The sequence below is a fragment of the Rattus norvegicus genome, chromosome 13, assembly GCF_021556685.1.
Source record: "Rattus norvegicus strain SHRSP/BbbUtx chromosome 13, alternate assembly SHRSP_T2T, whole genome shotgun sequence".
Classification (NCBI taxonomy): Eukaryota; Metazoa; Chordata; class Mammalia; order Rodentia; family Muridae; genus Rattus; species Rattus norvegicus.
This window is the reverse complement of record NC_141546.1, coordinates 95,331,373-95,607,500: the sequence shown is the minus strand read 5'-3', so window position 1 is coordinate 95,607,500 and position 276,128 is coordinate 95,331,373. Positions and strand designations below refer to the sequence as shown.

Sequence of the window (276,128 nt, the reverse complement as noted above, 5' to 3'; positions counted from 1 at the left end):
GTGGGGGCTGCACCTGGGGCAGAAGTAAACTAGGCAGATCCCCAACAAGGGAGGACTTCTTCATACCACCTTACAGGACAGGACTGAGACACTAACCAACCAGCCCACCCCCTGACCAGGACTTAACCAACCAGCCCACCCCCTAACCAGGACTTTTTTTTTTTTTTTTTTTTTGTTCTTTTTTTCGGAGCTGGGGATCGAACCCAGGGCCTTGTGCTTCCTAGGCAAGCGCTCTACCACTGAGCTAAATCCCCAACCCCCCCTAACCAGGACTTAACCAACCAGACCAAACCCTGACCAGGACTTAACCAACCAGCCCACACACTGACCAGGACTGTTTCATTGTGCAGACAGACCTCTTGCTCCTGTGGTAATTCTTCCTCTGTTTACCCCACAGTCACTGGGTCCCCTTATCCCTTCCTCTCCCCAGCTTGGCTCCACTAAGCAGGACAGGGGAAGTTGGAGTCTTGTCTGCCAGGCTGTCAGAGCTCAGGCTTTTGCCCTAAAAACTTCTGGTAGCACTAAGATGTGACCTAGTAGTTTAGACATTTCAAGAAATGGGAAATTCATCATTTTACATTTTAAAGCAGTTCCTTGAAGCTTTTTTAAAATGCGCATGGTGACTACTCCTGCCTTCCTTTAAGTGAAAAAAAGTCAGATAAAAGGACTTCAGTTTGCTTTCTTTTAACTCTTGACTCCAGGGCCTGCCTTTCGTGCTGCAGTGACGCTGACTGCTCCAGCCTCCCCTTGGGCCGGACCCCGGACCCCCGGCAGGGCTCTGAGCATCACCACCCTCTCTCTGCTCTGTGCCCTGTGCCACAGCAGCCCCTCAGCCCTACTCACTCCCTTATCCCGGGACAGCCTCCCACCCGCACTCCAAATGGTCCATTTGCATAATCCCAGTTGCTTTCCTCCGGCTGTAAACTCCTAGAGGGTACTTTTTAGTTTGATTAAGAAACAAGAGGCCTGGCTCAGAGCCACTCTCTCCCAGTCTCTCCCCTTGGCCCAATATGGGTAAATCAGTCTTTCTGATGCCGGTTTCCTTTGGCTTCTAGAAATAGAAGCTTAAAACACACCCAGGGGTTTCCAGCCCAGAGAGGGCCACAGAAACTTCTGGTTTCACTGGTTGGTGGCTTCCTGTCTGAGTCACGAAGAACCAGGCTCAGCAGTGGCTCATTAGTACCATGACACCCTTGCCATTGGTACCGTCATGGCTGCTGCTGCCCTAGGTGTAGTTGGAGCCTCCCAGACAGGCAGCAGGGACCACAGGACACAATGGGTTGACCTTGAGGACAGGAGACCAAACCAGTAGCCATGAGTTTCAGAGGAACCTCTTCTGGACAGACATTCCCCCAAGCAGCCTTGAGTCTTTGTCTGAAACACTCATACAGGCAAAAGGGCTGCGCATGCCCTAGGATGTGGATGTGATGAACTCGTTTGGGAAAATGTTCATCCTTTGGCAGACAGGAGAGGGTGGGGTGCTAAGGCACAGCCCCAAACACCACCAGGCCAGAGAGAAACAGCTACCTTCTTGCCTAGGCCCAAGCATGGCAGCAAGGTCAGTGGAGAATTCCTTTCTACCTTGCTATGAGGTTACCTTAGAGATGTCTTCTCATTCAAGATGTAGCCCTTGCAAACAGCAGGAGATGACAGCAGGGTCCCCAGAATATCCCAGGCATGAAAAAGAACACTGACAAGCCTCCTTGCAACCCCAGTGCTTCAGGGAATGGAAGACGCTTTGAGAGCATGAGTGTGTGTGTGTGTGTGTGTGTGTGTGTGTGTGTGTGTGTGTCTGTGGGTGTGTGTCTGTGGGTGTGTGTATTTGTGTTTGTGTGTGTGTATGTATGTATGTGTGTATGTGTGTGTGTCTGTGTCTGTGTGTGTGTTTGTGTGTGTATGTGTGTTTGTGTGTGTGTCTGTGTGTATATGTGTGTTTGTGTGTATGTGTGTTTGTATGTATGTATGTGTGTATGTGTATGTGTGTGTCTGTGTGTGTCTGTGTGTGTCTGTGTGTGTCTGTCTGTGTGTGTGTGTGTGTCTGTCTGTGTGTGTGTGTGTGTGTTGACACAGACATAGCCTGCTAAGGACTCCAAGACCAAATGGTAAAGCTGTTGTCCACAGGGACCAGGCTCAAGAGAAATGCCAACTTTTTCTTGGCTGTCTGTATCAGTTAGGGTTCTCTAGAGGGACAGAGACAATAGAAAAAGAATGTACTAGAGTAGATCCCAGGCTGTGGACCAGCTAGTCCACCAGTGGCTGCCCACCAACACACAATCCAAGAAGCCAGTAGTTGTTCAGTCCACGAGGCTGGATGCCTCAGCTGGTCTACAGTATATGCTGGAATCCCAAAGAAGTGGGCTCTAAGGCAAGTAAGCGAAGGAATGGATGTGCTAACACAAGTGAGAGTGCACAGGCAAAGAGCAAGTGCTCCCTTCTTCCCTTATATAGGCTGTCACCGTGAAGTACAGCCTTGATTTAAGGTATATCATCCTACTTCAAAAGATCTGGGTTAGCCAGACAGTGGTGCTGCACACCTTTTGTCCCAGCACTTGGGAAGCAGAGGCAGGTGAATTTCTGTGAGTTCAAGGCTAGCCTGCTCTACAAAGCTAGTTCCAGGACAGTCAAGGCTACATAGAGACACCCTAACTCAAAAAAACAAACAAAACAAAACAAAAAATGAGATTAAAGGTAAGTCTTCCCTCTTTAAATAATTCAATTAACAAAAATCCCTCACAGGTGTACCCAACTGCTTCGGTTTTAGTTAAAACCTGACTGCAACTAAAGTCGAGTTGACAACTGAAAGTAGCATTATGAATGATTGATCATATTGATCAATATGAATGAATGATATATTGATATGCTGACTGGCACCTGCAGCTTCCTCTTCTGAGAGACTAGCCGTCCCCACACTGTCCCTCCCAGGTTGTGGAGGTAGCTGGAGTGTTCGAGAACCACACCTTACTCAAGCTGCACTGTACAAGCGTGTGTCCTTTCTTCATGCCCTCAGCACCCCTAGGCAGGGCTCCAGAAGCCAAGCCCTGCAGGACGTGGTGACACATGTTCTCTAATATCCTAGTGAGTACAGCTCCTGATGCTGCACGCAGGACCCACCGGGAGTAATTGCTAGACTTTAAAGTTTAAGAATTATTCTCATGACTTGAAATGCACCACTGTGAAGAAGCTATAGTGGATTCATGTACATTCCTCAGAGAGAAACTCTGTGCCCAAAAGAAGTCTTTCCGTTCCCCCCACGAATCTATTTGCTCTTTCTGAGGATTGTTTTAAGATCCATCCATGCCGTGGCATGTCACGGTGCTTCACTCCTCTTCATGGCTGGACAGTATTCCAGTCTGCGGCTACCCTATGTTTTATCTGCCATCTGTCAATGCTCACCTGAGTTACTGTCACCTTTAGTTTCTGTCAACACTGCTATGAACAGGTTCATATTTTTGTGTAGGTGTCTGTTTTCTTGGGATCTCTTTGGTTTTTACATGCTTGGAATACGGGCGACTCTGTATAACAACGAAAGTGTTATCTGCTGTGGTAGGGCACTCATTACAGTGTGTTTGGATCAGGCCTGTTCTAGGCGAGACTTGGTGGTCGATCCCTCACCACAGAACCCTCTTCCGAGGGTACTGCAGCCCAGCATACTGAGTCATCTACATCCACATGTCCTGAGTGCTCTTCGAGGGAAGGACTGCCACTGATATGATGCACCTCCAAACCCCTACTCTGGCAGCTAGATTCCCCAGTGCAGAAATGTCAAGATGTGGGCAAACCATTAAGGGGCACAATCCTTGTGGAAGGTTGTTATGTGACTTTCCCTGATGACTCTATTTCTAGTCACCCTGGAAATGACAATGACAGACTAAAGAAATTATCCCTCCGAGTCTAGCTCGGTGAACCAATGAGTTTATAGGGATTACTCGAAACACACAGATGACTTACAGTCAGGTACCCCACCAAAGAAGAGCCTCCCTCCCTGCAGCGACACAGTTAGCTAGAGCTAGACCCTCAGCGAGGGAGAGGTCCTGTGCAGCTTGTTAACGTCATCCACCATCAGCCCTTTCCGCTTCCGTTCAGGAGTGTCAGGCCCTGTCTTACAGGGGTCTCCTGTGAGTGGTCAGAGATGTGGCAATGGCCACGCGATGGCATTCAACCTGGGAGAAACCGCCACACAAGAGGTGGGTGTGTTATTGAAGATGTCACCCTCTGAAGAGATTAATATAGTTTTTCTGGGACCTTAACTTAAGAGAAAGTAATTTTTTAAGGTGGTGAGCCCAAAACAATAAGAAATGGAGCAAAGTCAGCAAACTTAGCCAAGGCCTCCTCACACTGTGCTCACGGTTCTTCCAGGGTGTGATGGAGCCAAAAAGGCCTCCCTAGAGCCAAGCGGACGGAGGTGCGTGCTCCTGGATTTCAGCCTCTCAGTCTGAGATTTGAGCAAAACCCTTATCATTACAAAATGCCCATTTTCAAGTGTTCTGTCATAGTAACATATGAGTTAAGGGGCCCATCTATGTTTATGCTGAGCCCCTCCTTACATGTTACCACATACTTGTGTGCACCTCTCTTCTGTGCTCTCGATGTATGACTGTGTGACCACAGCACATAGATTGACATCTTCAGGGCAATAATATTCCATGAGCAAGTGAATGTTTTTCTCTGTCCAGAAAGGAAGCAAGTCAGGTTTGAATTAAACACACAGGCATATCCCATTGATCCTGTAGTTAAAAAAAAAAAATCCAAGTATGTAAAGTTCAAGGTTAATCCCAGTACCCTTTTCTCTGCCACAGGAAGGATGCTGCTTGGATTAAGAGGGGATTGGGGCTCAGGATTAGGCCTCTAGGGAGAGAGAGTCCCAAGTCCTTATCTGAGGCAAACTTGGTGAGTCTGATACAAGCTTGGAAAAGGAAGAGACACCCAGCCATCAGCACCACCTAGCATGTGTAACAAGTCTCCATGACAAGAGCGTACGTGTGTACGTTAAGTGTGAGTAAGCCTGAGTGTGTGTCTGAACTCTGGGTGCTGAGAAGGAGCACGTGTGGGGCTTACGTGGGTCCCCAACATGGAGGGTACAGATAAGCAGAAGCTACAGAAGAAATCCAGCTACTTCCTAGCATCGATTTTGCTTCAGATCTTCAGTGACCCCCAAAGACACACGTGGTGAGTGCTTGGTTCCCAGTTGATAGCCCTGTTGGGTGGTAGTGAAACTTCTGGGAGGTAGGGTCTCATAGGAAGAAGCTATGTCACTGGGGGAACGTACTCTTCAAAGTGGGACTGGTTCCTCACACACACTCTGGAATGGATGGATGGGTAAATGGGACTGGAAAAAGCAAACAAGTAAATAAAGAACATATTAAAATCTTTTTTTTTTACATATATACAAATATGCATAAACATTTATTATAAAAGCCTTTTGGGACATAAATTCCAAACTCAATCCCTTTTACTTTCTTTCATAGGATTCTCTTTTTTTTTTTTTAATTTTTTTTTTTAATTAACTTGAGTATTTCTTATATACATTTCGAGTGTTATTCCCTTTCCCGGTTTCCGGGCAAACATCCCCCTCCCCCCTCCCCTTCCTTATGGGTGTTCCCCTCCCAACCCTCCCCCCATTGCCGCCCTCCCCCCATAGACTAGTTCACTGGGGGTTCAGTCTTAGAAGGACCCAGGGCTTCCCCTTCCACTGGTGCTCTTACTAGGATATTCATTGCTACCTATGGGGTCAGAGTCCAGGGTCAGTCCATGTATAGTCTTTAGGTAGTGGCTTAGTCCCTGGAAGCTCTGGTTGCTTGGCATTGTTGTTCATATGGGGTCTCGAGCCCCTTCAAGCTCTTCCAGTTCTTTCTCTGATTCCTTCCCGACAAGCAGCTTTACCCTAGCACAGGCTCCTTGCCATGATATTCAGCCGTCCACAGGCCAACGAGACAGGGTGGTAACCTTTCTTCCCTGTAAGCCCTTTGTCTTAGGTGATTTATCACAGCCACAGGAAGCCAATGTGATCTCTCTAAAATCCTGGAGAGAGTCACTGTTGTAACAGTGCAGAAGGTGCATCAGAATGAGCTCAGCACAGAAAAGCTGCTGGGCACTCTGGTCAAACGTGCTCTTACCAGCCCCAGCCTTGGATCGCCTGTTCTTACAGTACCTGGAGAGTGGAGTTCAGCTTTGGTTAGGACAGAGAGTCCTCTAGTGTAAAAGAAAATAATCCAAGAGCCAAGAACAGGTGTGGGTCCTAAGGTTCAGAGACTTGAGAGGCTGAGGCAGGTGCCTCCCTTGAGCTCAGGAGTTCAAGACTAGCTTGGGCAACGTAATGAGATCTTATCTCTTAAAAAAAACAAGACAAGAGGCTCGAAAGGTGTCTCAGCCAGGAAAGACCTTTACCACTCAAGTATGAGGACCTGAGTTAGATCCGAGGAAGCAATGAGGGAAAGTCATAGCATGGAGGTGCTTAGCTTGTGAGCTCAGCACTGGGGAGGCAGAGGCAGGAAGACCTCTGGGACTTGATGCCAGCCAGTCTAGCTTAATCAGGGAACTCCAGGACAATGAAAGGCCAGATTCAAAAGACAAGGTGGATGGCAGCAGAGGGATACCACGAAGGTTGACCTGTGACCTCTACGCATCAATATGCAGACAGACAGAAACACACAGAAATACACACGCGCACACACACACACATACACGCACACACACACATGTACACACACGCACACACACGCACACATGAATCAAGTTGCTGCATCTTCTGTTCCCACCCCTCAGTACATTCAAGTTTATTATCTGTACGGTACTGCAGTGAGGCTGCTTCTGGGCAGAGACAAGCAGAGCAGGGCTGCAGGGCTACAGGGCCTTGGCCAGGCCTCCCTGGCCTGCAGGACAGAGGGATCTTCAGTCTCCTCCCTGTACCCTTGGCCTCCAACCCACACACCCAGCACTATTCCCTTCTCCACCGTGGAGCCACAAAGCATGTAAGATGGCAGGAATGAGAGGTATTTGAACAGATCCAATTTATGATCAAAGCAAATCACCCCCAAATCCAACACATTTACTATAACTAAGTCACGGTGAAGGTTTGCCTGCTGTCTGCCCACCTGACTGAGAAGTCACGGTCACGGCTTCCATGTGCCCTAGCCCATGCCCACACTACCACGCCCTGCTACCAAAGGGACGGCTGCCTTCCTTTTAGCCTCTTTGTGGTTCCAACTCACTTCACACAGTAGCTACCCGTGTTCCTGGAAAACTGTGCATTTGACATCTTGTCAGCCGCACCACGTTTGAAAGGCAAAAAACTGTCCAGTGAGCAAATATTGAAACGGGGGTGGGGGTGGGGGTGGGGGTGGGGGGCTGCGAGGACCATGAGCAACACGGAAAACGCTTATCACTTGGGGTGACGAGAAAGACATTCCCGTCGAGCCTCCTTGTGAATCATGATTAAAATTCTTAAACACCATGACGTACATATAATGAAATTCCAGAGTAGAATTCAATGAAATGGCAAGAGCTACACGGAGGGACGGAATGTCAGCGAGTTATTCCTCAGTTCACTTTCCACACTTCCTTACGTGAGTGGGGCAGGAGGATGGCTCAGCAGTTAGGAAAGCTACCGCTGTTGCAGAAAACCCAGGTTCAGTCTGCAGCACGAATCCAGGCAGCTCCCAACCACCCGGGACTCCAGAGAACCAAAGCCCTTCTCTGGTCTCCTCAGGCAACTGCACACACACACGGTGCACATAAATTCACGCAGGCACACTTACAGACATGATTTTATAGAAGGAAATCACAGTCTATAAATTAATATTTCAAGCTAAAATGTAAATTATAGCCCTGTGGTAAATTCTATTTTTAAAGTTGGACAATTATCAGTTTAGGTCCAGAGATAATAGTAACGTGACTACATCCAGAAAGGCACAGGCGAGAGACAGTTATTGGCGATATAATGGCTTGGAAATCTTTATATGTTCCACGAATAAAAACGTCTCAGGGTATTTATCACATAAACCGGTTGCATGTCTATTGTGTGTCCAATAAACTCTTTATTACCTACCACACCAAATCCATAAACGAAAGTCAGTTAAATAAGTTTCAATAAAATGATTCCTTAAACAAACAAAAACAAAAAAACCCTAAGGAGCCTGGTGTAGTGACGCACGTGTTTAAACTGCCATGGGGGAGCAGAAGCAGATGGCTCTCTACGAGTTCAAGGCCACACTGTCCTACAGGGCCAAAGATACAAAGAGAGCGCCTGTCTCAAACAAGCAAGAGTTAGGGAATGCTGGGGAGCTGGGTCAGCGGTTAAGAGCAGGTGTTGCTCTGTCAGAGAACCTGGTCCTTTGGGTCGGATTCCCAACACCCACATGGTGGCTCAGAACCATCCGTAACTCTAGTTTCAAGGGATATATATAGCACCCTCTTCTGACTTCCCTGGGTACCAGACATACCCATGATATACATATATACATGTAGGCAAAACACACACACACACACACACACACACACACACACACACAGAGAGTAAAATAATTTTAAAAATTAAGGGCTGCAGAGGTAGCTCAATAATAGAGCGCTTGCTTCGCATGCCCCAGGCCTAGGTAAAATCCCGAGTCACGTCAAACATAAAAAATTTAGAAGTGGGAAGATTTTATTTCTAGGCTTAAAATAGCTTTGTCAACTGTTAACAAGCAAAACAAGATTTTAGGAGGTGATTAAAGGGCCTGGGGTCGGCACTCCAGAGGGGTCATTAAACTAAATCCCCATATTACGACAGGAAAGCCTGGGCCCACCCAGAGGCTGAGAAGGGGCCCCACACCATACCTGTTTGTGGTTCCACAGCAAAGTCAGACATACATAAATGGAGACCCTGGACTCGCATGCAGCCCCAAGTTAAAAATAGAGCAGCTATAAACATGTTCTACTCACACAGACAGAAGCACAAGTCTGTCTCTTAAAACCTGCCTTCCTGTTGTAAGCAGTCACCAGAGAGCCCAGATGCAGCCAGGCAAGACCACGCCCTCCTGGGTAAGGGCTTTCTCTTCTAATTGGGGGCCTCTGCCTCACCTGCTCTTTCTCAGATCTGGGTCTCCGAGGAACCACAAGCATCCTACTGAACCCTGCCTGTGCTCCTTGGGACTCAAGGGCCTGGCTGTCACCATTCTGACACTGCTGGTTATTGTATTGAAAATACCCAAAGCAATCAGTTTTACTGCCAATAGATGTCTGCTTTCCCTCCAGTTTGACTGAAGACTGTCAACTCGGAAAAGAAAAGCAACCTTATAAAGAAAGCCCAACAGGAGAAGCAGGAGAAGGCTTGGCAAGTGCATTGACAGCCACCTGGGCCACATCACACACACCTGACAATCTTAAGAGGCACCTGGGCAAGGACCCCCAACTCCTAGCAGACAGGTGATGTCTTGAAGGCAGACTGCTCAGCCCAAGGTTTATGAAACACAAGTGAACTTTCGACAGTTTAGAGAACAGATTTACACATGACTAATGTTTATGTCTCATTGGTTCATGGGGGAAAGTCCTTTTCTTTCTTTGTAATTATAAATGTAGCAGGCTACACTCGCACAAGCAGAAATGAAATATGCTTTGAAAGTCATCACCCCCAATACTCTTCCTTCAAGATATTAATTTTCTAGATTAATAGACTACCTACAAACTACCCAAAAGCAAAAGGATTTGTTTGGGGGAGGAAAAGGCTGTCTTATTGTATAGCCCAACCTGGAACTTTCCATGCAGCCTAGGCTCGCCTTGAACTTATCGCCTTCCTGCCTCTGCCTCCTAAATGCTGGGATTACAGGCACGCCCAGCAATTCTCCAAATGCTTTTATGTACTCAATTTTTTTCTTTTTCATAATCATATAAATACTTAGGCTTAATAGATATACATTCTTCTAATACTTCAGCTGGATTAACCAAATGTGTAACAATAACCAAGAAACAAACATTGCTTAATTGAATATAACAAGCCACTACTAAGGATCAAGGATTGAGTTTGCAGGCTTGGGGGGAACATCGCTCATGGTAATGACTGGCGAGTGGTTAACTGTCCCTGCCATAGAAGAAAAGGTGGTTTTCTGTAGTGCAGGGCAGTTTCTGTATAAATACCCCTTTGTGGCCAACGTCAACAGGGACAGCTGGCTATAGACCTGGGAAGAGAAAAACAGTCACAACACGAGAAGTTACCAGAAAGATACAGTTGTTGCAAAACAAACTCCAGGAGCAGAGGGGAAAGTAACTGCCGTAACCTCTAAGCGTAGGTGCTGGGGACTTACTCTCCTCATTTTCAATATAATGTAGTTCATGGTAATTAGCAGGTTCAATATTTAACAATGACCATGTTTAATAAACAGTTTATAAAATCAGTTCTTGTAAGACGAACCACACCACTCCCAGAGGTTGCTCTGAAGCCCATTAGTTTAACGTTTTGTTTACTTATTTGTGTATGAGAGAGACAGAGACAAAGTATGAGTCTCTCTCTCTCTCTCTCTCTCTCTCTCTCTCATTCTCTCTCTCTCATTCTCTCTCTCTCTCTCTCTCTCTCTCTCTCTCACACACACACACACACACACACACACACACACACACACACGTATAAAGGTCAGAGTTCATTTGAAGTGTCTGAAAGCAGGAGCTAACACCAAGATGATGCAAGGCAGAATTTTATTTTTAAGTCAGGCTAACATTCTCCCTTGGCAGGAAATGAAGCAGCACAGACCGGAAGCACAAGGACCCTTTTGTATCAAGGGAGCAAGTGATTAAAGCACAAAACAAGATTTCAAAGCTATTTCCTTTTTTTTTCTTTTTCCTTTTTTCTTTTTTCTTTTTTTCGGAGCTGGGGACCCAACCCAGGGCCTTGCGCTTGCTAGGCCAGTGCTCTACCACTGAGCTAAATCCCCAACCCCTCAAAGCTATTTTCATGAGCACAAGAAAGGTACATGTTGTGGGTTTATGGTCAGACAGTTAACATATCATGAAACATTTTCTGGTCAGTCAATCCTCAGAAAAATGTGAACAATTTACAATGGGTAGTTCACAAGATTATTGAGGAAGTACAAAACAAAACAAACAAACAACAAAAACAAAACCAAGGTGACCTCTAGACAAGGACCTGATCAAAGTCTAACATCATTTAACTAAAAAGAGAAACGGAGTCATCTGTCCCTTAATAGGGGACAGCTCTCTCCTACCCGTAGGTTTATGGGAATCAAAGTAAAGCCATGAAGCTCTGTGGTAAGCACCTTACTGCTGAGCCATCTTACTGACCATTTTGTTGTTGTTGGTGGTGGTTTTATTTTATTTTGTTTTGTGAGACTACTCTCTGATGTAATGGATATTGGCTTTGTAGGTAGTAAAGAATTTCCTTAAGTTGGGCCTGGTAGTACTAATCTATGATCCCAGCACTTGGGAGGCGGAAGCAAGATCAGAAGTTCAAGGTCAGACTGAGCTATGTAAGACCCTGTCAAAAACAAACAAAAAATGCAATCCCCTAGCATGTCAGGAACGTGATAAACTTGAGGGTATCAGACAAACGGGGTCCTTATGGGTAACAGAGACAGAGACTCCTGAGTGTCTCTTCTGTTTCTCAGTACACGGCCCAAGGCATAAATGTACATTAAGACTAGAGAAGACTGTTGGCTCAGCCTCAGGCAGAGGCCCTGGTTTATAACAAGGACTTCTTTGTGTTCGTTTCTTCTATACAAGGTGTAAATGAAAACAGCCAGGTTAGTAAACAGGTTGTACTGGGTCAGAAAATCTCAAAGTATATGAAATCAAGTCTGCATGACAGAGGGACTGTGACTGTCACTGTACGGGAAACCACCATGGAAGGAAGGCGACTCACACCCTGCTGAGATGCAGGTCTGCCTTAGTGGGGATCAGGAGAGCATTTCACACCCAACGCCAAAAAAGAACACTTTTTTTTTCTTTAAAAAAACAAAACAAGGGGTTGGGGATTTAGCTCAGTGGTAGAGCGCTTGCCTAGCAACCGCAAGGCCCTGGGTTCGGTCCCCAGCTCCGGAAAAAAAAGAAAAGAAAAAAAAAAAAGAAAAAAACAAAACAAAACAAAACATTTGGGCTGGAGGACCGCTCAGCAGTTAAGAGCCCCAGCTGCTCTTGCAGAGGGCCCAGTGTTGATTCCAAGCGTTGACGTGGTGGTTCACAACAGGCTGTAACTCCAGTTCTGGGGGAACTGATGCCCTCTTCTGGCCTCCACAGGCACCAGACAAAACACTCATGCACATATAATACTACAGAAAAGTTGTCATTGAAAATTACCCAATGAGCATAGCAGTAAAACAGTTGGCGAGCTTGGATTAGTAAATCACTTACCTGAGCTGAGAAGCTTGCAAAGTAAGTGTGTGGGTTTTGCTTTGCTTTGCTTTTTTAATCAGCAATCCTGGCGCTGGGAAGATGCCTCCCTCCGTGGTGAGGAGCACTTGTTGCTTTTGTAGGAGACTGGCGTTCGACCCCTAGTATCCACAAGGTGGCTCACGGCTGATTGTAACTTCAGTTCTAGGTCTCTCAACACCCTCTGGGCACATAATTCACAGACTTACATGCAGGCAAACAAACATAAAATATAAACAACAAATCTTTAAAAATTAATACATAAAATTAACAATATTGGATAATTAAAAAAAACTAACACTGTTCAGGAACCTATTCAATCTTATCAAATTATTTTTAATTGTTGGGCGTGGTGGTGAGCAGTTAAGAGCACTGGCTGCTCTTCCAGAGGTCCTGAGTTCAATTCCCAGCAACCACATGGTGGCTCTCAACCATCTGTAATGGGATCTGGTGCCCTCTTCTGGTGTGTCTGAAGACAGCTACAGCATATTCACATATGTAAACTAAATAAAGTCTTTAAAAAAATAAAATACATGAGAAACTAAATAAAAAAAAAATAATGTCAAACTGAGTTCAGAGTTTTTAGGCCTGTCTCATAAATAGGCCAGTCACCATGGGTTCTTCCTAGAGACCTCCAAATGGACTGTGCCTTCAATCAGCGCAAATGGGGAGGCCTTTGCTTTACAACTTCACACAAGTATGTGCCCGCGTGTATGTGTGTGCATATGTGAGCGCCTATGTAAGTGTGAGTATGTGTATATGTGTGCATGTCTGTGTGTGCCTGTGTGTATGTGTCAGTGTGTGCTTCTGTGTGCCTGTGTGTGCCTCTATATGTGTGTGCCTATGTATATGTATGTGTATATGTGTGTATGTGTGCGTGCACGTGTGTGCCTCTGTGTGTGTGTGCCTGAGTGTGCGTGTGCTCCTGCATGCACAAGTACCCACATCTGTGCACTCAGTAGGTATACATGTGAAGACAAGAGGTTGATGTCGAGTGTCTTCCACTCTTGTTCTGCACTTTAGTTTGTATGCAGACAGGCTCGTTGAACTTGGGTTGACTGTCTCACCTGGACTGGCTGGCCCACAGGGCCCAAGGGACTGCCAGTCTCTACCCTCCCTGCTCCAGCACTGGAGTGACAGGAGCATCCCCACTGTACCTGGCTTCTCGATAGGCACCAGGGATTTGAACTTAGGTCCCAGTCCTGAGCTTCATTATTTTTGCTTGATGTTGTCTTTGCCTTTTAGACGGCTTTCAGACATTTAGCGCTGATAAACCAATTTTAGTAGGGTTTTTGTGTGTGTTTTAAAGCTGCATGTATGTGCACATGTGCCTCTTCTGTGTGACTATGGGTGTTTCTGCACCACAGCCTGCGTGTAGACGTCAGAGGCCGACCTCAGGGTCTGTTGTCACCATTCACCTTGTTTGAGGTCTTGTGTTGTTTACTGTTATAAAAAAAAAATCTAATCTCAATCAGAGGCTTCTACCCCACCTTTGATTATTCAATTCCCAGAAAAAAGACACACCAGACCTTTAATTTATAATAAGCCTTTATCAGCACTAAAGCTGGGCAGATATCTACCGGCTACACTATTAGAACCTACTTTCCTACCGATGACCCCGTGTTATTACTTACAATGTTCTATCTGTGCTGCTCTTAACAACTGGCCAGCCCTCATGGCCATGATTTTAAGATTCTTATCCCATGGTGTCTTCTCCTCTCTTCACCTTCCTCCCTCTCCTCTTGGTTTCCTCAGATCCCAGACCCAGGAACACTCCCCGCAACCCCCACCCTACTCCTCCACCCCCCCCACCCTTTTCCACCACTCCCGCCAGTGTCTCTTCTGCCCTGCTACTGGCTGTCGGAATCTTTATTTAACCAATAGTTTTAAATTAAGGAGCAAGATCACACTGTAAGTGAGGCTTCTCTTGTTCCTGGAAGGGGAGGGCAGTATTTATCATAACAATACACATCATAACAATACATATCAAAAGATTAAACTTTAGTTTGCAGCTGTGTACACCATGCTAGCTGGTCCAAGAGCTTCTGGGGAGCCTCCTGTCTCTGCCTCCCATCTTGACTTAGGACACATGGGTTTTAGTTTTAGGGGTCTGAACTTAGGTCCGCAAGCTTAAGCAGCAAGCACTTTGCCCACTGAGATTTCATCCCTGTGTGTGACTGTGTATAAGGTGGAGTGGGGGTGGGGTGGAGGGAGAGAGAGAGAGAGAGAGAGAGAGAGAGAGAGAGAGAGAGACTCCCAATATTCCTTTTTCTGTGTGAACCTTGGAGTCATTCACTCAGTCAGTTTCTATAAGACTCCGTGGTCCAGAAAACACATCTGCCTACGAACTCCACCCAGCACCCTGACAGCGATGTGATAATCTGAAAGGCTCATTTGGTACAAATTCTCGGGTTCAGGCACAAGGATTGAGATTTGATGCCTGGACTATAAACTTTGCAAATCTCCTGAATGAACTTCTGGTTCTATCTGTTTCTGTTATAAAACAGAATTGAATCATAAAGAGCTATGATTACTAGGCATTCGATTTGGGTGTGTGCACAGGGCCTCAGAATCCAGGAAGTAGCATTTTATAAGCATGATTTTGATTCTGTCACAGCTCTTTAGTGGTTTCAGTCTCCCTGGTGCATCTGTAGCCAGCCCAGCCATGGGTGGCACTCTGCTGTCTGTCCATTGTCCGACAGCTCTGTGTCTCCAGAGTCCTCAGGCTGTGTCTCTAATCCTAACAGCCATCTGGAAGTGGGTGTTGCTCAGTTTGCAGGTAATGACACTGGATCTGAACCCAAGCAGCCACAATGACTACTCAGTGGTGGTGCCAGGATCTCTCAGCTGCTTCTCACTGTGCTGTGTAATCGCTAAGCATTACTGAGATCTAAAGGATGTGATTGATGATGATAGACAGACAGATGGATGACAGAGGATAGATAGATGATAGATAGATGACAGACATAGACAGATGATAGACAGATGACATAGATGATAGACAGATAGATGATAGACAGATAGATAATAGACATAGATAGATGATAGACATAGATAGATGGTTGATAGATACATGGTGGACAGATAGATGGTAGACATAGATGATATACAGGTAGATGATAGACAGAAGATGGATAATAGTTGACAGTTGATAAATTGATGACAGACAGATACATAGATGATAAATGATAGATGATAGATTGATGATAGATGCATAGATGGATGGTAGATGATATACAGGTAGATGGTAAATAGATAATAGATAGGTGATAAAGAGATGATACGTAGATGATAGGTGATAAATTGATAATGATAGATGATAAAGACAGATAATAGATACATGATAGACAGGTGATGGATGATAAACTGATAGATAAGGATAGGAGATAGATAGATAGATAGATAGATAGATAGATAGATAGATAGATAGATAGACAGACAGACAGACAGACAGATAAACAGATGACAGGTTTCTGTGTGTGTATCCTACAGGAACTGCAGAGAGCATAAACTTTACTGAGTGTTGTAATGAGCTCAGATCATCTCAACACTAAATAACACATACTAAAGGCTACAGGCTACAGGCTACACTTAAAGACCATACATAAAACATGAAGAGAAACTTTGAAAGCTTGTGGTGACTGCTGGAAGTCACTGGAGACTCTTACATTTTCATATTGAATGCATCTTAACATACATAATAAACTGCCTTGAAGGGATGGCAAGCCACACACGCCCAAGATGGAGAGGGTTATATGTTCCCTTCCATGTGATTCCTCTGCAGAAGAATTAGAAAAATGCGGTTTCACAAGTTCATAATTGCTGCTCGGTACAGAGGTGTGTTGTACCAGTCAGCTTTGTGCTGCTTAAATTTTTCCATAAGTAGAGTTGTAAAAGAAAGGGTGGAGGAGGAAGAAAGATGTATGGGAATCCACCTAAGATGGGAAAAGGGTGATACCTGAAAACAGAGAAGTCTGGAAGAATAATCAATCATTTCAAGGGCAGCCGACTCGGGGAGGAAAGAAAGCTCTCCCTTCCAGCAGAGTACAGAGTAGCTGGGCAGTGTAGGCCTGCAAACTCCACCATCCAGAGCCTGAGAACTGCCAGGGGAGGCCAGCCTGAGCTAGATGAGGCCAGCCTGAGCTACATAGAGGGACTCAGCCTCAAACCCAGCCTTCTCTAAAAGATTAATAAGTCCAGCAAGGCTTTTTTGTAGACATCATCAATCTTATTACAAAATTGATAGGGAAAGGTCATCTTTCCACCTAGAAAAATAACAATCTAGACTTTTAATAAATGTATAAATAACTGTGTGGGCACAGAGTAAAAACTTAAGGGCAACAAGGTTATAATATACAAGGGGTAACATTGTTTGGAGGCAGGCTGTGGTGAGGCCAGGAAAAGACTGCCTGCACTAAAAGAGCAAAAGGAGGCACCAGGGCCAGCAATCTGATACATAACATGGATACATAAAGTACTTCAAAAGGGGGCGGGAGAAAGAGGCTCTGCTCCATGCCTCCTGAATGCCCTCCGCAGAGGCTCTGACTGGGGGATGCTTTCCCGCATGCCTCTGTTGGCAGGTGATGGAAAAGGTGAGGCGTGGTGGGAGGCTTTGACATGACCGAGTATGCCCTGACAGGGGATGGGGCCTGGCCCCTTCACCTTCCTCTTTTTTATTTCTGGCCATGAGTGAGTTGGCTTTGTTCCATCACGTACCTGTACCGTGATGTGCTGTGTTGCTCAACATCAAGATCAACTGCCCCTGCCCCTGACTGGAGGCCCTAAATCTCAGGGAGGGTTTCTCCAGTTGGTTGTTCTTTTTATTTTAAAGCAAGGCCTCCCTGTGTGGTCCAGGCTGCCTTCACACTTCAGCTTGCAATTCTCCCCGTCTCTGCCTTCTAAGTGCTGGGATTAAAAGCCTGTGCCACCATTCCCGGGGGTCTGAGTTTCTGGACAGAAACTGACAAACTAATTTTAACATTTATATGATAATGCAAAGAATTTACAGAGCAGTCACAACAGCCTTGAAGAACACCACAGCCTACTTCCAGATTTATTCAAAAACTAAAGGAATCAAAAAAGTGCTTAGTGGTGGTGGGGGAAATACCCCATCAATTAATAAAATAGAATAGGGAAATGGGGTTGGGGCAAGTCTCAGTGAACTGGGCTTGCCTAGTGTGAGTGAGGTCCTGGATTCAGGCCCTCACCACCGTCCAGGAAGGCTGAAGGAGGGGCATCGGGATGGGGCAGCTGATAAAGAACCCCCCACCTGACCCGGCTTGTTTTCCCAAGAAATCACACAGTGGAAATTGAAAAAAAAAAAAAAGTCAACTCTCAGAAGTTGTCCTCTGACCTCCACATACACGTTGTGGCATATGCGTGTCCTACCTCCAATTAAAAACAAAAATTAAAAGAATAAAGCAAACCATCAAAATGCAAAACTACCATGCGTGGTAGTGCGTTCCACATCTGGGTGGCGAGGCAGAAGTTCTAGTTTAAGGCCAGCCTAGGCTACATAGCAAGAATCTGGAGAGAGAGAGAGAGAGAGAGAGAGAGAGAGAGAGAGAGAGAGAGAGAAGGTACTGCTGACATGACAGACAGGTTAGGAGAAATCTTCATGTATCAAATACTTGAGGAAGGATTTGTATGTGAAAATGGGCCAGGGATTTTCAAGAAAGTCCATTTCACCATCTCTTCAGATACTTCTGTTCATGTGGCAAGTAAGTGAAGTTAAACGGCATCACATGACCAACATAAACAGTCTTGCTACCCCCAATGTTAAGTAACACAGAGGAGGCTGCCTGCAGGCGGCCGAGCTCTAAGTAAGCTCAGAGTTAGCATGGAAAGGCCTGCGGCTGATCCCTAGTACCTCAAAAGGCAAGCGGGCAAATAAAACAGACTGTGGGGGAGCCAGGCACTCACACAGTCGGCCACTTTTGAATAACAGTTAAGAAGTTTCTTTAAAAGTTAAGCACAAGTCTGGTATGTTGGTACGACCTTTAATCCCAGCACTCAGGAAACTGAAGCAGACAGATTTCTGCGAGTTTGAGGCCAGCCAGTACCACACAGCCAGCTTCAGGCCAGAAGGACGGCATAATGAGACTTTGTCTCAAAAACAAACGAACAAATGCATTAAGCATAGGCACAATGGGTTTTCAGGGCAGCGAACTATTCTGCACGGTACTATAATGACCCGGAAAACATAACAAACACATCAGTAATATTAGATAGGCTGAGCAGGTTGCATTTGGGAATAAACACACGTATGCACACACACACACACACACACACACACACACACTCAGTCCGTAACTACAATTACAGAAAAAGAGACCATGATTTTGAAAGAGAGCAAAGTGGGGAGGGGGATATTGGAGGGTTTGGAGGGAAGAGAGGAAAGGGGAAATGATGTAATTGTAATCTCAAAACTTTAAAAAAGAAAACGTGCATTAATTCATAGTCATAGAGGGCAGCCAGCCCATTAGTTGCCAGGGGTAGGGTGATGGATTACAAGAGGCTTAAGTAAACTTTGGGGACTAGTGGTTATGAGCACTTTATTGGCTGTAGTGATATACCCCCATATACATAAGGAAAACTGTCAGATTATATACTTTAATTATTTATAGTTGGCTGCCCGTCAGTTATACCCCAATAAAGCTAATTTTAAAGGGTGGCTCCAGGATCAAGACCATATGATTCTAACTTCACCTCCTCTTGCCATCCGGGCTGTGCTAGGAAACTGAACCAAGGGCGTGGACCCACCCTGCTTCTCGGAGCTCCTCGATAGAGTTTTGCAGACTCCAAATGTGCTTTTCGAAAAGGCAGTCAGAGCAGCCTGTCTCCCCACTCTGAATCCTTACAGCCCTGCTCATCCTGTCCCCACTTTTAAACGGCTACTGAAAGTCCAGCTTCTACCCACCCCCATCCTAAGAAAGACTTCAGATCCAGTAAGTGTAAGGAAGCCAGCACACACAGATTTTACAGTGTGCACAGAGCTGGGCCACAGGGAAGTCCCCAGCAGAGACTTCAGTCATAAGTCAAGTTAGTTCTGTTCCTTTGCAAGTGTGGATGAGAACAGAAAAACACTCAGCTACGGAGTGGTCTGCCACAATCGGGTTCAGCTGCCTACGACAGGAAAAGAAATCTAGTTGTTTACATGCAAAGGTTTACTCTCTTCACTTTACTAGGACCAGGAGTAAACAGGCACTCATGTGGTTGGCTCTTTGAAGTTATCAGGGTCTCTGCCTTCTGTCTTCTCTGGCATGTGACTTCCATTTTTAAGGTCACATGACAGCTGCAGACGTTCTGTTCTGAGTGTCAGTGGGAAGCTAGGAGTAGGGTGACTAAGGGAGGTGCCTGGTCACCTAAGGAGACACAGGCCGGCTGCAAGTAAGGAGGGAGCAGAGACCTCTCCACCAGGCCTGCCGATTGGAGCTTGAGACAGGGCAGACTCAGAAACAGGTTGGATCTGAAACAGCACAGTTGCGGGATGAGGACCCCATCTTCGGATGCTAAGGCTTCTCGTTCCCCGAAGAGCTAGCTGCTGCAAAAACAGCATCTCTGCCGAGCTCTGGCCCAGCCTTTAGGACGGTGGTGAGAACTGGCCCTGGGAGCCTGGCACCAATGCTCAGCCTCAAATGCCTTCACCTACTCTGAGCATGCGCAGTGAGCAGGCTGTGCGCACACAAAGTCACTGTTTCTAGGCTATGGGCAGAAAACTAAAGAAGACTTCTTATCTATGACCATGTTCTTAAGATGTGTGTCCACACATCCATAGGTGGGACGCCCTGGAGGGTGGTGGTGGGACAGTAGGTGGGAGAATCTATCAAGAGTGAAGACTTTCTTGTTGTTGGCTCTCTGACCCCAGGACTCCCCGGAGCTCCTTTGTCCCGTTCTCTGCGATCCTCCCACTACTGTTAGTGAATGAGACCAGAGTGGATTCAGCCGTATTTCGTTCCCTTAAACACTCCAGAGGCTTCTGAGCACAAAACCTGGAGACCTGGAAGGAACAATCCTGGACTTTGGGACTGCCGGGAGTCAGCTATTGACTGTAATTACCTGCCTTTGTTTAAAATAGATGTCAGCTGGGGGTGGTGCACACTTTTAATCCCAACACTCAGGAGGCAGAGGCAGACAGTTCTCTGAATTTGAGACCAGCCTGGACTATATAGTGTCAGAATACCCAGAGTTATGGAGAGAGACTTTGTCTCAAAAAACTAAAAGTTGGGGGTGGGGCAAGAATGATGGTTCAGCAGTTAAGAGCCTTGGCTACTCTTGCAGCAGACCCAGGTGGATTCCCAGCACCCACCGTGTCGCCCACAACCACGTGTAACTCCAGTTCCAGGGGATCTCATGCTCTTTTCTGACTTCCATAGGCACTAGGTATCCATGTGGTACACGTGACTACATTCAGAGAACATGCCCACAAACATGAAATAATAAACCTAAAAGGAAAAAAAATATATATATACATATATATTTGGGGTTTTTTTGTTTTTGTTTTTGTTTTTTGTTTTTTTTTTTGGGTTTTTTTGAGACATGGATTCTCTGTGTAGCTCTGGCTGTCCTGGACTCACTTTGTAGACCAGGCTGGCCTTGAACTCAGAGATCTACCTGCCTCCACAGTGCTGGGATTAAAGGAATGTGCCACCATGCCCAGCACTAAGAGAAAATTTTCAAATACTGAAAAATAGGGTTGCGGATTTAGCTCAGTGGTAGAGCGCTTGCCTAGGAAGCGCAAGGCCCTGGGTTTGGTCCCCAGCTCCGAAAAAAAAAAAAAAAAAGAACCAAAAAAAAAAAAACCTGAAAAATAAGTAAAATACATTCTAGAGAGAAGCACATATATAAAGCAAAATAAGTCTTTCTCTGTCCCACAGCAGTGCTCCCTGGAGATCACAGAATTTCTGGTTTATCTTTCCAGAATCTTCTACAAAAGTATATTTTGTTGATTGCATTTGCAAGAGTTTTACTTATAAATAATTCATTTAGTAGCAGTAATGACTGCTAATGTATAAGGTCTATCTTATATTGAAATTTGGAAGCGAAAACTAAAACAGCTAAAAACAATAAAAATGGACAGTTCTTCTAGAGTGCAGTTTTTGAAATGGCCACCAGGTGTCAGAGCTGCCAGTCGGAATCCTGGCGTACTGGAAAGTTACAAGTTAGGGTCCGTAGACCTTGTGGATGACTCCTCCCCAGGCAGCTGCTTTGGCCCTTTGGCCCAGTGTCTCACCCGCTGGCTTAGAAGTGGTCTAGGAAAGGGATCCTCGGGAAAAACACTGGGGTGACAGACCAAGCACACACATTCAGCTAGCCTCCCTTGGGTCTCTAGAGAAGTTGTTAAAACTGTCAAATCTCCGTGAGAAGTACAAACGTGGTCAGCCCTCCTGTGACTGCAAGGCTGCTTTTTTTTTTTTTTTTTTTTTGGTTCTTTTTTTCGGAGTTGGGGATGAACCCAGGGCCTTGCGCTTCCTAGGCAAGCGCTCTGCCACTGAGCCAAATCCCCAACCCCGCAAGGCTGCTTTTTTAAGTCAAGACCTTTCCTGTTCAAAGTTGGGGAACAGGGGGGACTCAGCCATGCCATCGTGTTTCAGGAGGAACATCCAGCTCTGGGTACACAGAACTCTGTGTAAGCAGAACACCAGCTTTTGCCACTTCCTAGTTGACTCAGCACACACTTCCTGTCCAGGCCCAGGCTGCCATCTCCAGATGCTGGTAGAGAAGTGCCAACCCCTTCAGGGAGCATAGGAGCACCCTGTTCACAGCCCTCAGGCTGCTGTTCCAAGGGAGTTACACTGCTGCTCTTCCTTGCTCCTCCTGATTGGCCAGGGGTACCCGGCATTATGGAGCTGACACCTCATGAGATACAGAGGGACTCCTAGGAGCAAGCTTCTTCCTGCTCCTTCCTAGACTCCCAGCATCCAAAGAGGCCAGGACACAGAGAGGGTGCAGCGTGAGAGACCTCATCCTGGGAAGGCATAATGGGCCCTGGAGGGGAACAATAGAAATGTCTCAGAGGCAGGCAAATCATTCTGTGGTATCCCAGTGAGCATTTGTGTAGGGGGTTCCGTGGATCCTGTCCCACCTCTGGGCCAGGGATGATGGGAAGGTTCCCACAGAACTCAGACTCATTACATACTGCCGCTGGTCTTTTCTCTCCATATGCCTGTGGAAGGAGCAGGGGCTGGTGGGATGGGAGGGAGGTGTAAGAAGAGCCCTGCCCTTCTCAGGCAACGATGATCCCTGTCCGACTTGAGATGTGACTTCCATGCTTCCTGACAGGCAAGTTGAGGTGACCTTTTTATGGGAGTTGAGAGTCTGTGTCTGCTAAACTGGCATATCCTATATAGGCTGCGTGAAGCAACCGTCATTATTTTAGTCACTACACATTGTAAAAGCTATATGCATAATTTAAAGTGACACATCTGTGATGCCACACACATAGTAAAAAATGCCGGTTATTATTAAAACATAGGTTCTATTCACAGTCAAATACGATTACACAGGATGTTTGATGTCCCATTCATAATGTAGGAGCCAATGCTTCATGTAATCATAAGAAGGGGATAAAACGATGCTGCCTTTGGGATGGGTATTAACTTAATATGCAGGATAATGGCTGTTGCTTTGATGTGGCTTACAGAGGGATGGTGGCAAGGAGCCCCTCCCCCTTTATCCTATCACCTGTGACATACGAAGGTGAGAAGAAGAACCTCTTGTAATGACACCCCTACTCCAGCCCTGATGGTAGGTACTGAAAAATGTGCTCCAGGCTGAGCCAAACCAGCTGTCCCCCTTGTTGGCCACCATTTCAGCTGCTTAGTAACCCCTGGATGATACTGGGCCAGCTAGAGGCCTGGAAAACCGAACTGCACCCAGATCTCTGAAAAGCCTCGCTTCAGTCACAAGCACCACTTCACTGAACCATTCAAATGACAAGGGTTCCATGGGCCAAAAGGGACTTCCCAGATCCACCTGGACCTGAAACCTCCAGGCTTCCAGATACTTTGGAATGGGAGCAGTGAGTGCTGAGGGGAGAGGAGGGGATTCAGCCCCACCCTACTGAATCAAATACCTGCTTGCCCACCCTCTAAGTTACTCACGCTTCAGGCCTGTGAGTCATCCAAGAGGTGGGCGGTCATGTTGTTTTGTCACGTCACGTGTGGCATCGTAATGACAACAGCTCCATCCTCTGCTAATCCTTCCTTGAATGGCTCCGCCTCCAAGCCCCATGGTCAGCCAGGCAAAGGCCAGCTTTGCAACCTCCAAGGTTTCCTCTGCAGGGCCACGGGGTGTGTCCCTTCTAGCGAGTGAGTCAGGAAATTGCTGAGGTGAACATACAAACTGTACTTCCTGCATCAGACGCCAGCCTGGCACACAAGGAGGTCACGAGCATCCCTCCCACAGGAGCAGGTGGCCTTCCTCACCTACAGCCAAACAGCAGGGAGGTGGTGACACCTATTGCCATGCCTATCCCAGCAAACAGCAGAGAAGGGTGCATTCCTCAGCAGGTCTCTTGGCTTTCCTGACCTAACTGGCCAGGAGAAAAGCAAACCGACTCCACCAATGGAGACAGAGAGGGTGGCTTCCCTTGCTCCCCGCGTGGCACATTACATTTCAGTTCAGTTCCGTACAACAGAGCCTCCTGGCTTTTATAAAGAGATGTTAGTTGGAGGAGTTGAAGGACAGAGATAGAGGGGAGGAAGGGCGGGGGAGGGGGACGCTTACCCATAAAAACAGGCCCATAAACAGCAGTGCTCAGGTTTGGATGGGCGGAGCAAGGCGTCCTTTATTCCGGGAGCCGCGCTAGCAGGACGGTTCCGGTGCCCTTTGCTTCTCAGAGTACAGTGCATTCCTTCTGGCGTTTTCCTTGTGGTTTTGGCTGGATCACAATAGAACGGCTTCGGACCGTTCTCTGTAAATTCTGATGCTCTCTCTGCATCTTTTGGGTAGTCTTATCTGTCCAGGGTCTGAGTGACCTGACCTTAGGTCCTAACAGCCTGGGCTGAGAGGCCGAGGAGAAGGTCCCACTCGTTCCTCATTCTATCCCTTCCCCCGTGCTACGAAAACCGCTCTCAAAACCTGTCAAGGACCTCATGGTGAAGATAAGAACTCAGATTCTCTCTTCTGATCTTGGTGCCATGGGTTAACGACACTTGTAACCTCCAGTTCCTTCATAGCTGTACTCACGCGGGAATCCTAAATACCCTGTGTTCTTCTGGCCATCAAACACTGTGCTTTCTAAAATATCCATTTCTTCTTGAAATATAGCCCACACTTAATAGAGACACAGTGAAGAAACGGATCCTCTTTTTCTTACTCTGGCCATCGGAAATACAAAAGCTTAGCCATAAAGACCAGTTGACAGTCAATCTAAGGTCTGGGAGGCAACAGGGAGTAGTGGAGACTGAAGTAAAAAGAAGCATATATCGCCTGCTAAGGGCAGAAGCCTCTGTTTACATCAGTCATTGGCCTTGCAGAAATTTGTACTCAAGTCTTCGAAGAGAAAAACCAGAAATCCAAATTCTGTTTTTTTTTTTCCTTTTTTGACAGAAAGAGAAGGTCTCAAGTAACCCAAGTTGGCCTCAAATTTACTACACAGCCAAGAATAACCTTGAACTTTCTATCCTCCCTTATCCATCTCCCAAGTGTCGGGATTGTGAGTATGATTCCCCCCTACACACCACACACACACACACACACACACACACACACACACACACACACACACACACACACAGAGCCTGCCAAGGGTTCTTCTGCTCACTAGCTCAGTGTCTACATGTGGACTCCGGCTGTTTTCATCTGGTCTCTACTTTGCCATTTGTCTGCACAGGCTGGCAGCAGTCTGAGTGGAAACAGAAGCACCACCCTGGAAACTAAGAGCCCAAGACTGGTAGATCCAGCTCTGACACCAGCCCACGCTTCCCCTGAGCGAGGCTCATCATTGTTTTGTCCCTCACCTGCTTTGTCTGAAAAGTTTACAAGTCCAGACTTCCTTCCGATCCCTAATCACAGTTGAGTTTGACTGAACGACTCTTTTTTAGGACATCAGTTCCCATAAGTAAATCTAGGCCCATGGTAGAAGGAAAAACAAAACAACACCTGGACCATGCACCACAGCAGAGACATGGCCTGGGTGTGGCCAACACATGGTTAATAGGACCAAGGGACTAGACAAGCTTTCATCAGTCCAGATTGATGTAGGTATTAAGTACATGGCTCGGCCTGCACACAATGAATTGGACGGAGGAAGTGATACCCTATTTTACAAAGAACATAGGAAGGAAATAGAGATATTAAGATAGAAACTTCTCACTGTAGCAGATACAATAAGCAGAACAAAGGAAGGCGTTCGTTTTTCTCGTGGTTTTATTAATCACATGTCTTGGGCAAAATAAAGGCCCAAGGAATGATGGAAACTCGTGTGAATTATTATCAGGTACCTTCTTCACACGGGCCTTTCTGGCATGGTGACTTGGCTGCAAGTGACAGGAAGAAGAGGGTATGTGGAACTCTCATTCCCAAGAGCTTTTGTGCATCGGTTGGGAACAACGAGGCCTTTTTATTTTGCTATTTGTGGCTGCTAGCAAGAATGCAATGTTCTAAAGGACGATTACCTTTGGTCCTCAGACCAGCATCGGTCCACGTGTTCACTTCTCAACACCCTACGGGCATTTTCTCAGTCTGCTCTGCCCCTGCTCCAGTAACTGGGGTGCTTGTTCTAAAAGCTGGGTTCTGCCTTCTCTAAAGCCTCTATGTAGTCATCCCCACTCTGCCTGGCATGCTCTCTAACCGGATCTTGAGAGCAGCTGATGCAGACCTCAGTCAGCCTCCAGGATGCCCCTCAGGGAGGCCCCACCTAACCTTCCAACGCAAAGCATCTGCATCATGGGACCCAACTTAAGGCTTCAGCTTAGCACCACACACCATGTGATGTATTTCCTGTTTCTTTCTTCTTTATTTTGGGTCTTCCTTAGAAGACAGCATCTAAAATGAGCATTTACAGTGATATGAGCTTATAGAAATACAAGCTCCATAGGAACTAGGGGTCTGCCTTGCTCTCCACATATTTCCAGGGACTGGAATGGGGTCTTATATACGGCAAGGGCTTTAGACATTGCTTGGAGCTGGATGGAGAGTTGGGTGGACAGAAGAATCCATTTGACAAATGCCAGAAAGGTACCCTGGTGGACTGAGACTGCAGCAAGGCCTTCCTCAAAGGCAGACCTTGGTAGGGTAAGAGAACCACTTCTTCCTGGGACAATTTTGAGGACATTCTCCATGGAGATTGAGGAATTGTCATGTGAGGAAAAAGCACAAACTCTGAAGGCACAGAGCCCCAGGAGATCTGATGTAGCTGGTGTGAGGGACGGGGGCCATAAAAAGGAGGCCAACTTCTAAGTCTCTGGACATTGAGTTGTGGCTGATATGTATGGAGAGCCATCCAAATCGTTCCAAGTGACACTGTTTTGTTCCTTATCGTGATGATTTTGGTAGAGTAAAGGCAATTAGACAAAAGCACAAAGCATTTAGGAGGCTGCTGTCAAATCCAGATTAGAAAATGATGGCAGAGGAGAGCTGGACTGGGAGCTAAAGGAGGCAAGTGAACAGAGCTCAGTGATATGTGGCATGTGGGAGGGGACGAGAGGATAAGGTGAGAGAAACTTCCAGTCTCCGGTCGTGTCAGTGGGAGACCTTTGATGTCTTTGTCCAAATAAAAGGCTCTGACTCTCTCTGTCCCCTGGTGATACAGTGGGGCCGCACCCCAGGCTTCCGTGAGCGGGTGGATGCTGGCCTAAGTGGCCAACTATGTGCCTAGCACAAGCTCGATAATCTGCTTACTAAGCAAGTCTGTGCAGCAGTCCCTCTGGCGAGGCTGTGCCAGAGCTACAGTGCCGATGACTTCTCGGCTAAGGACACACATGCGGTTTCAGCTCACGGCCGTTTCTGGAGGCACACATTGGTCCATCACCACAGAAGCGTGACTGTTGCTCTAAATATAGACATGCTTGTAAGCTAGGAGAAACAAAAGACTAGAAGTCAGGACTCCAGTTAGTTCAAGGGAATCTTAAGGTGATAAAACTGATAAATCAATGGATGGTCTACTTCTCCTGTCAGTTTGATTATCCTTAGCTTAAGCTAGGATTACCTCAGCTGTGTTTCATGTCTCTTGACCTTAGTGTTACCATACAGTTGCTCTCAGACCTGTGTACAGCCTAAGCCCAATGCTAGGTGTAAGGTATTCCTGACAATCCTCATGAGACACCTCAAAACCACTAAGTTCAGAGCAAGCATAGCAGGCTGTTCGGGCAGACATACTGCAGGGGTCCCTGAATCCCCTCACTCTTCCTCCGGTGTCCATCTGCAGCCACCATGCAAGGTTGTTTGAGCAGCATGGGCTCTGGGACCTGCCACCTTGGTTTGAATACTTGTGTTGCCAGGTATGAGCTATGTGGTTTGGTCATGAGCCTTTCTAAGGTGCAGTTTCTGCCATCATTTTAAGAAGATGAAGAAGGGGGCTGGGGAGATGGCTCAGTGGTTAGGAGCACTGGCTGTTTGTCCAAAGAACCAGGGTGCAATTCCCAGCACCCACATGGCAGCTCACAACTGTCTGTAAGTCCAGCTCTAGGGATCCAACACCCTCACACAGACACGCATGCAGGCAAAACACCAATATACACAAAGTGAAAATAATTAAATGAAGAATATTGGGAGCTGGAGAGATGACTCAGTGGTTGAGAGTTCTTGCTGCTTTTGCAGAAGATCTGAGTTCAGTTCCCATGTCAGGACGCTCACAACTGCCGATAGCTTCAGCCCCAGGATAGATCCAGCACCTTATTCTGGGCACCACAAAGTATGTGGCATACTCTCACATGGATACATACACATAATTTATTTTCAAAGAACAGTGTTAACTGGCCTACCTTACGAGGGTAACTGTGATGATTAAAGTATTAATATTCATGAAGTAGATAAAAAACCACCCAGCGCATGGCACTTGATAAACATAAGCTGTTATGCTACTACCATGGTACCTGAAGGTCTCGGGATGCCTCTGGTGGGTCCTGCCACAAGGCGCCAAAGCTTTAAGACCTCATCATGAAGTTAAAGCTAACAGCTGACCTTCACCCGCACCCCCACCCCACCCCCACTCCTTCTCATGACACCCACTTCCAGAAGACCAAAGACAGAAGTCCGCATATCCCATGCTATAAGACAGACAGGGGTGACACACCACGACACATCCTCCCTTTCCTAAAGCTCTACCAGGGCCGGGTGGGTTTAACCTTAGCTCCCAGGATGCACCTGGCCCATCCCAGTCCTCCATCATCCTCCGCAGACTCCAGAGTCTCTCCTCTCAACCTCGTTACAGGGTGAGTTGAAGGCTGAGGCTTTGAGAAGAATCTCGCACCAGCTGTACGGAAGACTGGCAGTGGGAATCACACGCTGTTGAAATAGCTGAAGCCCAGGCCCGACACAGGCTTTAATGTATCCTGATGAGGACGTACCTGTCCGTAGCCTAGCACTAAGGCAGGGAAAAGAAAGTGAAAATCCAAATGGAATACCATTTAGTCAGGAAATGGGATTCCTGTATAGAAAAGCCACAAAGCACCCAGGAGAGGAGTGAGCGTGGGCTTGGTGGAATGGCTCAGCTGCTGATCTTTATTATTTTTTAAAATTTATTTATTTAATGTATGTGAGTACACTGTAGCTGTCTTCAGACACACCAGAAGAGGGCATCAGATCCCATTACAGATGCTTGTGAGCCACCATGTGGTTGCTGGGATTTGAACTCAGGACCTCTGGAAGAGCGGTCAGTGCTCTTAACAGCTGAGCCATCTCTCCAGCCCAAGCTGCTGATCTTTAAAGTCTGATGGCCTGAGTTTAATTCTTGCAACCCACAGAAAGGTGAAAGAGGAGAATCAGTACGCATACACTGTCCTCTGACCTCCACATGCACATCTTGGCATGTATATGTATGTATGTCCCTCTTCTATGCAAACAATAATAAATAAAAGAAAAAGGGAAGATTGTGTTTTAAAAAAAAAGATACAGAGCTGGACATAGGGCTACATACTTAAAATGCCGGCACCTGAGAACATGGCTGTATAGTAATATTTAGTCAAAAACTAAGACAAAAAAAATGAGGAAGACAAATAAAAGAAGGAAGAGAACAACAAAAGTAAAGAAATATTCCATATTCTTTTGGCATTGAGGTGGTGGTGATGGTGCTGGTGCTGGTGCTGGTGCTGGTGCTGGTGCTGGTGCTGGTGCTGGTGCTGGTGCTGGTGATGGTGGTGCCTGTGGTGCTGGTGGTGGTAGTGGTGGTGAGGTTTTGGAGACAGGGTTTCTCTGTGTAGTCCTGGCTGTCCTGGAACTTGCCTCATAGACCAGGCTGTCCTCAAACTCAGAGATCTGCCTGCTTCTGCCTCCTGAATGCTGGGATTAAAGGCGTGTGCCATGACACCCAGCCTTCCACATTCTTAAGTGAAGCTGCGACATTAGAAAGAAGCCTGTTTACCCCAAATTGATCTACAGATGTATTACAACTGCAATCAAATCCAAGCATATTTTTGCAATAACTAACAAATAATAATTCCTATTTTATAGGAAACATGAGGGACTAAGAAGAGCCAAGACGACCTTAAAGGAAACCAATGGAGAGACTTGCACTATTAAGTGCAAAACTTAAGGGAACTACAGTCACCGAGCTGATGGCAGGGCACAGACTTCTGCAGGGGACTGCAGAGACGCCTGAGCATACCCGGGAAATGAAGAGGTATTTAGAAGTGCGCTCAAGCATGTGCTTCAGTGACTGCCCTGAAGGGCACAGGGGCAAAGATTTTTCTAGAAGTGTGGTACGTCCAGCTGGAACTATGGGGTTCCTACTCATACCTGCTCCCTGCACCCCCCAAAACATCAGTCCATAAAGGCTGCAGACACAGATGGAGAAAACACCAAGCCTAGAGGACACTGTGGTAGGCTGACCTCATCCTTGAGGACACAGCAGTATCTTCTAAAGTGAAGCATAAAAAAGTACAAAGCGCTATAGGAACAAGAGAGTAACTGAATTTAAGAATTCATCAAGTCATTAAAAGTGAAAGCAGGGGCTGGGGATTTAGCTCAGTGGTAGAGCGCTTACCTAGGAAGCGCAAGGCCCTGGGTTCGGTCCCCAGCTCCGAAAAAAAAGAACCAAAAAAAAAAAAAAAAAAAGTGAAAGCAAGTTACAGTATGGGAAAAGAAATCTACAAAAGGACTCAAACCCAGAACACACGAAGAACCTGGAATCAGGGTTGTAGGCCATTTCTTCTAGTATGCAGTTAGCCCTGGGTTAGATCACAGCTCCACCCAAAACCAGAAATGGTGGCTCACACCTGCAATTCTAGCACTTTACTCCTAGTAAGCAAGAAGTGGACGCAGGAGGATCAGGAATTCAAAGTCATCCTCAGTCACATTGGAAGTTAAAGACCAGCACAGGCTACATGAGACCTTGCTTTAAAAAATGAAAAAGAAAGGTAGAATCGCACAAATCAGGGGGAGCATAAGCTGCCCCTCTAGCTGACCTAGGTTGGGTTCCCATTCCTGACAGGACACCTGTTCGTAACTTCAGTCCTAGGGCGTCCAGCAGCCGCTTCCACCCTTTGTGGATACCAGGCATATGCGTGGTGCCCTTGCATCCATGAAGACAGAGCGCTCATAAACATACAATAGAAATAACATATACATAATGAATAAGTAACAAATTTGCTTTTACCTTTATAAGTTAATAAATCCACAAGGTAATAGTTTTAAAAGGGCAGGAATAAGGGCTGAACGTGGTGGCACACCCCTTTAATCCTAGCACTTGGGAGGCAAGGGCAAAAGGGTCTCTCAGGTCACGGCCTACACTACATATCGAGTTCCAAGCCAGCCAGAGCTATGTAGTGAGATCCTGTCTCAAATAAATAAATAAATAATAAATAATAAAAATAAGGAAAAAAGTGGGAGTGGGGGTAGGCAGTACAAGAAGACTTCACAAGAGAGAACGAGCATGTGCTAACAGCAAAGCAAACATACGTGCTTACGTCTGTATATAGGCTCGACACGAGTCCTAAGAGAATGCCAACTGAGACTACAACTACCTACTACTCGCATCTGGGTAGTGCTCTATCTCCCAGCCCGGTGATGGTGGCATGCATATTCACTTGGAGGCAGGAAAAGCCAAGTCGTACACTTAAGGATTTATATACTCTCTCTATATATGGCACTTTAATTAAAATCATTACTAAAAAAGACAGAGAGACACTCACTACTTCAAAGAAATGTGATGTGTGGGCCTTGGTTGGATCTTGCTTCAGACAAGCCAACTGTTTAAAAGGACTATGGCTGTTGGAGGAATTCTCAACAGTAACTGCACATTCGATGATAATTAAGGGGCTGTGAACTGTTCAGGTGTCAGAAGGGGACTGTGGCAATGGTTTCCTTATTGCTTATGGCAGTAATGGGAGATGGACCCACATTTCCAGCATTCTACAAAAGCAGGCTACTCAGGAGGCTGAAGCAGAAGGATCCCAAGTTCAAGGCTTGACCAGGCTATGGAGTGAATTCAAGGCCAGCCTGCACGAACCAGAAAGACCCTGTCTTAGAATAAAAAAAACAGGGCTGGAGAGATGGCTCAGCGGTTAAGAGCACTGACTGTTCTTCCAGAGGTCCTGAGTTCAAATCCCAGCAACCACATGATGGCTCACAACCATCTGTAACAGAATCTGATGCCCTCTTCTGGTGTGTCTGAAGACAGCTACAGTGTACTTATATGCAATAAATAAATAAATCTTTAAAAAAAAAAAAACAAACCTTGCTGAAGAAGAGACTTCAGTGGTAGAATGCTTGCCTGGCATGTATAAGACCCTAGATTCAGTTCATAGTACTGAATTAAAAGAGAAATTAAAACAAAAGCCAGGGTGGTGGGGCTCTCTTTAACCTCATCACAGGGAAGGCAGAGGCAGGCACATCTCTGTGACTCCATGAGCTTGAGGCCAGCCTGATCTATTTAACAAGCTGCAGGCCAGCCAGACTTCATAGTCACATAGTGATATCTTGTCTAGAAAGAAAGAGAGAAAGAAAGAAAGAAAGAAAGAAAGAAAGAGAGAAAAAGAGAAAGAGAGAGAGAGAGAGAGAGAGAGAGAGAGAGAGAGAGAGAGGAGGAGGAGAGGGAGGGAGGGGAGGCAAGCTGGGCAGTGGTGCACGTTTTAAGCCCCTGTACTCGACAGGCAGGTCTACATGAGTTTGAGGCCAGCCTGGTCTACAGAGTGAGTTCCAAGGCAGCCGGGGAAAATCACACAGAGAAACCCTGTCTCAGAAAAACCCAAAAATAAAAAGAAAAGAAATGGTATGGAGGCTAGAGAGACTGCTCAGCAGTTAAGAGCACTAGCTGCTCTTATAAAGACCAGGATTTGGTTCCTGGAACTCACAAGGTAACTCACAACTGTCTATGTCTTCAGTCCTATGGGACCTGACACTGTCTTCTGGCCTCTGAGGGTACTGGACACACACAGTGCACATACATACATTCAGGCAGACACTCATATCCATAAACTAAACATAAACTCTCCTTCACAGGCATCCTTACCTATACCCACTTTCGAAATGTCTGAAATAGAAGAAAAGAAAACATTAAATCAAGCTGCACACTGACCTGCACAACAGGTAACACACTGCCACTTCTTAGAGAGCTCATTCAGACATGACAAAAAAAAGTTACCCTGTGCTTGTTATGGTCTGTCTGACTGTTAATGTGACACAGCTAGTCACCTAAGAACAACCTCAGTTGAGAAAATGCCCCCGTCAGACTGGACTGCAGGCAAGCCTGAGGTGCGTGCTCCTGTTGAGTGACTGATGTGGAAGGGCACAGCCTTCTGGAGACAGTGCCACCCCAGAGCACGAGGTCCTGGAGTGTATAAGAAAGTCAACTGATGCCAAGGCTTGATGCCCTGTTGTAGGGGAATGTCAGGGTGGGGCGGTGGGAAGGGGTGGGTGGGGGAACACCCTCACAGAAGCAGAGGGGTTGGGTGGAATGGGGGGTTATGAATGGGAAACTGGGAAAGGGGATAACATTTGAAATGTAAGTAAAAAAAAATTCAAGATAAAAAGAGAGAGAGAGAGAGAGAGAGAGAGAGAGAGAGAGAGAGAGAAAGCCAACTGAGCAAGCCAATAAGAAGTAGCCCTCTATAGCCTCTGCCTCATTTCCTGCCTCCGGGTTCCTGCCTCCAGGTTCCTGCCCTGCCTTCCTTTCATGGTGGACTGTGAGCTGTTAGATAAAATAGATCCTTTTTCCTCAAGTTGCTTTTGATCATGGTTTCTATTATAGTAATAGAAAGCCAAACTAAGACAGCTACCTTCTTTGGGGTGTGCACCAGTCTAGGGGCTCTGAGCAACCTAGCTGCCCTCCCCAAACAGAAGCTCCCACAGCTTCCTGAAATTGGCCTAGTCTCTGTATCACCGCTACTAACCAAGCCTATGGCCAGTAACTTCTTCTCACTTGTCTGTGACCTCCTCTGCAAGCTGACCTGGCTGAAAGTGCTAAGAGTAAGAAATCAAGTATTCATTCCCGAATGAATCTAGTCTGGCTGTTTGCAATGCCAGAATCCTCAGCCCAAACGTGGGTCTTGACAGATGCAAATGCAAGGTAAGCTTGGCAGGGCACCTTGATTCTCAGGGATTTCCTCTGGTTTCTCAGGAGGACTTCAGCCGTGAGAGCTTCCTTACAGGGAAAGAAAATTCCTTTCTGCTGCCATTTGTCGCTGTCTGGTGTCGTGCCCTGGCTGGTTAAGTCTACAGGTTACACCTGGCTTTGTGTGTAATCTCTACCAGGCGGAACATCTGCATTCCACCCAGGACTCCTTGGAGAAGTGAGCTGCATCTTCAAAAAGGCACCGCAGGCAGCCCCTGTGGCAGCTTTTGAAGGAAGGTAAACCTTTCGGTGTCCCTCAGTGGTACCCTGATTTACTATCGGTCTGGTGAAATGGGACAGGCATCAAAGGAGAAAGACCAAGGCTTCATATACACAAAAACCAACCAGGCACAAAAAACAACTTATAGGACTTTCTCTAATTGTTCTTCTAACCTTGAAGGAATTAAACAATGGCTTCCTTTCTTCCGTCTACCAACGGCTATCTCTGAAAAGTAGCATATTTTAGGTTTGTGACCTCAGATTGTCTCGGTTTCAGTTTTTCACCTGTAAAATGGGGTTAATTGTACTTCATACGGGTGCTGGGAAGAGTGAGATTAGACAATATATGCATGCCACATAGAACAATGTCTGGCGGAGTGTCAGCTCCTAGTCTTCCTTAATGATTATGGAAACTCTGTTGTGGACATTTTTCATCACAGGAAAGAAAGGGTAAAATGGAACCAGGGGCTGGCAGGATGGCTCAGGGGATAAAGGCACTTGCCACCAAGCCTGAGGACCTGTGTTCTATGCCCATTACCCACATGGTAGGAGAGGTCTGACTCTCTGAGGTCGTCTCTTACCTACACATTCCCCATCACACACAAAATAAATAAACTATAGTAATAGAAAAGAGTAGAACCCCTAGACACCAGAAAACAAGAACATTGCTCTAATTCTGGCTAAGCCTTACCAACATACCTATTTCTATGCCATAGTATTTGACAAATGACCTGGAGCTAGAAGCAGACATTGTGAGAGAAGGATCAAAGGGGTATCGGGAAATGGGCATTCTCACCTTTCAGAAATGCACAGAGAAAGTTTGTAGGCAGGCAGTGGTGGCCGTGCCTTTAATCTCAGCCCTCAGGAGGCAGAGATCTCTGAGTTTGAGCCCAGCCTGCCTTACAGAGTGAGTTCCAAGACAGCCAGGGCTACACTGGTCTTTGAAACCATGAAACCATGTCTCAAAGAGCAAAACGAAACAGGGAAAGTTTGTGTTCAGAAGAACTGTTAAATAGAACTTGCGACTCTCTGGTTTGACCTGGCCCTGGTTTTTCTCCCACTAGTCTCAGGAAGGGTCAGGCTAGGTTTTGCTCTTGTGTTGCCAATCACTGGCATTATGGCCTCTCATTATTTAAAAAAAGACACCAGCAGATTAAAATGGGACAATACCTGTAAAGCATGTAGAACAATGTCTCCTGTAGTCTAGGTGACACATGTCACCAAGCGACTGAGGACTCTGAACCTCTGATCCTGCCCCCACTCCCAAATGCTAGGATTGTAGACTTGGCTAACACAGATAGCTTGCTGGCCTCTCATTCAACAAACTTTAATTTAATTTATTTAATTTAGGCGATTTCACATTTGCCTATGTGTTTAATATTAAAGGGCACAGTTTAAAAATCTTTATTTGGTACTGGGGGTTGCTTTCAAGGCCCAACACCTGCTCTGCCCCCTGACCTACGGACCCAGCGATCACTTTGCACTTTTAATTTCCCGAGTGTGAATGATCTGCTGCGTCTGTGTGTGTCTGCTTCCCTTGGAGGTCAGATCCCCAGAACTGCAGTTACAGACGGTTGTGAGCCACAACATGGATGCTGGGAATAGAACCGGGTTCCTCTGCCAGAACAAATACTCCGAGCTGCTGCCTGTCTCCCCAGAACCTTAGCAATTCTAAAATAAAAATACTGAGCTAGAAAGTCTAGATACTTTTAAATACCTTTTTGAGATGGGTTTCACTAGGTGGCTGTGGGTGTATGTGTGTGGGCAGAATGTAGATCAGGCCGGTCTCTGACTCGAGAGAGTCCTCCTGCCTCTGCATCCTGATTGCTGAGATTAAAGGCACTCACTACCATGCCTCTCCCCGACTCGAGTTTTTAAAAACCTGCTTCAAAAATATTCAGTTTTAAATATCTCCTAGTCTAGTATCTCCATATGGACTCTATTTTTAATAACCAGAATTTACGTAAGTCATATTGTCCCATCATTATTTATGAGTTATCCTAATGCCAGAGGGATACACAGTGAATATGGAAGGAAGAGTTCATTTGAACTGTGAATAAGGAAGACTGCCCAAAGGGCCTGTTGTCTAAGAATCTGGGCAGGGACTCCCTGAGCTATTCATTATTTATCTACTTCTCAAAGTTAATAAATAGAAATGCCTTTCTGCTCCTTATTCCCCAGATGAATTTAGCCACATGCGATGTGTGTGTGTGTGTGTGGTGGGAGGTTATGACAGGGTGTGTATGTGGGAGACAGTAGCCTAAGGATATAAGGACAGCCAGGTTACAGACAGGAGATTCTTAAAGATAAATATAGAACACACACTGCTTTATCTGTCATGTTTTTATTAGGGTTAACTTCTTGTATTGATTGTTTTTGAGTGTTCTTTTACAAACACTGGTGTTTTAAAAGTGTAACATTAATACAAAGAAGCAAATTAATCTATTATCATTATAACCCAAATAAACCCTGTTGACACTTACAAAAAAATACTGACAGAAAACCTAAAGGGAGGGAAGTTTCATTCAGTCCTTCCACAGAAAGTCACTGTCCGCACTTCTGTCCTACCAGTAATGTAAGCATATGTGTGTATTTATTTCCCGAGAACCCTAGACAGTGTTCGCAACATTGCAGCGGGGTACCTGGCCTCTGTGTCCTTCCCAGCCCTGGTGAATTACTCTTCCTTTCAGACACTTTGCTTCAACGAGTGTCATTGTACCCCCACATTAGTGTCAGACCAGGTTGGCAGAGCAATTCTAAAACTAATCCAGGCAATCTCTCATAGCTGAGAAAAAAAAAACAAGTTGTTAGTGTAATCATTTCCTTCAGAAAATTCCCCCAGACATTCATACCAAGTGGGTCTCTGAGCAGCAGAGAGGACTACTAGGGAAATCTGAGCAGTGGAGAGGACTACTAGGGAAAGGCTACTTGTCTCTGAGCAGCGGAGAGGACTACTAGGGAAAGGCTACTTGTCTGGGACAAAGGCGGGTGCAGATCACTTGTGAGCTCAAAGGCCTCTGTCTTCCACGAGATGCACCTGGGGCTTCAGACACCGCCACCCTCCCTCGCCTCTTCTGATTGCCTGTGCTAGAGAGACATGCACAGGGCAGTGGTTCACTCGGCTTGGTGGCCGGACTCTCCCGCCCCTCGCAAAGGCTGATGGGAATGATTGTATATGGCTGTGTGACTATGGCTGGATGGCAGTTAGTATGGCTCTGTCGTCACCTCAACAATAAAGCTACCTGACATCACGACACACAACTGCCTTGAATCCTTAAATGATCGAGGGTTTAAATTTATTTTAAAAGATTTTAATATGTTCTTTATTTACTTGTTTGCTTTTTCCAGTCCCATTTACCCATCCATCCATCGACTCCATCAGATAGATTCATAGGGTTATTATCTACTTTAAATAACAATGCCATTGTATCTGAGCGGCAGTGAGGTCAAATGGCCTGTTCCGAGTCAGGCAACTGACCAAGCATTCTGACTCCTGGTCGCTCCCATACTCACTCCGGCTTCTCCCCAGCCTACCCAAGCCCAACAAGTTCAGCCTGCCATTTTACAACCTCAAGCAAACAAAAGGTAGGAAGAGTTGTGTTGGGGTGCATACTTGGTGTCCCTGCACTCCAAAAGGTAAGGCAAGAGGATAGGCACCAGGCCAGCCTGGGCTACATAATGAACCCCAGGCCAGCCTGGGCTCTGTATGTTAAACTTCTCTCTCCACTCCCAAATCCTAAAGTTAAACATTGACAGAAACATAACTTTTACCAGTTTAACCATCGCCTATGAAGATTCACTTTTGTGATTACAAACACCTTTCTATTCAAAACACCTCAACCTTTGAAAGTTGATCATTTTAGTTTTACGGATGAGAAACGTTGCTTTGGGACACACCAGTCACCTGTCATTTCGATTTGGGACATACCAGTCACCTGTCATTTCGATTTCTTGAGTTGCCTTTTAGTCAGTCAGGACTGAGGTAAATGATTGAGTCTGTCCTAGCCCACCCCCATTTTCTTTCCTTTTGGCTTTTTGAAACAGGGTCCTGGCTGTCCTGGAACTCACTCCGTAGATGAAGCTGAGCTGTCTATTCCAACAGCTGGGTTTAAGGGCGTGTGCCACCACACCTGCTACCTCACTGTGTTTGGTTTGGGTTTTAGCTTTTCAAGACAGGGTTTCTCTGTGCAGCCCTGGCTGCCCTGGAGCTCCTTCTGTAGACCAGGCTGGCCTGAATCTCAGAGATCTGCCTGCCTCTGCCTCCTGAGTGCTGGGATCAAAGGCATGTGCCACTACCACCCAGCTGTTCTGTAAACTCTAAAGCAATTTTTTTTTAGATTTACTTAATTTTTTTATCTGTATGCATGTTTTGTGTGTCCCTTGGATCTAGGGTTATAGACGTTCGGGTGTTGGGAATCAGACTTGAGACCTTGGCAAGAGCAACCAGTGCTCTGCTGAGCCATCTCTTCAGCCCTCAAACCCTTTTGAGAAGAAATACATTTACTTTATAAAGCCCAGACATGTATCTGTCACTAAAACAAAAGGTTCACAAAATAACCACGCCACCTTCAAGTGATATACCTGAATATTCATGCTTGTATAACTTTCTGCTTCATAAAATCCATCAATTATGGCTCAATACATCCATTTCACAAATGGGTTATGACCTACAGTTTGAAAAACACAGCCTTAAGAGGAATATGCAGGGATTGTGCCCTCCAGGCATCCGTACACTTGCTGTCAGTCTCAAATACATACATTCCCAAGAGGACCTGAGGACTGGCAGAGGCCTTAGTGCCAATTACTTCAACAATCTACCGAGTAGCAGACTGTAGCATTGCCGACAAGGTGACACAACCGAAACTTCTGCTTCTTAGCAGGAGGGAGTGTACAGCTTGGCACACAGAGGACCCTTGCTTCCCTAACACTGCAGAACACACAGGACTAGATGGCCCCTTCATTTTGCACCTACCACAGGGCTTTCATAGGATCCCATTCAGGGATTAGCAGTAGATTAATTAAGCAATTCTTTTTCCTAAGAGGCAATCTGACTTAATCCTAGACCCAGCTTAGTCTTTTGTAGGAGGACAGAAGAGATAAAGCCAGGAGACAGAAGTCTGGAAAGTTCCCCTTAGTGACCTCAGCAGTATCAGTGGATGAGATCACACACAATCTTCAGTATTGAGTCCCAACAAATCATACTTATAGCAAAGGCTAGAAGCTGGGCAGTGCTCCCCTGAGGACGTTCACAAGGATCTGAGTTTTGACAGAGAAACTCCATACAATCAGACTGGTAGAGAAGACAGGAGCTCTTCAGGAGAAACAAGCCTAGCACATATGGTGACAGTGACAAAGGTTCAAAGAGATGGCACGAGATTAAAACCTTTCCATAAAGGTACACTGTACAATCTGAAACAATTTATGAGTTAACTAAAAGTAAAACAAAAACAAAAAGCCTTTTAAAAGACAAGTAGCCAAAAAGAAAGACTGAAATAAGACCAGACCCACCAGGGAATGCAAGGCAATTATACATTCTTATATGATGAGTAACATGAGGTTACTAAAGGTTTCTCGATGTGTGGAATGGTATTTCAAAATCATTCATGGGCAAGTGGAGCTGAAACCTGTCTCTAAAAGGACCTAGATTCAGACAACAGGTTCCCAATGTTTTACTGGGGGATAAAAAGGTGTACATGTTTAAGAGCAGTCTTGGTTACCCAGAAGGAGGAGAAGCTGGCTATGCATACTGAGCTGGGATGGCGGTAAGGTCCTAATCATTGCTCCTTTCCTCCCTTTGTTAATGAGCGTGAGCCTGACCTAGACTTAACTCAAACTAAGCTCCAGACTCCATCCATCTGAAGGTTGCTAGGAACCTAGCAGATTCCCAATAAACTACTTTGCAGAAAGTAAATTTTGCCTAAACAGTAACAACCTTCATGACAATGAGATTTCTAAAGCACAGGGATCTAGGAAGGCAACATTAACTATCTATATCTAGTAATTCTGGCTGTGCTGGATGTACACTGTCTGTGCCCTGTGAACCTCGGCTGAAACGAAGGTCTGTCTCAGGTGAACACAAACACTACCGTAAGTCACCTTGCATTTACAGCTGACACCTGAAGCAAATTTAAAGCACTGATAGCAGCAAAGCTCAAGTCTTTGTGCGACTGCACTGTCTCTCTTCTCAGTCTCGGGATAAACAGAGCTCAGGTTTCTTAACACACCATAGGCTACATTTTATTACACTTCTACATTAAAAGGGGCTGTCCCCAAAGACCTCAAAATTACTGAGCTGAGTGTAGTAAACTTTAGGGACATAAGATGTATTGCTTGAGGCTGTTGAGGTTTGCCTGTTTGTTTGTTTTTTGTTGTTATTATTGTTGTTTTCCCTCCCAAAGTCACCAAGAATTTCCTAAACGTCAGGGAAAATATCTGAACACACCAGGTCCTACACGCTACCACACAACTACATGTAACTGACTAGGGTCCTGTGGACCATTCGCCATTGAATAACATACAGCTCAGCTCTCCGCAGCTGTGTTTCTCCACTCAAAAAAGCCGCTTAGGGTTGGGGATTTAGCTCAGTGGTAGAGCGCTTGCCTAGCAAGTGCAAGGCCCTGGGTTCGGTCCCCAGCTCCGGAAAAAAAAGAAAAAAGAAAAAAAAAAAAGCCGCTTAAAGCACCGGGACAGTGAAACTCAGGCCACTTGACCACTTGAAAATTTCAAACCAGGATCTGAACCGATGCCCCAGTCCCCCGTCAGAGAGGTAACAGGAACCAGGAAGAAGACATCTGAGCGAGCACTTAAAAGAAAAACAAAACAATCCCAGTAAAACTCCAAAGCAAAGCGCCTCTACACACCCTCAGTCTTTGAAACTTCTTGCCCCCACGAGTTGTTTTTCCTCCTAGAGGGAAGGCAGTTACAGACGACTTCGCCTTCCCAGGGTGGAGCACACTCTGCTCTGCTGTCATCTCCCTTGTCCTGGGGTGACACGGATACAACAACTGTGTGTGGTGCTTGGCTGTGGAAGTTCAAGTGTTTCCACCCTAAAACGAGGCAGTGGTTAAATCCTGGGTGCTGAGCCTGAAGCCAGAGGACAGGGGCCTAGCACACCCTTGTGCTCGAAGTTATAGCTTGCAAAACCAGGCCGCCGCCGGCCCCACCCCGGCCCGTGCCAGTGCGTCTACGGCCCCCTCCACGCCGGCCCGTCGCTCCTTTCTGGGTCACTCCGGGTACACAGCGTGGACACGATCTCTACCTCCCACCCGGCAGGGCCTCGGAGGGTGGCTGCGAACTTACTGCGGGCCAAGCTCGCACGCCAGGCCCAGGAGCCAGGGCGGCTCGCACGGGCGGGCCAGGTCGTGCTGGGTCGCATCTCACCCGGGGCCGGAACCCGGCGGCCCTCGCCTTCACCCCAGGGCTTTACCCAGGCGGCCGGACACACACGTGCCGGGTGACAGCCCCCTATAGGTTCCATACCTGCTGCCGGAAGTGAGCGAGGAGGGCAGTATAGGCATTTCCTGTGACGCCAGCGCCCGGACTCCATTAGGCAGCAGCTGGGGGAAGAATCAACACACCAGGGAGCGGAGCGGCGCGGACCGAGCACCGAGGCGGCCGCTGCCTCCGCCGCCGCCTCCGCCGCAGCCGTCGGGGCTCCAGCTTCGGGCCCGCGCCCCCCCCAGTGCCCGCGAGCCCCCGGGCCGCGCCGCGAGCGCCTCCGGAGGGGGGGGGAAGGGCCCGGTCCTCCTTCTCCCCCTCCTCCCGCCCCACCGACCCCCGCCGCGCCCCGCCGGCCTCCCACCACGGCCTCTCTCGGCGAGGAAACTCTGGCCTCCGCTTCCTCCTCCTCCGACTCGGACGCCGGCGGAGCCTCCCCGCCCCCGCGGAAGAAGCCCCGAGCCTCGGCGGCGGAGGGAGCAGGAGAGCCCGGGGCCTCGGCCGGCCGAGCAGGCCTCCCCCCCCCGCCCTCGCCCTCGCCGGCCGCCTCCTCCTCCGTGGTGGTGGTGGTGGGACTGCCTCCGGCCGCCCCCGCCGCCCCGCAGCGGAGCAGCGGCCACAGCCTGGTCAGCGGCGGCACCATGCAGGCCAACGGGGCGGGAGGAGGCGGCGGCGGGGGCGGCGGGGGCCAGGGCCAGACCCCGGAGCTCGCCTGCCTGTCGGCGCAGAACGGGGAGTCATCCCCCTCGGCGACGTCCGCGGGGGACCTGGCCCACGCCAACGGGCTCCTGCCTGCCGCCCCCTCCGCCGCTGGCAACAATAGCAACAGCCTGAGTGTCAATAACGGGGTTCCCGGCGGGGCCGCCGCGGCCTCCGCCACCGCCGCCGCCGCCCAGGCCACCCCGGAGCTGGGCAGCAGCCTCAAGAAGAAGAAGCGGCTCTCGCAGTCCGATGAGGATGTCATTAGGCTCATAGGACAGCACCTCAATGGCCTAGGGCTCAAGTAAGTGCCCGTCCAACAACTGGTGAGGGCCAGGCCGGGCCGAGCCACCGGGTGGGTTGCGGAGACCCGGGGGCCCAGTGCGCAGGAGGCCGCGGACAGACAGCCCTGGGAGGAGCGGAGGGGAGGTCGAAGAAAACGAATCGGCCTGATGTCTTGAGAGCAGCCGAGCCGTCTAGGCTGTGGAGGGGTAGTGGGAGCCCCGAGCGACCCCTCCCCACGCACCTCCGGAGCTGGATTGTCCGTCCGGGAAGGCAGACACCAAGGGTGTTTATGCTGGGGGAGGGGTGGATCAGAGCGGTGGAAATAATGAACCTTGGAGGATTTGTTTTTCAAGTGTGTCTCAGAGGCATCTTTGTGGGACACCTCCCCACCCCCACCCCTGACCGACAACAGCCCAGGCAAACTACCAATCAGGAAGGACAGTCGCCTACAAGTGTTTATGGGAACTAAGGGGCTGGGATAATTTGGAAAGAGGCTGTCGAGTAAATCTGATGGGAATAATGAAGTCAGATGCGGAGTGGAAGTCATGCAGAGTCTGTGTGTGTGTGCGCTAGAGGCCTACCACTAGTTAAAAAAAAAAAAAATCCCACTTCAAAACCCAGAAGGTTGCCTTTTGAGAAAGTGATGTCTGGTCTGGTGAATCATTTGTTTTCAAATACAGTTTGGGTGGCCTTTAACTTAGGGGAAAGGTAGACAGTGGGTTCAACCAAAACTCAACTGTTTTGTACATACATGAAAGAAAAGCTGAGGGACCTGAAGTGGGGTTGGTGGGAGTGTCCTGGACCTGAATGAAGGTGCAGAGCCAGGAGCTGACCGAGTAAACATGCAACAGTTTCCTAGCGTCAGAGCGAATTTTAAATTAAACTTTTAGGCGACCTGGGTTTTTGGTTTTGTTTAGTTTTGCTTTGTGTTTGAGCGTGTGTGTGTGTGTGTGTATGTACGTACGTATGTACATACATGTACGTGTACACACATTTATTGGGAAAGGAGGAGAACTTCACTTACTCAGAGTGACAGAAGTATTTTGACTCCCAAGCTGATAATTACCCTGTTGAGCTGGAAAATGAGGATCGCTAAAGAAACACCAAACTAAAGCCATGAACGGCTCCCAAAGAAAAATCCAGAAAGGTTTCACTGTAGTCCCCAAGGAAGAGGATAAGTGTGAAAATAACTTTTGTGAATGCTAACAGAATGTATTACTGAGAGAAGCACAAGCTGACAGCAGCGGGCGGAAATAGCTCGTGACTGTTTGGAGCCTACAGCATAGTAAATTGGCTATTTTTAGTATGGAGAGAAAGGAAAGGGTTTGGGATGCTGGATTTGTTTTAATTTTAAAGATTGACCTAGCAGTATTTCCATACCAGCAAAATATCTGGAAGGAAAGCTCTGTCTAATACAGGCCATCTGTCGCCCTGTATTTTATCTCTCACAGTGCTGTGCCATAGCTAACGTCTAGGCCCTAGGTTTTACTTAGCCAATGTGTTAGAGCACACTTTTAGAAATTGTATACTCCTTTAAACTTTTGAAACATTAAATGGCAAAAGTAGGAAGAACTTCCCTAATTCCAGTTTCAAGAAAGGTTTTTAATTTGAAATGTAGGTGGCATTTTAAATCATTTCCTTAATGAAGGGTTTTTAAGCTATTCTTCTTCATGAAGTTGTAGGTACTAGTTTATTAGGAAGCGTAAAGCCCTAAAAGTTGGTCAGGTCTTTTTCACACTGTATCTCTCCTGCAGCCAGACTGTTGATCTCCTCATGCAAGAGTCAGGATGTCGTTTAGAGCATCCTTCTGCTACCAAATTCCGAAATCATGTCATGGAAGGAGACTGGGATAAGGTAAAGTAGGGCGTAGAGCTGTGTGACTGCTGATGAAGCTATGTGTTTGGTGGGAATTTTGTGACATTGTTTTTCTTTTATATCAATTTTTTGCAGGCAGAAAATGACCTGAATGAACTAAAGCCTTTAGTGCATTCTCCTCATGCTATTGTGGTAAGAGGCGCACTTGAAATCTCTCAAACGTTGTTGGGAATAATTGTGGTAAATACACTTTTGTTCTTAGTTTCACATTTATGCTTATTTTAGGTTGTTGATAACTATAGGCATCTGATCTTAAGAGGCTTGAAAGTAAATTTTATATAATTTATAAATAAGAATGAGTTGTTTATGATTGTAAGCTGTGAACTTTAACTGTGTTAAGTCATACTTAGTCTTTCGAAACAATTGGTAATTTAAGCTTCATAAAAATTTAAAGATCTTCCTGCTTTTAGTGCTGTTGATAAGAACCTTATATTGTTAGGGTTAAGAGTAAAATATACTTTTATATCACTCAAAATACTCAATGTGCATGTTAAAAAGAAAATGTACTTGGGTGTGTATATACTGTACAGCCTGCAGAAGCTGGCACACTGGTTTTTTATCATTGGAATCACATAGTTAAGTCTGATTATTATTGTTGATGCCCACCACGATCTTTCATTCAAGTTCTCTGAATGACAGGTGTGAAGTTTGTATGATGTCATCACCTTGGGAGGCTTAGGTGCAGGTCCGCTATTGGGCCCTGCTTACCAACCCTTATTTTCTTGGCAAGATCAGTTTAATAGTTTATACCCTTGCTAGTCTCTGCCATAAACCTTTTTATCCTGGGATTTTTTATTCTTTAGGAAGGGTATGTTGTTTTTGTGATTGGAGAGCACAAAGAATGGGCTGCTGGCTTGTGAGCTTGCAGCTGATCCATGTCTTGTCAAAAGACGTTTCCTGTCTGCTGGGGGAGGGACAAAGGGGAGAGGAGGAAGTGAAGCAGGAGGGCAGCCACTTGTTCACTGCTAGTGTGCGACCATTAACATTTCCTTTTTTAAATTGGGTCAAACATTAACCCAGTCTATCTCTGTCTATAAAGAAGATAGAGCCATGGCTGTTTGTTTGTTTGTTTCAAACAAAACTGTTGCAAAATAGTTTGAAATTCTTTATGTAATTCTATGCAGTAATACAATCTTAGAAAGTGGGCTTCAGGCAAACTAAAGGGCTAAGGAAGTGTGACAAGCATGGAGTTAGTTAAATTCTTAGTTCAGCTCTTTTAATAAATACCCAAAGTGTTAAAAAGTTAACCAGTATCCAGTCAACTGATTTAACTTAAGGAATAAAGAATTCCATAGTGAAATTTAAAATTAAAAATGAGCTAAAGTAATTAAGCATCCATGTTTGAAGGGATTTAAATTTTTTTTCAGGAATTAGAGAGTGCCCTCAATGGATATGTCTGGGCTTTAAAAACCGAGTATGTTTTTAATTGGAAAGTTTTTCACAAATTTTGGCTCAAACCGGATGAGCTAAAACAAAGAATAAAGTGCCCAAAATCTGAGTTGGGATTTATTGGTGGCTAGAAAGAAATTATTTGTGGAGTATTTTATGTGATTTCTTGGAGTATGTTTTCATTTTTTAAGTTTATCCAAATTGTATCTGTACGCTAAAAAAATTAATAGATTCACTTCTTTTAAATGTTGACTTATTGTAGTTTGAGACTTCTACTTGGAATTAGATTATAACTCATGAGAAACTTCAGCAGAAGCAGCGTGTGAACTGAAGAAAGGTAGTTCTAGATAGTAAGGAGGAATCCTTTCTTTTTGCAGCCTGTTCAGTCTGTAGACCATTCTAGGATCTCATAAGAAAGAGATGGAGATTAAATCTCTGACTGAGCCTCACGCCATCAGACTGTTTAGGTATTTATACAAAGAAAGAGTCCGACTGTCCCCCAAGCACTGATGAGTTAGTTGATGGCTATAACAGCCTAGCTGAGCATTTTTGAAGCCATTCTTCCCCTTTCTGATATTATTTCTTCCAACCCCTTTGCTAGAAGATCACTTACTGTAAGTTGGAATTCGTAATAATGACTTAGAAGACAACTATGTGGGTTCTTAACATAATTACTTAATTATTTACCCAGACACTTAGTGACACTATAGTCTCTAACAGCATGTGATTATTATTATTATTATTATTATTATTATTATTATTATTAGTAGTAGTAGTAGTAGTAGTAGTAGTAGTAGTAGTTCTTGTGATGGGAATTGAAGCCTGAACCCCCTCTGGGTAACTCGTGCTCTGCTGCTGAGCTCCATCCCTAGCCTTTAGGCTGAACTTTGCTTTCCAAACTCAAATGTTTTTATTGATCAAGTTTACTCTAACCTCACTTTTCCTGCCCCTACACTGCACTCAGAATAGTGGGTGTTGTGGGTTTTAGCTGTTATGGTCATGAATTAATATTTTTCAGTCAGTTTGAGTTGATGTGCTCAGCCATGTCTGATAAATCTAGATAGGCATTTGAGACTAAGAACGAAAAATTGCTGTTTAGAAAATCTTTTGTTTTTTAAATGTAATAGAAATAATATAAATAAAAATGGAAAAATATCGACTTGACATAAAAAAGTGAACTCAGTCAAGTAAGAAAGAGTTTTGAGATCCATAGTTTAAATATAATTTATTTCTCCTCTGCTTGGAATCAGGATGTGATTGGCAAAATTTGCTTTGTAACGTTATTCCAGAGTTACAGCCATCACAAAGTCAGGTTCCATGTGTCTGTTGTCTGTTAATGTGGGGGGAGAACAGTGACTCAGATACTAGACCAGTGTGGGAGGGTCCGAGAAAAAATTCAGTTTCAGGATTTTAAAAGAAAGAGGTGAGGGGCTGGAGAGATGGCTGAGGTTAAGAGCACCGACTGCTCTCCAGAGGTCCCAAGTTCAATTTCCAGCCACCACATGGTGGCTCACAACCATCTGTCATGGGATCTGATGCCCTCCTCTGGTGTGTCCTAAGAGTGACAGTGTACTGACATATATTAAATAAATAAATCTTAAAAAATAAAAATAAAAAAGGAATCTTTACCCTCTGGCTTCTTTTCAGAAGTTTCTGATTTAAAAAAAGAAAGGAAAGAAGGTGCCTGTGAGCAGGCCGCAGGATGGCCTGGTAAAGACTTTGTCAGGACTGAGCATCATTGTGCACTCAGAGGTCTTTATTTTCTTGAGTGTCTTACATTTTGAGCTTTAAATTTAGGAGGGTAAAATACATTTCATTGTTATCCTGTGCCAGATACTTAAGCTGAGTAAAAGGTCCAGACGGACAAACATTTTTTCCTCAAGCTCTGGCGCTGTGTTTGTTTAGCTGCACTAGGCCGAGCTTTGATGGCTGTTTGAGGGTTTTGGTTATCTTAATGTGGATGAAATGACTCAGAAAACTGTTCTTGGACTGCTTTGAGTGGCCCCTGTACATACAGAAGTATGTTTGCTTTTTTTATCCTGCCCCATCTTTGCCTCCTAAACTACAGTGAGATGTTCTGCCAGGGTCTAGAGGAGAAAGGAAGGATAAATAGCAGTTGGGCACTGTCCCTGTACACACTGGGACATGCTGGACTGAGGGAGGAGGGAGAGTCTAGGACTTTATGATCAATAATAGTTTATCAAAGACTTGCCAGGAACTAAAAGGAAAAAGAATGTTTCCCAAATTCCCAATTGCTGAAAAAATTTAATGAGGAAATGACTAGTTGAATATGGCATTGTTTTACATTTGAATTAAAAATACACTAAATTGATGGAACTTTCAATACCATGCTAATAATGTAGAAACTTCATTTCGAAAAATTAAATATTTTTTAGACGAAGGTGAGAGTAGCCTAATTATTTGAAAGATAAGTCCCCCAATCCTTCTTTAAGATTTTAAAATTTCATTTTGGGGTTTTGTCAACTGAACTTCAAAGTATTTTATTTGACATAATAAAAATAAGCTTAAGCACATACACACACATGTGCACGCATGCACGTGTGCTTTTTAAAGCCTCTTGGTAATTAGCTGTTTCTGAATCTTTCAGATTAGTCCAACTTTATATGTAAAATTGTTAAATGCCGTTTTCCCAGTTAGTTTAGAAGGTTTTTTTTTTTGTCTTATCTTTTAAAATTTTAAGATTAAATTACCAAACAGAAGTAACATGTCTCACAGTGGATGTTTTTAAATAGTTGCCTGGTTTATATAAGAGGGTTTTTTTTTTTTTGTGTGTGTCAAGTAAGGATTTATTAAATAAACTGCTGTGTTTGAAACGTAGTAATTTATATTTCTAGAAACTACTTAATGTAGGAATTTTATAAAGCAGTTCATTATACTCTTAATTGTGTTGTTACATGGTAATTTCTGTACACCATTTTGTAACAGCTTAGGAAACTATTTTAGGGTGGACTTAGTTCTTCCACTTTTCGTGGAGCTTTTGATGACCATTTCTCTGTTGCTCTGCTTGCTAAAGCCAAGCATCGAGTGTGAGGAGTGTGGTCCTCGGTCAGGTTTAGACTTGAAAGCCCTCCTAGACAGAATGCTAATAGATGATGTTCCTATTTAGGGAAAACTTCAAGGACTGATCATCACCCTCAAGTTTAGAGTAAGATGATGATGTGACATTAAAAATACTGAAACCAAACGTTTCCCTTTGGAAAAAATGGGAAAATGTTTCATAGCTAAAAAGTGTTTTATTGTTGTGGATAGATAATAAATGACTTATCCATGCCTTGTTGCTAAACATGTTAGTGAGCAGATATTACAGATACACTGGCGGAGTAGACACTGGCTCTTCCTACAGGCCATTAAATCCAGCCTTGTGGTGTGAGTGTGTCTTTGTAACCATAGAGATCGTGAGTGAGCTTGTGTTGACCCAGTTTACTTATGGGACTCCAGACTTTTGCACACCAGCCTGTAGCATGTATCTTGAGAAAGCCACTTTGGCTTCTGAGAAGCCCAACTCTGGCGCTCCCTGTTCCAGTCTTGCCTTCCAGTTCCCTGAGCTCCTCTTCCACAGTGCATCTGTTCTGTTTGTTGGGGGATTTTAATGTTGTTGGGGTTCAAATCCAGAGCCCTTCATGCTCTGCCAGCACTGTCCACTGAGCGTGGCCCTGCTACATCATGACTTTCAGTGACCTAATGGGCATTTTTTTCATGAGGTTTTTCAAAGCTTGCTGCATAAGACCTCTATTCAGATAGTCAGAAATCTCAAAAAGCAAATTTGAAATTCTTGGAATAGTTTTAAATGTTGATACATAAAATTTAAAATTCTAAGGAAATGTAAGAACAGTATTCATTTTTTTATCTTAATGCCTCAGTCACTAATGGAGATTACTCATTCTAAGAGTTTTATTGATGTGTAGCCTTGAGCAGTCATATTTAACCTAGATGACTCTCAAACCAGGATATTTTGAGTCATCATGAAGCGTTATAAAATTATTTTCAGAAGGCATAGTAGATGGTTTCTACTGTTCTGTTTAGGCACAAACGTTTTCTGAAACTTCCAGCAACTTTTTCCCCTGACTGCTGCTTTCTGTCATGTCAGAGGATGAAGTTTCTGCTGCTGCAGCAGAAGTACCTGGAATACCTGGAGGACGGCAAGGTCCTGGAGGCACTTCAAGTTCTACGCTGCGAACTGACGCCGTTGAAATACAACACAGAGCGCATCCATGTTCTTAGTGGGTAAGGAAGTGGCGTACATCCAGACCCATGAGGGGCTATTACTTTTTCATAAAAGTTTACTGTTGGCTGAAGTTATATTTCATTAACTTTCTTAAAGATAAAAAAGTACCTGGATATTACTAAGTTCTCAGTGCTCGATAAATTTACTTCTGTGTGCACAAGCTGTTCAGCTGTTCATATTAAGATTTGATACACTTAATAGGTGTGGGGGGCCAGTCCATAGAGCCAATAGCAGTACTATTTCAAGATCTTGTCGGGGCTGGGGATTTAGCTCAGTGGTAGAGCGCTTACATAGGAAGCGCAAGGCCCTGGGTTCGGTCCCCAGCTCCGGGAAAAAAAAAAAAGAACAAAGATCTTGTCAAAGAAAAGAGGAAAAAGGCAAAAGAATAAACCTCATGATTTTGAATCAGAGCAAGCAGTAAAGGGCACACAGTGTTTTGCACGCTGAGTTATCAGTCACCTAACTAGTTCCATGGCCTTTATTTTTCTGTTGTGTTTACTGTGTATTTGAACCATGATCTCATTGCATAGCCTTGGCTAGCCTCAAACTCCCAGTGGAGACCAGAATGGCCTAAAATTCCTAAAAGATGTGCCTGCCTTTGCTGTGCTTGTGCTGGGATAAAGATGTGCCACCATGCTGGTCGACCTTACCCTTCACTGCACCGTTAGACTGGACGCCACATTGGGCCTGCCTTTGGTCTTTGTACTGTTTTGTTTTTCTGATTCAGGGTCTCACTGTGTAGCCCTGGCTGTCCTGGAACTCACTGTATGGAACAGGCTGGCCTCAAACTTAGCAGGCTGTGCTGCTGATTGTTTATGTGCCCTACCTAATCACACATTCACAGTCTCCACTCGGATTTCTAATAGGCATGATAGCCCAAATGTCCCACCTTCAGACCAGTCATCTGTTCTGGTTTTTCCTTCGTGGTGTTTTTTGCTGTGTACTATGGTCTCAGCATCTGGAGTATGTCTAATGTGATGACAGTGATATGGGCCATTTAAAGTCTGCCTGACACTTTGGTACTGTGGCTGACAGTTTATTTCTAGTCACCTTATTCATAGGTGTCTTGTTTTTACCAGCTAAATGCCTTTCACATGATGCTGTTGTTTTCTTTCCTGCTCTGGTAACAGAGCACCTGTACTCACGCACGCACTCATGCACACACACTCGTTCGCTCGCTCACTTACACTTATTTTTGATACTGCTTCTTACTGTGAAGTCCTAGCTGTCCCAATACTTTGAATGTAGATCAGGCTGGCCTTGAACTCACAGAGATCCACCCACCTCTGCTTCCCAAATGTTGGGATTAAAGGTTTTAGCTACCACTTGGGATTAGAACATAATTTAATACATAGTTTTTATTTTGAAGTGATTTTTTTTTTTTTTGGTTCTTTTTTTTTGGAGCTGGGGATCGAACCCAGGGCCTTGCGCTTCCTAGGCAAGCGCTCTACCACTGAGCTAAATCCCCAACCCCTTGAAGTGATCTTGAAAGAAAGAAGTGTCTCCTGTCAGTGCTGTGTCCTCTCTGTTCTCCGGTGTCACCTACCATAAGCGTTTATCTGAAACCCAAAGCTTAATAACGCATGTCTTTGTAAAGAGCACAAACCATGCATACTTCGTCCATCCCCACTTTTGGCAGTGAGTAAACCTAGGATTTCATGTGTTACCAGGAAGCGTCTATCACTGAGGTACATGTCCCCAGTCCCTTCCCTGCTTTTTATTTTGAGACAGTCTCCCTTAGATTCCCTGGCTACCTCAGCTTTTGAAACAGCTTAGGTTGTAGGCATGTGCTTTTTTGCAAAATTTTAAAGTAAACAATTTTCCCACTGAGCTACTGACATTAAATTCTCCCACAACATTCCCTGTCCGTCTGTCCGTCCGTTTTTTGGTTTTGTTTTGTTTTGTTTGTTTGTTTGTTTGTTTGTTTTTGCTTATTTTGTGTACATGTACATGTTGAGGTCAGAGGACAGCTTGTGTGAGTTGGTTAGAGAACCAACCAGCCTGTGGGTTTCAGGGTTCAAACTTGGATTGGAAAGCAGGGCCATGTTCAAAAAGCCTTGTCCAGCAAAGCCCTCTCACTGGCTCCCCAAAATTAGTTTAGAAACAAAATATTCACAATACCCAGTTTCTCCATGGGCATGTTAAGTATAATTACACTTTCTAAAAAGTTTTTCCATTAACCCAAATTACGCATCCACACTAAGTAGCAAGAAGACAGTGTGCTGTTCACCCTGCCTCTTGATTAACTGTGGCACCTGAGCGGCCACATGGAGTCTTAACCTGTGCAGCAGGGAGCAGAGGGAGCCCTTGCTCCCTAAGTGTCCCTCATATAGGTGGCATGGAGGTGTGTTTGACAGAGCTCGTAGGAAAGCTGCCTGCCTGATTCACATCTCAGTCTTGTTCCCGAGAAAAGCCAGGTTGGAGATAGGCGCCCTTCGGGAGGCTCTTCTCTCCCCAGAGTTGAAGATCTGAGCATTTACACCACTGCCTGCACATAGTGAGAGACAGTGCTGCGGTTTCAGGCGTACATGGCCCTGCCTGGGTTTGTGCACTTGAACTCAGGTTCTTATGCAAAGTGAATGCTATTATCCATGAGCTCACCTTCTTAGTCCCTATGTCATCTTGATCTGTATTTTTAGTACTTAGAGTAGAGAGAGAAGCTGTGGAGTTAGCTCAGTGGGGAAGAGCAAGGTCTGCAGCTGGAAGCTAAGTTCAATGCTCCCATATTGCCTACCTCCCCTCAAGACTGCTTCCGAAGCTTTCCATGTCTTGGTTTCTTCATTTATGCAACTAGAATAATAGTGTCTGCTTCGTGTGGGATAGTCACGGGCATTTAATGAAGCATGTGCTGAGAACCTGAAGGATAACCACATACAGTATATAACAATAGAAGGGAGTACTCTATTACAACCATAGCATTAGGTGTCTCGGTGCTGTCATTACCTTTTAATACATTTTTCCCTTTTAGTGATTTCATGAAGGTACCAGATTGTATTAATAAATTGAAATCACTGTAAAATTTTTCTTGATTTGTGTAAGCAAGAACTTGATTGTGAAACTGCAATCAAGGAAAGGGGTTTGAGATTTGTTTCCTACTCTGTTACAGGTATCTGATGTGTAGCCATGCAGAAGACCTGCGGGCAAAAGCTGAATGGGAAGGAAAGGGGGCAGCTTCGAGATCCAAACTGCTGGACAAGCTTCAGAGTAAGAGTCATTTCTGATGTTTAGTTCCTCTTGGGTCAGAAGTAGATACTGGAGATCAAATAGGGAGCTTGTACTTAGTCATATTACTGAATGCTTGTGGAAGAAGAGGGACCCGTTAAAGAGCCCTTTAAACCAAAGATTTTACCAGATGTAACCTGGAGTCAGTGAGGAAGCACTGTCTGGGCACTGTCCTTGTGCTTGTGGTGTTCAGCAACACTCTCAAGGCTCTCGAGCAGGACAGAGTGAGCCACAGCTTCGCATCACAGCATTGCACTGTTTGACTTTTTCTTTAGAAGAGACCAGGTTTCTTTTTCTATTTTACGTTTTGACTTTTTTGAGTCACGGTTTCCTCTTGTTAGACCTGTCTGCCTTGGACTCCCCTTGTAGACCAGGCTGTCCTTGGACTTTGAGATCCACCTGCCTCTGCCTCCTGCGTGCAGGAGGGACTAAAGGTGTGTCCCATCATGCCTGGCTGGGTTCCATATTCCTGTTTGTTTCTATTTTGTTTTTCCCAGCTATGGTACAGCACTTTCAGGTTGAGTTGGGAATTTCATTTTTACCATATCTTTATATAAAATACCTCCTTTCTATTCAAATCATGCTGTACTATCTTGTTGCAGTGAGAGCAGAAATCTCAGGAATCAGAAAATAGACACTATATATATATATATATATATATATGCTTTGGAGAAATGCATGAGGACTGGAATAAGTCATATTGATATTAAAACCCTGTTGTATGCATCCCCACAGCACCCCAGCGTTGGTCACCACTGGAGGCAGCCAGAACTTGGCCTTCAGTGCTTTGGGCTTATTTTTGGTTAGGAATCTTTTTAACCTGGTCGTCTGCTGATGCATAGTCACCATCAAGTTTTCTGTTCCACTTCCCTTCACTTTCTTAGTATTTTTTTGTGTGTGGTGTTTCCCCTGAAACCACCTACAAGACGCAGCCAGTGCACTCCTTATGGCTGTGTCACTGTAGCTTTTGCTGAGTCCTGAAAACTTCACCTTACGCACGTCACCTCCCTAAGCTGGGTCATTGTAAAGGAAACAGTAATATTGAGGTGAGAGGAATGGCAGGAGTAAATGTCTTACATACATTTTACAGTTTACTATTGTTTTTATTTCTCTTTTTTAAAATATCTTTTATTAAAGCCTATTTACCACCATCAGTGATGCTTCCCCCACGGCGTTTACAGACTCTCCTGCGGCAGGCAGTGGAACTACAAAGGGATCGGTGCCTATATCACAATACCAAACTTGACAACAATCTAGATTCTGTGTCTCTACTCATAGATCATGTTTGTAGTAGGTAAGAGAACATTTCTTATATTTTCAAATACGCTGGCATTTTACAGATGGAATTATTAACTTTATTAGAACACGTTCTAGGGTGTCTTTGTATAACAGTTCATACCTGATTAACACTTAATGAAAACTTAATAGAAAAGAAATCATAAGAAACTAGTTTCTATTGTGTAAGCCTGTGTTTATGTTTATAACACAGTTGGGAGCAGAAGCCCAGAAGCCAGGCTTTTGTGTTCTTGTCTGTAGATTTGATCACCTGCGTTCAACAGTTTGACTGTGCAGCAGATTAATTCTCTGCATCATGGAATTTTCCTTAATGAAAATTCTGTTTTTGTAAAGGAAAGGCTCCAAGAATAACGGTTAGACTAACGGGCACTTAACTCTGTGTTCATGTTTACTAAGTCAGGCACCTAACTGAACTTGGAAGGACTCAAGTTTGTCTTTTGACATTGTATTTTTTTAGTAAAAATGTCTTTTCCGTTTTAATGATGCTCTCCAAAATTGAATTAGAACTTTACATTTTAAATACCAAGATAGAAATTATAAAAACCCTTTCAAACTCTAGAAAAGCAGGCAGCTGACATTTTTTCTGCTGACATTCATTGAAGAATTAATGAAAATAATAAATTTTAGTAATGAAAGACAGAAGTGTGTATGTGAGTCAAAAGGAACTTCCAGTAATTGTAAATACCGTGTGTGCACACACACATCTAGATACTGTTTAAAATAATGTTGAGGTGTGTTTTTTAAATTAGGTATTTTACTTTGGTTTTTGTATTTCTTTAGTGCTGGGAAATAACATAAGTACCTTCAGTGCTAGTCAAAGGCTCCAACACTGAACTACGTCCCCAGACTGTAACCTGCCTGTGTGTTCAGTGTGTACAGTCACTCACCACACTCAGAAGAAAAGAAACGGTGCTTGTCAGGAAGTGCTGGGCCGTGGTCTGTGTGAGGTACAGCTCTCTAGGAGTGATCAGTGCTCCTTCTTGGCCCCTCCACTCCTTAACACTGGTACTCCTTTGGGAGATTTTTTTTTTTTTTCTTGGTTCTTTTTTTCGGAGCTGGGGACCGAACAGGGCCTTGAGCTTGCTAGGCAAGCGCTCTACCACTGAGCTAAATCCCCAACCCCCTGCAGTGACATCTTTTTTTTGGTTCTCTTTTTCGGAGCTGGGGACCGAACCCAGGGCCTTGCGCTTCCTAGGCAAGCGCTCTACCACTGAGCTAAATCCCCAGCCCCGGGAGATTTTTGTTTAGATTTGGGGCAAAGGGAGATAATGGATCAGAATGCTCTGTAGTCAGTCCCTTGTTTAATAGCTCCTTTAGGTGGTTGGAAACTGACAAAATTAAGACACTTGTAGACCAAAGTCTCTTTGACTCATAAGTTAATTTCTGCTGAGAACACTGGAAGGTGAAGCCAGCCCTGCTGGTGCAGGGGTATTAGAGAGTGGAAGCCTTTCCTTCCTAGGTGGGTACGTTTCCCTTAGATTCCTTTACTCCTCATAGCACTGTCTGTGGAACCAGTAAACAAACACCCGTCCGTCCTTCACCGTGGGGAGGGCTGCTCCTCAGTCTGTGTGTAAAGCACTCAAATTTTACTAGGACTGAAAAGTTCTTATTTTTCTAGAGTAATTTTTCCTCCGGTCTTTATGATTTTAAAAACAAAAACATGCACACTCATGGTGCACAGACATACTTGCAGGCAAAGCACCCATACATAATAAATTAAAAAATAAGAAAATTTTTTAAAAAATTGTGCCTCCTGTTCACCTACCTTCAAAGGAAACTCCTGCCGTCATCCCCGCCGTGTGGTCCTTTTGTCCGTGTTGTCGCTCTTCTTCATCAGGTCTCTGCACGGGGTGCTGGTGAGGCCAGTCTGTTCGTCAGCAGCTGCTTTGCAATTTATTTTGTGTTCTCTATAGTATTTGAGCGCTCTTCTGTGAAATGAGTATTCCCAGTTGCAGACGGATTATCTGACCCTCCGGGGCTCCTGTCCCTTAGTGTCGTCCCTGCCCCGTGTCCAGGATCCCTTCTTTGTCACCCTCCTTCCAGGCTCTACTCCTGTGCATCCAACAGTCAGAAACAGCAGAGCTGCAGTTTGTGTCCCAAGCCTCAGACCTGAGTGTAGTTTGGATATTAGTTAAACATGGCAGATCCAAACAGATTTCTCTGCCTCTCACCCAGACCTGCTAAGGCTGTATTTTACACTTGAATTCTTTTTTATTCTTTTTTGTTTTTTCACATGATGATATATATGCTTGAGTGAATGTGTTTTTACATGTGTGGGCACTCGTGTGTGGGTACTCATGTACATGTGGGTGCATCTGTGTGGAGGCCCAAGGTTGGTGTTGGAAATCTTCCTCAGTTGTTGTTCCACTTTATTCTTTTGAGACAGGGTCTCTCGCTGAACCTGGAGCTCACCACTCCCAGCAAGTCTCTAGCCAGCTTGCTCCAGGGACCCCTGCCTCCACCTTCAGAGGCTGGAGTTGCAGGCTGGTCACCATGTCCACCTGGCATTTACATGGGGTTCAGGCATCTGAACTCCCATCCTCTTGCTTGCATGTAAGAACTTCAACTGCCAAGCCTTCTTCCCATCCCTGCACTTTCTATCTCAGGGAGAATCTACCTACCCAGTTTACCAAGCCGGAAAACCAGGAGCCATCCCCCGCTGTTCATTCTAGAGGTAGATTTTAAGGACACTAAGAGATTAACACCAGGCATTAACTCAGTAAGTTGTACACTTCGTTGCCAAACTGGAAAATAAAGCCTCAGTTTAATTCCTTAAGTTTAGCTGGAGGTCTTCAAAAGAAAAGTTGATAATTTTTAGCCATCCGGTTTATTTTCTTCTAGAAAGTAGATTTTTAGCATTGGAGCGAGAGATTCTCTGAAATTACATGTAAACATTGAAAGCGACCCATTCTTTCCTCTCTGGAGAATTGAATACGAATAGCTGAGTCATGACATTGGAAAAGCCATGTAAGCACTGGAGAGGCCTAATCAGTTAAGGTGCTCATGTTTTTGGTTAAATTTGACTAGTAAGGAATAGAGTTTTAAAAAGGGGAACTACCTTTCTGAGCTTTTTTTTTTTTTTAATACCAGTAATTAATGGAAGTATTTTTTTGTAGGCTGTTTGATAAATGTTAATTTTTTAGTACAGGTTTATTACAAATATTTGTAGACCTAATTTAAAGATTGATGTTGGTCAAAGTGCTATAGTTAACTGTGTTTTCTTTCACATGGTACTGATTTTAAATACCATCTCTAATTTTAAATTTATTGGAAAGCTATCAGTTTTGTATCTGAAAAGGGCCATTAAATCTGCATGTTACTGTAGTCTTTATTTTTAAAAAATATTTTGTGTGTATGAATGGCCTGCCTCTGTGCACTGTGTGCACGCCTGGGGCCCACAGAGCCCAGATGGGCGTTCTAGGTGTCCTGCAACTAGAGTTGGAGACAGTTATGAACTTCCTTGTGGGGACTGAGAACTGAACTTGGGTCTCCTTACAAGAGCAGCGTGTGCTCTTAACCACTGAGCAATCTCTCCAGCCCTGCCATAGTCTTAATAAAGATTAAATGGTAATATTAAAATAACTGGCAGTTGTCAATAGATGAAGTGATTTATGGCCCTAAGTTTGAGTCAGTCCTTCCTTAACATGTAATTTGCTAATGTGAGTGAATCTTTTTTACTGTGATCAACTTTAGGCATTTAAACTTTTTCTTATTGAAATTCAGTCTTTGAAAAATACTTAAAGTTGACATTTGGAAAATTAATGCAGTTAATCATAGATTCAAATTTTAGTTCAGCTATTAACAGTTTTGTCAAAATCTGCTAAGATACTTGGCTTTTTTGAGCCTTGTAAAAACGGGGTTGGTAACACTTCTCTTGTCGATTAGTTTAAGAACACTGGTTCTCCAGGGGCTCAGCACTCGGCAGCCCGGCAGTTAAGAGTGCTTGTTCTTGAGGATGGCTCAGGTTTGCTTTCCAGTACCTACATGCTTAGCAGCTGTCTGTAACTCCAGTTCCAGGGCATCCAGTGCCCTCCTCTAGCTTCTGTGGACACACTACATACAAGGGGCATACAAGCAAATGCAGACAAAACACCCGTGTACATGAGACAAAAATAAAACTTAATACCCTTGCTTAATAAAATACAAATGTGTGTTTTGTTTCAGAGAAAAATAATAATCAGTAATAAAAATATTATTGATGCAATTTTTAGTTAAGTTCTCTAGAAGTTTAAAGTTACCAAGTGTTGCCTCCTAAAGCTAATTGCAGCCTATCAGGCTGACAGTTGACAGTGCGCTCCTTCTCTCTGTGTGTACCAATACACTTCCCTTTTGAGATGGTCTTGCTGTGTTGCCCATGCTGGACTCAAACTGTTGGGCTCAGTTGGTCTTCCTGCCAGAACTTTACAGGTGCTGGGATCCCTGGCTCATGCCAGTATGTTAGCTCCTGTTATTCACTGGTAGGAAAAATAGAGAAGACTGTTGAAGTCTTTGGTGATAAACTTGAAAGTATGACCTTCAGCAAAAATCATACCTGCTTGCCCATTATTAATCCAGTACTTGGAAGACTGAGGCCAGAAAATGAAGAGTTTCAGATGAGACTGAGCTACAGTAGTAAGAACCAGTCTCAAAGTGGAGTTGAGGTCTGGAGAAACGGCCAGTGGTTAAAAGAGCACTTGCCGTTCCTGCAGAGAACACGAGTTTGGTTCCCAGTGCTCACACGTAGCTCCAAGGAACCTGATCCCCTTCCCAGGCTTCCACATGGTACATGAGTCATGCATATGATGCACATACACATATGCAGGCGAAACACTCAACATGTTCCCTGTGGGTTCTGGGAATTGAACCAGGTAGTCAGGCTTGACAGCAAGCACTTTGCTACCCATTGAGCCATCTTGCCAGCCCCTCATTAGTTTTTAATGAGTGTGCATGCATGTCAGTGCCTATGTGAAGGCAGCAGGCAGCGTTAGGAGCTGGCTTGGGATTTGGGGGTGTCAGCTGACTAGCAGCAGACACTTTACCATCTCACTGCTCCCTCTGTTTTCTTTGTCATACCAAGTCTTTTAACCATAGCTTACCTATCATGTACTTAAACACGCTTCCTTATTCCACGTAGAACAACTGTCATTCATCTACAAAGTGGGGAAACATAATCTTGAGTAATAATTACTTACATGAATTGTCTTAATCAGACCAAGTAGTCTTCAGAAGGGAGCAAAAAAGTAAACTTTAGGTTGAAGTTGGTTTTATATTAACAGATTTTCATTAGAGTTGGCTTGGGAAAAAAGTGCCTGCTATTATAGTGTTTTATTTTTTAACCATACCAAAGTAAATTTGATTCTTTAAATGCACTTATATTTATATTGAGGTTTATGATGTGATCTCCAAAAGTTCTCTCAGTTGTTAAATGTCCTTCTCATTATTGCTGAATATGCTTTGAAAGAGTAATTCTGTGTGGCTTTGTTTGTTCTAGGAGGCAGTTTCCCTGTTACACTCAGCAGATACTGACAGAGCATTGTAATGAAGTGTGGTTCTGTAAATTCTCCAATGATGGCACTAAACTCGCAACAGGCTCAAAGGACACCACAGTGATCGTATGGCAAGTTGATGCGGTATGTATTCCTGTGTGAGGGTGCCTGCGTGTGCGTGTGTCTGTGCGCACGAGGGCGTGCCTCGCTCACGTAGGCCTGAAGAGTGCATGTGATCCAAGTTCTACATGGCTAGGAGCCACCATGGACATTCCAGCAGTTGAAAGCCCGGTTCTCTGCCAGAGTAGCAGTGCGGAGCCATCTCTCCAGCCCTAAAATGGGTATTTTTGGATCTTAACTCACTGGTTACCTTTTTGTCCCTATTTTGTAGTGTAGCCCTGGCTGCCCTGGCTCTCACTCTGTAGATCAGACTGGCTTCAAACTCAGAGATGCGCCTGCCTCTGCCTCCTGAGTGCTGGGATTAAAAATGTGAGCAGTGCTGCGCGGCTGCTTACCTAATTTAATATACATATGTATAAGTAGTCTTCTGCTGGTCCATTTTTTGGGTCTTTTTTTTGTTGTTGTTTTTTTGTTTTGTTTTGTTTTGTTTTTTTGAGACCAGTTCTTACTCAGTTTTCCAGGCTTTTATAGAACTGAAGACTCCCCGTCCCAGCCTTCCTTCCTAAATGCCGGGCAGATAGAGATGTGCCTATGTCCTTTACTTTTCCTAGAGTTTTTTTCCTGCTTGTGTTTTTCTTTTATGTTTATGATTAGTATTATTCCAGTTGTACGGTATTGTACTAAGTACTAAAGATTGTGCCAAGTTGGTGTGCGCTATTAAACTGTCGGAGCGACTCGGAGGTGCTGAAGCACAGTCTCTTGAATGGCAGTGAAGAGACTGGGATGAGGTGTTGCGTGCTGATACAGTGGGATCCCACGGGCAGTCTTCCCTAGGTTTCCCCAGTGATGACGTTTGAAAATTACTGCATATAGGTTTTAAGTGCTAACTTTTCTCTACTCAGCAATTGTCTTTATTACCAGATAGCCCACGGATATAAATAAATGAGTTCATTTCTTTTAACCAGTTGAACATACATACATACATACATACATACATACATACATACATACATACTACATACACACACACACATAGACAGCCTGTCTGTTAGTCAAAACAGAATGAACTATACCTGTTCAGCTGTTCACCTAAGATCTGAGTAAATAAAACTTAGCTTAGAGCTAAAATTGGCTTCTGACTCTTGATAAATAGACTGGCCTAAAATTTATTTTAACAACAGGAGTTTTAGGAGCTAACGGGACAGATCAGTAGTAAAGGAAATCTTGGAGAGCTGTATTGTTCCCTCTACAGAAAGATGGAAAGAACTGGCTCCACAAAGTTACCCTGACTTGTAGGCCATGGCCCGTGATCCCCTCACGTGTCTGGACATACAACACACACACACACACACACACACACACACACACACACACACACACACACACACACACAAATACTCACAGGCACCCTAGAAGGAAACATACACATTTGAGATAGGTGCTCGGACACTCACTTCTGACATGCTGTTGAAGGGAGCCAAGCACTCTTCACTGAAGGAGTTCTTACCTGTTTGTACTGCGATTCCTACTTAACAGTCTGACAGATGTCCGCTGTCTTAAAGTGGTGCTGTTTTAAATATACAAGCCAAAATACATAGCCTATCTATCTCTCCCTACATAGGCGCGCGTGTGTGTGTGTGTGTGTGTGTGTGTGTGTGTGCGTGTGTGTGTGTGTGCGTGCGTGCGCGCGAGTGTGCGCGCACGTGTGTGTACGCACGCACGCACACACACACACACAGTATAAATGACACACTAATTACTTAGGAAACCTAATTATATTGAAATGTGGGCTCTCAACCCACAGAAGTACAAAATATGATGCTCCTTTATTAGCACTAAATTTTAGTAGCCGATAATGACTACCAGCATTGTGAATTAGTAACGTTTGTAAGGTATCTGCTGCAATCATAATATGAAATGAGAGTGTTTGAAATTTCTCTGTTACGGGACAATACTGCATTTACCTTGTTACCTAATATACTTGCTAATACTTCTCTGTAATGTAATGTACTCTCAGTTTAAATGCATTAGTGGTAAGCTCAGTCACAAATAATTCACCAACATCCCTAAGGAAGGGAAACAGTAAGCCTGTCCTCTTAGAGCCATTTAACCAACAATGTGCCCAGGTTTGAACCCTCACCTTCTACCTCCTCTTGATGCCTTTCCCATTCCTTGTCTCTCTGTGGTACAAATCTGAATCTGCCTGTCTGTGTATTTATGTCTGTCCCCAACAAAGGGCTTATTTTTTTAAATGACTGATGGAAAAGCATCACGTGGGGAAGGAATAGGAGACACTTTTACAGAAATCTTTTTAAGAATTATGTATTTATTTTATGTATATGAGTACACTGTACACTGTTGCTGTCTTCAGACACACCAGAAGGGGGCATCAGATCCCATTATAGATGGTTGTGAGCCACCTTGTGGTTGCTGGGAATTGAACTCACGACCTCTGGAAGAATGGTCAGTGCTCTTAACCACTGAGCCATCTCTCCAGCCCTATAGAAATCTTTTAACAGACTTTGATACAAGGAATGAAGTCACTGATGCTAACTGACCCAGACAGCAAACAAATGCACCAAGTAATTTCCGTATGTTTTACCCGCTGTTTCTGGTAGATATTCATGAAGCCACATCAGCAGCTGATGATCATAGCAGGCACACATGCACACACTACGTGGGTCCAGGCATGGAAGCACACATAACTTAAAGTTCTGGCTGTAGGTTCAAGCTTAGGCTGTGAAAGTTGATCACCTGGGAAACAAAGGACAAGGCCAGTGAGGTTGTAGTTTACATAGATCTCTTTTTTTGTTGGTTTAGTTTTTGAGACAGAGTCTCTCTTTCTGTGTAGCCCTGGCTGGCCTCAGACTCAGAGGTCTACCTGCCTCTGCCTCAGGAGTGAGGGGGAATTAAAGACTTGCACTACCACACCTGGCTACATTGTTCTCTTAAAGACAAGGTCAACCAGTGGACTGAGTACCTTTAGGAACAGCCTAGGCTCATTTGGGAGAAGAGTTTTTAGAAGACCAGGAGATGAACCTAAAGAAGCAAATCTTTTGAATCTTTTGCTGAGGAGTTTAGACTTGTATGCCAGTGTTTCACAGAATGTTTTTCTTGTAATACTGACTATGCAGAATGTATTAGGTATCAGTTGTAAGGCCATATTAATTTAGGAATGCAGAATTAATACTTCGATTCCAATCTGAAATGTGAGGATAATTTTTAGATGGTTACACTATATTGAAGGTTCCCTGAGGCTGGTTAACTCTTGGTGTGATGGCACTTTTCAGATACTGTTTAGAAAAGTTGACTATGCTCTTGATAAAACCCAACAGTGGGTGTTTTGCCTGTGTGTGTGTACAACTGGTTCCTCTGAGGCCAGAGAAGGGTCGGACCCCGTGGAGCTGGAGTCAGATGTCTGTAAGCTGCTGCCAGGTGCTGGGAGTCAGATGGGGCCCGGGAGAGAGCTGCACCTGTACCGTTCAGAGTTATTTCCTATTGAGTTATTTAAGGCAATTGGTCTCTTTTCTTTGTCTTCCTCTTTTGTCTTTCTCTTCCCTTCCTTTCCTACCAGCCTCTCTTCGTTCCTCCTGTGGTCTTTTGAGATAGGATCTTATGTGTAGCCTAGCCTAGGCGGGAACTTAGGATCTTCCTATGTCTAACCTTCCAAGTACTGAGATACCATGCCTGAATAAAACAGTTGGTTTTCTAGATAAATATTTGTAAAGAAATTTATTGTCAACTTAGAAGCAAATCTTTGTATACATCTGGAGTACTGTTTTGTCCAGATTTTGCGTTTGGCAATGTTGAGCTAGTCAAAAAAGATTTAAAATTATGTAAGCCAATATGACCTGCCCTTGATCTGATTTTAAACTGTTGTATTATTAGATATTTTGATTTCTGAAGATGATGGATTGGACTGTACTGTCATGTAAGATGAGCGTAGGACCTACAAATCAACAGTCCACTTCCCAGTTCTTACTACAAATCAACAGTCCACTTCCCAGTTCTTACTACAAATCAACAGTCCACTTCCCAGTTCTTACAGTCTGGGGCCGGGGACTTCAGTTTATTACACTGTCTTCAGACCCGTTTTACTTTCTTAGACGTCATCACTAATAGATCCTCCCACTCCAGGCTTAAATTTCGTTCAAGGGGCTGGAGACATGGCTCAGTGATCAAGCATTTCCTGTTCTTCCAGAGGACCCCAGTTTAGTTCCTAACATCAATATCAGGCCATTGGGACCACCAGAACTGCGTGTAACTTTAGTCTTAGGCCACAGGTGAAACCTCTTCTGGCCTCTGCACCCCACTTCCCACCCTAACAAGTACACAAATAGACGTAGTTTATTTTTAAGTTGGGCTCAGTAAATCTCTAGTCCATATTACTAGGTCACATTTCCTCTATTTTCTTTTTACCTTCCTTAAACCAGAAATTTGGAGTTTGTTTTCTACCCCACCCTGAGTGCTGGGATTGGACCTCAGGCATCGTACGTACTGCTAGGATCTATTGCCTTGTCCCTCTACAGTGCTCTCTTCCAGTCTTTGGTTCTGACAGGTCGGGCCTTTTGTTATGCTCTGTGTGCACATCCTCATCTTGTATGCGCGCATGTTTGAGACTGCTGGGTTAGCTTGTTTGGGTCTTTTCCTTCTTCATCCTCAGCATCGGTGCTCCCACCCACTCCCTAGCCCTTAATGTCTTAAGTCCTTGTCCCTAGACTGGCTTTTTAAAAAAAAAAAAAAAAAAAAGATTTACTTATTATATATGAGTACACTGTCGCTGTCTTCAGACACACCAGAAGAGGGCATTAGAACCCATTACATCATGTGGTTGCTGGGAATTTAACTCAGGACCTCTGTAAGAGCAGTCAGTGTTCTTGACCACTGAGCTATCTCTCCAGCCCTAGACTGGCATTTTTTAGTGGTTTAACCCACCATGTCAAATCCAGCTGTTACTGTGAGGTGAACATGCCAACTTTGCCAGCCATGCCACTTAGCCATTTGCTCTGTGTGTAGCTCAGCGTGCACAGCATAGGCCTGAAGGAGGCAGCCTATGCACATTCTCTTCACTGGCAAAGACAGATTTCTTTTATTATTCACTTTATATTCCATTCATTGTCCCCTTCCCAGTCACTGTTTCCCATAATTCCCCCAGCTTCCCTTCCCTTCTCCAAGTGGGTTGGGGCCCCCTGATATCTCTTCATCCTGGCACTTCAAGTCTCTGCAGGCGAGGCACTTCCTCTCCCACTGAGGCCAGACAAGGCAGCCCAGCTAGAAGAACATGTCCCACAGACAGGTAACAGCTTTGGGGATAGCCCCCACTCCAGTTGTTCAGGACCTCCATGAAGACCAAGCTGCACATCTGCTACATGTATGCAGGAAGGCGTAGGTCCAGCCCATGTATGTTCTTTGGCTGGTGGTTCAGGCTGTGTGAGTCCCCAAGGGTCCAGGTTTGTTGGTCTTCCTGTGGAGTTCCTACCCCCCTCAGGGGCCACAATCCTCCTTCCTGTTCTTCCATAAGAGTCTCCAAGCTCCATCCTCTGTTTGACTGTGGGTACCTGTATCTGAGTCAGCTGCTAGGGAGAGCCTCTCAGAGGACCACATGCTCCTGTCTGTAAGCATAACAGAGTGTCCTTAGTAGTGTGAGGGATTGGTGTTGCCCATGGGTGGGTCTCAGTTGGACCGGGTATCGGTCGGTCATTCCCTCAGTCTGTCCTCCATGCCCTGCCCTGCATTCCCTCTGGACAAGGTAGATTTGGGGTTGAATGTGTTTTGGGTGGGTTTGTGTCTGTCATTCTACCAGGGTTCCTGCCTGGCTACAGCAGGTGGCCATTTCGGGTTCCGTGTCCCCAGTGTAGTGAGTCACTTCTAAGGTCATCCCCATTGATTCTGAGGTGCCTTCCTTATCCAGGCAGGCAGATTGCTTAATCTTCCTAAAACTTCATCTGAGCCCTGGAGTATGTCGTTATTAGCAGAATAATGTCGGGATCACACTGTTAGTGGTAAAAGACATGTCCACAGAAAAGTCCTATACAGTTTTAGCTATTTCACTCTTAATATTAAAAATTGTAGACACCAAACAGACAAAATGTGTGTGTAAAGTGGAGTATCACTAAAATCAGATGCCCTACGGTGTGAATGAACCACAGACATGGAAGTGAAAGGAGCCAACTAGTAGAGACCCAGAGTAGACAAATCAGTAAAAACAAAGCAATGGTTCTGGAAACTGCAGGAGAGAAATGAGCACTACCAGATACAGGATTTCTTTTGGGGGGGGGGGGAGGGATGGTAAGAACGTTATTAGATAGTGATAGTTGAAACTGTTGAAATTTATTACCCTCAGAGGAGTATGTATTTTATGCATTTATGTGTCAGTTAAGTTTTCCAAATCGTTAAGAAGAGCTGACTTGGTATACACATCTACTTCCAGTCTTAAGTTTTCTCAGGGCAAATACATATTTGTATGTACACAACCTCTTGTTTATAGTCGGTGATTAATCGGTCGGTGTGAGTGAATGTCTGTGAAGCAAGTGGCCGAGCTTACGCGGGATTGGTGTAGAAACACGAAGAATAAATGAGAACATCAATGTACTTAAGTTCTTGTGCTAGAAAATGGTAGCTTTTAGGGTAGGAGTTTAACCCCGTTGTTTTATTTTATTTTTTAGGATACACACCTGTTAAAACTGCTTAAAACGTTAGAAGGACATGCGTATGGTGTCTCTTACATAGCATGGAGTCCAGATGACAGCTACCTTGTTGCTTGTGGTCCAGACGACTGCTCTGAGCTTTGGCTTTGGAATGTACAAGTGAGCAAGTTCTATCCTTAGTTCTTGTCCAACATACTCTAAATACATATGTTTATTAAAACTTTTATCCTTATCCGCACTCAGGAGGCAGAGATGGGTAGATCTCGGAGTTTGAGGCCAGCCTGGTCTACAGAAGGAGTTCCAAGTCAGCCAGGGCTACACTAAGACTCTGTCTCTAAGGGGAAAAAAACAAAACAAACAAACACTATTCTTAGTTTATGCAACAAAACTGTTTAACCCAAACTACTCTAACTCATCTCCTGTAAGTTGTGGTGCTTCAAGTGTGGAGAGCCCAGGTGTCTGGATTTATAAATCTAAATCTATTTAAACTACTGTAACTTGTCTCCTGTAAGTTGTGGTGCTTCAGGTATAAATTTAAATCTATTTAAGGCATCAGAGCTTAGATGCCCAGTAAGCATTTCCAACATGTGTACTTTGCTCAGTGGAACTTATACTATTGAATCAGAAAAGATTTTTATATTTTCATCATTGTGTATAAAACGTAACCTTTCAAGTGTTAAATATAATTTCATATTTTGGGTTTTTTTAAAAATTATTTTATGTATATGAGTACACTGTTGCTGTCTTCAGACACACCAGGAGGGGCACCAGATTCCATTACAGATGGGTATGACCCATCATGTGGTTGCTGGGAATTGAACTCAGGACCTTTGCAAGAGTAATCAGTGCACTTAATCACTGAGCCATCTCTCCAGCCCATAATTTCATATGTTGATGGCAAGCACAGCATCTCTTAGCCTACATTTAGTAGTCTGAGCTTGTTTAGTACAACTAAAGAATGTTCTAAGAACATACTTTTATATTACTTTTTCTAATTTAAAATATAATTTATGACATTATTTTAGAAAAACTTGGCATTAGATTGATTCCATTTTACATGTTTTTGAAATCCCGTATTCAAAATTTAAACTTGAGTAAAAAATGATAATCTATGGTTTGAGTGTAAAAGTCAAACTCGATGGGATGGGCCTTTGAATCCAGTAACTTAATACAAGACTGAAATAATACTGCAGGCAGGCTGTGGTGCTATGCACCTTGACTCCAGCACTTGGAAGGTGGAGGTAGGGGCAGCCAAGTTCAAGGCACCCTGGTCTACATAGCAAGCTCCAGGACAGAATAAGGATACCTCACAGAGTTGAGTCAAGAAGCATGGGAGGCCTGGGCAAGAGAGTGGACACTGAGCAGAGGTGCAGTCCTGATGCTGTCTGAGGAGGGCTTCCCTACTGCTTCTTCAGGTCCTCGTGGCAGGAAGTCACCATGTGGTGGCAAAAACCGAACCTGGTTCTCTGGAAGAGCAACAAATGCTTTTAATAATGGCTAAGCCATCTCTAGCACCTGTTACTTTCTAACACCTAACCATATCTCATTTTGTTCCAGAAATGTCTTTTGTGCTATTTGTATCAAGTTAGCAATTAACCATTGTTAAGTTTGGGTTTAGGGGGTTGGGGATTTAGCTCAGTGGTAGAGCACTTGCCTAGGAAGCGCAAGGCCCTGGGTTCGGTCCCCAGCTCCGAAAAAAAAGAACCAAAAAAAAAAAAAAAAGTTTGGGTTTAGGGAGATGGCAAAACGATGACTAAAAATTGGAATAAAACAGAGAATCTGATCTAAATGACCTTTTTTTCCCCCATTAAAGCTTTTTTGCCCTCCTAAGTAGGCATGTATAGTATTACTGAGGATACAGTGACTGGCACTTGTGTGGTCAGGGTTTAGTATCTGGGTCAAGGTTATTATGATATATATAACTGTTCCTAGGTAGTCTTAAGTTAGGGCTTTTCCTAGACGGATAGTCCTTAAGAAGTCTGAAGGTGCTGGTACTGGTCATGGTGATGGCAGCACATGCCTTTACTCCCTGTGGAGTAAAGCACTGTGGAGGCAGAAGCAGTCAGATTTCTTGAGTTCTAGCCAGCCAGGACTATACAGAGAAACCCTGTCTTGAAAATCCACATAAATAAAGACTTAATACCAAAACAACAAGAAAAGCCCACAGACTGCTTGTATTTACATAGTTTCTAATGGAATGACTTCATGTCTGTGCAGAGTAGAAGGAAAACTTCTGCCCTAGAGCTTACTGTTCTTTTTATTGACAATTATTTACTATATATATAAGTATACTGTAGTACACTGCAGCTGTCCTCAGACACCAGCAGAGGGCATCAGATCCCATTACAGATAGCTGTGAGCCACCATGTGGTTACTGGGAATTGAACTCAGGACCTCTGGAAGAGGTCAGCGCTCTTAACCACTGAGCTGTCTCTCCAGCCCCAAGCTGTTTTAATGTATTTGTTAAAAGTAAACACTCAAGGGGCTGGTGAGGTGCTCAGCGGTTAAGAGCACTGACTGCTCTTCCAGAGGTCCTGAGTTCAATTCCCAGCAACCACATGGTGGCTCACAACCATGAGCCTGATGCCCTCTTCTGGTGTCTGAAGACAGTGACAGTGTACTCATAGAATAAATAAATAACTTTTTTTTAAAAAGAATTGCTAGTTGCATTAATACAGTTTTAGGATAAAATCCATAAAGAATTTTGGAGTTAGCTGGAAGATCAGAAGGGTTTAGGGTATAACTTCGGGATTTTCATTGTCTTGATTGTGAAAAATTGTTAGTTTATGAATGTAATTCTTTTAAGATAAAAATTTTATTAGAATTTATTAAAGGTTATCTCATATCTGAACTTGTTAGTTTTTGTTAAGTGCTATAGTCTTGTTTCTGGTGAGGCCACAAAATGTGTTTTTCTGACCAGGAAAATCTCTCCGTTCTCCTCTTCCTTCACAGTCTTTTACTCTCTATCCCCCTAGAGATAAATCTCAAACATCTTATCCACAGTTCTATTTCCTTATAGACGGGAGAATTAAGAACAAAAATGAGCCAATCTCATGAAGATAGTCTGACCAGTGTAGCCTGGAATCCAGATGGGAAACGCTTTGTGACGGGAGGTCAGCGCGGCCAGTTCTACCAGTGCGTAAGTACCGAGTGCCTCCTCACCACTGTCTTGACTACTTAAACGGAAATCGTTTTTTATTTTTTAAATGATCCTTTAAATTTCTACTTACTGGGAATGGTGGCACATGCTTTAAATCACAGCACTTGAAAGGTGGGGCTAGACAGATCTCCCTGAGTTACAGGCTAGCCAAGGCTATGTATACAGTGAGAGCCTTCTCAAAAAAGGAAAACATAAAATAAAAGCAGATTCACTTGACACGCTGCATGAAAACCTGGTTCACCTTGCTCCTAAGTGAGTATTTGATAGAATATTCCTTACTGTTCTTTTTTCCTATTTTTAAAACTCTTTCAGGTATTCATGAAAAATGTAGAATTAGCTATACTCCAGTATTTGGGAGGCAGAGGGTGGTGGATCATTGAGGTCTAATTCAGCCAGGACTACCAAAACAAAGGTCTCAAAAACAAAGGTACTAAATTTTTTTTTTTTTTTTTTTTTTTTGGTTCTTTTTTTCGGAGCTGGGGACCGAACCCAGGGCCTTGCGCTTAGGCAAGCGCTCTACCACTGAGCTAAATCCCCAACCCCGGTACTAATTTATAGGACTGGAAATCTCAGCAATTTCTTTTGAGTGGGTTTAGACCTTCGTAAGTAAAACATTACTAGCTGGGCATGGTAGCCATGCCTATAATCCCTGCCCTTGGAAGACTGAATGGGGAAAATTGCATAGTTACAGGATAGCCTGGGCTATAGTGAATTAGATACTAACCTGGACTATAAAGTGAGAGACCCCATCTCAAGAAATCAAAAAGCAATAAAGCATATTTGTAGGCTGTAGCTCAGATTGTACAATGTCTGGCTAACATATACAGAGCTCTGAGTTTGTTCCCCAGGACCCAGTAAAACTGGGCAGGGTAGTACACACTGCAGTTCTAGCACTTGGGAGACAAGACGATTCTGCATGGTCAGCCTGGGATTTATGAGACCTTGTGTGGAACTACAACCACCCACAAGAATGCTGGTGTTGATGAGCAGACGGGATAGAAACATCTGCAGAGTAAAGTAACCGATGCGCAGCTGAAAGGGCGGCACAGAGGTTGAACACGCAGTACTTTTCCACAGGACCCAGGCTGGGTCCCAGTACCTGTGCTGCGTGGCTCACAGCTGCCTCTGCCTCTGCCTTCAGGGGGTCCAGTGTCCCATTCCAGCTTCAGGAGTGACTGCTCATGTGTACACACCTCACAGAGACACATGATTTTCTACAAACCCTTTAAGAAGTGCCAACCGCTGAAGAATTTTCTAGAATTTCAGGGATCTTATGGTCACCAGCTCCTATGTGGATTGCACTTGTGTTCTTCTTTTTGGGGCAGGCTCTCTGTACCCCTGACTGTCCTGACATTCCCTCTGTGGACCAGACCTCACACACTCAGAGGTCTTCCTACATCTGCCTACAGAATGCTGGGGTTGGAGGCACGCATCACCATGCCAGGCAGTTGTAGTTTAGTTAATTAAGTTAAGGTAGTTACCCTGGGAGCTGTGATGAATGAAGTGTCCTTGTGCTGTGCAGGTTCCGTCTGTCCTGTCCCTGTCTCACATGGCTGACGGGTTGGTTCTTAGATTATTTTTCCCTCACTGCATCATATTAGTTAGGTGTTTACAGAAACTCATTCATAGTTGGTCTTTGTGGCATCAAACAGATTCTAACAGGCTGTGTAACCGCCTGCTTTTCTCCTGGGTAGGTTGTTTACTATACTCCAGGGTCAGCTCACCCTAGCAGTTAGTTCCTTGTCACATTGTTCTCAGAAAGCAGTGCCAAGCGTTTCTGAGAGGTTTGTTTCGGTTTCTTGTTTTTCTGCTTAGGACCTGGATGGAAATCTTCTGGACTCCTGGGAGGGAGTGCGAGTGCAATGCCTGTGGTGCTTGAGTGACGGGAAGACTGTGCTGGCTTCTGACACACACCAGAGAATCCGGGGCTACAACTTCGAGGACCTGACAGATAGAAACATGTAACTATTTTGTTTCCATTAGAAAAGGTCTCATTTAGCTGGTGTGGTGGTGGCCCGTCCCTTTAATCCTATGACTCAGGAGGCAGAGGCAGGCAGATCTCTGAGTTCCAGAGCAGCCAGGACTGCACAGAGAAACTCCGCTTTAGAAGAACGGGGGGAGGGGGTTGGGAAGGAAGGAAGGAAAAAGAAAGAAATGCTCTAATATACCAAAATGTGTGTTTAGTTGGGCTTTTTCAGAAAAGCAATTTTTGTTTGTTTGCTTTTTTATTTTGATTGGTAATCTGAGCTGGCATTTAGGTAGTATTTGCTCGCTCATTCTGATTGACCTATGTATGGCAAAATATCATTTAAACTATAATATTTTATAGTCTCTCCTATTTTGAAATACTTGGCTCCTCATTTGCTGTTCCTGACCAATCATTTCTGATTACAGAGTACAAGAGGATCATCCTATTATGTCATTTACTATTTCAAAAAACGGCCGACTAGCTTTGTTAAATGTAGCAACTCAGGTATGGTTTTTTTAAAACATTTAAAAATTTTTGTTTTAGTGAAAATTTGCTTTTGTTGTTTTAGTATAAGTGTAAAATACCTGAGTTTAGTGTTTAAATGTGTAAGGATCAAGAATAAGTTAGTTGAAATAACTGACATTTTTGACAATAGAAGCTGAAAGTGCTCCTTACGCAAAGGACTATTCACAGTGACTGTTAAACTCTATTAGACTGGGTCGGAGAGACCACACCTTCTGTCCCAGCACTTGCCCAAGTGTTAGGAATTTACCTAACACTCCTGGTGTGCATGGCAGCTCCAAGCCAGCTGGGCTAGGTCAGTGCTTCTCAGCTCAGCCTGTGGGTCACAACCCCTCTCTGGGTGGAGTGACCTTTTCATGGGGGTTACCTATCAGATATTTACAGTAAGATTCATAACAGCAGCAAAATTACAGTTATGAGTAGCAACAAAATAATTTTATGGTTGGGGGGTCAGCACGCCATTAGGAGCAGCCTTGAAAGATCCCAGCATTAGGAAGATTTAGAACCATTGAGCAGCCCATGAAGATAGTCTCTTAAAAAGTAAAACAAACCAGTGATTTGTATGCGCTTCTGCTATGAGGGCTGGGTGCAGTGCTGCACACCATTAATCCCAGTTAGGGGCAGTAGAGGCCGGTGGGTCTGAGTTTGAGACCAGCCTGGTCTGCAGAGTGAGTGAGTTCCAGGGCTACACAGAGAAATCCTCTTGTATTTTTTTTTTTTTTTTTAAAGAAAAGTGTGGTGGGCAGGAGGATGTCAGAAGCTTGGTCAGTTCCATGGGAGCTGGGGGCATACAATGAGGTTAACTTTAAAAATAAAAAGCCCCCCCCCCCCCACACACACACCGGCAAAACCTGCAGGGCTCAGAGTGAGACCCTGTCTCAGAAAACAGCAGCAACAAGGATTTTTTTTTTCCCTACAGGGAGTTCATTTATGGGACTTGCAAGACAGAGTTTTAGTAAGGAAATATCAAGGTGTTACACAAGGGTTTTATACAATTCATTCGTGCTTTGGAGGCCATAATGAAGACTTCATCGCTAGTGGCAGTGAAGGTAAAGTATTCCTGCCCCACTGGTGCAGTTCTCTCCCTGCCTTTCAGGGGAGCATATTTCTTGGCAAGCATAAGATCTGATCTTACATTTTTTTAGTCTGTCATCCAGTACCCTTATGTTACCTTTCGGGAAATGGCTTGAGTCCTTAATTTTGTTGTTAATTTTGTTATTAGGTTTTGTTTGTTTTCCTTTGTGGTGGTGGTGGTGGTAGGACCCAGGGCCTCAAGCTGCTCTCATTCCCTGGCTAAGCCGTCCTTACTGTTACGGATTAGTAGTGCCTCTGATGGCCATGGTTTGGAAGTGTGTGAGATTTTGAATCAAGTTAATCCTTACACTTGTTTGTTCATGGGATTGGGCATTTTCGAAGGTTGGTAACAGTCAGCCTTGCTGGTCATAGTGGCACATGCCTTGAATCTCTAAAGGTGGACGCAGAGCTAGGCAGGTCTCTGAGTTTAGGACAGCCAGGGCTACACAGAGAACATAGGCCCACACCCGTGTGGCTATGGCTTAGTTGGTGTATGTGCTTAAAGCTCTGGGTTCAGTCCCTCACACGTTCATGCATAGTGCTCACACCTATAATCGCAGCACTAGGAGTACAGGCAAGAGGGTCATAAGTTCAGGGTCATCCTCTGCAACATGGTGAGTGTGAGACTGCCTGGGCTACATGAGCCTGTCTCCCAGGAGAAAAAGAAACAAAGAACAACTGTCTTACACAGGAATAGATTAGAACATAGTCATCATAAGCCATGCCTAGTTCTGACCTTGATGGCTTCAGATCCTACTTTGTTTACTGCCTTGTCAGCACATACTTCCCGTGAACATGTCTTCACATGAACCACAACTCACAGAAATCTGCCCATCTCCCAGGTTGTGGAATCAAAGGTGTGTATCTATCGTCACACTTTTCAAGCCTGTGCACTTTCACTGAACTACAACAAACCACCAGGTATGGCAGTGCGTGCCCTGAATCCTAGCTCCTGAAACGTAGAACAGGCCACTCACTCACTCACTCATTCACAGATTTCCACACTGACCCTTTGGTTCACCAATAGATGTCTTAATAAACTTGGTTTATCCTTGAGTTCTGCTTTCAGACTTAGAACCGTGGTCATGTAATTAGCTTATCACTAAGGTGCAATGGATTTAATTTTTCCTATGGTCACTTCATGAGATTAGCCTCTTCTAGAAGCTACATATAAGATGCAGATAGAAGTAAGGTGGTTGTCTGTAGTAATCCCTAAGCAGGGCCGTTACAATTAAGAGGCTAACTGCATTTGGATAAGAGGTGGCTTAACTTGGTTACTGTCTTTACATTATGGGGGAAGCATAGTACCCACTTCATAGCATGGCGATAGTTTAATTACACAAAGTATTCTGAATTGTTGCTGGTTTTCAGTTTGGATACCTTGTTTTTTTTGTCACCTGAGATCTCCACACAGTGTACTAATCATCTCTGTTCTGTACTTCCCTATGTTCATACACCCTCATTGTAATTGGAGTTTTTCTGTTAAAAAATGCTGTTAGGTGTTTAAGTATGTATGTGCACACATGAATGTGAGTGCGGATGCCTGCAGAAGGAGCCAACACATAGGTGCGTGGGAACTGACTGAACTCTGGCCATCTAAGGGGCAGTAAGCACTCGTAACTGCTGAGCCATCTTGCCCCAGGTTGCAAGTTTATCAGTCATATGTGAACAAACTCTTACAAATGTTTTTGTGATTTTTAGAGCTCAAACAGAAAAAGGTAACATGGCTTTCACAAAATTAATTTATTAAATTATCTGTATTTTTTTCTCCCTGTAAATTGTAATCATAATAAATAGTAATTTTTACTCAGTAATTTTGTCAATTATAGCTTCCTAACATTTCTCTGAATTGCTGTACATTTAGATCACAAGGTTTACATCTGGCACAAACGTAGCGAACTGCCCATTGCGGAGCTCACAGGGCACACGCGCACAGTAAATTGTGTTAGCTGGAACCCACAGATCCCATCCATGATGGCCAGCGCCTCAGACGATGGCACTGTTAGAATATGGGGACCAGCGCCTTTCATAGACCACCAGAATATTGAAGGTAAGGTCATACCGTTCTGTTCCCGAGATGAAGCATTGCCAAGTTGACAGTACTTTATATAGTGGTTGAAACATGCAATATGGCTTTTTTTCTTCTTCTTTTCACCTATCTCATTTTATGGAAAGAGTTTAAGAAATCTAGGATTAGGTTTTATTACTTTTAGAGAGGCAATGAAGAAGTAAGCTAGAATATGCTGCCTCATTTGCATCAGATTAGCTGTAGTATTAATTAAAGATCTTTGGATTCGCAGGCGGGTCAGTGGTAAGTGCTTGCCACATAGGCATGAGGACTTGAGTTTGGATTCCAGAACCCCCATGTTGGTGTACAGCAATGTGAATCTAAAATCAATCCCTTTGCTTCTATGGGATGTGGGAGGGGGCAGCAGAACTGTCAGGCATGTGCAGCGAATGAGAGACTTCCTCTTGAACTGGAAGAAGGGCGATGCTCAAGATTGTCCTCTGACCACCATATATCTTACCACCTTGCTTGCATGCACATACAAATCTATTAAAATGTTTTGTCATGTAAATGTGATATTACATGAAACATTTTTTATACATATGAGAACAAACATGTATAAAACTTGAGAAACATTAATTTTAATGATGATTATTTTGGGATTTTCCTAATATCTTAGCACTGTATAGAATGTGCTATACTGACATGAGCTATGTCTGACAGTGAGGGAAAGGAGAGACTAAAATTTCCCGGGCTGCCTATGTGCCAAGTAGCATGCTCAAGAGGATTTGCTCTCTCATGTGTGTATGGTCTTATAGGAGATACATTTTCATTTTATAGGGAAGGAACCTCACATATGTTCATGACCTTGTGGGCGACACAGTTTCATTTTCATTTTATAGGAAGGAACCAAAACATGACAGAGCTCAGTAACGTGTTGAATGCTGCCGTTTCGGCTGCAAGGTTTTCCCCACCACCTTGATACTTGAAGATGAAGAAAGTCATAAAGCTAACAGATGAGGACAAATTCTTGATTAAATATAATAGTACTAGAGAGAAGTAATAATTTTATGTAAATATCTTTATTTTCCTCAAAGAGAAGAAGTAAAAATGTCTTGTTTGGAAGGAAATGACTTACAGATTGTTTTGTTCAGTGTGTTGCACCTATGTTGGTGTTTTTGTTTTGTTTTTCTTGTGTGTGCCTGTGTGCCCATGCTACCTGATATGATCCTGGGACCCACATGCCAGTCCTCTGCAAGAGTAACAAAGACTCTTAACTTCTAAAGCCACCTATGTCTCCAGCCTCTCAGTAATTTAGTAAAAAAAAAAAAAATCCAACAATTTAACTAATGATTTCCATTGGAGGGAAGTTAGCTTTTTGTTTTGTTTTTGTTTTTTGTTTTTTTAAATATATAAATAGATGAGGCTGGGTAGTGGTGGCACACACCTTTAAGGCAGAGGTGGGAGAATCTCTGGGTTGGAGGGTAGGCTGGTCTACACAGAGAAATCTGTCTTAAAAACCAAAAAAAAAAAAAAAAAAAAAATCCACACAGAGTTGAGAATGAAAAAGTGTGAGACTTGGAGTGAGGTTGCTGGGACTTGGAGATTTTACTGTTGCTTCTCCTGCGTGGGTCCTAGTTTCTGCCAAGGCCCTCTCTTTTTTTTTTTTTTTTTTTTTTTTGTTGTTGTTGTTGTTGTTGTTGTTGTTTTTTCCGGAGCTGAGGACCGAACCCAGGGCCTTGCTAGGCAATCGCTCTACCACTGAGCTGAATCCCCAACCCTAAGGCCCACTCTCTTACATCCAATAGTTCTTTATTTTGTTAGGCATTCAGAATGTGATTGGAAGAAGTAGGAAAGTACTGGTCATGTGGCAGCAGCTCATGAGAGCTGTTTTACCCAGCATGGGATAAGAGTTTAGACACACCAGAAGAGGGCATCAGATCCCCTTACAGATGGCTGTGAGCCACCATGTGGTTGCTGGGAATTGAACTCAGGACCTCTGGAAGAGCAGTCAGTGCTCTTAACTGCTGAGTCATCTCTCCAGCCCCCATGAACTTCTTTAAATGAATTTATTTTTATGTTATGGGTGTTTTCCCAGAAGCCAGAAGAGGCCATCTGCTTCTCTGGGACAGGAGTTAGAGGCTTTACAAACCCACCGTGTGCATTCTAGGTATCAAACCATGGTCCCCTTCAAGGACAGCCATTGTTTTTTTTTGTTTTTTTTTTTTTTTTGGTTCTTTTTCGGAGCTGGGGACCGAACCCAGGGCCTTGCGCTTCCTAGGTAAGCCCTCTACCACTGAGCTAAATCCCCAGCCCCAACAGCCATTGTTTTTAGCTGCTTGTCTATCATCATAGCTCCTAGCCCCAAAACTTTTTTAAGGAGAAGTTGCTGATTTTTTTTGTGTTAAGTTGCAGAATTGGTTACTTTCTGATTTTTGATTGTGTGTTTGGGGGCGGTATAAAATAAAATGAATAAGTGGAATGTTTACACATGCTATCAGCGTAAGGTGCATGAACCTAGAAATCAGTAGGCTGAATGAAACATACTAGAAACAAAAATATACCAGACATAGCATGTGCTGTAATTACATTTTATATTAAAGTGATATAAAAATAGGCCAATCCACAGGCCAGAGGAACGGTTTTGTTTTTATCAGAATGCATGATTGCTGTAAGATTGAGAAGGTGGTCTAACATTGTATACTGATAATACAAACTGAGTTTACTAAAACTTAGACACTCTAAATGAACGTATTTTGGTGTATGTGAACTTAAATGTCACATCCTTTTCCCAAACAGAGCTGGATAATGAGGTGGACTGGGACCAGTTGGAGGAGCTGAGCAGACAGAATGTTCCGCTCCACCTCATACCACCAGAGTTCCCTTTCCATCTTTTTTGTTGTAAACTAGCAAAAATTTTCTTATTTAATTATCTATTTCAAGCTTTATTTTAAAAATAGGAAATCTGACAGGCATGGTTGTTTACGCCTTTAATCCTAGCACTCGGGAGGCAGAGGCAGGTAGATCTCTTCAAGTTCAAGACGATCCTGGTCTACCTAGTGAGTGCCAGGCCAGCCAAAGTGACCCAGTGAGACTTTGTCTCAACCCTACCCTTTCCTTCAAGAGTAACATAGAAATGGGAAATTCTAACATAATTACTCATTCCCTCTTCTCCATTATTCAAAATAATCACAAGGTTATAATTTAATGTATCACCTAAAAACTGAGAGAGGCCGGCCTGTTGTTCAATGATTATGAAAGTATTAATAATTTGTTTATTGTTACTCTGTTATTTCTTGATGCAGATGTTGAAAGTTTCTAACTGGTCTCTTTTCTCTCTTCCCTTTTCTCTGCACATTTCATCTGGTCTTCATTCAGAGGAATGCAGTAGCATGGATAGTTGATGGCGAATTTGGAGCAGACGACTTCTGTTTAACTTAAAATTAGTCGTATTTTAATGGCTTGGGATTTGGTGCAAACAAACATGATTGATAGCTGGACAGACATGCTCGTCGTGAAAAAAGAACCATTTTGAAGCCCGATTGGGGCCAAACATTTACACCTTGCTTCATAGTAACCAGTGATGAAGCACGTCTTTAGAACGTTGTTGGACACCATGTTGAATTATCCCCATCGGTTGTGAAGAACTGTGCTACATTCAGGCTTACCCATTGAACTCAGTATATATATTTTCCCTCCTGCCTTTTGTCTGGTGGGATACCATTCTTGTTGCTCTTCTGTGTAATGAAGTTCAAATGCTTGTTTGGAAACTTTATTTAACAGTTTAGAAGGCTTGATAGGAAGAGTTCATTAGTCTGAAGAGTATACATTGGACAGGAAAGAATTTCCTTTTGTTTCTCCAAATCTTTCCGCCTTATTTAGCTTGAGATCTTTGCAGCTTGGTTCATGGATTCTAGCCTTGCCCGTTGCGCAGTATATACTGATCAGATGATAAACCAGTGAACTATGTCTAAAGCACTCTCAATATTACATTTGACAAAAAGTTTTGTACTTTTCACATAGCTTGTTGCCCCGTAAAAGGGTTAACAGCACAATTTTTTAAAAATAAATTAAGAAGTATTTATAGGATTAAAGTGACTTCATTTGTATACATTTGAAATCTAAACCAGCTTAAAAACAGTGTCCTCTGTGACTGAGATACGCAGTGTAACCGATGCTGTTCTGAGTGCCACGTGAGACATGGCATGGTCAGAAAGTGTTCACAAGGACATGGCACAGGAAAGCCAGAAAGATACTCTGAAGGTTCCCCCTTTTTATTTTCTTCCCGAAGGAACATCAGTACACAATACTGAAGAAATTCAAGATTCAAAAAGGAAAATTTTATAAATAAACATGGGAGATCAGCATCAGTCTAGGTTTTCAAGACAGCTTGTACCAAGTTCTTCTGAACTTGCAGGAATCATTTTGGTGTGATCTAGCAAAAGTAGACATCAGGAGATAGACCCACTTCGGGGATTGGTAGTGTAGTTGAATTTTGAATCGTAGAGGAATTCAGCAGGCTCCGAACATGAAACTGGAATTAAAGCCTGAATCGTTTCTCCTAATGGCCCTTAATGTCCAACATATGTAGGGACACTCATTTAAGAAGATTCCTTCTCAGCTTCTCAGATGTTGCCATAATGAACCTCATTCAAACTGGTGCTGTGGACAGTCTTTCCCTCTCCTCCCCTTTAGTTCACGGGAATGTTTCCTTTATGGAAGAAAAGACTACTCATTTTGAAAACCTTCTAGCTAACATAAGCCCAACTGATGTTCATGATGCGCTTTAAACCTCATAACTGTTGGGTCTAACAGTTTCCCTCGAAATCCATGTTTTCCAATCGGGGATAACCAGGGTGACCACAGCTATTGGAAAGTGGAATTACTCCCAATGTATTCTGGTGAACAAAAAAAAGAAAATCTTGTACAACTTGCCCTTGAGGCCAAGCCAAGTCCATAGCATTTGCCATGATCACACCCTTCAGGACCCTGAGAAGAGCCAGGCCTGTACTGAGGAGTCTTCCCACTGTGGGGGTCATAGGAAGGGAAAAGCTAGGAAGTGGGAGAAGAAAACACATTTGGCCTTAAGATAGTGTTCATTCTCCCAAAGCCACAGTAAGGAGATGACAGATCATAGTCAGCAGATTATTAATTCGAATGGGTATGTAAGAGAATCCTTTAAGCATCATTTTTCAAAGACCACCACTTTAGAAAATCAAAGAAATCCTGTTTTGATACTTCTTAGTTAAAATAATATGTTACCGTTTATCTGGTACTTCATTTTCTTGACTAAAATTACTTTTCACTTTAAGCTTGAATAAAAATTTTCATTCATAACTGTATATAATTAAGTGGCAACTCCTCTTTACCTCAGTGCAGTTAAAACCATCTTTTGATTGATATACCCTGAAGCCATTAACCCACATACCCCAGTCTCTACAGTAACAATCACTAACAACGTGTGGGTGTAGAACTCCACAGCTCTTTACAGATGTGGTTACATTGTACTATGTGGCACATACATAGTGTTCCCTGAGGTTTGTACCCAGCAGGGCAGTTGGCCCTTATGTTCTGCTAGCACACCCGGCTGCACCTAGATCTGAGTTTTCACAGTGCTTCTGAAGTACATTTAAAACACCAAAGGTGAGGGACATCAGCAGAACATAACCCTGTTAGAGGGGAGTTAGAGCTATGCAGAGCTGTTCATAGAAGCTAGGTGAGTTTGGGTTCCAGGTCTGTCATAGCTGGCAGCTTCCTCTAGAGACTGCTACTTGACCGTGCCAATGTGCTGTAAGCGTCTGTTTCGTACACTTGCCATGAATTGAGTGTGGTAGAGAGGTGGTGAAGAGACCTAGGGTTTGTGGTGGAAGAGCCTGGTGGCAGGAGTTAAGTGAGGGTCTCTGACAATGTGCTAACTCTAGGAAGGCTTGAGAGAATCCTGTCAGGCCTGCCACAAGGCGCTAGCCAATGTCTGAGCTGAAAAGTACCAAGACTTTTTGCACATAGATCAAAGTAGTGGAGAATTTTGCCTCCAAAAATCAGGTTAGTAGGCTCAACTCCATGTGCTTGAAATGCTTTTGTTGTTAATGCATCGATTAAGGGCTAGAGTAAGAATGAAATTAAATGTCTCTTTCCTCTAAATAACTGGTTCTTAGTGGTAAAGTGTTGGATTCGGGGATCACTGAGGTTGGTTTGTGGGTGGTGATGGAAAGAATCGGAGAGGGAGTGAGTTAGGGGAGATTTGGGTTTTGATTCTAACTAGTATTCATGCCAGCTGTATGGCGCTGCTCTTCCTGGCCAGATAAATGTTCTGGTAACCCAGGTAAGTGGTCATAACAGGACATTTTATTTGCAAATGTCCCCATAAATTGACTCATTTTATTGGGTGGGAGAACAAAAAATGGAATTCTCTGAATTATAAGTAATTAAATTAACCTGCTAGGGAAACCGAAACAGTAATTCTGCAAGATTAGTCAATTAGGAGTGCACTGCCTCAACTGGCGTTCTGTGGCATTAATAGAAAATTCTTTCCCCACCCCTCCCCGTCTTGAAATTTTCTTTTTTAGGATGTTGGTTCCTGCAAACAAGAACTGACCCCTGCCTCCCAGTGGGTGCATGTCTTGCACACCTCTCATCGCTTACTTTACAGCAGAAGGATGGGAGGAAAGAAGATAAATTGTCTTAAGATCCGTTGTTCCCATTTCTAAAAACACATTTTTACTTAGTAATTTTACTTTAATGTCTCATTTAGACTTCACCAACTCTCCCTTTGTGTTGCTGGCCAAAGCATTACCACCATTTCCAAAACCATACCTGATTTCACATAAACTGCTAACTTAAAAGAGGTGAATTTGCAGTTACACTTAGACACTTTCTAAAAACAGGGTGAGACCAACCTGAACTTTGCAGTGTTGAGTTACTGTCATAGCAGCTGCCCTAGAGTTGCAAAAACCCATCCCTATCTACTTAATCCAGATTGCCTGGATTTAATGAAGTTAATCGTATAAAAGTGTGTGTGTGTGTGTGTGTGTGTGTGTGTGTGTGTGTGTGTGTGTGTGTGTAAGTGTGTAAGAAAGAACGATTCATAAAATATACTAGGAACAATTTTTAGGTTGTCATTTTTACTGAACGTCTTGTGCACATGTAAAGTACTCTCAAGTTTAAGGCTTGGTTAATACTTGTCTATTTTTATAAGAATGAAATTGTGTCCCATCTTTAACTTAGACATTTACATTATCAGGATCAACATGCTAGAATTAAATCAACATTTATAGGCTCGATGGTAATGTTATTGGCCCCTAGAGAGGGTGGGGGGAGAGAAAGAGGGGAGAGAGAGCGTGTGTGTGTGTGTGTGTGTGTGTGTGTGTGTGTGTGTGTGTGTGTGTGTGTGTGTAGGGAGATAGATCACAAAGGCATGTATATGCTTATAAACCAAGCTGTAGAGATCATGTAAAGAACCTGGGTGCTGCTCCAGAGATCTCTGAGCTGTGGAAAGTGCTAAGGCATTGTGGTGTGTGTAGCTAACAGAGCTGTTGGTATGGAGTTAACCATGGACTGATAAGATGTTGCCAGAGGATTGTGTTCTTAAACTTTGGGGTTTGCTTTTTAACTGCCTCTCAGATTATATTTAGTAGTTTAAATTTCTTTGTTTTATTATTTCATTAAAGTATAAAAACTTCAGGTCTTATATTTATTTTCACTTGTTCTACTAATTATTTACAAGACACCTTTTGGTTGACATTTATTTTATAAATGTGTGGTATATTAAATGTCTTTAATTTTTTTGTTTTACTGAAATTACAGTAACTTTGATTTGCTTTCCTGGGATTTTGAAATTTCGTTTGAATTCCACCTTTTCCATGTCAGTGCCCAGCACTTGCCCAGTCTTTGTATTCCCTCTGTCGATTCAATAAACAGAATGAGTAATGAAGTAATTCTTGTGGCATCACATCTCAACAGACTGCTGAGCCTGTGGCCATAGCCAGACCTAGGTTCATGGATGATGGAGTCTAAGAGAACAGTTTTTAGTGTACTTGAAGGCCACCGTGTATCCAGTCACAGAGAAGGTAGATCCCAAAACTCTACTTAAGTAGAAGTGCATGGGAGACTCACCTCAGAGTGGTGCTGGGTTAAGACTTCAATCTTCTAATCACTCATTAGAGGGAAAAACGTTGAGTTAGCTCAGTGGGCCAAGCCTGATGACCCAAGCTTGGTTACCAGTACCTGTATGAAGAGAACTGACGTCTGCAACAACGTGCCCCCCGACCCCCACCACGAAAGAATCTTTAAGGAAATTAAAGGAGAATCTTTTTTTGTGTAAGCACATGTACATGTGCTCCCACTCTGAAACCAGAGAAGGAGTGAAATCCCTGGAGTTTTAGCAGTGTGCAGCGTTGGGCATGTTTGCTGGGACTGTGTCTCTCTGGCCCCAGAATCAAGTGTTCTAAGTCCACAAAATTGTCCAGAAATCCGTATGCCCTCCCTAGCTGGAGGTGGGGGTGGGGTCTATACATATGCTATGGAGGAATTACTTGCTTTGCCCTGTGGAGATCTCATCAGCAATAATAGCAGTTAATATGTTGTCTTCAGTTAAGTGAGGTTCAACGATCTAGTGTGTGGAATAAGCAGGCCCTGGGCAGGTCTAGAAGGAAACTATCCACAACTGGGTCTGTGTTCTCTTCCTTTGGGAATGAGTAAAACTACTTTGTTCCGGTGCCAGTAGATAGGTTAGGAGTTAGTGGATGTACGATGAGGTCCTGTTCCCTATGCTGACATCACAGGCCCTGGGCAGTGAGGTGTGGGGAAGAGCTGTCAGGAGAGCCATGGAATAGGAACCATCTTTTTATACCAGGGTTGGGGTGTAGAGCTCACTGGTAGAGTAGTTACCTAATATATGCAAGGCTCTGGGTTCATTCCTTAGCACTGCAAAAACAAAACCTTAACCACGACCTTCCAGTATGGACATACAGAGGTTCTCTGAGAAAGCAGAAACTTGATTTACTGGGGGCTTTTCTGTTTTCAGTTTTGAGACATGCCTGGCAGTGTAGCACACTTGGGAGCAGTGCTGCTTCGGCCATTACAGGAGTCCTCCACTGGCTTTACGCCAGCCACACTTGACTGGGTCGTAATGGCATGGAAGAGACCCAGAACTGCAGTTGAGCAAAGGTAGCAGAGCAGACTGACAAGAGGAAGCTGCACCAAAGCTCCCAGCTTCTTCCAGTAGACTGACAACACGCCTAGCCTCACGGGAGCAACTGAAATGATACCTTTCTTACCTGAAAAGACCTAAGAGTAACTTGAGTGCAGTTAGTGCTGTGGCTTACTGTGCTAGCTGCAGTTGAGGCTTTGACCCTGGCTAGCCTTCTGCCTTTAAAAATATTTGAGAAAAGTGGCCTTAATCCTCTAAGTTGAAGTGGCTTCACTGAAAATCCTGAGTACAGCCATTTTTTGAACAGCTTTGCTAACCAGCGTTACATTTCAATCTATTAAGTACATGGTAAAATCGCATGTTTGGGATACAGTTTGGTTGGTACTGAGTTCCAGACCGGTCTTTAAAAACAAACAGGTGAAGGAGAGAAGACTGTTCTAAAAAACCACTTAGCCAAAATCATTTGTACGTCTACTTCCAGGGGATCTGATGCCCTCTCCTGGTTTCCACAGGCACTGCACACTTGTGCACAGACATGCAAGCAGGCAGAACAAACACACACACTCACACGCACGCTTTAAAAAAGACAAAACCTCAGGTTGCTGACCCTGGATGACAAAAAGTTTCAGATTCCCCCCTTCTATGGAGCTGGGGTTGGACCTATTATTGCCTTGCTCATGCCAGAAAGTTACACTAACACTGAGCCACTCCCTGGCTTATTCTATTTCGGCATTATTAAGTCAAATTTTTCTAAAAGAGAATAACACCTAGTACATGATAATTCATAACTTCTGATAAAATGTTACTTGTAAGCAAAATCAATTTTAGCAGTCAGAAGTAAACTCAATAAAAGTTTCTTTTATACATCCAGAAGGTTTTACAGTTCTTCTAATGTTCACTGTGCTATTGGGCTGGTGAAGTGGTTCAGAGGTTAAGAGCACTGGCTGTTCTTTCACAGAACCTGGGTTCAATTCCCAGCACCAATGAGACCTTAAAACTGTAACTCCAGTTGCATGGATCTGACACCCTCACACAGACTTACATGCAGCTAAAACACCAAGACTATATAAAAATAAACCATTTAAGAGAATACTACTCAAGCTCACTACCTTGAAGAAAAAGAAATGTATTGGTGAATTGTGATTATGTTGTTCCATAATCTCTGAACTAAAGGACGCTAAGTCAGACTAAAGCAACAGAACAGTCAGATTAACTTGTTATTCAACAGCCATTTATTGTTTCTGTGTGCAAGGCACTGTTTTAGGCGCCAGAAGGGAAAGGTAGACAACACAAGTGATCAGAGTAGACTCTGCTCTCGAGGAGCGCACAATCTAGTTTGCACACAAGAGATGCCACATGGAAAATGGTGAATACTTCCCAGAGGAAACAGCACAGAGGTTTAAAGTCAGACCAGGTCAGAAGGAAGCCGCTGGGCTCTTGCTACACTGTCTTCTTGGGCAGCAGGCACAAAAGGGGACCTGCTAGATGTGAGGAGTGGGACTGCGTCTTGGGCTTTACTTCCAGCTCTAGACACACAGCATCTGCTATGCTTAAAAAGCCTGGGAAAGGGGTGACATGACAGGTGTGGCTGCACTGGCCAGGCTCTCCGTGTTAGAGCTTTACAGAGGGCTGGGAAGAGGGTGTGAGAGGACACTGAGCTGAACCCCCATGGTCATACCTTTGAGACCACTGGCAACCTCTAGGCCTCTGCTCTCTCTTTCTGAGATGAAAATGCCGGAGCACATGATCTCAAAGGTCTTCACTACACTACTCAAAGGTGATCACTACACAGTGGCACCACAGGTATCAGAGCCACAGCCACTTAGGGCCAGCACTCATGTTCTCTTTCTCAGCATTTATAAAAGCATCCTCCTCCCTCCAACCCTCTCCCCCACAATAACAGTCTTTCCCGGCTTTGATACACACAAGTGTTATGAGGAATGAAGGGCATTCGTTTGTAACTAGTGGTTCAGAGTTAAGTTGGGTCTTTATAGACAAGGCAGCTTTCTCATTCACTCCTCCAGCTTCTGCCCAACAAGACAAGTAACCAACAGCCCAAGGTACTTAGCTACTTGGCTTTCAGTTTGGGTTAAACGCAAACATTTTAGACAAAAGCCCTCCATTGTGTGTCTCAGTCCTACGAAGCCCCCAGCAGGTGTGTTTGAAAAGCTTGAATAGCAAACACTGAGGACACAGGAAGGTAGGGTGGAGCTGTAAGCAGAAGGTGCCCCAGAGGGAAAGGTATGAGAACATATAACAACTCCTTTGTTGTGGCTGCTTAGCCCTTTTCTAAGCAGAAACAGAAGATTATTACAGGGAGAGTTTCCCTGCTTTCACGAGGCCAGGGAACCAAGTTTCCTTTGTATGCCATCCCAATCCTTCCTTCCTCTGCGGTCAGAGCACAGGTCCCATTCTAACAGGGAAGCCAGCATCCTGGCCCTTCTACCACCTCAGTAAGACAGGCAACATTTAAACATTTGATCTTTTGGAGAACCACACACTTTGTTCTGCCACCAGGGGTTCATTATGGCAGAGTGTGCAGTCATGCTTCCTTACGTGTCAGTGCTTATGATACCAAAGTACAACTAGGAAGGAGGGTGGATTGCCAGATTCACACCACCCTATGAGATATGATAAGCAGACTAGGCTAACCGCCTGCTCTGACCCAGAGCAAGGGCTTTCTCCCAGAGGAGCTAGGTACTGCCATGTGCACACAGTGGCTCCGCTGGGTTCCCAGTCCACAACGTGGTCAGTGCCAGAGAAAAGGAGCTGCAGTGAATTCGGCACAAGTGAACAACTCGCAGGCTGTTCTTGTTTCATTGTTTAACAATGACTGACCGGTTTCCTCATTCTGACGTGGGGTGACTCTATCAAATCACTTCTCCAAATCCATTAAAATATATTATTAAAGAAATCAAATATAAATGGAACAGTTACAGTGCAAAAATAAGGTCTGGCAAGAGCTGAGGTGATTAGACAGAGGTGGGGGTGATTATGGAGGTACAAGCTTTAAAATGAAAGCCCTTAATAGAATCTTGATTTTAAATTTACTTTCCCTTTCTGTAAGCAGGACTTACATTGTACTTGGGCACATGGCTCATAAGGTTTCAAATACTGCAAATAAATATATTTTAAAACGTCATTTTCTATTGAAAGACAGCTGAAATGTCTTCAGATCCTTGGGCGACATTAACGTGACTTTCTTCATTTGTCCATATTAGCTGTATTGCTTTCTGCTCTGGCTTTTCAGACAGTCGGCCATCTACTAAGGTGGTGGTTCTAACCTTCTAATGCTGTGCCACAGTTCCTCATGTTGTAACCCCCCAGCCATAAAATCATTTCTGTTGTTACTTCATAACTAATTTTGCTACGGTTAGGAATCACAATGTAAATATGTTTTCAGTGGTCTTAGGTGACCCCTGTGAGTCATTTGACCCCTAAAGGGGTGGTGCGACCCCCAGGTTGAGAACCACTGGGTTAAGGACTCTTAGGTATGCCTTTTATCTCTTTGGCATGCAAAGCTGGCATATATTCCTACTTCTACCAAACAGCCACAGAGGAGACAAAACACCTTCATGTGTTGGGGTTGAGAAATCAGAAATCTACAAAAACTCAATTTATTTTTTTTAAATACTTTATGTCGTAAAAATACAGCAAAAATAGTTCTTTTGTTCAAAGACCAAAATATATACTGCTCTGGTCACGGTCCTAAGGGTGGTTTTAGTCTCTGGTTCCTCGATTGTGCAGTGTGTAGTGTAGGCTGGCTTCAACCCGGCTACTCCAGCTTCAGTCATTTATCAACGCTAGAATCATACTGTGGAAAGAAGACACTGGAATTACTAGTGTTTCCTTAGGGCTCCCCTGGAATCCAATACATTCAGACCTGTGTGCACAGGTCCATTAAGAAACACTCAGTTCAGGGCTGGGGATTTAGCTCAGTGGTAGAGCGCTTACCTAGGAAGCGCAAGGCCCTGGGTTTGGTCCCCAGCTCCGAAAAAAAGAACCAAAAAACAAACAAACAAAAAAAAAAAAACAAAAACAAAAAACAAAAAAAAACCCCACTCAGTTCATCACTTAATACCTAATAGGACAAATGTTCTGGAGAGCCTCTAACATTATCACTAAAACAATGAACAGATGGAGATGAGGGGGAGAGTAAACCTAAAACCACTTTGGTGCTGTCATTACAAATCGGGGATGGAGAGCTGGCTTAGCAGTTAAGAGCACTTATTGCTTCCAGAGGACCCATGTCAGGTGGTTCACAAAAGCTACCTGTCACCCCAGGGGATTCGATGCCTCTGGCCTCCATGGGCACCTGCACTCACATGCACATATCCGAATATGTGATCTGCATGTGTGCACTAACACACACACACACACACACACACACACACACACACACACACACACCACTCACCCCCCCCTTTAAAAATAAAATATGGTGGCCAGGCATATGCCCTTTATCTCAGCACTGAGGAGGCAGAGGCTTGTAGATCTCTGAGTGTGAGGCCATCCTGGTCTATACAGAGAGACTCTGTGTAAATAATAGTAATAAATAAATTTAAAATAAATAAATGAAAGCTATGCCCAGGCCAAAACAAGCCACATTAATTCCCTATCCAGATCTCTGCCTCATGCAGAATCCTAGCACTCTGCTATGAGCCCAGTGACTGGCCTCTGATGCACTTTCCTCTCGAAGCTGACCTTAGCTCAGTGCAGTTGTGAGGCCTCCTCCTCAGCCCATCATGCTCCTATATAGTCTGGCTTACAAGCTGGTGTCCGCCTGGGAGCTGTGAGGACAGCAAGACCCAGGCATCTCCTTCAGTCTGTGCTATCACGGACTGCAGCTGCCAAGCTGAACACTCTCACTGTCGGAATTGATACTGTTTCTTCTTGTCACTTGAGGTGACAGGACAGGAAATACTCAAGAAAATCACCTCAGTTAAAAAAATGAAATAAAGGACCTAGAAAGATGGCTCAGTGGTTAAGACCACCTGCTGCTTTTTCAGAGGACTCAGGTTCAATTCCCAGCACCCACATGGTAGCTCACAACTGTCTCTAACTCCAGTTCCAGGGGATTCAACACCCTTGCACAGATACACACACACACACACACAGGCAAAATACCAATGCACATAAAAAATAAAAATAAACAATTAAAAAACTGAGATATAGCCAGACATATTGGTGCACACCTTTAATCCCAGCACCTGGGAGGCCAGCCTGATCTATAGAGTGAGTTCCAGGACAGCCAGGGCTACACAGAGAAACCCTGTCTTGAAAACAATGAGATAAAACAGAGCAATATAATCCTTTCCCCTGATGTGCAGGGGTCAACCTTGACTAACAGACTAAAACTGCTGCAGCACAGGGACAAACCCTCAGTGTTACTGGGCTACCAAAGGTCAGGCCCAGTAAACACTCAATGCACAGTGCAGGGTAAAGGCAGTCGCTGATATTTTGAAGATTCTGAGTTTATTATAGATGATAAACTCAAGCACTTCATAGCACTTAGCTCATGCTACAATCCCATGAGGTAAGTTTTAGTAAGAGCCCATGTTCAGATGAAAACCCGAGGTATGCAGAAGCTTATTAGCACGTCCCAGGGGCTGGAGAGATGGCTCAGTGGTTAAGAGCACTGACTGCCCTTCCAGAGGTCCTGAGTTCAATTCCCAGCAACCACATGGCGGCTCACAACCATCCGTAATGAGATCTGATGCCCTCTTCTGCTGTGTCTGAAGATAAATAAATCTTTAAAACAAGCCAAACACTTCTTGCTCTTGTGGAGGACCTAGGTTCAGTTCCCAGCACTTATACAGTGGCTCATAACTGTAACTCAAGTTCTAGGGTTTTCGGTATGTCTATCTGTCCATCTGTCCGTCTGTCTCTGGGTATGTATGTGTGTGCATACATATGTATGCATGGACATATTTTTCCTTCTGGTTTTCTGAAACAGAACAGTGAAAGCTCTCAGATTCTAAGAGTAAAGAATAGCAATGGCAGTTTTAAGTGTATTAATTGCTTCAGCAGTTAAGACATAGGTGGTATAGAAAACTCTTCTATAGGTTAGATAGAACACTAATTTAATTAAAAATGTACACAGCTACAATAAACTTACATAATTCCCGAAAGTGTTACAATGTTAATACCTCATGAACCAAAAGCAGGCATGGCATTCGGTACGCTGTGAAGACTATTCTACACTTACCTGTAGAGATACATGAAGAAACAGAGTAGGTAGAAACCAAGCTTGATCATGGCTTCTTTCATGTGTGACTTTAACTGTCCCCGGTTGTGTATTTCTGTTGGATCAAATACTCCCATGTTACCACTTGGCACCATAATGAACCTGACAAAGGACACACACATAAAAGGAAATCAGATCTCGGCATTAATACTAAAAAACAATTTCAAAATAGTAGTGTGATGGTTTGCATATGCTTGGTCCAGGGAGTGGCACTATTAGAAGGTGTGGCCTTGTTGGAGGAAGTGTGTCACTGTGGGGTGGGCTTGGAGACCCTCCTCCTAGCTGCCTGAGGATGCTGTCTGTTCCTGGCTTCCTTCAGATGAAGATGTAGAACTCAGCTCCTCCTGCACCATGCCTGCCTGGATGCTGCCATGCTCCCACCTTGGTGATAATGGACGGAACCTCTTAATGCTGCAGCTGGACTTGGTAATGTGTAAGAGTCACCCAGGTGATACTGGTTTTGAAGGCATGTAGGGGTCATGAAGAGCAGCTCAGGCTGGGCACTGGGAGAGGCCATGGAAGGCCATTGGTGAAAGTGCAGCCTCAGTTGTAATTGATGGCCCAGGACTGAAGGAGTCATGCAAAGGAGCTGAGGCTTGGCACCATGAAGAGAGCCTGTGAGAGGCTACTGGTGAAGCCTAGTTGCAATGGAAGACCCCAGTGTATTGGAGATGCCAGTACCGTGGGATGATCCCCAAGAACAGCTGAGGCAATGGAGTGGATCAACCTGAGTGTTACGGAGGGCAGAGCTGGAGAAGTGAAGCCTGCCTTTTGGAGGATCATGTGTGGATCTAAGACACTGAAACAAGCTTCCTTGGAGACCCAAAGATGTTAAAGATGCCAGAGCCACAGGCTATCTGCTGAGGAAAGCTGCTAACAGGGAGTGGAAGCAGCTCAGGAGAAAGAAGCTTGTTACCGTCAACAAGGATAAAATGGAGTTGGAGATCTGAAGACCGCTTTGACATCAGCCATGGAGATGGCAGTTTAGTGTGTACCCAGCAGTTGCCTGTCTTAATTAGGGATTACAGTTAGGTGATTGGATGGATCTCAGAAGAGACTTTGAACTTTTAACATTGCTGATAATGCTATAGCCCATGGAGACTTTGGAAGTTGGACTAGTGTACTTTTTTATTATACTATGTTTAGGTATGGCTTCCATAGACTCATGTGTTTAACAAGCCTCAAATTCAGACAAAATAAAGTTGTTTGATGAAGTCTACCATCTGACTTTCCTTTGGAAGCTACTCTTGACTTTTCATTTACTTTTCTTCCCACTAAAACAAACATAGTAGTAATACCTAATAAATACTGAGAAACTTTAATACATCTGTCTTTCTTTAGCTCATTCTCATTGGATACAAGTTAAAGGAGATTCCAAAGCCAAATTAATGTCATAAAGTTCTCAGAAACTTCTAAGGATCTTTTTGTGTGTTCGTGTGTGTGGTGTACATGTATCTATGTTTGCTTATGTGTGTGTGGAGGGCAAAGGACAACATCAAGTATATTTTTCAATTGCTCTTCATCTTACATATTGAAGCAGGGTTTCTTGCTCAAACCAGTAACTCCCTAATCCAGCTTGTTGAGATAGTAAGCTTGCTCCAGGGATAGCCTGCCTCCAACTGAGAGATTACAGAAGGTCCAGGTGGACATGCCCATCTGGAGTTCACGCTGGGGCTGGGGTCTGAACTCCAGTTGTTGTTGTGCTTGCACTTGGCCCACTGACCCATTTCCGTAGCCCCTTTCTTGAGACAGGGTCCAGCCCTGTGGCTCAAACTGTCTTCTAATTCACTATACAGCCCAGTCTAGCTTTGACCCTGAGGATATCCTTTCCCAGTTTCCTGAGTGCTGAGATTCCAGGCATGCGTCACATCTGGCTTTCAGAAGCTTGTTTCTATGAATTAAGAAGGAAAACTATGATCACCATCCAGACTGCGCCATACGTGTGATGTACATGTCTGGGCCTGGATCTGTAAATGACCTCCTCTGCTGTGCCATGTGTGATGTCTGGGCCTGGATCTGTAAATGACCTCCTCTGCTGTGCCATGTGTGATGTCTGGGCCTGGATCTGTAAATGACCTCCTCTGCTGTGCCATGTGTGATGTCTGGGCCTGGATCTGTAAATGACCTCCCACTGCTGTGCCATGTGTGATGTCTGGGCCTGGATCTGTAAATGACCTCCTCCTGCTTGCATGTCAGATTTCTTGACTTCCTCACTCTTGCCACACATAGTTTCTCAATGTCACTTCTGTGAAACATGAAAGCCTCTTTGAGCTTCGCACATCTCAAACTGTCCCCTAAATCCTACTAGCCTATCTGTACCTGAACAGAAGGTGCTTTTACTTGAATATCAAGTAATACCTCCAAGTAGTCTCAAAAAGTCTTCCAGCTCAGAACCTGGTATTTAAGCCCCGTGGTGATCCTTAAAACTTTCTTCCTGGGGTTGGGGATTTGGCTCAGAGGTGCCTAGCAACCGCAAGGCCCTGGGTTCGGTCCCCAGCTCCGAAAAAAAAAAAAAAAAAAAAACAAAACTTTCTTCCTATGTAATTCTTGTCTCTCTCACCTCTCACAGCCCACTGAACTCCTGCTGCTAATTGGCTCTTTCTCCTGCCCTTTTATCGGCTGTCTCTGTTTCACTCCCACTAATAGAACCCTGTACCAACAATATAATCTTTTCTCCATTCTCTGAACTGAATTTGTAATGTCCTGGCTCTTCTCTATTTAGTATTAGTGAATACTTCTCTATTCAACACATACTACTTATGAAAAAAATCTCCTCAAAGCACTTATGTCATCTTGCTGCTTAAAAACATAAAACGTGGGCTCGAGATATGACTCAGTGGAACAGCCTTTCCCAAGCTGGAGCTCAGCCATCTGTGGTGGGCACACCTCTAATCCCAAATTCATTAAGTGATGAAATAAACTGCAAATCAACCTTGACGTTCTAAGTGGCCAGTCAAAAAGGACCATGCACTCGGCCTTGCTGCAGGCTATTGGACCACACAGTGAATCCCGAGATTGTTTACCTACTAGAAAAGCCTGTTTGTAGTTGTGGTGTGGATCAGCCCTTAACATGCACCTTTAAGACCTCTGGCTGGAATATAGACACATCCTTAGTATACACCTTTAATCACAAATGATAAAGATAAATTTAGTTTGTAGAAGGAAATACCATGTTTGGAAGTGATGTCTAATTAGGTGGCAGACCAAATGACCAATCAGAGAAAGATATGACAGAATAGGATTCGCTCAACTCTCATGAGAAGAGAGAGGATCTGCTGAAGAGCAGTGCAGAGAGAGAGAAGTAGGCGGCTTTACTGGGACAGTTGTACAGAGAGGTTGCAGAGAGAGAAAATATAAGCTACAGGTGAAGACAGAACCAAGCCAGAGAGGGAGAAGGAGCCAGAAGATCAGAAAAGACTGCTAGTCTGAGGCCAGGCTGAGTCAGTCAGCTTGGAGAGGAGTTTGAGCCGGAACAAGAGTTGAACCAGCCAGAGTTCAGCAAAGCTAGAAAGGGTGAGCTTATTCAGCAGTATGTCTCAGAGGCTGAGAACATTCTAGGCCTGGATTAGATTACATGGAGGCTAGAAGAATAAACATTACATTTTACACATCTTTATATATGTCTTTCTAGAATCTGTACATGTTGCTCAAGTAGCTAGGGCCGTGGATGGAATCTGCTAGTAAAGTGCTTGCCTAGCATGCACATGGCACTGGGTGTGGCCCTGGCATTAACTAAAGTGAACGTGCAAGTGTGTGCCTGCTTTCTCAGGACTTAGAAGGGAGAAGTCAGAGACTCAGGAACATCCCTATCCACTGTCCTGGCTAGTTTTTACATCAGCTTGACTCTCTGAGTTAGGATTACTATTTTGATGATGAAAAGCAACTTGGTCAGGAAAGAGTTCGTTTGACGTACACTTCTGTATCACAGTTCATCAAAAATGGAAGTCAGGGAAGGAACTCAAGCAGGGCAGAAACCTTTCCTCATGGCTTGCTCAGCCTGTTTACTTATGGAACCCTAGACCACTACCAGCCCAGGGGTATAACTACCCAAAACAGGCTGGGTCCTCTCCCCATCAATCATTAAGAAAATGGCCTTATAGGCTTGCCTGGTTTTTTTTTTTTTTTTTTTTAAGTTTATTCCATATATATGAGTACAATGTAGCTGTCAGACACACCAGAAGAGGGTATTGGATCCCATTACAGATGGTTGCGAGCCACCATGTGGTTGCTGGGAATTGAACTCAGGCCCTCTGGAAGAGCAGTCGGTGCTCTTAACCGCTGAGCCATCTCTCCAGCCCTGGCTTGCCTGTTTATAGCCTCATTTTATGGAGGTATTTTCTCAACTGAGGTTCCATCCTCCTAGATGACTCTAGCTTATGTCAAATCGCCATAAGACTGGATGGCACACTGATACAAGATGGAATCACTTAGGAAGGAGCCCCAATTAAGAAGTGAATGTACTTGACTGGCCTATGGGTAAGCCTGTGGTGCATTGTATTTACCAATGATTGACTGATGTGAGATGGTGGTCCAGGGAGAGCAGGCCAGTAAACAGCACTCCTCCATGGCCTGTTACCAGTCCCTGCCTCCGCTGTGGAAGTTGCTGTCTAGCTACCTCTTTTCTACAGCACAGCATACACCAGGGGTAGAATTTGAACTTTCTTATTGTTTTCTCATGACAGGCCAACATCCTAATCTGAGCCTCATCCTGGGAATATAGGTTCCTCACAGTCTGGTTAGGACCAGTCCTAGGAAGTCTTGGTTTGTTTGGTGAGACAGGATCTTGCTGTGTACCTTAGGTTGGCCTCAGGCAGGAGGGGATGGAAGGGAGGGCACATGCTTCTGTCCCTGGAGTGCAGGGATCGAAGCGAGACTATCAAGCTTGGCGGTCAACACCTCTACCCACTGAGCATCCCACTACCACTCCTTCCTGTACGTTTTGCTGTTTGAGAGGAGGGGTCTCACTGTCTCCCTCTGGCTGTCCTAGAACTCTCTATGTACACCAGGCTGGCTTCCTCAGCATCCCAGGTACTGGGATTAACGGTGTTTGTCACCACATATGACTCATTTTTATCCTAACAGTATTTTATAACATCATACTTAACTGTCAGTCAATGAGTGGGTTTTGCCCTTATAAAGGACTAAATATAAACAAAATAAAAGCTGAGAGAGAGAGAGAGAGAGAGAGAGAGAGAGAGAGAGAGAGAGAGAGAGAGAGAGAGAGAGGGGCAATCTATTAACATAAAAAATAATTCTAGGGCAGGAGAAATGGCTCAGTGGTAAAGGCTCATTGCCTGCTCTTACATAAAACCCAGGTTTGGGTCCCAATACCACATGGCAGCTCAAAACAACCTGTAACTCCAGTTCCAGGGGATCCAATACTTTCTCCTGGCCTCCATGGGCACCTACACGCATGACATATATATATATATACACACTAATATGTGTGTGTGTGTGTGTGTGTGTGTATGTTAAGTATTATTCTACAATTCTTCACTAGATAACAAACTATAATAGCCTGACTATGGGTGACTTCTATTTCTAAACAAATTTCCTGGTTGGGGTGTGTGTGTGTGTGTGTGTGTGTGTGTGTGTGTGTGTGTGTGTGTGTTATGATGATAATATTTTGGTTTTTTAAAGTACAGGGTTTCTTTTTAGTCCTGGATATCCTGGAACTTGCTCTGTAGATTAGGCTAGCCTTGAACTCAGAGCTCAGTCTGGCCCACTGGGTGCTGAGATGAAAGGCTCTCTCCACCACACCTGCCCAGCTAGGGATCACTAATCTTGACTGTTAACAAAGAAGATAAAGAGAGGCCAGATTAGTACAGCACACCTCTGAGTGTGGCTGAGAAGTTTCCAGAAGCAATTAGATCGTGAGAACTAGGACTCTACCAACGGATCAGTCCCTCAGTGTACTCATAATGGGAAGTCATCATTGGAAGTGTAAGGCAGCAGGTGGGGACTGCACAGACATGTGTCACTGAGGACTGTGCTGGGGTTGTACCTCGCCCTAGTCCCTTCCATTTTCCCTTTTCTCTGCTTTGAGCTGAGATGGAGTGAAGAAGCACCTCCTGGCCAAGGGCTTGGGGTCCAAGCAACCATGAACTGAAAACTGACATGGTGAGCTAAAGATAATTCTTCTTTAAACTGTTTCTATAAGGCATTTTGGTTACAGCCATGAGAAAATTGGCTAACACACTTCCTAATTTTTTTAAATTAATTTCTTTTCTTTTCCTTCCTTCCCTTCCCTCCTTCCTCCCTCCCTCCCCCACCTCTCTCTCTCTTTCTTTCTTTCTTTGTGTGTGTTTGCCTGTGTAGGAATGCAGGATGCTGGGCTTCTGAGTGCTAGATCTAAACTCCTAAACTCATTATTGTGCAGTAAGTCCTCCTAACCACTAACTACCTAGCTCCCTACTTCCTAAATTTTTTTTAAAATCAAAATTGTAGTGTTAATCTTCACTGCAAAAACAAAGATTTCCAAATAAACAAACAAACATCCCAAACCCAAGTCACCTGCTGCAGGCACTAACGCAGCCCTGTCTGGTAGACTCCCAGATTACAGATTTAAATGCAGCCCTGTCTGGTGTGCTCCCAGATTACAGATTTAAATGCAGCCCTGTCTGGTGGACTCCCAGATAACAGATTTAAATGCAGCCCTGTCTGGTGGACTCCCAGATTACAGATTTAAGTAAGGCCCGACTGTCTCAAGCCTTTGACCACTCTAGAGGAAAATGATACTCATGGCATGCAAACATCGCACAAGTCTGTAGGCTCCATGACTAAACACTAGATTACTCTTTTTTTTTTTTTTCTTTTCTTTTTTTCGGAGCTGGGGACCAAACCCAGGGCCTTGCGCTTGCTAGGCAAGCGCTCTACCACTGAGCTAAATTCCCAACCCTAGATTACTCTTATGCATTTGAGTTTTGTGCTTTAGCACGAGATCGAGCCATGCAAACTTATCTGCCCAATATACCAGAGTGAACAATAATTTATTCTGATTTCATATGTTGTTGTTCTTTATTTAATCACTGGGATGTTTCTGCGGGGAGAACCTGTTAATTATTTTCTTTTCTCTACAGTTTTATGTAGCCTAGGATGACTTCCAATTCACTAAATGGGCAAAGCTAGATTTAAACTTCTGCTCCTTCTAACTCAACCTCCCAAAGGCTGGGAGGACAGACATGCACCATCGCGTTGGGCTATTAACGCTTTTTTAAGGACTACTGTCAGAAAACAGTAAACAGACTATACTTACCTATATATATTCCATGTGGCAACAGGTAAGTTGAGAAGGAAGATGACCCAGTGCAAGGAAACAAGCATCAGCACAGTGACAAAGGTGTGGCCAACCAACTCTGGTATCACCCACTACAATCCAAGAACAGAGCATTACATCACTGACCTGTTTCCTGGCTGAACACGACATTCAAGCCAAGTGGATGAATAAACAGAGAGTTTTTACTTTAGACCCAAAACCCCACACAGAGATATAGCTTCTTAACTTAGGCAAATAAATCAGGTAACAGCTCAAACCTAAAGCAATTAAATTTCAGTATTATTTCACCCTAAGCAAAGGCTTAGACTCTTTCACTGAGCAGCTCATAATAACTAAGGAAAAAGCAGAGTATTAGTTACTTTCTGTTCCAGCATCTGTGCTGATATGCTAAAGCCTCCTGCTCTAGATTAGCACAGCACATATCCATACGCGGCACATAACCACACACGGCACATATCCACACATGCCTTTCCAATCAGAATGCCCATCTTAAAGTAACAGCCCCCGAACCCTGCGAAAATTTTCCCATGTCCAAAATCCCAAGGAAGCAAATGCCATGCAGAAAGATAAAATTTTAAAAGTGTCCAGGTGGAGTAGTAAGTGCCAGCAATCCCAGCACTAGGTAAGCAGAGGGAATCATGGCAAGTTCAAGGCCAGCAAGGTGAGACTCAGCCTCAAAACAACAACAAAATAAGAATAGAACATTTTTAAAAAGCAGGCTGAGGAGATGGTTTAGTGGTTAAGAGCACTTGTTACTCGTTTCCCAGCACCGTAAGGGGTGGCCCCCAACTGCCTGTCCTGGGGAAAAACTGATACATCCTTTTCATCTTTTCCTAATTCATTTGTGGGAGAAACAGTGAAAGGGGTGTTACTTGGAAGCCCAGGCAGGCCTCTTCCCTCAGCTTCCTAAATACTGGGATTACAGGCAGTCATTATTATGTCCAGCACTTTACCTTGTAAAAAATAGTATTGAAGTACCCTCCCTTTCTGCCTCTTTTTCTTTCTTGTTTGTTTTTGAGACAGGGTTTCTCTGTGTAGCCCTGGTTGTCCTGAACTCACTTTGTAGTCCAGGCTGGCCTCAAACTCAGAGATCTGCCTGCCTCTGCTAACCCAGTGCTTGGAAAGTGTGCGCCATCTCTGCCTGGCTGAAATGTGACAATTAACACAAGGAGAGTAAAGATTTGGGAGTGGAGGAAGGAGGAAACTCAAGGGAAATACTATCACTGTCTCCTGAGGCGCAGCAACAAGGATGGATTTTCCAGAGTAGAACAGAGCACAAGGACACAAATGCTGGACCAACTTACTCCAAAAAGACAAAAAGAAACTAGCACAAGCCGGGTACAGCAGTGAGGAAGTGGTGTTTTCAGTGAGGGAACACCTAACAACCAACTCTTCTTTGAACCTCCTGCTGTTGTTTTTTCCAGTAGACTGAAGATGTGATGTCACATGGGAGTTGTTTTTCTTTTTCTTTTCTTTTTTTAAAGATTTATTTATTTTATTTATGACGAGTATACTGTTCCTATCTTCAGTCACACCAGAAGAGGGCATCACATCCTATTACAGATGGTTGTGAGCCACCATGTAGTTGCTGGGAATTGAACTCAGGACCTCTGGAAGAGCAGTCAGTGCTCTTAACTGCTGAGCCATCTCTCCATTCCCTGGGAACTGTTTTTCAAGTCAAGCAATAGGGCCCTTCAGTATAGTTTTACACAGACTTTCATCTAGAAAGCTTCTTTGTCTGCTCATTTCATAAAAAGAGTCAGGGACAAATGTTTTCCCTGTATCTATGTTAAACTCCTCGACTTAGAGGGTTTATGCCAATATAAAGTTCTTATTATATTAAATATAAAATGACCCTAAGACAAATCAAGTCCACAAACCACACAAGGAAGGGCTTCTTTCACTCAACAAAAGACAGACTGAACATTTCTTCCATGAGTGGGAGGTGGCAGTATGGCACAGAAAACAAGAGCCAGCCTCCTGCATACAAGACAACCAGGAACTTCCAGAGTAAAGAAACAAATCTAAAGTCAGATCTAGTGTAACTTATGATCTAAAATGCTGTAAAACATAGCAGTTCTATCTAGGACATTACAATGAATACAAAAAATGCTAAAATAAAAAATGCAAATATTTATAGTAATAAAACTTAATATAAAAAGAATTGGCACTAACCAAAAAATGAGCAGAGAAATGTCTTACCTTGTTTAATTTTGAGCAACATGATCTAGCGTTAATGTAATCACATTCTAAATCAGACAGTGTAATGATCTGGTAACTGAGATAAGGAGTTATATATACATAATGCTGGTGTTCGTAAGGTATGTGCACATGTATGCAGCAGAGGTTGATAATGGCCTTTTTTTTTTCTATTTCTTTCCACCTTACTTCTTGAGACATCGCCTCTGACTAAAACTGAAACTTGCTGTTTGACTAGACTGGCTGGCTGACAGGCCCCCGGGACCTTTCTGTTTTCCTCTTTCTCCGTTGCTGGGGCTCAGAACTAAGTCTTCGCACTTGCACAGCACCCGATTTACCTTCTGAGTCATCTGTCAAGCCTCAGGAATTACAATTTCTGATTATTTATGTTTCAGAAAGCAATTTTAGCACTCAGGAGATGAGTGGATCAGAAGTTCAAGCCTGCCCTCAGCTACAGAGGAATTTGAATTGCAAGGTTATGATGGGATACACTAAACACTGTCTCAAAAAAAAAAAAAGTAAATTTAGTTTAAAAGTAAAATATTCTCAAACAAGTATCTCCTACTCACCACTTTCCCCACAAATTCATAATCAGTCAATGCTAATACAATTAACACTATAATTCAAATTCAGAATATTCTCATCTCAACTGGTTTATCTTCTAATATTTCGTATATTTAATCTACTCTGCAGATTCATCTTTTTAATAACCTACTGTATTTTGAGCATTTAAAGTAACAGAATTATATGTTTTATCATATATAACATATTTGAAATAATATGTATATTGTAGAATGATAAAACTTAGCCAATCAAGATTCATGGCTTCACATGGTAACTTTGTTGTAAAAACGGCTATTTTTTGTCTTGGCACCTTTTACAAATGGGATACATTGTTAACTGTAGTCACCAGATGAATCTATTTCCCCTACTCCAAGTCCAACATCTTATCCATTCTGTGGAGGCACTCTACCACTGAGCCACGCCCCTACATCAGCAAAAATCTCTTGAACTGATTTCTATGCTGTGCATCCTTGACCTAAAGCCACTTTGCTTATGTCAAAAGTTTTCGGGGGGGGGGGGGTTGGGGATTTAGCTCAGTGGTAGAGCGCTTGCCTAGCGAGCGCAAGGCCCTGGGTTCGGTCCCCAGCTCCGGAAAAAAAAAAAAAAAAAAGTTTTCAGGGACTCACTACTGCTTGCAGGATAAAAAAGCACCCCCCCATCTGATCTAATTCTTCCTTCCCAACCTGACCTCTTGCTACAACCAAAAGCAAGCATGTCCTGATGATCTCTCCCCACCACCCCAAAGTGAGCATACCCGCCCTGTACCTTGCTCTTGCCAGTGACTGCAAATACCTGCCCCCCTTTCCTGTGGATTTCTTCATTATTCAAATTCCACACACCCCTATAGTCTACCTGAAACCTATTCTGACCTTTTCTACCAAGTCCCTATAAAGCTATTACCGCAACAATCCTACAACACTGTAAAACGCCAAATTCTCACCAAAATGCGCCCTGTATAACCACTGTTAAACATTCCAGTTAACATGTACATATATACATGACCTGGTATACACCAAGACTGTTTTAATGGTCAAGTTTTCCAAACTGTAAAAAAAAAATAATAAAAAAAAAAACTGTTGTTGCACTTCTGTCAAGCAGTTCTGGCCCCTTACATAACAAGCTAAACACTGGCCATCAGAACTTAGGTAGGAGAGCCTGCCCTTTTAATCGGTTCCTCAAAGCTAATAAAACGCAGGGCTCTTTACATCAGAACTCATCAAAGTAAGAGCTGATGCTAGACAATTGCAATAGGGCAGCCACTGGGTGTTTAATGAAAATTCTCACTGCGTATATTTAGGAAATAAATAAATACAATTCTAAAGAAAATCAAAGCAGGTAAGATACAGTACTGGGCAAGATTCGTAGTCCTAAATTTTGCTCCTTATTATTAAAAAAAACAAAGCTGTCATTTCACCATAAAGTGGGAAATATACTCTGTGCAGCCATTCCAAAGTTGCACAGTGCCAAATAAAAAGTTAAATTCGATCAGAAAAAGAGGACGTGATTTCACAAGAAAGGGGGCAACAGCCAAAGGTCCTAAAGCACTTTTCTAGTCATATGTAATTACTTAAAACTGGTCTGTGCGTTACAGTACTGCATTACAACACTGCTATAACAAAGAATGCCAACCCCTCAAGGACTGGGGGAACTGTTGCCACACAACTACTACAGTGCTAGGTTGATGAACACCATTTATTGGTCTGGAAAATAATGTCTGAAGCCTGTAACAGAGACAACTACAGAAAAATATTGAATTTTAACACGTACAATGTAATTTTTTTAAGTTTAAAAATTGGGGACTAAGTCACATGTAGCTGTTGAGTTTACAGATCTTCCACTGCTGAAGGCAACCAGAAACACTTTGCCGATGCTTCTGCCCTAACTCCTTTCAAAAACTCTCTAAAGAACTGCACGTGAAGGAAGCGCATCGCGGGTTCTTGGAATGAGTCATCTCCTGGGTGTGGGGAGAGCCCAGAAGCGCAGACACCCACGAGGACAAAGGGGCAAGGGTGCTGCCGGGGACCAGAGAAGGCAGCAAAGCCTTCCGCCCGCCAGCTACGCTCGGAATGGTTTCGTTCTCTCGGGGTCCCGGCGGCTAGTGCAGGGAGAGAGGAGGCGAGGGAGGCGGCTCAGGCCCGCCAGAGACTCAGCGCGGCTCCTCTGCTTGAGACCCGGGCCCGCGCCGCCGCCCCCTCACCCCACACCTGCCAGCGCCCGCCTGGCCCACCCTCCGCCCACATTCCCGGCGGTAGCCCTGGGAAGGAGCAGGGACCTCGGCCCGCTTCAACCAAGGATACGAAGTAGACAGAGAGGAAGATGAGCGAACAACAGTCGAGGAGCGAGAAGAGGAACACCACCGCCTCCATCCTCTGCCGCCGCTCCGCCCGTCAAACCAGCTCCGGGCCGCGCCGCCCGGACAGGCGGCATGCCGGGAGTTGTGGCCCAGAAAAGCATGGAAATGCATGATGGGAAATGCAGTTCACTAGTACCCCGGGCGCGTAGGAGGCGGGCCTCACCCTCAAGAGTATCCACTGTAAGAAAGTTTTACTCACTTTGTATGAAATTTTCTCTTTTACTTTCTATCCATCCTTCCTTGCCTACCATTGTTGGATTCTGTGGAATGCGCTTTGTATGTGTGTGGTAAGATCTTGCTTTGTGGGCTGGAGAGATAGCTCAGCGGTTAAGCGCACTGACTGTTCTTCCAGAGGTCATGAGTTCAAATCCCAACCACTACAGATGGCTCACAACCATCTTTAGTGAGATCTAAGGTGTTCAGCCTACCAACGGTGTGTGGGAGGAGCGGCGGAGCCTTTATGGAAGGAGCTCTGGTTAAGAGACAGGGATTCTCTCTTTGGGCTTTCTTGAACAACAGAGAAGCGCTTAGCTGGCAGGACACAGGACAGACAGAATTCCAGCAAGGAGCCTTCTTGCATTTGGAGGAGCCGGAGAGAAATTTAGACTAGCTCAGTAGAATGATGCAGTTAGAGATTGGTAGTTTAGTTGTAGGATCAGGTTTGTAAATAGATTTTTTTACATAGTAAAGAAAATAAAGTGACTTTGCTGAGCCAGGTTTTTTACCTCAGTTTATGCCTCCCCTGTCAAGACTTATTATAAGTATAAACACTAGATTCAACACTGGTTGCAAGGTGGCACATGCCTTTAATCCTGGCACTCAGGAAGAAGAAGCAGGTGGTTTTCTGAATTCAAAACCATCCTGGTATCCTGGTCTACAGAGTGAATTCTAGGCCAGGCAGGACTATATAGCTAGATACTGTCTCAAAGGAGTTGTACTGATACACACACAAAAAATAATACACCTAATAATTTTTTTTTAGAAGAAAACCAGCTGAGGCCAGATGTGGTGACACAGGCCTTTAATCCTAGCACTCAAAGTTAGAGGTCGGGGCTGGAGAGATGGCTCAGCGGTTAAGAGTTCCGACTGCTCTGCCAGAGGTCCTGAGTTCAATTCCCAGCAACCACATGGTGGCTCACAACCATCTGTAATGAGGTCTGGTGTGTCTGAAGACAGCTACAGTGTACTCCTATACATTAAATAAATAAATAAATCTTTAAAAAAAAAAAGTTAGAGGTAGGTGGATCTCTGTGAGTTCTGACCCTGTCTAACAAAACAAAAAAAGAAAGAAAGGAAGAAAGAAAGACAAGAAAAGCACATGGGGCTTAACTAAGTAAGACACAAAACAAATGGAAGAAGTTGCTATACGATGTTAAAACGTCCGTTACTCTACAACCAAAGAGGAAACGAGAAATGACAGAAGAAATGAGTGGTGAACATCTCTAAGTAATCTCAACAATGAACCCAAATGAAAATGCAATTATATATATATAATATATAATATAATATAAAAATATAGGCAACAGGGCCAAGTAGCACATTGTCTCAAAACAATAACAGAAAGAAAAAAAAGAAAGAGAAAGAGAAGAAATAAAGAGAGGCACTGGGCATCATGACCTTTAATGTCAGCTCAAGTCAGGGGCTGGTGGATCTCAGTGAGGACAGCTTGGTCTACATGGGAGTTCCAGGACAGCCAGAGATATATAATAGAGAGAACCTGTCTCAAAAAAACAACAACAAAATCGCTTCAAGAAAGCAAAAGACTACCCCTAGAATTAAACAAAATATTTATGATTTGAATATCTCATCAGAGATTAGTAATCTCAAACATACAAGAATTCCTGAAATGCAACACAGCCATCATATCTAGCAAGATGAACTAAGAGGTGTCAATGGAAGACAGACATGGTGTGCACTCCTAATTTAGTCTCAGCACCTGGGAGGCAGAGGCAGGCAGATCTCTGTGTGTTCAAGGTCACCCCGGTCTACAAAGCAAGTCCCAGGATAACCAGGGCTGTAATACAGAGAAAGAGGAGGAGGGGGAGGGAAGGGGACAGGGAGAAGGATGAGGAAGAAAGAAAGAAAGAAAGAAAGAAAGAAAGAAAGAAAGAAAGAAAGAAAGAGGGAAAGAACTCAAGGGACAATTCCCCAAGATTATACAAATAGGCAATAAGCACAAGAAAAGACTTTTAGTATTACTAATCACTAGGGAAATGTAAGTCAAATTTACAATGAGATGATGCATTTATTAGAATGGCTACTATGGAAAGAGCAGACGATACGCGTAAAGATATGAAATACTTGTTATTCATTGTTGTTGAGGCAGGGTCTCACACAGTAGCCAAGAATGGCCTGGGACTCATTAAGTAGCGAAGGCTAGCCTCAAACTTGCAGCAATCCTGTTGCCTCAGCCTCCTGAATGCCGGAATTACAAAATGAGCCAAGGTGTTGAGCTTGAACAGTTGGAATTCTTATGCTTGTTGGTGGCAATGTAAAATTATATACCTGCTATTGAGAGCGGTGTTGTGTGCACCGATGCGAATAACTCTGCTGAGAGTCCATCTCACTCCAGTCAGAAGGGCAATCATTAAAAAATAAATAATTAATAACAAATGCTGGCAAGGGTTTGGAAAGAAGGGAACCTTTATATACTATGTGTGGGGCTATAAACGGATACTATGAAAGACAGTAGGAAGATTCCTAAAACTAGAGCTATTGTATGATCTAGGTTACACACACACACACACACACACACACACACACACACACACACATATACAAATGGATGGTTGTCAGTACACAAGAGAGGCCTACAATACCCATATTTTATCACAACGCTACTCCCACAACAGACAAGTTACAGAACCAACCCCAGACACCCACCAAGATATGGATTAAAATATATACATATACAATGGAATATCATTCTGGCATTAAGAAGAATGAAGCTAGGAATATAATTCACTAGATGTAGCTCACTGGTGGAGTGATTGCCTATCATGTATGAGACTTTGGGGTTTGATATCCAGAACTGAAAACTTAAGACTGCCAGGCATGGTTACTGTGTTGTTTGAATAGATGCTGCTCACAGACTTGGGCATTTGAACCCTTGCTTCCAGTTGTGACTATTTGGGGAGGACCAGGTGTGGCCCTACTAGAGCAAGTATGTCATTGAGAACAGGCTTTGAGGTTTCAAAAGACTCCTATCCACTTGAATTAGCTCAAGGCTTTCTGTTTGTGCTCAGAGATATATGCTCTCAGCTGCTGCCCTAGCTGCTTGCTACCTTCACACCATCATAATGGACAGCTATCCCTCTGGAACCGTGAGACCCAAATAAACCCTTCTACATGTGCCTTGGTCATGCGTTTTATCATAGGAAAGTAACTGACAGTATCTTCGGCATGTCTCCCTCATAAATCTCTTAGAACTTTCTCTGTGGACCATGCTGGCCTCAAACTCAGAGATCTTTCTGCCTCTGTCTCCTAAGCACTGGGATTAAAAGTGTGCGTCATCGCATCCACCCAAATCCAACTTTCTGAACAACCATTTAAAGCTTGTAAATTACTCTTTGAATAATTTCCCTTAAAAACAAACACCAATAACCAGAGGCTCCTACGTATAGCCGTTGCAAAAAACTCCTACACACAATTCTCCCTTGAAAAGGCCAAGAAGCCCATACTCACATTTGGGTTTTATCTTCTTTCTCTGAGCACCTCTCTATTAACTGCTGTGCTTAAGAGTGTTAAAACGATCTTTTAATAAATTCCAATTCTGCTTCATATACGTTTGTCCTGAAATTATTTTCTGCAACAAAGTCATGAATCTTGTATATTCCTGGGAAGACGTTCCTATGGGGAAAAGTTCTTAGGCTGCAGACTGAGTTTTACACTATCCTGGGCTTACAGTGTGAGACTCTCTCTCAGAACAGAACACACAAACAAACAAAAACCGCGAACACACTGCGGTTCCCAAACTTTCTTGTTTTGAGACAGCATCTTACTGGTTGGACCTGCTGCCTTTGAACTCTTCCTCAATCATCCCTGTCTCGGTTTCCCGAATACTTAAAAGTATAAGTTTTTTCCTGCTTTTCCTGGGTTGGCATCAAGTTTGCTTGCTTGTGAGAGTCTGCGCAGCCGCAAAGAATGAAGTCCGTGTCCGTTTGCTCAGTTGGGAACCAATAAAGTTGAATGTCTTCAAAGCGGGCCTAGCAACTTAGGCACTGCTGGGCAGTCCTGAAAAGGAGCCAGACTGGAAACTCGCGCGCACTTCCAGGTCTTCCCGAATTCCTTAGCAGCGCGGTCCTCCCTACTCGCGGAGCTTTCGTGTTGAGCAGAAGTTGCGGGAGGAACTTCCGATGCCGCGGGACCACGCGTGGGCGGAGCTTCCGGTGCGGCGGAGAGGGAGGCTGCTGCAGTCTTCCCCGGTAAAGTGAGACACCAGCGCCAGGCAGTGGGAGCATGAAGCCCAGACCCGCGGTTTTCGTAGACAGGAAACTGAAGCAACGAGTCATTCAGGTGCGTGTGTATCTGAGGACACTGCAACTCCATTTTCGCGTGGCTGAGTGGCCTGGCGCCTCAGGCCGCCGCTAGGTTCCCGCATGGTCTGTGGATGTTTCCACAGTGGAGGTCCACAACGGCCTATCTTCCCCTTCGAGAGCAGGATTCGGACCTCTTCATGAGGACGGGGGGTTTCTTCCAGTGCCATAATTCAAACATTAATTGCCGTTCTCCAGAGTTTGCGGGTACCGTAGGGAACAGTAAAACAGGCCCAGGAGCCTGGATACTTTGCCGGTGTTTTTCTTATTTTTATAACTAGGGAGCACTGTGTGATGGATGCCTTCAGTGGAGCAGTCAGCAATACGAATTAAAGGGAAGGAGAGACTTGGATTCTGTTCCGTCGTCGTCCTGTGTAGCCCTGCCTAGCCTGGAACTCGCTCTGTGGACCAGACTAGTTTTGAATTCATAGAGACCCATCTGCCTCTGCTTCAGTGCTGGGTTACAGGCTTCACCAACCACGCCCCGCAAGGCATTTGTATTTGTTTCCCATTTTTCACTGGTGGAGTTGCAGAGTTTTTCAAATTGGAGTTTCAACAACTTCACATGTTTTTCCTTTACCTGCCGCTCTTGGGTCTTTTGGGGTCCGAAAGTTCTCTTAAGTTCTCAATCCCTTGTGCTTCCTGTCTCCCTTTTTTCCTTCGTACTCTTCTTATTCCGATATTGTCTACTGGACCTCATTCAACCTAACACCTTTAAATATGAGATATGTACTTTGTGACCCAAATTTGTTTGGTTTTGTTTTCTTTTTGCTTTACGAGTCAGGGTTTCTCTGTGTTGCCCAGGCTGTTCTGGAACTCACTCTGTAGATCAGGCTGGCTTCGGCCTTCTTAGTTTCGGGAATGAAGGTGTCACGGTCCACCACCAACCAGCCGTAGAGTTCTTTACCCAAAGGGTGTACTCACCTACTTTTTGTTACTGTTTTGAGACAAGGTCTCTTGAATTCTTTATAGCCAGCTTCCTAGTTACCGCTCCTCAGTGACTGGTAGCTGTCTCCAGCCCCAGATTTTGCCTTAAAAAAAAAAATAAGTATTTTGTCGATGTCCACACCGATACAGCACCGAGAACCGGGCGTAAGCCTGCGGGATTAAAAAACACACACGCGGGTTATTCGTGTTAAGAAAGAATGCCCACTCTGGCTTTATTTTTCGAATATATACCCCAAGTTGACCTGGTGGAAAAATCTAGGAAGCACGGTGGGAAATCCCGGCTCAAGTCTTCGGTAACAAAAGACCGAATTTGTGCCCCCAATTTACTGGGGAGAAGTCCAGGAAGACCAGCCTAAGTCCCAAAAACAAAAGACGGGGAAGACAAAAGACCTGAACAAATTGACCATCGCCCAGGTGTGTCCTTACCGAGCCAGACTGTTCCTCTGTTAGGAAAAAAAGGTTTCCACTTGGATTAGCAGGGCTCAGCAGGGGTCAAACCCTGCAAGGGACCCAGAAGGGTCTGCCAAGGAGGGTGAAACACTGCAGAGGCCCAGGAGGCTCTGACACTGACAGTATTTTATTTTATTTTATTTTATTTTTTTGGTTCTTTTTTTTTCGGAGCTGGGGACCGAACCCAGGGCCTTGCGATTCCTAGGCAAGCGCTCTACCACTGAGCTAAATCCCCAAGCCCAGTATTTTTATTTTATTAGCGTTTTATTTTATATGCTTTGATGTTTTGCCTGCACGTATGTCTGCATGAGGGTGTCAGATCCTCTAGGACTAGAGTTATAGACAGTTGTGAGCTGCCATGTGGTTGCTGGGAATTGACACCACCTTCCATCCAGTCATTAAAACGTAAAAGTTCAATTGTGTTGGGGGTCCAGTAGTCACTTCACAGACTACACAAACACCCCTCTCAGTTAGATAGAGATGGTTTATTGCACGTGATTCTGGCTATCCTGAAACTCTTTTTGTAGACCAAACTTGCCTCAAACTCACAGAGATCTGACTGCTTTGCCTCCCGAGTGCTTGGATGAAAGGTGTGCGCTACCCAGGTCTGGCTGATGTGGCATTAAAAAAAAAAAATTCTGTTCATGATAGGCTTCTTTATTTTGTGGTACACTTTATTGCTGGAGAATTTATATTGAAGTATGTGTTGGAGTAACACAACCTCTTGTTTCCTGGTTTCTTGGTTGAAATGTCTAAGTTAATTGTCATTTTATTTTTTAGTACCTCAGTAGTAATAGATGTGGCAAATATGTGGACACTGGAATCTTAGCATCCGACTTGCAAAGAATGTACAGGTAAAGAAGTATACTCTTAAATCCTTGCTTTTTTTTACTTTTTTTTTTAACTTTTTTTTAAGCTTACCTTTATAAATATTCCATCTTCCTTAATTTTTAATTGATATCAGTGGTGGCTGGCATTATCTTATGGTGGATCTTAAGTCAGTTATATAAACATCTATTCTCACTTATTATATACAGTGTTGATTCCTTTTAGCAGAGAAAATGGCTTCTTTTTTTTTTTTTAAGGATTTATTTTATGTATATTAATTAGTACTCTGTTGCTTTCTTCAGACACACCAGAAGAGGGCATCAGATCCCATTACAGATGGCTGTGAGCCACCATGTGGTTGCTGAGATTTGAACTCAGAACCTCTGGAAGAGCAGTCAGTGCTCTTAACCACTGAGCCATCTCTCCAGCCCAAGAAATGGCTTCTTTTTATCCTTTAATACCTTTTTGATTGGCCAGGAGGTAGAGCTACTGCTGTAATACTTTTCTGTTTCATCAGAAAATTAAAGCAATCAAGCATTTGTTCAACTTTCAGACTCGGTCAAGGAATGAATGTAAGTCAAGCCTGGTAGCCATCTCTTATCCTATCACCTAGAAAACTGAGGAAGGGAGATTTCAGGTTGAATAAAAACAAGTAAAATCTCTCAATTTGTAAGGTATTCTTAAAAAGTTCAATTCTTTTAAAATTATTCAAAATGGAGCACTAGCCCCAAAATGCTATGTTTTTGTTTTTGTTTTTTTGTTTTGTTTTATTTTTAATGCTCTATATATTCTTAGGTCTTTAAAAAATTAGATTTGACATTGTGTTTAGTCTTACTTTGACAGTTGTTTAATTGGAGTTTTAGGGCAAAAACCTGGCTTTAGCAGCCCAGCAGGCTAGGTTCTTCTTAGTCCACCAGATAAAGATGGGGAATGAGAGAAATAAAGAAAGGAGATTTAATTGGCACACTGGGAAGAGGAACAGACAGAAGGGTCCAGTGCCCCTGTTTGTCTTCAGGATACTGAATGGAGCCTTAGGACAGTGGAGTAAGAGATATGATTAATTAAACAATTTCGATCAAGGTGTCAGTAGTTGATCATTATTTAAATTCTTCCTCCATAAGGGTCTGAAATTGTCTTTGTCAGCCTTTGAAGGAATTAATCTGACCCTGTAAAACGATTACTCTTCAGAATGTAGTGTGAACCATCATAAATAATTATTCTTATTTGGGGTATAGTTTGTGCTATACCCAGCCTTTGCCATTCCTAGAATCAAAAGTGATTATAGGTTTAAAAACACCATTTTTGTGTTTTAGCCTTGTAGGGTGTGATGGTTTGTATATGTTTGGCTCAGGGAGTGGCACTATTTGGAGGTGTGGCCTTGTTGGAGTAGGTGTGTCACTGTGGGTGTGGGCTTTAAGACCCTCATATCAACTGCCTGGAGTTTAGTATTCTGCTAGCAGCCTTCAGAGCAAGATGTAGAACTCTCAGCTCCTCCAGCCCCACATCTGACTGGATGCTGCCATACTCCTGCCTTGATGATAATAGACTGAACCTCTGAACCTGTAAGCCAGCCCCAATTAAATGTTGTCCCTTATAAGACTTGCCTTTGGTCATGGTGTCTGTTCACAGCAGTAAAACCCTAAGGCTAGGGGCCTGAGAATGATTATGTATCCTTGGCGTTTGGACAGACACTTCTTGAGTGATGATTGTTCTCAGTAGAAGTCTGATACTTTTTATCATACTCTTAGTTAATAATGTGGATCCAGTTACAGAGTCTCAAAACCTCTAAGCCAAGACAGCTTTGTAAACCACGAGTGTACTCTGTGTATGCATACAAGTGTGCACGTGTACATCTACCGAATCATGCATGTGGAAGTCAGAGGACAACTTTGGAGTTGTCTCCTTCCGCCTTTACATGGGTTTCAGAGATCAGATTCAGGTGGTTGGGCTTACATGGCAAACAGCTGTATCTGCTGCACCATCTCACTGCCTTCTGTTTGTTATACTTGTCACTGTTTTATGTTTTATTTAGTCATTTCTAGTTCATCTTTTCTTTGTAAGGCAAGGTCTTCAAACTCAGTTCTCCTGCCTCAGCTTCCAGACTGCAGGGATTGCAGGTGTGTTCTGTCAGGCTTGACTGAGTTAACTAAGCACACTCTAGGAAAGAACTATTCTTGGGCTGGTAATGTCGTTTAGTTGGGGAAGTGATTGTTCAGGATAAACAAAGCCCTAGGTCCTCTCTACAACATCCCAGCTATAAAAAAAGATGAGGCTGATGGTGAATGCCCCTAATTCCAGTGTCCAGGGGCTGACAGCAGGAATTCAGGTTGATAGCAAGTCAGAGGCCAATCTTGGCTGAATAAGCTTGCCTTTTAAGAGAGGTAGGGGAGTGACTCGGAGTGTGACTTCACGCTGGTGGGCCTTGCCAGCTGTAAATTATTCTTACCTTTACTTACTTGTCTTGAATGTTGTGTTTTTTTCCACTTGAGTATGACTGCTTAATAATGGTGTCACAGCTTCATGGTCTCCATTTAAAATAACTAAGTACCTGTTTTGTTTTTTTTTTCTCTGTGTCCATGTTCACATGTGTTGTCTGCACACATCTTGGCACTCCTCTGCCTTGTTTGAGTCGAGCTTTTTTTTTGGTTTATTTGTCTTGTGTCAGCCCCCCCCCCCACGTCTTATCCTATCCCATACTGTGTCTATCCCACCCCCAGCACCCCCAAACACATACACACACACACACACACACACACACACACAGTTTCTCTGTGTAGTTCTTACTGTCCTGGAACACTCTGTAGATCAGGCTGTCCTCAAACTCAGCCATCTGCCATCTGCCCTCTGCCTCCTGAGTGATAGGATTAAAAGTGTACACCACCACATGTGGCCTTGGTTTTGTCTTTTAAGGGTATCTTATGTGTTTATGTGTACTTGTGTATATTTAGTGCATGTCTTTGTACTACATGTGTGATGTCAGATCTCCTGGAACTGGATAGATAGTTGTGAACTGCCATTTGGATGCTAGAATTTGAACCCAGGCCCTGTGGAAGAGCAGACAGTGCTGTCAACCTGAGGCATCTTTCCAACACTACCTGGCCTGCCAGTTTCTGGGAATTCAGTCACTACTTTGTCTCCGTGTATCTGTCTTTGAGAGTCTGACTCAGGTCCTCACACTTGTACAGCAAGCACTCTTACCTACTGAGCCATCTTCTTAGTCCCAAGTATCTTATCTTTAGCATACAAATAAACGTTTAAACTTGAATTTAATAATGAAGAAATGTGAGCTAAATCTAGATAAGGAATATTTAAGAAATTAGCTGACCCATTTTCTTCTAAAATATCAGTTTCAGCTGGACCTAGTGGCCTATACTTATAATCTCAGTACTTCCTTGGAATCTTGAGATTGAGTCTAGCCTTGTTGTAAGACCCCATAGTAGCTCAGGAGCGCAACCCACAGAGCACAGATTGACAATGTGACCACTGCAATAGCAAGAGGGTATAAGGTTTTTAATCCATGTACGTGGGGTTGCTCATCCATGCAGGGAGAGGCAACCCCAAACCTAAAAAGCACACAACTTTTATTCCTTACAGAGGGCAGACTTCAGCAACAGGGTTAGCTGGCCTTTTCTTATTGGTGGTGCACAGGACAAAGGATCTGGTCAGGTATTGGCTGGCCTGCTCAATGGGCTGTTCTTGGCTCAGTTAGTCACTTTCCTCATCCAGCCCTGTACCTGGCCTTGGAGAATCACTGGGAAAGGGTTAAGTTGGCATGTCCCTTAGAGGGGGCATGAACTGGGTGGTCCGGCAGGGTCAGGATGACATCTTGCCGTTGTTCTTGGAATCTACCTCAGGGAGGGATAGAGGAAACAGTTGTTTTTGTTTTGGCTAGTTTCCATTAAGCCTGGTCACTCTGACCAAGGTCTCACCAAGACCTTTCTCCTGTATTACCAGAACTTCGTTCTTACAGCTTTGTTTCTTGCATCTATGAAACTTATTTCTTCAGCCTGAACTACTAAGCACCATTGTCTCAAATATCGAAAACAAAACAAAAAAAGTCAGTGTAATTGGACTGTAGAACCAGTTAATCCCAGCATTCTGGAAGCAGATGGATTCCTTAGCAAAGACAAAACCAGCCAGTGTTAGAAGACCCTGTCTTGAGTCTGAGACAAAGTGCCCCATTTTGGTCTCAGAGTAGCACATGACAGTTTGCCAATATAACTAATAATATTTAGTGAAAAAATATTTGTAAAAACTGCTAAAATTTTTTCTTTCCCCAGTGTAGATTATGGTCGAAGAAAAAGAAATGCTTTTAGAATCCAGGTGGAAAAAGGTGAGTCTTTCACTGTTTGAGCATAATTGTCAACAGACAGAGAAACAATTATTTTAACTCTTGGCATGGTATTGTTTCCTTGTTTCAGTGTTTAACATAATTAGTAGTGAGAAAGAACATAAGAATCTTAAAGAACTAGAAGATGGACATCTGGCAAAAAGAGCAAGACAAGATGAAGATGATGAGTAAGTATTGCAGAGTGCCGCTCCTGAGGTCTCACGCACGCACACTCACGCACACTCACGAACACTCAGAGAGGTCGGTGGTTCTTCTTGGCCAGCTGTGCAGCTGTGCTGAGCATTTCTTGCCTTACATTGTTTCCTCCATGTTGATGGCTCTGTATTCCCTAAAGCATTTTGACTGTGCCGTCAGTAACTTGAGTGGTCATTTCTGTTTCACAAACCCCATCGGGCATGTGAGGAAGTGAGTGAAGATGTCAGTCTTTTTTTTTTTTTTTTTTTTTTTTCTTTTTTTTCTTTTTTTTCGGAGTTGGGGACCGAACCCAGGGCCTTGCGCTTGCTAGGCAAGCGCTCTACCACTGAGCTAAATCCCCAACCCCGAAGATGTCAGTCTTTCTCGCTCCTCCTTAGGTCCCTTAGTATGGTGTAGAGCTTTACTGTGAGCTTTATGTCATGTGGTGCTGACCTTCTGTGCTGTGTTGTGTTGCCAAATGCAGTTGTCTCACCTTTCTCATCCTTTGCTTTTATATGATACCATGTATATTAAATGTTTAAATATGTTATGGTGAAACACTCGTGTTAAGTGAAAACATGGGGCTGGAGAGATGGCTCAGTGGTTAAGAGCACTGGCTGCTCTTCCAGAGGTCCTGAGTTCAATTCCCAGCAACCACATGGTGGCTCACAACCACCTGTAATGAAATCTGATGCCCTCTTCTGCTGTGTCTGAAGAACAGTGTACGTATATACACAAAATAAATAAATCTTTAAAAAAAGAAAAAAGAGAAGAAAACATTTCTAGAGCTGGAGTGATAGCTCAGTCCTTCCAGAGGAAGCAGATTTGATCCCAGAACTTACATGGGGCCTTCAGCTGTCTGTAACTTTAGTTCCAAGGTATCCACACCCACATGGCCTCTTGGTACTCCGCACACACATGGTACTCATGCATGCATTTAGGCAGAACACATATACACTTTAAAAAACCACAAAATATTCAGTGAGATATTCCTTTTTATTTGGTAGGTAAGAAAGCTGACACTTAGAGGCATTAAGCACAGGTTCTAGCTGGTTAAAATGGATTCCTAGTTTAGTTTTGAGGCAGCATCTCTCTGTGTCTCACTGTGTAGTTCTGGCTATCCTTGAACTCTATGTAGATCAGGGTGGCGTCAACCTGCAGAGATCAGCCTTCCTCTGCTTTCTAAGTGCTAGGAACAAAGGCTTACACAACCATGCATGGCTGTTTAAAATAGATTTTTAAATTCTAAATTCTTTGATGATAATACCCCCTTTTTTTCTCATTTTTACTATTTGTTTTGTTTTTTAATTTAAAAAACTTTAATGCAATATATTTTGATCATGTTTTTTCCCTTCTCCAGTTTTTCCTAGATTCTCCCTACTTCTTGTTTTTTGTTTTTGTTTTTAATATGGAAAGCTTCACGAATTTGCGTGTCATCCTTGTACGGGGCCATGCTGATCTTCTCTGTATCGTTCCAGCTTTAGTGTATGTGCTGCTGAAGTGGGCACCTCCTACTTTACCACCGCTTTATGTTCCTTTTCTTCCTCCCTCCCAAACATAAAATGAAAATCAAAACAAAAAACTAATCAGACCAAAAAAAAAAAAAAAACTACAAAGAACCCTTGGAGTTCCTTTTGTGTTGTTAGCCACCTGACTAGTCCCAGACATGGGGCTTTCTCTGGAGTGTGTTAATCTACCCAGTGGCAGACCAGTGGAGAACATTTTTTTTCCAAAGGGAGAAGTGGTTTTCTCTTTCCTAGTAGTTACCCTTTGGAATTAATGGCTCTTGTTCACTTCCCCATTTTAGTGCTGGGGTTTGGTCTGGTCTTGTGCATGCTGCCACAGCCTCTGAGTGCATGTGTGCATCAGTCTGTTGTGTCTGGAAGACACTGTTTCTTTGGAGCCATCCACTGCCTCTGGCTCCTGAGTCTCTGCCTCCTCTTCTGTCTTCGTTGCTGAGTCTTGAGGGAGGATTTGCTGAAGACAGTGCGTTCGAAACTGAGTGCTCCAAAGCCTCGAAGCGCACAGATTCCCATCTCACGTAGGAAGGCGAGTCTCTGATGATGGTTGAGCAATCCACTACCTGAGGGCTTTACCTTTTTTTGTTTTAATTATTTATAGGAGTGAGTGTGCCTGTGATAGTGAATACTGTATGAGTGTGGGTCCTCAAGGAGGCAAGAAGAGGTCATCAAATACCTAGAGAGCTGGAGTTAGAGGTCATGTGATAGGAACCAAATACGCTCTTCTGTAAGAGCAGTGAGTTGTAGTAACTGTTGCGGTGTCTCTCCAGCTCTCAGACCTTGGGCTCCTAGCTAGCGTTTTACCTTAATATATTGACTTCTTGGTATAGTAATTTTTCAGGTTATTAGAGAAAGAACTTCAAAACTTTTTTTTCATTCTTTTGTCTCTCTCTTTCTGAGGTACACTGAAAGCTATTCTGATGATGATTCAAACATGGAAGATTACCCAGATCCACAGGTAAGACAAACATCCAGTGAGGCCACTTTGATTTCTTTCTTTTTTATTTATTTTATGTATGTGAATACACTGTCGCTGTCTTCAGACACACCAGAAGAGGGCATCAGATCCCATTACAAATGGTTGTGAGCCACCATGTGGTTGCTGGGAATTGAACTCAGGACCTCCCCAATTCCTTGCTGTTTAAAATATTTATTTATCTTTATTTTATGTGTATCACTATTTTACGTGCGTGTATATATGTGCAGTATGCACATCTGGTGCCTGAGGGCAGATGAGGGCATACCCTTGAACTGGGGTTGGGAGCTACCATGTGGGGCCTAGGAATTGAGCTTCAGTTTTCTGTAAGAGAAGCCAGTGTTCTTAACTGCTGAGCCATCTCCCCAGCCCCAATTTTTTTCTTACTCTTTAAGATCCTCTTTTAGGGGAAAAAAAAAGCCAAAAATAGAATAAAGGATTGTGTCTGTCTATATCAGTACATAGTTGAATGCTTCCTGTACACACCATTGATGATTTAATCTTCTTCCAGTAGTTATAAATCAGCTATATGAAGCAAATGGCCAAAGCGAAAGGCAGATTAGAATGTTAAGGGAGATAATAATAACAAACCTCAGATCAGCACTTGGGAGGCAGAAGCAGGCAGATGTCTGAGTTCTAGGCCAGCCAGTCCTGTGTAATGAGTCTCTGTTTCAAAGACAGAAAAGGAGGAATGGCCATACTTCCTGCCAGCGAGGCAGTGTTACTAATGGCAGGCCTAACTAACAGGTACATCAGAGATGCACCAGGTTACTTACAGGTAGCTTCTTAGTCTTCCTCCCGGGTAAATGAGATCCTGAGTTACTGACAAAGTGATTACAGTACTCCATTATATTTGATCCAGTGCCAGTTCATTTCCATACCTCTTTGTTTTATTTGACCACCAATTGTTGGTTGGTTTGGTTCTCTGTTAGCCAAGAGTGGTTATAGTAGTTTCCGATAGTAAGCGTTTGTTAGGGAGTTATCTAGCCGGCAACCTGTGTATTCTGAATATAAATGTTGTGAGAGAAGTTGTTTCAAGCAAAATACACAAAGCCTTTTGGTTTAGGTACTGGAGCTTTAATACTTGAGTAACTTACTGAAATCATGTTTCTGTCAGTCAGCAAATCACATGAACAGTTCCCTGCTCTCTTTGTATCGGAAAGGAAACTCTGATTCTGTTTCAACCACTCCAAAGTTGGAACAGAGAGAAGACGCCACTTCATCACCATTGCTGTCTTCTAAAACAGACTCCATGCCATTGAAGACCCCTGCCCGAGAACCTGAGGGAGGATGGTTTATTGACAAAACCCCAGGTGGACAGAAAGAAAGTCTTCCCTTGGACCTGTCAGATGACCAAAGCAACTGTAAAAAGCAGGATCCTGGGATTCAGGTATTTTTAGTGAGAGTTCCGTGTAGTTGGAGTAGAGTGCAGTCTTTTCACTGAATGTAGTATCAAGTGGGTGCTGTACTCTGTTTTTAAAGCATCACAAATACTTGGAAATACAGACAACGTCATCACTCTTGACTACTTCTGTCGTTATCACTGTAGTCCCGCATCTTTATGGCCTTCCTGTTGATAGATTTCCAAGTGTGCTCTGCATCTTGTTCCTATACTGCATTTTTCACATGTGGATACTTTTCCTGACTTGTTGGATCACTCCATTTGTGTCAGACTTGACAGGCAGTGGGACATGCCTGAGAAAGTTTAAAGACCTATTTGGCTGACTTAGTGTTGCTTCTTGCCCTGAGAGGTGTAACAGCATGGTGAAAAGAGCATTGTAGAGCAGAGCTACTCACCTCAACAAACCAGGAGGCAGTGATAAGAAGGGACCACAGTTCCAGGATTTGTTTCAGTGACATCTACCACTCTGCAGTGACCCTTTTCTGCTAGTTTGATTCACCTCCTAATAACTTAGCTATGAACTCATAAGTGGATCAGTCCATTGACGAAGCTATACCCTCACAATCCAGTTCTCACCTGGGGACCAGTCTTCCGCATATGAGCTGCGGGGTACTTCATACCCAAACCACAATACCATTCAAATACTTCAACCCTTTAGTGGCTTCATTCAGTTTCACATCAAAAGTCCGCAAAGCCCTGTATGATTTTGTTATCCTGTTTCTTGGTGTCATTTTCTACACACACACACACACACACACACACACACACACACACACACACACACACACACACTCTCTCTCTCTCTCTCTCTCTCTCTCTCTCTCTCTCTCTCTCTCTCTCTCACTGACAGCAAGTTCTTGCTACATCTACAACACTAAGCAAGCCAGCTAGTCTATCTCTGCTTGCCCCCCAACCCCGGACCCCCCAACAGGATCTTACGGCCTGAGCTTTCTAGCTAGAACACTTTCTCCAGACTCCTTTACATCCCTTTCTTGTGTAATCCTTTTAGAGACCGTTTCACACCTTGGGAAGTTGCAGTGTGGTTGGTGTGCCTGCTGCTTTCCTAGGTCTTCTCTCACCTTCATGTTCTCTTGGCCACCCAGCTTCTTGGGTTGTTTCTCTATCTCACAGCTCACTGTTTTCCTTCACTAGAGTGTGAGCTCCAGGAGAGCGAGGACTGTGTTTTGTTGAGTAATGTGTTCCTGCATGAAGTTGCCCAGCACAGTGCTGAATGTGTAGTGCGGATGAACTTGTGGACACAGTGACTTAAGAACTGTCCTCTTTAAGAACTGTCCTCGTGAAGAACTGTCCTCTTTGGGGATAGAATTAATAGATTCAGTTCTTGAAGAAGGAAACTGCTAAAACAGCAAGATAGTTTGTGTCCAGTTCAGAATAATAAATGTGGGTGCTGGAGAGATGGCTCAGCAGTTAAGAGCACTGACTGCTCTTCTAGAGGTCCTGAGTTCAAATCTCAGCAACCACATGATGACTCACAACCATCTGTAATGGGATCTGATTCCCTCTGCTGGTGTGTCTGAAGACAGCTACAGTGTACCTATATATGATAAATAAATCTTTTAAAAAAAACTTATTAAAAAAAGAAGTAAAATGTGTAGAATATACAAATACCTTTAAAGACAGTTTTGTTTTTAAAATCCTTTTAAAATTGAAGGTAGGTGTTTCCTGCAAAACTGTAATCTCTATACGTGAGATTACAGTATAGAGGCAAAGGCTTAGTGGGCTCAAGGTTACCTACTTCTGTATAACAAGTCTACAGCTGTCTTGAGCTATATGAGACCCTGTCTCAGGTTAAAAAATGGAACTTGGGAAATGGCTCAGTTAGTAAAGTGCTTATCGTGCAAGCATAGAGACCTGAGTTCAATTCCTACCATCCATATAAAAGCTTGGCACAATACCACATGTCTGTATACCCAGCGCTGGGGAATAGAGACAGGAAGGATTCTTGGGTTTGTTGGCCAGCTGATCTAACCAGATGGGCCAACTACAGGCTTATTGAGAGATCCTGTATCAGAAAATAAGGTAGGGTGAGGTTCAGTAGTTGGCACATGTCTGTCTTTAATTTCTGCCCTGAGGAGGCAGAAGCCGGTGGGTTTCTGTGAGGTCAAGGCTAACATGGCCCATGTAGAGAGTTGCCAGACAGTCAGGTCTACATAGAGAGATCCTGCCTCAAAAAATAAAGTAAAAAGGTGGGAAACAACTGAAGAAGACACTGGATGTTGACCTTTGGTCTCTACACCCATACATATACATAAGAACATGAATACAGTCCTAAACACATACATATGCAGTGTGTATAGCGTAGTATGGTATCACAAAATGAACACATTAGTTATCTCTCTTAGCTGATTATTTTAAAATAAATTCATACCCATGCAAATGAGGCTTTATACTAATGTAACCTAACTGTACATCGGGTGTCCTTTAGGGCTCTCCTGTGGTTTCATAGCACTTGGACTATGGCTAGTGCAACTAAGGAACTGACTTTTTCATTGAAATGTAAGTTCAATACTTGGTTTTTGGAAATCCTCAAAATATATTTGAAACAATTAGATGTAGGGAATCAACTTTTTCAAGTATAAAATTTGCAAAATTTAAGTATTTATTACTCCTGATAATTTTGTGTCCAAATTGGAATGTGCTTTAAGTTTTTAGTTTATTTTGGCATGTGAAGATTTAGTTAAAAGCACAAATTAAAAATTAAAAGCAGTGGTGGTAAATACCTTTAATCCCAGCACTTGGAAGTGAGGCAGCCAGATCTGTCAGAGTTCGAGGCCAACCTAGTCTACAGCTGCACAGGCTGCACAGAGAAGCCTTGTAGCTGTCTTTTCTCTCTCTCTCTCTTTTTTTTTTTTTTTGGCTACTTCGTGGGTTCTTCTTTCTTCCACCCTTTCAATCTCCTAACACTAGATAGAAGGAAAAGGGATAGAAAGGAAAGGGGGCTTTATCATTAGACTGTTTTTTGCAGATTAGGGGCAGCTGTTTCTTGGGGCAAGTCTGATCTTTGCTATCAGGATACTTAATTTCTTCTTTGCACAGAACTACTTAACACACCACAACCAACAGCAAACAGCCAGCAACCCCAGCGCCTCTCAGGGGCCCCAGGATTTATATGATCTCTGGAAAGTACCCAGAATTCCAAATGTCACACTATCTCAAACACTGCTGCTGGCAGAACCACACCCCTGTTAGAGCATGAGGCAAGTCATAGTCAGCTGCTCTGGACAAACTGAGGCAGTCCAGTGTTCCACACCTAGCATTAAAACAAAAACAGATTGCCGTAATATTTCTGTTCTTCAAAGAAAACAAAAATCCAAAATTGTCAGCTACAACCTTGTCTCAAAAAAAAAAAATCTTATTAGCACCTTGTTTGTAGACACGCTGCTGGTTGCCTTGGAACTTGTCCTGTAGACTAAGCTCCTGGCCTTATATTTGAGGCAGTCCTACTTCTGCCTCCTGATGAGCTGAGATCATACCTCTGCTCATTAGCAACTTTATTTATTAACTGTGTTGAAAGGAGAGTGTTTGGGATGTGTTAATTAAAATATATTTATTTGTTGATGACTGTGGCTCAGTGGTTCATTTAGTGCTTAGAATATATAAGGCTCTGGTTCAGCAGTTCACACCCAAGCAAAGAGATTATACAAGGCATTTTTATTCTCTGCACTTCAGTGTGTATATTACTAGTGTGCAGTGGGGTGTACATATTAAAATATATTTAGAATATATAAAATACCCATGGCCTGTGATGTATTTCCCCTGAATAGTGCTGCTATAATTAGTTTCTAAGCGCCAAGGCTTGATTTGGCAAATTCTTTACTAAGTGCGTGAGTGCAAGCATGTTCCATTTGCAAATGCATGTGTGGGTACCATGCCAGAGATCAATGTCATGTCTTTCTCAATTGCTCTCTGCTTTTTTTTTGAGAAAGAAAAGTCAGCTGGTCAGTGGTGACTCATGCATGAGTTTCAAGGCTACCCTGGTTTCAGAGTGAATTACAGGATAGCCAGGGCTGCCCAGAGAAGCCCTGTAAGAACAACCGCGGCAGCAGCAGCAGAATAAACCTAAAACACATGGAGAAAGGGATGTCTGGGATCTCAAAATATCTCACTATGTGGGGTTTTCTGCGCCCGCCGTGCTGGCTGACCAGCACGCTGTAGGACCCCTCTCTTCACACTGGCATACAGACCCGCCCCATGGCACACAGCCTTTACATGTGGGTGGGGAGGGTCTGAATTCAGACCTCATAATGCTGTGATACCTTACAGACTGAGCCCTATTTGTTTTAATTTTGGGTTTTGAAATAGGGTCTTTTGTAGCATAATCTAACTTTGAAATTGTCATGTAGCTAAAATGCCCTTAACTTCTGATTGTTCTGTTTTAACTCCAAAGTGTTGGGGTTACAGGTTTTCCTTTTACATTATTAGTGGGCCATTCCCACTTTGCTTTAAGCTGTAAGGATTCAAGTATCAAGAGCATCACAACTGGTAAGAACCTGATGTTTGTGTGCCCTGAGTCTCTTAGACGAGATTGACTGCTAGAGCTGAGGAAGAAGTTCTCAGACAACTGAAGCTTCAGGTTTCTAAGGAAGGCAGCTTCCTTGAGAAGGAGACTGACCAGTGAGCAGGGCTATAGCACAGCTGGATGGAGCTGCCTTTGAAAACCCTCTGCTAGCACTGTTTTGTATTTTCTCCCCAGAATTTAAAAGATTCTTCTCTTCTGGAAAGTGACAAGAAAAGGAAAAGTAGGGCAAAAGGCAAAGGAAACAAAAGAAAGACAGAGGGTCTTCAAGAAGCGGATGGAGAGATAGAAGCTATTCTGCAAAAGAGAGGTGAGCTGTGGGTAGCAGACGCGTGTTTGCTTCGAGAGCAGGGTCACTATTTTGAGTTGTTTTGTCTGAGAAGTCTGTGCGTTGAAAAACTTGTTTTACCTGATGGTGTTTTAGTTCTGTGTTTGCATGGAAACACTAATCTTTTTACCTCTTGTTCTTTAACAGCTAAAGCGAAGAGTACAGAGTTGCAGATTTCCAGTGTGAAGTTTGAAGATGTCGGAGGCAATGATGCGACATTAAAAGTTAGTGCCAGCTCATTCCACGGAATGCATATATTGTTAAACATTTACACTAGCAAAGCAAATATTCTGTCTATAGGTGCTCTGCTTGCATGTATGTTTGTGTGCCCGTTGCCTGCTACCCTCAGAGGTTAAAAAGGGTTGTTAGGTTCCCTGGAATTGGTCTTAGCAGATGGTTGTGAGCCACCATGTAGATGTTAGGAAATGAACCCAGATTCTCTGCAAGAGCAGCCAGTCCTCTGCACCCCTGGGCCACTCTCCAGTCCTCTGGTTTTTAATGTGAAGAAAGTATAGGAAAAAAGAGTGGGGAGATGAGGGGAGCAAACCTGACCTTTACGGTATCGAGGGAAAAATGAAGCTTCCTGTCTTCACACCTTTAGTTCCAGTGTATTCAAAGTACGTGCTTGTAAGTTACAGTGTTCTGATGGTACTAACCATAATGACGTTCACAATGACCATGGCAGCTTCCTCGTGTCTTCTCTTACAGTTGCATGTTACTTTTTGTAGTATTTTATGAGAGATATTTTTGTAGCTTAGGAAAGAAGCATGGCGATGTCACAGAAGTTGTTTACATAGTATACAACGCTAGGGTTCATCTCAAGTCGAAGCCTAAGCCTGTCAGTCTCTGTCTAGGTCTAGTATATTTTGGTGTTCCAAAAAGTAGGGGCATTTCATTCTACTTTGACTCTTTGTTTCTTGGTCTGAGGAAGACATCTTTTCTGCTTATTCCTTGACAGGAAGTCTGCAAGATGCTGATTCACATGCGTCATCCAGAGGTGTACCAGCACCTTGGTGTCGTGCCCCCTCGTGGAGTTCTTCTGCATGGACCACCAGGCTGTGGGAAGACATTACTTGCACATGCGATAGCAGGGGTGAGACTAGTTGCTGCTGCATTTTTATTTGTTTGTTTGTTTGTTTTTCTCTTTGGTCTGTATCAATTAGACCTAGTCTCTTTAGGAAGCAAATTTAATCAGTAAGAGATTGCCTCTTCCTCTCTTCCTCCCCCATCATCTTCCTCATTATCTTTGTATTTTGAGACAGGGTTTCTGTTTGAACCTATATCACACTTGATTTTGCTAGACCTGCTATCTAGCAAACTCCAGGGGCCATCCTTCACCCTGCCCAGACTAGGGCTACAGATGTGGAGCTCACTGCTTGCTTTTACATCAGTCCCGTAGTTGGGCCCTCACATGGCCAAGCTCATTGTACAGACTGAGCCATTCCAGCCCCAACTTTCCTCCATTCACCTTCTCATGCTGCTGCTTGTGCTGCCTTTGTTCTGTTGTTTAATGAATTGCAGTTATTTTGTCTGTGACAAAAATTGGGTGGAAAGCAAAACAGCTTAACTGTAGAAATAAACATTTAGTTTACATTGCAGTTACTTCTCTTTTATCCTGGTCATTCTTTCTTTCTTTTTTTTTTTTTTAAGATTTATTCATTTATTGTATATAAGTACACTGTAGCTGTCTTTAGACACACCAGAAGAGGGCATCGGATCTCTTTACAGATGGTTGTGAGCCACCATGTGGTTGCTGGGAATTGAACTCAGGACCTCTGGAAGAGCAGTCAGTGCTCTTAACCACTGAGCCATCTCTCCAGCCCTTGATTCGTCTTTTTAAAAATAAATTTGTTTTATGATCACTACATAACAGTCCATAAAGGCAACATTTGCATTTTAGGTTTCTTTTAAAGACACAGTCTCAGACTGTTTGCCCAGCCAGCCTTGAACTCAAAGCTTTATTCTCTAAAGTGCTGATATTGCAGGTGTAAGCCACTACAATTGGTGACTAAATCCATACATGTTTGTATATTTGTTTGAGGCAGGGTTACTCTGTAACTCTGGCTGTCATCAAACTCAGTCTTTAGACTATGCTAGCCTCAGACTCAGATCCGCCTGCCTCTGCCTCCCGAGTGTGGAGAGGGATCAAAGTTGTGCACCACTACTACTCAGCTGATTTTCTTTGCTTTTTTTTTTTTTTTTTTTTGGAGACCGAACCCAGGGCCTTGTGCTTCCTAGGTAAGCGCTCTACCACTGAGCTAAATCCCCAGCCCCTTTTCTTTGCTTTTTAAAAAAGATTATTATATTTGTGAGTATTTTGCCTTCGTGTATGTCTATGTGCCATGTGCATGTCTGGTGTCCACTGAGTCAGAAGAGAGCATGGATTCCCTGGCGCAGACGTTGTGGACCATCCTAAGCTTCTGCATAGGTGCTTCTTAGCTGCTAAGCCATCTCTCCATACTATGAGTAGTGTTTGTCATTGGGCTCACGTACAGAGATGAAATTTCTTAGGAAATTGTAGAGGCCAGAAAGATGGCTCAGTGGGTACAGTTGCTTCCCACCGTGCTTGGTGACCCGCTGTTGAAAAAGGAAACAGACAAGGTGGAAGGAGAGAACCAACTTCTGTTGCCCTCTGACCTCCGTGTGTAAACAGTGGCACAAACATTCCTGCACACATACATGAATGGATGCACAGTAAATAATAAATGTTTTTTAAAAACTTTAAAAAGAGCCTCCCTAATTTTGGTGGGAGGATTGGGTAGGAAGGGTGCGGGGCAGGTACGTCTCATGTAGCCTTTGTCTGTTCTGTTCTGTTCTGTGCACAGGAGCTTGACTTGCCGATTCTGAAAGTGGCTGCCCCAGAGATCGTGTCGGGAGTGTCTGGAGAGTCTGAGCAAAAGCTCAGGGATTTATTTGACCAGGCCGTGGTGAGTCAGCCATTGCTTATGCCAGCTTGTCACCCGCTGCAAGCTTTCAGTAGAGTCTGCTTTTCTGATGTAGAGTTCTTTATCCTGCTCACTGACCTTCCTTTTGTAAAAATGCTAAGTGCTACAAACTCAAAGTGAAGTTAATGGTGTAGACTCTTGGCCATGTAATGATTCGTGTGAAATCAAATGTACAGGTGACGGGCATGTACTGGCAAGCTGTGGGCTGCTGCCCCAGAGTTAAGAGGTCAGAACATACTGCCCTGAAGATACTTCATTTACTTGGTTTCTGCAGCTTAGGTCTGACTGAACAACTTGCAAACACCATAAGAATTATTATACTTAGGATTATGCAAGCACTGTAAGACTCAGGATAAATGCTGTTTATATGATTAGAGGGGTGAAAGTAAAATTCTCTTACCGGAGAGAGAGCAATTATACCTGACTGTAGGTTCTGTTACAAAATTTATAAAAAAAATTTAACTGGATTTTTTTAAAGGTTTATTTATTTATTATTTATTTATTTTATATGAGTACACTGTAGCTGTCTTCAGACATATCAGAAGAGGGCATTGGATCCTATTACAGATGGTTGTGAGCCACCATGTGGTTGCTGGGAATTGAACTCAGGACCTCTGGAAGAGCGGTCAGTGCTCTTAACCACTGAGCCATCTCTCCAGCCCTTAACTGGATATTTGGATCCAATTAAAATTATATCTTCAGCAGAGTATGGTGGTTAAATGTCTAACTTCTCATTGAGAAAGTTGAGGACCAGTTAAATGTCGGCACATAACGTGATCAGAAGAAACTTTTCCCTTCTATTTCTTAACAGTAACCTGGGATGATAAAATACCCAGTTCTCATAGGGTCACTGAGCATTTAAATCAGAAGATTCATTTTTTTTTTTCAGATGGTATGCTGCTATGTCGTCTAGTCTGCCTTAAATTCCTGACAACCAACCTTCTAACCTCACTCTTTCAAGTGTCGTGATTATAGGTATATGTCACCATGCCCAGTTGAAGGAATTACTTTAAAACCTTCAACATGGGAGCTGGAGAGATGGCTCAGTGGTTAAGAGCACCCGACTGCTCTTTCAGAGGTCATGAGTTCAATTCCCAGCAACCACATGGTGGCTCACAACCATCTGTAAAGAGATCCGATGCCCTCTTCTGGTGTATCTGAAGACAGCTACAGTGTAATCTTTAAAAAAAAAAAAAACTTTTAAAACCTTCAACATTGTGTCTAGTATATAGCAAGAATCCTGTTAATCATGATGTTTGCACCTGAGCAGACACGAATCATCACTGTGACTAAAACTAAAAAGCGATGAAAAGTTTTTGTGTCACATTTCCTTCCTTCCTTACTCCTTTCAGACAGGGCTTTATGTAACCTCGTCTGGACTCAAACTCCTCGTGTCACTGAGGATGACTTTGAACTGCTGATCCTCCTTTTCTACCCAAGTGTTGAAATTGCAGTTGTGTACCACCACACTGGGTTTAATTTTATGTCTTTATTTGCATCTAAAGCATATAATTGCTCATAAGCCTAACCATTGTAACTACCTGAAGCTGAAATGTATTTTAGCAGCAATATTAATGTAAGTAACTATACACATATAATATAAATTATAAGAGCATTGATTAAGTTTTGAAAGAAAGTCTCTGTTTAGCCATTGCTAGTCTAGAACACACTGTGGATCAGTCTGGCCTGAAGCTTATGAGTCTGCATGCTATGCTGTGTTGTGTCACTGTGCCCAGCAAGAAGAGTACTTTTGGGGTTGGGGATTTAGCTCAGTGGTAGAGCGCTTGCCTAGGAAGCGCAAGGCCCTGGGTTCGGTCCCCAGCTCCGAAAAAAAGAACCAAAAAAAAAAAAAAAAAAAAAAAAAGAAGAGTACTTTTAAGATGGGGAGAAGTAGAGGCCAGCTAGCATCTAGGTTTGTTATATACGCTGACAGTGAAAGGCACGGATGGTACCGGGACGGTTGAGAGACGGATGTAAGTGGTACAGATAGTTACCGTGTCTTAGTTACTCTTCTCTGGCTGTGAGAGGACATCATGACCAAGGCAGCTTACAGAAAACAGGTTACTTGGGGCTTAAAATTTCAGAGGGTTAGAGTTCATGCCCGTCATGCAGCAGGTAGATGAGCCTGGCTCTGGAGCCAGAGCCAAGAGCTTCATCTTAGTCTGCAAGCATGAGGTAGAGAGAGCTAACAATGACTCAGGCTTTTGATACTTGAGAATTTGCCACAGTTGACACACCTCCTCTAATACGGCCTTAATACTTAACACTTCCTAATCCTCCAACAGTTCCACCAACAGGGCGCCAAGCACTCACATGTATGCGCCTGAGTGTGTTTGTGGGGGGTTGGGTGCGGGGACACCACTGTGGAAATGTTTGTATCCATGGTAAACACAGTGGCAAACATGGATGCAAAGAAAAGTGGCATATTTATGTCATGAGTTCGTGTCACATCTCCCTGTAATGCAGTACTGAGTAACAACAGTGCCTGATGCAGGTGTGGGTAAGCACGTGGTTTTACACCTGCGTTTTCTGCCACTCACTCCCTAGTCCAAGTGGACGAGGGGACCGTGTCAGCAAGGTAGATGTTTCTATAGGTACCCGTCCCTTTGCTAAGTTCTGATTGTCATCGCTTACTCTTTCCCACTGAGTTTTCTAGGTCACTGACAGAAAATAATGGGGTTATTTCTGAGACCATTGCTCTGCACTTTTAATTTTGTGACTGACCTAGCAGTCATAGGTGTTCTTTGCAAGCATTGTCATTAGGAAGATCGGCAGAGAAAGATGGTAGTGCTGGGCCAAGTATCTGTTACTTGGTGGCATTTTGAACTGACTGTGCACAATAAATGTCACTATTTTGACTGTGGAGTAACTAAGAAAGATTGAGAGTGTAAGCCTAGGTTTTTGTTTTTTACTTTATCGTGTGTGTGTGTGTGTGTGTCTGTCTGTCTGTCTGTCTGTCTGTCTGTCTGTCTGTGTCTGTGTCTGTGTCTATGTCTGTGTGTGTCTCCCCATGCATGCTCATGCAAGCATATTAGCCTCTTCGTTGCCATTTGTTAATTTGAGTTAGAGTCTCAGTCTGTATTCCAGGTTGCCCTTAAACTCCTAGTAATCCTCCTGCCTTAGTGCTGGAATTGCCAGCACAAACTACTATTTTGCCCATTTTATCCATTTTAAGGAGTACCATTCAGTAGCATTAAATACTTTTAAAAAAATTTACTGCATTTATTTATGATGTGTGTGAGGAGAGGTAAACACATGTGTATGTAGAAGTTGGGAGTACAACTTCTGGGAATCTGTTCTCTCCTACCACATGGACAGCAGGGATCACACTCTGGTCATCCTGAGTAGCAAGCACCCTCCTTACCCGCCGAGACATCTCAACAGCCCTACACTTACCACCACCCACCTCTAGGCCTCTTGCATCTTCTCCAGATGAACTCTGTAGCTGACAGACAGGAATTCTCCATTCCACCCTCCTCCGGTCACTAGCAACCGTTATTCTCTATGACTCAGTGAGCTTAACTATAAGTAGCTAATTAATCTTTAGTTTTGTTTTTTTTTTAACATATTCTGTCTAAACTCTAGTGTGTAGTTTATTTTTACATTAAAAGAGTCTGGAGACTGGAGAGAGAATTCGGGGTCAGGGGCGTCTATTGCTCTCGGGGAGCCCTAGGTGTGGATCCAGCATCCACTCAATTGTCACAACCGTCTTTAGCTCCAGTTCTGGGGCACACATAATTTTCTCTCCTTTGCTAGTACCAGGTGTCCACTTTGTGCAAACACATAGACAAAACACTCAAACACTTTAAAATTTTTTTAAATAACATGAATTTTTAAAACCTGATACAACAGAAAAACACCCACAAAGATCCGATTATGTGTTAACTAATACAGTGAAACTTGTGTGCGTGCGCGTGCGCACACACACACACACAAGTCACTGCTAGTTTCAGTATAAAATAAGGGAACAGTTGTGGAAGTGGGTGGTGGTGATTACACAGTAGTGTAAAACGTGGAATGGCGCTGAATTATACTTAAAACCGGACAAAATGGTAAGTTTTGTAGAGATTTTAAAAAACAAAATGCAAAAAAACTTGTGGTGCTTAAGATCTCCTTACAGCTGAATGAAATATTTAGACGATTTTGTGTTAAAGAAAAACTTTTCTATTTGAGCATACTTGGGTTTTTCTAGTTTGACACTTTTTCATTTGGTGTTGTGAAGGGTGATCTTGTCTTGTCAGTCTGATCTGGAACTAGAAATGCCTAGGATACCCTTGAAGTCAGCGATCTCTCCAAGGCCAGAATTCTTAGTGTGTGCTACTGTGCTGAGTTGAGAACTTTTAAATTTACTGCTTATTTTCTGTGCATGCAAATATGTCTAACTACAGGACAACTTCAGAAGATTATTTCGTGAACCACAATCAATTCTGTTTAAGGATCTGGTTCTCGGATAACAATCAGAGGCATTATTGTGAACTGCCACGTTCATGGTTATTCTTTTGGTGACTAAACCTTTTAGTTTTAAAAATAAAGAGAATACATAAATGTTATACACCAATATAGGGAATTTATTGTATAGTTTTTTTAATATTTCAATAACATTGTTTTGGTATTTTTATTTCTAGTCAAACGCACCATGTATTGTGTTCATTGATGAAATTGATGCAATCACCCCCAAAAGAGAAGTTGCTTCAAAAGATATGGAACGAAGGATCGTGGCCCAGCTTCTAACCTGCATGGACGGTAACTAATGATCTCATTTTAACATAATGTAGTTCTTAGAATGAGCCGTGTGCGTGTGTGTGTGTGTGTGTGTGTGCGCGCGCGCGTGCGCGCGCGTGAGAGAGCAAGCCACTTAAACAGTGACTCTCATGAAATAGGATCGTTCTGTAAAAGATTTTCCATCCGTTTCAAATTGTATTGAACTGTAGGTATGTATGTATGTATGTATGTGGGTGTACCTGTGTGTGAGTGTATACATGTGTATGTGGGAAGGGAGGCCAGAGATCAATCTCAGATAGCATTCTTTAGAAGCCACCCTTAATCGAATTGATTTGGTGCTTACATACTAAATAGGCTAGGCTAGCTGAGCAGTGAACCCCAGGGATCTGCCTGTCTGCACTTCCCCAGCACTGGGCTTACAAATCTGCCATGCTGAATGCATTGTTTGTTTGTTTGTTTGTTTGTTTGTTTTTTAATGTGGGTTCTGGGATTAAAACTCAGGACCTCACACTTGCATATCAAGCACTTTTCTACCTGAGCTGTGTCCCTACTCTGTAGTAATTAAATGTGTGTACTCATATTTGCTTTTGCTGTGTATGTTTTTCAGGGTTGCATAGTACCTACTGATGACCTTTAAGGATATGTTTGTGTAAGAAATGTTGACATTTTAGTGCATTTATATTTACCTTTTAAGAAAATATTTTTACTTGTGCCTAGTTGATGCCTTTTATCCCAGCACTCAGGAGGCAGAAGTAGACAGATCTCTGTGAGTTCAAGTCTAGCCTGATCTACATAGTGAACTCCAGGCCAGCCAGAGCTATAAAATGAATCCCTGTCTCTATCTCCCTTCCACAAAAAAGTTATTTTAAGTATATATGTGTGTGTGTGAATACAGGGCCTTCAAAGACCCTCATGTTTACAGGTCATTTTGAGCCTTTAGGCCTAGGTATTTGAAACCAAAGAAGGGTCCTCTGTACTAATAATATGAGCTCTTAACTGCTGGGTTACTTCTTTTTCACTGTTAATGATATTTTTTAAATTTACTATGCAAATTTAACACTTAGCATTTCCATTATATGGAAACAATCCTACCAGTAGAGTTTGAGGCCAGCCAGAATATGTCATGGAAACCAAAAACAGCAACAACAACGGGGGGGGGGGGGGAGACAGAGAGAAAGACACACACACACACACACACACACACACACACACACACGTGTCGTACTGTCATATTCCTGTAATGAATTATCCAAATGCATAGGCTGGGACAGGGTAATGACATGAGTTGTAGCTACACTGGGTTATGTAGTGAATTTCAGGCCCTGCCTGGTCACACAGTAAGCCTGTCTTAAAACATTACCCCCCATTCTTATGGCTCCCAGTTGTAAATTACTTGTATTTAACCTTTTGTGCAGGGGATTGAACCTGAGTCCTGGTGCGAGCTCTGCAAGCTAGCTATTACTGAATTTCTCCCCTAGTGCCTTGTGCTACTTTGTTTTTATCTTTTTTCTGACATGTTTTTGAGGCCTATATTCTAGAAAAGCTTTTCATAGGTTCTTCCTAATCAGATAATAAATAAATATACATGTGTGTATGTTTGTGTGTGTGTGTGTGTATCTCCATTATTTACATTGTACTTAGCATTTGAATATTGTGTTAAACTATGAGGCAGTATAACCTAGACTGTCCCCTAGTTCAGCTGACAGAACATTTACAAAAGATAAGGCTGACAGAATATTTGTGAAAAGACAAAATTTAAATTTAAATTTAAAAATTTAGAAATATTCATTTCTAAAAATCTATTTCTAAAGAAAGCCAGAGTGGCTTGGCTGTTCCTTTTTTTTTTTTTTTTTTTTTAATTCTTACTTTTTTTTGAAACAAGAAGAGTTCATTGGCTGCCTTTACAGGTAGTTGTGAGCCACCTTGTGATTGCTGGGAATTAAACTCAGGACCTCTGGAAGAGCAGTCAGTGCTATTAATTGGGAGCCATCTCTGCAGCATTTGGGCTGTTCTTTACCCCCTCCCGGTTTGCCTGCAGAACATCATTGCTGTCTTCCCAGGCCCCACTGCTAGGCCATTGTCTGGGCCTCCTCTCACTCATGCTGCTGCTCTCTGTAGGACTTGGCTAACTTCTGCATCTGCTGGCAGAAACCATGCTAACAAGCCATTTAGACTTTCCTGAGTGCTTTCTCCCATGAAGCCGCCACTGTCTTCTCTCTTGCTCTATTATAGTTTATCCTAATTGTCATTAAACTTTTTGAACCGTGTCTTTCACTGTGTTTCCTTATACACTTTATATTCCTCAGTAGATTGTGAATTACCGATAAGAAAGGCAGTCTTTATCGTTACACTTATTATGTCAACAATAAATGCCTGTAAATATATATAAGATTACACAAATTCTCTCCACCTTTCAAATCACTGTGTACACATTGTTATCTTCAAATACCAGATGTCTTCTCTGCATTCTACATCTTGTTCTTAGATCTGAATAACGTGGCAGCTACAGCCCGAGTCCTAGTTGTTGGAGCTACTAACCGGCCAGACTCATTGGATCCTGCTCTGAGACGTGCGGGAAGGTTTGATCGAGAAGTCTGCTTGGGTATCCCAGATGAGGCATCCAGAGAAAGGTTTGTTCTTATAGAACGATGTTGTTCGTGTACCAGTATTTGAGTTAGTATTGAAAATAAGTGCTAAGAAATACCATGTACTTGATATCTCTCTCTCTGTCTCTTGCCTCTTCATTGTGTTCTCTCTCTCTCTCTCCCTCCCTCTCTCTCTCTCTCTCTCTCTCTCTCTCTCTGTGTGTGTGTGTGTGTGTGTGTGTGTGTGTGTATAAAATCATTTCCCTCTCCTTTTTCTTGTCTAGCTTTGAACTTCTTTATATAAGCATATAAGCAGGGTTGTTGGATTAAAGGTAGTGTTACATTTCAAAAACATTTTCTTTTTTTGTTGTAGTTGCTGTTTCAAAACACCACCCAAAAATACCTTATGGTGAAGGTTTTGTGGAACCTTATGGAGATGTGGCCTAGAGATAAGTCTCCCAGTCTTTGGGGTAATGGCCTCTAATGGGATGAAGGGACCCTGGTGGCCTCACCTCCTTTTTTGCCGTCTTTTACTCTCTAGTTGTGAAGAGAGCAAGTTTGCCGGACCACATATGATATGCAGCTCTCCCTCCCTGTGAGAGGCCTAAAAAAAATGTAAATATCTGGGGCTGGGGATTTAGCTCAGTGGTAGAGCGCTTACCTAGGAAGCGCAAGGCCCTGGGTTCAGTCCCCAGCTCCGGAAAAAAAAAAAAAAAAGTAAATATCTGGTTATGTTCCAGAGCCTGCAAAACCGAGCCCAAATCCACCTTTTTCTTTATTAGCTGTTTGTCTTAGGTCTCACCAGAGTGGAAGAAGGCTGGCTAGCACACTCTAGTGATAGAAGGCTGGCTAACACACTCTAGGCTCCATTTTTTCCCTCTGTGTCCACTGAGAAGGTTTGTCTTGCCAGCTCTGAAGTGTAGTATTGTCCTTTTAGACTCTCCTTTTAATAGAATCTTTTTTTTTTTCTGGCTCATTTGTCCAGATCTATTTTTCAGCAGTGAGAAATGATGTATAAGGGTAAAAGGAAAGCTCTTTGGTGCCCAAAAGCCCTCTTTATCTCTATGCCATTCTTTAAGAAACAAAACAGCAACAACGACTATAAATTGTGATAATGTAGGGACAGTTTATTAGACAGGAAAGAGGCACTCTCAAGAGAGGAAGCGACTGGTGCTGTGGACACCGTGCCCTTCTGACATCTGGGGCTGCCACAGTTAAAAGTGAAGGCACAGCCCACTGTCAGCCCCACTGTCCGCACGAACTCTAGCTCGGGTGACTTATTTCTGGACTTTTCACTCTTGTTAAACTTTGTGTTTTCTTTGTTAACTTTGTTACAGGATTTTATTGTAGTTCTTAGCATAAGAGCCCGGGTCCTCCCACATGCTAGGCAAGTGCTTTACCATTGAACTACATTTTTTTTATTTCCTGAAGGTTTGTTTTTCTCCTTCTGTGTGTATGTGTGTTTGTTTGTTTTGGTCTGTGTTATGTTATGTCCCTGAGAAACTGGAAGGCAAATGCAAAATAACAGTATTTACACGTAGTTCAGTCTGACTGAGCTAAGGTTAGGCTTGTTGTCATTTCTTCCCCCTCCCTTTCCTTCTTCTGTCCCTTCTTTTCACTTTTTTCATAGATCAAATTCGAGTATGTGTCTGTGTTGAGTCTATTTGGAGTTTCAGTCACGGATCTCCAGACAGTACTGTGGTGCTATAGTATAAGTCTGTCTGACAGGCTAATAAGGAGGCTGAAGAAAACTGTGCACACATGCACAGACATTGAGCCAGACGTCGAGCTTTGCTTCCTGACTTGGTTTCTTCAGAGAGTACACTCGTGGTGTTCTGGTTGAAAGAGTGGAGCACATGCCCACGTGCTCTTACTGTATTATTCAGGTTTCCAGCCGACGTTTCTGCTTTAGGTTCTGTGCTGTGCTTCTGGCCCCACACTTTAATACTCCTGTTCCCAGCCTTTGCTTCTTTGGTGTTCCAGCAAGCAAATGACTTTGCTTCTCATAATTATAGCTCTTTGGGAAGAAGAGTTGTTTTTATTTTGTGTCTTCTACTGGGTTGTTTATACTTTCCATTCATCCTCTTTCTTCATAAATTGTGATACAATCACAGATAATCACATACTTATTAATTTATACTGTAGACATGAATGCTTCAGTAAATGAATGGTTAAGAGTATAGCAATCGGAAGGGAGCAGGCAGACACCTGTAAGTTTGAGCCTAGTCTGAGCTAGTTCTAGGCCAGAATGTACATTTTACAGGAAATGATGAAAATTGGAACAGTAGCTATCCTAATGTAAGATGAGGACACAGATCTGTAATCCTAGTGCTTGGTAGGTAGAGGCAGGAAGATCAAGAGTTCCAGGCCATCCTCCACTGCATAGAGAGTTTGAAACCACCTTGAGTTGCATGAGACCCTGCCTCAAAATCCAATGTTGGATGTTTGAAGTACTAAGATAAATATCACTGTGAAACCTTCCTTTTGTATAAGGAGTAATATACTTGTAAAGATAACCTGTGGAGCTGGACATGATGGGACATGACATCGATTCCAGTTTTTGGATGGCCGAGGCAGTCTGAGTTCAAGGTCAGCCTGCTCTACATACCAAGTTGCAGGCCAGCAAGGACTACATACTAAGACCCCGTTGCGGTGGTCTTGAGGGGGAGGGCAAGCTTTTAGTGCTACATAGTATGAAGTATGGGTTGAGTGTGGTTTCTCTTTCTGGTACCTGCATATTTTATTTGCTCTGTAAGTATATCCCCATAAGCTCTTTCCTCTATGATAGTGCAAAACACTTAAAAGTGGATAAAAGAAACAAACAGACCTGTGCTTATAGTCTTTATAGTGCATAGCATGGTTCCCAATAAACAGATTGTTAGTATAAGCTTTTCTGGAATAAAGAGAGTTGGGCATGGAGTTGTAGTAATGAGCATTTATTGAGTGATTTGTTTCATCTTATGTAGCATTCATTATGATACCATCAGTATGGATTAATGTATAAGCTTTCAGTAAATATAGGTAGGAATTTACTTTTACTAACAGTCATAGAGTCTGAATTTTTTTTAAACTGTCTTTTCTGCAGAATTCTCCAAACTTTGTGCCGAAAACTGAGACTTCCAGAAACCTTTAATTTTTCTCATTTAGCACACCTGACACCAGGCTTTGTTGGTGCTGACCTGATGGCTCTTTGTCGAGAGGCAGCCGTGTGTGCGGTGCACAGGGTCTTGATGAGACGGCAGGAGCAGCAGAGGACAGAGCCTGAGACTGGGGGTTTGCCCTCTGACGGAGAGCAGGGGAGAAGCCTGGGAGCAGAGCCCCCTTCTGAAACACAGGTAGGTGCTCCTCAGTTCTTTCTCTCTTACCTTGTGCTCATGCCAGGAACACAGGCACATTTAGTCCTTCCACAGAGCGTCCGCAGCTCCTGCCAAGGCATTGGCACTCATGTGACTCTGGGGAAGCTGGTAAGTCGTAAGAGCTTTATGTGATCTGGGTCGGAGGTTTCCTTGTGTGGTCAGAGACACTTAAGTTGTACTTTCCCACACCTGCCTGCTGTCTGCCTTGCAAAGCCAGTACCAAATCCAGGTCTTTTGTTCTAAATCAGTTGGGTTTTTTTCCTTATTTGAATCTGTCATTAATTTTCTTTTTCTCTTTTTGTTTATTTTGAGGTAGAGGGTTTTTTCTTTGTTTTGTTTGTTTTTTAACCATAGCTTTGACTAACTTAAAGCTTCAACTTCTAACATATTATGGGCATGAGCCGTCATGGCAATGATGCAGAATTTTGACCTGAGTTGATGATTGGTTGATTCAAAAATTCAATCTCAAATTTTTTAATCTGTAAAGATATAGTCTTACAGGATTCCTAGAAATACTTAAATTTCCCAATTTTCAGTTAGATGACTGTATCTTCATGCACAGACTGGCAAGTGGTATAAACTTCATGTGAGTGCGTGATGCATTATGAGATTCACCTGAGTCTACTAAGCAGAGCTGTATCTCCTTTTTCTCTTAGATTTTATTATTTTATATGTTTGAGTGTTTTACCTTTACATGTATATGTGCAGGCATGTGTTCCATTGCCCATGGAAGTCAGAAGGGAGCTTCTGTTCCCTGGGACTGGATTTACAGCTGGTTGTGAGTTACTTGTGTGTGCTAGGAATCAATCCCAGGTCCTCCATGAGAGCAGTAAGAACTCTCAAACACTGAACCAATTCTCTAGCCCTAGAGCTGTGTTTTAAAACTTATTTATTCAATTTAACTTTTATATGAACTGAGCTTAAATATGGGGCTTGCATTAATCCAAGTTTGGCTTGTTTTTATTAATAAATATCTATTAGGAATTCTTCTAAGTGCTAGATACAATGAAAAACCAGGCTCTGCATTTAAACATCTTAGAGAGAGACCGTAAGGAGAAATAAAAGAGAGCTCTATAAATATCAGAATTTCTCAAATAATAATACATTCACAGGTATGCTATTGTTTTTGATTGTTAGATTTATTTTATGTGTATTAGTGTTTGCCTGAGTGTATGTCTGTGCTCTACATGCATGCCTGCTGTCTGAGGAAGCCAGAATTAGATAGATCTGTTGGAATTGGAGTTACACACAGTTGTGAGTTGCCATGTGGGTGCTGGGAATTGAACCTGGGTCCTCTGGAATCACAGGCAGTGCTAACCATCTCTTTGGTTTTGTTATGGCAGTTTTAATGGCAGCAGTTTGCTGCATAATCTTACCTAGCTTCATAATTTGTCTGAGTCCAGTACAGGTTATTTCATTTTTAATATTTGTTACTAGTATTAACTTTCCTAGCAGAAAGCAAATATCTGTCTATAGATATACATGTTGGTTTCAGAATGATTAAAGATATAAAATGGACTGGAGAAATGGCTCACTGGTAAGAGCATTGGCTGCTGGTAATTCCAGAGGATCTGGGTACAAATTCCAGCATCCCACATGGCAATTCTCAACTGTCTATAACTTTAGTCCTTGACGATTCAACATCCTATTCTAGCTTCTTCAGGCATCAGACACACGTATGGAACACACACATACATGTAGGCAGAACACATATCCACATGAATTAAGGAAATGTTGCCAGGTGGTGGTGCGAGCCTCTGATCCTCAGGAGGCAGAGGCAGGTGCGTCTCTGTAAGCTCAGAGCCAGCTTGGTCTACAGATTGAGGACAGGACAGCCAGGGATACGTGGAGAAACCCTGACTTGGGGAGGGGCGGGAGGGAGTGTGTGTGTGAGTGAGTGTGTGTGTGAGTGAGTGTGTGTGTGTGTGTGTGTGTGTGTGTGTGTGTGTTTCTGTACCTTCATGTTCTTCACAAAGCAAGAACTCTGCTTTTTAATTTCACTATTCATTGAACTAGGAAGGTTCCCCACTGTGGATTTGGTTGATAAAGTATTACAAAAACTTAAAATAAATTTACATTGTTGCCAGAATACCTTCATCTTAAGTCAGCTGCTTATGAGTTTTTAGAAATGAAATGGAATTGATGAAGTGGATATTGGCCAACTGCCTATGTCTGCATTATCTAACCCTAGCTTTAAAATTTAGAGATATATTTTGTATCAAATCAATCTGTCCTCCTCACCACCCCTCTCTGTCTCTGACCATGCTGGCCTCAAACTTATATGTTAGCTGTAGGTGACTGAGTGGCATTGGCCACTAATACCGACTAGAAATTATTTTTATATGTCTTGATTATAATTGATTTTTCTTTATTTCACCAAATATACGATCTTCTCAGAAAGAAATATATCTTGTGTAGACTCAAATTATTATAATGCTTAGTTCATTAAATTCACTATAATTTAGGGAATCTTGGAATACTTATTTAAATTACATGTAACTTTGTGGTTCACATTGTTTTCCTTTAACTGTTATCTTTAAAGGATGAATTGCAAAGGCTGTTGGGGTTGCTAAGAGACCAAGATCCCATCTCAGAGGAGCAGATGCAAGGACTGTGCCTTGAATTAAATGATTTCATTGTTGCTCTATCAGAAGTCCAGCCTTCTGCCAAAAGGGAAGGCTTTGTAACTGTCCCTAATGTGACATGGGCTGATGTCGGTGCCCTGGAAGATATCAGAGAGGAGCTCACCATGGCAATATTGGTAAGTGTACCAGCTCTCAGGGCCATTGGCATCGCTCGTGAGTTAACATCGAAGAGAAAATCTCATGCGTGTCTAATTTTTTATGTCATTAAAAGATTTAGACTTTTTATTTATGTGTATGGTGTTTTTCCTGCATGTATGTGTGTGTACCATGTGCATGTCTGGTACTGGCAGAGGTCTGAAGGCATCACTCCTTTGAAATTGGTATTGTAGATTATTGAGAACCACTTTTTGTGGGTGCTGGGAAATGAATCTAGGTTCTCTGCAAGAGCAGTAAGTATTCAACCATTGGGCCATCTCTACAGCCCCCAAATGTATGATTTAAAATATAACGTTACTGAGATCCAGTTCAAATATTGTAATAGGAGATTCAGCTTCAGTTTGTCATCTTTTTAAGTCTTAACCTGTCTCAGCAGTGAGGTGTCACTCCATTGAGATGTCTCCTACTCCTCATTATGGTTGTGTTTGGTTACTACGTCGTGAGTTCAAGAAAAACAAATTCAGGTTTCATTCAAGGCCAGTATATGTGAAAACCACCTTCTTGGTCATAGTCAACAGGGTGAAGGCAGTTTCTATGCCTGTGAAACTTTGGATTGATTTTAGTTTACTTTGACTTTTCTGCTTACTGACCATTTTAATTGAGTTGTGCTCCATTTAGGAGGTATGCACTACCAAATGTGAAAAGCACACTAGGGTTGCAGAGAGCAAGCACGTGTGGCTTTTAACCATGTCTAGGGCTTGTTGCTTCTGTTGTCCCTAATTGGTTTCCCTGAGAAAGTTGTCACCTGGACTTTCATAACTTAGAAATTTGGTTGATTTTATAAAACTTGACTTTAATATATTGAAATAGTTTATCTTGTCCTGGGAAGAGAATAGTTCAATGGAGTTTGTGTCCCCAGAAGCCATGTTAAACCAGATGCAGTAGTGAATGTCTGTAACTACAACACTCCCAAGCTGGTGACGGGAGGCAGAGACAGCAAGGGTCCCCGGAAGCTTGTGGGCCAGCCTGCTTGGTATACACAACAGAAAAAGCAAGAGACCCTACCTCATGGAAGGTGGAAGGCAAGGGCCGGAGATTGTCCTCTATCTGGCTATACATTGGCATGCACATTTTAATGATAAATGTTCTCATAATTTACATGTATGTATAAGTTCCTCAAGAACGGTGTCTGGCTTGATGTGGTAGTACATACCTCTAACCTTCGTTCTTAGGAGACAGAGGCAGATCTTTGACTTGAGGCCAGCCTGGTCTACACATTGAGATGAAGCCTAACTAGAATCTATAGTGTGACCATGTCTCCAAAAAAGAAAGGTAAAAGAAAAGAGAGAGCCTTTCCTGTTTGTCGCCATGTACTGTGTTACCTGAGTCTAAAGCAGGAATTGACCAGCCACCGTCATTTAGGCTTTGTGGTCAAGGCTGACTGTAGAGATGAATACGTTTGCACATTCAGCGTAAAGTGAGCGTCTGCAGTGATCACAGCTGCCATTGTTTCTTCTAGGCACCTGTTCGAAACCCAGAGCAGTTCAGGGCTCTTGGTTTGGTGGCCCCAGCTGGTGTCCTCCTAGCCGGACCTCCTGGGTGTGGGAAAACGCTGCTGGCAAAGGTACGGGCTGCAGTTCTTGCCTTCAGTAGGATCGTGAAGGTCTAAGTAACATCACGAAGTAGATCCTGGTATACACTTGGTTAGAAATCCATTTTAGCAAAATGGATTTTTGCAATAAAATTTTCTACATTGTCCTTTAGAACAAAATGGTTTTAATTGATTGTGTCACTCTCATTCCTTAGAAAGAAGGAATCAAAGGGTCCTGTCCCCCAAAGACAAAAAGCCTCTTGTGTTTCTCAGAGCTGCAACATTTGTGAATTACAGTGCTCTGGCTCAGTCGTTCTGACCTTCCCGTTGTCCGAGTATTGTTATCTCACTTTAGCTTGCAGCTGATCTCCTTCGTTGCTTTTGTTTTATTATTGAGTATTCTCTCCTATGTTCTTTATGATACATGAAAGAAACTTTCTGTAATAGAAAATATAGATGAGCAAAAGGGAAAACCATTTCTATTCTGCTACTGCTTTGTGCTACCACTGTTGTGTTTGGTAATCAGTCCCAGATGTCTTTCTTTTATGCATATCAAGATATAATATATGCAAGGTAACTTGTTAATGAGCTTTGGTGGTGTGTTCAAATACAGACATGTGAAGGCTCATGATTTCTGAGACTTTAGTCCAGAAACAGGCATAGAACTGTGTTTCTATGCCTGTGGGGAGGGTACCATGTCAGAAGGGTAACAGAGAAAAGTAGCTCACCATGTGGCACTTAGGAAGCAGAGAGAGGAATAGCTAGAAAGAGAGTGGGGACAAGGTAAGTCTTTCCAGAATGTGCCCCTAATGACTTTCATTCTCAAACATCCCACTACCTCTCAGTCATGAGATCGAATCCCACCAGACAAGGTTTCTCTGTGTAACCTTGGCTATCCTGGAACTCCCTTCTGGAAGCAAGCTGTTCTCATACAGAGATCTGCCTGCCTTTGCCTCCCAGATTAAAGGCATGTACTACTACCACTCCAGGAGATTGAATTATTATTTTTATTAATTTAATTTATTTACTTTATATTCCAGTCATAGCTTCCTTTTCTTCTGTCCTCACAATCCTTCCCTCTTCCTTCCCTTCCTCCTGCCCTCCCTTTCTTCTGAGAAAAAGGGAGGCCTCCCATGGATATCAACCCACCTTGGCATATCAAGTTCCAGGAGGACTAGGCACATCGTAGGAGATCAAATTGTTAATGTGTCAATTAATCTGTCGTTTAGGTCAAATCTCTTAGGATCCAATTTCTTCTCAAAACTGTCAGCAGAAACTCAGACCTTTAACCATACAAACCTCTGGGACATGTTTCATAATCTAAATCATAACAATAATAATATGTATACATTCCAGAAATGTAAAACTTTATTTTAATTTCAGGGAATAGTGTCCTCCTCTGTATTCTAGGTTGATCTGGAACTCATGTATGCAGGCTGACCTCAGACGCTTTCAGATCATCCTTCTATCTTAGCCTCCTGAGTGCTGGGATTATAAGTGTGTATTATTATACCTGGCTTCAAATAAAAGGTCTTTAAACACACTTTTCTTGCTTAGCATTAGTTCCTGAATATAATATTTTTATTTTCAACATCAGTTGTACAATATGCATTCCTGGGGCCCAGAGAGCCAAAAAGACAGCAACAAAATCCCTGGAACGGGAGTTTTGCAGAGTGTTGTACCAACTGTCATTTGGGTGCTGGGAAACCCAGGTCCTCTGGAAAAGCAGCAGTGCTTTTACCACTGAGCCTTCTCTCCAGCCCCGAATACAATATTTTTGATACGTTGGGCTAAAGAGATGGCCAGTGAGCAGGGTAAGGCATTTACCACCAAGCCTCATGGCCTGAGTTCACTCCCAGGACCCACACTGTGGAAGAAAAGAACAAACTCCTCCACAAGAGTGCTGTAATGCACGTGCACACCTACACATGCACACATAGGTAGAGGTAAGAAAAGTTTTCACATTTTTAATGGAGTGTAATTGTAGTTTGCCATAGAGCTGTTTTATAGTTTATATGGTGATATAGATATGGTCGTACATGCCTATAACCCCAGTACTTTGGGAGCTAGAGGCAGGAGGATCAATAGTTTAAGGTTATCCTCTGCTACACAATGAATTTGATGCTAGCCTAGACCACATGAAACCTTTGTCTCAAACCAACCAAGTAAACAAACAAAAATCCAATTACATTATATAGTCTCATATTTACCAGTAATTTTATTAGAATAGTCCTAAATCATTTTTCCATAAATAGAATGCACATTTTAAAAGGATATTAAGGTGGCTTTCTAAAGGTTTGTGCCATTAGTAGAGTGTGAGCATTCATCTCACAACTTAAACTTGCAATCACCATCTAAAGTGCTTTTCTTTATTTAGGTGGGACCTCAGTTCAGTTGACTAGAGCTTGTGTTAGAGCAGAATGACCTTGAACTCTCAGAGGTGTGCCTGCTTCTGCCTCTGATTGCTATGAGTAAAGGTGTATACCTGCCACGTTTCTTTTAATGTATGACCATCCAACGTAAGTGTGTGTGTAGTACAAAAGGGTTTTTTCCTATTTGTTTTACGTCTTTTTATTTCTTCTGACTAGGCTGTGGCAAATGAGTCTGGACTAAATTTTATATCTGTCAAAGGCCCTGAATTATTAAATATGGTAAGTTACGTGGCATAAGCCATTATTTTAATTAAAATAAAATGTGCCGATTCTAATTATAGGACTCTGCTCTCACATCTTTGGACAGTTGTGACATTTTGACAAAACCTCTGTTATAGAGTTGAAGATTGAGCTTGCTATGACATACAGGGTTTGTAATGCTTTCTTGAGGAAATCTATTAAACTATGAACTTGTGCTTTAAAATAGAAATGATTTCTTACAGTTATTGAACTGTGTTCTCTGCTATTTGTCAGACACTTCAAATGTATTGAACAGCGTGTGAAGTATGATTTGTGTGTGTGTGTGTGTGTACGTGTGTGTACGTGTGTACACTAATGCATGTGCACAGATGCACTTGTGTATGGAAGTTAGGGGTCTACCTTGCAGGGTATTCTTCAGAACCTGTCCACCTTGTGTTTTGAGATAGGGTCTCTTACTGTGACCTAGGTCTTGTGAGACTGCACTGCTGGACAGTGAACTCTAGGAACATGCCTGCTCTGCTTCCCTAGTGCCCAGCTCTGTCAGTGGGTTCCAGGAATTGAACTTGAGCTCTCATGCTTGTGTGCAGGCACTTATCATCTGAGCTGTCTCAGCTCTGGCGTGCCTCCCTGGACATACACAAGATAAATAAATGAGAAGAGTGAATATCTAATAGTAGTAGAGTATGTTTGTGTTGTATGTATTGGAGGGTGCATAGGTGTGGGGGGAGACCAGAAAAATACCTTTGGTGATGATCCTCGGGTTCTGTCTACCTTGTTTTATTGCAACAGGGCCTCTGAGTAGACTGGAGCTTGCTGATTGGTCAGGATTGGCTGATCAGCAAACCCCAAGGATCTTCCTTTATCTCTCTCTCACGGTTGGGGTTATAAATTCTAGCCACTACATATTTGGTTTTTGTCTTTTTTATGTGGGTCCTGGGAATTGAACTCAGATCCTCATGCTTGCACAGCAAGCTGTTTATCTCCCCATCCCAAAAGTGTTAGTTGTAAAACCTTTTCTTTTTTATAATGACTCTTGGCCTTGTGTATGCTGGACATTGCTGCACTACTCAAGCTATTTTATGTGTGGCCAAAGAGGAAGACCTTGTCCTTACCTATAAAGTGCCTAATTACTCAGTCTGATCTATTGCCACTTATGGATAGCTATGTATGGATTGCCTGAACTTAATGTTTTTATTTAAATTTAGAGTTTTGCATGGAATAAGCCATTATGACTATGAGATGCCTTACACATTCACCCGGACTCCGCTGTTGCTGTGTAAAAATGTTTTTTCCCATTTTAGCAAGAGTGTTTGTTTGTTTATGCATGGGAGTAGATATCAATTTGATTTGTATATTTTAATAATACTGTTGGATGTGTACCAATTTCTCCTGGTTATTTTATTACTTGAGAAATAGGAAATTGGGTTTAGACTACGATAGAATTATGGGATTTTTTTTTTCTTTAAGATTAATTGATTTACTATTTATAAGTTCACCGTAGCTGTCTTCAGCCACACCAGAAGAGGGCATCAGATCCCATTACAGATGGTTGTGAGCCACCATGTGGTTCCTGAGATTTGAACTCAGGACCTCTGGAAGAGCAGTCAGTGTGCTCTTAACCACTGAGCCATCTCTCCAACCCCAGAATTTTTTTTAAACTAATTCATTTTGTCAGAAAACAAAATCAAAAACAGCTGATTTGATTAAATATTTAATTGGCTGTCTGTGTTTTTTTAAGACAGGGCTTTGCTATGTACTTGAAACTGGTGATTATTCTGTCTCAAAACCTCCCAAATACTGAGATATTAGGAGTATACCACCGTGTCCAGTACAATTGGTTATTTCTATAGGTCAAAATGATTTAGCATTATTAGCAGTTGCATACGGTTTAGCACTTTCAGAAATCCTGACATCTATATGACTTCAATTTTTCATTACTCTTTTAATTAAATTGTGATTGCAACATTTGTTCCCTTTATTTTTCTCCATCTAACCATTCACTTGCGCTCTCTCAAACTTATGACCTCTAAAAATTATTGCTTAACGTTCCTGAGTATATAAATGCATAGGACCTGCATGGTGTAAAACTATTTTGACGGTCACTGTGTATTCTACCCAAGATTGAACATTGTCTGCATTCTGTCTGCTCTCTGTGTGTTTAGTATGTCGGGGAGAGTGAGCGCGCTGTGCGACAGGTTTTTCAGCGAGCCAAGAACTCGGCGCCCTGCGTGATATTCTTTGATGAGGTGGATGCCTTATGCCCCCGGAGATCAGACCGAGAAGTAAGTATCAGAGCTTTTTTTCTAGTTACATACGAATGCATGCTTATAAAGTTTGTATAAGTCACATTTATGGAAAAGTTAAAATCCCTTTCTCCTGGTGACCCTGCTTGCAAGTTGCTGACACTAACACCACTGTGTGCCCCATCATGTTACCATTTTAATCACTCATAATCTCGGATAGCTTAGCCTTTTGCTGTACTTACAAGGATGGCTATGCTATCCTGAGGACTTTATTTCTAGCTGTGTAAACAAGTCACCATTGCAAGGATAATGCCAACTTTTTTTTTTTTGTCAATTTCATTAACAAAATTTATTTTGTGCAGCAAGTGAGTCATCCCTCTAGCCTCTCAGTTTCTTTCTGAAACTAGTAATCTTTTTCTTTTTCTTTCTTTTCAAGACAGGGTTTCTTTGTGTAGCCTTCCCTTTCCTGGAACTCACTGTGTAGACCAGACTGATCTTGAACTCACAGAGATCCACCTATCTCTGCTTCCCAAGTACTGGGAGTAAAGGTGTGCACAGCCAGTACCTGACTAAATCCAATAACTCATAATGTTCCTGAGTCTGGATTATGAGTTTGTTGTTGTCCTTAATTATTAGTGCTGTGTCACCCAAGAGTGATAACCGGGCTCTGCAAGTGCATCCATTAAAAGATTCCGTGGGTTAAAGCACATTGCTGTAGCTTTATATAGATTTATAGTAAACAAAGAAAGTCAATTTATAGTAAAAAGCCCATAGCAGCACTTTCTCATTTCCTTCATTGTCTGTGTTTTATTTCCATGTTTCCATATCTCTGTATCCCTGTACCTTCTTCCTAACCCGTTCACTTAGGTTTAGTTCTGAATAGCCATACTTGTACCATTTGCTTCAAGAAAAGATAAACTTAGGGACTCAATGTCCCTTTATGTATTGCATTGAGAGATATTGGATACTCGACCGTGGCAGAAATCTAGAGCTTGGAAGCTGAATCTAGAGTTGCCCAAATGGCAACTAGGTTCATGGTAGCTGTTAAATAATTCAGAACCATATAATTTATACAGATAACCTCTCTGCTAAGCTTCAGTTTTTCTCATTCTGACTGGGGAATGACTGAGGATCACATTTGCACAGTGTCTGTCTATAGTGACAGTGACTCTTTAACAAGTAGTCATTGGTGCCCATCTGCTACCTGCCCGCTTTCCTTTTCCCCATCTCTTCCACTTCCAAGCTTGTCCCCCCTCGCCACCTCCGCACTCCCCCCTTGTTGCTCAAATTGACCCTATACTGGTATTCTTGCCCCAGCCTCTGGGACCCTGGGACTTCTGGGTTCATGCTGCAGCTCAGTCACTGTGATCTTTCTTGGACAGAGGCTTTCATTCAAGAGAGGAAATGTGTTTAGTTGTGTAGAGGAAAAATGGACGCTTTCCTTATGTTGAAGGTGAAGGAACTCGATTTTCTTTCTTTAGACAGGTGCTAGTGTCCGTGTGGTGAATCAGCTGCTGACAGAAATGGATGGTTTAGAAACACGCCAGCAAGTTTTTATTTTGGCTGCCACTAATAGACCAGGTAAGGAAGAAGAACATTACACAAATGCATTTATAAAGTGAATTTAAACCTAAGACGGGTCTCATTAATGCTGCATCTAAACTGTTGAGGTTTGAAAGATGGCTCAGCAGCTAAGTACACTCGCTGCTCTCCCATAGGACCCGTGTTCAATTCACAGAACCCACAAGGCAGCACACAACTGTTTGTTCCAGGGAATCCACTGCAAGCATGTGATGCACAGACATACTGCTAGACAAAACACTGTACACATAAAATAATAAATCTTCTAACATATTTCATGAAATGGTGTCTCTCTATTGACTTTTCTGGTGGTTGGTTTGTCGTCAGTTTGGCACAACCTATACTCACCCAGGAGGTTGGAACTTCATTTGAATAATTAGCTGCTCGGTTCAGACAGCCTTTGGCTGTGTCCTTAAGAGAGAACCTTGAGTGTTAAGTGATATGAGAGGGCCCAACTCACTAAAGGCTGCATGAGAAAGCTAGCCGAGGGCTGGAGAGGTGATAGAGGTTAAAGGTATTTGATGCTCTTGCAGAAGACTCAAGGTCAGTTCCCAGTGCCCACTTCTGCTCACCACCATCTTTAACTCCAGTTCCAGGGATTGTTTGACCTCTTTTGGTCTCTAGGCAACGTAGCTAAACAGTAGACACCTGTACATGCAGGCAAAACCCTCATATGTCACACAAGATAAAAATCAATAAATCTTTAAAAGAAGAGAAAGCTGGTTGGATATGAGCCGGTGAGCAAGCCATTAGGGTATTACATGTAAGCCTAGTAAATACTTTTCTCCCCCACGTCGCATTTGCTGATTTTTTTAGTATTGACGTTTACCACAGCAATAGAGAGCAAATTAGAACAATTCTAATAAAGTTGTCTTCTTGTCAGAGAATACGTGTACCACACTCATCTTTGTTTCTGGCTTGTCTCTTTTTAGACACAGGATATTGTTAGATACATTGGCCTTGAGATGTCTGTCTTCCTACTCAGCTTCCTGAGTACTGGTATTCTAGCCATGGTCCACCATGCCTGGCTTAATATATACTTCTGACCATAAAAGTAGTCTCAGAAATTATGTAGTATGATTTCTCTAAAGTTCATGGAAACAAGGAACTCTCCTCGTCATTCCAGAAATTTTAAAAGATTTTGTGCCATGTCCTGTTACTGGCCTACGGTTTAAAAATTGCCTTCGAGCTGAAGCTTTCTGTGCTGGATTTGCATAAAAGCCGACGGACTTCACAGGTGCTCACGCTAGCTTCTCTGTTTTACTCTAGTTTTTGTTCATATCTTTAATCCTTTGCCCTCCCCGCAACCCAAACTTTCTAAGATAGAGTATCATGATATTTGATAACTGTCTGCTAGCCAAGAGACATCAAGTTCTTAGGAGCCAGAGTAATAGGCGCTTGTCAGTCAGTCACCTAACATGGATATTGGGATACAAACTGAGTGCTTTGGAAGAGCATCAAGAGCTTTTAACCATGGAGTCATCTCCCCAGCTCTGTCACTATGGTATCTTAGCATGTTTTGGGTTTGTTTTCTCTTTTTGAGATAGAATCACACAGTAACCCTGGAAGGCCTGGTATGTACATATTTCTGCCTTGGCCTCTTTAAGTACTGTGATTACAGAGATGGAGTCCTCCCTTGGCTCCTCGAGTGGATTTCTCAGTTGTCTGGCTGGTGTTACTATAGAACTGCCCACCGCCATGATACCTACTATTTCATCCATACCCACACTACCCTTCCTGAGAGCTTTCTTACCCTCGAATGTCAGTCGTCTTAAAGTTCTCTGTTCTCCAGGTTTTTGTTCTCGGTTGTAAAGCATAGTGTTTTGTTTAACGTTCTGCACTGAGTATGGCCTGTGTTGAGTGATGTTGAACCTTAGTTTACCTGTGCTTGGCCACTCGTGCACTTGTGCTTTGTCCTCTGCTCTCTTGAATCTCACTCATCCCCTTATAACTTAGCCTGCAGTGTCAGTTTACTGCACATGTTTACAGACACATTGTCTGGGTCTTCTTCAGTTGGACTCATGACTCTTGGGCTGTTGTATTTCATTATATCATGTGACTTGTGTTGCTGTCTATAATAATTTTCTGCCTAGTTTATTTTTTAACTAAGAATTTTTTTGCAGTGCTGGGAGTTGAACCAGGGTCTCAAACATACTAAATAAGCACTGTATCAATAACTGAGCTACAAAGCCCAACACACACACACACACACACACACACACACACACACGTGTGGTTTTAATGTGTTAGTTTTTACCTGTATGTATATATCTGCACTAAGAAAGTGAAATGATAGCAGATTTTTATCAAAAGACAATAAAGGCCAGAGAGAAATGGTATAATACTTCTCAAAAGCTGAAAAGACTCTCCATCAGACATGCATTTCAGAATATTCTCAGGTGAGGAACTGAGAAAACCTGCCATGAGCCGGGCTGTGAATGGAAGCTAAAGGAAGGCCGGGATATTTACTTAGTAGTAGAGCACATGCATGAGGGCCCCGTAACAAAGACTTAAATGTAAGTGGACACAATGTGTATGTTTATGTGCATGTGAATGGTGTGTGCATACGTGTGCTTCACGCTTTGCCTGTGTAAATGGCAGTGTTAGTCATTGGTACTTCTCACATCTCTGTCTTGGTATAAAAACTGTTGAAAAAGTGTGGCTTACAACGGGTTCTTGGTGAAGTCAGAAAGTTTTATAGTGAGCCTCGGTGTTAAGGCAGTATGACGCTCAGCACGGGGCCCTCGCTCCTAAGCCAGGGACACAGAGGAACGAACACAAGATAGTTTCTGTGAGAAGATTCAGGGGGGCTTAGGTGCTCTTGGGAAATTCCAACAGATTCATGGATAAAGGGCAGGGAAGGCACCACTGAGAGAAGCACTATTGGGGCAGACGTAGTACCTCAGATGGAGGGTCCTGGAAGGAGAGCAGCTGCGGAGCACAGGCGGGATGAGAGTTTTGTTGTCGGTACACGGATGTATTTGCTAAGCGTAGCTTTGATTTGTGTAGGAGGGGTGTGTGTGTGAGACCTGCATGTGGGTGTGCGTGTTGGATGTGAAGGTCAACAGGCATCATCTTCCTCAATCTTCACCTTGTTTTTTGACACAGGATCCCTCACTGAACCAGGAACTCACTCTGGCTAGACTGGCTGACCAGCAAGCCCTAGGGATCTTACCTCTGCCCTCGCAGCCCTGATCTGTCTCATAGGCACTTGCTGCCATACTTTGCTTTTCATGGGACTTCTGGGGATTTGAACTTTGTCCCAGTGGCTGCATTGTAAACACTTTACCACCTAAACCAATTCCCAGCCCCAGAGCATTTTACTTCAGTAATACCCAATTGACCACAATTTTTAGTTTGTTTTTTTGTTTTGTTTTTAGTTTGTTTTTGTTGTTGTTGTTGTTTTGTTTTGTTTTTTCAAAAAGAATTTTTCCTGTCTTTTACTAATTTACATTTTTTAAAGAAAAAAGGCCATTCAATTTAATTTATATCTGTTTTTCTCTCTTCTCTAGATATCATTGACCCTGCTATTCTGCGCCCCGGCCGGCTGGACAAAACACTCTTTGTGGGTTTGCCACCCCCAGCAGACCGTGTTGCCATATTAAAGACTATTACAAAAGTGAGTAAGAGAAATGACTTTGTGTATGTTTATATTGTTTAAAAATGTCTTTATTCTATGTCCGTGTGTGTGTGTGTGTGCGCGCACACCTGTAAGAATTATGTACACTACATGGATGCAGTTGCCCAGTAGGTGAGAAGCAATCAGATCCTCTATCCTGGAGTGACTCGAGGATGTGAGCCTTCTCTTGTGGGTGCTTGGAGCCTAACCCGGTTCTCTGCAAGAGCCACCGAGCCCTCCCAGCCCTGCTCCACCACCGAGCCCTCCCAGCCCTGCTCCACCATTTTAAAGTTATGCCAGGTAGTAATTTACGTCAGCTAATTATTCTTCTAGAGCTTAAATGCTTACCAGGCCTCTGTCTTCCAAAATGGGCACCAAACCTTGGTCCATTCTCCTTTCTTCTTACTCACAATAAGGTAAACTAAACGAAGGATTGGAGTTCCTTGTAATCATGTTCCCTATGTCTTTAAATGTTGCTCATCAGATCATCCTGTCTGATCGAGGACAGGATGTAAAGAAAGTCAATACAGATTCATCAGGAACATTCAGGAACACATTGAGATTTGATGTCTTCATAATAAATTCTGTTTCTCAGTTACCACAGTTAGCTTTGTTGTTGTTGTTACCATTATTAAGATAAAGTTTCACTGTAGCCTGTTCTGGCTGGGGCTAGCTACATAGCTCAGACTACCTTGAACACACAGAGATCTGCCTGCCTTTGTCTCCTACGTGCTAGGGTTAAAGGCATGTGCTACCATGCCTGGACTTCCCAGCTAATTTTTTTGTTGTTTTGTTTTTTTCCTAGAAAGGGTTTTTCTGTGTAGCCCTAGCTATCCTGGAACTCAAACTGTAGACCAGGCTGGCCTCAAACTCAGAGATCTGCTGCCTCTGCTTCCAGAGTGCTGGGATAAAGGCTTGTGCCACCATTACTGCCCAACTGGAAGTAATGACTTCTTAAAGCCAGCCTGAAAAGGTGTCACAGTGTAATCCAGGCTGTCTTTGAAGTTGTCACACCCCTGCCTCTGCTTTCTAAGTGCAGGAATTACACATGTGAGCCATCACACCAGCCATACTTCATTTTGGACACATATTTAATTAATGAAGCAATCAGTATTTGGTACGTCTCCTTCCTCTGCCCACTGTTTGTTCCTTGTATATTTTTGTCCAGTTTTATCACACTGGCACTCTGCTCAATAGTCAGTGTTCAGAGTGTTTCAGTAGATACAGTACTCAAGTAGCACCTTTGCCGGGTTTTTTTTCCCAGATACATTTTCTAGATTCATTATTTTGGTTGATCTATGTCATTATTGGGTTTATTTTATTCCTTGGTAGTTTATTCAACTCTATTCCTGAGTTATTTTCAATTTAAGAGTTACTGCTTATTGTCTTTATAGTTCGATGATAGGTTCCCTGGGACTGATTCTTCCTATGTTGTGCAGCCTCTCCACTTGTCTTTGTAGAAATTGCAGTGTGACTTGTTGTTTGGTTTTTTGGCAATCTCATGTAGCCTGTAGTGTCATAGTTTACTGTGTAGTCCAGTGTCTATGAATCCTGGTCCTCCTGCCCCCATCCTCACACGTTCTTAGATTATAGATATGACAGGTATAGAAAATTGATAGTTGCTTCACACAAAGGATGTATTGAATGATGCCTTAACCAATATCCCACTAACATCACAGTAAAAAGCCCCTTGGAATGAGCCAGAGCAAGTCAGATTGTCTCATGTCAGCTGCAGGACAGAACTCAAGCTCAGTTCCTTAAGCCCAGTGTTAGGAAAGGTCAGAGAAGTGCATTCTGGGCAGATCCTGGCCTTGCGAATACCAGCTTGACAAGAATAGAATGTAGGTATTGAGTGCTATACAGGAGTCCTCAGGTAATCCCCGGTGCGTTTGTTCCTTATGATTGAGCTTTTGATATAGAAACTAGAAGGTTTAAGGTAAAAGTCTAATAGTGTATAGAATATATGTGGCAGGTTCTGTGTGCTGTTTAACATTGAGGTTGAACCCTTCCTGGCAGCTCCTGCACACAAATATATACATGTCTGCAGTAGTCACCGTCCTACTCCCTTCCAGTGACTTCTCACCACTGCAGCAGTCCAGGGTTAGTAGCTGTGCAAGCTGCACTGAGAGGTGTTTGATGATCATGAGGTCTGGCTTTATGATTGTTTCTGCTATATGCAGAACTTAGTCCCTGGATAAAGGTGTATTAAATAGGCACCAGAACTGATTCCTTGGCCCTGTGTTACATGGGTTTGATATTTATCGTGACAGTGGCTCTTAGAGTCCACAGTCTCTGCATGTTTTGAATAGGCCTTGCTGGGACACATGCAGAATTTCTTTATGGATCTGGGTAAAGTGATAGATAATTGCACAAAGTGGCTGTCTGCTTAATCCCATATTGACAGCACCCTGCAGTGTTGCTATTTGATGCTAAGATTAACTAATTGGCATGTTTATTCACGTGTGAATAGTTATTTCGTAATGTGGTATATGCATATACTTCAGAGAAAAGAGGACAATGCATGTGTAAGTCCTGCATTGGGACAGTAATATTCTTGAACCTACCATCCAACCGTCCTAACATTTAAGTCATGAAAAGCTATACTGGAAACGGGTAAGATGGCTCAGAGGATAGAGGCACCTGCCTCTAAGCCTGAAGTCCTTGAGTTCAGTCCTCACACTTTCATGATGGAAGGAAAGAATCAACTGGAAATTCTCCCCAGCCTCTCTTGCATAGTCTGGCATATGTATACCCATATATGCACATAAGTAGTCTTTAACTGTAAAATTTTATTTTTGGGGTCTTAAATACTCATGCGTATGCATTAACTACATATGCTGTACTATGGAGGCCAGAAGAGAGTGTCAGACCTCCCAGAATTAGTTATAGATGGTTGCGAACCACCATGTGGGTACTAGAACTCTGAACTGAGTTCTCTTAGAAAAGTAGCTGAGGCTCTTAACCACTAAGCAGCCTCTGTAAAATCATTTTTAAAAAAACTGTGTAGTGTTTGCTTCTGCCATGTAATCTACTTAGACTATTACTAAGCATGGTTCCTGTACATAGTGCTTGTTCAGTGTCGAAATTCTGAGGCTTTTCTGAGCCCTGCCGTTTTTAGCGTCTGTAATTATGAGCTGCGAGGAATTGGTTCCAGTGTCAGTGTTGGGTTTTAGATGAGAGATTGAGAACAACATTTTGGGTCCTGTGCAGAGTAGCCAGCCTCCTCTCATGCTCAACAAGCTGAGTTTAAGACCTCAGTCCGTTTCACGACACAGATCCCCCCAACTTCATGAGTGTCAGGAGTTTGCCTTTACAGCTTAAATCTGGGTCTTACCCTGATTCTCCAGATTGAAACCCCGGCATTCTACATTGCTTTTGGAGTTGGTTCTAATACCTTAGTCGTCAGCCTTTCTTTTTCATTAAGAACACAGATACATATAAGTCTTTAAAGCCTCAAACAGATCTCATATTTCCCTCTTATTCAGAATGGCACCAAACCTCCCCTGGATGAAGATGTAGATTTGGAAGCAATTGCTAATGACCATCGTTGTGATTGCTATACGTGAGTATTTAAGTCTGTTCCCTTAAACCTCTGGAGTACAGTTTCTTCGTCACTAGAAAGGAAAAGAAGCCCATTTCTCATATTGTTGGAAAGGCTAAATTTGTTTCCTATGTGGCACCTTACCCAGTGCCTAGCTGGTTGTTGCTGCTTTCTTCTCAGACAGCTTGCCTGGCATAGATTGTCCCTTTTGTCCCTCAAGTTTCCCTAACCAGGTTGTTACACTGCACTGTTAAGTTCCACTTTTAGAATTTGTAAAGTGTCAGATTTCTTAGTTATGTCTGCAAAACAGAGGTTAATCTGCAAGGCTGGGTGCTCCCTGCGTTCACGTGCCCTTGACAGCCTGCAAGGGCAGCCGGACACCTGATATTTCTGCCTTGGGTTTTTGTGGGTTTTTTTTGTTTTGTTTTGTTTTTTTTGTTTTGTTTGTTTTGTTTTGTTTTGTTTTTTTTCGGAGCTGGGGACTGAACCCGGGGCCTTGCGCTTGCTAGGCAAGCGCTCTACCACTGAGCTAAATCCCCAACCCCATCTGCCTTGGGTTTTAATGTTTGTTCTTGTTGTAGTTTAGCTGAGATGCCCCAGCCTCTATAATTTTAAAAGCCCCATAGTTCGTCCCTAATACCCCTGGTGCTTGGTGGATGCTTATAGACCAAGGCCAATAATACAGGGCATCCACAAGACAGTGAGATGACTGAGTGAGGGGTTTTAATCAAGGGCTTTAGAGCTGTAGCTCAGCACTGTAAGCTCCTTGAATAGTAACATGGGCTCTTGATTATCTGATACCTGAAAATGGGGCTTTAGTTCCATTCAACTTTCTTAGTCTGTGTGGCTCCTGTTAAAGCTGCAGTATAGGGAAGCCCAGTCAGCACAGACGCCTCATTAACCTCTTAGGGTTGTGCTGACCCAGCTGCTGCTGTTACTTGAAGTAGCCACACAGACTAAGCTTGGTATGTGTTTGTGTCTTCACTCAGCTCTCTCTGTGTGTGTGTGTGTGTGTGTGTGTGTGTGTGTGTGTGTGTGTGTGTGTGTGTGTGCAGGTCCCTGAAGATGTCAGGATATACTACCTTAGGTGCTAAGGTATTGTTTCTCAGAAGCTACTTGTGTTTTGAGACAATAGTTTTGCATATTTTGTTTTGTTCTTTTAAATCATGAAGCTCGTGTCTATTAGACTAGGCTGACTCTCTGTTAGTAAACTCCAGGGATCTGCCTGCCTATAACTTGAACTGGGTTATTCTTTTTTCCCCCTTTCCTCCTCTTACTCTTCCTCCTCCTCCCCCTGCTCCTTCTCCTCTTTTAATGTGGTTTCTAGGAATTGAATTCAGTCGTTATACTCTAGCATCTGACTGGATGTTTTAGAGCAACAGTAGTATCTGTGGCTAAAAGGAAGGACATTTTGTTTTTCATTGTATTGCACCTTCCTCAAGTTCCTTTCTTCTAAAGGTTGATAATGAAAGGTTTAAGTGAAAGCTAAAAGCTGTTCCTCACTGCTCCTGGTCCCACCTTCTCTCATTGCTTTGTCTTCATTGTTAAGTATATTATAATTAAATATCTTCTTGGCTTTTAGAATGCCTAGGAATACATAAGAACGTTTCTTTTATTATAGGGGTGCAGACCTTTCTGCTTTGGTCCGAGAAGCTTCTCTCTGTGCCCTGAGACAAGAAATAACAGGACAGAAGAATGGCATTGGAACAGGTATGAGGTTCTCTAGGATTTCTCCATTCTAGTTTATTATTCTGTATATTTAAAAATACTGCTTTAAAGTAGTGTTTCTCTAGCCTTTTTTAGAGCAGTATACAATGAGGATGACTTTGTTTTGATGAGACCCTTTAGAAGATTAAAGAAATACACAGTTTTCTATAATCAAGATTTTGTTCTTTTGAAATATAAAATTAGGTGGCAATATGTACTGGTCACTGGTGGAGCATTTTCTTAGCATGTGCAAGGCTCAGGATTCTTTCCCCAGCACCACAAAGCCAGAAAGACAAAGACAAAAATCCTTGCACACTGGTCTCCTTGTGCACTAATTATGTGCATGTGGGTGTGTTTGTGGTAGGTTGGTTGGAGGAGAAATGTGCACACGAATGCAGTTGCCTTCAGAGACCACGAGGACATTAAGATCCTCTGGGGCTGGTTGTGAACCAGCTGACATGGATCCTGGGACCTGAATTCAGATCCTCTGCAAGAGCAGGATGCACTCTTAACACCGAGTTATCTCTACAGCTCTTCTGTGGATCTCAAAGCTAAATATTATTCCAACATCTGATTAGCATAGATTTATTGGCACCTATGCATACATTTATTAGAAAGGGCTTTTTTTTTTGTTTTTCTGGATAATGTTAAGATTCAGAAATATATATACACACACACAGACATTTATACATATGCATATATATTATAAACTGTGTTCTGTTCCTTTTGGACATTAATGACAATAAGCAAACTTAGAACATTTTACTAACAAAACTGTACTTGAAATCTTATGCTTAAGAAACCAAAAGGGTCTTTAGTTGTTGAGTCACATCATGAGTGTGTCATATCCTTCTTGCCCTCACCTCCATGACAGTCAAATTCACAGTCATGTATGCCACGTTGTAAGCTGAATCTGACCACTGTCTTAGAGTAAGTTTGGTGACTAAAAGTTAACAGGCCTTTCCCATGTGTTGGAGTTGCTACTTGCTTTCCTGGTTATTTTTTATGTACACACATAATAAATGCTGCTATCTCTGCTTGGCTGTGGCTTTCATTTTTAGCTCTCTGGCCTTTAGAGACTTTGCACCAGCTAATACCTTACCCAGATCATAGGCCACTCAGCTGTCCAGTTTCTCACTGACATGCTCAGTAGCATGTATTATTTTATTTTAGGTAAATATATTATCCTAATATCTGTTTACTATTTTGAGTATAAGTTGTCATCACTTAAGTTCTCACATTAAATTGTAAACCAAGTTATATTTTAGCATTTAGCTATTTTACCAACTAGCCTTATAAAAATTATACCCCTCCAAAACCAGTTCTATGCTAAGCATATGTATGTCCCTTAGTGGTTTTGTCTTTGAGGACTTGGTATGTGTTTGTGTCTTCACTCAGCTCTGTGTGTGTGTGTGTGTGTGTGTGTGTGTGTGTGTGTGTGTGTAGCCGTTGTTACTCAGTAGTGGAAATGTGTATTCAAGAACACACCCTTGGGTGGTAATACTGGTTCTCTGTTAATTCTAGTTCTGTTGATCATCTCTCCCTGTACTCTCTTAAGTTATTTCTACCTGAGACCACATTGCACAGCTCGACTTCAACTGGTTTTCCTCCATCCCCACATTGCTGAGAGACAGACTGACTGCCAGCAGTCCTGTTTCCTGCTGGAGAGTGAAATGGAGAGATTCTCAGTGAGGCAGATCTGGAGAGGGGCATATGGTCATGTGCTTGAATAAGTTCCATCTGATCACCCCCCTCCGTTTTCTTGTGAAAAAAAATATGTACATACTGAGATGTGTATTTCCTCCACAGCTGAGCTGACGGTCAGTCATAAGCACTTTGAAGAAGCTTTCAGGAAAGTGAAACCATCCATATCAGTAAAGGTGAGAAACACTCCTCAGGGTCTAGAGAAGAGAATGAAATGACACCCATTCATAAGAACTCGGAAATTTTATCATTTTATTTTCTTTGTTTATTTTTATTGAAGGATAGTCTCTTTGTCCAGCCTAAGCTAGCGTCAAACTCATGAGACGCCTGCCTCAGCAGTCTACGTTTCAGGATTTCAGATATGTGCCGCAATACCCCTCTTCACCGGCATGTATCATAGTAGGCCAAAATGTGAAATGCTCACGTAATGGAAGACAATAAGTATCTCTCAAATATATTATTAAATAAACAGCGTAGGAAATGTGTTAGATTGTAAGCTTGAGCCACCAGGCCTAGCACGATTGGCTTTTAATTATAAATTCACTTTTATTTTTAGTTTGTTTGTATATGGTAGGGAGCACACTTGTACCACAGTATGTAAGCATAAGTCCGAGGGTAACGTGTGAGAGTTCTCTGTATTGTGTAGAGGGTAAGGGTTGAACTGTTGGCCCTAAGATAGATTCTAGTGGAAACACATTGTAAGTTTTCTTTTGGGATAAATAGGTAAGGGTGGGATTGCCATGTGACACTGAAAAGGTTCATGTGGTGTCAGTGAGCTCCCACTGTATACCTGCTACACTGACAGAACTCTGAAAGACTGACCACAGCAAGGGAGGTGAGGAGTGAGATGCTTGAAGTTTCATGCATTGTGCTGTACAGAGTGAAACAGTCGAGTGGGAGCCATCTTGGCAGTTTCTTGGAATGTTAAGACACTTTGAGAGTTTTTCCTTAGCCTTCTGTTTCCATCAGGACTCAGGGTAGCTTACAGGTGTACACACCCCTTGACCTGTGTGCAGACTAACCTGGACACTGATGGAAATCATGGCATATCCCAGACAGGAACATGCACAGACTTAGGGTGCAGGGCAGGGCAGAATCTCGGGGTCCCGCAGTTAGGGCTGCTGTAGCCAAGGCCCATAGATGGGCACCTTAAACAACAGAGATGACGTCTAAGATAGAGATGTGGTCTTGTCAGAGTTCTGTGGTCTCTGTCCCTGCGGGTGCCCTCCCTGTTCTGTCTTCACATGTCCTTCTAGTCATGCACTGTGTCCAAGCTTCCTCTTGAACCCCAGTCATTTGGGACTGAGGCCCACTTTCACCTCTCACCTCTGCAGAAGCCCTGTTTCCAAGGCAGCCACACTCAGAGGTCCTGGGGGTTGGGGCTTCAGTGTAGGAATTTGCAGGTCACGCCTCCATCCCATAACTGATCCACAGCACAGTGTGGCTTTTTAATCTTCACAGGATCAAAGGATGTACGAAGCTCTACAGAGGTCCCTCAGTCAGTGACGTCCACGCCCAGTGCGTGGGACTCACCACGAACCACACTCACCTGACGGGTCTGCTTTCAACTTGACACAGGTGGTCTTCTTGTAAGCATTTCATTTTCAAGTTAATGAGGCCAAATCGAAGAAAATGGTGTTTCCTATCTGACCAGCTTTGTGGAAAAACTCTCTACCTCCTTTTTAAGAAAGAGAAAAAAAGAAATGATAAAACCTTATTCAAATAAAATTTTATTTTGAACTATCTTGATCACGCATAAACAGTTTCCTTGAGAATTGATCACCTTACATCCCATCATCTCAGTTACACATTCATATCAGAACATTTTTCTGCATTACCAACCATCAGTACATTGACACATTGCTACAGTTTCACTCCAATCAGTCTTACTCAGCTCTTCTGATGTCATTTATAGTAGAGGGATCTGGTCTAAGTTACCTATTCCAGTGTGTTAAGTCTTCCTTAGAGTTTCCACAAGTTTTTGTTGTTGCTGGATTTTGCGTTTTGTTTGGGGATAGTTTGTATGTACCCCTGTCTGGCCTGGAACTTACTGTATAGAGTAGGCTGGCCTCAGACTCCCAGAGTTCTGTGTGCCTCTGCTTCCTGAGTGCTGCGATTAAAGGTGTGTGCCCCATATCCAGCTTTTCTCCCGTTCTTAGGTCAGTGATTGGATTGGCTTAATTTTATCTCCTTGAAGATACATAGTAAAGCCAGTCTCGGCATCCTCTCAGGCGCTAATACAGCTCTCTGGTCCTTCAAACTGTCCCTGCAGTCACTTGATTCACGTGGTCTAGGAGGCTCCTACACTGCAGTCACTGCTTTTCCTTTTTAATTCACTCCTGTGTTGGGAAGATAATTTCCCTTCTCATACATGTGTTCCACCCTCGCCAGATCCAGGGGAGAGTGTTTTTCAGTGTTTTATTCATCGTCATGTTGGATGTTCAGATTGTCTCGAATTGTGTCTTTAGTGAATCTCTAAGCTAATGTTTTATGAGGAAGTTTATGCTGTGTCATGGTTATTTCAACCAGCCATTCAAGCATTGCTGTTGCTGTACAAACAGGTCTGCTTATTTCATTCTCTTCCTAAATTTTTTTTTTTTTTTGGTTCTTTTTTTCGGAGCTGGGGACCGAACCCAGGGCCTTGTGCTTCCTAGGTAAGCGCTCTACCACTGAGCTAAATCCCCAGCCCCCTCTTCCTAAATTTTTATTCTATCTCTTTCTGCAAAGTCTTTGAGGTTCCTTTTAAGAATTTAAGAATGATGGAGCTGAAGAAATGGCTTAGTAATTAAGAGTACATACTGCTCTTTCAGAGGACCAAGTTTGATTCCCAGCACCTACATAGGCAGCTCAAAACTGCCTGTACTCCTAGCTACAGGAGGTCCTGCATTTCTGGCTTCCACATTACCTGTGCTCACATGTGTATAACACCCTCCCCCCACACACACCCCCAACACTTTTTAGAAATTAAACATTTTTATAAAACCAATGAAATTGATAATGGGTTGGTGAAATGATTCAGCAGGTAAAAACACTTGCTACCAAGCGTTACAACCTGATCTTGATCCTGGGGAGTCACGTGGTGGGAAGAACTAACTCCTAAAAGCTGTACTCTGACCCTGTGGATCTCAGTCGAGATCTCTCTCTCTCTCTCTCTCTCTCTCTCTCTCTCTCTCTCTCACACACACACACACACACACACACACACACACACACACGCAAACACACACATTAAATTGGAAAAATACAACTGAAATAAAATTAGAGTTATGGTTGCAAAGGTCAACATGACCTTTATCATGGGGACTTGGCAGAGGTTTATAGGTACAGAATGACACTGTTCAATGAAGAACGTAAAGGAAACAACTGGATCCCAGAATGAGGGCGATTGGAGAGTTAGAAATAAGTGCCAGAAAAACCTTTAATAGTGAGCCTGAGCTGTTGAGCCTGATGCCACACTTGCTGTATGCCAAATGAAAACGCTGTCTGCCATGTCGGATCTTCTCGACAACTGAATGCTGGGTCTAAGTGCATGTATTCCTGGTGACCTGGACATAAAATGCAGGTTGTGTCTGCTGTGGTACAAGTGGAACAGAAGTCAGTTACTGAGCAGAAAATGGATTACAACATTTCTTCAAATAGCACCTTTTGAACATACTCTGTGGAGTGCTTGACACTCGTGTGTCTTATGTGGTGTTCCCAGCTCAGTAGGCTCTTTTCACATACACACTTTATAGAAATGAAGATGGAGAGTTTGCTAATACAAGAGGAGTGGAGGCTGGTGGCTTCATAAATTGGCACTCGGAAGTGCTGTTAACGTCTTGGTTGGGGATGTTTCTTTACCAATTTTTTCATGACTGGCTCACCTGTGCCCTTTTGTACAAGAACCCTTGAGGACCTGTTCTTCCAACTTAAGGATAAGAAGCTTACTTAGGGGTTGGAGAAAGAGCACAGCAGTTAAGAGTTCAGTTCCCAGCAAACATGGTGGCTCACAACCATCTGTCATGGGGTCTGGTGCCCTCTTCCTGGTGTTTGTTGTACATAAAGACAGCTATAGTGTGCTCACGTACACAAATAACATCTTTAAAAAAAGTGCCTGTGTGGGAGTGCCCAGAAGTACTGCCCTGATGGGGAAAGATAGCACCTTAGACTCAATTTCAGGTTGCTCTGCTGTCTGCCAGTGAACTTACCTGACTATCTTGTCAGGGTCCTTAGCCGGCCCTAAGCCGGCCCGCTGAGTGTGGCAGCACATTCAGGGTTTTCTGTGACTGACATCCTTATAGCTTTCGCCTTTATAAATGCTGCATCTGTGAGCTTTGGGTCAAAACTTCTTTGTGACAAGAGCCTGCTCTCTATCTTAAATAAAGACTGCTTGCTTGGCCTTATATACCAGTGGTCTGGAACTTTCTTGCTTGGACTATAACATACTCTGCGCTGCTAGAAGCCCAGAGCACCAGAACACACAGGTTGGGGTATTCAGGGCTCTAGTTACCATTGCAGACTGATTCATCTCACGGAACCTGACCTGCAGAACGCCACAGTCAATAAAAATTTCCTAAAGAGTTTAACCATGTAGGGATTGTAAGGTAATGGGAGTCCCAGGTAACAAGCCTTAACCTCCCTAAGGTTTGGGTTATAGGTTATGAGGTAAGGAAACATGTGGTGGTCTAGAGTGGTACCTAGCTAGGCCTGCATCCTAGCCCTTGTGAGGCTGGGGCTGGAGCATCTATTTGTCCAATGTTAGCTTGAATTACAGGGGGTTCCGGTTCTTCATGGGCTGCACAGACTGCCCCAAAACAAGGAAAAGTAAAACCCAAAGATATAAAGCAGAATGAAAAGACAGAGGGTTTTAATTTTTTCCAAAGAAATGGCCTTAGAGCTGAAAAAAACGTAGCATGGCAAAGGTCTTCGCTGCACAGAACCTGATCCACTGTATACACAAAGGGAGCTAAAGAGGCCCTGTGTTCCTTTTGAATAAACAACTTAGTTCTTGAGTGATGTGATCCTGTGTTACGAGTGCCTAACCTCCAAACCAATTAAGAAACTGCCATTTTGATGATTTGCCCACTCAGGGCACACCTTGTAGTTAAGAATCTAAGGATCTTACGCAAAGACTGTCCACATACTCACTTTCATACTTACTGTGTGCCCAGCCTGACATGATTTAGACAATGTATTAGAGTCCTATAGAGTTATAGAACTTAAGGAATGTCTCTCTATATAAATGAAATTATTGTAATGACTTACAGGAAGTCCAAGAATCTAGTAGGCCTCCAACAGAAGGTATGGCCCAGATTAAAGGTGTGTACCACCTTGCCTGGATTTAGAACTTGCTCTGTCCCAGGCTGGCCTTGAACTCAAGAGATCTGCTTGCCTCAGTCACCTGGGATTGAAGGCATGTACCACCTTGCCTGGGCCTAAGCTTTTCCTGGCCACTCTGCCTCTGGGTCACAAGCCTGTGTCATCCTATGTCAAGATCCCAGTCAGAAGCCTGTTTCTTTCAGCCGCAAGATCTGGGTCACAGGTGTGCCTTCCATTTCTGGATTGTAGTTCATTCCAAATGTAGCCAAGTTGACAACCAGGAATAGCCATCACAGACAGCATCACTAGTTGGGGCAAGGCATTGCTCCATGTGCAGTTAGTTCATTGAAGTTTCACAACTTTAAAAGAAGCTTTTCTGAATTAAAAAGATGGGTGAAGACACCCAGGCACAAGGCACAGGAATCTCAAGAGAATAAGTGAGTCACCTGAGATGGGGAGACACTGAAATAGCTGTGAAGAAGGCCTGAAAGCTTTAGGAAGCAGAACAGTAGGAAAAGGACATTCATTCTTTTTTTTTTTTTTTTTTTTTTTTTTTTTGGAGCTGGGGACCAAACCCAGGGCCTTGCGCTTGCTAGGCAAGTGCTCTACCGCTGAGCTAAATCCCCAACCCCCAGGACATTCATTCTTGAAGTCTCCACCCCACGTGTGGCATGCTCAACTCCAGATGAGGAGAGCAGAGAGAACCACTAAAAGGCAAGGAGAAAGCCTCAGAAAATATGAGTACTTCAGTATCAGAAATTAAGAGAATAAGGGCACTGAAGAGAGGTGGTACAAAGGACAAAAGCCACATGACACAGAAAGGATTGGCAAACAAACAACTCCAGGAGTGAAATTTTCTGTTTTGTGTCAGGTGGTGCAGACTCAGGTGTTTTGTTGAAGAAAGACCCATGAGAGGGCACGTAATGTTTGGAGAGTATAAGTAGGACTCAGCATGATGGGGCACTTGCATAAGCTAGCTATGCAACTCTTCATTGGTCTCACAACTTAGCTGATCACTTCTTGAGAAGCACAACAGAGAACTTGTGGCATTCCAGCTGGTCCTGGTCATTCCACTGACTGGGTGACTCGTGCTAATTTGGCAGAGGCCTGATAGTTTCTGCTGTATTATGCCACCATTGCTGATTGGTGTTTGGTGACACTTTTGAACTGGACTGACTATTGGTATCCTGATACTATTGAACTGGACTGCTGGTATCCTGACAAATGGAGATTGGAATAGCCCCAAAGAACTATTTCTAAACAGGTTCCCTTGTCCTATTTATCATCTTGTCTCCCCTACCTTTGGATAGTGGGCTAGAAAGAGGGTCAAAGCATTTGAGAACCCTTATTGAAGTGGGTTTTGAAGCCTATACATTCCCCCAAATTTCATAACAGATCCAGAAAACCTAACAGGTCTTCTCACTGAGCAGATTTGCTGTAACCTAGACAGAGATCCTGGGGTTTATAAAACATAGGTGCTGACTGGGCATAGTGATTCATGCCTGTAATCCCCACACTTGGGTTTAAGGTTAACCTGGTGTATGTATACATTGAGTGCCAACTCAGTCTCAGATGTGGAATGGGACCATGTCTAAGAAAACTAATCAAATCTATAAACCAAATATATTTGTATTTGAGAAATTATCTCTGCACTGGGTCAGTGTGCTTCAGGAAGCCGGTTTGAAAAACCCTTGTTGAGTCTGCACCTTGCAGTTCCACTAATTAAGAAAGATGCCTTCCTGGACTGGAGAGATGGCTCAGTGGTTAAGAGTGCCGACTGTGGGGTTGGGGATTTGGCTCAGTGGTAGAGCGCTTGCCTAGCAAGCACAAGGCCCTGGGTTCGGTCCCCAGCTCCGGAAAAAAAAAAAAAAAAAAAGAGTGCCGATTGTTCTTCCAGAGGTCCTGAATTCAAATCCCAGCAACCACATGGTGGCTCACAACCATCTGTAATGGGATCTGATGCCCTGTTCTGGTGTGTCTGAAGACAGCTACAGTGTACTCCTATACAAAATAGGTAAATAAATCTAAAAAGAAAGGAAGGAAGGAAGGAAGGAAGGAAGGAAGGAAGGAAGGAAGGAAAAAGAAAGGAAGGAAGGAAGAAAAAAGGAAGGAAGGAAGGAAGGAAGGAAGGAAGGAAGGAAGGAAGGAAGGAAGAAAAAAGAAAGGAAGGAAGGAAGAAAGATTCCTTCCTGGCAGTACCTACTTTGGAAACCCCGCACAGGTGTCAGGTGATTAAGCGCGAAGAGTTGGCCTTAAGAAAAGATATGAGTCAGCACCACGGAGAGCTCCACAGTTTAGCCCTGTCTTCCCCATAAGCTGTAGTAGAGCTCATGACCCCATCTTGGGGCCAAATAGAGAAGCTAACTACCAGAGTTCCTGTGGAGGAAGAAGAAACAGCAACAATAGAAGCCCCCGGAGTGAAGTGTTAGAGCTATTGTGCTCTGCCGCAGCCAGGAAGCTTAAAGGTGCTATGTGCCCTTGGGGCAATAGTCCTTTAAGGTCCCCAGAGCTGGGAAGAGCACACTGCCTGGCCCATGAGCTACACCCTATAGTTTTAAGTGCTGTAAAGGATTCATTCTCATGAGACGACACCAACTCAAAATAATCAGAGAAGGGAAACACAAAATAAAGACTGTGCTACCATAGGCAAGCATTATCTATAGGCAACAGAGAACCACATACTTTAAAATTTGTTTTTGCTTCTGTTGCTGTGGGGTTTTGTTTTTGTTTGTTTTTAGTTTTTTGTTTTGTTTTGTTTTTATTTTAGACAGAGTCTCTTTATGTAAGCCTGATTGTCCTGATATAGACCAGACTGTCTTCAGACTCCAAGAGATCTGTCTACCTCTGCCTCCCAAGTATTGGAATTAAAGGTGTGGCCTACCATGCCCCTCTTACTTTTTTAACTAATATATTTGTTTTTATCTTTACTATGACTTCTTCCCTATTTTTTTTCTCTCAGCATTCTCTTCTGTGACTAGGACATTTTCTTGAGAGAAAGGTCTCAGGTTGTTCATGCCGGCCTCTAACTTTCTGTGTAGTAGAGGATGACCTTCAATTCCTTATCTTCCTCCCCTACCATGCTTGTTTTCAGGTGGTACTATAGATTGGATCCAGGGGTTCACTCACCCTACCATCTGAATCACATCCCCAGCCCTGATTATAGGACTTGTATAGTGTGCTGGCTAGTCTGATGTTAACTTGACACACAGACAAGTTACCTGAAAGGAGGGAACCTCAACTGAGAAACTGTCTCCATAAGGTCTGTGTGTAAGGCATTTTCTTAGTGATTGATGGGGAAGGGCTCAGCCCATCATAGATGCTACCATTCCTTTGCTGCTGGTCCCAAGTTCTATAGGAAAGCAAACTGAGCAATTCATGAGGAACAAGCCAGTAAGCCATATCCATGGCCTCTGCATCAGCTCCTTCCTCTAGGTTTCAGCCTTGAGTTCCCGTCCTAGCTTCCTTCGATGATGAACAGTGCTGTGGAAGTGTAAGCCAAATAAGCCACGTCCTCCTCAACTTGCTTTAGGCCATGGACTTTAATTGAAACAATAGAAACCCTAATCAAGACAAATACTATCAAAGATTAAACCAGATAAAACAATTAAAATGTATACATAAAGGAAAGCAAGAAGAGGCTCGCAAGCCCAACAGGGATGCGATGAGCTGAAATGCCCAATCAAAGGGAGAGAGAACCTATAGAGACCATATCCAGAGGTTAGGCAAGGCCCTGGGTTAGAGGATGGGGCCACCCACTCATCTCCAAATTTTTAACCCAGAATCACTCCTATCTAAAGGGAATAGGGGAACAGAGTGTGGAGCAGAGACTGAAGAAAAGACCATCCAGAGACTGCCCCACCTAGGGAGCCATCCCATATACAGATATCAAAGCCATACACTATTGGGGATGCCAAGAAGTGCTTGCTGACACAAGCCCGATATAGCTGTCTCTGAAGAGACTCTGCCAGAGCCTGACAAATACAGATGTGGATGCTGGCAGCCAACCATTGGACTGAGCATGGAGCCCCCAGTGGAGGAGTTAGAAGGACTGAAGGAGCTGAAGGGGTTTGCATGGCTCCAGCTGCATTTGTAGCAGAGGATGGCCTTATAGAGCACCAGTGGAAGGAGAGGCCCTTGGTCCTGTGAAGGCTCTATGCACCAGTGTAGGGGAATGCCAGGGTGGTGAGGTTGGAGTGGGTAGTTGGGGTGGGGGAGCACCCTCACAGAAGCAGGGGGAGAGGGAATAGGATAGGGGGTTTTCAGAGGGGAAACCAGAAAAGGGTATAACATTTGAAATGTAAATAAAATATCCAATAAAAATGTATAATACAGTATTTTATTATATGTTTCCTCCATTCCCCTCCTCTTTTTAACGTCTCTTGATATCTGATTCTGTAGACCATTTTTGTCCTTTCGCATGTTTTCATCCCTTTTTTCCTGGCTGTCAGCAGAGGACATGGATTGAGGACAGAAGAAGTTCAATGATGTAGAAAGGGATAACAAAAATCATAAATTAATGAAATGGCAATGAAAAGAATCAGATAATCAGTGAAACAGTTGGTTTACTGAAAAGGTGAGTAAGACTGACGAGCCCTTAACCAAGCAAAAGACAGAGGACCAAATCGAGAAGATTAGACATGGAAAGGAAGGCATTACTTTACAACTGATAAACTATGAAACTCAGAGGACCTTGAAAATGTATATTCCAATACATGGAAAAATCTAGAGGAAGTGGATAAATGTGTAGAAATGGCCTAGCAAAACTAAGCCACAGGCATGTAAGCAACTGAAGCCAAATATAATGAGCAGTAAAATCGAAACATTAATAAAAAGACTACCCAAATAACACCCCTTTCCCTGCCTCAGGCCTGATTGGAGTCACTGCTAAACTCTATCAGATATGTTGAGAAGAACTAATACTAATCTTCAAGTTATTGTATACATAGCACATAATGGAAAGAAATACTACCAAACTCACTTTATAAAGCTTGGATTATTCTGACACCAAAACTGGTAAGCACAGGCAAAAAGAAGACCGTGAGCCAGTGATCCTGTGAACATTGTCATTTTATGGCTGTGAAGAGACACTGTGACCAAGACAACTCTTATAAAGGAAAACGTTTGCTTGGGGCTGGCTTACAAGTTCAGAGATTGAGTCCCTGGCAGGAAACATGGCGGTATTCAGGCTGACACGGTGCTGGAGAAGGAGCTGAGAGTTCTACATCTTGGTCTGCAGGCAGCAGGCAGCAGCAGGAGACTGCCACACTGGGTGGAGCGTGAGCAGAGGTGACCTCAAAGCCTACTCACACAGCGACACACTTCCACCAAGTTCACACCTACTCCACCAATGCCACAACTCCTAATAGTGTCACTCCCTATGAGCCAAACATTTAAATACATGAGCTTGTAGGCACCACACCTATACAAACTGCCACTAGTATGGATGCAAAACTTATCAGGAAGTCAGGCATGTGGCACGTGCCTTTAAATCTAGCATTTGGCAGGCAGAGGAAGAGGACTGTGTGTCTGAGGCCGGCCTGGTTTACAGAGTTAGTTCCAGGCCATCCAGAGCTCAGAGGGAAACCTTGGGCAAAAAACGCAAACCAGAGATAAAGCAAAATAACAAAACATGTCAATAAAATGCTTGCAGTCTGAAGCCAACAACACATTAAAAAGATTTATTCACCATGATCCAGTTGGCTTCATTGCAGGAATGCAAGGATGGTTCAACATATGCAAATAAAAAAATGTAGTACTCAACATTAAAAATTGGAGAAAAGTCCTATGGTCATCTAAATAGATGGGGGAAAGGCCTTTATCAAAGTTGAGAACTAATACTAATCTTGAAATTACTCCATACATAGCACACAATGGAAAGAAATACTACCAAACCTGATTTCCAACCCTGAACTTGAAATAGAAATATATTTCAACACATCAAATTTATCATCAAAAATATGGTAAATGGGTGAAAAAAATATATATTTTTCTCTGAAATCAGGAATAAGATATTCCTGATCTTTCTTCTCCACTTTTATTTAATGTAGTGCTACAACTCTTAGTTAAGGCAAAAAATAAAGATGAAGTTAAAATAATAGAGGGAAATAGAGGCAATAAACCTCAAGATATAGGCATAGTGAGTTCCTTCTGAACAGGACATTAATAGTTCAGAAAATAATAAGAATTCACTGGCAAATGGGATTGAATAAACTTTAAAAGCTTCTACACAGCATAGGAAACAACTGGGTGAGGAGACAGCCTCTAGAATGGAAGAAAAATCACCAACTGTATATCTGACGGGATTAATATCTAAAGTACTTAAAATTTTAAATATCAAGATATTTCCACAAAGAATGCAGTTGATTAGTGCAGTTCTCAAAAGATGAAGTAAAGATGGCCGAAAGCCATATGAAGGATGGATAGCACGTTAGACGCGAGGAGATTGGAAACCAAGGCTACAGTGATGTCCCATCTCGCCCCAGTTAGAATAACTATGCTTAAGAACAACAAAGGCTGGAGAGATGGCTTCATGGTTAAGAACTCGCTGCTCTTGCAGAGGACCGTAGTTCAGTTCCCTGTACCCCATATTAAGTGGTTTGCAATCCCCTATAACTCCAGCTCCTGGGAATCTTCTGGCACCCATGGGTACCCACACACCTGTACATATGTATGTACGTATGTATGTATGTATGTATGTATGTATGTATGTTTGTATGTATGTATGCATGCATGCAATGAAGATACAGTGGATGTAAAATTCCATGAAGAGCTGAGGTTACTGCTGGTGAGGCTGTCCTTGAATTGTCTCAGGAGTCAGGGTGGGGATGAGTTTCCCTTGCTCTGCCCACTGGGTGCTTCTTCATGCCTCTCCATGGTTTAGCAACTATAAAAATTTGTGTGGATTAAAAAAAAACCCTAAACCTAAATATAAACAGTTTCCACCTATCCATTTGACGATCTAAAATTATACAGTGATGTTTAAATCCAGAGCAAACACCGCTCCTGGGAGTATACCCGAAAGACTCTATACTCTAAGTGAGTGGACTACAGACACTTGCTTACTTACTTGTTCATTTATTTAAGGTACTGGTATTAACACTAGGGCCTTGAGGATGTTTGGCAACAACTCTACCATTGAACAATATTCCCAGCCTCAGAAAACCTGGGTGTTTTGTTTGTTTCTTTGTTTGTTTGTTTGTTTTTTGTTGTTGTTGTTGTTGTTGTTTTTTGCTTTGGTTTTTGTTGTGGTTGTTTTTTGCTTTTTGGGTTTTTTTTTTTTTTTTGGTTCTTCTTTTCGGAGCTGGGGACCGAACCCAGGGCCTTGAGCTTCCTAGGCAAGCGCTCTACCACTGAGCTAAATCCCCAACCCCGCTTTTTGGGTTTTTTTGTCCAGAACTCCTTGAGTTCCCTCTGTAGCACAGGAAATCTTAAATATGAGAGCATCCTGTCTCAGACTCTGATCTGTTTGGATAGTAGACTTGATCCTTGAAGACCAGCTGACACGTGTTTGTTGAAGTGAGGGCAATAAGTAGGTCATTGGAGAATGCCTTGAAAGGGACAGTGGATGTCCTCTTCCTCCTTCATAACTGCTAAGTGAAAAGGTGTCTGCTATGGTCCCCAAGCCACTGAGCTGCTGGTAGCAGAAAGTGACAGGGCAAACCACTCTTGCTGAGAACCTCTAGAACTCAGACCCAGACCCAGTGTGTCCTCTTTGTAAGTTAATGATATCCCTTTTTTGGTGAGTCTGAGGCTGGAGGGACACCAATTCCAGGCCAGCCTGGGCTAGGTAGTAAGACCTGTCAAGAAAATAGATATAGAAAAAAAAACAAAATGAATTAACAAATAAAACCAACAACACAAGAATAGAGCAGATAGTTGGGCTGGGGAAGTGAATGGAAGGCAGACAAACGTAGAAAAGAGAAGCATCTGAGGAGCTTTACTAGATAAAGGCTGTTGGCTTTTCTGAAGTGATTCCTCCTGTGACTCAGAACTCATCCTTTAAGGCACCTACCCGAGGAGGGGGGGGGTTCAAACTGCCTGAGCCTGATGGTCCCTAGAAACAGTGTTGGATGCTGTTATCTGCTGACCCACAGCTACAGGCAGAGGTGCCAGGGATGTCCTGCTAGTGACTGCTAGAATTGGTGGCATAACCAGTAGCTAAACCCTGTGAGGACAGAGCTTCCCTAGTCTGAGAATGACAAAGCCAAACAGGGTAATTAATATTCCTCACTACCTGTCAGTCTTTCCTGTGACCTCAGGAGCCAAGAACACAGTGCTATCTCTACTGGAGTCACCTGGCACAGAGAGGAGAGTGGGAGCAGAGAGACCAGAGAATGATGATTGACTGTAAGGGCCTGCAGAGGCCAGAAGAGGTTGTAGAATCACTGGAACCGGTGTTAAAGACAACCGTGAGCTCCCATCTAGCTGCTCAGAATTAAACTCGGATCCTCTGGAAGAGCAGTCATTAGTCTTCTTATTCATTTCTTCAGACCCAAATTTCATGCCCTTTAATTTTTGTTTGTTTGATTGCCTGTTTGTTATTTTGAGACAGGGTTTCTCTGAGTATCCCTGGCTGTTCTGGATCTAGATCTGTACACCAAGGTGGCTAGAAACTCAGAGATCTACTTGCCTCTGCCACTCAACTGTTGGGATTACAGGTGCACACCACCATGCTCATCTGCCTTTTAACTGTTTATGATAGTCGCGCTTCCCTAAAGTGTTTATGTGTGTGGGGGGCCAGGGGGTACATCTTAGCCTATCCTGTAGTTATGGGCAAGTTCTTTGGACTATCAATGCCATTTTCTAGGTCTCTTTTCCAGGCATATTAGGTCCCCTGGTCCCCTTTCACACTGAACCAGTGAAACCCTAATTAGTCCCCTAAGACTTGGGAGAGAGAATGATGTGGGAGAGACACCAGTGAGGCAGCATAGTTTCTGGTCAGGTCCTTCCTCTCCTATCTATCTACTCAGGATGGTGAGCCTTAGTGTAAGGCCCTTTGGCATGGATCTCTTTGCCTGATAACTTTCTCTGTCCCTTGCACATCAAAGGGACTCAAGTGCCCAAGATCAACCTTTAGTGAAGAGGGGATGAAGCCAATATGTAACTCTATTTCCTTGCTGCTCAAACAGCCTTGAAAATCGTATGCCATATGAAGAGAAAGGAGAAGATACAGGGGACGGATAATTCCATGAAGAGCTGAGAGGTTACCACTGGTGAGGCCGACCTTGAATTGTCTCAGGAGTCAGGGTGGGGATGAGTTTCCCTTGCCCTGCCCACTGGGTGCTTCTTCATGCCTGCTTGCTCCATGGTTCCTACTGTGAAGGTCTTTGAGTTGAGAGCTGAGTGAAGGGAATGAGTTGGCTGTATTAGAACCAGCACAGAGGCTCTAACTGTGGCAGTCTTGAGCACGGAAGAAAGGAATGTGCTGGGGCTAGCACAGAACAATGACCAGGGGGGCGAGGACACAATATGTAGCAGGCAGGCATGAGCCAAGGCTACCTATCGCAAATATGTGTAATGTGTGTGTATGTGCCGTACCTGATTTCCCTTTCCTTCCCAGCCTTCCTGACTTCTATGAACCCAAGTTGGAGGCAGAAATGGCTTGCTGCGTCCCCTGGAGCAAAAGGAGGTGACAGGAGAGTGAAGGAAGCATCCATCCCCGTGGATGATTATCTTCCCAATCACTGAAACTCTGTCTCAGCTTCTAGACACTCGTTTCTAACTAAGGAAGTCAGTTCCCAACCCTTTCTTTCATATGTAGGCAGTCTGTGGATTCATAACTGGAGAGTTAATATCACAGACAGTGGAGAGTTCTTAAACTTAGAATGAGGTGGCTTAGAACTGGTTCCGGTTCCCCCCACCACATTAAGAGGAAGCTGGCCAACTTGAAAGAAGTTACTTCATATTTTTGGACCCTTGGTTTTTTCTTTTCCTTTTAACGAGGACCAGACTATCCACTTTCCAATGTGCATTTTAAAGTGAGGTGATGTCAAATTGGAGCAAGATGGTCATTTTCCTGAGGTGTGCATGCAGTGCTCCCTGAGCTTTTGAAAAGAGACAACAGGACTGGGAAGATGGCCCAGAGGGCGAAATGCTTGAGGTTCAAGTGTGCAAATCCATGTTCGAAGCCCCAGAAACTACATAAAGCTAAGTGCAGTAGAGGGTGACAAGTCACGCTCTTCCCCAGCCTCCCTCAGACCATTCTTAAGACCATAGGTGTGCATGCTGGTGGGAACCCGATATAGCTGTCTCCTGAGAGGCTCAGCCAGAGCCTGACAAATACAGAGGCGAATGCTAGCAGCAAACCACTGAACTGAGAACAAGGGTCCCCATTGGAGGTTAGAGAAAGGATTGAAGGAGCTGAAGGGGCTTGCAACCCCATAAGAACAACAATACCAACCAACCAGTGCTCCCAGAGACTAAACCACCACCCCAGAGTATATTTGGACAGACCCATGGCTCCAGCTGCATATGTAGCAGAGGATGGATGGCCTTGTTGGGCACTGATGGGAGAAGTCCTTGGACCTGCCAAGGCTGGACCCCCCAGTGTAGGGGAATGTCAGGGCGGGAAGGGTGGTGGTTGGGGAGGGGGAACACCCTCATAGAAGAAGGGGGAGAGAGGATGAGATAGGGGGCTTGTGGACAGGAAACCGGGAAAGGGACTAACTTTTGAAATGTAAATAAAAAATAAATACTGTGGGTGTATGCCACCACAACCTAGGAATCATTCTTGTCTCTTTTAAGGGAAGAAAAATGTCAAGTTAAGTTTCCCTAAGAACTAACGTAACGACATAACACAGAGAAAAGACAGTTGAATATCCAGCAAACAAACGCCAAAGAGCAAACCAGTGTGTGCATTTGGATTGACAGCAGTTCGTTAGCATTTTTATTAAAATGAAACTTAATGTTATAAATCATGTAGTAAAGTAACCATTTCATGATGTTCTAAGAAAGTTATAGACATGGATGAAGACACCACAAGAAATGATAATTCACTATCAATAAGCAAGCACCCTGTAGGCAGAGTTGAGCACTGTAAAGGTCAGGTTTAGTGAAAACCAGAGTCAAATCTTGACATCACGGAGATCTGAGTTTAAATTGTAGCAAGACAGCTCTGACCGTCACTGATCCCAAGTTTAACCGGACAAAAGTTCGGGCTGGGAGGATAGCTCATTGGCAGAGGTCTTGATGAGTGGGACAGTGCTCGAAGTTAAATTATCAGTGAGAGAAACCAAATGGGGCAGATATTTCCACATAGTCAACTATTATAACGTTCTAGGGAAGGTTTTTCTTTGGCCCTAGGGAATGTTTATTTATGTAGAACCTCGTTCCCTTTCGGTGGCCTCTTTATCCTGGAGTAGGGGCTCATTGTGTCATCCGTCACAAAATCATACAGCACCTTCACCCAGGAGGTGTGATGCGGGAGCTCATCATAGTACTCAGCTGCGATTTTCCTCACCTGGAAATGAAGACAGAGAGCTGAGCTGTGTCACTGAGGCCTCAGGATGAGAGGTGGGTGCCTGACACAGACAGAGGGACTAAATCCAGCCAAAGGGCAACGCCTCTGTTCATGAGTAAGGACAACCTGTAGATCACACACTTAGACGCCTCTGTTGCAATCCACACTGAGTTCAGAGCCTAGCCAATGGCAATCAGTTTAACTTAGTAGCTAGAACAGAGAGCCTCTGAAGTTCCAAAGTGACAGAGCCAGTTCAAGGTTCAGACCCTGAAAACGAGTGCTTAAGGCGTTCTTGAGGATTGAGAATACATTATCAACCAGGGGAAAATAAAAGTTGCTATTTTTCATGTTTTAAAGACAAAATAAAAAAGTTAATACATTTCTTACTACTTGGAGTATACTTGGAGGATTTATTAGTGTCATGTCCAGTGAAACTCAAATGCTGGCATTATCAATCCCTGGTATCTACTGTCTTTACAATGCTGTGAACAACTGGAAAAACAGATGCTTAAAAAGCGCAAAAAGCAAATCTCAGTAAAAATAAGTAAAAGACAACTTCAAATATCAGAAGTTGGGCACGGTGGCCATGCCTTTAATCCCAGCACTAAGGAGGCAGAGGCAGGTGGATCTCTGTGAGTTAGAGGCCAGCCTGCTCTACAAAGTGAGCTTCAGGCCAGCCAAGGATTTCATAATTCAAGGCACCACAGAGGGGAGAAACAAAAGCTGTGCTCTGTTCAGAGTAGACTGACGCCAGGAAGTGGAGGGTAGCACACATCACACCAACTCAGGTTGTGCTCACTCAGGTACGTGCTTTGTTTATCCAAACCTTTATTCTGATCCCGTGAGGTTTATCAGAAAGTTGGAAGAATGGGTGCTAACCTCCAGACACTTCATCAGTTTAACGGTGACTGCAACGGAGCGGCCCTCTGCACTGGTCTGTGCAAAACGAATCAAAACCTTTGCTCTCCTTACTGACCATGTTGAAAGTTGCAGATGCAGGTCATAGTTGCGCTGGGTGTTCCACCAGGCATTAATTTACCAATCACAGGACTGTCACATGGCGGCTACGTTACACAATGCTTTATTCTGATGAGAGGATCTCTACTTGGGGAGTACAGCATTGGTCCCTGTCCATCCAGTTTGTAGATCATTTTTGCAGGTGTTTCATAAAAGGGTGGGAAGGTTATAGGAGCCTGGGGGTGGGGGAAGGATCGCTGCAAAATAGTGTCTTCTTGACTGATTCGGTCAAAACTCAAGCATAGATATGGGAGAGGCTCATGAAACCCCACGTCTAGCCCAGGAGCATTGGCTTCTGGAGTAGGGGAGAGTCAGTTTTCTTCAGGGAAGTGATCCCTGTTAGTTTTCCATGCTCTGTTAATGACCCTACAACCATGAAAATAAGGAGAGAGTTGAATAGACCCAGCGGGCTATGAAAAGAAGTCATGAAGTGAAAGGAGAATTTGGCAGGGTCAGGGTCTGGTAAAAGTAGGGGATTGGTATTATCAAAACATGCTGCCTTCGTGTATGAAATTCTCAAAAGATGAAATAGAAAAACACACACACACACACATCTTAACCAAGCCCATCAGCTCAAAATGCAGCTGATGTTCCCTTTACAAAGGTATTTGATTCTTAATTGAGTTATTTTATCAAGTGATAAGTTTGTACATCTTCTAACACTTCTGAATTCTAATTGTAACCACCAACCAAGCGTCAGGACCCAAGACAGTGAAGGTTGGTAAATTAGGCTGTCAGACACTGAAGACAAATTTAGATCCATCAGAAATGAAAACAATACACCAGAAATTGTCTTACCTGAGGAAGACGGCTTCCAGGAATACTGGGGAAGTCGTGGTGTTCGTTGTGGTAGCCGCCATTGAACATGAAAAAGTTAAGAGGCCCATAATAGGAGTTTGTGTCTTGTCCCTTTGAGAACATGAAGTGGTCAGCTATAAAATGCCCAGAAATGGGATTCAAACCCAAGCCAAGGAGAGAGGCTGCCAACATGTAGACTAAGGACTTAATTCCCCAGACGTGGTAAATGACAATGTTAAAAGTGATCTGGCTCATAATATTAATAGTTTCCAGGTAAGTCATTGGTTTGGGGTTGACAAAATAAGGTCGAAATAAGAGAAAGAAAGGTTGGAAAGCAACCCAGACAAGCTTCCTGAAAGTGGTGCAGAAGAACCAGCCCTCAAGGTCAGAAGGAGCATCCACGTCAATGCCAGCAGTCCCAAGGTATCGGTGGTGATCTATGTGATACATTTTATAGGAAATCGAATATGGAATCCCAAAAGGGAGATTAGTAAATATCCCAAACCAGCGGTTCCACAGGGCCCTGTGGTGGCCGAAGGGGAAGTTGTGGGAAATCTCATGGATAGCCAGAGTCATTGAATGGTTAATAGAGCTGCCAAAGACATAGGACCAAAATATGAGCCATTTCCACTCTAAGTCTTTGACTAAGTAGAAGGAAGCCAACTGGACGAGAATCATTGCGGTTATGATCCAGATCAGGTTAGGGTCGGGCTTCATCAAGGATTTTATCTCTGGATACTTTGCTGTAAGAAAAGAAATATAACAAGATGGAGAAGATAAAATATAATTATACACAATTATAATGAACACGCCTAAGAAATTATAATGAGGTCTGGAGAGACAGCTGGGTGAGTAAACGGCATGAGGGCCTGAGTTTGATCTCTGGAACCCAAGTCAAAGAGCCAAGTATGCTAGCAAGATCTGGTAACCTCCAAGGCAAGAAGACAGAGTAGTACTTAAAGCTACATTAAGTAAAGTTTCCTAGCTCAATATTTTACCTGCTACAAGGATATAAAGACACATCAAGACTGATAAAGTATGCATCCCTTGGTGAAATAATTTATTATCATTTAGTTAGTATTTTGAGCACTTTATAATAATATGAGAAATATTGTACTATAATAAAACTGTAATTCTTCATCTTCTAAATATTCCTTTTTTAAAAAAAGATTTGCTTACAGCATGTATGTGAGTACACTGTCTCTGCCTTAGACACACTAGAAGAGGGCAGCGAATCCCATTACAGGTGGTTGTGAGCCACCATGTGGTTGCTGGGACTTGAGCTCAGGACCTGTGGAAGAGCAGTCGGGTGCTCTTAACCACTGAGCCATCTCTCCAGCAACCTCTAAATATTTTTTTAAAGATTTATTTATTTATTATATATATAAGTACACTGTAGCTGTCTGAGGGCATCGGATCCCATTACAGATGGTTGTGAGCCACCATGTGGTTGCTGGGAATTGAACTCATGACCTCTGGAAGAGCAGTCGGGTGCTCTTAACCGCTGAGCCATCTCTCCAGCCCTAAATATTCTTGAATTTAGATGACAGATTTTGTCCTTCAACAAAAGACATGGTATATATGAAATATTACTGTATGTAATAATTATAGAAAAATAAGAAAATTTAGCCATACTCTGAAAGGTATAATGTAGATTTTAACAAAACTCTGGCTGTTTCCCATGCATGGATTGAATAATATAATGAGAAGAAACTACTGGCCAAAGCATGAAAAAATATGAAAAGATTCTCAGACTGGGCACAGTGGTACACACCTCCCAGCACTCAGGAGGCAGAGGCAGGCAGATCTCCATGAGTTTGAGGTCAGTCTGGTCTACAGAGTGAGTTCTCTAACACTCGGGCCTTACCTTAAAAAAAATTCTTAAAACATAGAAATTAAATTAGGAGTACTCAAATTAGAAAAATCCCTTTGTGCCTAAAACTTCAACAGGTAGTTTTGTTATTTTAGCCAAAAGTTCTTTTGGAAGTATATTTATGTAATATAAGTATTGTAGGTTGATGTCTATACTTAGGTGAGGGCTGACACAAGTTAAGGCAAGGCCTGTAATTGGACAGTAAAAAGTAAGGTGGGGACAAAGTTTTTGTAAGGTGAGAGAAGACGAGACAGGAGTAGAGCCAAGATGGAGGCAGAGAAGGAAGACCCAGATTCGTGTGGCCTTAAATGACCACAAGCAGTTATGAATATTTCTTACGGGATGGATTTCCATAGGTAAATTTATCTTATCTAGGTGGGTGGTTTATATCTTTATCAATTGATTGTGTTTATTGTGCGGACATATTGTGGATCGAGAATTTAACATGTAAATCTGATTACTAAATTACAGCGTATTGAGTCTTGATTTTAATGGGTTGCTGGGAGCTTATACCATAACTATTAGGGGGCAGATGCTGGGAATGTAAACAGAGCAGCGGCAGAGAGTTAGGAGAGGGTAGCGCTTCTGGGACCAGGGTGTGGATGCTGGGAATATGAGCAGAGTACACAGTAAGAGAACCTCGAGATAGGCGGTCTCTGTATGAAACTGGCCTGGTAGTTCCCACCTTGGGAACTAGAGAGAGAGAGAGAGAGGTTGCTGCTCAGAGAGTAGTCGTCAGCAGTGTGAGATGGGATGAAGCTTATCAGGGGAGACACTTTGCTGACTGAGATGAAAATACCCTGCAGGTGCCAGCACTAGCATGGGATAAAAGATTCCATTTTAAAATAATTACCATAACAAAGTATCATCTCTCTGGAGTGTGTGTACCAGGAATAGAACCTGGCACAAGCAAGAGAAGTGCGCCATACCCTGAGCCCTAGAGATTTGAAGAATTGTTTTCAGATGGACTCAAGCCTTGTCCAGGGTGGTCTTATCGCCCAACATCTTTACTTTGTTAATGGGAAAAGCACGATATAGACTAATTCTACATATCTTTTTATTTAGGTTACCGGTTTTTTTTATAATGTATTTTCGTTTTGTTATATAGTTGTGTCCCGAGTCATGCCTGCATGTATGTCTGTGTGAGGGTGTCAGGTCCCCTTGGAACAACAGCTACAGACAGTTGTGAGCTGCCATGTGGGTGCTGGGAATTGAACCCTGTTCCTTTGGAAGAACAGCCAGCACTCTTAACTACTGAGCCATGTCTCCAGCCCTCAAGTTAGCATTGTATGACTATATTAATTATACATACTAATGAGATTCAGTGTGCTTTTTTTTTGCATGCACATACAGCCCGTGCAGATCAAACCTAACTTCCCCTCTCTCACCTTTCCTCATGCACTTCCCAACCCCTAGGAACTGTGTGATTCCACTTTCAGTCAGCTTCCTCGGGCTTCTGCACGTGAAGGAGGAGATGCGGTACTCTCCGTCTCGCTTTACGTCTGACATACTAACTTGTAGTTCACCACACTAACTACAGCACATGTATGGTTCTGTGTGCGAAGGGTATCCTATGGCAGAGTCAGTGAGAGCCACTGTCCTCTAGGGTGCTCTGACAGTGGGGACATGCAAACGGTTCAGGCAGTGTGTGGTAGACAGCAGGGCCTATGAAGCCCTCCCAGTGTAGCTTCTCCTCTGGTGCAGCTGGTGGGCCATGTAGGGCAGTGGGCACTGTGGAGGTTAGCTCTGCAGTGACAAATGCCTGTGGTACTGTAAGGCCCTGGTAGTGACCTCTCAGAGGTGTGGGCTCAAAGAGGCAGCGGTGGGAAGCACAGTACACCCCTCTTTGACACGCGTACCCCAGACCACACTCTTTCAGCTGAAGTGCATCCCTAGAGTGAAGCCCATCGGAAGGAGCTGGGTGGAGTTTCCCTCCACTTCCTTTGCTCTTGGGTACCCACACGGGACGATCGTTCGCAAAGCGTGAAACGGACTCTGACACTAACTCTGAGTGCAGTGGAAATGAAATCGTGTGCATCTCCTTCTTCCCCCAAAGTAAACACGTAGTTCAGAAGCACATTGTCATTTTAGTGATGTAGTTTGCATAGGTTCCCTTAGAGTTATTTCTTTTCTATCTCCAGAAATGGAACACTGAGGGGTAAAAATGGTATTTTTCATCGAACCATTTAGCTTTTCAAGGGAGATGGTTCATTGGTGATAAGTTGGTGGAGAAAAGGTACAGCGCTAGAAAAGCATTTTTTTTTTTTTAAACGCACTTCCTTCTTGCTTGCTTTGCTGACTACTGAAGAGAAAACTAAGTTCGAGCATCAGGTTTTGCCGGGGTAGATATCACATTGTTCTTGGGCAATATGTAGATAAGGTGTAGAAAAAAATGTACCGCACGATAGCACGTATAAAAAAATGTACGAGTGAGCTGCAATATTGTTCAGGGAGAGAGAAGAAACCCAAGAATGAGATAAAAGTCTTTTATGGGGCTACTTTAAAAGACAACTGAAAAGTTCCCGCGCCCACCAGTGTGAACTCATTCAGAAACAAGGGATTTCTAACGTGGGTACTCATGGAGCTCGGAGCCCTGCCTTTGCTTTGGACAAGTGGATGTCAAGGCTGCTGCCCTGTGAAGCTCTGGCTTTGGTCCCCGGCACTGGAGGGAGGGGGCCTCTCACATTCAAAGCCCCTACCACTGACTTCATTGGTTTTAAACAGAACGGGTAAGAAGCACATTCCGTGCAGGCTGTCTAGCCCAGATTAGCGTCCTCCTAGCATTCATCTCCTTCCCTCTCACTGCACCCTTTAAAAGACAGAAACATCAGGAGGCTGCAGTGAGACATTAGGCAATGCTGAAAATCAGCCATCCCAAAAGCCTGCTGGTGGTGAAGGGCAGCCTGGGAGAGATAAGAGAGTTCTTTGTGAAACACAGACGCGGTGCCCAGTATACCCTAGAGCGCCAGGTCGTTCTGTGCTTCAGCGTCTTTACCCTAACAGCATTAAGTGCAGCAGAAGGGAGGAAACAAGTCTATGAAACAGTCTTCTGGTGTCACAGGCTTGTGGTAGATTCACAAAGAAGCACGCCAGAACCTGGCTTCTCTAATAAGTCCCATGCACCCCTAATGCTGAGGGCCCTGAGCCCAGCCCAGGCCTCTCTTTCTGCTGGGGCCCTGGGCACTGGCTACACACTATGGAACAAATGCATAAGACCTCACCCAGGATCTCCCGTCTTCTCTGCGCATGCGGCTCATCCGTGTAGACCCACTCAAAATCTTCCCGAGAAACGCGGCTGCCCATGGCTCTGCGTGGACCTCTCTGGGTTCTGCTCCCAGTCCAACCTCTTGAAAGCAAAGGAGGTAGAGCCTGCTGCTAGCTCTGGTCTGCAGGTGCCTGTGGTGGGGTGAGTGGGAGGAGCAGGCTGGGCTAACCTACTCCTCCCACTCACCCCACCCACCGGCCTCTGGCTCTTAGGAACTTGTTGCTAGGTCTGAGGTGACTCGGTGCACGAGCACCTGTGGGGTCCAGCTCCTGTGTCTGCTGCCAGCCCCTCATTCCAGGATAAAATGAAAAAGGAAAGAAATGTCTGAGGGTAGACAGGCTGCTGCCCAGAACACCCTGGAACTGAAGACCCTAAGGTGGTCATAAGTTTTCCAAGTCAGGAGGATGCCGGCTTTAATCATGCCAGCACCCTGAATTGGGGTTAGTTGTTTAGTTTCCAAGGCAAATCAGCCAAGCCCAGTGTCTGCTTCTAAACCGAAAAACTCTCGCACCGAGAAGGAAAACTGTGGCGCTGGAAAGCCAGCAAGCCATGCGGAAGCATGATTCCTGTGAGAGAGAAAGATGACGTGGAGTCTGTCGTTCTGATGTACGCATTCCTCTTACTTGCATCTCTCATGAAGATCTTCAAGAGGAGACATTTTGGGTCTAAACAAGAAACCACGACGAGGATGTCAGAAGGGTAGACAGTGTGCTTCCTAATAAAAGGACACACCACCCACTCTACCTCAAACTACACACGCCCCGCACCATGCCACACACAGAGAGAGCCAATCTGTTGAGGACCCTGACTCACATTTGCCACTGTGTAGAAACTGGGAAGGAGAGAACCATGCCAAGGTACAGCCAAGGGGTGCTGTCAGTCTGAACTGTCTGTAGAGAGCGGGGCCTACAGTGACTGGGGTCTTTAATGATTATAATTCAAGGAACATAAAAAAGGGATCCAAAGAAGGAAAGTCTATGGAAGGATGTCCCACCAACTTCAATGCGTTTGACTTTAGTAAAATTAGGATCCAAGTTTTGTTGTTTTAAAAACAGATCTTGGGGCGGGAGAGATGGCCCAGTGGTTAAGAGCACTGATTGCTCTTCCAGAAGCCGTGAGTTCATATCCCAGCAACCACATGGTGGCTCACAACCATCTGTAATGGAATCCGATGCCCTCTTCTGGTGTGTCTGAAAACAGCTACAGTGTACTCACACATAAAATAAATAAATAAAACTTAAAAAAAATAAAAACAAATTTGGCATTTAATTTAAATCACTGGATGTGTTAGGAAGTTACTGTTAAAAATGTCAACGGGGATATAAGTATTTTATGGTTATAGTTTCTCCTTTAGAGGTAAGTAGCAGATAAATTCCAGGGGAAAGTACCCTAAACTAAAGCAGGTACATAGGAAGCCATGCCGGGCTGCCACTGCAAACTAGGGTTCTCAGTGTACTACTATGAAACGGAGCCCAGGGCACATGTTAGCTGCAGAGCTGTCGGCATGGACAATAGGCTACACAATGAACATACATGCTTGGTTGCACATGCATAACCACTCACGTCACCCAAGGGTGGATTACATCGTGCAGGAGGAAGTGGGTGGGACAGTTTCCCATTAACGTGATCCTCCTGTTTCTTCCCTCAGGGTGCTGTGATTTCAGTGTGTACCCCTTCACCAAGGCACTTGTTTTTAAGCAATTTTCCCAGAATGTTTTCTTTGTATGTGCTTTCCTTAAAACCTCCAAAAGCACTTCTTTGCTATGTCCAAAGTCTCTCCACAGGCTGTGTTTTTCCCATAAGCTTCCTGAAGGCTCAACCCACCTGGAGATTTTTGGCGAGAGTGCTCCCCACCTTGCCGTACAATGCTCCCCACCTCAGCTGTACAGTGCTCCCCACCCTTAGCTGTGCAGTCCTCCCCACCCTTAGCTGTGCAGTGCTCCCCACCCTTAGCTGTGCACTGCTACCCACCCTTAGCTGTGCAGTGCTCCCCACCCTTAGCTGTGCAGTGTTCCCCACCCTTAGCTGTGCAGTGCTCCCCACCCTTAGCTGTGCAGTGCTCCCCACCCTTGGCTGTACAGTGCTCCCCACCTCAGCTGTACAGTGCTCCCCACCCTTAGCTGTGCAGTGCTCCCCACCCTTGGCTGTGCAGTGCTCCCCACCCTTGGCTGTGCAGTGCTCCCCACCCTTGGCTGTACAGTGCTCCCCACCTCAGCTGTACAGTGCTCCCCACCCTTAGCTGTGCAGTGCTCCCCACCCTTGGCTGTGCAGTGCTCCCCACCCTTGGCTGTGCAGTGCTCCCCACCCTTGGCTGTACAGGGAGGGGGGAATGTGTTCTCCCTGGGCCCTCTAGTTACCCACTGCATAAGGATTAACAGCTTTCCACAGAGCCCACCCTCCCTGTGTCTCCAGCCCTGCTTAGGTTTCTCACTTGCTGTCCGAACCCCTGAGTCAGTCCAACCCTGGAGCTTGCAGGTTACACAAACTGGTGCCCGCCTAGGCCATTTTCTTGATTCCCTCTTGATATCAGAGCTCCATTGTATGTCCTGATCTGGCCTTTTCTGGCTGCTTGGGAGCATTTTGGGCTCTCTCCCATTCTGTTACACTGAGATCTTGTAAATGAGGACTCTATGGAAGGGTAAGAAGAAAAAAAAATCAGATAAAAAAAACGTAAATTTTTAAAAGCAGAGTTTGAAATTCTAAGAAAAGAATTTGAGGTATAGAATGAGTATGAGAGGGACCCACGACTCTGGCTATATGTAGATCTGCAGTTTCAAACACTGTGTGGTATAGTCAGAAAATAATCCGAGAGAAGCATAAACCAATGCTCTAGATTTGAAACAACCTTCATTTGTTACCCAGCTTGCATCTCTTTTGTTAGTCTTGGCAAGAGGTTTCAATGATACGGTTACCCTGTCCTTCTCGAAGAGGCATCCGGGATCACGCGAAAGCTCTGGCAAGTCTGCATGGCTCCCGGTGGTGCTGGCGGTGCCAGGGGAGATACGAACCTTCCCCCACACAGCCTTCCCTTCTGCTTCTTTAACTAATTGGTTAATTACTTGTTTTCTGGGTTATGTGCTTGAGACAGGTGACCCTCTGTGGGTGATGCTGCCGTCACATCTGTGATCGTCCTTCCTCGGCCTGGGCACACCCAGCTACCATTTCATTTTCGCACATATACCTGAATAATCTTTCAGTTGAACTCTTACAGTGACTTTGCAAGGTTCGGGCCTGTGAGCTGCTTCGTCAATGTTAAGTCACAGGAGGAAAGTTATAGTAAGCAATTCCTCACTCACTTTAAACAAACGTTGATCATGATATCTTCTTCTGCACATCAGGCAGGCACAGCATCCAGTCGGTAATTCTTTGCCAACAAATATCTGGTTTTTTTTTCTTGTGCTTTTAGATTAATAACAATACTTTTTCAGTTAAAGCACCCACAAGGATGACTAATTAGAGCAGAACTGATGTGAGACCTTGCCTGTCAGTTGTCTGCCCCACAGGCCTCCCTTGGGACTGCTGTCCCTGGTCAGTACTGGAAGCCTACGGTGCCATTTACTGCTGGCATTTTTAGGTCCACAGCCTGTCCAGTCTCAGCGTCTACAGGGCTGAGTGGTTTCACCCTTTCTTCTAGCACACAGCCTACCCAGGGCTCTGGGCCTCTCTCTTTCAGAGGGATGCCTTCCAGTGGCTGAGTTGTTCACCCAGTTCTGTAGGGTTCTGTGGGTCTGCCCTCATGCCTGTGGATTTAGACATCTCAGGTTACAGTTGCTAATCTACCGGTCAAGTGGCATGTTGCAGGCATAGGGCACCCTGTGATGCTAAACTGTCTGGTTAGCCTATGCAAGCCAGACGGTCACTCATGCTTTCCAACTCAGAGCAAGACCAAAGGCAGACGGTGGGGGAAACATATTTCATGATCTCGACCACAACAACAACGAATGTAATGCAATCCAATTCCCTTTCAACATCATTTTTTCATACAATCCAGTGGGACTGAGTTGTCAGAATAAAAGATAGACGAGAAAAGTAACGTGCAAAAGCACTGTGTTTCTACATACCGGCAACAACTGTTTCTAAGTTGCAATTAAATGGAACAACAACACTTATGAAGACATAAAAAAATGCATCTAGAAACAAATCTAACCAAAGTTTTACTAGACCTTTAAGATTAAATGTCGGGGTTGGGGATTTAGCTCAGTGGTAGAGCGCTTGCCTAGCAAGCGCAAGGCCCTGGGTTCGGTCCCCAGCTCCAAAAAAAAAAAAAAAAGAAAAAGAAAAAAGAAAAAAAAAGATTAAATGTCAACAGTTTGGTTGGAGGTGTTCATGTTTGAATATGCTTGACCCATGGAGTGGCACTCTTTGTAGGTGTGGCCTTGTTAGAGTAGGTATGTCACTGTGGGTGTGGGCTTTAAGACCCTCATCCTAGCTGCCTGGAAGCCAGTACTCTGCTAGCAGCCTTCAGATGAAGATGTAGAACTCAGCTCCTCCTGCACCATGCCTGCCTGGACACTGCCATGCTTCCCACTGTGACGATAATGGACTGAACCTCTGACCCTGTAAGCCAGCCCCGATTAAATGTTGTCATGATAAGAGTTGCCTTGGTCATGGTGTCTGTTCACAGCAGTAAAACCCTAACTAAGACAGAGGTATACAAGGGAGTGAGGGTGGGCTTGCTGGTGTCAAGCAGTCTACTGCTCAGCTAGCATTGGCTCTTTATGAAAAGACATTAAAGACTTGTATGCTCCACAAAACAATGCTAATAGAGTGGGAGGCTAAATTCCATAAAAATGTAAGTTCTCCCATTCAGCTAGTTGACTGGCAGGTTCTAACCAAGCTTCCAAGTCGAATTTTGTTAGGAATCGTTCAGATGGCTTTTCAGTTTACACGGGAGAGTGGCAAGAAAATCAAGCAACACCAAGACATCTTCGGAATAGAAGGAAAGTGACCTTGCCAGAAGTTGCGAGCTTGTATACAGTTCTAATATGCCACTTATGGGGCGCCATGGCTAACTCGGGCTGCTGGAAAAACAATGACTAGGTGGGTCCCAAGATACAAAGGCATGTTCTTCTATGTCACAGGTAGGCAAGGGTACAACCTTAGCATTGGCAGTTTCACCAGTAAGGTTGCCTTCCTAATTCATAGAGGGCATCTTCTCTCTGTGTTCTCAAGGTAGAGAAGAAGGGAGCTCCCTTGGGTCTTTTTCTTTTATAGGGGAATTAATCCTATAAATGAGATTCTACTCTTATTTCTCCAGGGCCCTGTCTAGAAATACCATAACAATGGTACAAGCAGATGACTTATTCTGGAGGAGACAGAATATTACTGACTAATGCATACAGAACATAGCACTAGGGACAGAATACAGTGTCCAGCAAGGAATCCTACACGTGTGTAGTATTATAAGATCAGTAAAGGGGAGGAAGGAGCTCTAAGTGAGACGAGTCCACCTGCACTGTATGCTGACGCTGCTTCAGGCAGATTATGACTGAAATGCGGTCGGTGAGACTAAGCTATGTTTAAACTTAGGAGACACAGAACTTGTTACAATTAGGGGAGGACTTATTAAAAGACAAAAAGCACAAGCCATCATGGAGATATATTAGTCACTAAGTGTGCAGTTCAATGGTCAAGAGCTGCTTAGCTTGCAGAGGCCGGAGGCTGGAACCACAAACCAAAAGCAAAGGAGGACATGTAAGATCTGTGACAAGACTCCAGTGACAAGACTCCAGAGACAATAATGGGATATCAAGCCATACACCAAGAGAAAGTGACCGCCACATGTATGCTCAAGGAAGGTTTCTGACTTAAAATAGGAGGAGGAAAGAGGAATAGAAAACAAGAAACAAAGGACTTATCAGGACAAGATGCACTATGGCTTTGCAGTGAAGGTCTAATGAGGAGGACACAGGCCCTTTCAAGTCCTGGTAACAAAAGGATTCTATTGTGGTAGCAGTTACACAGATAATGCAAAGTTCAGAGTCAATGCACACAAGGAAGAGACACTGTCCCTCAGTTGGAAGGCCTCCTCCTCAGATAAGGGACAGCAGGACTCTGCACCATGTCACCTAGTTACAGCAGAGCCACAGAAGGCCTGTCAGTCAGGATCTGGAGCCCAAACAACAGAAAGTGGGACTTGAGGGAGAAAAGAAGGGATATAAATCCTCAACTTCTCCCTCCACCTCCTCCTGTGTCTCCCAATAGGCCAATAGCCAGAGTCCAGCTGATGGGGAAGCCTCAGCAACAGCCTACAGGACCTGCTGCTCTGCAGAGCAGGGCAGGAAAACCCAAATGAGTGAGTTGGGGTTAAACAGGTATGAGTGTATGTAAATTTCCCAGGTTGATGTGAAATATGCCCGTCCCCTGTTATCAGGGACATGTGGATAAAAGGTGCAGTAGGATACATTTCCAGAAACTCTTACTGCCTGAGTGAAGGAATGGGAACTCTGGTGTCTACCCTACAGTGCAGCAATCATTTTTTAAAAATGTATGAGGCTGTGATAGCAACTTACTGTCTCTAGAAATTGTCCCAGGGATGTCCGTCCCATCAACATTCACCCAAGAAAAGGTGAGCCTCGCTCAGGGGGTGTATATTCTGGTATCTGGGCCATGCGTGATGGGCTATTTCCCTTCTTCACAGCTCAGTGTGAAGAAGATTCTGCATCTTATACAGCTGATTTTGAGAGACAGACTTCCTGCTCCCCAGTCCCTGGAACCCCAGTGCCTCCATGAAACTACACTACTCTAACTACGGGTTTGCAGGATTTCTCATCCCCTTCCAGCTTCTCCTTGTTGCAAAGACAGGGAGTTCCACAAGCAGTCCAAGGCTACACTCACACTCGCACCCTTGACCCTACACCAATTGCCCGAGGCTAAGAATAGCCAGAGCCAGCATCTTCACTCCTCTTACTTGTAGGGAAGGGGTTCTGTATTGGGAAAGGCCAGTGGGAAGACCAGAAAGACAGCTCGTGCATAGCCCTGCTGACAAAGAGACATTTGCTGCCAACGGTAATCCCACTGGGTGGAAATAATACAATCTTTGCACCAAAGCAAAGCAGGCCCTAATAAATTCTGGCCAGGATGATAGATGGCCAGGATTATACCAGGGATTCCCAGATTATGGCCACAAATTACATTAGTCAGGAATTTATAGGCAAACCCAGAAGGCTACTTACTTCCTGCCTCCATCCAGCAGGGGGCAAGCATACATCCTGTTATACTTCCTATGTGCCTCCTGCCACTGTGAGACCAGGTACGTCCTGTGCAGCTACGTCGGCAAACCTTGATCTTAGAAGAAAAAAACACATGACTTGTTATCTTACATGAATAATAGCTTGATGTTTTTCTTCTATAACTACTTCCTGTTGAAATTGGGATGTCATTGTCAGGGTCCAGGAATCCTGGAATGCTAATCAGACAGAATTCAGGCATCGGGGCATTCATTCATCAGCTATTCCAGGAAGTTGTCTGTCTGCGGACAAGTGGGGCTTACAGGTTAGAAGCATTTTTGTTTTGTTGATCTTTTAAACACAGCAAACATAAATTATAACTTTAGACATCCCATTCCCCCCTTGAGTTGTATTCTGAGTCAAATCCTTGACTGTGTGGTGGGTGTCTGTTCATATTGGAATCTAATAACCATGAGCTCAATGGCACCCAAAAGGGTATCACCCAAAAGGGAATGTCTGTATATCCTTAAGGCATTAGTGATGCACTGGCCAGCAGTAGTTCCCAGAAACAGAAAGATCCAAGGCCCTCCAATGCCTGACATCAGAATTACCACCTAGGAAGTGCCCGGGATGAGAATGGTAGCGTCATTTATCTTATCTTTGGCTCCCATCTCCCCTGCAATGTTTTTGTTGCTGTTGTGGTTTTGTATTTGTTTTGTTTTCTATTTTCTATCTTGTTTTTGATACAGATTACCTCTAATGCCTCTCAGGTAGTTTGCATACAAACATCAACTTTTTTTCCTTAATCCAATAACTTCTTTATTTTAACAGAGAGCAGGTCAAGCATCCTGTCCTATTCCAGCCTTCTGTAGAAGATAAGGGATGATGGAGTCCTTTTATAACTACTTCCTGCTGAAGTTAGGATGGCGTTGTCAGAGACTAGGAACCCTGGAATTGCTAGTCGGAGGTCTGAATGGGATTCAGATAAAGGCGCCTTCATCAGAAGCATCTGCTCCCGAGTCAGCTAAAGATACAGCACACTGGCTGAAATGGTTCACGTGAGCTTTCATCAAGCGCACAGCCAGCAGCCTTCACCTGATTGCTGGATGTTGTTCAGCCAAGTAGAAATCTAGCCTGACATTCCCATTACATCCAGGTATGGGAAGCCTCGCCCCCTTTCAAATGAAAAGGCTCCTGGCGCACTTTGTGGGGGAATGTGACACATTTCTTCGTTCAAACAGAACTCCTGAGTCAGCTATGTAGGTGGAGTAACAGAAGGGTATAGGCTTTGACCTACCGAGGTTTTGGGTTTTGGCCCTGGGTCTTTGTCCTGTGGGCTCAGGTTAGTCGCCTGTGTGTTGAACATTGGTTCCTTCACGGAGAGCATGTGGAGAGAACAGCCATCACACGGGGTGACAGAAGCCATCTTGGAAAGGTATAGCAAGCAAGCGAGTTTCCTGGGAATGGCCCACTGTGTCCATGTCTGCGATGGGTGCGCTCTTGAGAGGCACAGCCCAGACTTCATCCACGATTGCTTCTCGCAATGGTGTGCCTTTTCTGCCACCATCACATAGTATAATGATTCCTGGGCGTCAGCCCACCCTTTTGGGTAAGTTTCCTACAGATCATCATGAAGGCAAACTTTCATGAATTAATGCTGTTTAGATGAATTAATGACTATAGAATTCATGATTTGATTCAAATAATCTCAGAATGAAAGTTTAAGGAGATGGTTTTAGTTGTTTTAAAAGAAAGATGTAATGATACAGTAAAGTGAGAATCAAGATTAGAATGTGCCGCTCCTCATGGAATAGTAAGTAAAGGCAGCACAATAAGGAATACAGTGAGGTTTCATAAATGCACTAATTAGAGAAACAGGCTTGGGAAAAAATTCATTCTAGAGCATGCTGAATGCCAAGGAGGAAGCCCTAGGTGTGCACTATGATAAAACAAGGCCATGTAAAACTGTTGCTTTGAACTTATAATGAGCTTGTAGAATGAAACACTGCTTTGAACTTACTAAGGACATCCTTCTGTAACTCCCCTGTTTGTGTAACATTTTATCTAGGAGGTAATTTTATAAAGAACTTTTGTCTAAGAAGGTATAAACTGCCAGAGAGAAGGAATAAAGTATGGTTGTTAGGGCTCTGCCCAATCCACCAAATGAATATGTCTGTCTGTCTGTCTCCCTCTTACCCTCCCCCCTCTCTCCATATGTGTGTGTGTGTGTGTGTGTGTGTGTATCTCTCTCTCTCTCTCTCTCTCTCTCTCTCTCTCTCTCTCTGTGTGTGTGTGTGTGTGTGTGTGTGTGTGTGTGTGTGTGTGTGTGCAAGCGCGCAATTAAGAGTTAAAAGAGTTCAAAGTTCCTCTCTGGGCATTCTTGTAAGCCCCAGAGAGTTAAGGCAGTACTGACTCTGTAGTCTGTCACTGTCAGTTGGCCCTCCATCAGCTATCAGCATGATCCTAATTGCCAGTGCCCAACTCCTTTTTGCTGCCTGCCTCAGTTTATTCTGAGATGTCAAATCTGGCCTTCAACCATGTGGTTGACAGAGACTTACAGTGCTTGTCACAATAGGACCTGACAGAGCCAAGGACCAGACATACATCCTCTGCCTGCCCTTGTCAGATACATGCTCATCCTATATTTCATGGAATCTTTATTGTTAAATGCCAGGGGCCAGCCCCAGGGGGGGTGTTCTTCTTTCTTGTTGGTTCTTCATGAGGCAGCAGAGGAGGAAGAGCATCGGTGGAGGGTAAGACTTTGTCTTACAGGATACAGGGGGTGAGACTTTGTCTTATGATATATTTAGGGTTGCTGTATAATAAAAAGTTTACTTATCTAAATCTAAGTTACCTTGCTACTGTAGCTGACCTGCCTTCTGTATTCTTCTGAGGCCAGAAACTGTGGTCTCTGGCACTTAGCACCTCTTCCTAAAACAGCAAAGGATTAAGTACACAGCCTTTGTACTTTCTCAGCAGAAACTTCTGGGCTATAACTTTCAGCATGCTTGTCCAAAGTCTCACAGGTAGAAAAGGGACACTTAGGAAAGGATTACAGCGTTTATCACTAAGTTGTAAAAAGTTTCCTATGAAAGCTATCTAAGGGGGAAAGTGGAAAGAGCCTAAGCTGGGAAAGGGAAAAGTTCTTCTAAGGGAAAAATATTCCTTTCTCCTTTTTGTCCTCAGTACTTACACATCTTTCAAAGTACATGATCACATGTTACAAAGTTCATCACAAGTTCACGCAAAAAATCAAATCATAAATTGAAATAGAAGTTTACAACAGAGGATGTTTACATGCATATCCACTAGGAGTAATTATCTGGCTAAACATCCACCACTTATCTCAGCTCCATAGGTTCACTGAAGGTTTAAAACCATAACTAAGTGATTAGTGAAGTTTTGTATAGATAAACTCAGTCAATATTTTATCCTCTGTCCTAGCACCTATAATAAATCTTTACTTCCCTTTTTTTCACCTTTGGTTAATTGTTTTACAACCTCTTGGATTGTGCTCTGAGTACGAGAAAATCTGGTTACTATCTAAGAGCAATTAACTGGTAACTGGTAATTAACTGGGAGACTGGCAGAGTTCTCATTGCAGTTTTGGCTATCAGAAGAGGACCTAATAGCAGTCCCACTGTAAATGAGCTTAAAAATCACTGATATAATTTAGGAATCCTTATAGGATCATCATTAAGAATTAAGAAGTCATCTATTTGTCTATATAGCATCACTACAAGACAAGACATCTTCATGGATCAGCAGAGATCTGCTTCAAAGGGATGGGCTATTACTTAGTGATTTTTATATGTGTTTAATCATAACAAGAAAAGCATTTTAATAGTAAGAATCTTTCCTTAAATGAATTTCCTTTCAGCTTTGCCTTATAAGGGCAAGCCTGTTGCAGATTATAAAATAATCTGAAGCAGACCTTCTCAGTAAGATCACCTGCTAGTTATCAGCTTGTCCCATTATGTCTCCTGACAGTTAAATGATGCCGAGTAGGGACAGCATCTCACAAAGACAAAGCATAGAACCCTTTATTTAGGACCACACTTTGTATCCTTACTGCCATGTGCAATGCTTGGTGCTGTGTTGTCCTGAGACGTCTTTATGTAGCATTCCAGACAGAGGTACCAATGGCACATCAAATAAATGAGTCTAGCTTGGTAAAGCAATGAATTTACTGGCATTACTTACATGGATAACTCTTAGCACCTGAAATGCCCAAAGCCCTAACCACCATTGGTGACCAGTTAGGAAAACTGTTAGTAGATCTTGCAGGCAGCTACACTACTGAAGTTTACTTTCCAGCATTGTCTACAGTCCACTGGTTGGGCCTCTCAAGGCTCCTCAGGTCCTTGATAGTTTCACGAGCCATGCAAACTTTCAGCATCACTCTGGGAGAGGGTCAAAGAGCCACACAATGTCTGATAAGGAACCTACAGAATAAACGTGTTTGTGTTTTGGATTTACAACATAAATGTTTCATATGAGTGTGTTTCATAAATGATTTTTAAATGTCCATTTCTTCTAGTATACTACATTGACCTGAAGGTTATAGAAAATCGTCCCAGCCTTTGGCTGTTAGTTTTATATAATTTTCAAGTAAACCCTCTGATGATTTCATTGAATTTATCAAGTAATTAGCCCTGCCCTTGCTAGGTTTGGGGGGCTAGAGAACATTAAATCAATAGCTAGTGAATGATAGTAGTAATATCTCTGGATGAGAAGGTTGGAAAGGAGTCCAGTGTGCTTTGGGGGTGACACTGGAACAGTTCATTGAATTCATCAACCCTACAGAGGACTCCATAGTCAAGTGTCTGTGCCTGCCTTGACACTTTAAGAACTGGCACTTGTGACTGATAGTAATTTGAAAACATTTGCTTACATTGTATCATATTTCCTTATGTCATAGGGCCTGTGTGATGCTTTTGAGGTAATCTGGACTGCTGGACTAACAACCAGCCTCTGGAGACCAACTGCCCATCATCAGCCCACCTGGGGTGTTGCTAGGGTAAGTGTCTACACAGGTGGAAAATGAAGCTGAGTGTTGGCTAATGGCTCCAAACCCTTGAGCACATCAATTCTCTTATGTAGCCTTCTTGTTGCTGTGACTGTGCTGTGTGTGCCACCATACCTCTTGACCTTAAAAAAAAAACAAAACACAACAAAACAAAACACAACAAAACACAACAACCTCTTTTTGAAAGGAAGGTTTAAAATAAATTTCTTCTAGTAGTCAGGTAGCCATATGTAATAAAAAAATACAAAAAAGGGCAATAGATATTGATATACTATGATTAACAACTTAGGTCACCAGCTATTTTAAAAGTAAAATTTGTGATAAAAATTATAGAGTAGAAATAGGTAGTTTTATGATATTCTTGCAAAATGACAGACATGGATAGACATCCTCTCTGGGATTGTAATTGGACAAGCCCCCAGTTGAGCTCTGTAACAGAGTCAGGCTGCCTGGAAACCTGAACAGCTTCTTGACATGGGGGTGAAATTCTTCTGGGGCAGTTTCCGAGCATCACTGCTCTTTGTCGGGGCCATAGTGCCATCCAGTTCCTCAAGAAAGGCAGCAAAGGGGTGATCAGAGCCAAAAGCTGTTTACTTTTGACAATTTATCTCTTTCTATCTCTGGGGCCCAAAGCAGCTGGCTTCTGACAATTAACTCCTGCTGATAGCAGTAGGAAAAAGGAAACTTAATTACCTGGGTTCTGTTCTCTTTGACTTGGGCCTCTCACTAACCAGGCCAGAGGCTTGGAGGAGTTCCTTAACTCTTCATGAGACAGAAACAAACAAACAAAAAGAAAAAGAAAAAGAAAGAAGAAAGAAAGAAAGAAAGAAAGAAAGAAAGAAAGAGAGAGAGAAAGAAAGAAAAAAGAAAGGAAGAAAGGAAGAAAGGAAGAAAGGCACACATCATAGATATACACATATTGGATGAAGCTAAAGAAGGCTGCACTGCCATTTTATTATTGTTCTTAGTTTTTATATTTTTATACTTTCTCATAATTGATAACATGGTTTTCTAAACATTTTTACATTCCATAAGTTGATAGATCAATAAGGTTTAAGCAATTACAACAGAATTGTTTATGTCTTTCCATTAGGCTTGTACCTGACTAAACATTCCTTATATGTTACTAGATCCATAAGTTCATTAAAAGTTTAAAGCATTAATTTTTGTACCTGACTAAACATTCAGTATCTGATACTAGCTTCATAAATTCATTAAAAGTTTAAAGCAATAATTTTTATGGCATTAATTAGCATAAGTTAACATAGTTGTCAAGAGACATATCATCTGCCTTGTGTCTTATTATTTTGAAGACTTGTATATACTAGTCCATCATTTATGCTTTATCCTTGCACCTACAATAAATTTCCCATTCCCAGTTTATGACCCCTAGTTACCAGATAGGGGGCCTCATTCCTAACCTTGAAGGGATGTTCTCCTACACTGTAAATTTGTTCCAAGCCTATTTTCTTTCTCTAATGCAATTAGCCTGTGACACATGAAGGTTTACAGAGCTCCATTTGCAGCTTTTGTTTTATAGGGGATTTTAGGCTACTTGTATCAATTTAGGAGTTCTATAAAGTTATTATCAGGAATTATGAAGTCATCAATTCATCTACACAGCATTACTACATGACAGTATCATCTTCGTATGGATTCTGCAGAAAATCTGCCCAATAGGGTTTGTAGATGCCCAAGAATCATTAGGCTACAAAAGACTGGCAGGAAATGCATATTGGATGCAAGAAGCAACTCTGGGGTGAAGTTTCTGAGGATCCTGCATCTCAGAGTGCACCCATTACAGCCACGCAAATCAGTAGGTCATCACCAGAAAACTGCTTGCCATAGCCTTTACTAAATGGCTTCTGACAGCTCTTAATTTTAGCAAGGAAAAGAAATCCACATTACCAGCAATTAAAAAATCTTTGCAGAACTTGCTTTGGCTCTGACAGTGTTTGCTGCGAAATCTATTTCCCTTCTGGAAGCATCTTCTTCGGTGAATAGGGATTTATTGTGTTGTCCATCACAAAATCATACAGCACTTTGACCCAGGAGATGTGATGGGGGAGTTTATCATAGTATTCAGCCGCTATTTTCCTCACCTGAAATTTAAAAAACAAAGCAAAATGGAACACAGTGAGTATTACTGAGGCCTCAAGATGACAAGTGAGTGTCTGACACAGAGGGACAAACAACCAAACCACTGCAGTTCTTCATGAATAAAGATGGTCTACAGATCATGCACATTAACAGTTCTGTCATACTACACACTGGACTTATGGCAAAGCCAGCAGCATTCAGTTCACTTGGCAACTAGAACAGAAAGCCATCAATGTGTGTCTGCACTACAGTGGTAAGGCAGCGATGCCCTCTCTCCACCCCTGACCCTTGCCACCTGCTGCAGATGGTAGAGATGGCCCTGGGATCAGATGGCCCTGGGGTCAGGAGAACTGGAGAGCTAGTCCTGTCCTTCACTGTCTGTACCACTCGGGTGAGAGGGCCCTGTGCCTCACCTGGGTAGCACAGTAGAGCTGACCCTATTGCTTGTCCACTGAAGTATTGGGTGACCTATCTGGGGCAGTGCTGAAAAGCTCACACTAATTGTATGAGCACAGGAGATCTTGAGGGCTGACCAATTCAGTGACCACCCAGGTCCAGATCCAGGGTTTTGAGGTGACCCACCCCAAAATCTATCCCATCTGTGAACTGTTGAAGCAGGAGTGACCAATCCTACAGTTCCAAAGCTGCAGGATCTCCATGACACAGGGCAACAACAGGGTATGCAAGAGGAGTCCCAGTGAGGATCCAATATTGATAGCGTAGCATAAGGCCTCCCAACAGACCAGTAACTCATTGCAATAAACATCTGCAAGCACAGAAGTGTGGGCAAAGGGGTCCCACACTGTGGGGCGTACTGTGACACACTACTGATTTCAGAGTGAGATGGGTTTTTTTCTTCTGTGGGGGAGGTTACAAGGACAGAGCATGGATTTCAAGGGATGGGAACAAGAGTGGGACTGGGGTGCATGACGTGAAATTCACAAAGAATCAATAAAAAGTTAGATAGATAGATAGATAAATAAATAAATAAATAAATAAAGCCATTAGTGTTCCAGAACTGTAGACTGACGGAGCTAGTCAGAGCCTGGATAAGCATTTAAGATATTAATTAAGACTGAAAGTATGGGGGTTGGGGATTTAGCTCAGTGGTAGAGCGCTTGCCTAGCAAGCGCAAGGCCTTGGGTTCGGTCCCCAGCTCCGGAAAACAAAAAAAAAAAAACCAAAAAAAACAAAACAAAAAAAAAAAGACTGAAAGTATATTAGCAACCAGAATGATACAAATGACGATAAATTATAAACATCTAAAGGGCATACGGTTAAAAATGAATACATTCTAACATTATAATCTTAGAAAATTTATAAGCAATTTGTCCAATACAATTCAGAGGCTGCCGTAATCTCTGGGTGTCTGTGTACTTTATGGAGTTGTAAGAACAGGGGAAACGCATGTTTAAGTGTGAGTTATGAGATCACTGAGCAGTCAAAGGTACTTACTGCCAATCCCGCAGGTCTGAATCTAATCCCCAGGATCCACGTTGTGGAAGAAGAGAACCAAGTCTGGAAAACTGTCTTTTGACCCCCCCCCAACATACACACCATGAAATACGCACACACACACTCAAAATGTAAATACTTCAAGAGTTTTGTGAACAGCAAATTTAACTCAAATAACTGAGTTATTAAAAATGTTAAACTGGAATTGAAAACATTTTTAACTGATACTGTATTGTATAAAAATGTTCTGTAATTGATAATTGGTACTTCAAATTTTGTGTACGACTTATGTACACCCTGAAAACACACACACACACACACACACGCACACACACACATACACACACACGCACACACACACACATGCACGCACACACGTTTGTGTAAATACAGATATATGTATTTTGTTTTTTTCCCAGACAGGATTTCTCTGTGTAGCCCTGGCTGTCCTGAAATTAGCTCTGTAGACCAGGCTGGCCTCAAACTTGGAGACCTACCTACCTCTGCCTCCCAGGTATTGTATTTGGAAGTGTATGCCATCATGTCCAGCACTGTGTCTGAGTTACCCTTTAATAAAGCTATCACAAGTCATACGAGTTGGGAGTGTAGCTCAGTGATACCATGTTTGCCTGGCATGCCCGAGGCTATGGTTTCATCTCTAGTAACACAAACAAGCAAAGGAACAGAATACCCATTTTATTATTGCATCCCCAGCAATCATTTCATAGCTACACAAATGCGACTACTATAATTGATGTAATAAATGCCAGGAAATTGTTAAATCATAGAAAGAGCAAGGAAATCTAGACTAGTGAAATCTAGGGATGTTTGTAAGATTGGCTCAGATAAAAAGAAAGCATAAAGGAAGAGGGACTTGCATAGTTGTGGGAGTACCATCAGTCAAGATGTCGGGACTGGACTAAAGTTTCAGGATCCGGAGGGCTAGAGAAAGTTTCACCTTCTTTTCTATGCACTTTAGGGTGGAAAAATCTGTTTGTTCAAAATATTACCAACTTTGTCTCTTGGTAGACATACTTAAAAAATAATTAAAATTCTAGGCTAGAGAGATGGCCTGAGTTCAGTTCTCGGAGCTCATGTGACAGCTCACAAAGGCCTATAACTCCAGTTCCAGGATGTATGACACCTCTTCTGCTTTCCTTGAACCTCTACTATGCATGTGGCCCCCACACGTACATGCAGGAATTCATACATGCACAAAAAAAAATCAATCCTTAAAAAAATGAAAATTCACCTGGCAAGTCACAGCAGAGGTCAACAAAAACCACTCTAGAGATTGAGGGCAGAAGACTGATACCAAGGCATTGGAGGCTGTCACATTACACATGCTCAAGGTTGTGGTCACACAGGTGCCTGCTTCTTCCCTCGACTACTTTATTGTGAAAATGTAAACCCCATTGGACAGTTGGAAGAATCATCACTAGCTCTCATACACCCTTCCCCAGTTTGAAAGCGTGACACAGGTACCCATGACAATTAGCTGTAACACCGTTACCCTCTGTGATGCCCATCTGCATAAGACGCAGACGCCTTCTTTCTTCTCCTCGTGGAACCCATGGGGATTAGGTTGCAGGCAGCATGCATGAGTTCCAGAGAAGTTAACATTCGTATCTCATCCCTCAATATTCCAAAGGTGTCACTCTACAAAGTACTGAGCACTGAAAATACATTCTACAAGTCTGTGCAAGGGAGAAGTGACGGCCCCTGCCGGGAACACAATAGAGCATTGCAAGCAGATGTCTACCCGGTTTCCAGAAAACTTACTTAGGAGTTCACAGTTCTCATGGACAAATCAACTCACACCATGTGATTGTGTGCTGCGTTATCACGAAGCAGTAATAATAGCATTTCATAAGCCAGCACGCCATCTTAGCAAAGCCCACCGTTTCAACAGTGATGAGACCTCCTCCACCTCAGATTGAAAAGGGTCCCCTTATGAAGGATTAGGAGGTATGGCTGTGTTCTAGAAGGTGTGTCCCTGGGGGTGGGATTGAGGTTTCATAAGCACATGCTAGGTCCAGTCTCACCCAGCACCATGCTCCCTGCCATGATGATTATGGGCTAACCCTTGAAGCTGTATCAAGTACCCCATTGAATGCTTTCTTTTTTTAAGTTGCCTTGGTCATGGTGTCTCTTCACAGCAATAGAACAGTAGTTAAGACAGAGTCATTTTACTTCTTAACAAATTTTACACATCTGCCAATACTTCTGAACCTGAGTTGAAGGATCTGAAAGATCGTATCCTTGGTCAAACTAGCCTGTCAGATATCAGATGATATTGTGCGTTGATTTTCATTTTGATGAGCAGTTTTGGTTACTAAAATGTACCAACTTCCCTCAATCAATGAGCAACTGGAGACTAATTTAGATTATATAGCTATTGGAAATGAAAATATTTACCAAACCCTTTATACTTACCAAGGGCAGGTCTTTTCCAGGAATGTTGGGGAAGTCATGGTGTTCGGTGGGATAGCCCACATTGAAGGTGAGTAAGTTCAGAGGCCCATAGTAGAATGTCTTGTGTTCCTTTAAGAAGAGGCAATGGTCCCCTATAAGATTGCCAGAAATTGGGTGCAAACCCAGACCAAGCATGGAGGATGCCAGCATGTAGACTAAAGATTTAATTCCGAAAACAGAGTAAACTATCAGGTCAAAAGCGATCTGAGCAACAGCATTGATGGTTTCCAGGTCAGAAATTGGTTTGGGGTTGATAAATAGAGGCCGAAAAGTAATAAAGAGTGGTTGGAAAGCAACCCAGACCAGCCTCCTGAAAGTGGTGCAGAAGAACCAGCCCTCAAGATCACGAGGAACACCCACATCGATGCCGTCCGCCCCAAGGTACCGGTGATGATCCATGTGGTACCTCTTAAAGGAAATCGAATACAGAACCCCGATAGGGAGGTTCGCAAATATTCTAAACCAGCGGTTCCACAGGGCCCTGTGGTGGCCGAAGGGGAAATTATGACAGATCTCAGGAGAACCTAAAATTAGTGAGTGGTTAATAGAGCCACCAAATACATAGGCACAAAATATGAGCCGCTTCCAGTCCAAGTCTTTGACTAAGTAAAGTGAAGCCAACTGGGTAAGAACTATTGCGGTTACGATCCAGATCAGGTTACGGTCGGGCTTCATCAAGGATTTTATCTCTGGATACTTCGCTGTAAGAAAAGAAAATACAAGAATAGTAAGTGGAGATTAGTGTAACTATAATCACCATCAAGTATATTTACATGAACACATTGAAGAAACCATCATTAAAGGAGTTGGGAGATGGCCCAGTGAGTGGGTAAGAGAACTTGCCACAAAAGCATCTTCCTTCAAGCATGCACAGCCATTAACGGAAACTGGGTCAAAGACCTAACGATAAAACCCCAAATCTCAAAAGACAATGTTCAAGTTAACCCTCATGGCCTCAGTGGGTTTTAAGACACACAAAGGATTTGATAAAAGAAGAAGTTTAACTGCATATGAATCTCCTCTTCTGCCAATAATGTCACTGAAAAAGGAACAACTGTTGACGAGGAACCTTTCTGTAGACTGTATAGGAACTTTTAAAGCTTGCACAAATAAGAAGTAATCCAACTTTAAAAGTCTAAAGCTGTGGGATGGAGAGATGGCTCGGTGGTTAGAGCACTGACTGCTCTTCTAGACGTCCCGAGTTCAATTCCCAGCAACCACGTGGGGGCTCACAACCATCTGTAATGAGATCTGATGCCCTCTTCTGGTGTGTATGAAGACAGCTACCTCATACAAATAAATAAATCTTTTTTTAAAAAAAAATTGTAAAACTGTCTGAGCAGATATTTCTCCAGCTAATCTTGGTTCTCAGATTGATTACCTGTGGAATTAACTTAAATCCAGACAGATGAGCACACCGGTGAGGGACTTCTCTTGGTTGGATTACATGAGGTGCAAGACCCATCCTAAATCAGAGGCAAATGTACTGGTCGCAACCCACATAAAAGGATACAGAGAAAGCAAGCTTTTTGCCTTTTGCCTGCTTCCCCTCACTCTCACTGGCAAGTTCATCTACCCTGTGGTGAGGCACTTCTTTGCTGGCATTAGGCCCTACCTCTTTGGTATTCCAGTGTAGAGAGAAGACCTGATGCTCGCTAGGATGTCTCTGGGACTTCAGCTCCAGAGTGTGACTGCCGAGACATTCAGACTCTCTAACGGAATACCTATTGGATCCTTGGCGTTTCCATCAGGAGACAACCATTGCTGGAATGCTCAGGCCACAGCTCTAAGCCACAATAATAAGCTCCTTCCTGTCTTTGCTGCCCATGTGCCAGGATTACTGTTCTGGGCCATTGTGCCTGGCTTTCATCTAGGAGCTGGGGATCTGAATTTAGGTCACCACCGTAAGCACTGCACTGACTGAGCTATGTCTCTAAGGCTGCTTCGTTCTTATTTGTCATAGGTCAACAATACACTCTTGTATAAACACACCATTGCCTCTTTACACTTGCTGTCATGCTGCCTGTTCATTGACGGTCACATCAGCTGTCTCCACACCCTAGCTGTTGTGAGTGCCACAACACATGCGAATGTGCAGGTTTCTCATTTGCACGCTGACTGCACTCACTCTGGAAGTGTAGCAGGAAGAGGGGAGAGGATTACATGGTAGATCTGTTGTGAGATTATTATGGGGGGGAACCACAATTTCTTTTTAGAATTAGTTTTTAGAAAATCCATATTGGCCTCTATAGCCAAGTGTATAGTTTATGGCCCCCATAGGAAGGGGCAAGCATGCCTCTTCATGGCTAAGGATGCTGACATTTATCATACACATCTTTGTCATTTGTAGTTCATTATTGAGAACCGCTCTTCAGACCACAAACTCCTTTCAATCTTGGATTTCTTGTGGGCTTGCAGTTTTTAAGAAATCCTTATGTATTCCGGATGTTAGATTTCTGTCCAATGACCAACGGGCAAACATGTTCTCCTTCTGTACATTGTCTCTACACTGTTGTTGTCATCCCCTTTGCTGTGCAGAAGCTTTCGCAGTTGGTAGAAGCTCATTCATGAGTCTGCCTTGTGTTTGCCTTTGGGCTGTCTGCTCATTCATTGCTGACATCTTTTTAAAAATATTCTTTGTTTAATGTATACGAGTACACTGTAGCTGTTCTCAGACACGCCAGAAGAGGGCATCAGATCCCATTACAGATGGTTGTGAGCCACCATGTGGTTGCTGGGATTTGAACTCAGGACCTCTGGAAGAGCAATCAGTGCTCTTAACCACTGAGCCACTAGACCTCACTGCTGATATCTTGAGTGGGTTTTATTCCAGCAATATCAAATCTTAAGTTCAGCTATTTGGTTCATTTTAAGCTGACTTTTGTACAGTGTGATAAGAGTATATTTTCAGGGTGCATATGGAGCATTTTGTGTGTCTTCATTTTCTTTTTCATTCCTAGAGTCTATTAGTTCATTAGTGAAGATTATTCTGAACAATCTAATTGTTTTCTTCTTTTTAAGATAGGGTGTATTTGTGTAGCCTTGGCAGTCCTATGACTCTATAGATCAGGGCTAGCCTCAAACTCAGACACATGCCTGCCTCTCTCTGCCTCCAGTGCTGGGATTACAAGCATATGTGACTGCCACATCCTACTATTTAACCCTTTAATCTATTGTAGGGTGTGGGGTTGATTTTAGTTTCTCTTTCTTTGCTATTTATTTTTGAGATTCAGAAACGGTACAAATTCAAACGTGTGGCCCCTTTGTAGTCCTCCTCTTGGCTAAGAACCCGCCCCCCAACTGGGGCTGGCTCCTGGCATTTAACAATAAAGATTCCATGAAATGTAGGATGAGCATGTGTCTGGCAAGGGCAGGCAGAGGATGTATGTCTGTCCTTGGCTCTGTCAGGTCCTACTGTGACCAACACTCTAAGTCTCTGTCAACCACATGGTTGAAGGCCAGATTTGACATCTCAGGATAAACTGAGGCAGGCAGCAAAAAGGAGTTGGGCACTGGCAATTAGGATCATGCTGATAGCTGATGGAGGGCCAACTGAAAGTGACAGACTACAGAGTCAGTGCTGCTGATGAAACAAAAGAAACAAAACAAAAGAATGTCCAGAGAGGGGGCTGGAGAGATGGCTCAGTGGTTAAGAGCACCGACTATTCTTCCTGAGGTCCTGAGTTCAAATCCCAGCAACCACATGGGGGCTCACAACCATCTGTAATGAGATCTGATGCCCTCTTCTGCTGTGTCTGAAGACAGCTACAGTGTACTCATATACAATAAATAAAATCTTTAAAAAAAAAAAAGAATGTCCAGAGAGAAACTTTGAACTCTTAACTCTTAACTGTACACACACACACACACACACACACACACTATATATATATATATATATATATATATATATATATATATATATATAGAGAGAGAGAGAGAGAGAGAGAGAGAGAGAGAGAGAAGGAGGGAGAGAGAGGGGGAAGGGGGAGAGGGAGAGGGAGACAGACAGACAGACAGACAGACATTTTGCCCTAGGAAAGATACAACCTGCCCCAAAAAGACACCTCCTTCCCCAGAGGTAGGCAGTTGGGATAGGGTTTTGCTTTTATCTTTCTAGGAGAATAGAAGGATCCACCTTAGGAATCTGGAGACCACCAGGCAAGTGAAACATCTGAAGAAAAAGGACAAGCCATCAAGACAAAATGTCCCAAGAAAAAGAGTAAATTGGCCAAGTGGTACTGCTGCCCCCTGCAGCCGGAAGTGGTACTGCTGCCCTCTGCAGAAAGTTGGCTTTGGGGGTTGGAAGAGTGGCTCTCTCCTTATCTAAACCTACACGTGCTTGTTAAAGAGAAATCCAAAATTGTTGTCTCATATCAGAAGAACCACCTGGTGTGGGACAGAAGCAAAAATAGAAAGACTAGTTTATCGCCAGAAATCTCACAATCATTTGGTTTTCATTTGACTCTCCAAGCCTTTCTTAAGGTAAAAATATCTAAAAATGGATACGATGATTATATACATACACACTTTCTACCATGATACTAGTGGTCATACAGAATATTAACTAATTATAGAAATACGCTTCGTCTAGCTTCCTGTGGGTGTTTTCAGGTTTGAATCTGAATCAGGTAACTAGGAACAAAGTTCGTGTGCCTCGGATGTGCTAAATGCATTGTGGATCTGCTCAATCTCAAACCTTTCTGGATCTGCTGACTGTGGCATTTTAAATGTTTAAGTTTTCCTACCATTCCCAACAGTAACCTGTGAGGTCCCCAAGAAGATTGTGGTGACACCAAACACTGGGCAAAACTGCCCCATGCCTCTTCTGCCACCAGGTTCTGCACAAACAGTGGACACCGTTGGGTTCACTGCTGTGTTTTACCCAGCCATGATTGCCACTAAGCTGACAAACACCACCCAAAGATCAGCTTTGGGCTACAAACTGCTCGAGACATTCACATTGCTGAGTTTGTACGGGACTGATACACTTTACAGAACTCTGAACTCAAAATACTTAATCCTAAAACTGTCAAAATAACCAAGTCGGATATCGTGAAAAGCTTGACAGAAGTAGCTTCATTATTGCAAAAGTTTTACTATGTTAAAGTTAAAATCTTTCCTTTTTATTTAGACAAGAAAGGGATGTAGGAATAATATAGGAATAATGGGAGTAAAAGGATAGATTATTAAACTATAGAGACACTACTAGCCAAAAATCTTACATTGGTATGGGTCTTTGTATACTGATACAGAATTAGGGTTTCATTTTGTTACATTGGCACAGATCTTTGTATATTGATGCAAAATCGAAGTTATATTTTGTTACAGTTTATTATGTATCAACTTTCTAAAGGTATTGTATCTACTTAATTCTTTAAAACGCAGTGTAATGCTTTTAAAGCTGCTCTTACAAATTGTTTAGGATAGTTAGGAAACACAAGTTAATAGTTAGACAATCAAACCATGGGCGTGTTACATGCTAATCTGGTTTATTACAGAAATGTTTCTGAGACTGAGCAGGTAGTTAGCATCTAGAAAGAAGCAATGTTTGCCCATTCCAATATATTATAGATAAATAGATGGTCTTCAAAATCCTCAGAGATCCACAGAATATGGCAAAGATGCTTTATTAATTTAAGGCTTTTTTGACAATGAAACATGTCTGTTCCTGGCAGCACCCCTATACTACTTCAAAGAAGAGAGTGGGCATTTAAGAACCTCTGTATGGAATTTGCTTCAAATGTAGCAAAGCCAGCCACGGGGCAAAGTACCACCCTTGTCTCAACTGCTACCAGTTTGTTGTCCATGCTCTGGATAAGCAGGACATGAAAAATGTTGGCTGACAAACTCTGTCAGGACAAGATAGGCAAGACCTTCATAATTCCTGCTTCACAGAAAAATTCCTCAGATATTCTGGGCCAGTCGGATAAAAACATGGAAGCTTTTCAGTGTTGCAGAGGACTCGTGGGTGACTGTCCGGGAAGCCCGCAGTCTCTACCGTTTCTACAGTTTTGAAAGGCGCTTGCTCTGCAGTGTTATGGTCTGAACCCCCCCCCCCCAGAATAGCTGTAGCCATTTTGTTCCATGCCTGCCAGCTATTTCATAGTGTTGCTGTAACAACATGCCTGCCAGCCACTGACACAGAGAAATAACTTGACTCACAGCAGGGTCATGCCGACCACATACCCTGTTTTGTTCTGTAAATTCTTTTTTTAAAGATTTATTTATTCTATGTATATGAATATACAGTCGCTGTCTTCAGACACACCAGAGGAGGGCATCAGATCCATTAGAGGTGCTTGTGAGCCACCATGTGGTTGCCGGGAATTGAACTCAGGACCTCTGGAAGAGCAGTCGGTGCTCTTAACCACTGAGCCATATCACCATCCCCTGTTCTATAAATTCTGACCGTTCTGTATAAGGTTTGCTAATAAGAAATTCCACGAAGCCTTACGTAGGACCCATCTAATCAAAGCTCAGTATGAAGTGTTATGTCTGAAATATCTTGAGGCAGAGCTGACCACCACACAGCCCTTCCTGCACCTATGTATGATCTCACTGGCTTTTAATGGCTGACACTGAAGAATTTACTAATAAGTCCCAAAAGGTATGACTGTAGCACTCATCTCTGTTATCTCCTGAAATTCCCCTGTTCACCACCCATCCAGCACACCCCCCTTACCTTACTCTGGACCGGTCAGCTTAAAGGTTAGCTGACGATACTTTGCCTAGTAACCCAACTGCTCCCCTCCTTGCCCTTTGAACTTTTGAATCTGGTTTTTCCTATAAGAAGCCTATCCTGAGAGCAGGCTGGTACCACAGTTAGGCTTCTGAGACATTTTCTTGGTCCTGAATGTCCAATACGAAGAGGTGTACTCAATTAACTCTTCTTGCTTAACTGAGATTAGTGTTTGCATGGTCTGTGTGATGATTCCTGAACCCCTTCTCAGGTCTCTGAAGGGGTTGAAGGCTAGAGAGTTATAGACTCACACTTAAGCTTAAGTTGTTTGGGATTTTTTTTAAAAATGTTTTAAGGTCTAAAAATATGTTTTTAGGTTGATAAATGAAAGTTATGCTAGAAAGTGGTTTAGGTACAGAGCTTTAGACTCATCAAGATAGGATAAGAAGCACAGTATTTTCTCCAAGGCTCTCAAACATGAATGGATGGATTGGACATCGGGAATGTAATTCTTACCAGACAGCATGTAGTCTACTGATGTTAGAGAGTTTTAAATTTAGACAAAAAGGGGGAAATGTTACAGAATATTTGATCACATTATGAGATTGTGTACTAGAAAAGCCTGTTTCTAGTTGTGGTGTGTAGGAGCCCTAGAACACACCTTTAATCCAAGAGCTTTCTGTTAATTATAAACAGGATTAAATAAAGTCAAAGATAGGTCAAAAGGCAGAGCATACAGCCAGTTTACAGGGAGTGAACCCAGGAAAAAAATATTGAGTGAGAGGAAGTCAAGAGTTAGAGATAGAGATAGGGACAGAGACAGAAACAGAGAGAGACAGAGACAGAGACAGATGCACAGGAAGTAGAAAGGTGGGACATTCAGTTCGAAGGGTTTCTAAGACAGTGTGGAGAAGGAGAACTGCTCTTTCCTTCCAGGACATTGGCTGAGAGGGAAGGTCAGCTGTTCTCTCTGCCTCTCTGAGTAGCAAGCTTTCACCCCAGTATCTGGTCCCTGAGTCTTTGTTTGGTAAAACAAAACATTTTAGAACAGCAAGACATGCTTCGTTGGAGGGAGTATGTCACGTGGAGAGAGTCCTCCTCTGTCTTTCAGCTTCTTAGCCACCATGAAGTGAGCTGCTTTCCTTCCACAGTCTGAGTGCCAGCATGTTCCTTCACTAATGGGCCCAGAAGACATGGAGTTGAATGACCTCAGACTGGGGCTTCTGAAACAGTCAGAACACTTCCTGACTGTTAGGTCTGAAACCCAGAACAAGTCTCACTCGATACCTGTGGCTCCTCTGGGACTGGGCTCTTCTCTCCCTCCCCTTTCCCTCTCTCCTCTCATGGTCTGGTTTGGTCCGCCAGCCCCATCCAGTCTGGACTCCCCTCTGCCTGCTTTCTCCCTTATATCCACAATTAAAAACATTCTCCATCCTTTAGGGATGGTCATGTCCTCCTTTCATTTCAGCTTTCATTCATCAAGAGCACAGGCAATGTCCTGGTGGTGAAGATTGGTGACTAAATTGTATTAAAATGTCATAAGGGTACCAGTGAATATTGTTGGTACAATGATTGATTCTCTTTGCATTTGTGAGGTCAAGTGTGCCTTGTCTAACAAAGCCATTCTCTTAATAATCTGTTGACCCAATTGGATGGCCATCACCACCAGGTTTTCTCTCCTGTGGATCCTAGATTTTATTTATTTATTTATTTATTTTTAATTTTAGTTCATTGGCCATGTGTGCCTATAGGCTTGTGGAGTTCAGAGTTCAATGTCCTTTTCTATGACTGACTCTCCATCTTGGTTTTCTGAGCCTCATACTGAGCCTGGAACTCACCAGTGTGCTAGACTAACTGGAAAGTTCAGATTTGTGCCTGTTTCCCTGCTCCTCTTACCCCACTGAGCCACTTTCTCAAGCCCCTAGATTTAGTTGTTATAAATGCATATATATGACATATATAACAACATATATGTATATGTACATATACATATATATGGGGTGGTGTGGGGGGTAGGTCTTGAAACTACATAGGGTGCCATAAGAGGGCAAACTTTAAGTGAGGAGTGGAGGGAAGGGAAATGAGGGAATGGTGGAACACATGTGATATGGACACAGAAGAAACTACTGGGGGGGTGGTGAGGGAGACGTTGGGGTGAGGCATGGGAAGGGGAAAGGGAAGAAAATGAACAGAAGCTAATGCAAATCTAAATGAGATGTGTCCCTGCTGTAGAATACCAGAGAGCTACTGGATGAGCTAAGGGCCTTGTTGTCTGTTGTTTGTAGAAAGATCTTACACACAGCCCAGGCTGCTAGGGGAAATAGCAGTATGAAAGCAGTATTAAAGCATGCTGATTTCTTGATATAAAAAGAAAGGACAAAATACTGTGCTGATGTCCTTTTGCTCCTATATGGATAAAGAACCCCCCCAACTCACACAATAACTGAAAACAAGCATCTTATCTTTCAGTTGGGCTATGCAAGGAGGAGTGGTGATTCTAAACAAAACTTTAACACAATGTGAGGCTTCGAGCCTTGATTGTGGTGGCGACAGAAATGCTGATGGTCAAACGGAACTAAAATAGCACAGAAAGGTGGCCCAGCGTACAGTAGTGTCCAGGGACAATACTCAACACCAATATAAATACATAAGCAAATTCTATACACTGAAAATGGGTACTTTATTATCCAGGGTTCTGTAGAGGAACAGAGCCAGTATTGTGTGTGTGTGTGTGTGTGTGTGTGTGTGTGTGTGTGTGTGTGTGTAGAAAGGAGATTTATTAGAATGCTTTACAGATGGTGGTCCCACCAGTCCAACAATGCTGTCTATGCCAATGGAAGGACCAAGGACCCAGTAGTTGTTCAGTTAAAGAACAACTTGGTGTTCAGCTGGTCTTCAGTGCACGTTGGGATCCTGAAGAAGAAGGCTCTAAGGCCAGTGAAGGAATGGACTTGCTATCAGGGGCGAAAGCAAGAAGCAAAAGCTTCCTTCATCCATGTCTTCTACATAGGCTGTCAGCAGAAGGTATGTCCCAGACTCAAGGTGGATCTTTCCACCCAAAAGACCCATATTAAAAGTGGGTCTTCCCACTTCAAATGATTTCGTTAAGAAAAAAAAATCCCTCAGTCCCAACACTGGGGAGGCAGAGGCAGCCATATTTCTCTGAGTCCGAGTCCAGCTTGGACTCAGTAACTTCAAGGTCAGCTAAAGCAACACAGTGAGACTTTGTCTCCAAAACAACCACCATCAAGCCAGGGGCAGTGGTACACACCGTGACTCCCTACACTTGGCAGGCCGAGGCAGACAGAGGCCAGCCTGGTCTACAGAGGGAGTTCCAGGACAGCCAGGGCTCCAAGAGAAACCCTGTCTCAAAACAAACAAGAGAACAAAAACCCCATCACCACCACCAACCAAACCAATAACACCCGCCCGAAAGTAAAGTTCTCACAGGTGCACCCGGCCTCTTTGGTTCTAGTTAATTCCAGATGTAGTCAAGTTGACAACCAAGAACAGCCATCACTGGTCCACATCAATGTTATCTTTAAAAGATTATAAGTGCATGGTCATCCATTCCTGTCAAGTCCTTTGTCTTCTCTTTTCTTCGAGGTTGTTATTGTGGTCAATGTGGCAAGATATAGCTGTAGAAAACATCCCATTATGCATCACAGCATTCGTGCCGTCACCGGGCAGGGTTCTATCATAGGCCACTGCGCTAGTCTGTTTGTCTTGTCACCAACTGACAGATATCTGTCGCATTTCTAGGTTATGGCATGATTACAAATAAACATAGCACCAGCGGTCACACACAACCTTGGCAGGAAGTGGTGTTTTTCTTTCCCTGGGGACAGTACTGAGGAAAGACCCAGCCAGATGACATGGTGAGTATGTATTGACTTATCCCCACAAATCATTTGCTTTCCCTCCCTGCCCCAGGGCTGTAGGTTATGTGTTAGCCAGCCTTGTATCAGTGAGCCACACTGCCAGACCCTACACTGTGATTTTTCAATGATGAAAATTATTATCTTTTTTTTTTTTTTTTTTTTTTTTTTTTTTTTTTTTTTTTGGAGCTGGGGACCGAACCCAGGGCCTTGCGCTTCCTAGGTAAGCGCTCTACCACTGAGCTAAATCCCCAGCCCGAAAATTATTATCTAATCAAATATTAAACCACCGAACACTGGAATTTGTGCCTCATAAGTCGAGACTTAATCCCCAAAATGGGAGAGTTACAGGGTCCCATGAGAGACGGGAGCTTAGAAATCCCTGTCCCACCAGGCCACATTTGGAGCCAAGACTCTACAAAAGCTGAACTTTCATCAGGTCAGAAGGGGTCATGTGCATGTGACCTGGGGAAGCTGTATTGACCAGGCCTGCCTGTGAAGCAGGGTCAGTCACACTGGATATGGACACTGCAGCTCCCTTGACTTTGTACTTCCCGTCTACCAGAACCGAGAGAGATGTGTTTATCTGACATTTTTTTGTTAGAGTAGCTTTAATGGGTAAAGACATTTATGTCGGGGTCCAGGAGTCACCCCACAAATCACAGGGACACCAATCTTAGTTAAATAGGGATGGTTTGTTGAATGCACACCCCAAGACTGATCGACCAGAGCGACAACTGCAAGACATGTGTTGGACATCTCTCAGGGCTTATAAATGCTAAAACTCCAAAAACTGCAGTGAGCTCATACACAGGTTCTGGAAGTGCTGCCCGGTGGTTAGCCCTGACTCAGCCATTTTAAACAAAACAGTTCATATAGACCTTTAATTTGATGGGTCCCACATGAAGCTTATAGGTGTGGATTTTCTTAAGATTAGCAAACCTAATGTAGAACATAACAGGGTATGTGGTCAGTACGGCCCTGCTCTGAGTCAAGGTATTTTTCCATGTCAGTGACTGGCAGGTATTTTACAGCAACAGTATGAAATAGCTGGCAGTCATGGAACAGAATGGCTGCCACCAGTCTAGGTGGGTGGGCTTCAATGATTAGCAAAAGATAAAGCTCATAAATTATATAAACCAGTATGCACTTGCAACAGCTGAACCTTCCTTGGGTTTCAACAACAGTGACTAAGAGATGGAGAAACTGTGCACTTTCAGGAGATTGACGACTATGTTTCCAACATCTTCCTAATACAATTGAGGAATGGAATAAGAAATGAAACATATATCTATATAATATATCGATATCTATGTATCTAGATAGATAGATAGATAGATAGATAGATAGATAGATAGATAGATAGATAGAGTGTATTCTTCACCTGTCACTAGTCTATATACATGTCTTCCTTGCGGTCAGAGTAAAGAATGTTTTCTTTAATTTCTACAATATGACCCAAACACATTCAGGGCTAAGAAGACAACTGGTGACCCACTTTCTACTCCAGGGCTGGACTTGCCCCTTCACACAGTCCTTTGAATGGGAGCAGATTACCTACATTCAATTGAACAAAAAACCTTGTTTTTGAGACTCCCACAAGTATATGTACACGTCATCGTAGCAGGATTCCATCCTGTGAAGTTTGTTTACCCTCTCACCTACTGATAAATCTCTATACTGTATCCAGCTGTGCTCCAGAAGAAGAGTCACGGACAGGTCTTTGCCTACAAAGGGTACCTGGAAATGTACATGGCTAAGGTCTCCCACTTCCTCACCTTAATTAATACGGTCAGGCTTTTTGATACATTTAGCAGTATTCATTCTAAAGCTTGCCGGCTACTCTATTATCTTTGTGGAGGTTCTATCCAGATCTCAGTGCCTGAAGTTGTTGGTTTATGGCCCTATCTTGGTCCTTATCCACTGCTCTCACTTCTCCAGGGCTTGGACCTAGCAGACCTTTGTATCACCCTGATGTGCCTTGAGATTATGTAATCAGCCTCTTGTCCTTGGACCTTGCTTATAAAGCCATCCTGAAAATTACAGGGAGCATAAGAATGCTGAGCTGTGCCATGAGCTCGTAGAAGGAGCTCTTGTGCTCTTCCGAGCTGGCCTCCTTCTCCGTGGCAGCACCCAGGGCCTCCCATGGGCACGCCACTGTCAGGGAGCATTCCCAGAGCTTCCTGGGCAGGCCTTGAGGTCAATCATGTTGATTTCTTCTGATTCTGGCTGTCCCTCTTTCCTGTTAGGTTCCTTGATTCCCTCTGGTGGCCTGGGGGTACAGTTTGGCTTGCTGGCTCTCAAGGAGCTGCTAGCCTCCTCCTGGCTGCCAAGCACCTAACGTCTATTATTCTCTGTGGACTCTTCATATTGAAGATTTCCTGAAGTCTTTTCTGCAGAGTTCATTCTTAGAGAAGGGCTTTGGAGCTCTTGTGGTTTGCCCTTTCCCATGAGAAAAATTCTAAGCACTGTTCTCGAGTTAAGGGGAAGGAAGGTCGGCGGCCTGCTTCTCCTCGAAGGAACTGGTTTGCCCACAGGGTTCTGGAATCAGCTCCCAGATCTGGTCTTCTCAGTTGCCCTCCCCACTGTGGAACAGCCCTCCTGCAGTAAAGGGAAGGACGTGAGTGTTCTCAGCCTACCACAGCTGGCATAGACAGACCTTCCACTTTGTCAAAGACGGCGATGAGAGGCTCCCAAGCGGCTGGCTTCACAATCTAGGAATTTAGCCTTTGCGGTAATGGAGGAGGTGGAAGGGGTGAGAAATGCTGGCGACCTGCCTCTTTATGGTTGGTGGTCACCACAGGGTGAGGAACTGTGTGAAAGGGCTGCAGTGTTAGGAAGGTTGGGAACCACGGCTCTAGAGGGTGTGCATAGCTGTTTTAACAGTATCGCTAGAATTGTTACACAGTCAATGATGAACAGATGCCAAGAGCTGGGCACATCTCCACTCTGGATTGTATCTCACTGTGCTTTGTGTAGTGCCTCATTAGTAAAAACGGGGAACTTTTATTTCACATCACCCTGGGGCCGTTTGCACCAGACCATGCCAGTTTGCCACATAACCATTTCCAACTTCATTCTTTACGGCTCTCCTCTTCCCAATAGCAAAGGGGCAGGCCCTGCAGGCTGCTCCTCAGGCTCTCGGCTCTTTGGAATCTGCTTAAGTTTGACCCTGAGGGGACCCAAGAAGCTACAGAGAAGTCCCTGATTCTCCCTTCCTTTCTCTTCGTCAAGCTTCACCTACTCAAGCATGGGAGCCAGCTCCAGCCAGCCAGGTTCTGTGACTTTGCTTTCTCTGGGTGATGTCGGTGCTAGGTAACCGAGGACCAGTGTCCTCCCTGTTGGGGTAGAAGTCTCAGCTCGCATTCAGACAAACCTCAGCAGGCCAACATGATTCCACATGGAGAGGTTTAATGTAAGGACGAGACAAGGGAAAGGGACAAGAGAGAGAAGACTAGAAGAGGAGAGGAGTAGAGGCCAGCCATGAGCATGTGGACGGAAGTGGGGAGGTGAATGGGGAGAGGAGGGACAAAGAGGAAGAGGGGAAGAGGGAAAGAGCAAGAGAGTGAGGAGAGGGCAAGCAACACCTTTTATAGTGTCAGGCACAGCTGGCTGTTGCCAGGTAACTGTGGGGGTGGAGCTTAGATGCTAACACTTCCTGTCTCCTGTTTAGCCTCCAAACCCTGTCATCTGAGTAACCTGTGTGTTGCAATAGATTTCTTCAGCTACCAGTACTTGAAGCCATGTCTGATTTTTTTTAAGGTAGAGCTTATCCACAAGACCATTATCACTTCTTGCTCTGGTAAGTTCTTATTTTGTTCACTTTTTCCCACGTTGCCCGGTTTCTGTGTTCGGGTGCCCTGTGAGCACCGAAGAAACATGAAGAGCTTCATCTGGTGTGTCTGTTACCTCTTAGGGGGACATACTGCACACTGAAAGAACTACACAGAAAAACCACCCCAAAACTGAGCCCAAATCCTTCTGTACCCCATCTAACCGCGAGTAGGCACTCCTAAGCAGACTCTATCTAGATCGTGGGTTGGGTCTCTCATGGTTAATCTGGAAAGGTGATCTCACACAGAAGAGTAGATGAATGTCCTGCATGGTGAGCCATCCTGTCAAAAAAAAAATTCAACAAAGGCAGAATAAAAACCATGCTTCCTGTCTCAGGTACACCAGAAAACACAAAAACCCCACAGTTCACGTGGAAGGCCCTTCCGTGGGATTGCTTGACGGTAGCCATCTTAAAAGACTGACCCTAGGCTTCCACACAGCCACCACGGCCTCAAAGAAATGCTTCTGCAAAGAATCTGCCCAATGACTGGGTACAGAGAAGAGGTTTCAGGAGCACAACGCCTTCAGGGCAAGTAGGAAGACAGCATGGAGGGAAGAAGGTGGACCCAAGGTCACCGGAGGCAGTGGGAGCCCAAGGCAGGAAAGCACTCTGCCTGTGAGTCAGGCTCTCCCTGAGTGTTTGCAGAGGCCCCAGCCTACTCCTACCAAGTGGATCTTAAAGCTGAAAATTGGCCCAGTGGGTGCCATTCCTAAATGTATCGGTGCACAGAAGGCCAACACCGCATCTTCCACAGAGCTGTGCTAGCTCTTTGGTACCTGCTTCCTGATGTGTTTCTTATGTGGAAACTGACTGTGTTGGCAGGGGCCCTACTGACCTCCCCAGGCCCTTCATCAGCCCCCAAGTCACCTGTTTCTTCTCTCACAGCCATCCATTAATAGGAACTGCTGCCACAGAGTCAACCCTCTCCATGGACAGCTCCTCTGATCAGACAACTCCTCATGCCGCGTCAGACACTACTGCAGCTTTCAAGAGTCAACCCAAGCTTCATTAACGAGAGCCACGGCCACACTTAGACCTCACACTTGCTATCTTTAGAAGCCATGCCCCATGAATACAGACTTGAACTTCCCACACAGTTTCCCTCTTCTGACTGTAAGTTCTTTGTGTCTCAGAGTCTCAGTGGCAAACTTTCCTGAGAGTCTTAGAGGACCAGGAGCTGGCTCTGCGCTTCCCTGTCAGAAGGCAGCATGGGGATACTGCAGAGTGGCCCATATCCACCTGCCAGGCTGAAGGTTTCCTTTCTTAACCAAAGTACCCTGAATGTCTGTCTCCAGGACCCTCGTCTGTGATAACTATTAGTCTGGTGGTGAGATTAGCATTCCTGGATTACCTACAGACATGCTCCTGTCACTGTAGGGGATCAAGAAAACACTCTTGAGAACCAGGTGGCTTCAGCCGTGAACAATGCAGCAATGGCCAAGATTAAGGCTCAGGACCTGCATGGCAAGAAGAAGGAGGAGCTGTTGAAACAACTGGATGATCTGGAAGGTGGAACTGTCCCAGCTTCATGTCGCCAAAATGACAGGCAGCGCTGCGTCCAAGCTCTCCAAGATATGAGTCGTAGGCAAATCCATCGCCCGTGTCCTCACTGTCATTAATCTTACTCAAAAGGAAAACCTCAGGAAATACTACAAGGGCAAGATGTACAAGCCGCTGGACCTGCCACCCAAGAAGACGAGAGCCGTGCGCTGCCACCTCACCAAGCAGGAAGAGAGGCCAAAACCAAGAAGCAGCAGAGGAAGGGGCAGCTGTACCCACTGCGCAAGTGTGCAGTCAAGGCCTGAGATGACAAGGACAATAGAGAGCAGAACTGACTAGCGAAAAAGAAAAAGACCGTTGGGCAGGGTTTTTTTTTTTCTTTCTCTTTTTCTTCCTTCCTCCCTTCCCCTCTTCTATTTATCTACTTATATGTTGGAGTGAACATTCTTCACATTGTCTGAGCCTCTGTACTTTCAAACTTGTGTCTGGGTTTTCTATTTCATAAATATTCATCCTTTCTCACCTGCCTAAAGGCAATCGAGAAACGCATCAGGGGGTGTCTTGATACTGATTGAGTGTGATAAAGATCGTAGGGCCGATAACTAGGCAGGGAGGTGATGGGGCAAAACTGTCGGGTACAGAGAGGACACAGAAGAGGAGAGCGGATGGGGGAGATTCAGAGCGGACATGGAGAGAACAGACATGGATCAGAGCTGAGCAGAGAGGTATGGAGGTACCCACATGGCAGGTTATAGGTTTGATAGTTTAAGTTAAACGAGCCAGCTGGGAGACTGCCCCAGCAAAAGGCCCAAGATTTAAACTGTAATAGAGAACTCATGTCCTTCTCTACACAGCTGGTGGGCATGTAAACATCCTGTTTCTTCCCTCCCTCCCTCTCTCCCTCCCTTCCTCCCTCCTTCCCTCCTTCCCTTCCTTCCTCCCTCCCTTCCTCCCTCCATTCCTTCCTTTCCTTTCTTTTCCTTCCTTCCTTTCTTTGCTTTCTTACTGTCTCCAGAGGCACCTACTCCTTCCGTTAGACACCTTCCTCTCTGAGAATGTGTACGATGTCCTCTGCTGCCCCTGTCATCGGAGGCTGGGTATGTGTAGGGACTGTGGGAACGTGGAGAGCAAGCGCTCTAGCTGCAGGGCAGATGCCTGCAGTCTACTCAGCCTGAGGCTGAAAACATAGCAGACCCTGTTTCCAGAAGGTGAGACCATGTCCCTCTCGGCTCCTGTCACAGTCCCCAGTGCCCTTCACCACAGCCAGCACAGACAACCACTGTCATTTCAGACCCAGCTCTCAGGTCTTGGGAGCAGATGAGAGCAATTCTGCACGATGATGTCATTGGGAGAGCAGCAAGCAGGGGCAGCAGGAAAGATGGCCAACTTGAAAATCAGCTCTCTACCCAACTGCAGCAGGGAGAGACCAAAACACTGCTGTTGTTCTCCTTGGGGACACAAGCCAGGCCTTTTCCCCTTTCTGGGCAGAATTATCCCAGCATGCTCTGCTGTCCACCAGGGCTCAGTGCTGGCACCTCGAGCCCTCCTGAAGCAGAAGGCCTATGGAGCTCTGTACACCATGGCACCCAGATCCCTTGGGAGAGGCAGGGTAGACTGAGTCTGAGTCCCCACCCCTCTCCCTCTGTACGCTGCACAGTCCCAATGACTCAGCTAATCTGCTGCATGCACAGAGCGGTTACACTCTGGACTTTAGACAGCAAACTGAACTGCAATGACCCAGAGATTAGATGCCAAGAGATCATTGCTGAAGCCCCATCTAAAGAAAGGGCATCCAGGGTGTCAGGTTGGCCCGTGCCAGCTTTGCCCAGTAGTCTCCTTTTGTGTGGAGCTTTGGTTGTGTGTGGGAAACTGCAACCTGAAATGTCAGAAATAATTCACCATGTAAACCATGTGCTGTTCTGAATGCCATGATAAGGTCCCCATCCCCCCAACATCATAAGCCATCCTTAGCCCACTGTGTCAAACTGTATGCTAGGTGCCCCTTAGTCACCTCATAGTGCTTGGCTGTGAGGCGGTTATCACAGTATCACAGAGCTGTGTCCAAGCCTGACCTCACTGATAACAGTCCCAAAGTCCAGTGTCTCTTGCAACACTCTACAGAATAGAGCTGTTGACACTCAACTGAATTATTAGTTGTTAATGTCTAACTAGGTCTCATCATAAGTAGCTTCAGCACGAGTGTGTGTGCCTGGGTCAATGTAGTGTAGTCTATAATTTCCTCAGTTGTAGGCTGCCACAGGGTGAAATTTTGTGGAAAGCATTGTCTTTTAAAAACCCTAGTGAAGCTAGAGTGGAGGGCAAGGTAACAGATCTAATGTGAAACTCAGATTGTTCTCTTATATTCTAATTAAGGTAAGAATATTAGTACTTTGCTCAAGGAAAGGAGCTTGAGACTCATGATCTCAGACTACAGAGAAGGTTTGACTGCAGCGTGTTAGTTCAGCATCCTCCAATCCTTACTTTATAGCAGGCAGTGAGCGGTGTTCTGGATTAGCCTGGAATAGCGGCCAGCATTGACCTGCTGTAGGCTGGGTCTCAAGGGTGTGATAGTTAGTGGTGTGGACAGATTCATAAAGCAGCCACAATTCACCGAAGTGAATTTTCTCTAATAGCTCAGGACACGACATCCAAAACTGACAAGGGGTCTGGAATATGAATTAATGCAGCCACCATGGAAATCAGTATGAAAAAGTTTCCTCAAAAACTAAAATATGTCCTAGCCATACTGTTGACTATAAGCCTAGAGGAATATAAGTCAATACAGAGGCCGCCAAAGCTACACAGAGAAACCTTGTCTAAACAAAAAGGGGGAGGAGGAGGAGGAGGAAGAGAAAGAGTACCAAAAGGGGAAAGAAGTGTGGGAGTGTCCACCTTTAATTCCAATCTGGAACCTACCACAACAGCAGAAAATGTAGTTCCAGATGAGAAAAATCCACAAAGGCTCGATGAGTTAGAATAGCATCCCATAGGGATGCAATATTCTGAATTAAGTATGCAGAGCCTGCTTAATGATGCGTTAGAGCAACGTAATACAAGAGATTATATGTTTATTTTATAAACGTTGGAGAATTATGACAAAGTGGAGGTGGAGAGTGGGGAGGGGTACGTTGGGGATTAGAGTCAGAAGGTCAGGCAGCCCCTTGTGTTGTCCCCAGTGCAATCTTGGAGCTAGGTAGCCACATTTGGCTAAGAGCATCTTCCCTGCTGCCTCTGGGGATGCCTAAGATATAGGATCATAGTAGGGAGAGTCCCTGCTCTGGTGGAGCAGAGCCAAGCATGGGGGATCCTTCCTTCCACCTCAGCTGACCATCATGGGACCAAACACAGCTTGGCAGATCATGCTGACCTCATTTGGAGACATTGCTGGGCCTGGGATACTTAGACCTCCTGATGACTGCCAACCATACAATCTCTGCTCCTAGTGCCCTCTGTACTGTGAGTGGGTCAAGAGGTGCCAGTAGTCTTCTGAGACTGCCTAGTACAGTGTGACCTTGACTGCTGATGGCACCTAACTGTCCCTCCCCACTAGTAAGCAGGGCCAAGTTCAGAGGGCTCAAAAGGACTCTCTAAGGCAGAGTATAGGGAGCATATGCAACTCTCTTTTGGAAGGGAAGGCCCATGTGGATATTGAAGAAACACATGGCATTTGGCCCATACACTCTTAGAAATAAATTCAGTTCCCTGGAAAAGGCTATATCCTGAGGCATACCAGAGGATCCACTGCACTCCGAGCATTTGGCAAGAACCCTCCCGAAGTCCCACAGCTGTCGCTGGGACCCATCACATGCCACCACACCTCCCACCCCATCCCTGGCCACTGAATACCACTCCCTTTCCACCCAGTCCTTTCTCCTGGGATAGACTGATAGCTAGTCTGCTCCCCAGAAGACATCATATCCTGAGGCCTACCAGAGGATTCACTGCACTCAGAGCACTTGTTACCACATGCTGAGGCATCCCAAGAGATCTGCTGTACCCAGGGCATCTGACACCACAGCCAGAGACATCCCAGGAGATCCACTGCATCCAGGACACCACAACTTGAAGGCATCCCAGGAGTACCTCTTACACAGGACAACTGGGCAACTAACACCACAGTCTGAAGACCTCCCAGGGGCTCTGTGGCATTCAGAGCAACTAACCCAAAAGACTGAAAGCCTCCCTGAAGTTCAGCTGCACACAAGGAAACAGAAACTACAGTCCATACTTTTCCCCACACCCCTGGAGAACAGCTTCACACAGGACAACAGTTTGACTGCTCCTCTTCAGACCCAACAGTCTGAATGTCTCCCAGAAGATCTACTGCAGCCAGGGCAACAAATCAGCAGTTTCTCTGCCCCTCTGAAGACCCTCCAGTTGGAAGACCCCATAGGAGATCTGCTACAGACAGGGCTATAGGCCTACCAGGAGATCTGTTGCAACCCGAGGACAAAAGAGGCAGACTCCAGACAGAGTTACCCAGACAAGCAAACATGAAGGATAACCAGATGGTGAGAGGCAACCGCAAGACAATAAGCAACAGAAGTCAATATATTTGGGCATCATCAGAAGCCAGTTCTCCCACCACAGCAAGCCCTGAGTACACCAACACACCTGAAAGTCAGGAAGCTGACCTAAAAACCTATCTCATGAAGATAATAGAGTGCTTTAAGGGGGGTATAAATAACTCACTGAAAGAAATACAGGTAAACAGGTAGACACCCTTAAAGAGGAAACAAATAAGTCCCTTAAAGAAATACAGGAAAACACAAACAGGTGAAGGAATTGAAAAAGCAGTCCAAGACCTAAAAGTAGAAGTAGAAACAATAAAGAAAACACAAATGGAGGCAAACCTGGAAATGGAAAACCTGGGAAAGAGGTCAGGAATTACAGATGTAAGTATCACCAACAGAATACAAGAAATAGAAGAAAGAATCTCAGTTGTCAAAGATACCTTAGAAGAGATTGACACAACTACCAAAGAAAATTCAAAACTTAAAGAACTCCTAACCCAAAACATTCAAGAAATTCAGGACACCATGAAAAGATCAAATCTAAGAATAACTGGAATAGAGGAGAACGAAGATTCCAAGCTTAAAGGACCTGAAAACATCTTCAACAAAATCATAGAAGAAAATTTCCCCAACCTAAAAAAAAAGAGATGGCCATAAATGTACAAGAAGCCTACACAACACCAAACAAACGGGACCAGTAATGAAAATCCTCTTGTCACATAATAATCAAAACACTAAACACACAGAACAAAGAAAGAATATTTAAAGGGAAAAGGGCAAAGTAATTACAAAGATATACCTATCAGAATCACATCAGACTTCTCAACAGAGACTATAAAAACCAGAAGAGCCTGGTCAGAGGTCATGCAGACTCTAAGAGAACACAAATGCCAGCTGAGGCTACTATACCCAGCAAAACTCTCAATCAACATAGATAGAGAAACCAAAATATTCCAGGAAAAAAAACAAATTCAGACAGTATCTACCAATCCAGCCCTAAAGAGGATCCTAGAAGGAAAACTCCAACACAAGAAAGATAACTACACCAAAGAAAAGACAAGATATTAAGCATCTCACAACACAGCCGAAGGAGAGAGCCACAAGCACATAAAGCCACCTACAAAAACAAATAAAACAGGAACCAACAGTCATCTGCCTTTAATATCTCTCGATATTAATGGACTCAACTCACTTATAAAAATACATAAGCTAACAGACTGGATACACAAAGAAGATCCAGCAGTTTACTGCATAAAAGAAACACACCTCAATAACAAAGACAGGCACTATCTCCGAGTTAAAGGATGGAAAAGGTCTTCCAAGCAAATGCTCCCAAGAAACAAGCTGGAGTTGCCATGCTAATATCAAATAAAACAGACTTTCAACAAAAAGTTATCAAGTGTGATGAGGAAGGACATTTCATATTCATCAAAGGGAAACTCCACCAGGAGAAAGTCTCAATTCTGAATATCTATGCCCCAAGTGCAAGGGTACACACATCCATAAAAGAAATTTTACAAAAGCTCATAACACACATTGAACCCCACACAATAATAGTGGGAGACTTCAACACCCCATTCTCATCAATGGACAGGTCATTGAAACAGAAACTAAACAGAGACACAGTAAAACTAATAGAGGTTATGAACCAAATGAATTTAACAGATATGTACAGAATATTTTGCCCTAAAACAAAAGAATACACCTTTTCAGCACCTCATATCAACCATGTAATTGGTCACAAACAACTCTCAACCAATACAAGAAGATTGAAATAATCCTTTGCATCCTATAAGACCATCAAGGTGTAAGGCTGCTCGTTAATAACAGCAAAAGCAACAGAAAGCCAGCATACATGTGGAAATTAAACAACTCTCTACTCAATGATAATCTGGTCAGGGAAGAAATAAAGAAAGAAATTAAAGACCTCCTGGAATTTAATGAAAATGTTTACACATCATACTCAAACCTATGGGTCACAGTGAAAGCAGTGATAAGAGGATAATTCATAGCACTAAGTGCCCTGGTAAAGAAACTGGAGAGATCTTACACTAGCAATAAATCAACACACCTGAGAGCTCTAGAGCAAAAAGAAGAAAACTTACCCAAGGGGAGTAGAAGGCAGGAAGTACTCAAACTCAGGGCTGAAATCAACCAAATAGAAACAAAGATAACAATACAAAGAATCAGCAAAACCAAAAGCTGGTTCTTTGAGAGAAACAACGAGATGGATAAACCCTTAGCCAAACTAAGTAAAGGGCCCAGAGGCAGTATCCAAATTAACAAAATCAGAAATGAAAAGGGAGAGATAACAACAGAAATGGAGGAAATTTAAAAAACAACAAATCCTACTACAAAAGCCTATATTCAACAAAACTAGAAAATCTGGAAGAAATGGACAATTTTCTAGACAGATACCAGGTACCAAAGTTGAATCAGGATCAGATAAACCATCTAAACAGCCCCATAACTCCTAAAGAAATAGAAGCAGTTATTAATAGTCTCCCAACGAAAAAAGCCCAGGACCAGATGGGCTTAGTGTAGAATTCTATCAGGATTCTCCAAAACAGGGGATGGGGAGCACATGCAACTCTCTTTTGGAAGGGAGGGCCCATGTGGATACTGAAGAAACACATGGCATTTGGCCCACACACTCGTAGAAATAAATCCATTTATCATTAAAGCCATGTAGCTAACACAGCTATGTAGTGAGGTGAAGCATATGGGGGTAACATATGACTCTGTGGGGCTTAAATCTGGGTCCTGTGTGGTCAGGGAACAAACTTATTCCTCAGAAAGGGGTCATCTTCCATAAGTGTGACTTGGGAGGAACCAGGGCTGCTGCTAAAGCCACAGTTGGTATCCAGTGTCACTACTGCAGCTCAGCCAGGGACACAAACTCGCGGATGTCCTGGGCCAGAAGCTTGGGCTCTTCAAAGGCAGCAAAGTGGCCCCCACGTTCCATGTAGGAATAGGAGATGAGTGGGGGGTACTTGACCTTCACCCACTTTTCTGGGGCATGCAGTAGCTCGGAAGGGAAGGCTGAAAAGCCAGTGGGCACAAAGACCTTCATCCTGTGGAGAAGAGGGATGAGGTGAGGCTGAGGCCCTGTGTTCCTCTGTTTCCAGAGAGGACTCTGAGGGCCTGGGGAGGACTCAGTTAGTTCAGATGGAGCCATAAGGACAGGGCTTCCATTACCCTCTGTTATAGTCCCTCTTTTCATTCATCAGGGACCTTCTCTGCCAGGGAGGGTCACCCAGGTACTCTGACTTGGTCCAGGTGGAGAACTTCTCTAAGATATAGGCAGCCAGGCCTACAGGAGAGTCATTGAGAGCACAGCCTGGATGGGAAGGAGCAAGGGAGGGATTCAAGACTGGCCCTAGGGGCTGGGGATTTAGCTCAGTGGTAGAGCGCTTACCTAGGAAGCGCAAGGCCCTGGGTTCGGTCCCCAGCTCCGAAAAAAAAAAGAACAAAAAAAAAAAAAAAAAAGACTGGCCCTAGAGAATATTTTACTCCAGGAAAGAAGTGTGGGGTGCCACAGAGGGATAGCAGGTCCAACTGTGCACCCTATATCTGGAGCCCTGGCCTCAGTAGCCTCATATAGCAATATGCCCTATAAACTCATGGGATACACACTCTTTATGGACTGTATATTGGTAAAAAGTAGGATAAATAGTTACAAGTAAATACTGATCTATTCATGTTCCAGTCATTGAATTAGCAGGGGCGGGGCAGGGGCAGGGACAGGGAAGGGGCAGGTCACTGGATGTTTAGCATTCCTGAGGCTCAGGTACCAAGACCATGGTTAAAAACCACGGCAGAGGGGCTGGGGATTTAGCTCAGTGGTAGAGCACTTACCTAGGAAGCACAAGGCCCTGGGTTCGGTCCCCAGCTCCGAAAAAAAAGAACCAAAAAAAAAAAAAAAAAAACCACGGCAGAGATAACAGAAACCTCACAAGAGTCATGGTGAGCTAAAAGAGCAAGGACACGGAGGGGTCTATGCTGTGTGACTTCAGTCACCGAAGGATAAACACAGGCAACTGTTCCCTAGGACCCCTAGTTAGGGGAGCAATGAGGACTGAATATTCAGGTCCTGAAAGAGGACATCAGCTGTGTCTGGGCACATTGGGGACGTGTGTTTACAGCATGTGTAAGGCACAATACTGGCCACTTCTTCTGGAGAGTGCAGCTGGTAGGCAGGAGAACTGGAGTCTGACTTCTCTCTGTTGTCATCTGCATTTTTTACACTTCTAGGCATAAGGCAAACATCTGCTTTACAACTGGACTATTTACAACTGGACTACTAAAAGTCTGACTATTTTTTTCTTGGCTTTTATTGGATATTTTCTTTGCTTATATTTCAAATGTTATCCCGTTTCCTGGTTTCCCCTCCAGAAACCCTCCATCCCATCCTCCCATCCCTGCTCCCCCACCCACTCACCCACTCTCTCCTGCCTACTCACCCTGGCATTTTCCTACACTGGGGCATTAAGCCTTCACAGGACCAAGGGCCTCTTCTCATATTGATTTCCGACAAGGCCATGCTCTGCTACATATGCGGCTGGAGCCATGGGTCCCTTCATGTGCACTCTTTGATTGGTGGTTTAGTCCCTGGGAGCTCTGAGGTGTCTTGTTGTTCGATATGGTTGTTCTTCCTATGGGGTTCCAAACCCCCTCCATTACCTCTTCCTTTCTCTAACTCCCCCATTGGGGACCCCGTTCTCAGTCCAATGGTTGGCTATGAGCATCTGCCTCTGTATTTGTCAGTCTCTGGCAGAGCCTCTCAGGAGACAGCTATATCAGGTTCCTGCCAGCATGCACCTTTTGGCATCCTCTTGGAGTGGTATATCTGGGTCCTCAGGTAGTGCAATGTCCAATTTTCTGAGGACTTGCCAGACTGATTTCCAGAATGGTTGTACCAGCTTGCAATCCCACCAACAATGGAGGAGTGTTCCTCTTTCTCCACATCCTCACCAGCATCTGCTGTCACCTGAGTTTTTGATCTTAGCCATTCTCACTGGTGTGAGGTGAAATCTCAGGGTTGTTTTCCTTTGTATTTCCCTTATGACTAAAGATGTTGAACATTTCTTTAGGCGCTTTGTGGTCATTAGGTGTTCCTCAATTGACAATTCTCTGTCTAGCTCCGTATCCCATTTTTAAATAGGGTTATTTGATTCTCTGGAGTCTAATTTCTTGAGTTTTTTGTATATATTGGCTATTATCCGTCTATCAGATATAGGATTAATGAAGATCTTTTCCTAATCTGTTGGTTGCCATTTTGTTTTAATGACAGTGTCCTTTGCCTTACAGAAGTTTTACAATTTTATGAGGTCCCATTTGTCGATTCTTGATCTTAGAGCATAAGCTATTGGTGTTCTGTTCAGGAAAATTTCCCCAGTGCCCATGTGTTCAAGGCTCTTCCCCACTTTCTCTTCTAATTGTTTCAGTGTATCTAGTTTTATGTGGAAGTCCTTGATTCACTTGGACTTGAGCTTTGTACAAGGAGATAAACATGGATTGATTTGCATTCTTCTACAGGCTGACCGCCCGTTAAACCAGCATCATTTGTTGAAAATGCTATCTTTTTTCCACTGTATGGTTTTAGCTCCTTTGTCAAAGATCAAGTGGCCATAGGTGTGTGAATTCATTTCTGGGTCTTCAATTCCACTGATCTACCTGCCTGTCTCTGACCAATACCACACAGTTTTTATCACTATTGCTCTGTAGTACAGCTTGAGGTCAGGGATGGTGACTTCCCCAGACATTTTTTTTTTATTGTCAAGAATAGTTTTTGATGTCCTAGGTTGTTATTCTAAATGAATTTGAAAATTGCTCTTTCTAACTTAAAGAAGAATTCAGTTGGAATTTTGATGGGGATTGCATTGAATTTGTAGATTGCTTTCAGCAAGATGGCCATTGGCATGGATTAATCCTGCCAATCCATGAACATGGGAGGTCTTTCCATCTTCTGAGATCTTTTTCAACTTCTTTCTTCAGAGAATTGTAGTTTTTGTCATACAGATCTTTCACTTGCTTGGTTAGAGTCACACCAAGGTATTTTATATTATTTGTGATGATTGTAAAGGGTATCATTTTTCTAATTTCTTTCTCAGCCTGTTTATCCTTTGAGTAGAAGGAGGTTACTGATTTGTTTGAGTTAATTTTATATCCAGCCACTTTGCTGAAGTTGTTTATCAGGTTTAGGAGTTCTCTGGTGGAACTTTTGGTGTCAGTGAAGTATACTATCATATCATCTGCAAATAGTGATATTTTGACTGCTTCCTTTCCAATTTTATCCCTTTGATCTCTTTTTGCTGTCTAACTGCTCTGGCTAGGACTTCAAGTACTATATTGAATAGGTAGGGAGTGGGCAACCTTGTCTAGTCCCTAATTTTAGTGGGATTGCTTCAAGTTTTTCTCCATTTAGTTTGAGGCTACTGGTTTGCTCTATATTGCTTTTACTAGGTTTCGGTATGGGCCTTAAATTCCTTATTTCTCCAATACTTTTATTATGAAGGGGTGTTGAATTTAGTCAAATGCTTTCTCAACATCTAATGAGATGATCATGTGTTTTTTTTCTTTGAGTTTGTTCAAATAGTAGATTATGTTGATGGATTTACATGTATTGAACCATCGCTACATCCATGGGATGAAGCCTACTTGATCGTGATGGATGATCGTTTTGACGTGTTCTTGAATTTGGTTTGCGAGAATTTTATTATTTTTGCATCAATATTCATAAGAGAAATTGGTCTGAAGTTCTCTTTCTTTGTTGAGTGTTTGAGTGGTTTAGGTTTCAGAATAATTGTGGCTTCCCAGAATGAATTGGATAGTGTTTGCTCTGTTTCTATTTTATGGAATAGTTTGAAGAGTATTGGTCTTCTATGAAGGTCTGATAGAATTCTGCGCTAAACCCATCTAGTCCTGGGAGGCTTTTAATGACTGCTTCCATTTCATTGGGGGTTATGGAACTGATTAGATGGTTTATCTGATCATGATTTAACTTTGGTACCCGGTAACTGTCTAGAAAATTGTCCATTTCCTACAGATTTTCCATTTTTGTTTTTTGTTTGTTTTTTTTTTTTTTTGAGTATAGGCTTTTGTAGTAGAATCTGATCGTTTTTTTAATTTCCTCGGAATCTGTTGCTATGTCTTCCTTTTCATTTTTGGTTTTGTTAATTTGGATACTGCCTCTGTGCCCTCTGGTTCGTCTGACTAAGGGTTTATCTATCTTGTAAATTTTCTCAAAGTTCCAGCTCCTGTTTTTGTTGATTCTTTGTATAGTTTTTTTTGTTTGTTTGTTTGTTTTGGGGGGGTTGTTTGTTTTTGTTTCTACTTGGTTGATTTCAGCTCTGAGTTTGATTATTTCCTGCCATCTACTCCTCTTGGGTGTATCTGCTTTTTGTTGTTGTTGTTGTTGTTCTAGGGCTTTTAGGTGTGCTGTCAAGCTGCTAGTGTATGTATTTTCCAGTTTCTTTTTGGAGGCACTCGTAGCTCTTTGTGTCCCATCAGTTTGGGAATCTCGTGCCTTCAATTTCATTACATTCTAAAAAGTCCTTCTTTCTTTTTTTCTTCCTTGACCAAGCTGTCACTGAGGAGAGCGTTGTTCAACTTCCGTGTGTATGTGGACTTTCTGTTGGTTTTGTTGTTATTGAAGACCAGCCTTAGTCCGTGGTTATCTGATAAGATGCATGGGATTATTTCAGTCTTCTTCCATGTGTTGAGGCCTGTTTTGTGGCAATTATATGATCAATTTTGGAGAAGGTACTATGAGGTGCTGAGAAGAAGGCGTATAGAAGAAGGTTTGGTTCATGACTTCTGTTAGTTTCTCCATGATCTGCCCATTGCTGAGAGTGGAGTGTTGAAGTCTCCACTATTATTGTGTGAGGTGCAATGTGTGCTTTGAGCTTTAGTATGTTTTTTTTTTTTATTAATGTGGTTACCCTTGCATTTGGAGCATAGATGTTCAGAATTGAAAGAGTTCATCTTGGTAGATTTTTCCTTTGACGAGTATAAAGTGTCCTTCCTCCTTTTGGTTGAATGTTGATTTTATTTGATATTAGAATGGCTACTCCAGCTTGTTTCTTGGGACCATTTGCTTGGTTTTTTTTTTTTCAACATTTTACTCTGATGTAGTGTCTGTTTTTGTCACTGAAGCACATTCCCTGTATGCAGCAAAACGCTGGGTCCTGTTTATGTATCCAGTCAGTTAGTCTATGACGTTTTATTGGGGAATTGAGTCCTTTGATGTTAAGAGCTATTAAGGAAAAATGATTGTTGCTTTCTATTATTTTTGTTGCTAGAGGTGGAATTGCGTTTGTGTGACTATCTTCTTTTGGGTTTGTTGAAAGAAGATACTTTCAAGATTACTTTCTTGCTTTTTCTAGGGTGTAGTTTCTCTCCTTATGTTGGAGTTTCCATCTATTATCCTTTGTAGGATTTGTTTGAAGCTATTGTGTAAATTTGGTTTTGTCATGGAGTACCTTGGTTTCTCCATCAATGTTAATTGAGAGTTTTGCTGGATATAGTAGCATTTGTGTTCTCTTAGGGTCTGTATGACATCTGTCCAGGATCTTCTGGCTTTCATAGTCTCTGTTGAGAAGTCTAGTGTAATTCTGATAGGTCTGCCTTTGTATGTTACTTGACCTTTTCCTCTTACTTATTCTTTCTTTGTTTTGTGCATTTGGTGTTTTGATTATTATGTGAGGGAAGGAAATTTTTTCTGGTCCAGTCTATTTTGAGTTCTGTAGGCTTCTTGTATGTTCATGGGCATCTCTTCAGGTTAGGGAAGTTTTCTTCTTGTTGTGTCCTGGATTTCCTGGATGTTTTGGGTTAGAAGTTTTTCATATTTTGCATTTTCTTTGACTGTTGTGTCAATGTTTTCTACAGTATCTTCTGCCCCTGAGATTCTCTCTTCTATCCCTTGTATTCTGTTGGTGATGCTTGTGTCTATGACTCCTGATCTCTTTCCTAGGTTTTCTATCTCCAAGATTGTCTCCCTTTGTGATTTCTTTATTGTTTCTATTTCCACTTTTAGATCCTGGATGGTTTTGTTCAATTCCTTCACCTGTTTGGCTGTTTTTCCTATCATTCTTTAAAGGATTATTGTGTTTCCTCTTTAAGGGCTTCTACCTGTTTACCTGTGTTCTCCTGTATTTATTTAAGGGAGTTATTTATGTCCTTCCTTAAGTCCTCTATCATCATCATGAGATGGGATTTTAAATCCAAATCTTGCTTTTCAGGTGTGAAGGGGTATCTGGGACTTGCTGCAGTGGGAGAACTCATTTCTGATGGTGCCACATAGCTCTGGTTTCTGTTCCTTATATTCTTGTGCTTGCCTCTCACCCTCTGGTTATCTCTAGTGTTACCTGCCTTTGCTGTCTGTTATTGGAGCCTGTTCCTCCTGTAATCCTGGTTGTGTCAGAACTCAGAGTCCAGCTGTCTCTGTGATCCTATGATTCTGGGATCCTGTATTCCTGTGATCCTGAGATTCTGGTCGTGTCCATTCTCCTGGGAGTTGAGCTTCCTCTGTGATCCTGTGATCCTATGATCCTGGGTGTGCTAGAGCACCTGGGAGTCCAGCTTCATTTGGGTGTTGTGAGACTTGGTACAAGGTCTGTTCAAGGCATGGGTCCAGACAGGAAGGGAATCTGTGCCATTTGGCTGGACAGGGGTTCCGGCATCCCTGGATCCCGGGGGTCCCAGTTACTCCCAGGGTTGGAGCAGTGGTTATGGCCTCCTCACCTCTGATCCTGGGCACATTAGAGCACCTGGGAGTCGGACTTCCTCTGGGTGTTGTGGGAGTGGGTAAGAAAGCCTGACTTTATAAAGTGCTATTATGATCAGGGGCTGTCCTTGCTGTGCGTGAGGAGCTACACAGGAACTGTGGAAGGCTCCACAGTGAGCAAAATGACACACAGGTGTCCTCTGAGTGGACTCAGATCTGAGTGGACTCTGAGAGTCCTTGGATCTTCTAGAACATCAATTGTCAAATTGTGGGTTGTGACCCCTTTGGGGTCAAATGACCCTGTCACAGGGGTCATATATCAGATATCCTACATATCAGATATTTACATTGTGATTCACAGCAGTAGCAAAATTATGAAATAGCAACAAAAATTATTTCATGGTGGAGGGTCAAAACACGACAAACTCTTGTTGAAGGATCAAAGTATTGGGAGGGTTGAGAACCACTATTCCAGGGTGGGCCCACCTAGCTTTGCCTTTTAGCTTCTTTATAGCTCTTTAAACAGTAGAAAACCAGGAAAATACAAATGACTCTGGAGGAGTAAGAAGAAACACATTTTTAGAGGTATTTTTTCTTCTGTACTAGTTGGCTGCACACTGGAATTTAACAGGTTAGAGACAAATATGCTCCCACTAAGCTGTCTCCCCAATATCTCTGTCTGCTCTGAGACTTGGTAGCTGCCTAGGGCACACAGGCAGGCCTTGATGTTCTGGATTCTCTTCCTGCAGCCTCCAGAGCAGCTGGGTTACAGACCCATGTATGTCACCTGGCCTGGCTATTCTATGGGAGTTAGTGAGGTCTGTATCCACATGTAAACAAATTTGTATTCCAAATACCACTGAACAAGCTACATTTTGATCATTTTACCAATTTCCTTACAAATTATATTTTTAGTGGTTGATTTTTGGGCTTATTTTGGGTTGGTTTTTGTTGTTGTTCTGTTTTGTTTTGAGTCAAGAGTGGCCCAAGATAACTTGGAAGTCACTGTGTAGACTAGGCTGGCCTAAAACTTATGGGGTTCCCCTAGCCTCTGTCTCTTATACATGGGACTATGGCTATGGTGAATGACAGATCACTTGTCACACAATGTGATGCCCTGGGTTCACTACTCAGTACAGAAAACAAATATTTCTGCTTCCTCTCAGGGGTTTCTTGCTGTAAGCTGTATTCTCAGGGGGAATGAGATGCCCTCCGGGACCCACTCCCCTGGTGTGTTTACCCACAGTGTCTGGCTTGGTGGCTTGGATGTGTAAGTAGCCACTCTCCCTCATGATGGTGTAGAAAACCTTCTCCTTATAGGGGTACAAGAGCTCGATATCCTTCTCTGTGTAGCCAAGGAATCTCCCAAAACGTCTGGCTTGTGTGCACCAGAGCAAGCCCCACAGAACAAAACTGTTACTGTTATCATTGTTAATTCTTATTAAATCAGATATAGAGCCTGCCCAATGGTGGATTACCTTAGTACCACAGAACATCACACTTACTGCCACTGAGCCACTGAAATGTGTACTTAATGGTCATCAAGGCCAGACAAATTTATGGTACATGTGTTTGGCCACAATAAAAATTAGAGGATTAAAAAATTAACAGCATCATCTGGTATTATTAAACATACTCTGCTTCATTCAAAGTCTGGGTGTTCATAAAATTTTGTTTTCTGCTAAGGCAAGTATTAATTCAGACAAAATGATCCTGGGTCACCCTTCCTGGAATTAAAGTGTTAACCTTCTGACTTGATGGCTAGTCTGAGGGATAGCATGGGGCAGGCTGGGCTATGACATTGAGGGCCATGGGTGGACAGGACAGTTAATCACAGGACTGACCACTGGGCACCCACATAGAATTGCCTAGCCCGAAGCTCTATCAGGGGCTGAGCTGAGGCAGGACATGTCAGACCCCAGGCTTCCTGTATAGATGCCGCTCAAGGACCTCTCTACCTTGCTGACTGGAGTTGGCAGTTGCACTACCATTGCTCTGCCTTTTGTCCATCGCTGTAGACCAATGGTTTGTTGACTCAGCATTGTTGCACATCCCGGCAAGATGGTGAACCCCAACACCTCAGTGACCTACCGCTGGATCCTGGGGTGCTACTGCACAGTTGAATCGTGCAGGAAGGCTCTCCTGAGGCTCACACCATCCCTGCTTCCCCCATCCTGGCTGCTGTTCTGCAATCTCACCTTCGATCTTGGTCTTGAAGTGAGGGTACTGGTTGAGGATCTCCACCTGCTTCCTCCAGTCAAACTCGATCCTCCAGTAGGACACCACTTTCTTCAGGTAGATGGAGTTGAAGCCATAGTGGAAGCGGCTGCCCTCCAAAGGTGGGGATGCCCGGAACCTATCTATCCTCTGGTGTAAGTCCTGCAGTGAAGAAGTCGGGGTGGGTGGCAGAGACAGGAGAGTGCTTGTGTGCACCAGAGTGAACCCCACAGCCATAGACAGTCACCATGGAGAAGCCACAAAGGGCACCCATGTATGTCGCTGGATTCTTGTGAGGCTAATGGATTCTCTCCTGCGGGCTTCAGATTCCCCCTCTCACCTCTCTCTGAACTGGTGGGAGGGGTGGGGGTGCAGGGAGAGAATGGAAGGCTTTGCACATGACAAATGATGTGTTCTCCCTCTTAGCTCAATTTCAGTCATGGTTTCATTTCTTAGGTGTGTGAACAACACTCATTTTAATCCATCAAACAACCTATAGTCCTGGAATTGCCAAACTTTGTAAAGAGTCACATAGCAAGATTGTAGGGAAGATGCAAGGGTTCCACTTTCTCCTCATAACAAAGGAGATGCCATAGATGACCCTGCAGGAGCAGAGAGGACATGGGCACAGGTGACCCTTGCAGGAGCAGAGAGGACATGGGCACAGGTGACCCCTGCAGGAGCAGAGAGGACATGGGCACAGGTGACCCCTGCAGGGGCAGAGAGGACATGGGTACAGGTGACCCCTGCAGGAGCAGAGAGGACATGGGCACAGGTGACCCCTGCAGAAGCAGAGAGGACATGGGCACAGGTGACCCCTGCAGGAGCAGAGAGGACATGGGCACAGGTGGCCCCTGCAGGGGCAGTAATTATTGTGTTACTTTCGTTTCCCCCCACCCATTTACAGACACATGTGGGATTCATGGGGCAGTTAATGAACAAGTGGCAGGCTATACTTGCCCTTGAGCCACGGTGTGCCCACCCTAGCTGGACAGGATTAAATGACCCTAACAGATGCAATGGCCTGCCCTGGGCACAGGCTTCATAGGCATTGGAAGCAGATAAAAGTTCAGCACTCCAGCCAAGGGCTGTGCCTGTTGCCTCCTGCAGTGGCTCAGTGTCATAATTCACAGATATTTTATGTCCCTTGGCCTCCCCCAAACAGGTTTGGAAACCTTAGACTCCATCCAGGACTGATCCTCAGAGCTCAGCATCTGCCCTCAGCAGTTAGGGCCCAGCACGTCCCACACACGAACCTCAGCTGCCCGTTGGCCTCCGTCCAGACCCTGCTCTCAACCCTTCCTCCTGGGAACTTCTGTGACCTGTTGTTAATGGCCCAGTGACATTAATCTCTACTGATATGTGGGCAACCCTGTCTCTTGATGACCTTATCATGTGTGGATGCTAAATGCTCAACTGTGTGTGGGAAGGGACCCTGTGATCTCCCACACTCCCAGAGCACCGGGACACAGTAGCTACTCAAGGACCACAGGGTGAAGGAATGGATGGGCCGTGTATGCTCGGATCCCTTGTGGTCCCGGCTGACTGGCCTCCTCAGAGACTTCCTTCTCCCCCTCCTCTACCCACCAGCCTCTCCTTTCTGACTCCAGCTCTGTGTGGAAAGGCCAGGGCCCCTAGACCTGTAATTCTCAGTCTGTGCTCCCCAGTGCCTGCGACCCCTGCTGTACTAATCTCAGTTTCAGGGCTCACCTTTGAGAGATGCCACAGCAGGTGACCATGGGCAGGCGATGGGTGACAATAGGGATATGGTGGGCCCAGGAGTGGTCAACACACAGTAGGGGCTTTCCCAATGTTGACCCTGTGGTCTCCTTGCTACTGCATGTCCTGAGCTCCACTCCCCTCTGTAGCTGTGACTTACAAATCAGTTCAGGGACATCTGCTAGCTCTCTCCCTCATACTCTGTACCTCCTCAAGTGGGCAGATAGGGAGTTGGGGGATGGGAGCTTTCTTCAGTCAATAGTGCACACAATGGTTCTACTCGTAGCTCTCCTAGGTCTCCGGTAGGGGATGAGAAGTTGGTAGAGAAATGGGGTTAGTAAATTCCTTTTGGGAGCAAAATGTACATGCCCTCCTGGAGAAGAATGGCCAGGAAAAACCCAGGATGGTCCATTTCCAAAGCTCTATCCTCAATCATGTCCCCACTCTGGCCCCAGGGGACCACGGCAGGACTGCCCCTTTGGTGGCCGCCCTGCCTAGGAAAGGCTGTCTCACCTTGATCTCCTCATCTGATGTTTCCACCTTGAAGGGCCGGATGCTCTCATCTTCTTTGGCTGATGGCTTTGACCCCGGCCCCCACCATCCATCTCCTAGTGGTAAGGTCTCCTCCTTGTCCCGGGAGACAAACCAGTAGATGACAAAGCCCAGCAGGGAAGCCAGGACAAGTTCCAGCCACACGACTCCTGGGGGAAGAAGAGGACACATCAGCAAGAGGGACAAGCTGGCCTGGTGCTGGGCTCTCCAGAGATTCCAGTTATCGGAAAGGCTCCTCCCCAGCTCATTCCCCAACGTGAGGGTTCTTCTCAGCTGTCACCCTGATGGGATGTAGAACCTCCTAGGAGACCAACCTCCATGTGTGACTGTGAGGTGCTTCAGAAGAGGTAACCTGGGGTGGGGACACCCACCATGAACTTGGTTGGTGCCTTTCCAAGTGTAAGAGGCCCAGCCTGAATAAAGAAGAAAGAGATCTGAGCTCCAGCACTCGACCCTCTCTGTACTCTGACACTGGATACAATGTGACCAGTCACCTTTAGGTCTTGTTACATTTCCTACTGGGTCATTCCCAGGCACTTAGGTCCAGAGTCTGTGGTCTCACTTCCTTATATTTTAAAAGGATTTAAGAAACAAATCTTCCGGGCTGGAGAGATGGCTCAGTGGTTAAGAGCACCGACTGGTCTTCCAGAGGTCCTGAGTTCAATTCCCAGCAACCACATGGTGGCTCACAACCATCTGTAATGAGATCCGATGCCCTTTTCTAGCACACAGATGTGCATGCAGATAGAGCACTCATATAGAATAAATTAAAAAAAAAACTTAAAAAAAAAGAAACAAATTTTCCACGACAATTTACCTGTGAGCATGTGAACACGTGACTGTTCCATGACGCGGCTGGTGAAGGGGAAGGCTGTACTGTAGATATGTAGATATGAAGGAGAGAGCAGGCAGAGGCCTCTGGAAGAGTCCAGAGCAGAGACAGAGAGCAGTAGGTTGAGCAAGGCCAGCAGACTGGATCTGGCCAGGAGAGAAGCAGAAGAGCATGGGGTGGGGGATGGGGTGGGAGCCATGAAGACCAAGAGCAGACCCAGGGTGTGCATGGCTGAATTAGCAGGGTTATGAGGAAATAAACAGCTGGGGAGGAAACCCGTGAGCTGGAGAAGTTTGGGCTCCTGGTGGAGGTAAGAAGAACTAGGTCCTTGTGATACTGAGGGAGCCTGGAGGCAGCATGGGCTGAGAGATGCTGATAGGCACCAGAGTTAGCCATTGTCCCCTCTGCAGTGCTAAGGAAATGTCTCCTTTAGTAGAGGGGAGCCAGCTTCACAAGTCCTTGAGCAATGCTGGCTTTTGTCTAATCATCAAAACTTGGGGAAATGGCCTTTCATTTGTATGTTACCGTGATACAGGCCAATCTGTCCTTTCCCAGTGCCAAGGGAACACAGGTGCCTCTGCTCTTTGTTCTAGAGATGGATTTTAAATTCCAGCCTGTACTGCAGAGAATGGGAGTCCTAAAAATCCACCCATCATTCAAAGCGCTAAGAATCCACTTATTGGGAACCTGAAAGATTTTTTCATCCCTAAGTCCATTTCTTTGATGTAAGTCCACTTAAAGAAAGAAAAAATATCAAGGCAACAAAACAAAATGTGGGGACAGTCTGGTAGCTCATCTGGTAGCCCAGGGAGGGGCATAAGTATATTTCTAAATCTTCTCTCCCACCAGGGCTTCAGCACGGGGCTGTAGGTACACTTGTAGTTCGGAACGGATGGAATTTGGGTTAGATTCTGGAAGTAACTTGTGCCTGGTAACACCTAAAAACTAGCTTTCCAACCAATCGCATTCAATTCCCAGGCAGGAGAGCATGGTCTAGGTGGGCAGCCAAAAGACAGGCTGTTAACTGTGTCAGCTCCATGTTCTGATGGGTAGAGAAAAGCCAGCATTCGTCAGGAACTGGTGAAGGCTGTTCCCCTCTACCAAAGGGGTCATTCCCTTACATCAGCAGATGCACTGCCTATTAGCAGGCCGTAGTCCACGCTGGCCTCCAGGTCCCGCACTATCAGCAGCACCTGCTGCAGATTTCAGAATCCATGCTGGCTTCCTGGCTCTTCTACTCCTTCCCTTCCCAAAATGTCTCTAGCTCCTGGGCTTCCCTCCCCACAACTGCTCCTTGTCCCTATTGTTGGTATTCTGTCTAAACTCCACCCCCACAGCTACCTGGCAACAGCCGGTTGCGCCTGACACTATATAAGGGGCTGCTTGCCCCTTCCTCTTTTTTTTTTTAATATTTATTTATTATGTATGTGAGTACACTGCCACTCTCTTTGGACACACCAGAAGAGGGCATCAGATCCCATTACAGATGGTTGTGAGCCACCATGTGGTTGCTGGGAATTGAACTCAGGACCTCTGGAAGAGCAGGCAGTGCTCTTAACCACTGAGCCATCTCTCCAGTCCCCCCTCCTCTTCTTTGTTCTTCTCTTCACTGCTCTCTTGCCCTCTTCCCTGTCCCTTCTATTCCATCCCCTACCCCTTTTCTTCTCCCCTCTTCTACTCTTCTTCTCTCATTAAACCTCTCCAGGTGGAACCATGTTGGTTTGGTGAGCTCTGTCTGGATGCAAGTCAAGATTTCTACCCCAACACTTGTCTCTTGTCAGCAAACAAGTACACAACGAACCCCACAAACCACTGTGTAATCCCAGTTGCTAAGTAAAATGTAGATAAAAATGAGTATGCGAAGATATCCTTTCTCCAGGCTATCACCTTTGAGGAGTAGAGATAACGTCATGAGGAGGAAGAATACAGTAATAACTAGGCTTAGGGTGATGGAGATCCTAACGTACCCTAGACAGAGGCGAATGGAGGGCCACTAGGCACTTACCCTTACCCACTGCCTCGGTTAGGGTTTGTATTGTTGTGAAGAGACACCATGACCAGAGCAAGTCTAACGAGGAAAACATAATTGGGGCTGACTTACAGTTTAGAGGCTTAGTTCATTATATTTATGCTGGGAAGCATGGCGGCATGCAGGCAGACATAGCGTTGGACAGGTAGCTGGGAGCTCTACATCTGGATCTGCAGACAGCAGGAAGAGACAGAGCCACCAGGCCCAGCTTGAGCATCTGACACCTCAAAGCTTGCCCCCAGTGACACACTGTCTCCAGCAAGACCACTTAAAGGGACCACTCCCTATGAGCCTATGGGAGCCGTTCTCCTTCAAACCACCTCACCCACCCACCACGGAGCGTGCTCTCAGCTTAGGCTGGGCGTGGGTGGGGCAGGTAGAGAGGATGCAGGAGGGAGGTTAACTGCGGTTTCCCTGAAGGTAGGATGCGACGCTTGAGCAGCTGTCATTCCTGATGAGACAGGACTTACCAGTGATGAAACTGTCCCAAGTCACCCGCAAGGCTGTAAAGAGTCCCTCGCTCACGTTACCGTAAGCCCGATCAAGTCACCGGTTCATCAAGTTGCTCTGTGAAATCATTTGTGGTTGCTGCCTCTCTATGATGAATGGATTCTTGTTTGTGTTGCTCCTTCTAAGTTCATCTTAAACTCTTGTCTTAACAACTCCAACTCTGCTTCAAACTGAGTCACCCTTACACTCCTTCTGCACCAGAGGTCTAGATGCTGGCTGCCCCTGACTAGATGCTGGCTGCTCCTGACCGGATGCTGCACCCTGACCGGATGCTGCAGGGAAAGTCACAGGCTGCACAGCCCGAGTGCTGAGCTGTGTCCTTGCAGCTGAGGAAGGCCTGGCTCTTGAAGTTATCACCACAGGTACTATTCTAACCCTAAGGACTGAAGGGCATTTCCCTGTGTTTAAAGAGCACTTAACATTCAGAGAGGATGGCCGGTCAAGGTAATCTGAGCAGTAAGTACTCAGAGACTCCCACACTGTGCCACTGCTCGCCAGCCTCTGCAAGGCTCTACACAGTGGCTTGACTCCATAGGAAAGTGCAGAGGACCCACTGGCAGCCAAGGGAAGGCAGGCATTGGGCCAGGAGTCAGATGCCTCTGCAGGCCTGTGATGGTGGGAAGGAACAGGCTGGCCACTCTGAGAGGCAAACAGTTGGTCTCTGGGGAGAAAGCGTGAACTGTGATTTTCCCCAGTAAATCAATAAATCCAGTAGCAGAGCCCTTTGCTCCTCTGAACCAGTTTGTGGAATTGATTATGTATCTGAGGATGGACATCCAGTCCCCCCATTCCCTGGGCACCACCATGCAGGAGAAGGTTCTTGGCAGAGGTTGGGCTTCCTCTTGGGCGCCTTTTCCCAGTCTTGTGGACAGAGCTCTCTGGAGACTCCACCATGCCAGGAGCTTGACCTGAAAACCACCTGCAGGGGACCCCAGAAGGCCAGTGGGACTGAGTAGTGGCCCTCCTGCCTCCAGTCTTGTCCTTGACCTCCGTTCTCCCCCATCCCACCAGCCAGGCTGTGTTCCCATACTCTGAGGTCTTAAAACAAAAATCAGGAAGTGCAATGTGAGCCTAAGCCCTTCAATACTTGAGCCTGGGCCAGAATCCTCGGGAAAACAAAAACAAAGTGTGCAGAGGCACCAGATAAGTAGAGCTGTGCCTGGGCATGCCGGGGCGGCTGTGGATGGGAGGGAGGATGCTGCTCCTCCTTACAGGAATTTTTGTGGGTACCACTGGTGTGCTCTGGGCAGAAACTGGACCCCAGGGTCTGGCGGAGGCTCTCACCCTTTCACTAAAAATCGCTCCCCCTGCTTACCATGCCCTTCCCTCTCAGTTCATCTGGGGCAGCAGGTGTGCAAGGCGCAGCCAGAGGCAGTGCAGTGGCACCAGATAACGTGGGGTTTAGTGTTGGTGCTGAAGGTCACACAGCTGACCACTCCAGGAGCATCTGAGGGTCTAGGGAAAATCTTGGTCTCTTGGAAGGAGGGGCAGCAGAAGCTTGGGCCCCTCTCACTGACCTCGGTCACTCCTCTCAGGGGGCAACTGAAGACGTAAAAGCCACCCACACCAGGCACACCTCTGCCTCAGGACCTTTGCACGTTCTCTCCTCAGCCCAGTACAGCTGGACACTCAGGAGTGAGGCCCACTCCTAACCCTTTGGAGTGTGAAGGTGTTGCTTCTGTGAGGCCTTCCCTTCCACTCAACAGCCTTGGTCTCTTTTTCCGGTGTTCTGTTTCCTGCAGTTCACAATATAATTTATATTTTACAAATATTCATTTATTTTGTGGTGCTGGGGATCTGGCCCAGGGCCCTGAATTTTGCTTGTTGTCTGCACTAAACAGCTCCCAGAGCCCATGAGAACACATGTGTGCCATCCCCAGGGTGGAGGGCAGTGGCTGAGCAATCAGTCAATGTCCCCAATGCCCATTAGAGATACTTCTTCAGGGACACTGGAAGCCATCACCTGGTTCTTTTCGTATGAGTTTTGGGGTTGGAAACTGCTGGCTAAACACGCCTGTGTTTTTTGCTTTATTTATCCCCACCCAGTCTTCTGCCAAGTCTGTGCACTGCACAACCAGTGAAAGGCTCCACTTGAGGAAGGAAGCCACTATCATAGTAAAACCTAATGTGAGGAGGTGGGGCTCTGTGACTTAAACAAACAAACAAACAAACCATAATGCCAAATAAGTGCGGAGCTCTACATTCCTGGCCAGCAGGGGCAGAATGCTAGCAGAGGCTTAGTCCTAAGGCTGACAAGCCTGTATTTGTTTGCAATGGATCCCTCTACCTCCTGCCCAATCTGGCCAACCCAGTGCTAGCAAGGCGATCCAGACTTCCGGCCGCCCAAAGTTTAAACAGAAGGAGACACGGACTGGAGAAATTAAAATTAAGAGTCACTGCATGGCCAGCGCGCTCTGCTACCTGGATCGTCTCAGGTGTGTGGGCGAGGAGCGAGCCTGGAGACAATGAGACAAACCAGCACCTGTGGGGGAGGGAGCCAGCCTGATACCGACCCCTTGTTTCTGAGCACACTGGGACTGCATAGCTAACCGGGAGGGGCAGAAGATGCAAACCTGACTAACTGCTGGCCTGGAACAGCCTTAGGGTAGGGGGAAGTGCGGAGATACACAACCCTGGCCGCTCTCACTCTGAAGTCCCGCCACTGTCACTGGAGCTTACTGTCAGGGTCGCGCTCAAGTTCATGCTCCAGCGGTGATTGGTGTGCAATTCCTCCACTCTCCAACTCCTCTCCAGTTTCAGTGCTTGGGACTGAGCTTTGGAGACCCCAGCTGCCCGTTGCCCTGCTCCCTACAAGTCCCGCCCCGTCCTTGGCCCCACCCACGAGTTCCCTAGCTGGTCTAGGCTAGCTGAGCACTTAGCTAAGGTTTCACCTATTCTGGCAAAGGCTGCTGTTCTGAACAGGACTTTGGCAGTTTAAACTCTGCAGTCTGTGGACTCTAAACACAAAAGCCCGAACTGGTGGTGTTACAGCCTTCCTCTCACCTTCCTAGCAATTTGCTGTAATCATTTTATGAGTGAATCGGTCAGTGAACAAACATCTGGGGATAAGCTTGACCATAGGATGCTTGTCTCCCACGGGCAAGGCACTGGAGTTCATTCCCAGAACCGCAAACAAAATAAAGACTGAAGTGTGGGTATGCACACAAAAACCTTAAGTTTGTCTTTAAGCACACCCTGTGAGGCTGGCTGATCTGAAGCCCAAGAGGCTTGGCCACCAAGCAAAGGCCAGCACAGGGAGGAAGGAGACAGCACTACCTAGCAGGCAAGCAGGAGTGGGCCAGCCACAGCTCCTGGCACCCTTGAGGCTAACCTGATCTCCATTAGCCAGCCTGCCCAGTGCCCCGTCTTCCCCCACAGCCCTCCTAAGGCTAGCTTATAGCCCTCACATGCTTCAGCAGTCACACAGACAGATGCCCACACAGACAGATGCCCAGGCGAACCGCTGTGAAGGCCTAGCAAGGCCTGCTGTGGGGTCCAAGTATCACCCTGCACACATCTGAAGGTAGGAATCCTAATCTTCACCTCTCCCCCTGGTCTCCAGCCTCCTTCCCTGCTCATCATGCCCAAGCCTTGTCCATTCTAATTGAGGGCCAGTTTCTCTCCAGTAAACACATTCAACTCCTTCCCACCTCCATGGAACTCCTGGATAGCATGTCTCTGGGAACCTGGGATTTTGTGGCACTGCAGCTCTCTCCCCTCCTCCACATACCCTCTGTCACACCTGCGGTCCTCCTCTACCGTGTGCAGTCCAGGCTTGTTCCACAGCTGCCCTCTAAATTGCTCCCACAGGACCATTCACCAAAGCCGGTAAATGCATCGTTCTTAACACAGTGAGGATGGCAGGGGTGACACACACCTTCATTCCCAGCATTTTCTGAGTCAGAGGCAGGGGTAGACAGATGGTTGAATATCAGGGCAGTCTGGTCTAAGAGTGAGTTCCCTGACAGTCAGGACTACACAGCCTTGGGGAGAGCAGGGGGAATATCACTCTAGTACTTGTTCCTGGTGATGGCTGTATTGTCCTGTGAATGTGGTAAACGCCTTTGTCTTAGTCACGATTCCTATTGCTGAGATTAAACATCGTGATGAAAAGCAGCTTCGGGAAGAAGGGACACACGCCAGATTTGACAGACTGTGGGTGACAGTTTGGATAAAAATTACAGGACGACTCCCATCCCCGAAAGATGGCCAGGTTAGTATGGTGCAATGGCGTTGACCCAGATGCCTTGGACTTTGAGGAAGGGAGGTCACAAGTTCAAGGCCGGCCAGAGTAAAAGAAGACTCAATCTTAAGAAAAAAAGAAAAGAAGAAAAGGAAAACGAAAGATCTTTGTGTGTCAAAACGTACAGTGCAAATCTAATCAGCAGAACAGGTCAAGACACCCTGGAACTCGGTCGTGAGGCTGAGCCCTGCAATCCCAGCATGCAGCTCAGCTCTCAGAGGGCAATGATCTTGAGGCCAGTGTGAGCTAAACAGAGCTAGATGCTGTCTCAAGAAACCCAAAGCCGCACAAACAAATTTTAAAATTTTTATTTGAGAACGTAGGTGCACAAGTGTTTTTGCCTGCATGTATGTAAGTGCCCTGCACTGAAGACCCTGATAAACACAGGATGCAGCTTTCTCCCCTTAAGCCAGGCGTTGGAAGAGTGGCGAAAATGTAAAGCAATGCCACCTTCTCCCTATAAGTTACTATAACAACCTTTGACATGCTGCCTGGCAGGAAGGTGTCTTAGCCAGGTGTGTGCAATCCCTGAGGTGGAAGCCCAGAACTCGGGAGGCAGAGGCAGGTGGATTCCTGGGAGTTCAAGACCAGCCTGGTCTACACAGTAAGTTTCAAAGAGATCCTGTCTTTAAAATACAAAAATAAGGTCTGTCTGAAGGCAGAGACAGTTTAGTCAGATACATGAAATAAATCTTTAAAAAAATAAATAATAAAAAGATGTCTTGGTGTTTGTCTTAGTCAGGGTTTCTATCCCTGCACAAACATCATGACCAAGAAGCAAGTCGGGGAGGAAAGGGTTTATCCAGCTTACACTCCCACATTGCTGTTCATCACCACAGGAAGTCAGGACTGGAACTCAAGCAGGTCAGGAAGCAGGAGCTGATGCAGAGGCCACAGAGGGATGCTTGCTTTCCCTGGCTTGCTCAGCTTGCTCTCTTATAGAACTCAGGACCACCAACCCAGGGACGGCACCACTCACAAGGGGCTGGGTCCTCCCCCCTTGATCATTAACTGAGAAAACGCCTTACAGCTGGGTCTCATGGAGGCATTTCCACAAGGGAGGCTCCTCTCTCTGTGATAACTCCAGCTTGTGTCAAGTTGACACACAGAACCAGCCAGTACACTCTCTTATGATCCCCAAGTCTGGAGAGGGTCTTCCTAGGCCACCAGTTCAGAGTGCTGCCAGCCGTGCCCTCTGGCCTCACAGTGACTATGGAGGTCACTCTGGCCTCACAGTGACTATGGATGCACCTCTGCTTCTCACAGCTAAGTCCAAACATCTTCTGGATTCTGTCACTCTCCAGGAGGCTTTCCCGTGTACTGTGACATAGGCCACCCTCAACTATGCCACACTCCTTTGCTTCCCTGGGTAGGAGAGCTACCACAAGCAGAGGCAGGCGAACCAGACCCCACACGGCCACCCTGCTCTGGCAGCTCGTCCTGAGTGGAGCTCCAGCCTCAGCTCTCACGGGAGTCCAAGCCCCTGCCTCAGATCCTGCCACAGAATCATATCCTCTGCGCTTCGTCTGGTTTTGCTCTCCCTGTTTGGCATGTCATTTTAAAGTTTTAACATACGAACTGGCGTTAATAAAATGTCACTACTTACTAATTTCAAATTGCATAATCCAGGGTAGAAGGTCTACTGACCCTGGAACTCTACTGCAGACTGAAGCCCCAAGCGGATATGGGTTGATGGGGAGGACGTTCACAGGTCATCATAATGAAAGCCCGTATGTTGAACGTTTGGCCTGTAGCTGGTGGTGGTGTTCTAATGGATGTGGAACCTTTGGGAAGTGGACACGTCCACTCGAATATAGTGGGTCACTGGGGGTTCGTAGCCTGGCCTTGACTCCTGCCTGGCCTCTCTACTTTCTGATCCAATCAGATCTGAGTAAAAACCCCCATTGTCTCAGGTCTGAGTCCACTCCAGCTGCCACACGTGCTCTGGACCATTATGGAACGGATACTCATTTTCGTTCCTGTTTTCGAGACAGAGTTTCTCACTGTAGCCCGGGCTTGTCCTGGAACTCTGTAAAGCAGGCTAGTCTCAAACTCAAGAAATTCGCCTACCTCTTCCTCCCAAGTGCTGGGATTAAAGGCCTGTACCTGGCTTCCAATTGTATCCTCCTAAGCCACGCCCCCAAATAACCACTCCCTTCTCGGGTGGTTCAGCCAATTATTTTATCACAGCCTGAGAGAAGGGGCTGGAAAGGAATTTGGTTTCAAGAAATGGGGCTGTTGTTTCTGTGATTAACCCTTGACCATGTGGTTTTCAGTTTGGAGCTGGTTTCTTAAAGGAATGTAGCAGAGTTGTGAGCTGTAACTCAGATTCCGTAAGCAGAGCTCTGTGGGCCTTTCTTGTGGGATTTGGATGGGAGACGGGAACTCTCTGGGAGAGCTACAAACATTAAAGGGTCCTGAAGTTTCACAGGGGACAAGGATTCTATCAAGAATTGAAATGGAGGCGGTCCAGACTGCACCCGGATCTGAACAGACCCGGTCAAACAGTTCCCTGCACCCAAATCCTGTGGGAGGGAGAGCTAGACCTTCAGAGGGGCAGTCATGCCTGGGAAACCAGAGAAGACTACTCTCTGACCACATTTCTGACTCTAGAGGAAAATGCCTAGCACCATCTGGGCCCCTTGTGCCCTTCTGGTTGCTGCCCTCATGGAGAGCTGAAACCTCGCCCCAAGGACCGACTTCAGGCCCGAGACCAGAGGTAGGACCAACTTTTCTGCTCCAAGTGACCTGCCTGGTGAACTCAGGACACACAAAGGCAAAATTCCTCTGGATCCGGACACTTCCGGTTTCTAGCTGGCGCTTGGACCTCGCTGATCCCGGCCCACAGCTCCCTGCTCCCAAACCCCATGGGAGAGAGAGCTGATCGCCCAGATGTGTGGACAATCCTGAGACTGCAGGGCAGGAGAGACCACCACTTCTGCCCACCTTTGCCCACATCCCTGGCCCAAGAGGAAACTGTATAGGGCCTCTGGGCACAGGAAGATAGGAACAGTCAAGCTGCAGGAGCCCTGCAGTCCAGACTGTGCCCAGATCTGAACAGATCCGGTCAAACAGCTCCCTGTACCCAAATCCTGTGGGAGGGAAAGCTAGACCTTCAGAGGGGCAGACACGCCTGGAAAACCAGAGGAGACTACTCTCTGCCCACATTTCTGACTCTAGAGGAAAACGCCTAGCACCATCTGGGCCCCCTGCACACAGGGACCCAGGAGAAGTAAGGGCAGGCCCTTCTGGTTCCCGCCCACAGGAACAGCTGAAAGCCAGTGGACAGGAAAGACTACAGGCCACTCTACAGAACACTCTGTTCCCATAACTGGCTGAAAGAAAACAGGAAAACAGGTCTACAGCACTCCTGACACACAGGCCTGTAGGATGGTCAAGCCACTGTCAGAAATAGCAAAACAAGGTAACACCAGAGACAACCTGATGGTGAGAGGCAAACACAGGAACCCAAGCAACAGAAACCAAGACTACAGGGCATCATCAGAGCCCAATTCTCCCACCAAAGCAAACACTGAATATCCAAACACACCAGAAAAGCAAGATCCAGATTTAAAATCACATTTGATCATGATGATGGAGGACTTTAAGAAAGACATAAAGAACTCCCGGGTTGGGGATTTAGCTCAGCGGTAGAGCGCTTGCCTAGGAAGCGCAAGGCCCTGGGTTCGGTCCCCAGCTCCAAAAAAAAGAAAAAGGAAAAAAAAAAATAAAGAAAGGAACTCCCTTAGAGAAAATGCAGGAAAACACAAGTAAACAAGTAGAAGCCCTTAGAGAGGAAACACAAAAATCCCTGAAAGAATTACAGGAAAACACAATCAAACAGGTGAAGGAATTGAAAATGGAAATAGAAACGATACAGAAAGAATTTAACTGGAGGCATACACCACACACACACACACACACACACACACACACACACACACACACACACACACGGCTGTGTTCTGCCTGTGTCCTGAAAATCAGATTGAGGCTAAATTCAAAAGTGATGGACCAAGTTGCCTGATGTTGGAAATTTCAGCATAACATTCACACTATGACGCGGGTAATGTTTGCTGAATTTGATGAGGTTTATGGTACAAATTAAAAGCAGAAAGTAGAGGAAAACCTGAAAAAAAAAAGTGCAGTTCAGTGAGGAAAGGGACAGGGACAAGGGCACACAAGACAGGTCCAGACAAAGCAGTATGATTGCCAAGGAGACTGGTACCATCAAAGAGACATCTCCCACAAGAGCCTGGGAAAATTGGAAGAGCCTCTCGTGATGCCCTGGGGGAGGGGGGTGATGCCTAATGCTGATTGTATGCTATATATATAGAGGGACTTTTATTTACAGAAGCTCTCAGCTAAGAAAATGCCTTGAGTCTCAGAAGAGTTTTTAGAGAGTTGAACATTGTTGCAGCTGTCCGACTGTGGGGACTTCTGAAGCTCGGCTGAATGCATTCGGCAGAGATGACTCTAAGTCTATGGAGACTGTGTCAGAATGTTGTTCAGCGAAGGAAGGAAGACATGGCTGCCCCTAAGTACAGGGCGAGGAGATGGTTGATTGTAGATGTGAGGAGGGCACAGCCAGAGGAACCTGGAAGAGTGTGGACTGAACTGGGCCATGAGAGAAGGGGCTGGGGGTAAGAGAGGAAGAGAAGAGACAGCAGAAAGGCAGGGCCAAGAGGCCAAAAGTGAGCCAAAAGACTGAGACACGCCACGTAGCAAAAGTGGCTGAGGTTATGTAGGGATCAGAGAAGCTGGGGGAAAGGGTGAAGCTCAGAGGCTGCAAAGGCCCATGGGAGAGGGGCAAAGTAAGAAGTATTGAGAGGAGCCAGAACTCTGTAATAGGTATTGGTGATGCTGGGAGAGTCTGGCGACAGCTTTCCCTGACATGCCAGATAGGCACTCACCCAGTCACCCGTCCTGGGTTTCTCTGAGACCTAAGAGTTATGAATGCCTCACATGAGTTATAAGGCTCGGGTGCTTGTTCTGCTTTGGAAGGTTGTGGAAAGTTTGGGACCCAGCTGGAGGGAGGGACTAGAGAGAGGTTGTGGGGCTTATAGCTAGGTCCTACTTCTGGTCACTCTGTTTCAGTGTCAGTGTAGCCAATGACTTACCCCTCACTGCCATCAATTGTCCTGCTGTGGGCTCTTGTACTCTACCTGAACACAAGGGAGGGTCTCTAGCAGAGAGGGTCCCCTCTGCCTCCAAGTTTGGCTACAGTGAGCAGCAGCAATGGCAGACAGAGGCAGTGACAAGTGATGCTTCTAGTGTTACCGTTTCCTGTAGGTCTCTGCTGTGAAGACTTCCAGCCCTTGGCGGTAGCCATGACCACAGCCTTCAGCCTGGAGTGAAGTCCCTAGCTGGGATCCTCAGAACCTAATTAAAAGCCAGATAGGTAGCATGGGGCATCTGTAATCCCAGCTTGTCTAGAATGGGAAACAGAGACAAGAGAGTTCTTAGAAGCCCAGGAGCCAGCTAGCCTGCCTAATGGCGCGCGCGCGCGCGCGCGCGCGCACACACACACACACACACACACACACACACACACACGAACTGTCGCTTAGGGCTGTCCTCATGGCCAAATGTGTACTTCTAGGGGTCAAAGGGAAATAATGTCTTGTTAAAAGAAACATTGTTTTTCCATAGACCTTGTATTAAATGCTCTTTTTGTTACTAGGACCAAACATGACCAGACTGAAGCAATTTAAAGGAGAAAAAGTTTACTTTGTGTTATGGTTTCCAGGGACTAAGCCTGATGACCTATTTTCTCTAGCTAGGCTCCACCTCCTAAAGTTTAAATGAAAAGAAAGGAAGGAAGGAAGGAAGGAAGGAAGGAAGGAAGGAAGGAAGGAAGGAAGGAAGGAAGGATTGGCATTTAGTCTAGGCTCCGCCCCACAGTTACCTGGCAACAGCTCTCTTATGCTCTTGCTCTCTTGTCCTTGCTCCCTTATCCTCTTCCCCCTCTTTCCCCATTCCCCCCTTCTTTCTTTTTCTTTTCTTTTTTTTTTTTTTTTTTGGTTCTTTTTTTCGGAGCTGGGGACCGAACCCAGGGCCTTGCGCTTCTTAGGTAAGCGCTCTACCACTGAGCTAAATCCCCAGCCCCTCCCCCCTTCTTTCTTTCTCCACGTACTCATGGCTCTCTCTCTCTCTCTCTCACTCTCTCTCTCAACTCCCCTCCTGATGTCTTGAATGTTGGTATTCTAAGCTCCACCCCCACAGCTCCCGTGGAACAGCCAGGTATGCTCTGCCCCACGGTTGCCTAGCAACACGCAACTGTGCCTGGCACTGTCTAAGGGGCTGCTTGTCCCCTCCTCATTCTCTCTTGCTCTTTGCTCTTCCTTTCTCTGCTCTCCACCCCATCCCTTCTCTCCCTAACCCTCCCCCTTTCCCTCCATGAGCCCATGGCCGGCCTCCTTTTCTCTCCTCTACTCTTCTTCTCTCATTAAACCTCTCCATGTAAAACCATGTTGGCTTGGTGTGTTCTGTCCAGGCACGGGCAGAGATTTAAACCCTAACACTGAATAAACTCTATTCTATATTACGCCATCCTGCGGCTGTTACCTCCGAAGGGGAAGGGATGCCTCAGCTTGGGCCTGCAGAGGCACTCCCTTTCCCTCACACCATACCTCACCTCCACCAAAGATATTCTCTCTCTTGTATCTTTTTATAAGACACAACAGGAAGGAGGGAGAGAGAGAGAGAGAGAGAGAGAGAGAGAGAGAGAGAGAGAGAGAGAGTGTCTGTGTGTGTCTGTGTGTCTGTGTGTGTCTGTGTGTGTCTGTGTGTGTCTGTGTCTGGCCAAGGACAGCAAGAGAGAGAGAAGGGAGCACAGCCCGTTTTACTCTTGCAGGACCATCAGGGGCTAGGGAAGGTTGCAGGCCACATAAGAGAAGTTTGTGAGGCTGGACCACATGGGGCTGACCACCCTGGAGCCACCTGGGATGCAGGTTCTGAGGGAACACACAGGGCTGGCTGGCAAGTTGATGCAACAGTCTGCAGTAGATTTAAAATCTGCTGGGACAGATGGACTAAGGACAGAAGGTAAAGTTAAGGACTTTAGGGGAAACTTTTATCTTGAGTGTGCACTTGAGACCCCATGGTCCTGGTAGTTGACAGGGGGTGAGGTATCCCACTTTCAGGAACAGAGAACAGGCAGATAGGGAAACAGGCCTTTGTTGATAGCACTAATATGGGTTCATTTAATCTCTGCAAGGGATGGATCCAAATCAACACCCCTGAAGCTTACGTGAATTTTTTAAATTTAAAAAGAGATAAAGATTTTAGACATGTCGGCATTACCACTGTTTGTGATCTGCACTGAAATTCATCTTTGTAGAAAGAGCAGTAGACTCAGGCTTTTGAGTCATAGTAAAAGCTTGGGACCCCAAAATGATACTGGGTTAAAGGTATTAACACTCTTTCCAGAGGACTGGATATGTAGATTGGAGAGAGATGGTTTTTAGCATGGTTTAGAAGCACTTTTAACTCTATCCTTAGAAGACAACCAACGGAAATTTAAAATCTTGTGGTTGTGATTATTAGTATTATTAGTGTTAGTATTATTAGTGATTAGTGATCAGTAGTTTTTACCAGCCTATCAGAACTCCATTGATTGATATCAAAATTTTGAACTTTAGAAGTTTTAATACAGAAATAGCATAAAGGAGGAAGAAAATAAGGTTGCAGGATATTTGATCATACTGTGAACCCTAAGATTGTTTCATGGTATGGCTCATCTCTTAGCACACAGCTTTAATCCCTCTGACTGGAACACAGACAGGCCTTTAGTACACACATTTAATCCCAAAGGATGAAGGTAAAGTTAATTTATAGTCGGAGGTACCCATGTTTGAAAACGAGATGTCTAATTGAATGGCAGACAAAATGACAAATCAGAGAAAGAGCTGACAGAACAGGATATGCCCAGCTCTCATGAGAAGAGAGAGGGAAAAGAGGCAAAGAGAGAGAAAGAGGTAGTTTTACAGGAATGTTTGTACAGAGACAGGGTGAAGAGAGAACAAGCTCCAGGTGACAATCAGAATGAGCCAGAGAAAAAAAGGAGCCAGGAGATTAGAACAGATGGTCAGTTAGTTTGAGGCCAAACAGGGCAATACAGTCAAAACCAAGAGAAGCCAGTTTGAACCAGTCAGCTTGGAGAGGAGTTTGACCAGCTGAGTTGAACCAGCCAGCCAGAGTTCAGAAAGAACTGGAATGGGCAAGCTTATTCAGCAGCCGGTCTCAGAGGCTGAAGCATTCCAGGCACATCTAGATTAGACTGTACAGAGACTAGGAGTTTCCAGGACTCAGCCTAGGTTAACAGACAGAGGCAGTAAGCCTCCAAGTTGGCAAATACAACAGGAAAATAAAAGATGCTTTTACAAAATAGGAACCTTTTTTCATATACCCTAAATTAATTTCTTAGACCTTTTATAACTTGCATTTACATATCTTAAAACACCCTTTAGACCCTTACAACTTACTTAAATTCACAAATCCTCAGACCTTTATGGCTTGAATTTATACACCTTAGAATGCTTTCTTAGACCTTCAGAGCTTACATGAACTCTAAGCTTTCTTTTTCCCCATCCAATCATTCACCATAACACTCAGGTGGTCGATTACTGACAGCAGTCACTGTAAACCAAGTTCTTTTAAATAACGAAGTGGTAAATGGTTATTTTTGCGAGTTTATCTCTCTTCGGAGTCTGGTAACACAGTGTACTGTTTGTCTTTCTCGGCTGGAGACCTAAGCTCTAGGAAAGTGAGACCAGACTTTCTTCATATGACTGGAAGGCAGCTGGAGCCTTGGAGAAGGAGCTCATGTGTTTGTCACTCTAAAGCTACAGACAGTCCATATCATCAGAGATCTGAGAAGGATAAATTAGAATAGGAAGAATAATCCAAACGGTCCATGTATCAAAGAAAGTGACACAGATATACTCACTAGACAGTTGCCATAGGCCCCTGTGGTCTCCATGGCTTTGTTGGGGGCAATGGTCATAGGTTTCTGTCTGTCATACAGCCCAGCATTTAATCTTCAGCTGCCATACAGAGCAGTGTTGGCCATTGGCTGCCAGACCCAAGTCTGAGAGACTTTCCTGTAGAGGAGGAACATAGGAGACTGACCTTACTTTGACCAGGAAGATTAGTGCAATCTGTCATTGCAGGCTAGACATGGGGCATTTTAGACCACTGGTTATTTACACCAGAATCCAGGTGAAGTAGTCAGGGCCCCAGTGTTTTCTTTGGAGACCTTAGGCTTCCCTCTAGGATCTGGCATTTCTGTCTATTATGGGAAGCTTTTGCATTAAGCATTTTAAATACCACATTCAGCGGATTTCTGAAGATCTTAAGGACCATGCGTCCACATTTAAAGATGACTCCTCAGACTGACTCCAGATCTAGAAATCCCTGGGTCATATTCTCAAGATGCTGCCATAGGTTTTGGGTAATAAAGACGTCATTAAACATTTCCTCAGAGATTCATTCACCAAGAGAACTTGTGCCACTAATCCACCGTAGACAACAGTGTTTGTCCCATGCTTCCAGAACAGATGCTCCTTGTCTAATCTTCTGACACCATCTTGTGGGATTGCTGCTGACAGGGACCAAGGGGGTGTGAGACCACTTAGACCAAGGCCATTCCCATTCCTCTTCTTCTCTGTCAAATGTGTAAGCTGTGCATCCTTAGCTTTGAAGCCTCTTTTTCTCTAGGAGATCTTCCTTGTATCAAAGAATCTTTTTTTTTCTTTCCTCTTCCCTCGTTACTATATTTTCTTGTGTTGTGTGGGATTGTTACAGTCTTTGTCAAAATGAGCAGTTCATTCTCATGGTATAAGTTTTTACTAGTATGTGTTCATGACACAAATTGATGTTTCTGGATAACATTTCATTTCATTTCATCATCTACTTGGACCATATTCACCCCTGTGGTGGTTTGAATGAGAATGGGCCCCATAGGCTCATATATTAGAATGTTTGGTCCCTAGCTGGTTGAACTGTTTAGGAAGGACTATGAGGTGTGGCCTAGTTGGTACCAGATGTGGGTTATTGGTGTGATAGGCCTGACCATGCTTTTGTTTGGAAGAACGTGGTTTTGAGGACTTTGGATTTGGGAAGCAGTAGAATCCTTGAAGTGGGGCTTAATGGGCTCTCCAAGTAGGACTATGAAAGAGTTTGTTGCTGAGAGTGATTTGAACTGTGCAGACCTGGCCCAAGAGGTTTTAGTGGAGAAGAATTTCAGTATGTGGTATAGAGACTGTTTTTGTGGTATTTTGGTGAAGAATGTGGCTGACTTTTGCCATTGTCCAAAGAGTCTGCCTGAGGCTAAGGTGAAAGGATTTGGAGTAATTGTTTGGAAAAGGAAGTCTCCAAACAGTCTGAAATAAATTCTGTTGTATAGTTACTAAAGTTTTCTCTTATGGTGAATGTTTTAATGAAAAGGAGTAAGCTGAGAAAGGAAAAAATATAAAATAAATGGTTCAAGTATTAAAAGAACACCAGAAAGTAGAATGGAGCTGAATGCTATGTTCTAGGAGGTAATAGATTAAGGGAGTGGAACTTTGAGGCAAGAGCCTACCCAGCTAAGGTTAGGTCCAGGCATGATAGTACATAACTTTAATCCCAGGAGAAAAAGCTATGCAGATCTCTGAGTTCGAGGTCAATCTACAGAGCAAGTTGCAGGACAGCCAAGCTTAGGCAGTGAAGGAGTTGGAAAACAGAATGCTGGTAATAGAATAAGGGGTGGCCATGTTTCAGCCCCAGCAAGAAGCAGACATCAACATCATTGGCCATGTGACTATGCCTTTAGAGTCTAGAGTAGAAGGGACTATTGGGACAAGTGATGCTGGCTAGCTGGAGCTAAGAAGTTAGCGGTGATTAAGAAGAGACCAGCATCCGAGGATGTGGAGAAAGAGGAACACTCCTCCATTGTTGGTGGGATTGCAGACTGGTACAACCATTCTAGGAATCAGTCTGGAGGTTCCGCAGAAAATTGGACATTCAACTACCTGAGGAACCAGCTATACCTCTCTTGGGCATATACCCAAAAGATGCCCCAACATATAAAAAAGACACGTGCTCCACTATGTTCATAGCAGCCTTATTTATAATAGCCAGAAGCTGGAAAGAACCCAGATGCCCTTCAACAGAGGAATGGATACAGAAAACATGGTACATCTACACAATGGAATATTACTCAGCTATCAAAAACAATGACTTTATGAAATTCATAGGCAAATGGTTGGAACTGGAAAATATCATCCTGAGTGAGGTAACCCAATCACAGAGAAACACACATGGTATGCACTCATTGATAAGTGGCTATAGCCCAAATGCTTGAATTAACCTAGATGCACAGAACACATGAAACTCAAGACGGATGATCAAAATGTGAATGCTTCACTCCTTCTTTAAAAGGGGAACAAGAATACCCTTGGCAGGGAATAGAGAGGCAAAGATTAAAACAGAGACAGAAGGAACACCCATTCAGAGCCTGCCCCACATGTGGCTCATACATATACAGCCACCCAATTAGACAAGATGGATGAAGCAAAGAAGTGCAGGCTGACAGGAACCGGATGTAGATCTCTCTGAGAGACACAGCCAGAATACAGCAAATACTGAGGCGAATGCCAGCAGCAAACCACTGAACTGAGAACAGGACCCCCGTTAAAGGAATCAGAGAAAGGACTGGAAGAGCTTGAAGGGGCTCGAGACCCCATATGAACAACAATGCCAAGCAACCAGAGCTTCCAGGGACTAAGCCACTACCCAAAGACTATACATGGACTGATCCTGGACTCTAACCTCATAGGTAGCAATGAATAGCCTAGTAAGAGCACCAGAGGAAGGGGAAGCCCTGGGTCCTGCCAAGACTGAACCCCCAGTGAACGTGATTGTTGAGGGGGAGGGTGGTAATGGGGGGAGGATGGGGAGGGGACCACCCTTAAAGAAGGGGAGGGGTTAGGGGGATGTTGGCCCGGAAACCGGGAAAGGGAATAACATTTCGAAAAATGTAAATAAGAAATACTCAAGTTAATTTTAAAAAAGAAGAAAAAGAAGAAGAAGAAGAGACCAGCATCACTGAGGTGAAATCTGGAAAGTGTTCTCTGAGAGCACGAAGAAGCCATGTTCCAGAGATAGCCAAGGTTGTACCTCATGCTACAGCTGTACTTGGTAATGTGTAAGAATCAACCAGGTGGTACTGGTCATAATGAAGGTATAAAGGGGTCATGGAGAGCAGCTGAGTCTTGGCATTGTGAGAGGCCATGAAAGGCCACTGGTGAAGGTGCAGCCTCAATTGCAGTTAATGGCCCAGGACTGAAGGGGTCATGCAAAGCAGTTGGGGCTTGGCACCATGAAGTGAGTCTGTGAGAGGTTATTGATGAAGCCCAGAAGCAATGGAATACCCTGGTGTATTGGAGATGCCAGTACGTGAAATGATCCCCAAGAACAGCATCAACGGCAGAGTGGATCAACCTGAGCTTAGAGTACTACAGAGGACAGAGCTGGAGACGTGACCCAAGCCCTTTGGAGGATCCCAGGCATTAAAACAAGAAACTGTAACTGTTTAAGTTGCCTTGAAGACCTCAAGATGTTTGAAATGCCAGAGCCATACGATATCTGCTAACAGGGAGTGGAACCAGGAGAAAGAAGTTTATTGCAGTCAACAAAGATGAAAAAAGAGCTAGAGATCTGAAGACCACTTTGCCATCAGACATGGAAATGCAGAGTTTTGAGATTGCCCTGATGGTTTCATGTCATATTTTGGGGAATTACAGTTCAATGGTTAGATGAATCTCAGAAAAGCCTTTGAACTTTGGACTTTTAACATTGTTGAGACTGCTATAGACTATGGGAACTTCTGAAGTTGGACTAAATGTATTTTTTTAATTATGCTATGGCTAGGTATGGCCCCCATAGACTCATGTGTTTGAACAAGCCTATGAGGGTCAGGGAGTGGAATGTGATGGTTTAAATATGCTTGGTCCAGGGCGTGGCACTATTAGAAGGTGTGGCCTTGTTGGAGGAAGTGTGTTATTATGTGGGTGGTCTTTAAGACCCTCATTCTAGCTCCCTGGAAGCCAGCCTTCTCCTGTTTGACTTCAGAACAAGATGTAGAACTCTCTGCTCCTCCTGCACATTGCCTGCCTAGATGCTGCCATGCTCCCACCTTGATGATAATGGACTGAACCTCTGAACCTGTAGCCAGCCCCAATTAAATGTTGTCCATATAAGACTTGCCTTGGTCACACGGTGTCTGTTCACAGCAGTAAAACCCGAAATGAGACAATTATATCTTGGTAAGGAGATTGCAAAGGCAAAGGGTGATAAGGAAGGATGAGAAGATGTGAAATTCACAAAGAACTAAAAAACATTTCCTGCCATCCTGAAGAGCCTTTGGGGCCCCTGGATCATCCACTTAGCCCACTCTCCAGCAACCCCTACTTCTGGGTCCATCTGGGGCACAGCAGTGGAGGTGAGCATCAGCCTGTTCCCTGAGATCCATTGTCAGATGTTGCCTCCCTCTCTGAAGAGCCCTGCTGGTATCAGGAACATTCAGCCAACACCAGGGACAACCAAATGGCTAAAGGACACAATAAAAACACAATCAATAAGAGTCAGGGCAATGTGGTGCCACCACAGTCCAGCTGTTCTGCTACAGCAAGCCCCAGGTATCCTAACACAGCCGAAGCAAAAGAAGATGACCTTAAACTTAATTTTACAAAGATGAAAGAGGCCATTAGAAAGGAAATTAATAAATCCCTTAAAGAAATACAGGAAAATAAAATCAAACTGGTGAAGGAAATGAAAAAAGAAAACAGTTCAAGACCTGAAAATGGAAATACACACACACACACACACACACACACACACACACACACACACACTAAGGAAATCCTGAAGAAAGAAAATCCTAAGGAAGAGAACAAAAACTGAAGAGGCAAGCATCACCAAGAGAATACAAGAGATGGAAGACAGAATCTTAGGTGTAGGAAATATGATTGAAGAAATTGGTACATTGATCAAAAAAATCAAAAAGTCGGGGTTGAGGATTTAGCTCAGTGGTAGAGCACTTGCCTAGCAAGCTCAAGGCCCTGGGTTCGGTCCTCAGCTCTGGAAAAAAAAAAGAATGTATAAAAAAAAAATCAAAAAGTCTACAAAGTTCATGCCACAAAACATACAAGAAAACTGGGACACAATAAAGGAAGATTCCCAACTATGAGGCCCAGAAAATTTTTTCAACAAAGTCATAGAAGGAAAAATTCCCAACCTAAGGAAAGAAATGCTTATACATACAAGAAGCTTACAGAACACCAAATAGCTTGGACTAGAAAAGAAAATCCTCCCACCACATAATAAACAGAGCACTAAATATACAGAACAAAGAATATTAAAACTTCAAGGGGAAAGATCAAGTAACATATAAAAGTAGACCTATCAGAATTAAACCAGACATCTCAACAGAGACTCTAAAAGCTAGAAGAGAAAGAACAAGATATCTTGCAGGCTCTTGAGAGACCACAGATGTCAGGCCAGACTACTATACCCAGCAAAACTTTCCATCACCATAGATGGAGAAGACAAGATATCCCATGATAAACCAAATTTAAACAATATCTATCCACAAATCCAGCTCTGCCGAAGATATTAGAAGGAAAACTCCAATCAAAGGAGGCTAGCTATACCCAAGAAAACACAGGAAATAAATAACCCACACACTCAAACCAAAGAAAGGGAAACACACACACACACACACACACACACACATACACACTACCAACAACACATTTCTGGTCATTAATATCTCTCAACATCAATGGATTCAATTCCCCAATAAAAATATACAGGCTAACAGGGTGGATGCATGAACAGGATCCACCATCCTACTATATACAGGAAACACATCTCTGCAACAAACATAGACACTATCTTAAAGGGCTAGAAAAAAAGTTTTCCAAGAAAACAAATCCAAGAAGCAAGCAAGAGTAGCCATTCTAATATCTAATAACATAGACTTTCCACCAGATTTAATCAAAAAAGATGGGAACACTTCATACCCAACAAAGGAAGAATCCACCAAGATGACATCTCAATTCTGAACATCTATGCCCCAAATGCAAGGGCACCCACATTTATAAAAGAAACATTACTTCAGCTTAAATCACACACCAAACTGTGCACATCGATAGTGGGAGACTCCATCACCCCATTCTCACCAATGGACGGATCGTCAAGACAGAAACCAAGCAGAGAAATAATGAAACTAACAGAGGCTATGAATCAAATGGACCTAGCACGTATCTGCAGAACATTTAACTCAAACACAAAAGAATAGACCTTCGTCTCAGCGCCTCGTGGAAACTTCTTCAAAATTGACTAGTCAGTCATAAAGCCAGCCTCAACAGAGACAACACAATTGAAATACCTCCTTGTATCTTATCAGAGCACCATGGACTAAAGCTGGGACTCAACAACATAAAGTCCACAAACTCATGGAAACTGAACAACTCTCAGCTGAATGACCACCGGGACAGGGAAGAATTCAAAGTCTCTCTAAAACTCAGTGAAAATGAAGACACAACATACCCACATTGAAGGGACACAATGACAGCAGTGCTAAGAGGAAAGTTTACAACATTAAGTGACTTCATAAAGAAACTGGAAAGATCTTAGACTAGCAACCTGAAAACTCTATTAACAAAAAGAAGCAAATACATCCAGGAAGAATAGATGACAGGAAATACTCAAACTCTGGGCTAAAGTTAATAAATTATAAACAGAGAGGACAATTTAAAAAAATCGATGAAACTGAGAGCTGGTTCTTTGAGAAAATCAACAAGCTAGACAAACCCTTAGCCAAACTAACAAAGGGACAGAAAGACAGTATCTGACTCAACAAAATTAGAAATAAAAAGAGGGACATAGTAAGAGACACTGGGGAAATCCAAAGAATCATATGTTTTACTTTGAAATCTGTACCCAACAAAATTGGAAAATCTAAACAAAATGGATAATTTTCTTGACAGATGCCACCTACCAAAATTAAGTCAAGATGAGGCAACAATTTTAATACTACTGTTACTCCTAAGGAAATAGAAACACTCATTAAAAGTTTTTCAACCAAAAAAATGAGCCCAGATCCAGATGGGTTTGGCACAGGATTCTACCAGACTTTCAAAGAAGAACTGAGGACAATACTCCTCAACTATTCCACAAAATAGAAACAAAAAGAACACTGCCAAACTCATTCTAGGAGGCCACAGTCACCCTGATACTTAAGCCACATGAAGACTCAAAGAAAAAAGAAAATTTCAGACCAATTTCTCTTATGAACATTGATGCAAAATTACTCAATAAAATACTCAAAAACCAAATTTAAGAACACATCAAAAATATCATCCACCATAATCAAGTAGGCTTCAACTCAGAGTTGCAAGGATGGTTCAATATTCAAAAATCTACCAATGTAATTTACTATGTAAATGAACTAAAAGAAAAAAACTGCATGATCATCTCATTAGATACTGAAAAAGCCTATGACAAAATTCAACATAGCTTCATGTTAAAAGTCTTGGAGATATCAGGGATATGAGTTCCATACTTACACATAATAAAGACAATATACAGCAAGCCAATAGCCAACATCAAATTAAATGGAAAGAAACTTAAAGTAATTCCACTAAAATCAGGGACAAGACAAGGATGTCCACTCTCTCTGCATTTATTCAATATAATACTTGAAGTTGTAGCCAGAGCAATTAGACAACTAAAGAGATCAAATGGATACAAATTGGAAAGGAAAGAAGTCAGGTATCACAATTTGTAGATGATATGATAGTACATATAAGCGACCCCCCAAAAAATCACCAGAGAACTCCTACAGCTGATAAACACCTTCAGTAAAGTTGCTAGATAGAAAATTAACTAAAAAGAAATCAGTAGCCCTCCTTTGTACAAATGAAAACTGGGCTAAGAAACAAACAAGGAAAATAACACCCTTCTCAAGAACCACGAATAATATAAAATATCTCGGTGTGACTCTAACCAAGCAAGTGAAAGACCTGTATGACAAGAATTCCAACTCTCTGAGGAAAGAAACTGAAGAAGGTATCAGTTCCCATGATCATGGATTAGTAGAAGTAACATAGTAAAAATGGCCACCTTACCAAAAGCAATCTACAGATTCAATCCAATTTCTATCAAAATTCCAACACAATTCTTTACAAACCTTGAAAAACCAGAATATGGAAAAAACAGAATAGCTTTTCTAAAAAAAAGTCCTGTACAATAAAAGAACTTCTGGAGATATCACCATCCCTGATTTCAAGTGTACTACAGAGCAAGAGTAATAAAAACTGCAAAGTTCTCTACATAAGAAGAAAGATTATCTCATGGCCATAAAAGCCACTATCATAAAAGCAGTTTGAATTATTAACAGCAGGATAACTGGCTGCATGGTTTTGTAAACATTTTTACATTCTATAAGTTCATAGCAAGTTCAAAGCAATAGTTCATGTCATAGGTCACTGAGCTTTAAGGAGTTACATCAGAATTGTTTGCATGTCTTTCCATCAAGACTCAAAGACCTGACTAAACATTCTTTATCAATATTTTATCTCCACAAGTTCATTATAAGTTTAAACTATAGTTTTTATGTCACAGGTTAACAAGGTTTAGACAAGAGGCAGGACATCTGTCTTGTGCCTTATTATTTTGAAGTCTTGTATATATAAACTAGTTAATCATTTATTTTTCTGTTCTCGCACCCATAATTAATTACCCACTCCTAGTTTATGCCCTTGGTTACTGAGGTTAGTGGGCTTATTCGTAACCTAGAAGGAATATTTCCCTTGATCATAAATCTGTCCCAAGTCTATCTCTTTTTTTGTGCAATTTACATGCCTGTGACACATGAAGGCCCACAGAACTCTTTTTGCAGCTTTTTCTTTGGGGGGGGTGCTTAAAATTTCTTAAATCAATTGAGGAGTGCTATAGAACCATTATCAGGAATTATGAAATCATCAGTTTGTCAAAACAGCATCATTACATGAAAGTACATCTTCATATTGATTCTGCAAGACACCTGCCTAACAGAGTGGATTAATACCCAGAGAACTATAGGCAGTGAGGATCTCTCCATACCATGTCAGATATATGAGGAATACAGCAGCAGCAAGCATGGAAAGGCATATCAGCAGCAAGAAGCAACCTGGAGAGAAAGCCCCTGGGGTCCATGCCTCTTTAGGACACACCCATCACAGCCATGTAAAAACAGGGAACACCTCCGGGAAGCTCACTCGCTTGCCACAGCTTGTCCTACATGGCTTCCCCCACCTCATGCTCCCCATATCAAAGTGTCTTCTCCCTCCTTTTATGGAGACTTTCTCACATTATCTCATAGACGATCCCAATACCAACCAAGTTAGCAAGAAAGATCACAATGATGATGACAGAAATAAGGGGTCAGGATATGGAGACTCTTGGGGGGATCCCAGCCCAGGCAAAAACAAAAACAAAATGCATGTTCCATGATCAACAGTAGACCCTCTCTTAAAGGAGAGTGGAAGAGTATTAGAGATGGACTCCTGATGTTCTCTGCTGGCCTAAGCACACTTGCACACACACCCACACATTTGCATACATTCATGTGCAAACACACACACACACACACGTTTTAGGAAGGAAGGGTTCATTTCAGCTAACAGTCAAGTGTACTGGCCATCATGATGGGCAGATCTTAGAGCAGCTGGTCACACCTCATTGGCAGCCAGGAGGCATGGAGTAATGAATGCTCACATTCAACTTTTTGTGGGAGGGTGCCACTCACATTTAGGATGTGTCTCCCCACCTCTATTGACATAATCTAGATAATTCCTCACCACAAATTTGCTCAAATTTGTCACCCAAATAATCCTACATACTGTCAAATCAACAATTACTAACCTTAAAGACGATCTGATATGGAGACTCTTAACAAAACCACAGGCAAATCTAGCTCTTCGAGGCACAATATACAGAACCTGAAAGTAGGACAAGTGGCCTGTGGAAGAGAAAACAGAACAGGTAATGCCCAAGGGAAGATGGCACTAAACACATTTGTCCTTTTATGGGTAGCAAGCTTGGGAACAAAGCCTCAACTCACTGTTTACTTAGGAACCACAGTTATTAGTGTGTTACGGCATAACGCCTCCCCTGGGTACAAATGTTCAAAGAGGACAGTTCTAACCTTGAGTTCACCTCAGACACCAGCCCACTAAAACAATCCTATATGATCTAACAGGGCTGGCACCTATGCTAGACCTGATGCTTTCAGGATAAGTTCCTCTACTGGGCCTAAGTTTGTGATTCTCTACACCACCCATGACGCTATCTGGTGGCCTCAGTTCCCAGACACAGCAAGTCTCCAGCTAGGTTTCTTTTCTGTGCTCCCCAGAATAGATCTGGTCTAAGAAGGCTCCTGCTTCACATTGTTGCCAAACTCACGCCTCATACCAGACCTTTCCAGGTCCCTCTTTACCCCAAGCTCAGAGTGTGGTTGATCTTAGGCCAACTTTTGCAAAATCTGGATCACACCACAGACATGACATGGTGATTGGCTTTTATCATCTAACAGCAAACTCTGTTGTACAGTAGATGAGCAGATGAATGGTAATTTGTTTGACTGTCATACTACAGAACTCTACCCTGCAGCCTGCCCTAGCCAGTCAAGCTCTGCACATACCTGCCCTCCCTGGCTGAGGGTTGAATCACTGCCCTACCCTGACAAAGGCAGCCCTCACCACCTTTCCCTGTGTAAGGGACCTTTCCTTGCAGCCCTAAGATTTTTTTCTAGCCTTCTGTAGGGTCCTATTTTCTCAGCTTAGGAGAAGGCAAGTCTGGGTATTTCACAGGAGCCCTCAGAAGACCCCTTCACCACTCCCTTGTCTGTGTCTTTCACACTCAGGCTTCAGTTCGGTGGCCACTGTGAGGATCTTTTACAAGCTGATGTCATGGCTGGGCTTCCAGAAATTCTACATTCAAGGCAGGGACTGTGGGTCCCTCATCTGCACTAACATAGCTAAGATGGTTCCTAAGTGAGTCAATGAAGTCATACAGCATGGTATCATTACCATTTTGTCTCCAGTCAGGAACCAAGCCATAAGTCATCTGCTTCAGCAGCAGACCCCAAAAATCCAGGAGGAAGACAATAAAATTCCCCACCCGAAAAAAAGCCTTAAGATAGCCACATAACTGGGAGACACCTTATCTCAGGATAGCCCATCTGTACTGTGCAGCCCATCCTGGATTAATCATTCAGGACATAGGAATGCCATCCATCTGGGACATCCAACACCAACCAATGAGTTCTTAGATTACCTAACCCTAACATAGTAGCCAATCAAAATTGTACAAATGTCAGGGCTTTGGCCCCTACCAATCACATTAGAGATTACCTAATCCTTTTAGAGAGTTCCCTCGGCCTTCTATAAAAAGGACTGTGTGCATTTGTCTAGGGTCACCCCCACATACTGGTTGTCTCTGCAGAATAAATGCTCTTATTCCTGCATACTATTTAAGTCTGGGGTCTTCCTTCCGCGAGTCCTGAACCCTAACACCATCTCGCCAGAATCTGTGTTTGGGCAGCAGCTATACAGTGCACATAGATCTGTTGACCCCAATTCCCCCCTCAGCAATGTCTCAGACATGGGACTCCCTCTAAGCCAAGTCCTCCATGGTGACCCAGTACAGAAGGGGGAATTCCCCTCCCATCAGTATCTAAGAATGGAACACACTGACCCTGAAATAGGACAAAAGTGTTGACCTTCGGACAGGCACCCAGGAAAAAAGCACAGTGGTCAGAGATGAAGGCTGAATCCTTGACACTACAATCTGATATCATCTATGATGCGCTGAATGGCATTCATGACTTTCCTGGTACACAGGTCCTCCACAGGTTGCAGGCTGGACACACCTGATAGACCTTCATGATTGGTAGACTCTTAAGTAGCCCAGACCAGAACTTGTCCTTTCCAGTTCCTTGCCTCTAAAAGAGCCAGAGTTGGGGCCAATCTGGGGCCAGTGGGAAAACTCCCACCACAAACCTCTGAGCACAAGGACCCCTCCCTTCCAGGAAGAAAAAGGCTGATTTAGTTCCTGGAGCAGTTGCAAGCCAAACTGTCACACAAAGCTACCTGACTCCCAACTGAAAGTCCTAAACGGTACACTGAGTCTACACTGAGTTGATCTGAAAGTTGTTTTGCTCCACCAAATGTGCATAGTACCCCTACCTAGTTACCACCATTGTGCAAAATCTGCCCCAATTGTTTAAATTCTGCCCCAATTGTTTGAAAGGTATCTAACTCCCTGTTAGAGTCTGCTCAGGGCTGTCTCCCCTTGAAGTGGTATGGCCCCAACATGTTGGAATTATTAAACTCCTCTTGCTTTTGCATCGATCACAGCCTCTGTGAGTCTCATTCAAGAGTCTCAGAAGAGGTTCAATTCGAACCTCACACCTCCACGAAGACAGATTCCCAATGGGGCAGATTGCTGAAGGAAGCTGACTTGTATTCTTCAGTTCTGTGGCCTGTCCCAGTCCTCCCTCATCCCATCTCACACCAGTTCATAGCAGACAAGCCTACCTCTGCCCATTTCTCTGTACACAGCCACAAGAAAGGCCTGCACTTGAATGAAACTTCCCTTACAAAAAGCATCTACTGCTAAACCCTGTCCTGAGCCAGCGATTTGGGAGATTTCTCTGCTGCACTGAGAAGGATATGGAGCTCTTAAATGCTTTCAAATAGACGATTTCTTACAGCTTCATGAGGGAGAGTGGCTACTTATACATCCAGGACACTAAGCCAGATACAATGGGTAAATAGTCTCAAGAGAAGCAAACCCTGAAAGAAGCTCTTTCCTCCTAGGAACACTGCTCACAGAACAAAAGCCCCTAACAAGGACCTCAGAACACTTACTTAGACTGCATTCTCTGTGGAGGTGAGTTCCCAAGTTCCAATCTGCAAAGTCCCAGGCTCCTCCAAACAACTCCATTAGTGTAATTCACTGTGTGCCCACAGGGCTTATATTGTCATCCCCATCCTGATTTTCAGTCCTCCTCCAGGAGTAAAGACAGGGAGTAGTGAGGGGCAGAGGGACTCTGAAGGCTCAAGAGCCCCAGTTCATGCAAGGGCACCCCAGGAACTAGCGATCTCAGTCAACATTGAGAGGAGGGCTGTCTACCATTTCTATCCCCAGGTTCTGTTGACAGCTTGTTTTAAAACCTGAAAACTTCACAGTTCCCTACACATTGAATGCTGAGTCCTGCCTGGTCATGGTAGAGACAGGTGACAAGGTTCCTGCCCCCTGGAAGCCAGCGTGGATGAACCTCCACAAATGTCGATGGTTACTGTGGGCTTGAGGCTTGTGTGTGTGTGTGTGTGTGTGTGTGTGTGTGTGTGTGTGTGTGTCCCTGCACGTGTGAGAGCACACTCATGTGTGTAGCAGTGAATTAGTTAAACTGCTTTGGCCCCCTGCCACCAAGGGCACCCTGTGTGGAGGATGGAGAGGTGGAGACACCTACAGAAAAAGAGTCTGGTTCAGCAAGTTAGTGACACAGAGGATTCAGAACTCAGCAGCTCCCCCTACAGTCAAGGAATCTCCAGGACAGGGAGCAACCTTTATTGCAGAATAGCAGGACCTCTCCCCTGGCCCTGTACAGACTGTGGGTTAGGGTTTGCAGGGCCAATTGAAAAAGAGATGTGGGAAAGACTGGGAGCCATCCCATCTCCATGGTTCTGGAAGCTGCACCATGCACAGAGCTTGAGTCCTGTTCCTAAGCCTAGTGCCAAAAGTATAGTTTTACTATTCTTTGCCTGCCTAATATTTAGTTAGGGTTCTAAGGTACATGAGGGCACACCATAGTCTACAGAGTGGTTCTAGTCAGGATCCCTTTAAATACATAAAACTAATTAAGAACACTACGACATCGTTTTCTTTCTTTTTTAAAAATATTTATTTACTTTATGTATGTGAGTACACTGTAACTCTCTTCAGGCACACCAGAAGAGGACATGGAATCCCATTACAGATGGTTGTGAGCCACCATGTGATTGCTGGGAATTGAACTCAGGACCTCTGGAAGAGCAGTCAGTGCTCTTAACTGCTGAGCCATCTTTCCAGCTCCTTCTTCTTGTATTTTAAAAACAGGATATTTCTATGTAGTTCTGGCTGTCCTGGAACTTGCTATGTATACCAGGCTGGTCTTGAACTCCCAGGAATCCACCTGCCTCTGCCTCCCGAGTTCTGGGCTTCCACCTCAGGGATTGCACACACCTGGCTAAGACACTTTCCTGCCGGGCACCATGTCAAAGGTTGTTATAGTAACTTATAGAAAGAAGGTGGCATTACTTTACATTTTCGCCACTCTGTCAATGTCTGGCTTAAGGGGAGAAAGCTGCACTCTGTATTTATCAGGGTCTTCAATCTGCCATGAAACACTACCACCAACAAAATGTGGGAGAAAACCTTTTATGCACCCTGCCATTGGGAAATGAAGTATTGTCATGGCAGCTTCACTTAGAAATTGCATTTTACATTTCATTGAACTTTATGAGTGATAGGCCCTTCCATCAGTGCTGGAGAGATCAGAGTCAGCATGGAAATAGCACAGTCGACTTGACATGTCTGGGGCTTGAGGTTTTTAGAATGTGTTTGTTTGGAGAGATGGCTGGGCAGGAAAGAGAACTGGCTACTCTTGCCGAGGACCAGAGTTCAAATCCCAGCACCCACATGGAGACTCACAAACATCTATAACTCCAGTTCCAGGGGGATGTGACACCCTCTTCTGACCTCTGTGGTCACTGCAGGCAAAACACTCACACACATACTTTTTAAATAAAAATTTTAAATTTGTTTGGTGACTTTGGATTTCTTAAGACAGACTCTAGAGCTGTTTAGCTCACGCTGGCCTCAAGATGATTATTTTTGAGACGTGAGCCTCCTGAATGCTCAGGTTACAGAGCACACACCCCAGTCCTAGCTCCAGGATGTCTTAATCTGTCCAATGATCAGATTCTGGCTGGCCTTGAACTTGTGATCTCCCTGAGTCAATGTCCAAACATCTGGACATCGTCCAGCACTGCTGCACCATACTTGTCTGGCTTTCTTTTAGGGATAGGAGAATGGGGAGTGATTCTGCAGTTTGTATCCAAACTGTCAGCCACACATTTTTCACAGTTGCTGTATGTGTGTGAATTAAGGATTTCTAGCACAAGATGTATGAATGCACAACATGTATGAATGCACAACATGACTGCTCCAGGGAATGGTTAAGTGGGAGGTTTTTATTGTACATGTGAGGGAGAGCACAGCCAGAGGCATCTGGATGAATCCAGAGTAGAGAGAGAAAGAAGTAAACTGAGTGTGCCCAGTGGAGTGGACCTGACCACGAGACGGGGGGTGAGGTGGAAAAAGAGCCTAACAGGACAGAAAGGCAAGAGAGAGGGGACAGAGTTCAGAACCTTTACAGGGGAATGAGCCGCCTTAGGGAGGGAGTCTGCGAGCTGGAGAAGTTCAGGGTAGGGTGTAGGAAGAATTGAGAAGAGGCAGGAGGCCAGCATGGCCTCTGCAACAGGTACTTGTGATAACCGAGGGAGCCTAGCGGCCAGCATACACTTCAGTGTGCTAATAGAACCAGAGACCACCTTTGTCCCAGGTGTCCTTTGGATCAGTCTGTGTGTGGGTCAGCTTCCCACTGCACTCACAAGGATTCTAAATAATCAGCTTATAAGGAAATCAAGTTTGTCCTGGCGTGGGACCTTAGCGACCTCAGGTTTGGGTCTGTTGGCCCTGCTTGGGGCCTGTGGTGACCCAGTAGGGCAGGAACAGACACTGGGGGAAAATTCTCATAGCCAGGGAATTTGGTGTTGTGAACAGAGGTGTGGCTGGGGTCCTAGTATTCCCTTCAGGGGTGTGCCCTGCAGACCTCTCACTAGGCCTCACTTCTTACACAGTTCCCATGCCTCCCTCCAGCCCCTGCACAGCAACTAAGACTTCACCACAGAAAGGGAGGCTTTAAGTCCCTGATGGAGCTGCCAGGGAGGGGGGAAGGACGGGACTCTAAAGCAGGTGCCGAGATTCAACCTCTTTTTTCCTTCCTTCCTTTCTTTTTTCTTTCTTTCTTCCCCTCTCTGTTATTACTTATTTATTCATTCATTTATTTTTAACATAACATATTCCGGCAGCCATGCTGTGCCCATTCTTTCACTCAGTGAACTTTTCGATGGCTTTTGGCAAAAGGCACAGAAAGTCTGTCTGAATTGCTCCTTGCTCCGATGAACTCTCAGTCCCACATGTTTGGTCACTGCCTTCCTGTAAACTAAACTTTGAAACGCCTCACATCACACTAGAGTTCATGGCAAGTGGGTTACAGGCAAGAGGGAGGGGAGCCTTTGGTCTTCTTTGTTTCCAACAGCAGCTCTCTTCAGATGTAGTCCGCATGGCATGGGTTTTTGGGGTTTTTTTTTGCTGTGTTTTGTTTCATTTTTATCATGTTGGCAATCCAATCTAGGGCCTTCTACTTGCCAAGTAAGGCTCAGAGCACACCGCCACACTCAGTCCGTAAATCTGTCCGACACTGCAGGTTCAGTGGCGACCTGGTTGGGTTTTGGTTAGTTATTTATTTATGACCAAATTGTTGCAAGCTAGGGTATTCTGAGAAGAGGGAATCAAAGTTGGAAAAAAAAATCCCTTTATTAGATTGGCCTGTAGGCAGGACTGTGGAGTTTTGTGTTTTATAAGAAAAGAAAAGGACGCTAGGGATGTGGGGGTGGGGAGTTGGGGAGGGAAGGGATGCCATTGCAGCCCATGCTGAGCCTCAGGACATGTGTAGTGTAGAATAGTTTATTTATGGGGACTGGAGTTGAGAGAGTAGAGACAGAGAAAGGCAGAGAGAGAGAGAGAGAGAGAGAGAGAGAGAGAGAGAGAGAGAGAGAGAATACAGAGAGAGAACAAGAGTAGAGACCAGCCAAAGAGAGGGGAAGGGGAAAGAGGAGAGAAGAGACAGAGAGGGTAAGGAGGGGGGCAAGCAGCCTCTTTTATACTGTCAGGTATGCCTGGCTGTTGCCAGGCAACTGTGGGGCGGAGCCTAGAAGGACTGCTCACCTGGAGCATTTGTTAACTAGTGATTGATGGATGTGAGCGGACCCAGCCCACCAGCCCTCTGGGCAGATGGTCCTTCACTGTATAAAATGCAGGCTGAGCAAGCCAACGGAGAGCAAGCCAGAAACAGTGGCCTCTGGTTCAGTTCCTGCCTTCAGGTCCCTGTCCTGAGTTTCTACCCTGACTTCCCTCCATGATGGAGTTATTTGAGAGTTTCCAGCAAAACCCATTCCTTCTTCCCCAAGCTGCTGTTGATCGCGATGCTTTATATCAGCAATAGGAACCCTGACTAAGACAAGTGCGTTCACCGCATTCACAGGCTGATACACCCATCACCAGGAACTGGTGTTATCTTCTATTTTTCATTCTTACTCTCCTTTTTCTTTTCTTGTTTCACTTGTCTGTTTATTTGTTTGTTTGTTTATCAAGACAGGGTTAGCCTCAAGAGTGCCAGGAGCTGTGGCTGGCCCATTCCTGCTTGCCTGCTAGGCAGTGCTGTCTCCTTCCTCCCTGTGCTGGCCTTTGCTTGGTGGCCAAGCCTCTTGGGCTTCAGATCAGCCAGCCTCACAGGGTGTGCTTAAAGACAAACTTAAGGTTTTTGTGTGCATACCCACACTTCAGTCTTTATTTTGTTTGCGGTTCTGGGAATGAACTCCAGCGCCTTGCCCGTGGGAAACAAGCATCCTATGGTCAAGCTTATCCCCAGATGTTTGTTCACTGACCGATTCACTCATAAAATGATTACAGCGAATTGCTAGGAAGGTGAGAGGAAGGCTGTAACACCACCAGTTCGGGCTTTTGTGTTTAGAGTCCACAGACTGCAGAGTTTAAACTGCCAAAGTCCTGTTCAGAACAGCAGTTTTTGCCAGAATAGGTGAAACCTTAGCTAGGTGCTCTCTGCTCAGCTAGCCTAGACCAACTAGGGAACTCCGGGGTGGGGCCAAGGACGGGGCGGGGCTAGAAGGGAGCCGGGCAACCGGCAGCTGGGGTCTCCAAAGCACAGCCACCGGCAGAGAGGCTCAAGAGGAGTTGGAGAGTGGAGAAACTGCACACCAGCCGCCTCGGAAGTAGGAGCGCGAGCGTGACCCTGACAGTAAGCTCCGGGGACAGCGGCGGCACCCCAGCGTGAGAGTTGCGAGGGCTGAGGGCTGCGTGTAACTCCCGCAGCTAAATGCGCCTCCCCCTACTGCAAGCCTGAACCAGGCGTGCAGTAGGCCGTGCTTCCCAGTCCTGCATCCAATACCCCCATCTTCCTCCCAAAGCAGTCGAGTTGCGCCGCCTCGGAAGCAAGGGGTGGGTGCTAAGTCTAACAGCGGTGTTGGCTCCTCAGCCTTCTGGTTCTCTAGCCGCAGATGCACATTTGTCCCTTGGGCTCCATGCTTACGACTTGCACCTGAGCCGATCCAGGTAGCTGAGGACGCTGTTTATGCAGTGACTTAATTTTTAACTTCTCCAGGCTGCACCTACTGCCATTTAAACTTCCTGCAGCCCAAAGTCTGGATCGCCTTTCTTGCATCTGATTGGCGGTGTCCGGAGGGAGGTGGAGGGATCCGGGGCATATGCATGCATGTTAACCGGACTACCACGCCTTTGCGTGCATTCTATGTTGCTGGCAAGATTGTAGAGTTCGACATTTGCTTCTCTACTTCCGATTTCGTCCTGATCGTTTCTTTTAAAGTCACAAAGCCCCAGAGGCTCACGTTGTTTTTTACTGTGATAGCTGCTTCCTTCCCCTAGTGGAGCCTTTCACTGGGTGTGCATGGTCTGACCTTTCACAAGATTTCAGAGGGTGGGAGGGAGCAAAAACGTGGGCGTGTTCAGCAAACAATTTCCATTCCCTAATAATGACACGCGGAGGGCCATGTGATGGCTTCCTGTGTCCCTGAAGAAGTGTGTCCAGTGGGGCAGTGCTCAAATACCCAGACTGACTGTTCAGCCACTAACCTCTGCGCTGCGGGGTGAGAGGGAATGTGTTCTCATGGGCTCTGGGAGCTTTTTAGCTCAGACAACAAACAAAATTCAAGGCCCTGGGCCAGATCCCCAGCACCAAAACATAAATGAATATCTATTTGTAAAATATAAATTATATTTCTGAATTGTAGGAAGCAGAAAGCCGTAAAGAGAGACCAGTGTGTTGAGTGGAAGGGAAGGCCTCACAGAAGCAACACCTTCACACTGCAAAGGGTTAGGGGTGGGCCTCACTCCTGAGTGTCCAGCTGTACTGGGCTGAGGAGAGAACGTGCAAAGGTCCTGAGGCAGAGGTGTGCCTGGTGTGGGTGGCTTTTACGTCTTCAGTTGCCCCCTGAGAGGAGTGACCGAGGTCAGTGAGAGGGGCCCAAGCTTCTGCTGCCCCTCCTTCCAAGAGACCAAGATTTTCCCTAGACCCTCAGATGCTCCTGGAGTGGTCAGCTGTGTGACCTTCAGCACCAACACTAAACCCCACGTTATCTGGTGCCACTGCACTGCCTCTGGCTGCGCCTTGCACACCTGCTGCCCCAGATGAACTGAGAGGGAAGGGCACGGTGAGCAGGGGGAGCGATTTTTAGTGAAAGGGTGAGAGCCTCCGCCAGACCCTGGGGTCCAGTTTCTGCCCAGAGCACACCAGTGGTACCCACAGAAATTCCTGTAAGGAGGAGCAGCATCCTCCCTCCCATCCACAGCCGCCCCGGCATGCCCAGGCACAGCTCTACTTATCTGGTGCCTCTGCACACTTTGTTTTTGTTTTCCCCAGGATTCTGGCCCAGGCTCAAGTATTGAAGGGCTTAGGCTCATATTCCACTTCCTGATTCTTGTTTTAAGACCTCAGAGTATGGGAACACAGCCTGGCTGGTGGGATGGGGGAGAATGGAGGTCAAGGACAAGACTGGAGGCAGGAGGGCCACTACTCAGTCCCACTGGCCTTCTGGGGTCCCCTGCAGGTGGTTTTCAGGCCAAGCTCCTGGCATGGTGGAGTCTCCAGAGAGCTCTGTCCACAAGACTGGGAAAAGGCACCCAAGAGGAAGCCCGACCTCTGCCAAGAACCTTCTCCTGCATGGTGGTGCCCAGGGAATGGGGGGACTGGATCTCCATCCTCAGATACATAATCAATTCCACAAACTGGTTCAGAGGAGCAAAGGGCCCTGCTACTGGATTTATTGATTTACTGGGGAAAATCACAGTTCATGCTTTCTCCCCAGAGAGCAACTGTTTTGCCTCTCAGAGTGGCCAGCCTGTTCCTTCCCACCATCACAGGCCTGCAGGGGCATCTGACTCCTGGCCCAATGCCTGCCTTCCCCTGGCTGCCAGTGGGTCCTCTGCACTTTCCTATGGAGCCAAGCCACTGGCAGAGCCACGCTTGTGCACTCCTCCAAGGCCCGAGGAGCTCACTTTAGCGGGAAATATTGTTTCAGCTGTGTTATTAAAACATCCCTTCAGAAAACTCTACTTGGCCAACTGACAAACAAGCCTCGTTTGTGCTCAAGCAAGTAGAGTCTTTGCTGCCTCTAGCCTTGCAGAGGCTGGCGAGCAGTGGCACAGTGTGGGAGTCGCTGAGTACTTACTGCTCAGATTACCTTGACCGGCCATCCTCTCTGAACGTTAAGTGCTCTTTAAACACAGGGAAATGCCCTTCAGACCTTAGGGTTAGAATAGTACCTGTGGTGATAACTTCAAGAGCCAGGCCTTCCTCAGCTGCAAGGACACAGCTCAGCACTCGGGCTGTGCAGCCTGTGACTTTCCCTGCAGCATCCGGTCAGGGGCAGCCAGCATCTAGACCTCTGGTGCAGAAGGAGTGTAAGGGTGACTCAGTGTGAAGTTGGAGTTGTTAAGACAAGAGTTTAAGATGAACTTAGAAGGAGCAACACAAACAAGAATCCATTCATCATAGAGAGGCAGCAACCACAAATGATTTCACAGAGCAACTTGATGAACCGGTGACTTGATCGGGCTTACGGTAACGTGAGCGAGGGACTCTTTACAGCCTTGCGGGTGACTTGGGACAGTTTCATCACTAGTAAGTCCTGTCTCATCAGGAATGACAGCTGCTCAAGCGTCGCATCCTACCTTCAGGGAAACCGCAGTTAACCTCCCTCCTGCATCCTCTCTACCTGCCCCACCCACGCCCAGCCTAAGCTGAGAGCAAGCTCCGTGGTGGGTGGGTGAGGTGGTTTGAAGGAGAACGGCTCCCATAGGCTCATAGGGAGTGGTCCCTTTAAGTGGTCTTGCTGGAGACAGTGTGTCACTGGGGGCAAGCTTTGAGGTGTCAGATGCTCAAGCTGGGCCTGGTGGCTCTGTCTCTTCCTGCTGTCTGCAGATCCAGATGTAGAGCTCCCAGCTACCTGTCCAACCCTATGTCTGCCTGCATGCCACCATGCTTCCCAGCATAAATATAACGAACTAAGCCTCTAAACTGTAAGTCAGCCCCAATTATGTTTTCCTCGTTAGACTTGCTCTGGTCATGGTGTCTCTTCACAACAATAGACACCCTAACCGAGGCAGTGGGTAAGGGTAAGTGCCTAGTGGCCCTCCATTCGCCTCTGTCTAGGGTACGTTAGGATCTCCATCACCCTAAGCCTAGTTATTACTGTATTCTTCCTCCTCATGACGTTATCTCTACTCCTCAAAGGTGATAGCCTGGAGAAAGGATGTCTTCGCATACTCATTTTTATCTACATTTTACTTAGCAACTGGGATTACACAGTGGTTTGTGGGGTTCTTTGTGTTCTTGTTTGCCGATAAGAGACAAGGGTCAAAAAGTTCAAAGGAATTCTCACTGCACTGCCACAAGGAAGTGGAGATGTGTGCTTTGACCTTTAAACATGGTTCAGTCTTTTTTGGGGAGCTTTTCTCAAAGGATTATGGTTCCTTGTAAGCAGTTTGAAAACCCTTTGAAGAGATTTAACCGAATCCTGGGGTTGAGGGGCTCCTCTATCTTTCCTTATTTTCCCTTTCTTTATATCATCATCTTCTACAATGTCAGGGTCCAGGTCCTCTCTGAGCTTCCTCTGGACAGTGGATGTCTGATCATGTGAGCGTTCCTGCCATGGACACACCTGGCTGGCTCTCATCGGCCTGCAGTTTGCCTGAGGACCTGGGAAGGCTGTGGGATGCCATGGCCAGGGGTGGGAGGTCCCAGAGGCTCCACGTGGCATCAGAGAGCCACAGTGCAGCTTCTGTAAACTGAGGACACGGGTACTCCACAGGATGGTTAACTAGAAGGTTTTTCTTGTATATGAGAGAGAGAGTACAGCCAGAGGCATTCTGAAGGGTTTGGAACAGAAAGTTGTAAACTGGACATGGCCCACAGACCGGATGGGCCATGACAGAAGGCTGGAATTTAAAATCCATCTCTAGAACAGAGAGCAGAGGCACCTGGGTTCCCTTGGCACCAGGAAAAGACAGATTAGCCTGTCTCACTGTCACATACAAATGAAAGGCCATTTCCCCAAGTTCTAGTGATTAGAGGAAAGCCAGCATTGCTCAAGGACTTGTGAAGCTGGCTCCCCTCTACTAAAGGAGACAGTTCCTTAGCACTGCAGAGGGGACAATGGCTAACTCTGGTGCCTATCAGCATGTCAGCCGAGGCTGCCTCCAGGCTCCCTCAGAATCACAAGGACCTAGTTCTTCTTACCTCCACCAGGAGCCCAAACTTCTCCAGCTCACGGGTTTCCTCTCCAGCTGTTTATTTCCTCATAACCCTGCTAATTCAGCCATGCACACCCTGGGTCTGCTCTTGGTCTTCATGGCTCCCTCCCCATCCCCCACCCCAGGCTGTTCTGCTTCTCTCCTGGCCAGATCCAGTCTGCTGGCCTTGCTCAACCTACTGCTCTCTGTCTCTGCTCTGGACTCTTCCAGAGGCCTCTGCCTGCTCTCTCCTTCATATCTACATATCTACAGTACAGCCTTCCCCTTCACCAGCCGCGTCATGGAACAGTCACGTGTTCACATGCTCACAGGTAAATGTTCTTTGGCTTTCTATGGACTCTAAGATGATGCTGTCTGGAGAAACTTCGAGATGCTCCCTTGTCTAAATTTTAAGATGATGCTGTCTGGAGATACTTAGAAGCCCTCCCTTGTCTAAGTTGTAAACAAATCACCTTCCTTGGATGGTTTGTTTCTTGAATCTTTTTACAATACAAGGCAGTCAGACTGCAAGTTTCTGGACCTAAGTGCCTAGGAATGACTGGGCAGTTTAGGGGAGCTGGTCTCCCCTGATTACTCAGGTTGTCCAACCAGCTTGTCCCTCAGAGAAGAAGAAACACCCATAAAAGAGGAATGAACTCCTCTGCCAAGAGGGAAAAGGTGACTCTGTTCTCTTCCCACTGTGCACTCTGCTGTAGGAGACCTCCCAGCCCATTAGGATCCTGTTTTCTGAGAACCTGTGTTCAAGGAGGAGATGTTGATGGGCGGGGCATCTTAACAACAGAGGCTACCTAGGGATTTTCCTTTTCTTTACACTGAAGATCGAACCCAGGGCCTCACAAATGCTAGGCAAGTGCTCTACCATGGAGCCACACCCAGTTCCCTCCACAGACACTTGAACTCCTTACTTAAAGCCCTTGGAGACTTGATGCTCTTTTTGTGACTGAGGCATTGCTACAGGCAAATTCAGCCACTCTCCCAGCCATCACTAAAAAAACCCAGTGAGCAGAGGGTTCTCTCTGGCTGGAAGGCTAGCCAGGCCTCAGGAACCTCTATTTGCACCCTCAAAGCAAGGAAGGTGAATTGGACTACTCAAAAGGCCCCCAGGTTCTAGGCAGTCCTGTCGTATGCCTGTGAGGAAACTTCCAGTCCTCGAGGTTCCAGGCCACAAGGTTGTGTCACTGAGGATCAGCTGGCTACGGTGAAGACAATGCCCAGAGAGTGGCTTGTGGTGGGGAGAAAGAGAACGCATGCTGGGCAGTCTACTTCTGCTACCCCAACAAGGGCATCTGTCAGCCCAGCTCAGCAGCAGGCCTGGGCTAACCTTCCTCCTTAAAGGAGATGAGACGCACTTCCAGACGGTTTAAGCCAGTGGAAAACTTGACCTCCTATTTGGGTTGGCAGAGCTGGAGATGGGAGAGGGCGCAGGGACCTAACAATGCAGCTCTGCCTGTCCTTCCATCATCATAGGACTGAGAAACCCGTGTCCAGCATTGAGGGAAATAGTGAAACCACGCTGGGTGACAGCTTAGTGGGAGAGGATGTGCGTACATGAGGGAGGCTCTGGAATCTATCCCCAGCGCGCACACACACACACACACACACACACACACATACCATGTGTACCATGTATGGTGTACACAAACCATAATGGAACATGCTTGTTTGAGAACCCAAAAAGTAGAGTCCAGA

At 44.2% G+C, this 276,128-nt stretch overlaps 8 protein-coding genes, 1 non-coding gene and 1 pseudogene across 53 annotated transcripts in view; 4 read left to right on the top strand and 6 right to left on the bottom strand.

Moving 5' to 3' along the window:
- The window catches only part of Cnih3 (cornichon family AMPA receptor auxiliary protein 3), a 202,967-nt gene extending 194,003 nt beyond the window's left edge, over positions 1-8,964 (bottom strand). For 7 of the 14 annotated variants that reach the window (XM_087581727.1, XM_087581734.1, XM_087581728.1 and 4 more), the window contains exon 1: positions 8,812-8,963. The gene's annotated coding sequence lies outside the window, so the exon portion shown is untranslated. Of the gene's footprint in view, positions 1-8,811 lie in introns of all 14 variants that reach the window. The other 7 variants (XM_087581718.1, XM_087581735.1, XM_087581719.1 and 4 more) reach the window with 6 other exon arrangements.
- A 32,862-nt stretch (positions 8,965-41,826) lies between these two features.
- Wdr26 (WD repeat domain 26) lies at positions 41,827-83,623 on the top strand. Of its 3 annotated transcripts, none has more exon segments than NM_001109081.3 (14): positions 41,827-42,719; positions 44,455-44,554; positions 44,651-44,755; positions 50,073-50,209; positions 53,317-53,414; positions 54,570-54,726; positions 60,199-60,337; positions 66,979-67,119; positions 69,980-70,099; positions 71,936-72,081; positions 72,515-72,593; positions 73,531-73,660; positions 75,550-75,735; positions 79,072-83,623. In NM_001109081.3, coding segments are annotated over 14 exon segments (1,926 nt in total). In that variant the 5' UTR covers positions 41,827-42,357; the 3' UTR covers positions 79,098-83,623.
- A 3,857-nt stretch (positions 83,624-87,480) lies between these two features.
- Positions 87,481-107,814, bottom strand: Cnih4 (cornichon family member 4). 2 transcript variants are annotated; one of them, NM_001105981.1, is made up of 5 exons: positions 103,425-103,591; positions 100,567-100,635; positions 98,344-98,456; positions 91,050-91,190; positions 87,481-88,655 (listed from the first exon to the last, which is right to left on the bottom strand). In NM_001105981.1, the coding sequence occupies exons 1-5, from the start codon at positions 103,491-103,493 to the stop codon at positions 88,628-88,630; spliced, it is 420 nt and encodes a 139-aa protein (NP_001099451.1). In that variant the 5' UTR covers positions 103,494-103,591; the 3' UTR covers positions 87,481-88,627. The 2 variants fall into 2 exon arrangements, with proteins under 2 accessions (NP_001099451.1, XP_087436511.1); XM_087580385.1 differs by lacking the exons at positions 100,567-100,635; positions 103,425-103,591 and adding an exon at positions 107,165-107,814 and having other exon boundaries at positions 88,458-88,655.
- A 42-nt stretch (positions 107,815-107,856) lies between these two features.
- Nvl (nuclear VCP-like) lies at positions 107,857-160,254 on the top strand. Of its 22 annotated transcripts, none has more exons than NM_001105980.1 (23): positions 107,857-107,995; positions 110,194-110,267; positions 114,522-114,574; positions 114,663-114,759; positions 117,187-117,244; positions 118,380-118,652; positions 123,379-123,511; positions 123,677-123,753; positions 124,488-124,622; positions 126,355-126,456; positions 131,100-131,217; positions 133,682-133,826; positions 136,867-137,116; positions 139,680-139,898; positions 141,398-141,502; positions 144,058-144,120; positions 146,265-146,384; positions 147,827-147,926; positions 151,439-151,545; positions 155,031-155,107; positions 156,708-156,796; positions 158,603-158,673; positions 159,959-160,254. In NM_001105980.1, exons 1-23 carry the CDS (start codon positions 107,939-107,941, stop codon positions 160,001-160,003), a joined length of 2,568 nt encoding a protein of 855 aa, NP_001099450.1. In that variant the 5' UTR covers positions 107,857-107,938; the 3' UTR covers positions 160,004-160,254. The 22 variants fall into 22 exon arrangements, 21 of the variants coding, with proteins under 21 accessions (NP_001099450.1, XP_087436509.1, XP_087436501.1 ...); XR_015635144.1 differs by having other exon boundaries at positions 107,859-107,995; positions 118,458-118,652; positions 136,929-137,116; positions 159,959-160,246; XM_087580383.1 differs by having other exon boundaries at positions 107,859-107,995; positions 114,527-114,574; positions 118,510-118,652; positions 159,959-160,246.
- Positions 116,169-116,274, bottom strand: LOC120096457 (U6 spliceosomal RNA). The gene has a single exon (XR_015636452.1). It is a non-coding gene; the product is annotated as a U6 spliceosomal RNA (small nuclear RNA).
- Positions 160,255-174,647: 14,393 nt separating the features above from the next.
- On the bottom strand, positions 174,648-182,329 carry Degs1l2 (delta(4)-desaturase, sphingolipid 1 like 2). Its single transcript, NM_001430783.1, has 3 exons — positions 182,163-182,329; positions 177,069-177,811; positions 174,648-175,253 (listed from the first exon to the last, which is right to left on the bottom strand). The coding sequence occupies exons 1-3, from the start codon at positions 182,242-182,244 to the stop codon at positions 175,104-175,106; spliced, it is 975 nt and encodes a 324-aa protein (NP_001417712.1). The 5' UTR covers positions 182,245-182,329; the 3' UTR covers positions 174,648-175,103.
- A 7,052-nt stretch (positions 182,330-189,381) lies between these two features.
- Positions 189,382-201,130, bottom strand: LOC148001846 (sphingolipid delta(4)-desaturase DES1-like). Of its 2 annotated transcripts, XR_015635689.1 has the most exons (3): positions 200,396-201,129; positions 196,313-196,506; positions 189,382-189,493 (listed from the first exon to the last, which is right to left on the bottom strand). XR_015635689.1 is itself a non-coding variant. In XM_087581898.1 (2 exons), the coding sequence occupies exons 1-2, from the start codon at positions 201,107-201,109 to the stop codon at positions 196,372-196,374; spliced, it is 849 nt and encodes a 282-aa protein (XP_087438024.1). In that variant the 5' UTR covers positions 201,110-201,130; the 3' UTR covers positions 195,329-196,371. The 2 variants fall into 2 exon arrangements, 1 of the variants encoding a protein (XP_087438024.1); XM_087581898.1 differs by lacking the exon at positions 189,382-189,493 and having other exon boundaries at positions 195,329-196,506; positions 200,396-201,130.
- A 15,045-nt stretch (positions 201,131-216,175) lies between these two features.
- On the top strand, positions 216,176-216,634 carry LOC148001845 (large ribosomal subunit protein uL29 pseudogene; annotated as a pseudogene).
- Positions 216,635-223,500: 6,866 nt separating this feature from the next.
- Degs1l1 (delta(4)-desaturase, sphingolipid 1 like 1) lies at positions 223,501-241,241 on the bottom strand. 7 transcript variants are annotated; one of them, XM_087581902.1, is made up of 9 exons: positions 241,109-241,241; positions 240,006-240,165; positions 238,390-238,486; positions 237,992-238,089; positions 235,876-236,036; positions 235,373-235,471; positions 235,020-235,207; positions 232,769-232,949; positions 223,501-223,917 (listed from the first exon to the last, which is right to left on the bottom strand). In XM_087581902.1, the coding sequence occupies exons 5-9, from the start codon at positions 235,904-235,906 to the stop codon at positions 223,913-223,915; spliced, it is 504 nt and encodes a 167-aa protein (XP_087438028.1). In that variant the 5' UTR covers positions 235,907-236,036; positions 237,992-238,089; positions 238,390-238,486; positions 240,006-240,165; positions 241,109-241,241; the 3' UTR covers positions 223,501-223,912. The 7 variants fall into 7 exon arrangements, with proteins under 7 accessions (XP_087438028.1, XP_087438025.1, XP_087438027.1 ...); XM_087581899.1 differs by lacking the exon at positions 238,390-238,486 and having other exon boundaries at positions 239,745-240,165; XM_087581901.1 differs by lacking the exon at positions 240,006-240,165 and having other exon boundaries at positions 238,390-238,515.
- Positions 241,242-269,791: 28,550 nt separating this feature from the next.
- The window catches only part of Ephx1 (epoxide hydrolase 1), a 29,777-nt gene continuing 23,440 nt past the window's right edge, over positions 269,792-276,128 (top strand). Inside the window, exon 1 of the mRNA NM_001034090.4 lies at positions 269,792-269,910. The gene's annotated coding sequence lies outside the window, so the exon portion shown is untranslated. The remainder of the gene's footprint in view (positions 269,911-276,128) is intronic.

Coding starts and splice junctions, on each gene's coding strand:
- Cnih4 (NM_001105981.1), bottom strand. CDS start 103,493: ATGGAGGCGGTGGTGTTCCTCTTCTCGCTCCTCGACTGTTGTTCGCTC. Junction 100,636..103,424: donor TCTTCCTCTCTGTCTACTTC/GTATCCTTGGTT, acceptor CTCAGTTACCAG/ATCATTACACTGTCTGATTT. Junction 88,656..91,049: donor TTCTTCATGTATCTCTACAG/GTAAGTGTAGAA, acceptor TTCTTTCCACAG/TATGATTCTAGCGTTGATAA.
- Nvl (NM_001105980.1), top strand. CDS start 107,939: ATGAAGCCCAGACCCGCGGTTTTCGTAGACAGGAAACTGAAGCAACGA. Junction 114,760..117,186: donor AGACAAGATGAAGATGATGA/GTAAGTATTGCA, acceptor TCTCTTTCTGAG/GTACACTGAAAGCTATTCTG. Junction 137,117..139,679: donor AGCCCCCTTCTGAAACACAG/GTAGGTGCTCCT, acceptor TTATCTTTAAAG/GATGAATTGCAAAGGCTGTT.
- Degs1l2 (NM_001430783.1), bottom strand. CDS start 182,244: ATGGGCAGCCGCGTTTCTCGGGAAGATTTTGAGTGGGTCTACACGGAT. Junction 177,812..182,162: donor GAGAAGACGGGAGATCCTGG/GTGAGGTCTTAT, acceptor CTTTTCTTACAG/CAAAGTATCCAGAGATAAAA. Junction 175,254..177,068: donor CTGGAAGCCGTCTTCCTCAG/GTAAGACAATTT, acceptor CTTCATTTCCAG/GTGAGGAAAATCGCAGCTGA.
- LOC148001846 (XM_087581898.1), bottom strand. CDS start 201,109: ATGAAGCCCGACCGTAACCTGATCTGGATCGTAACCGCAATAGTTCTT. Junction 196,507..200,395: donor CTGGAAAAGACCTGCCCTTG/GTAAGTATAAAG, acceptor TTTAAATTTCAG/GTGAGGAAAATAGCGGCTGA.
- Degs1l1 (XM_087581905.1), bottom strand. CDS start 236,119: ATGCACACCCTGGGTCTGCTCTTGGTCTTCATGGCTCCCACCCCATCC. Junction 235,208..235,372: donor CCTCACAGTCACACATGGAG/GTTGGTCTCCTA, acceptor TTCTTCCCCCAG/GAGTCGTGTGGCTGGAACTT. Junction 232,950..235,019: donor CATCAGATGAGGAGATCAAG/GTGAGACAGCCT, acceptor TCTTCACTGCAG/GACTTACACCAGAGGATAGA.